Source organism: Lissotriton helveticus, chromosome 4_1, assembly GCF_964261635.1.
Source record: "Lissotriton helveticus chromosome 4_1, aLisHel1.1, whole genome shotgun sequence".
Taxonomy (NCBI): domain Eukaryota; kingdom Metazoa; phylum Chordata; class Amphibia; order Caudata; family Salamandridae; genus Lissotriton; species Lissotriton helveticus.
The window spans coordinates 171,957,924-172,246,281 of record NC_136063.1 but is presented as its reverse complement, the minus strand read 5'-3'; the positions used below and the strand labels follow the sequence as shown (position 1 = coordinate 172,246,281).

At 44.3% G+C, this 288,358-nt stretch overlaps 1 protein-coding gene across 1 annotated transcript; it reads right to left on the bottom strand.

Annotated features, from left to right (window-relative positions):
- Nucleotides 1-69,211: 69,211 nt before the first annotated feature.
- Nucleotides 69,212-282,330, bottom strand: LOC144828468 (ly6/PLAUR domain-containing protein 2-like). Its single transcript, XM_078686657.1, has 3 exons — nt 282,165-282,330; nt 171,548-171,667; nt 69,212-69,904 (listed from the first exon to the last, which is right to left on the bottom strand). The coding sequence occupies exons 1-3, from the start codon at nt 282,214-282,216 to the stop codon at nt 69,663-69,665; spliced, it is 414 nt and encodes a 137-aa protein (XP_078542783.1). The 5' UTR covers nt 282,217-282,330; the 3' UTR covers nt 69,212-69,662.
- Nucleotides 282,331-288,358: the final 6,028 nt, after the last annotated feature.

Genomic DNA, 288,358 nt, shown 5'->3' with positions numbered 1-288,358 from the left:
CAAGAAGGGATTCGTTTCTGACAACCGCATAAACATGACAACTTTGTTTCCCCAAGATAAAACTGATCTTCAGAGTCGTTGAAATAATAGATTTATATTTTACTCAGTCAATCGTGCATGCTTTGTTTCATCAGAGGTGCAGAGAAATAGAGAGTCGGGCGTTTTCAATAAAAGTATTTATTGAACAGTCTTCTTTCTCATGCAGAAGAAATGAACTGCTACAATCATAATACTGGCTGTAAAGTATAATGCGTACAGCAAGAAGAGTATTATGAAATAATACTGTAAAAACATGGTATGGTTTCTAAGCCATAAAATACATGCTTGAATAAATAAAGACTAAAAGTACTCGACTGGTGCTTTTAAAATACGCCTACCCCGATGTACCTAACCTAAGTCTAGTACGAGGGAAGAAGTAAGTGTGGTGTAGCATAAGTTTAGTATTCTTTTGCCAAGAATCAATCCAAGATTTCTCTTAGTGTCTAATCAGCTCCGTACCTTGGTTTAGAATGAAAGAGGCCTGATATCTCTCTGTCTCAGAACTCGATTTCCCAACACCCCGCAAGGGGAGCTTGGAAACACACGAGCTGGATTTCTTGTCAGGAGAAAAGACAGCGTATCTCTCAGTGCGTCTGCTGGAGGGTCGGCTTCCTTCGGCACTTGCTGTAGCGAGATGCGTCGGGCAAGTAGATAGCCGACCTGCTCCAAACCACCACGTGTTTGCTAGGGCAAGTGTGGGCATATTTATACCTTGAAGGTGCCGAGTTTGACTTAAAGGTGGACATAATAATGTCATCAAAGAGTCTCAGTTCTTTGAAAACTCCATGAGTTCTTGGACAAATCAATATTCAAGCAAGGGGAAGTCCCTAACTGCTGAAGCCGAGTTTCCCAAGAAATCGTTGTGGATTTTCGGAACTAGTGGAAGTAGCCGTGCCGTATTTGGACTGCATGAGCTATGTCTAAATATGGTTATGATTTTTATGCCTATATAAGGATATGGTGATTTATACCTATATAAGGGCTTGAATCGGGAAAATTGCACTAGGGTCCTAAAATGCTATACAACACCACCTGAACACAACACACACCTCAACTCCACAATCATGGAACACACAACTGTGAGAATGCACACGTTACAAACGCACATTCAACATGACAATCTGCATGCCCACCTACCAGAAATGACAACACAAGTAACTTTGGTAACTGTTATCAGCCATGTAGACAAACCATCCCCAAAGGCATAGCCCTGAGCCACACATTATCAAATGTTGTGAGAGGTGGCAACCAAGTATGTGCAATGTAGACACTCGACCTACAAAGAAAGAATGTGCACAAGGCTTGTGTGCTGGCCAGTGTTGATTGGGCAGAGCACAGACATATCCAAGTGGGCATATAGTGCATTTCTGCTGTCCGGCCTGCTGGCAATGACAGCGTTGTTGACTGTCCGACATGACGGGGTGGGAACCATGTGAAGGCAGCATGTAGAATGCAGAGCCTGTCGAAGCAGCTGCTGGCCACTTCGTAGACCTGTATGTACATGGAGAGGGAGGAGTCGAGTACGATGGCTAGCTATCTAGAGTTGCTGTGTGTTGAGCTGGCAAAGGCGGCGGCCCACCAGGGGTTGCTACATGCTGATGGTGTGGTCAGGACGATGAGGACTAATGTCCCCTCTTTGTAGAGCACCCCCTGGCAGTTGAACATCTATATTGCAACTTGCTACAATCCTCCCTGGAAACCAAGGGGCATATTATCAAGGGATTTATCTCCGCTTTTTTGGCTTTAAAAGCCAAGAAAGCGGAGATAAAATTATCTCTCTATCAGCAACAGGGTGCTAACACTCAAATTCGCATGTTAGCACCCTTTTTCTCTACGCTTCCCCTTGCATCTCTAATGAGATGCAAAGGGGGAGTTCCAGAGAAAAATAATAGGAAAATGTTGTTAAGCGACATTTCTCCTATTATCAAGGATTTCCCTAACCCTGTTAGTGATAAAAAAAAAGCAGCGATAACCGCGGTTAGCACTGCTTTTTTTACACCTGGTATTTTCCTGACTTAGCCATGCTATCCTATGGAAGGTGGATATCATGGCTAAGTTTGTGAGCCCCTATCATCAAGCTAACGCCAAACTTCGAGAGATTATCGTTGGTTTTCCAGCGATAATCTCTCTTTTGGCAGTTAGCGCGAGGATTTTTATCACTTCTGAGATAAACCTTGCTAATAGCAAGTTATCTCTGCGATAATTTCCAGCGATGCTTAGCGTTAAAAAATTTGTTGCTAAGCATCGTTAGCGATAAATATCGCTAATCGTTGGTAATATGCCCCCAAGTCTGGTGTTTGGGGGTGTCTTGTAGAGGGAGAGTATGAGCTAGGTGTCCTTGTAGGTGGTGATGTCCAATTTTTGCCCAGATGCATCTGTCATCTTGGATATTGTATGTGAACAAAGTGGCTTTCACAGCACGCTGTATGTTGGAGTTGCATATTGGGGCAAGTGTATATGGGTGCAGTTGAAGATACATGGCTGAAAATTCTAGCCTGAGTGTTGGCGTTGCCTGCAGCGGTGTGGGTGTTGCTGTTGATGGTGGAATGTACCAGATCCTTGTTCACTCAGCTCCTGTAAGTCTGTATGGTGCCTGCTGTGGGTTTGTGTTTGATGGGGTTCATGAAGAGGAACTGTACGCTGTGCTGGTCACACCAAGTACGTTGAGTGGTGTTGTTGAAGTGGACGCAGTTCCCACATGTGAAGATAGGGTTAAAGGTATGCCCTGCCTTGTGGATCAGTATTGAGAAGAATTGTCCCATTACGATGTTAGCAAGCATCAGCCACAGCGTAATGGATTTTGAGAACTTGTGGTATGTGAGGTGGAGTCTCTGATCATGGCCGAGTACATAGCCCATGGGATAGATGACGTGGTGTATGATGACTTTGATGGTGAATGCTAAGTGTTTGTCGCGATCTCTCTCGCCACCACAGCCAGAGAAAGGACACGTCGAATAGGGCGTCCTTTCCAGACGGACTACATGTCCCAGAGGGCAATGCGGCGTTGGAAGGCTGGAAAACGGGCTGATCCTATATAGGCTCCTCCCCTGCAACAGAAAGGTGCTTGACAATTGTTTTTGCAGTCCTGGTGATGGCGGAAGGTGTTGTCCCCGCCGGATTTATTGCCTTGAAGCCCAGCGCCGACGAAGAGCCTGCAAGGTCAGAGTTGTGTGTTCCCCACGCCGACGAAGAGCCTGCGAGGTCAGAGAGTTAATGCCAAGCGCCGACGAAGAGCCTGCGAGGTCAGAGTTGTGTTTCCCCGCGCCGACGAAGAGCCTGCGAGGTCAGAGGAGAAGCTGTTTTCCTGCTGCAAGTCACAAGTATTTTTAAGGAAGAACGGGCTTGTTCTTCTTTCAAAACATTTTACTTTATTAATCCCAAACCGCGCGGAGCGCATCCTATGTTTCATAATCGCACCAGAGTTTCCCGACTTGAGAAGTCACGTAAGTGATCCGTATTCCGTATACCTTCCCTTGATACCTTGGCCATCTTTTGTTCCCAAGAAGTATTGTGGGCAAAACGAGACGGGCAAGAAACGCCACGTTTCTGTAACAAAAAGTACTTTTCAGAGCCGGAGGGTAGAAACGTCTCTCTGGAACCAACGATCTCTATTGAGGGAAGTGACTATAACTTTCCTTTACATGTATCCAGTTATCTTGGATTAGGGTACAGCACCATAACGTTGCATGAACCATACAGTGGTGCCTTTGGTAAGTGTAGTAACCAAGGGGTAGGGGGCATTGACGATAGTCAGGTGAGGTACTTACTCCTGCTCTCTGTCTCCCCACGCTGCAGTACATTCCTCAACCGAGATCTCGTGGATAACTCAGACCAGACCCGGAAGAGAGTGCAGCAAACCTTGATCATACCATCACCTTATCACCTCCCGGCTTCTTACGATACACGCTCAGGAAGTGGCTATTACTTCACGGCTGGGTGTTGTGTTGGGAAAAGTCGAGGGGACTTTTCGTCCGATCGTCTCTGCTGGTCATCTGAATAAGGTTAGTGGCGCGCGTTATTTCTTGCGCTGCTTACAATCATGACAGATTGTCAAGCCCAAGAATACCGCCCAGCCCAGACGATGGATACCAATACTATCCTTGCTTCATTATTGGATACTTTCTCGGAATTGCAACAGGAGGTCCACACCTCTCGTGCAGAGAACCAAGCGTTATATCAAGAAGTTTCCCTGATGCGCAAGGAGGTGTCTGATTTGGCGCATAAGGAACCAGGGGGGAGACCCTTACTCAAGCCTGCCACATTGCCCCCACCTATTTCGTCTCGGCCAGGGGGGTTTTTGTGCCTACGTCTACTCCACCCACAACTACAGATGCCGTACCTACGGTCCAGATAATCCAGAACACTGGGATACCTCTTGCTCCTCCTGAGAGGTTTTACGGAGACCCTCGAAAATTTGAGACCTTTCTTAATCAGTGCCGTCTCCATTTTTTGTGCAAGCCAGCGGTCTTTCAGGATGAAGCAACAAAAACGGCGTTTATGATGTCGTACATGGGGGGGAATGCGTCGAGTTGGACCATCCCCTTACTGGAACGTAATGACCCAGTGTTACATAGTTTTCCCGATTTTTGTCTCGAGTTGAGAAAATTGTTCGACAGAAAGTCTCACATGTTAACTCTTGACCGTGAGCTAATGACATTGAGACAGGGTTCGCAAGATCTTTTGTCTTATATTACCACCTTTAATCGCCTCCTAGTTGAAACTGACTGGCCTGTGGAGAAACGGATTTCCCTCTTTTATCAGGGTTTGAGAGGAGAATTGAAGGACGTGTTGGCCCAAGTGGTACAATTGCCGACAACTGTAACAGAGCTCATTGACTTGACCGTCCAGCTAGATCATCACTTGCTGGAGAGAAAAGGGGATAGAAATAGGGGGGAGAACCGAGTCTACTATCCTCTAGCAAGACAAAGAGTAGGAGGAGAAGAGAAAGCCAAGGCACCAGAGGAGCCGGAACCTATGCAGATCGGAGGGATTAGAGGCCCCCTCACCACCGAAGAAAAGGAGAAAAGGAGACGACTTAAACTTTGTCTATATTGTGGCAAAGGAGGGCATTTTATCAAGGAATGCCGAGCTCGGAATTACGTTCCAGGACGCGTTTCCCTTCCTCGATTCCAGGCCACGATGAAGGCCGAAGACCAGTCGGAAAACTGAAGATCTCAAATCAGACGGAGGTCTCTGATTTGAGATGCCAGCATCCCATGATCTCCCCTATTCTTGCTAACACCCTCCATCCAGCAGTGGCCCACATGAACGTTAGTGTGTCTCTCTGGATTACTTCTCGAGATAAATTACAGGTTGATGCCCTCTTGGACTCTGGGGCCACTGGGAATTACATCGACCAAGACTTCGCATTACGGATGGGAATCCCTTGCGAAAAGAAGCTTAAACCCGAAACTGTGAAGGCGGTGGACGGAACGGTCCTTTCATCGGGCCCGGTGGTACATCACACCCTTTCACTTTTGATGGCGTTTGGGGTGGATCATCAAGAACATATGCAGTTCGACCTGATCGACGCACCGCAATTTCGTCTCATCCTGGGGATGCCATGGCTCACCCTGCATGATCCTTTTGTGAGCTGGTCATCCCGCACCGTCAGTATGAACTCTCTCTATTGTAAGGAACATTGTAGGAACCAGGAATTCCTTCCTTTAGCTACTGAACCCTCACCAGCCACCTACTTGGCGAATGCATGCACCCTCGAGACGTTCTGTTGTGCCACGGTTCTGCCTGCTGAATACCTAGAGTACCACGCATTGTTAGACAAACAAAAGGCTACCCAGTTACCACCCCATAGGGTCTATGATTGCCGTGTAGACCTGGTACCGGGAGCGGATATTCCTTGCAGCAGGGTGTATGCACTGACGGAAAAGGAGACCCAATATCTGAAAGCTTATATTGAGGACAACTTGGCAACCGGGTTTATCAGACACTCCACCTCCCCTGCTTCCTTCGCCGATGTTTTTCATAGCCAAGAAGGACTGCGATGAGCTAAGACCCTGTATAGATTACCGCGCCATCAACAAGGTGACAATAAAGAACCGTTATCCTCTCCCCCTGATTCCAGTCTTGATGGATCAATTGAAAGGAGCACGTTACTTCACGAAGCTCGATCTCTGGGGAGCGTACCATCTTGTAAGAGTACAGAAAGGGGACGAGTGGAAGACGGCGTTCAGGACCAAATTCGGCCTTTTTGAGTATAGGGTAATGCCCTTTGGTCTCTGCAACGCCCCAGCCGCCTTTCAATTCTTCATGGACGAGGTGCTAAGAGCGTGTTTGGAGTCATTTTGTGTGGTCTACATCGATGATATTTTGATTTATTCATCAACTATTCTAGATCATATCACCCATGTGAAGACCGTGTTGAGAAAGCTCCAACAAAATTCGTTGTATGCTAAGTTGGAAAAGTGCCTCTTCCATGTCCAAGAAGTCGCCTTCTTGGGGTACATTATAGATGCCCAAGGGTTCAGGATGGACACGAGCAAGGTTGAAGCTATTCTTAACTGGAAGGCTCCGCTGACCGTTAAAGCTGTGCAAAGTTTTCTTGGCTTCGCCAACTATTATCGGCGCTTCATTCAGGACTTCTCCAAGACCATACATCCCATCACAGCCCTCTTAAGGAAGAACGTACCTTTCCTATGGGGAGCAGAAGCTGAAGCATCCTTTCGGCTCCTGAAGGAGAGGTTCACTCAAGCCCCCATTCTCAGACATCCGGATCCTCAGTGGCCATTCATCCTAGAGACCGACGCATCCCAGTTCGCCCTCGGAGGGGTCTTATCCCAACGGCATCCCACCACAGGGCAGCTCCACCCGGTGGCCTACTATTCGAGGAAACTTACACCCTGTGAGGTAAACTACACCATCACAGATAAAGAGCTCCTTGCCATTAAAAGAGCGTGTGAAGAGTGGCGACACTATCTCTTGGGGGCTTTGCATACTGTTGAAATCATAACGGATCATCGGAACTTGTTGTTCCTAAAGACGGCTAAGGCTTTGACTCCACGGCAGCTTCGATGGACCCTGTTCTTCTCCGACTTCGACTTCGTGATCAAATACAGACCTGGAACACGTAATGGAAAAGCAGACGCTTTATCCCGCCTGGGAGAAGAGGAGACAGTCGAACCTGAGGAACCCCCTTATATCCTTAAGGAAGCAGAGTGTCCAACGACATCGATTGCCCTAATCGCTTCTAAAGACTTTTTGGAAGATGTTAGAGTTGCACTATCTGATATTGATATCCCCTCATGGATGCAGGAGGCACCAGAACACCGACACAAAAAAGACGACCTGGCGTACCATTATCAAGCGTTGTATATACCCCTGACTGTGTTACAACAACAGGTGTTGAAGTGGGCACACGATTCCGTACTGGGAGGACACATGGGCATATACAAGACCACAGCTAACGTGGAACGTTCCTTTTGGTGGAAGGGTGTACGAACTGATGTAAAGGAATATGTTAAGAACTGTGCGATTTGTGCCCAAGGCAAATCCATCCACACTAAACCATCAGGCTTGCTCCATCCATTGCCCATCCCTCCTAAACCATGGCATACACTGTCTATGGATTTCATTGTGGAGATGCCTCCCTGCGTCAATCAGACGGTCATTTTGGTAGTAGTAGACCACCTCACTAAAATGGGACATTTTATAGCATTACCTGGTCTACCAACGTCTGTGGAGTTGGCTACAGTGTTTCTCCAACACATTGTGCGGGCGCATGGATTGTCAAGTGTGCTGATAACTGATCGCGGTACGCAATTCACGTCCCACTTTTGGAAGGCTCTCTGTGTCATTTTGCAGATTGACGCGCGACTATCATCCAGCTACCATCCCCAGACAAACGGTAAAACCGAACGTCTGAATCAGACATTAGAACAATATCTCCGCTGTTTTGCCTTGCAAAATACTATGGAATGGACCACCCTTTTGTGGTTAGCGGAATTCGCATATAACAATGCTGTTCACACCACTTTGGGGTGCTCTCCCTTCTTCTGCCTCTACGGTTTCCATCCGAACATGCTTCCATTCGACTGGCCTGCGGAATCCTTCGTTCCTACCATACACGAGCATCATGCTCATTTGCGAGCTATTCTGATCGATGCTCGGAATAGTTTGGAGACCGCCCAAGCTGCTCACAAACTCTTTGCTGATCGGAGGAGGTCCGAGGATCCTGCTTATAAAGTAGGGGACAAGGTGTGGCTTTCCACACGCAACTTACACCTGAAAGGGGTTAACAAACTGAGGCCTAAGTTTATCGGTCCATATGGGATCTGTGAAGTTGTGAATCCCGTAGCAATGAAGCTATAACTGCCTGTCTCTTGGTTTACCCATCCTGTATTCCATGTATCCCTCCTCCGGACCTGTCCGCTGAGTATGCGTTTGCCGGAACGTCCTCAAGCACTGGAGGTAGAAGGTCGGGAAGAGTATGAGGTTCAGGGGGTTCTGGATTCTCGTATGGTGCGTGGCAGGATCCAGTACCTGGTCGATTGGAAAGGGTATGGACCCGAGGATCGGACATGGGAGCCCGTGGATAATTTGCATTGCCCAGAACTGGTTGCTCAATTCCACGAGCGGTTCCCTGGTAAGCCGGGTCGACCGCCGGGACGGCTGTCCTCGAGAGGGGGTACTGTCGCGATCTCTCTCGCCACCACAGCCAGAGAAAGGACACGTCGAATAGGGCGTCCTTTCCAGACGGACTACATGTCCCAGAGGGCAATGCGGCGTTGGAAGGCTGGAAAACGGGCTGATCCTATATAGGCTCCTCCCCTGCAACAGAAAGGTGCTTGACCATTGTTTTTGCAGTCCTGGTGATGGCGGAAGGTGTTGTCCCCGCCGGATTTATTGCCTAGAAGCCCAGCGCCGACGAAGAGCCTGCGAGGTCAGAGTTGTGTTTCCCCGCGCCGACGAAGAGCCTGCGAGGTCAGAGAGTTAATGCCAAGCGCCGACGAAGAGCCTGCTAGGTCAGAGTTGTGTTTCCCCGCGCCGACGAAGAGCCTGCGAGGTCAGCGGAGAAGCTGTTTTCCTGCTGCAAGTCACAAGTATTTTTAAGGAAGAACAGGCTCGTTCTTCTTTCAAAACCTTTTACTTTATTAATCCCAAACCGCGCGGAGCGCATCCTATGTTTCATAATCGCACCAGAGTTTCCCGACTTGAGAAGTCACGTAAGTGATCCGTATTCCGTATACCTTGCCTTGATACCTTGGCCATCTTTTGTTCCCAAGAAGTATTGTGGGCAAAACGAGACGGGCAAGAAACGCCATGTTTCTGTAACAAAAAGTACTTTTCAGAGCCGGAGGGTAGAAACGTCTCTCTGGAACCAACGATCTCTATTGAGGGAAGTGACTATAACTTTCCTTTACATGTATCCAGTTATCTTGGATTAGGGTACAGCACCATAACGTTGCACGAACCATACAGTGGTGCCTTTGGTAAGTGTAGTAACCAAGGGGTAGGGGGCATTGACGATAGTCAGGTGAGGTACTTACTCCTGCTCTCTGTCTCCCCACGCTGCAGTACATTCCTCAACCGAGATCTCGTGGATAACTCAGACCAGACCGGGAAGAGAGTGCAGCAAACCTTGATCATACTATCACCTTATCACCTCCCGGCTTCTTACGATACACGCTCAGGAAGTGGCTATTACTTCACGGCTGGGTGTTGTGTTGGGAAAAGTCGAGGGGACTTTTCGTCCGATCGTCTCTGCTGGTCATCTGAATAAGGTTAGTGGCGCGGGTTATTTCCTGCGCTGCTTACAATCACGACAGTGTTCCTGCCCTCTGAGGGCCCTGCAGCTGAGGATGCCGCTGACTGTTGCCTTGTGGCAGGTCTAGACCGGAAACTGCAGGTGTCGGGAGGTGGGGAATGTCTAGCGACAGCTGCTGAACAGAGCGTGAGCTGTGTCTTGTGTGGTCCATTGGCACCTAAACGTTCTCCTGGCGTTGCCTGCGGGTAGTGCTGATGAGTGGCAGGGTTAGACATTATGAGAGCCAGGGACCCTGCTTGTGTAGCTGCCAGGCTTGCGGATATGTGCAGACAAGCCTGACATTGGGGCCTTGTTGGAATGCTAGTAATGCAACCACGCAGCGCACACAAGTGAATATGCTTGGGGGGAGGTACGAGCATCTGTGAGACAAAGTAATTTGCATTGATGCTGGTCAGTTGGCCAGAAGCTACACATGGAAAACATTAATCACAAAGTAGCACCAATCACACAACACTAAACTATTAACACTGCCCACACAGCATGCATAACTACTAATGGTCACATCTCTCCATCACATGTTACAGGTGACCAAGGATATGCACTCACCCCATGGATGATGACAGCCCTGCAAGCCACGAACAACCAGGCCCAGAGCCAGTATAATTCTGCCCATGTATGCACCAGGGCCATTGTGGAGCATACATTTGGCATGCTAAAGACACGTTTCCAGTGCTTTTACATGACAGGTGAAAGACTGTTGTACAGCCCAAAATTAGTGTGCAATATGATCATAGCATGTTGTGTATTACACAATATGTGTAAGCACCAATGCCCCATGGATCCAAGTGCCAGATGCACCGGGCAATGCCCTGGATGATGAGGAAGATGAGGCATGTGGAGCACACCCCACCGCTTCTGCAGCAGGAGCAGCACGAAGGAACAGAATCATAGACAATTTATTCACATGAGCACGTCACATTGTGACTGTCCGTACGAATCATATATGTGTTTCAAATGACCCCAAGCACAGTATTTATTAAAACAATTAACTACACATATACCTTGTGTGCATGTGTCTCATCTGCATGAGTACATTACTCTGACACTTGTAAGTGTAACATTAAGTGGTTACAATATCTCAATTAGAAAATGATGGTGGATCTGTCACCTCTGAACAGAGATGCTGTTTACTGTGACATAATTTCTAACCTAGACATGTTAGGGTGTCAAATGTGTTTTGAAAATCTACTGTTCAGAGTATCATATGGGGCTTCTAATCACATATAGGATGTCAATAGTGGACAACTATGAATATCAGGGTGTCATTTGGGGTCAATTATGAAATGGAGCTCATCATTTGGGGTAAATTATGAAATTTAAGGTGTCATTTGGAGTCAATTAGGGAATTAAGGGTGTCATTTGGGGTCCATTATGAAATTGAGGGCGTCATTTGGGGTCAATTATGAAATTAAGGGTGTTATGTGGGGTCAATTATGGAATTAAGGTTTTCATTTGGGGTCAATTAGGAAATTGAGGCCATCATTTGGGGTTAATTTGGAAATTTAGGGTATTATTTGGGGTAAATTATGGAATTAAGGGTGTCATTTGGGGTAAATTATGAAATTGAGGGTGTCATTTGGGGTCAAGTATGGAATTAAGGATGTCATTTGGGGTCAATGTAAGCTTCCTATGGAGTTCTGTGTGCCAAGAAATGAAATTTCAGGTAAGACTGTCAATCTGTGTAATAAATTGCACTTAGCATGAAAAACTGCGTGCATTTCCAAATTTACTATGTATTTTTCATAGCAAGGATGAAAAATACACCCATTGAACCATAAGAAATGTTCACCCAAAGCCTCTTAGCGTGCAGATTTTCATCGCTAAGTCAAAAAAGGGGCCACATACACACAGGAATTGATATCTGCATGCTCCCTGTTTCCTAGAGGAGTGCTGTGCACTTTCACTTTCTCTTTTGAGCACATTGCTGGCAATTGTGGAGAGTGCTGGAGGTGTTTGGTGGTGTGTGCTGCATATTTGAGAGTTTGAGAGTGTTGCTGTGTCCTGTTGAGATGGTCTCTGTGAAGTCTGGTGTCCTTTTTACGTGTTTTATTGTCTCCTGTGCTAAATGTTGTTGGGTGTTTGTCTTGGGGTAGTTACATTTATTTGTAGTTTTTAGGAATAATAACTAGGGTTTCTTTATTTTTGGCAGTGGTGTTAGGTGTGTGCAGGGAGATGGTGGGTGTGGTCAGGGAGGGCATGATGTCCAAGAGGGCTTTAGGGGGCTTCTTGTGGCTGATTAAGTTCTTCCGTTCACTGATGGTGGGGAGGGGAGGCCGTGTATCCTCGACGGATACACTGTTAGTGTGTGCAAGCAGAAGTGGAAGCTTGTGCATGCGCAGATGCTGCGCATATTTGAAGTCATCCGCACTGTGCGTCAGTGAAAGCACCGCTGTCAGGATACACTGGCCCGGGAGGGTGACCTCCTGCACTACGTAGGAGTCATCAGTGGCCTAGAGTATGGTAAGTTTGAAATCTATATTTATTCATGAATACTTTAACGAAAAACAAAATATGCCGTGTGGAACACACTGGTGTCCAAGTGCAAAAATGTAGAACCATGAGGCGGGAGACATAATGCGTTCACACGTAATGTTAGCAGATCAGAGACACAAGGCGATATCATGTTGACAATCATAAGTTGCAAGTTTGTGTTACCCACTGTGCTGGAGCAACACTTAGCCCTGTTGTGCCAAAGCTGGCACACCGGCACAAAGATGGGTGCAAGATAAATATTGTGTGTGTACAGGAAGGGTAACTGCACATGGACAATCCAAAGCATTCTTACTGTAACCTGTGTGCTTGCCAAAATGAAGTATTAAAATGCTGTCCCCATAAATTGTGGTACATTAGCTATGCTGGCCTTGTACATAGTCTCGGTGTGACAATCTATGAGATCGGTACAAATGCTCATATGAAATAGGAGATCCCCAGAGTGACTTACACCACCAACAACTTTAGTGTAACTGCTGTGTGCGATCTGCAGCGATGCATTTGTACACTGATCATGTATTACATCATTTTGAGTGTAGAAATGGGGCCTTGTGAATGTGTCACAAAACTATTATGTGCATGTTTGCTAGGATCAATGTCTTGTTTGGCCAAGCTCAGCATTCACAGGTCTTGTGTGAATGGCAGGCAAAGTACACCCAATCATGTAGCCACCATGAAATGCAACACTACCCTTCCGTAGCATTTTCAGTTATGGTGATAATTTGTATGATGAATGTGACACGTGTAATTTAACGTCTAATACTAACACAAATTACTTTTGTTGTCTCACAGCTGGACGACCTATCATCACATGGGGGGACATTGACAGATTCCAGGACACACACACCACAGGTGAGTTTGGACATCATATATTGGCGCAGGGCGGTGTGATGAATGTTTGCCTCAAATGATCTACGTTGTAGTATGCAGCATGGGTATGTATCACATGTTCCATGACTACAGTGTGATGATGCATTGTGGAAGTCTGAAGTGTGTACAAATCTGTAAGTGAAGGTGGGTCAATGCATTTGTCTCCCAGTTGTAACTTTGCCCATCCCCAGTGTAATACACATGGAAATAAGGTTTATGGATTCTGTCACCACAGTAAGTGAAGGTAGAGCAATGCATTTGTCTGCCAGTTGTAACTTTGCCCATCCCCAGTGGTATACACATGGAAATAAGGTTTATGGATTCTGTCTCCACAGCACATGCATGTGGATTACAGAGCACACTGATAGGAGAGGAGACTTGTAAGTGGTGCTGCCAATTCCTATGATCAGACATGGAATGCATGTACATCCTTGACTGAGATACTGTGCAAGTGTGCCCCAACATGCAGCAGGAGACAGTAGTTTTTAGGCCGTGCGTGCTCCGACACAAGTCTGTACTGTGACTTCGTAGATATGCTGCATACCAGCTCACAAAAGTGGCAGTGCATAGCTTGGAGCCAAGATTCTAAATAGCATGTTCCATGAACACCCAGCAAAGATGGCCCTATGAATCTCATTGGCATGTTTGGCCACTGCAATGGTGTTGTCAAGCTGTCTCCTTGGGGTCATTCCCAGACCAACTCAGGTGGATCAGGTGTACGAGCTCCTCTGTCACAATTGTTTGCTTTTTTTTTTTTTTTTTTTTAAAGATCTTTATTTTACCACAGAACTTTTACACAGCTTCAGGCCTACAACCCTTGGGGCCGGCCGCGTCAGTTTCAGGTATGTGTACATGTTCAGAATCACACAGCCCATACGCCGACAACCCGGGGGTACGGCGGCGCCTTAGTGCTACACGTGCAATCAGTTCTTTTGTCTTATAATAGGTTTCATAGGTCTGTTTTGTATTTTACAACGAAACCAAATTTAACAAGAAGATACCACATTAGGTCATAGGTCCTAAAATTGACAGGTGTAAGTCCCCTAATCCAATTCACCGTGTTCTAACGACTAACCTAAGGGAGCAGTGCCTAGGCCCACTAGTTCGTCGTCATCATGTTCTGTCACAATCGTGCAGGTTAGTGTGGCAGTCAGAATTCAGAAACCATGATTCACCCCGCCCACCCATCTCCCCCCTTCGTATCTTACCCTTGATAAGGCCCTGGACCCTTCCACTTTCCCTTTCCTGTCACGGTCCTACGTCTTCGTCCCCCTCTTCATCTGATGTCAATGTGTCATCTTCCTCTAGTGGTTCGCATATGTCTCCCCTGTATTCTGTCACAATTGTTGACATTACTCTGCATGTATTTCCCCGCATGCTTTAGCTCAGCATCAATTGCTGTGCAGTATTTTTTTAGGCCTCGGTAACGCTATCTGTGAGAAAAGAATACCGCAGGTAATCTACCTCAAGCTTAAGGGAGGTAGGGAGTGCGTTCCAAAGCTTCGGACCCAGAAAAGAGATTCGGGCCCCTCCAATGAGTTTACGTCTGATTCTAGGCACCGTCAGAAGATTGTGATGCATAGATCTCAGAGTGCTTACTGATTAGCGAGGCAATGAATCTGGGGCGAGTTTCTTGAGTAGATTTAAAAAGAATACAGCCAGTTTTAAACATATCTCGCTGCTCCACTGGGAGCCAGCCGAGATCTTTAAGCATGTTACTTAGCAGGATGGATTGTGTCAGGATACCTTAGATGAAGGCACAGTAAAATTGCTGGGTAACAGGGTGGCCAGTATTATTTACGGCCTAGTCTAGGGGCAGTCGTCTGAAAGTTATACCTCTTAAGTGTGACTCACAGAGTTGGCCAGCATATTGTTGTGCATTTACAACACAAGGTAGGGACATAGCATTAAGAGGGTATTGTAGTTGCTACTGTTAGCCATCATGGAGAATGATGATTGTGCTGGGTTCCACAGATTGCATCATAGCCCTGCATCTAACATGCTCCTTGCGCAGAGTCCATCTACATTGCACAGACCTTGGAACACTTGCTGTGTAGTGCAAGTGTGTCAGATTCTTTTGAATTATATGTAGCTGTGCATGGAGGCAGAAACTCCCTGCCATGCAAGTAGTAGTCTTTCTGTGTGTCCATTGGGAAATGCATATGACAGACAGTGGACCGGATTCACAAAGTAGTCATCTGAGAGTAAGTCATGAGTTCATGTTTTCCGGTATTCACAACAGGCATTTAGGAGTAGTACACTTAGATGTACAGGCATGACTTCTCCAATATGCCTTTTGTGAATCTCTGAAGTTCTGAAGTTATGAATTTGTCACCTTACACGTTTCTGGGCATGCGGACAGTTCTGCTGGCCACATAATGTGAAATGTTGCATTGCTCGCTCTAGTGCCAGTGTCGTGGTATATTCTCACAGCTGTTACCTTTTGCCTCATAGTGATGCCACCCTTGAAATGGTGGCACTGCTTCTTACTTTAAGCTCAGTTCAGAACACTACGCATCCCTTGTCAAATGGCTCTACCCACTCACAGTGGTCACACCATGTGAGTGTTCCAAAGTCAGTAAGCATTGTTTGTCCACAGTAAGGGGCTGGCTGACGCCTTACAATTTGGGGTGAGTCCCTATTGCCAACTCTACTTCAGTGAGGCAGACATTCTGGTTCAATTAGTGGCTGGTAGACATGTGCCCTTATGTATCTTGGTCAATGTGTATATGGTGAGCACCATCTTGGGATGTAAAATGCCAGGTGCACATTGACAACAGGCTTCGTCCAGCCTGCAGGGTGTGTGAGTAGATATGCCATGAGTTTTTCTTTCAGCAATTGTTAAGGCTGATACTACTTGTGGCCTGCAACAGACTTTGCCTTTTTTAAACAATCCTATTTCATTCATGGATGCGGGGCTAAGTTGGGATATTGCTAGATTGGTGTATTGGAGCAATGGGGGCACAGCTGGTCCACACATACCTGGTCCTCTCACTGTCAATCAGGATCACAATAAAACATTGACATTTGTATTATTTCCTTGGGTGTACCTTTTGGTGGAATCACTGCTCCTACATTTTACGAGACTGCTATACAGGATTGATCATGGAAAACTGACATCTGTGTGACTGAAAGATATTTCTTCACCTGTCTGCTGACATAGTTGGACACTGGAAAAGTATTTGGCCATGCAATCTCCACATTACATTGATGCCCAGTGGAGAGCCAGACAGAGTCCTCTAGGGTTGACACGTCCAAAGGATGAGGAAGAGTTCAGTCAGCAGTCTGATTGCTGTGTCATTGGTAACCAAACGAAATATGGCAGTCCATGTTGAGGGCAAAGGTGGGTGTCATAAAGTGTATTGGGGGACAGTGGAAGGTGATATTCTGTGGCATGATGCTCAGTCCAGAATCAAGTAGAAACAGGCCATTTGGCCTAGATGAAGCTACCGCTTCCTTCTTTGCAACAAGGCAGACTCATACTCATCTTCTTCCTCTGATGTGTCATGTGCCTCACATGTGTGAGGTGGTAGATTGGCTGCAGCACTGTGAGGCACTGACACATCAGGGGGCGTAGATGTGGATGTAGAAGCAGCAGCAGCAGCATTCATCTGCGCCAGACCTTGCTGCAGCAATGCGGTGATGATGATCTGCAGCGCATGGAAGATTCCAGCTACATCTTGCTAGTGTGCAGCCATGGCAGCCATTTGTTCCACCTGCATCCACTCCATGTTCTCCATTATCCGCCGCATGCGGCCCAACTCCTGGCTGCCATCGCTGGAGCCACTCTGACTGGTCAGTTGTTCCTGTCTCTGAGTCATGACTCCAGAGATGTCAGCCAAGGAGTGTTGGAGAGCATTGAGCGGACTGTGAGTGTCTGTGATGTTTAGTACATAGTTCCAGATGGAACTCAGACACCAATAAACAGAATCAAGTTTGGCCGACAGGCTGTCAAGTCCCAACCACACCTGATGGGCCATCTCCTGCTGGACCTCTAACACATGGCGTTGGAATTCAAGATTTGGGTCAGGGAGGTCCTGGGAGACAGCCCTGGTGGTAGGTGTTTGCTGCTGTGTGGTTTGTGGAGGGGGTGGGGTTTGCACAATACAGTTGTGTTGCCCTGCTCCTGGAGGTGGGGTGCAGATGGAGTCTAGCAGCTATTGGAGGGTGTCCATGTTGACGGTGGAGAATTCCTCCTCTTCATCAGTGAAGAGTGGGACAAGCTGCTGTTCAGGGGGTGATGTTTGTCCCTCTGCAATGTAAAGCGGAGAGGCATTTTTACTTTGTGTTTCAAGGATGATCAAGCATTGCATAGGTTTACAGGCCGATTGCATGACAACGTACATTGTGACTGTTTGGGAGGGGCTGCCTATTTATTGCTGGATGTTGGCTTTTTTGACTACATCACAGGTATGAGGTTGTACTTGTACATTGTCATGCCACAATTTACAGTTATGACTAAGGTGATTGGGCAGTTCATACACACAGGCAGCAGTAGCTGTCCTGTGTTCAGATGTGAAGGGGATGCAGTTAGTCCCACATTGTAGTCAATGTGGTTGTCCTCCAAATTGTATTTGTGTGCGCTGCATTGTGGAATACTCAACAATGCAGCTTTTGTTTTTCTGCCCCTTATCCCTTTCAGGCAGTGGGCCTCCCCTTCTGTGAATGCTGAGATGTTGCAAGCTGGGCTAAATATGTGTTATGGTCAGAGTTGTGAAAGTTGTGCACGGTTTTCAAGTAGAGGTCTTGGTTACATCAGGGGTTTTATGTACACGTGTATGTGTCAGAATGTGACCTGCTCCTTTAAGGTTATGGGCCACACTCAGCCATCTCTGTGACGTGGCCTACACCATGTGGAGATGTTTGGGTTGCAGTCATGGTATTCATCATGCACTGTCACTTGGATTGTCAGTGTGGCTCACAGGGCTGCACCTTCTCTGTGTACTGCACATGTGCATCGGTTGATTGCAAGATTAGTTATATGTGAGGAGGGCCCCCTTTAGGCGCATTGTCTACTTGCTGTTTCTGAACTATTTGCTGTTTCTATGTGTGCTGCACTATGCTGTCTGCATGTGCATCCAGGTTGCTTTATCTATTGTGATTTGTCTTGTGTGCATTGCTTACTGCCCTCCTGTTGGCTTACCTATTGTGAGTATGGTGTTGCGTGAGTTACTGTTGTTGTTGCTGGCTGGACAGACAGTGTCAACAACAATAAGCCTCTATGTTGAGCCCATGTGTGATGTGTTATGTTATGTTATGTTATGTTATGTTTATTTATATCGCGCATGGCTACCCCAGCAACAGGGCGTCCCAGCGCTTACGGACATACCTAATTATTGTGCAGCCAAAATGGAGGTGTAAATGCCAGATCCCCAGGTAATCCTAAGCAGAAGAAAACAACCAGGTTTTAATGTGTTTTCGAAAGAGAAGATGGTTAGAAATAGTGCGCATGCTTAAGGGAATGGAATTCCAAAGTTTTGGGGCGAGATACCTGAATGACCGGCCCCCAGCTCTGCACCTCCGAATCTTGATGGTACATGCCAGAGAGAGGTCCGCAGAGCGGAGAGCCCATGACGGGACATAAAAAGAACAGAGGCCCTGTAAGATTTGGGGGCCAAGGCGATAGAGCATTTTATGAGTGAGACAGAGGGTTTTGAATTCTATGCGTTGTTTAACAGGCAACCAGTGCAACCTACACAGAACCTGGGAAGTATGGCAACGTTTTGGCAGTCCGAACAGAGTGCGGGCAGCAGCGAGCATTCTGAGCCCTTTGCAGTCTGTTAGTGACTGTCAAATTGGAACCAAGCATGAGAACATTGCAATAGTCCAGATGGGATAAAACCATAGCTTGGACGATTGTCTGACGCATGGAAGGTTCAAAGAACCAAGAATGGGTTTAAGAGACCGGAGGCGGCCGTAACAAGTGCCAGCCACTCTTTTGGCATGGGATTCAAGGGTAAGTGAATCGTCTATAATCACGCCTAGATTTTTAACTTCTTTCTTAGGAGTGGGAGGCGGGCCCAGTGTGGAGGGCCACCACTGCTCATCCCACTTCTGAGTGTCACTACCAATAAGGAGAACCTCTGTTTTAGATGAATTCAGCTGGAGGCAGTTCTCTGTAAGCCAGCTAGAAATGGCCAAGATGTCTTCCTGGAATTTGGCTCGGTCACCCACGGTGTCGTTAGAGAAAGTAAAAATTAGTTGCGTATCATCCGCATAGGAAATTAATTTGATGTTACGTTCCCTGGCCAACATGGCCAAGGGGCAGACGTACACGTTAAACAACGTGGGGCTGAGGGCGGAGCCCTGGGGGACACCGCAACCTAAGAGGAAACTGCTGGATGAGTACCACGGGGCATGAACCTGGAAGGAACGGTCTGATAGAAATGACACGAACCAATCCAGGGCCCTGTCCCCGACACCGATCTCCCACAGTCTCCTAAGAAGGATCCCATGGGAGACCGTGTCGAACGCCGCACTCAAATCCAGCAGAACCACGGCTGCGGTGTTACCCATGTCCTGTGTCTCCCTTAGCTGTTCCGTAACGGCCAATAGGGCCGATTCGGTGCTATGTTTAGCACGGAATCCGTTCTGAGATTCTTCCAAAATCCCATTAGTCTACAGAAAACCTAGTGTAAGTGGCACGGCATTAGTGGGATGTTGTATTCCATGGCATATTTGTGGTGCTCATGCCTTTTCACCACCACCCACCCTGTTTGTGTATGTGACACGCAGCTTGTCACATGGATGATACATGCTGTACTTGTTACGGATATTCAATGCATGGATTTGCGGGTTGCTGATAACAACCATGACTGCATATTTGGTCACTGACACAGTTGACTTAATAACCAGCTAGGTTTCCATGCACATAATGTAATGGGCAAATGACACCTGAACAGATGTGAAATGGTGTTTTCGTTATGGCAGATGGGTATACTTGGGAGTGGAGGTGTGAAATTCTACCTAAGGGGTGTGTTTGCCATTTTGATACTTGTCTTCATTTGTTGCTACTTTGCTATCCTTGCTTGTTGTCATGCTTTGGTTGTCTTACTTCTTTACAGGGACATTGTAGTTCTCTGAGTCTGGCACACAGACAAGTATTGCAGTACAGATTTGGTTGACACATTCCTGATATGCATTGTCCCCGCCCCGTGGTGTTGTAGGCATATAGCCCCCCTGCTCACTGTTATACATCACCTTTTGAGTGAAGTCAGCTGTTTGTGTGCATTGTGGGATATGCACGTTTGAGCCCTTTGGCTACATGATAAGTTTGTTGTGACATTGCGTAGCATATTCACAGGACCCTTTTGCCAAGACAACGTCATTTTCTGTGACGTTGTTGTGGCAATAGGGGCCTTGCCTTATTCACAAAGTAGTGTTAAGCCACTTAACGTGGCTTAACGCTGCCTTGTGAATAGGCCCCCTTTCACTCTGTGTTTAGCGTGAAAGGGGCATGCAGTGGGTGTTGTGGTGGGCGTTCCCCTGCAACACACTTGATTTTTCCGCTGCCCCCTCTTCACAAGGGCAGCCTAAATAGGAGCAAAAACAGCCCTTAAGGCCAGGAAACCCCTTATCTCAAGTTGGCAATCAGTGGAGAAGTGCTTACTTTCTCATTGTTTTTGCATTGTCCATGTGTGGTGCCTTGTGCAGCATACATGGGAAAATATAAATGCCATGGTTTGTTTATGTGCAGAAAGGGACAGCTTCATGTACATAAACAAACCTTTATTTTTAACTGATGCTTTGTAACTTGCATGTGCGCTGCATGAAGCAGCACACATGTAAGTTAGTAAATGGCAATTTAGGTTTGTTTATATGAAGGAAGGGGATCACTGACAGAATATCGACAGTCAAATTATCGACTTGCAAAAATATCGAGGTAAAAATATAGAATGCCAGAATATCGACTTCCTATCTTCAAACAGGTAAGTACAAAAATATTGACTCTAAAATATCGATAGGAAAAATATAGACAGTCAAAATATCGAATTTTTTAAATATCTTAAAAGTAATTTAAAACGAATATAATAATAAATATAATTAATTGAAACATACTTAAAATGCTTAAATAATCTTAAAATTAATAAAAAATTAATGTAACTTTAAAAAAAAACTTTAAAAAAAACATATATATATATTACCTACTGGCGGTCGCCAGTAGGTATATATAGTTAGGATTTTTTCTCTATGGGATTTTTGAAAATTCTATGTCTAATAACTTTGGCGTTTGTGGACGGAATTGGCTGAAATTTTCAGGAAAATGGCACATTTTGTTTCTGAGCAGCCCCTGAAAATTTTGGGGGGGTTCGTCAAGGGGGGGCCGAGAAAAAAGGGGGGTCCCAAAACGCGTTTTTCCCATGTTAATTTCCATAGGGCGGTTGGCCTCACTTTTAGCCCGAACGGCTGAATGGATTTGCACGAAACTTGGCAAAATTGTAGGGACTGGTAGCCCGATGTGCCTTTTGTAGGTCTCAATATATGTGCTCCAGTGGATTTTGAGAAATTAACGTTTAAAAAAAGATATATATCTGTAAGCGCGCTCTGGGCAGCGCTCCAGGACGCGTACTTTTCGCGCAACGGAGCTTTGTGAAGCGAAGCTGATTGGTTCTCTGGCGTCTGTCAACATTCCAAAAAGTCCGTAGCGGCCGCCATCTTGTCTCTCGGTAGGATCGAGAGACAAGAGGAGGCCAAAACAAAGGGGCAAATAACCATAAGGGGGCATAGTAGATCCTCCCTGACCCCCTAGGTTTAATGTGGAGGCTTTAAAACGGCCCCGCGGGGCAAAAAAAAATTTTTTTTTTGTTTTTTTGCTTGGGTAGCGCCCGGTCCGGGAACCGGGAAGCTTTCTGGGCAGCGTACTGCAATGAAAAATGAATGATAGACTTTTCAAATACTGTTGTTAATTGATTGTTGGTTTTGTTGATTATTTTTTATTTTTTTTTATTTTTTAAGGATTGTTTATTGTGTTTAATAATTTATTAAACTTTCTAACGCGGCACGTCATATGACGCATTACGCGACAACGCAGGTCCAGAATATAGTCAAAATGTCTCCACCAACCAGCGGACGGCACACAACCCCTTTCAGCAGGCTAAATAGTTCTGTTAAATGACAACAGAAGGGACAGGCAACAAGAACCATCAGTCAAAGAGGGGAGGGCAAGTTCTTCTCTACCGGGTCACGTTGGAGCGCTACCGGAACTGATCGAATTGGTAGTCTACAGTGTTTCTGGATGTTTCAGACTGAAGCTGGCGTTAGCATGAGAGCACCACCATTTCGTAGCTCCGTCGTGGCCATTCCACGAGCAATCATGCTAGGCGCTCCCCACCAGAAGCCTGCGGGAGTCGGGGGCCCCCAAGACTTTTGTAGAATCTTCAAGGATGAGGGGACGCTTTCGAGAATGGAGCCCAAGCTCTAGCAGACAAGCGTCCGAGTTCCAAGGTGTCGCAGGCCCATTTTAGTGGACCACGCCCAAATCTGAAGAGATGGCCGCCATTTTGAGAGTCCTGTGGCAGCCGCCTATCGCTGCACCGCAAGAGCGGGAGCAACTCAAGTACATGGTGAGCGAGACGCTGTAGTCGAAAGAGCGGGCGGTAAACAGCTGAATAGCGGAAGAGGCACAGTGTAGCAAAAGCGGGCTGAATGGCAAATGAAACGGAAAAGGGGTGCCCCACTACAGCGTGTCTTTAGGTGAAACGGATTGTGGGACAAGGTGAAGAATGGAAGAGTCACCAAAAGGAAAAAAGTTCCGCTTGACCCCGGGAGCCGGCCACCTATGTCGGGGGCGATCTCAGGCCACACCAGGGCAACACGACTTGGGGAGGGGGCCGGAGCCAAGCGCCCCCTCCGAGTCCGCGACATGACACCGTCCCTCGGGGGCCTCCGTCAAGCGGTTCAGGGTGGCACCGCATCACAACAGCCCCCACTTACTTTAAGAATAGTGAAGATGAAGCAATTGCAAATAGGCTTCAGACAATGTTACAAGCACTCCTCAAAACTTTGAACTTTCAGAGTGCATGAGTTGGGACAGCGAGGGGTGATTTGGTTTCTCGGACTGTTTTTCTGGTCTCTCACCACTGGCATACTTTAACGTTTTCTTGTTTCTAGGACATTAATAGGTTTTATCATTACGTTATGTTATCGTTTCTTTGTTTGTTGTTTAATAAAAGTTCATGTTCATCAGTGGCCTACTGATTTTCGTTTTCCTATTTTTTTCTTTCCAGGTTGTTTCATGGTAAAGTTTCTGTTAACAGGATACAGTGATCACTTCGTTATTATTGCATATGTCCTTTTCACTAGGGGTGCTCTCTGGTCGGGCCAGATGACGTATCTCTAGTAAATGGTCCGGGTGAAAAAGGTGCATCAATCAGTGGGGAGTAGATAGGCATGACAGATTACAACGGGGGAGAAAGGTCCGCATTACGTACCCTTTCACTACTTGCAAAGATTTTCCTACGTTTATTTGCAAACAGGGAATACCTCCAAAAAGAACTAATTCCCAAACAGTCAATGTTCGGACAATCAATCAATCAATGAGGAATGAAATAGGTACGACGTGTTAAAGGCTTGCGTTACCTACCCTTCACTATCTGCAAAGGGAGAGAGAATATTCCTATTCTTCCTCGTTTGCAGGTAGAGAAGATCCTTAAGAGAATTAACTTCGAACAATTCAATGCTCGATTGAAACAATCAACAAGGGGTACTGTGAACACAAATGAACGCCGCTTATGTACATACGCATTGCTATTTTCAACAGGTTGTTCCTAATGTTTCTATTTTAGCGAGGTCAAAAAGAGATCCCATTAGTGGCCTACTGATTTTGCTCGATTCCTTTTGTTTTTTTACACGATTTTTCGCTATCTGCAAAGACTAAACAGAGTATTGCGACTCTGTGCTTGTTTGTAAATAGAGAATGAACCAAAGAGAACAATCAATCAAATGGAGAGAGAAGCAGGCACGACGTATTACAAAGGGGGCAAAGGGCTGCGTTAACTACCCTTCACTATCTGCAAAGAGAGAGTACTCCTAATAGAAATGAGGGGTGGGGGGCAGTATTCAAAGCAGATCAGTGTGCATAAACACGAAAATGTTTTTACTTACCACGTACTTGACATTCGACAGCTTATGATATTTGCTATTAAAAAACCATTGAAATTCACTGAAAAAACCATAGGTTATAGACCATATATAGTTAGGAATTAGCATTTACAAAACCTTGAAAATTCACTGAAAAAACCATAGGTTATAGACCATATATAGTTAGGAATTAGCATTTAAAAAACCTTATTTTACTCACACAAAACCATTGAAATTCCATATATAGTTAGTTGCACTAACTATATATCGCGCACCCGCAATCCACTGCTGATCATGTCACATATTACATCATTCATGACATGGTCAGTGACATCACTGATGACATCACTGATGACATCTCAAATGACATCAATGACCACATCACTGATGATATCATTCATGTGACAATACAATGCATCTCCTCACGTTTTAATATAACCTCTGTTTCACCCAGTGTTAAATACAGAGTATAATTTTTGAAACCATTGACACACCAATACTAGTTACTACATACGTACTCACTGATTCCTACGTCTACACACACATTCACTCATTCACCCATACAATCATTCATACATACAATCACTCATCTTTACAACACTATCATATGCACTCATACACCTATACAGACACTTACACTCTGCCACTCATCCATGGAGTTACTCACACACCTAGTCAGTCCTGTAAAGAATCAATCACACTTCCATTTTCTTGTCTATACAGTTAAACATAGAGCACCTTACATTTTCAAACATACACTAACACATACTTACTTTCTTATACAATCATTGATACAAGTACACATTGATCGGCACAGAGTCACACACCTCCCAGCCAGCCACACACACACTCAGTCTCCTATACAAATACTTGGACAATCAATCAATAACCCATATAGTTAATCATATAGCTACTGATCAACACATGCAGCAGTTTACAGAACAACAGACATAATGATGCACAAATTAAGACAGTTTAGTCACTAACCCATGCACTCAGTGAGACACATTTAATCACTCACTCATACATTCAGTCATGCACCTACTAAATCCTTCGTCCAGACACTTATACATCTACTCATTCTTCAATATGTAAAACATATTTAAACTTTACAGAAACACACAGTCACTGGATGATGTCATCAGTGATCTCATCAGTGATGTCATTTGAGATGTCATCAGTGATGTCATCAGTGATGTCATCAGTGATGTCATCAGTGATGTCACTGACCATGTCATGAATGATGTAATATGTGACATGATCAGCAGTGGATTGCGGGTGCGCGATATATAGTTAGTGCAACTAACTATATATGGAATTTCAATGGTTTTGTGTGAGTAAAATAAGGTTTTTTAAATGCTAATTCCTAACTATATATGGTCTATAACCTATGGTTTTTTCAGTGAATATATATATATATATATATATATATGCGTGTAACGCTCCCTGGAGCACCGAACAAACAGCACAGCCAGGCAGAGAAACGGACACCACTCCGGTAATTTCTGCAGCAAAATTCTTTTTTATTTTATCATGTTGAATGCAGTGTCAAGGGTGCCGCGATCCGACGCGTTTCGGCGATCCTGTCGCCTTGCTCACCAGATGAAAGCGTTATTTAGTGCAAACAATTTAAATATACCACTACCAATCACCGTACTTTTCAGATAGGTCACATGGTCATTCTACATAGTAATGGATAAGGAAAACAGACTCACTGAAACTTACTCTATGTTCAGAGAGTCCATATAACCATTTTTTTGGATAGTAACTGTTTAAATACACATAATGTATGCCTATATATCCAACATTTGATTTCTATCAGATATCAAGATTGCAATGTACTTTGAATTGATCTTAATTAAATTTCAAAAGTAAATGTTTAAAACCATAAATATTATGCTAAATATTAAAAACATAACATTCCCTTGCAATCAATATGTGTAAACTACCTGCGTAAATGCAACAATATTTGTGGCATAACAGAACTATCTCATATATGTACTTAAACTTTCCAACTATTTGACCAAATTTAAAGTTTTGTTTCTGACCTTTTTTGAAAAAGTGCTTAAGTGCAAAAAGTGCGAAAGGTGAATAAAGTGCAATTACAGTTCAAATACAAAAATGTTCCCAGCCGGGAACATACAAATAAATGCTCGTCAGAGAGAGAATCAGCATTACATTATGTTACATTTTACAACCAATTACTCAGGCAATTTCATCAAAGAAGCTAATAGCGAGTTGTTGATGTACAGTCCATAGCTCATAGATAGTGATACATGTCCTCACACATGTTCAGTCCACGCGGGTTCTTAGTGTCAAGTTCTAAAATATAGCGAGTTTCCAACTGCCGCAACAATTTGTCTCTATTTCCGCCTCTTTTGTTAATGGGGACACTGTCAATGACAAAATAAGAGAGTACATTCAAATTATTGCCATGTTCTGATTTGACGTGTCTGGCGACAGGATAAGTTTGGTCTGAATTAACAGTGGCTCGCAGATGTTGTAGAATGCGTGCTTGCACTGGAAGTTTTGTACTTCCGACATAGCGAAGATCACATACACAATTTAAAACATATACTGCATATTCCGTTTTACAATTGAAATTGCCCTTGATTTCACATACCTCATCAGAAAATGCAGTTTTATATGTTTTAGTGTTTGATCCAAACTTACAGGCCCTACAGCTGCTTCATTTATAGAAACCCTTTTTAGTTGAGTACCACTTATCTTTGTTGAGCAACTCAGGACTATTTCTGACCAAATCTGATCGCATGGAGTATGCTTTCCGATACGTTATATTGGGCTTTACCGGTACAACTCCCCTTAAAACACTGTCTGTTAAGACAATGGGCCACTGTGTATTCATGATTTTCCTTATGGCCTGTGATTGCTTGCTATACGTGGTGATGAATCTGTACTCGGAATTTTGTTTTTCAGTAATATCCGAGGTAGGTTCAATTTCAATATTATTAGCAGCTGGTTGTCATAAGTAACGTCTATCCAATTGATTGACTTTTCTTAAGGCTGCTTTGATTTTACCTATTCCATAACCACGTGATGTTAGTCTAGCTATAGCAACATCTTGAGAAGTTTTCCAAGCTTCCTCAGTGCTACATGCCCTTCTAATTCTGAGGAGTTCTCCATATGGGAGACTTTCTATCGTGTGACGCGGATGAAAACTAGATGCATGCAATAGCGTGTTGCCTGCAGTTGGTTTTTGATACAGGCTAGTTGTGATCTCGTTATCCTGAACCACAACCTCTATATCCAGAAAGTTTTGCAGTGGTACTATGAATGTGACTGGTGAAGACTAAGTTGAGATCGTTGTTATTGATACTATTCACAAAATCATTTGCCTGATCTTCATCACCCCTCCACACAATAAAAACATCATCGATGTACCTCCACATATGAGCAATATGAGTATCAAATATTGCTTTGTGATGACTCCTGAGGACATGCTCCTCCCACCAGCCAACATGTAAACATGCATAGCTGTCTATAGATCTTTCCATCAAACAAAAACACATTATTCAATAAGCATGTATGGATCATTTCTACAATCATTTTGTTATGTTGATACAATCCTATATCCCTCTGCTCTAGATAGTATCTGATTGCTCGCAACCCATCTTCATGCCTAATGCACGTGTATAGCGCTGTTATGTCCAACGTCATAAATAGCATGCCAGTAGTCCATTTCACAGAATTTAACTTATTTAGAAAGTCTCTGGAGTCTTTAAGATATGTGGGTAAAGCTATAACAAGGTCCTGCAGATAATAATCCACATATTTTGAGGTATTTTCAAAGCAACTATTGATAGCCGAAATGATGGGTCTACCTTGTAATGGAGTAATTCCTTTATGGACTTTAGGGATCAGGTAAAACAAGGGTAACACTGGATATTCTTTATATAAGAATTTGTGTTCTTCCTTAGTAATCAGACCTTCCCTTTGCCATTTTGATAGATTGTTTTTATAGTCAGTATTGATTTTACGAACTGAAATCCCATCACTACGTTCATAACAATCAGTATCTTCAAGTTGCCTGAAGGCCTCAGCCCTGTATAATTCTTTGTCCCAGAGCACAATATTGCCCCCTTTATCTGCATTATTAATGACCACTTTATTATTCTCTTTAAGTTTTTTCATAAGTTGGAAATACTCCCTGGTTTGACCAGTGCGTTTAAGTTTAGATCTGCATACATTACGGTATAGTGTTTTCAATTCATCTGTAATCCTTTCATGGAATATGTCTAATGCATCTCGAGGCATGATGGGCACAAAAGTAGACGGTGGTTTAAATGGACTTTTTCCAGAGAGGGATATCTCCAGCCCCTCCATTTGAGCCACCTGTTGAGATCCCAAACTACTGGTGCTGTTGTCCATTAAACCATGTAGTGTAACTAAAGTTGGAATAGCGCCTGCCGTAAGACCTGTCACTGTTTTAGACTTAGGGGTGTTTTCCTTGTTCACATTGCCACCCTGATTTTTTAACATGAAGTACTTTCGCAGCTTTAATTTACGAATAAATTTGTAAACATCCACTCTTGTCTGTACAAAGCCAAAATTGCTTTCCGGACAAAAACTGAGACCCAATGTCAATAATTGTTTCTCGGCAGTATTTAAAGTGATGTCAGTGAGATTTACAATAGTTTTATCAGTTTTACCTGAATTCACCTCCGCCAATTCTTTTTCTGACGTCCTCTGCCGGTTGAGTTTTGCACATTTGCGCCGTTGTTTGCGCCGTTTGTTCCTCGCTTGTCTTGTTGTTGCGTGCCCCTCGAACGCAGGGACTGTAGTCTCTGTTCCCTTATAAAATCCATCTCATCTGCATACGACACTGGCCCAAGTGATGTTACTGAAGAGCTGGATATGCATTGACATACTGCCCGGATCTGAATCTTGCCCACTTGTTGATAGGCTGTTATTGGTACTTAATTCTTGCCCACTGGTCGTGGGAAATTGATTCGTCTCATTACTGCCTGATGGTAATGGATTTGGTCGTATAAGGGCCCTATGTTTTTTTACAGAGTCATACTTTCTCGCAAATGTGAACACTTGCCCTCTCTCATAGTCGTCTTTATCCCGGGCAAATTTCCATATTTTTCTAATTTTAATGGTGTTCTCCAGTTTATTTTTTCTGTCCATCATTTCTTTCATTAGTTTGTCAATTGTGGCTTTGTTGTCCGTGGTCGTCATTTTTTCCAGTTCCTCTGTTAATTTGGAAATCTCCAATAAATCTTCTTCACGATCTGATTTTGCATGTCTAATTAATAAGCAGACATAGCCCATAGAAGCATCTAAATTATGTTCCGCCCATTCCTTTAATAATAGTGGCTTTGGATTGTCGAAGCTGGGCGCCAGAATAATGCGCAGTCCTCGTGGCACCCGCCCAGCCTCGTGATACTTTTCTAATGATTTGATTTCCCACCACTTAATCAGTTCACTACGATGATGTTTTTCCAATTTTTTCGTCAAACTTTTGACGTCATCTGGCATTGATGTTAAAGTTTCTGTCTTCGAACCAGGATTACCAACTGCTGGTAAATTAGAAAACATGTCCTCAGCTGTTCTCTCTCTGAGAGCAAACGCTTCCTCCATCTCGCGGCACCCTTGACCTGACTGTTGTTATCAGTTCACTCGAACCGCAAATTCAAAAACGGCTCGCTGAATAGAATAGCTGCGCACTACCACCTTTTCACCTGCATATATATATATACATATTATTAACAAAACATATACAATATTTTTTCCGTAGGATAGCGAGAGGGTTACATTTACTATTCCCACTCTAGAGAGTGCAACAGTAGGGAAAGCGTTGGATAGCGTAGGGGTAAAAATTACTATTCCCACTCCAGGGAGCGCAACAGTAGGGAAAGCGTTGGATAGCGTAGGGGTAAAAATTACTATTCCCACTCCAGTGAGTGCAACAGTAGGGAAAGCGTTGGATAGCGTAGGGGTAAAAATTACTATTCCAACTCCAGAGAGTGCAACAGTAGGGCAAGCGTTGGATAGTGGGAGGGTAAAAATTACTATTCCAACTCCAGAGAGAGCAACAGCAGGGAAAGCGTTGGATAGCGTAGGGATAAAAATTACTATTCCCACTACAGAGAGCGCAACAGTAGGGAAAGCATTGGATAGCGTAGGGGTAAAAATAACTATTCCCACTCCAGAGAGTGCAACAGTAGAGAAAGAGTTGGATAGCGTGGAGTAAAAAATTACTATTCCCACTCCAGTGAGTACAACAGTAGGGAAAGCGTTGGATAGCGTAGGGGTAAAAATTACTATTCCCACTCCAGGGAGCGCAACAGTAGGGAAAGCGTTGGATAGCGTAGGGGTAAAAATTACTATTCCCACTCCAGTGAGTGCAACAGTAGGGAAAGCGATGAATAGCGTAGGGGTAAAAATTACTATTCCAACTCCAGAGAGTGCAACAGTAGGGCAAGCGTTGGATAGTGGGAGGGTAAAAATTACTATTCCCACTCCAGAGAGAGCAACAGCAGGGAAAGCGTTGGATAGCGTAGGGATACAAATTACTATTCCCACTACAGAGAGCGCAACAGTAGGGAAAGCATTGGATAGCGTAGGGGTAAAAATAACTATTCCCACTCCAGAGAGTGCAACAGTAGAGAAAGAGTTGGATAGCGTGGAGTAAAAAATTACTATTCCCACTCCAGTGAGTACAACAGTAGGGAAAGCGTTGGATAGCGTAAGGATAAAAATTACTATTCCTACTCCAGAGAGTGCAACAGTAGGGAAAGCATTGGATAGCGTAGGGATAAAAATTACTAATCCAACTCCAGTGAGTGCAACAGTAGGGAAAGCGTTGGATAGCGTAGGGGTAGAAATTACTATTCCAACTCCAGAGAGCGTAACAGTAGGGAAAGCGTTGGATAGCGTAGGGATACAAATTACTATTCCAACTCCAGAGAGTGCAACAGTAGGGAAAGCGTTGGATAGCGTAGGGGTAAAAATTACTATTCCCACTCCAGTGAGCGCAACAGTAGGGAAAGCGTTGGATAGCGTAGGGATGAAAATTACTATTCCCACTCCAGTGAGAGCAACATGAGGGAAAGCGTTGGATAGCGTAGGGGTAAAAATTACTATTCCAACTCCAGAGAGCGCAACATTAGGGAAAGCGTTGGATAGCGTAGGGATACAAATTACTATTCCAACTCCAGAGAGTGCAATAGTAGGGAAAGCGTTGGATAGCATAGGGGTAAAAATTACTATTCCAACTCCAGTGAGTGGTACAGTAGGGAAAGCGTTGGATAGCGTAGGGGTAAAAATTACTATTCCTACTCCAGGGAGTGTAACAGTAGGGAAAGCGTTGGATAGTGTAGGGTTAAAAATTACTATTCCCACTCCAGTGAGTGCAATAGTAGGGAAAGTAAATACTTCATATATAAATATAAATAACATAAATATTAATACCAATCACAAATTAATTAAAATATTTTACAATTTTATAAAATATATTAATTAATCAATTAAAATTACAAATAAAAATTAACTAATAATAGAAATTACCTACTAATATTAATTATTTACCAATTACCAATAAATTAATTTACAATATAAAAATAATTAAAAATTAAACACAAATAAAAATATTTAAAAAAATTAATCACTTACAATTCAATTACTTCCCAAGCTATTCCCCTATAAACACACAACCCACTACAGAAAATAATGTAAGAAAAGTAACATATTTATCAATTAATCAATTACAATAAATTACAAATTATATATTAATTAATTACCAATTAATAATTAATTAACAATTATTCTAAATAAATACCAATAAATAAAATAACATATTTAATTAATTATAATTAAATTACTTCCCACCCTATTCCCCTATAAACCCACAACCCGCTACAGATAACAAATTACTAAAATTAACATATTTATCAATTAAGCAATTAAAATTATTTACCAATTATATTTTAATTATTTACAAAGTAATAATTAATTCACAATTATTTCCAAAAAAATACCAATAAATAAAATAACATATTTAATTAATTATAATTAAATTACTTCCCACCCTATTTCCCTATAAACCCACAACCCGCTACAGAATTATATTTCACGAAAATTTAAAATTAATATTAACTTACCTTAAATTTGATATTTTTGTTGTCTATATTCTGTCTAATCGATATTATGTCCATTCTATATTTTTGATTCGATATTATGTCCATTCTAATTGATATTAAAATGTTCTAGTCGATATTTTGTTAGTCTATATTCTGTCTAGTCGATATTATGTCTATTCTATATTTTTTACTCGATAGTATGTCTAGTCGATATTAAAAAATCGATATTTTGACTCTATACCGAAGGAAGGGTCACCTTCCTGTACATAAAGGAAACCTCCCAGCTTGCAGATACCATTGCACTCTGGTGCAAGGGTTTGCTGCATTGGCGCTAAGTTGTGAGAGGGGAAAAGCAAGGCTGCACCATGACCTTGTGTATATGATGTAGCCTTGCTTTTCCAAGGTGGCAGAGAGAGGTGTTAAGCCAAGAAGGCTAACTAACGCCTCTCTCTGCCACTTTCTTGTGAATATGACCCTGCATGTGTTTCTGGTATGCAGACTCACTAGAGGGTTTCTCACTTGGTGTACACACAGTGATGGCTCGCAGTGGTAGTACTGCAGGGCGGTGGTGCATGGTGCTGGTACAGGGCAGGTGAGGAGCAGGATGGGGTTAGTGGAGTTGAAGACACAACGTGCTTGAGTTAGGTAAGTAAATAATGAATCCTACTATTTAACTTGCACTTGCTGCTACGCCGAGTTAGCTATGAATTAAGCACAAGGTAATTGTTTGGCTTTATTTTTTAGTTACCTAACTCCTGCACGTCTTATCTCCAACACCCCTCCCCCATCCTGCCCCCCCAACCAGCAAAACTGCCATGCACCATCACCCCACAGGGCTCACGCTGCGAGCTGTCTATGTGTGCACAGGACTGCATCTCATGGACATGCAGGGTGAATCATTTTCTGGAGATGTGGCAGGATGTCTACATTGCCCCCTTGCCTCAACATTACACATTTTCTAATCGTCTGCACAGGGCCCCACCTCTCTGATACTTGACATGGGGATGCACTGTGTGTGTGACTGATCATGTGATTTAGTGGACATGCACCACCAATGTCAGCAGACATGCGGCATTGTGCCTGTGTCTGCTTTGTTTGCAAGATTGTGTATGTGCAGTTGTTTCACCCTTGATGCACATGCACATTCTTGCCCACAACTCCAACATACGGGCACATGCATATGCGTGGTGTTGAGGCAAGGGGTCAATTTTGACAGACTGCCACATCACCAATTAATGTGGTCCTTTGCTCTTTCACGTCACCATTATCTTGTGGTATGATATAATACTTGGACTATATGTGTTAGACTTTTCTGTGCACATTTCCATGTGTGTGTGCCCACCAATATGTGTCTTGCAATGTATTAGTTGAGTAAGGTGAGATGTGTCTATGCCACCAGGGCCAAGGGGATCTGTGACATGATCCGCAGTCATTGTGGGTGTGCACTGCAATATATTATATTGTGCATGAGTGGCATTGGGCCCATCTCCCCCATCCCCCAGTCCCTGGTTGGTACTCACCCTGTCGCTGTTGTGTCTGTTCGTGTTGAGCAGTATCCTGTCCCGGAACTCCGATCACCGTTTCCTCACTGATGACTTGGGACACCTGTTCCTCCAATGGACCCAGCTCCTCCTGTGGCATTGGACTCTCACCTCCAGGCTGCATTGCTGCTTTTAGGTTGGCTGCAAGTTTCTACTTGGTATTGCGCTTGGCATCATGCCGGCACTTCTTGCAGTGGTCCACTGTCCTCCTGATCTCTCCGACAGCATTCAACTTGACCACGATGGACTGCTATATTGAGTTTTATGTTGCCAATGTCACAGTGGAGCTGACAAAAAGTTTTTGTTGGTTTTCTGTCACCTCCCCAATCAGGACCTGGTTTTCGTGCTGACTGAACCACGTCTTCCTCTTCCTTCTCCTCCTTGGCCTCCCCCTCGGTCTCCGTCTTATCCTCCTGGGTGTTTATGGGGTTTTTGTTGGACTCTGTGCTGGGTCCAGGCTCCTCGATGGTTATTCTGCTATGTTTCCCTTTTGTTTTTTTGGTTTGGGCTGCATAGTGGGAGTTTTATAATGGCCTTTCATGCCGAACGTAAAAAAAGGTTTCCTCGTCGCCAATTGGCCCATTGCCACTTTTTTCACATTAGCGTAAGGATTTGTATCGCCATGATGCTAACCTTAACGCTGGACATTTCACCCGGTAGTGGAAATTATCGCCTGTTAGCGGCGCGTTCTAAATACGCCACTAACATGCCGCTAAATTTCTGCGGTAGACGGAGATAACAAAACTAACGCTAACTGAGGTTTCTGTTAGTTTATGCCGGGTGTTATGAATATCCCCCTTAGTTTGATAGCATACAATGATTTTCATGTGTATGAAAAGCTAATAACCGACATACTTTAATTAGTCATATTCTGACGAATTAAATAAATAAATATGGTTTTCATAATAGAAAAACATTATTCCATAACACATATTCTTAAATATTCTTCTAGTTCTTACACTGCCACGCTCTTGCTGCTTCTAGGCACTCAAACAGTGTGTGAGTAGAATATTTTGCACAATTGTATTTACTTTATTGATGTCTGACGCATAAAAGGTTGAGCCAGTCTTGGCTGGGTGCAAATCTGCAATTTTCGAGCTGTTTTTCATTTCTGCAGGAGGTACATTAACGCCCTGGGCTTTCCAACGGATAGGTATGGAATTCCTAAAGCACAATTGTAGGGTCTGTGCGACCTCGGAGTCCCCCGTGGAGTCCCAAAAATGCAGTAGGAAGAAGAAGGTGCACCATTGGCAGGAGGATGGTGCAGTAGGAACAGGGGAGTGCTGTGTGAAGAGGAAGGTGGGGGTGCGAGCAGGAGGATGCGTCGTGAAGAGGAAGAAGGAGTGTGAGCAGTAGGATGCAGTGTGAGCAGGAGGGCTAGGTGTGAGGACAGAGCTGCATTGGTGCAGCGTGAGCAGCAAAATCCAGCGCAAGCAGGAGGTTGCAGTGCAAACAGAAGGTTACAGTTTCAGAGACCAAAATAAAATAAAACTCACTGCGCCGCCTCAGCTCCTGGCCGGCCCCAACTCTAGCAGTCACGCGTTTTCCTACTGCTCTCCTCAGGAATGCCGCCCAGAAAGCCTCTCTCCCCTCTGCCAATCACATCGCTGCAATGGCAGCATTGTGATTGGTGTGGTGCACGCACGCAGCGCCCCAGCCGGGTGCCTAATGGGAGGCCCTCATAGAGAAAAGGGAGAGTGCGTATGTAGTCAGGGCCCACAACAGCGGGCAAGCCACTCCCCCTCGATCCTTGAGCAGGATCGCCCACAACCAGGCACTTCTGCTTTCTCGAAGAGAGAGAAGCAGAAACATAAAATGGTAGTTTTACCATTTTATGTTTCTGCTTCTTACATTGCGAGAAAGCAGTGGGGCGATGCCCCCACATCCCTATGGAGGAGCCACCACTGAATGGGACTATAGAGTCCACTCAGAGGAGCCCATGATTGGATCAGTCTGTCAGACTGCTAAGTTTGGTGCAGTGGAATGGCCAGTCAAAATGACTGGCGATGCCAAAGGCAGCATCAGCTGAAGTATAGTGCGCATGCCAAGTTGGACAGGTCTATGACTGGTCAACCTGATATGTGCACATCAGGCTTTGACCCAGTACTCTCTTAGAGAGCCAGAGGGATACAACACGGACACTCTGGTGTCTTTTGAAGTGCTGGATTCACCTGCTCGCACCAATCCTTGCATTGCTCTCAGGCCACTTTAATTTTAAAAAGTATGCGAGCAAAGCTTTGATTCGATCTGGGCATGGTAGCCGGCCCGCCGTTCGAAGCAACGAGGGGGGGGGGGCAGGATGAGAGGACACACATGACCAACCACTGTGCAGCTTTATTCTAAAGTTGCACAGTTATTAGCCGTGTGACATGAAGGGCACGCTTTTCCCTCTAATGCTCAGCACCTGTAGTCAGGGCCGGTTCTAGTGTGGTGCAATCGGTGTGACCGCACCGGACGCTGACTTAGGGTGGAGGCCATGTTTATTGTTTTAAAAGTATCAGATGCCACATTCCTTGTCCCAGCAATTTTCAAACATCAATGAAAATGTCAAGTATCTCCGGTGATTAATGTTCTTCCTGGAGAGAGGCGGAGCTTTGTCTGTTAGTGGAACTTTTGACTCATTGTAGGGCAGAGGGTTAATATGCCTGCTGCAAAGACCGTGCCCTGTTCAGATCTCAAAATGCATACACTATAAATAGGTCAATGGGTTATTCCTTTGGTCCGAGCGATCCTTTTGTTACTTGCAGCTTATATATTACAATCATAATATAGAGCAGTGAGCTATTAACTGTCATCAAAGAGCTGCATGCAAACTGCAAGGAATATATTTGAGCTACATGTTTTTTTGCCTAGCCTTTCCTTATCCTAATATTGCAAAAAGGCTTTATTTAGGTAGTAATCAATGCTTATTATTAAAGAAAACCCTAAAAATGGTGTTACATTTTAAATTCAGAATTTGTGCTTTTCCAAACCAAGCACTCTACTGCCTACCAGTATGGATGAAATGGTACTCCTACACCGTTTTGGCCTTTGTCTTATGTAACATTTCCTCTACACTGATTTACACATGTATGATTGTCTCTGTGCAATGTATGTGTGATGTAAAGTGTTCTGACACCTTAAATGGTATGAGTGACGCTATAAAACTAAATGAATCTAAGAGACAGTGGTTATGGAGACTTGGGGGCATTGTCAAATGGTGGTAGTGAGGGAATCAGTGGTGACATGGTCATTGGGGGGGCGCCAACAAACATTATCACACAGGGTGCCACCAGTACTAAAGCCGGCCCTGCATGTCATGGCATTGTGCATAAGGAGATGGTTGCATTCTAGAGTTACATGTCTAGGCTGGCAGGCCGAAAAGAGCATGCAGGTGAGTGAGTCTGGTTCAGTTAGGCCTCAGGTAGGTACTCCATGCTTATTTTTGTACTTTTCAAGTGGTTGGTAGGCTCCTTCTTGGCTGTATTTCCACATTTTGAGTGATAACGCCTACTTTAAACAGCGTTCTCAAATGTAACGCTAAACATTTCACGTAGGGTGGCTTTTTGATGTTGATGTTGAGAATACCAATGCAACTCTCTAGCCATCGCAGTAATTCAGACAGTTTGTGGGCAAAGCATTTTAAGTCTTGGCTGGCAAGCAGGAACAAATGATCAGAGGGCTGAAACATTTACTTTAAATGCCTGCTTGTCCACAGTGGATACTGGTCAAGGTGCTCCGGGGCGACTTTGTTGAGTGCAACGTCTTCTTAAAGGAGCAGACCCCATCAGAAGGCTTCAAGGTAATACGAAAACGTATTTCTTTGCTTTTCTTTTAACTGATTTTTGTTAGTAACAACATAAAAACATTCGCTACTCTGCCTGGTCCGCTAAACAAAGGCTAGATTTCCGACTTATTCTGGAGAATCAGAATTGCTCTTCTTCTAGTATGAGTAAAACCCTCTGTTTGCCCTTCATTCAAACTCAAGAGAACCTGCTACTCCTTCAGTGTTACCCTTTCTATGTGATATATAATACCAAAGTTTCACCATCGCTATCATTCACACTTAACTTTTATACGAAATAATCCCTAATTTAACACTGCCAGCCCTGCGTAGCTTTTCAGTGCTATTCCAAATTAGACGAATATCCTCACTGCAGTATGGTTTCTATCACCACTCGCTATTTTCCAGACAACATAAAACAAGACGCTGACTCTTTTTGTTAAATATAAATCAATAATCAACAATCAATACTTAGCACTAAACTAGTCAATAATAAGCATAGCTCTGCTACCAGAAAACTGATCCAGCGGTCAACCAGCAACATATGCTCCAATACAATATATTCACCTGGGCCCATAAAACACACAACACACACACAGTTCTAACCGCTGGAGTCAAAGTTTTTGATTTATACCACTTCAAGATTAGTCACCTCATGTTCTCCACTAATCTTTTCATTGATCAAAAAGTTCTTTCCTTTGGTCAATGGATTTATTTTTTTTATTTATTTTAGTAGTTTTGTATAGCGCTGGCTGGACCCAAGGGTATCAGAGCGCTTCACAACATATACAGTAAATGGCATAATGAGCAGACTGAAACTCAAACATACATAATCTGTTGATAGAATGTTTGTATCCAGAAGCTATTTTGGACCATTAGTTGAACTAGTTGATGGTAAAATGACGTGAATTATTTCTCTTTTACAATAAAATAACCACGGGGAAAGGTTTAAATCTTTATCTAAATTAATTTCATGTGAACCATTTCTCAAAGTACAGTACAGTCTCCGTCACTCATAGGAAGGAAGGTTTAATTAATCAATCATCAAACACATACTTCATACTACTGCAATGACTTATACTCAGAAAGGGGAGAATAGAGAGAAAAGAACATCTGCACATTCACGAAAATGATAATTACCTAGCATGGTGAGAAAACCAACCTCCGGGCCAAGAAGCGGGAAACGGTTCCCCTGAGAAGGATCAGGCGACAAAGGCTTCAGGACAGGAATCAGGACAGTATAGATGACCTTTCTAACACTGACGCTCACGTAGCACCCCTCTCTGACACTCTCTTCCTCCTTGAGAATCTTCCGCAGTCTTCTTCTGAATCAATTAAGATAAATGGTTCTGCATTCGATTCTTCATCAGCTTCTCTCGTCCCTCTGACAGCATCCCGAGGTCTGCAGCATTCAGCAAATCTCCGTCTGAGTAACTAACTAATACTACCTCAATCTTTCCGCTCTACTATGGGACAGAAAGACCGCATGAATAGCACAACACAAGTTGACACGTAGTTGGTATGTCAGGGGAATCGCTATGCCTAACATAAAACTGCATTACTGGGCGTCACAACTCATGGTGATAAATCACTGGCTGCATGCACCACAGGACGAACCAGCTGGATGGATAGGTATGTTCTACCAGCGGACCAGTTACTGAAAGCCCTGAATATACTCACAGGCCCCACGGCCCACACAATCACAATATGGCATGCGGCGCAGCGGGCATTAGGTTGGGAGGGAGTGCTGACGCAGGCCACCCCTCTCTGGGAGACCCAAAAACTAGGTAACCTATCAAACACGAAAGGCTTAAATGGGACCTCATCGGTATCACCAAAATAGGGGATCTTTGGTTAAAGGGGGAGGTTATTCCCTTTGAGACACTGCAAAAGAAGTACGAAATGGCAGGGACTGAATTATACAGTTACACCCAAATTAGACACGCACTTAGGAGTGCCATTCATCGAGAGACACAACTACCGGAGACTGGTCCCTTGGAAGACAGACTCCTCACTGACCATATGGAAAAAAAGCTATCTCCCAGACATACAGCAAGATCATAAATAACCTACCAGACCCCACGATGACCTTAAGGGAGAGGGCAGGCAGACTTGGGCGACATGGAAGATTTGGACTGGCAGGACGCATTGTCGTCACCATGCGAAGGGGTGATACCATCTAAGCTCAAACTAGTACAACTAAAGGTATGTATTACTCCTGCACAACAATGCATAAAATAGGCTACGCTCCTAATACGCTGTGCTTGCGAAACTGTGGCCTCTCAGGCACATTCTACCATATAATATGGGAATGCCCACAAATCCAAACATACTGGGAAAAAATCATGAGTGTGATATCACAAGTGGGAGGGGCAGAAGTCCCGCCGAACCCAAAGAGATGCCCCCTGAATATGTGGGAGCCCACAGACCTGAATCTACAGTTGCAGAATTGGGCTACACTGGGGATGACAATTGCAAAGAGAAACATTGCTGGGAACTGGGGCGGAAAGTGTTGCCCACTTACCAACAATGGAGAAATTATATGGATGAGGCGATGGTGGCAAAGAGGGCGGTGTTCACACATAGGGGATGCCCCAAGAAATGGTCTAAGATTTGGGGGAAGTGGAACGAATTTAGAGGATATATATGTGAACCCCCACTAACAGAGTCAAGCCCAGATACTAGCCCGGGATGATGGAGGTACAGGGGACAGCATTGTGTGCAGATAGGCAACACTAGAAATGGGTGGGAGGGAAGGGACACCAAATGTCTGTTGCAAGTATGGTGAGAAAGGACGAAATATATATGGAAGTAACCAATGTGTACAAGTCAAGTGAAAACATGGTCACTATTGTAAATCTTGACTTAATAGAGAATGTTATGTCTTGTTGTGCAAAATTGAATACAACTTTTTTTTTTAAAACCACAATTATATTCTTCAAAATTCATGTACCACCCATAAATATTTCAATATCGTGAAAATACTAACTCTGATTGGACAGGCAAGGGGGGGGAGATCATGACATCATACTTATTTTTCATCTTAGTCTATCAGTCTATTGTTCAAAGATCCCACCCCTTAATTTTATTCACAAATCTTTATTCCCACCCTTATTCACTTCTTATTAGACACAAATGTTTATTTTATCATGTATTTCTATTCATCCAGAAGTTTTCAATGCAGGAAACGAGTGTAGAGAGAAAAGAAAGCACATGAATATGGCAGGGTATGGTGAATCAGAAGATGATTTTTTAGAGGAGATTTTAACTTAAATCCTTCCCCATATCAGGAAGAACCCAGTAAAGTAGTCACTCCAAGTGCCCCAATATTAGGAACTCCTTTAGGTCTGCAAATTTTGCATGATAGCTCAATAAATAGCGTACTCCAAGAAAGAGAAATTGAGGTTCTGAACAAAAATAGAGAAGAATTGATACAGAAAATAAGTCAATTGAATTTGCCTGCAGAAGCCTTGACAGTACCTGTAACAATAGGTCCTGTTATACCATTATTCAGGAATAATGCGAATGTTCAAAATTCTCAAACTGTACCTGCCCCAATGAGCAACTCCAGAACAGAAATAATAACAATGGAAGATCAAGCCAGTGAGTGCAGTACAGTCATTTCATTAATGGATCTCCCTATAGAAGAGCCAGTAATTGGAACTCCAAAAAGAAGTTTACTTCATCATGGAAGGGAAAGAGGGACAGTAGCACAACAAATCATTAAAAGAACAACAGCGGTCACTCCAGAAGATTTGGAAAGGTGGTAACAGGGAATAGAAAGACGTAGTTCAGTCCCAAAGATTTTAGACATTTATAAATTGAAAGTGGACTTAGAGAAAATGATTGCTGGAAATGTGGTATTTTGGAGATTGAATGATTACAATGAAGAAGAATTGGTGTTTGTATGTAGGAGTATTACTCGAAATGCAAAGGTGTAGCATGAAAAATTCACGGAAGTGGCTGCAGAGATTGGAGTAGACATAGGGAAGTCTAAGGTGTTTAAAAAAAAACCCATCGAGTGGAATTCACAGACAAGGATTTGGAAAACACTAATGTGTCTGGTAGAAAATAACAAGTAAAAGAGTTAATGAACATTTTACAGAAGTTGGGAGATTTGGACAAGTGGAAAAATAGGTTAACGAGGAGGAAGCAGAAGATAAGAGGCATCAATATCTGCTTTCCTATTGAAAGACACAGAAAAGGTAGAGAGGTTGTGTCCCATGAGAGAAGTACCTGGTGGGGGATATGTTCATGTCCCATGGAGCAGACAGGATATTTTGTCATTTACACATGATTTCCCTAAATTTAGAGAAAAACCCGTGGAGTGGTACAAGCAGGTTGAGAGGTTTGTAAAAGTTTTGAAGGTTTTGTTGAAAGATCTAGATGGTTTATTTGACATTGTGGTGCCTGCAGATTTGTGGACAGTGTTTTTAAAATCACAGTTGATTGGCCAAGTTAGGAGTATCCAAGAGATGCTAAAACAGGAGCACCCTCAGATGATGTAATGAAGAAATATCATCAAGTGATTACTTTCCTGAAAGGGAAAATTCCCCCAAAAGAGACAGATTGGGTAAAGATAGACAGGACAACTCAAGAATCAAATGAGTCTGTACATGCCTATTATGAGAGGCTGTTACAGGTGTTCAAGCAGTACAGTGGTTTTGAAAATATTGGCAAGAAGGACATGGGACATTTTGTGTATCGGTTTGTATATGGTTTGAAACCAGAAATTAGTCAGATGATTCAGCAGCATATGCTTTGCGGGCAAAGCAAAAGCATTGATGATATTTTAAAGTACACCAAATATTGTGGTGATGATCTTGAGGGCAGACTTAAAAGGTTAAAAGAGAAAATGGTGGGGCACAAGTGAAATTGGCAGAACAGCAGGATTAAAATTAAATGCAGAGACTGACAAGGAGTTGAACCAGAGTAATCAGGGAATGAATGGTGGTAAATTGAGAGGAAGAATGAATAGAGAGGATGCGAAAAGAAGTTTCTATGTCATGGATGCGGAAAGCTTGGACACTGGAGAAATGAGTGTAAGAATATTCAGAATAATAATGGGCCAAATCAAAATTTCAACCCACAGACGTAGACTGAAGGGGTTGTGAATCACTCACAGCAGGTAGTCAATCCACAGTATCAGGTGCCTCCAGCTCCTATGCCAAACTTTGTGGGAAGAATTACAAGCAGCAGATGAGACAGATTTCCATCACACAGTGACAAATAATGACACATCATTAAATGTCTTCACAAAGTTGTTAAGAGTATGTTGACACAATGGAAGTGAGTGATTGTTATGTCTGTATGAAATTACCAGTGTCAGTACCGAAGGGATTCACATACCATCACATACTTTTAAGATATGGTATATCATGTAGTGTATTAGTAGGTCTGTTTTATGCAATTGGGAAATTACAGTATTATTATTCAAACTTAGATGTAGTATTTTCAGAAATTCTTATTCGAAGGAACATGAATCCAGTACATAGTGATCAGAGTGCACAGTTCATGGGTGAATTCTTCCTGACGGTAAAGTCAATAGATTTAGTTAAAGCACATAAAAATAATTTAACATGCACACTACGTGAATAAGAAAAGGTATTCTTGAATTTAGTTGAAGAAAGAAGGCAGCACTTCCAAAAAAAAATGTTTGACAGAAAACTCATGTTCCAACATGGGCTGAAAGGGAGAGAATTTATATCGCTGGCAAGACTCATGCTGCGATGTCTCTGTACTTTGTAAAGAAAGGGAAGATCTGCATTTTATAGATTAAAGACTAATTACAATAACATATTTATTGGTTCCAGTGGATGTGAGCATAACTTGCTAATTTTGGGAGGTTGGGGACTAAAAGGAGGAACTGATTCAGTATTTCCTGGGATTTATTATGTGTGTGGTAATAATGCTTATTTTAAGCTACGGGCACAGTGGAATGGAAGCTGTTACCTGGGCATTATATTTACAAAAATGTATCATATAAAAAGAATCATTGGAAGCAATGAAAAATCTAATGGATTAACACGAACAAAGAGAGCTAGTTTTTCAGAAATTGTAGGTGATAAATTTAATGCAATAATACCTTCAGTGGGAGTTATACTAAATTCACGTAGAATATGTCAGCTATCAACAGTAGTTGATCGTCTATTGACTGATACTGCTGGAAGTTTCTTGATGATCAATACAGAAATAGTTGCGATCAGATCAATGGTTTCACAAAATCGTCTTGCTCTTGACATCTTATTAGCAAAAGAGGGCAGAGTCTGTGGCATGTTGAACGTACAACATTGTTGCTCTTACATTCCTGACAAAAGTAAAGAAATTGAAGGGCATATAAAGAATATTACAAAATTTCATGAAATTTTGAAACCACTGGAGGTTGACAGTGTGTGTGAAAGACTAACAAAAAGTGTAACTTCAATAGGGACTTGGTTTACTAATATAGGGAAAAGGCTTTTAGATCAAATATTCTTGCCCCTAGTAGGCATGACAATAATAGCATTAACAATAATGATTTGGTGTGGGTGTTGTAGAAAAAGAAGAAAATATAAAATAAATGAAAAGGAAGAAAAAGAAAGAGGGAAAATGACGAAATAGAGATGGAGAAAATGAAAGGCAAGCTTTACAAAGACATGAAATATTTTGAGAATAATGAGAAAGAAGGGAAAGTGGGAACGGATTTGTAGCTTAGAGAACACTGAAAGTTGGTATCTGTTTTAGGGTGGGTAGTTTTTGATGGCATACAATGCCATCAGAGAGGGGTTTGATGGAGCAAGGACTTGTTTATATGAGACTTGCTCAGACTCAATTCACTCATTTTAACTTATTAACATAAATTATAAATTATGTTTCGTGATTAATCCTTGCACAATACATTTACATAAAAAGACAGAGAAGCTTTCCTATGTGTTTTCTAACCATTAATACAGATACGGACTAAAAGCGCGCTCTAACAGGGAAAACTTTACTACACATGTGTCAATTGCATCTACGTAATGTGACATTTAACAGCTTTGGAGGGAATTTCTCGCACATGGGCAGAATGCACTAAAATGGTGTCTTCAAGGCCCACGCGCATGGGACCTGCTTTGCTATTTAGAGAACGCTTTATTTACTAAGAGATAATGCAAGGAAAGTATTAAAGAATAAAGGGAAATAGAGTAGATATAGGTGGTATACAGTAAAATCATTTATTTCTTAAATTAATATTTTCTCTTTTGACCTTTTATTAGTTTGTATTTTGGGCCTTCTTGCCATAACCCAAGTGATTGAGTGAAAGCCTTCTGCGCATATGTGACTGCTACTTCCCCTGGAAGGATGATCCCATGATTGGACTGCATCCAAGGCCACCGACTGCTAAACCCTGGGAACCCAGATGTCAGAAGTGAGGTGACTGAAGTCATATGAACATTGTTGATAAAAATGTTTAAAATGTGAAAAACTCAGGTGGGAAAAAAGTAAAATGCAAATTAATAAGGAAATGGATTTGCGAGCAAAGAAAATGCTATGCCATCATGATGTGATGACCAAACGCCCCTTGTCTGTCCAATAAGGATTCGTATTTTTACGATATTGCAACTTTAGGGGATGGTACATGAATCCCAAAAGGTATATTTGAGGTAGTTTAGTTAGTTTTGGTGTGTGGTCCTGGGAGAATGCTGAGAGGGGAGAAGCTATCAGAGTCACTGATGATGCTGATGCTGTGAAATGCTGAAGAAGATTTGAATAGAGAATTACCTATCTAAAGCAATTGATTAGAAGAAGATCACTGAAGAATCTCGAGGAGGGTGCGTTGTGTTTGGCGGTTTAGAGAGGTCCAACTGTCCTGTCCTGATTCCTGTCCTGAAGTCTTTGTCCCTGATCTGACCCTTACCAGCCCTTTTGGCAGGGGGTTGGTCTTCACACCATCATTAGTAATTATAAAATCTTGTATATTTCCTGAATGTACTGCTGTCTCTATCCTCTCTTTTCTGGGTAACATCAATCTATTGAATCTGTGAATGTATTTGAATTAACTGAATCTTCCTCTCTAATGATTGATGGTGTGCGTGGTGTGTATTTGAATGGTTCACTCACATTTAAACTTGGATAAAGGTTTTGAATACTTCCTGAGTCTGTGTTTATTATTGTTGAAGAAATTTTTAGGAGAGAGGTTACGTGCATGGTCACCATCAATTAGTTTCAAATAATTTGGTTCATTGACCAAATATAAAGAACTTATTGATCCGTGACAATAGTTCGAAAAATATGAATTATTGCAGTACTGATCAATTCATGAAATAAACAAACAACCCCCAGCGGCTAACCAGGTGAATTTGAGTGTATGTTTTGATGGGCCCAGGTGAATATATGGTATTGGATGGTATTGGAGTATCTGTTGTTGAGTGCCCCTGGATCAATATGATGATCATCCTATTAAAATATCTGAATCAGAATATTGTTTGACAAGACTATATTCCGAAGACCCATGTATTAGTTAAAACATACTATACATTTTCACTTTACTGTATGAAAGTGAATTATCTGTTACCTTCTATGTAGTTTTGTGCAGGTGATGTGAACTGGAACAGCTGAAGATTTCTTAAATACAGTGGAAACAAGGGACTTGAAATATGACTTAATTATCATGGCAAGTCAGCGAGGCACAAATTAATATTGGTTCCTAAGATATGGAGAACTAAAATGTGTGTAGAGCAATTTGGGACCATTGACTGGGTTTCTGACTGTAAGCTGTGCTGAATACTTATTTGATCATTTATACACTTGAAGCCAACAGTAATTTGACAGATGTGGCTGTGAAAACACAAGGGGAATTATGTGCTTTACATCAAGCAAATATTTGCGGACTTTTTAATCCCAAAATCCAAACTATACTTAAGTTCTTAACGAATAACCCAAATAAAAATAGGAGAGGTTGTTTCTTTCTTTCAGAGAAAAGAGTACCATGCTGAGGTGTACCTCATTTTCACATTCTTTTATGGATAAAAAATGCACCAAAATTTGGATATGACTCTGATGAATCTTTCAGTTTATTGAACAATACATTACTTGTGACCAGTGTTCCCTCTAAGGTGCACGCATGTGCACGCGCGCAGTCTAACTTCCCTAAGCGCGCAATCCAAATTGTGAAGCACCCGCACTTCAAAATTCACGCAAGAGAGCATTTTGCAGCTGCTTTTAATAACGAGCTGTATTAAAAAACGGTCACTTGCGTGTTTGTAACGCACAGGAAGAAGCAGAGACATTTTAGTGTGGAGAAGGAGTTCACTAAGGAAAAGGCAGTGGGGGCAGGGGAGGGCTGCAGAGGTCACAACTCACAAGCAGGGCTTGCAGTAATCGATTGACTGGGACTGCACGTTGGGCTGAAAGAAAATTTGATGTTTGTTTTGGGGGCAGGGGTCATTTCAATGTGCCGGTGAGAGGTGTGAGGAAGATGGGAGGAGGGCAGCAGGGTGATGGGGTGTTAAGAATTACTCTGAAGTACATTAAGAGCTGGTCTTAAGCTGCACACATGCCACTTGTTTCATAGGTTAAGCTGAAATTGGAGGCGGCTACATGGATATAAAGGCAGCAGTGGCGTCTCTGAATAATGTATTTATTCACTGCCATGCATCAATTGGCATTTTTAGAAAGCCTGGTAATAATGTGCTCTCTGCATTGTTCATGTTTATGATGGGACAGCTGATGTTTGTGGATAAAGATCGGCCTGGGAGTTCTTAGTATATCAGTGCACAGGCCTCTCTTGCTAGCTGAGCCCTGAAATGCTTGCCATTAATCATGCAGTACATCAACTAAAATAAGATAAAGCCTCTTCAAAATACAAATATGCACCTTTCTTTAACACGCTGAAGCTTTGGCATTAATATGTCACATTATATAAGTGCACAATACTGATTAAAAATAGAACAGGTCTTTCCCTTCCCCTGTAGCAATGTCATTTGTGGACTGCGGAAAGAAGCTGTCATGTGTACCCTGTATGTGGCCCACATTCTTGTCTAGGGAGCAACATCAGCATAGCACAGTGGATTTGTCCAAATGGCTAGGTAGGTCGACTTCAAATCTCGGGAACCGGGTTCGAGTCTCAGCAGCGTCGCTCAATAACCTGTGATTCTGGGCAGATCACTTAATCTCCCTGTGCCTGACAAAAATGAATTTGTCAGTCTGTAAAGCAACTGGTGCTCATGTAAAGCGCTTTGATACCTTCGGGTCGAGTTTGCACTATATAAAATTCAGAAGAAAAAAAATTTAAACAATATATTTGTATGCCTCTTATGCTGAACTCACCTATTAAAAGCATGGCATGTTTTTGCTGAAATAAACTATTTCCCTAAGGCCACAAAATTTGGTTATGTGAGAAAGCCGGGATCAATCCCAGGTTTTCTAGTTTTACTTTTTACAAATTGGCTACTAAATGGGTGTTTTAACTGTGAAGTACAGCAATAATCAGCATTTAGTGGGCCCCTCAGGCACTGTGCCCCGGTGTCATTGCACCTGCTGCACCAATGGACGCTACAAATCTGCATAACACTATTTGTAACATTTTGTTTAGAAGTACCAGCTCACTGTTTCCATGTAGTGGACTAGCACAGATGTCAGTACCAGGGAAGTAGCTACCATTGGTGCAGCAGTACCAGGGACCATTAACTCATGTACAGTTCTATATTTTCCTATCCCAACAACAGTCAGAAGTGCCATTTTTCTTGCTTGCTCAAGAACCCATGGCATCATTTATATGCTTCTGGCTTCTGGCGTCCTTCCAAAATATGCATGAACCTTAGCTACGTGCGACTGCTAGCAAAGATAGAGGACTGTATTTTTTAACAGGAAAGTGTATTTACTCAGGGCCTCACACGGATGTATGACATTACAACGCATGCTTTTACCACGCATGCTTTTACATCGCAAGTTTTACAACGCATAGCGCTTTGGGGTGCTGGATAGTGAATAGTTTAATTTACTATTCCAACTCCAGTCCCCGTGGATAGTAGGGAAGGTGTTGGATAGTAAATTAAATCTATTCCCTATCCTAGAGCGCCCCCCAGCGCAATGCGTTGTAATGGTTTGCGTTGTAAAAGTTGCGATGTAAAAGCATTGCGTGGTAAATGTTGCGTTGTAAAGGATGTTTCCCCCTCACACAAATAACAATAACATTATTACCTGTACCTGCACCACCACTGTATGAGCAGGTGTGAAACCTTTTCCTGTTTCTTCTAGGATCATGCAGACTTCCCTTCAACTAGAAATAAAGCTTTCAATTTGTTTCATTTACAAACACAGTTTGCTTTTAAGAAAGTAGAAGTAAAAATAATCACTGCACAGTACATACAACCATAAAGCCATGTTTTGGAAATGCACATCACAAACATTCTTACATCAACAGTCACTCCGTTACCAGCCCATTTTACACAAATTATGCTGAGATGCATGGATGCTTCATGTGTTATTTCATTGTGCATTACCTGAGAGGCTAAGGTTTTGCAAACATTGTCTATTTGCAATTATTTATTATGCACTATATGACAGTGCATACTGTTAACTGAGTTGTAGCCATGTGTGCTTAATTGAGTAGAAACAGTGGGTGTGGGTTTATGATGGGACATGATTGAGAGCTTTGTAGTTAAGGCGGAATGCAGTGCCTGTTTCTCACAGACTACATGCACCTCCAATTCTGGCTCACATGCAAACCATAGAGAGCGATGGTCATATATATGTGTTAATTGTAAAAATTTGAAAAATGGATAGAAGACTCACACATCTTTCCACCTAAGACATTACCAAAAAGAAACAAAATATAGCACTTGCAGCAGGTGAGTGGATGTGCGATTTTTGTGTGTGTGTATGTGTGTTGAAGGTGTTGAAGTAGAGGAGGTGAAACTACGTATGTTCAGGAGAGAGTGAAAAAATGGTGCGCAAGCAGAAAAAACACGTGGGATATGCATATTGAAGATTTCAGAAATCTGTGGGGACAAAAATGATTTGTGTTAAGGGAAGATATTTTCATTTCATATTATCTTAACAAAAACATTATTACTCATTTGTTTCATACACATAAAACTCCTTGGCAAAGCCAATGGGTCTGACTTGTTTCAGTCTTAGATGCCATTGTTGTGTTATGCCTGATGTAGAACCTAATGTGATATGAAAGAATGGCTCTTGGGGCTACAATCTGATGCTGTATATTCAGTGCAATTATGTGTCAGATTTTAGGGCTGTGGCAGTCTGCTACCCAATTCCTATGATGCCGTCTTCATTTTGTTGTGCTGTCATCTATTGTACGACATTTACATTCAAATTCTGCTGTTAACAAAATAATCTCTTTTTAATTTGAAAGAGTCTTTGTCATAATGTTTGCATGCTACTTGCTGTATCAATTATTGTGGGATATTCTATATGATTCTCTCTGTCTCAACCCTCCCTATGAATTTCCAGTCTTGCATATCTAATTTCTCATGAAGAATGAATGCCAGGGAAAAGCTGCACCACAGAAGGACTAACACACAATGTGGGTTTATAAACCTGTTTAGCATAAACAATGCTGATAAAGAAACATTTGAGTACATGCCTTTTTTGGCCTAAAGTGGAAATCAAGGTAACTCGTGCATGCATGGTCAGATACTTGGTGCACGTAGCCTGGCTGCAGTGCACAGAGACATTACATTGTCGCACACAGAGGAAATAAATTAGATGAAACATTACTTGTGACATGCCAAATAAAGAAAGCAACCAAAACGTTTTGAAGAACTTAATTTCTAATTCATAAATCTGGAAGTTATGGTTTACAAACATTTTGAAACAGATCAAAGCAGTATACTAATGTTGTATTGGATTATAAAAGACCAATTTCCAACAAAGGAAGAATTAACAATCTTATATTTTTTGTTAGGTATGTTGTTAAAGGAATGTCACTGCACAACAATAGACCTGGGTATGCGGGAAAACTTCCACTTTCTTACATAGGACTGGTGTGTGGGGTTTGTCCACCTCTAACCGACTGCTGGTCTGAACCCTTTACCAGTCTAATCCAGTCCTAAACACCAGCTATCTTAAATGTTCATAAATGTAAGTTTTGTCAGTCAACTCATTATAAGTAACAATACCCTTAACTGAAAAAGGGGTGAGAAAGTCCGTCACGTGCGCTACACCAGTGGAGCTACTAGCAGGTTCTCACCAGCTTGCCCACGTTTTTCATCATCGGTAACTTTCTCACCTAGAGAAATGAACGTTTGTCCAGTGTACAGATAAGAGGTGAAAATAGTGATATGTGTATCAAAGAAAAAGATCCTGTGTTGTGCAAGAGATAGTATATATCTCTAATTAATATTGAGTTTAGCCTCACATATATAACGTAACTTTTATTTAAAATTGTGAGCTAGCTCAAAAGTAAAAACCAACTGCATGTTACAGATCGATTCAATGTCCCTAAACAACTCATACAATTTAAAAGGGTACATGCATTGTAGCGAATGAATGACTACAACCCTGTAATACTGTACATGTGGAATCTTAATGCATAGCCATTGTATATCAATGACTTACTATCCTACATGGAACAATGTGAGAATGATGCTCCAAGTTTGGCTAATATCATGGGGGTTCTACTCTAACATTTACAGATGAAACGCTATTGCTTTCTAAATCACCGATGAGGCTGCAAAGAATTCTAGATCGATTTGAATGCTTTTGCAGACAAAGGAGTCTGGAGATTAACATAGGAAAAATGAAATTCACGGTTCTTAATCCATGTCATTCCACCAGACCTAATCCTACATCAAGGCAGACCACATTGGAGCTTGTGCATACTTATTTAGAGATCACCCAAACAGAACAGCTTGAATGGTGCACCCGTCTAGAACAGCATAGGCTCAAATTAAAATAAATGATAGGGGTAGTAAAATTGCACATTCATTTCTGCCCCATCTTCCTAGCACTTCAGATCTACAAATCACCAGGCCCTAGGAGCAACCCTTAATGAGGTGGAATTGTAAGACAACAGGGATGCGCCTTAGTTGGTGACAGTCAAAAACCAATAAATGCACCAGCTGATGGGTCTACTCATTAGCATGCCATTGCTCCCCCTAAAGTTAGATCTGGGGCTTAGGGGTGTGGCTACGGAGCCGGAGGAGATGGCCGCCGCTCTGGTGAGCTCTGTGACAGCATAGTGCGACGGGAGCTCTCCAGGTTTTATTTCCAGTCGTCTGGCTCTCAAAATCGCTGCATCTGAAATCGGAATGCCTGCTGACTGTAATGTGACGATTGCGGTACACGGGGTGAGAGGTAACATGCTATTTTTTGGTTCTTTGCCAAGCTCGGCTCGCGGTTGAAGCGCAGCTGCCATTTTGATTTATTATTGATCCCTGTGTCATCCGCTTGATAGCTATCTCACACTTCATTTTTAAAAGCATGTTCTGCTTGGCAATGGCTGCACATTTTCATCAGTTTCCTTTCCCATTGAGCTCCTCTTAATAATATACTCATTTTTGGCTGGTCTTTATATATAGTGCAAATTTTTAAACAATATTTACAACATTTCTGACCTCCATTTTGAGTTCTGGAACTTGCTTTTCACTTACTCTGTTCTCAAATTTCTTCAATGGCAATGCCACGTTACAATCGAGGTGGCTCTCATCAAATTAATGCGAACAATGTGTCACTGGAGGATACAAACCCATTTAGTGTATTGCAAGATAATATGCAAGCCGCAATTACTGATACTAATGCAACAAAAGTATCATCTCATAATTACCGCCAAGGCTAAAAAAATAATTCCAAAATACCCTCCACATCTGCCTCCATGCCGTCCAAAAGAGTGAAAATGAATTCCCCTTCACCCACCAATTCTTTCTTCTCTATTTCTATGGAATAGTTTCTTGAAGAAATCCGCTCACTCAAACCATATGGCAGAAACAAATTCTCGTCTTCAATGCCTGGAGGACAATTGGACGCACACTGAACAAAAAGTTAATGATCTTGAGAGAAGAGTTACCTCAGGTCAGGTAGTCACTGACCAAGTTCCATGCCTACACAAAGAAATACAAAATCTTAAACAACAGGTTGAAAATTTGGAAAATCGCAAAAGGCGTAATAACCTACGCATTTACTGGCTTGCGGCAAGGTCTTGAAGGATCTAATCCTATATCCTTTTTCCAATCCTTTTTGCCTTCGCTTCTCGGACTTCCAACTTCTTCAACCTTGAATATTCAACGAGCTCATCGCTTAGTTCAAATTTCTTGTCCAACTATTCCATCCTCCTCTTCAATGAAACCTAGAGGGGTAATTTTATATTTTCTAGAGTACAAAGATCTTCTTAAAGTCAATCAGGCTGCCAAACAGAAAATTGTAGATTACATGGAATGGCTCTAATCTCTTCTTTGCACAGGACTATGCCAAAGTTACTGCAGATCATCGAAAGAAGCTTCTAGAGATGAGGCCTGCTCTCCGCTCTCTGAATGCTCGTTATGGCCTATTCCACCCATGCCTCTTCTAGGTGACTTCTAACAACAAGAAAACAAACTATGAGGATCCGGCGCTTCTTCAACAATTCCTGAGTTCTTGCAGAGACAAATCTATGGACGTCCCTCGATCATAATTGTTTTGAAAATGTATGCATTGTTTTGCCGTTGTTTACGTTTTACCTTCCTCCCTGCTGTATTTTGTCAAGTTGTGAGATCCTTTGTTAATATTGATTCTTCTGTTTGATTCTTTAGGTGCGGTTTTGTGACCCCTGAAATATGTTCTCTTCATTTGTACCTGTAGGCTGTCTCCCTCTGCCGCATCCCCACAGAGTCCTCAGTCCGGTGTGCTACCTCCCTCATGTGGCTCCACCAACCCCATTCTCATTGTTTGTCTGTGGTATGTCCTTTTGACATTGATCTTCATTATCAATTGTTTGATTTGTACAGTCTTTTTGTTCTGTGTTTTGTTCTCTCCTGCCTCTTTCCTTCCCTGTCCCTTTCTTTTCCCATCTTTTCTTTCCTCTCTTCTATGCTCGTTACTATCTTTCTAATGCACTCCTGTTTTCTCTTTTCAATCTTAAATCTTTTTAAAAACCTTTTTAATCTACTCTATCTCTTTCTTTTAGTTAATAAATATGATTTCTCATTTGTTTGGATAATAACTGTTCATGTTTAACTAGTTATTTTTAGAGTTGTAACATGGAATGTTAAAGGAGTAAATAACCCCATAAAAAGACAACAGGTATTAACCCATTTAGCTAGATTAAATGTTGATATTGCATTAATTCAAGAGAGACCCATTTATCGGACTCCAAAGCATCTAAATTAAAACTAGGTTGGGTAGGCAATGTTTTTTCTTCCCCAGCTCTAGGAAAAAAGAATGGAGTCTCTATTCGGTGTCATAAGAAATATCAGAGCTCAGTTGAAATTGATTTAGAAGGATGCTGTGTAATTGTCAAACTACTTATAGATTAAATACCTGTAGTTCTTTTTAATGTTTATGCACCTGTTAATATCGATAATGCTTTTTGGATTCATGTATCTGATAAACTTCTTATGTTTGATGATAAATATGTTATTTTTGGTGGTGATTGCAATCAGGTTTTTGACCCCATATTAGATAGACATTCTTCTGTTAAATTCTCTAACTCCAAGATGCATTCACAATTTACTTCCACCATACGCCGTAAGTCCTTAGTTGACATTTGGAGGCTTTGCAATCCAGACATCCGAGAATATAATTTTTACTCCCTCCCTCATTATTCACAATCTCGAGTAGACTATCTCTTCTTTAGTAAAGCTTTATCTCAACAAGTTTCTCACGCCAAGATTGGTTCTATTTTAATATCAGATCATGCTCCAGTTTTTGTTGATTTTGAATTGATACCTTTTTCCCCTCATGCAGGAAGATGGCGCTTTAATAATACATTATTAGCTGATCCTAATTTTACAAGCCAATTCACCTCCTTTGCTTCTGAATTCTTTTCTTTTAACTCTACTCCAGATTCTGGAAGAGGTGTGGCACCGTGGCTAGGGCGACTGACTCTGGGATCACGGTTCAATCCCCGGCACCGGCGGCAAATTAGCCCAGCACCATGTGACTCTGGGCAATAGCTTGCTTAATCTTCCCGACGGCCCCCAGCGCCTAGAGACCCTTACGGGTGATTGCGCGCTTTATAAATGTGTATTATTATTATTATTATTCTCCGGTAATGATTTGGGATTCCTTTAAAGCTGCGGCCGGAGGCTTCATCATAAATTTTGTTTCACAAAAAAAGAGATCTTTTGAAGCTAAAAATGCCCAGTTGCCAGCCAAGATCAAACAACTTGAATATACATATTATCACCCGAATTCTGAATCTTCGTTAAAAAATCTTATTGAAGCTAAATTCACTTTTAATAAATTATCTTCTGAAGCTGCATCCTCTTATCTCTTAAAAAGTAGTGCCCGTTATCATGGAGGCCAAAATACAATGGGGAAATTGCTAGCGAACTATTTGAAAATACAACGTGAATGGACTAAAATAGAAAAAATAGAAGACAACGATATTTTAAATGAGTGTGTTTCCTTTTACAAAAACCTGTATACCCCAGAACAACAACCAACTTCAACTGCCCTTTATACTTATTTTCAATCTATTGAATCCCCTCCCCTTTCAACACTGATTTCACTTCTTTAGAAAACGATATCGCTCTCTCTGAAATCACTCATGCAGTTTTGGTACTGAAAAGAGGGCAAACTCCAGGTCCAGATGGATTCGCTATTGAATTTTATGCTCACTTTGTGACTCTGCTACTTCCCCAACTTTTATCACTTTATAATGCTTTTGTCAAAGATGGTTCTTCGTCAGACACTTTTCAAGAGGACCCTTCTCTCCGCAAAAATTACCGTCCAATTTCCTTAGTAAATTTGGATTATAAGATCTTTGTAAAAATCCTTGCTCTCCGTATTGATCCTATTTTACCTAACCTCATTGACCCGGAACAATCAGGATTTGTAAAAGGCCGCTTATTTACCGATAACTCCAGAGTCTTTTTTAATATTCTGAGTAAAGCTTCCTCAATTGACTACCGTATTGCTGCTATAGCATTAGATACAGCAAAAGCGTTTGATAGGATTGTATGGGATTTCATGTTCCAGGCCCTAAAATGGATAGGGTTCCCTACTAAACTAATCTCTCTCATTTCTTTGCTTCATTCAGGTCCTAGAGCTTCTATTTTTGTAAATGGCAAAACTTCTTACTATTTTCCACTCTTTAGAGGAGTACATCAAGGATGCCCTCTTTCTCCTCTTTTATTTATAATAGCATTAGAGCCCTTTTAACTAAAACTAGGCTAGATGCTAAGATCACTAGTTTTCAGCTTGATACCACTCATGTCAAAATGTCCCTTTATGCGGACGACATTCTTTTATACAGTTCAAATCCGTCTATATCCATCCCATCTTTTTTATATCAAGTTGATATTTTTTCACAGTTGTCCTGATACCGTCTTAATTCAGACAAATGTGAAATTCTCCCCTTAAACCTATTTTGTCTAAAGCAAGACTTTATATCTGCAGGCTTTTCTTGGAAACCTTCTAAGATAAAATATCTAGGCTTGTGGTTCTCTTCAAACATTACAGAAATATTAAAGGAACATTTTAACAATATTATTAAAACTTTATCGGACTCTATCGACCGCTGGCACCCGCTTTTCCTCTATTGGTGGGGATGATTAGACTCCATCAAGATGATGCTTTCTCCTTAGATTCTTTATCTTCTCTCTATGATTCTAGTACATATTCCTGGAGTCTATTTTAAGAAAATGTATTCTCTTCTTACCAAATTCCTTTGGAAAAACAAATCTCCTCGAATAGCTCTGACTGCTCTAACAAAATTTCCTGATTTTAAATCATATCATTATGCTTTTTCTTCAAAACAATCTTCCCGTTGGTTCCCTCATGATCAATGCATTCATCCTCCTATCTGGATGAATATAGAAGAACATTTTATAACCCCTTTTGAATTTAAAGAATATCTTGCTTTTACTAATAATATTCTCCTTTTCGTTCTCACGTCATCTCTCATACATGTAAAACTCTCGTTCCACTTCTTCCATCCTCATACCCCTCCTTTTCCTCGTTGGATCAACAACCCATATGGCTTAATACCTTATTACGCATTAAAGGTCGTACCATTTACTGGCAAACCCGGAGACTCAAAGGATGGCTCTGGATTTCACAGTTATTACGTAATAATGTTCCTTTATCCTTTTTCAGATCTTCGATCAACATTTTCTGTACAAGGCTCAATATGGTTTACTTTACTCCTTTCTTTCCCAAATATCTTCTTTCCTTACCATCTACTGCCACTCTCTCCACCCGATGTTCTATTCTCTTTCCTTTACTATCTGCCAACCCTTCAGCTTCATCTTTATATAAATGCCTATTTCTCTCATCTGAGAGGAACAAGGGGAAGGCTGTATTGGCTTGGGTAAGGGACTTAGCAGAATGTTGGTCCACCCCCTTTTGGGATAAAATATGGCTGAAGATTCAAAAGACCTCTAGAGCTGCCAATACTTCTAAAACACCTTATTTTATTTACAACGCCTTTTATTCATCCCCGCAAACCTAGCCTCTTTCTCTATGGATTCTTCTTCGGTTTGCTGGACCTGCTCTTGTGCCTCTGCTGATTTAAAACACATGCTTTTTGATTGTCCCCCATTTCCCGTTTTTGGCAATTAGTTTGGTCTCAAATTAATACAATTTTTAAAACCCAAATCTCTTTCTTCCCTACTAACATTTTTTAGGCTCTCTATCATCCTTTTGGACCACTCATCATCCAGCCCAACACTAGTGGATTTATTATTAGCAATAGCTCTCCATTTAATAATTTCCAACTGGAAACAGGCCGACAAAGTTACTTTCAGAGCATGGTGGAATGCTGTTTGCTTTCATCATAGACTTGACACTAGCCACTTTAATCCCATATCTTTAGCCATTAAAAGGGACCTATTATGGTTCCCTCTCTCCACATATTTGACATGCATTGCCTCTGCTTGCGCTACAACAGTTAATTCTCCTGATGAAGTCCGAAAACCTCCTTCATCTACTTGTTGTCTTTATATTTTACATCTACATATGATCTTAATGTTGCTCCTTTCGTTATATTACCTATTAGGGTTATTCTGTATTTTTCAAATGCCTTCTTATGCTTAAAGAGAATATGTTTAGATAGTATTTCATGTTTAGTGCTTTAATCTGATACTGTATTCCCCTTCCCTTGTTCCTTTTCTTTCCCTGAATCCCTCCCCCCTCATTTCCCTTTCACTATATATAAATTGTTGTTTGCTGAAGATTATAATTCTGTTATATGGTACTTCCTTATATATGATGTTTTCCTTTGTTTCTTCAACTTTTTCTTAATAAACTTAAACTTAAACAAAAAAAGACCTGGGACTTAGATCAGTCTCTGACAGAATGGGAGTGAGACCCATCCTGTACTGGAGAAGGATCTGGGCTATACCAGAGCTATGCTCGCATCAACAGGGTCTAGAAGAAGTGCTATGTCTTCCAGGATTGGGCAAACTACGCTGGATTAGGTACGGAAAAATGACCCTTATAGTGAATGGGAACTAGGAATTATGAGTTGCCCCTGAGGAGGCTTGTGTGACATCTACACTGATCATCAAGAAGAGATATCGGCAATATAAAATGCAAGGTATGCAGGGGCAGTCTAATTTGGGTTCCCTAACTTCCATTTTCCTTATGATGAAAGATGATTTTGCGGAAGAGCAATTCCTGGATGAAACTGAACCTGTAGTGGCCAAGAAGCTGTACATGCAATTTCAGTATTGAACCTTCCCACTAAATTCTTCCACTGTCAAATAGGTGCATGATTCCAAGGTGGTAGCACTATATACTAGGGACTGACAAGGGCACCCCAGTATCCAATCTGGAGTGTACCTAAGTACATAACATAACAGTTTAGGGAGAAAGCAGATTGACTGGGGTCCTGATTTGCAGGATCCCAGTCAGACTAGTCAAAAATATTATAACATGAAGCAAAAAGTTGGGGTAACCATAAGGAGAAGATCTTACTTTCCTACAATGATTTATATGACTTATAGTACGGTTAAAAAGCTAACATAAAATATCTATGTCAATTAGACAGTCAAACAACTACAACTCCCCATATGTATAGTAAATATAAAGAAATAATTTCCATTTGCATATCACAAATATATGCATTAAGAAACTGATATTTAATGGTGGACACAAAACATATGTAACTGGTAAGTTATAGTTGTTCCACTATCTAATATGTACGTACAGTAAATGGTAAATATAAATCTCCAGAAGGTAATTGGGGAATGTAAATTTGTGACTGTGCACACAGTAAAGGGCACATTAAATGGCAAATGTAACTATACACTCACTAAGTCATGAATGTAAATGTGCTGACATCAAATGGTAAATATAAATTAATCCACAATAAATGGTGAATGTAAAGGTGCAAACAGTAAATGGTGAATGTAAATATGTGCACTGTGTATGCCAACTGTAAATGTGCACACAGCAAATGGTCAATGCATATGTGCACACTGTGAATGGCAAATGTAAATATGCATAAAATAGTGAATGTAAATGTAAAGCAGAAGAATATTGTCCGACGATAGAAAACCGATCAACTCCGCAAAAGTCCATGGATACAAATAATTCATATGAAAAGAAATCTCAACAATGGGAAGAAATTACATCTAAACATATAATAATAGAAGAACTCTTTCCAACAGATAAAATGCCGTTCAATCGCAGCAGAATAATTAATCTTTTACACGAAATTCCATCTTTGACCTCTCTCACAAGCAAAGAAATTGACCTAGTACTCTTTCCAAATAAAGAAAATAATAAATTAGTACAGGTATCCTTTTTTTCTCCAGTTCTTCCTAGAATAATAATTAGAGAGAAGGAAATTCTTCATAGAAACGGCTACGATGTAATTTCAATACCAGACTTCAAAACCAACATACAAACTAATTGCATAATTGGACAAACTCAAAGAAGAAATGATAACTTTGGCTTAAAAAGGGGAGAAGCTGTATTAAATACCATGAGAAAAGACACACTCAAAATACAAGTAACGTATGGCGAAAGGTCAGTTTGGTCTCGGGAACCAAGATTAAGTGACACAGAGATCCCTATAACATCTTGGGCATGGCTATCAGAGACTCTAAACAGCAAAAAAATGGATAAACCTCAACAACATCAGGTTTAGCAAAGGTTTGTCGTTATTAACTTGGAACCTGGCTGGGAAATCTGTTAAAAAAATGAAAAATGCAATTAAGGATTTCCCAGACATTATAGCCCTTCAGGAAACATGGTCAACTGATCCCTTTATACAAAAAGGGTACTATGTTTATGAAACTCTGGCAAAAAAATCTAAAAGAGGACATGCCAAGGGAGGTCTGGCCATTTTACTAAAAGAAGAATATTCCTGGTCACAAGAAATAATTAATACTAATACTGATAATCTGCAATGTGTAAAGGTGTCACTTAAAACTCAAACATCAGTTACTTATGAAAAAGTACTACTTTTCAATATTTATGCGCCCCCCAATAGTAATTATGACTTGTTGTTTGACCATCTAATGGAGACTATTACGCACATTATTGAAGATCAACTTTACATGCCATATATCATTATGGGAGATTTAAATGCTAAAATTTCAAATAGTGAACTTAAGAAATGGGCACTCTTATTTAAAGAAGAATCTCTGGAAATATCTCTTCCAGAGTTACCGAAAGGAGTTAAATCAGATAAGAGAGGACGCTCATTATTATCAATTCTTCCGAGTATAAATGGGACAATATTAAATGGTAACGCCAACGGAGACAAACCGGCATCTTACACGAGGCGGGGAAATGGATCTCCCTCTATCCTTGATTATTTTATATGTGGGATTGAAGAGAAAGAACAAATTATCCAACTCTCGATTAAATTTAACGAGGAAAGTGATCATGCACTATTATATTTAACAACTAAATGGAATGTACAGTCTTCTTTTCAGAACCAGTTAATATTTCATAAACCCAATACGGAAGTAAACATAAAGAAGTGTCGTATATATTGGAGCACTGAAAAACTAGACCATTTGAATACTCTACTTTCTCATACTCATCTATTGACTACCATCTATTCAGATGACCCTATTGTGAACTTTGAACTTATCATTGACAAGCTTAAGCTTGCCTTACAAAGTAAGTTACACATAGATACACAGATAAAAAGTAAACGTAGCAGTAAAAATAAAAATTGGAATCAACCCAATATAAAAAAACTTAATCGGTTGATTGGAGCCCAGTATTTGAATTTCTCGTCTGAAACAAAAACGGAAATTAACAGATTAAAAAACCAAATACGACGAGAAAAAATTAAACAGAAAAAACTGAAGCAGGACGCTAACTGGATAGATATCCAACTAGCAGCCAAGCAAAATAACCAACGCAAATACTGGTCCTTGATTGCGAAATTTACTGGAACCAAAAAAAAGCTGGAAGCAACTCCTGTTTCAGAGGAAGACTGGGATACATACCTCAGCGAGCTGTATAAACCAAATCAGATCAATAAGGCAAGAGAGGCAGATGAACGATTTATGGAAATGAATGATTCTAAAATCAACAAAACTTCGGCAGTATCTATCGCCATGAATATAAGAATGGCAAGAAGCACGGGTGCCTCTGGCCCTGATCAGATCCCTATTAAGATCTACCAACTCGAACAAAAAAAGTGGGGTCTGGTGCTTTCACCACTATTTAATTACATATTCGACACCGGCAAAATACCAAACTCCTGGAAGGGAAGTATAATTATCCCGATTTACAAAAAAGGAAAAAGATCTACACCAGGGAATTATAGACAAATAGCGCTCATGGACGCAGCCGGGAAGATATTTGCAGCAGAAATTCTGGATAGATTGAAAGCTTGGGCATTTACAACCGGACAAATTCCTATGTTTCAGTCTGGATTTCGTCCGAACCATTCTGTTACAGATAATATAGCAATCTTCCAGACAATTCTAGATAAATACGCATCAGGGAAAAAACAACCCATATATGCAGCGTTCATCGATTATTCAACGGCCTTTGACCGTGTCGATAGACCGACACTGTGGTCAAAATTAAGAAGGATGGGCATTCCTGAATCACTATTACAACTTATAGTGAACTTACACAGTAACACCTGGTGCCGGGTTCAAATGGGGCGAGATAAGGGCCTGACGAAGAAAATATGGACATTTAATGGCCTAAAACAAGGGTGTCTTCTGGCTCCAATTTTATTCTCCCTGTATTTAAGTGATTTACCATCCCAACTTCAATTAGGATTATGTACTCCTCCAAAGATTGCCACCGAATGCATTCATACGCTGCTGTACGCGGACGATATAGTCATGTTTGACCTAACACCGTTCGGACTTCAAAATCTTTAAGATATTTTACATGACTACTCGAGGAAGAACTTTCTTATCCCAAACATAAATAAAACCAAAGTGGTCGTATTTTCAAAAAAGAAGAAATGTGTAAGGTATGAATGGAAGCTGGGAGGTGAGAAATTAGAGCAGGTAAAGGAATATACATACCTTGGCAGAATTGTTTCACATAAAATGAATAATACCAAACAAATTGAACATCTTAAAAAGAAAGGTGATCTACATGCTGGGGCCCTGTCACGCTTATACTCAGCCGCTGGGAACAGACACTTTTCTGCACTAATACAAGTCTATAAAGCTAAGATTCCACCGGTTTTGTCATACGCCTCGGAATATATCCTTTTTAAACAATGGGCATATATGGACCTACAAGAAGGCAAAATATTAAAAAAATTAATGAAAGTTTCTACATCTACACCAGTACAGGCGTTGAGACTAGAATGTTCCATCACGAGCGCATATGCCACAGCGATAACAAGCATCATCAGGTGGGCTTACAATCTTCTTCATTCAAAAGAAGGAACTTTACGAAACTTGTTAAAAGTTTAGACATTTAACAAAGATTCTGTCCATCTCACCTTTTCTATAAACATGAAAGAGGCATTCCAGCTTGCAAAAATCAGTTTGGAAATTTTGTCAACATGGACACCTGCACAACTAAAACTTTTTTTAAAAAACTTTTCCCCCAAACTGAGCTATGATCTTGACCATATTCACTGTAAAAAACTATCTGTGTATAGGACCTATGCAGACCTCCAGGAATACAAACAAAAACAGCCGTACCTAGGATATACTCTGGCACACGGCGCAAGGCGAGTGATCATGATGTTGCGTTTAGGCATACTTCCAGTATTAACCTTTAGTTCTTCCTGGAGTCTAGATAGCTCCGTGCTATGCACCTTCTGTCAGGGGGGCATACAGAACTTGGAACACCTTCTTTTCATATGTCCAAATGAGAAAATTGTAAATGCAAGGTTAACATGTATTGAACCCATTTATCGGTCCTGTAGGATTGTTAACACTAAAGATTTTTTAACATTATGTAAAAATCCACCTAACGAATATGTCTGTTACAGAATTTTTAAGTTCTTGAAAATTTCACTGAAAATGTATTAATTTGTATGGAAACTTAAGTGTATTTTTATATTTTATCAAATTTGTGGTCCTCAATAGAGTACCGTAACAAATAAAAACTTTTGACTTTTGACTTTGTGAATGTAAATGTACTTCCAATAAATTACAAATGTAAATGTTCACATAGTAAACGGCAAATGTAAATGAGTGCAGAGTAAAGAGTGAGTGTAAATGTGAACACAGTAAATGGTGAATGTAAGTGACCAAAAACCAAATGTAAATGTCTGAATGTAAATATGCATTGAATGAAAGGCAAATGTAAATGTGCACCCACTACATAGAGAATATACATTTGTGCACAGTAAATTATGAATGTAATTGTGTACACTGTAAATGATTAATACAAATGTGCACTTGTTGAATGGCAAATGTAAATGTATAAACACTAACTGGTAAATGTTTACATGCACACAGTAAATGACAAATTTAAATGTGTGCATGGCAAATGGTGAATGTAACTGTGTAAATTCAGTAAGTATTGATGTAGTAGTGCAATGGAAAATGTAAATGTGCATACAGTGAATGGATAATGTGAAGGGGTGTACAGTAATTGATAAATGTAAAGGTGCACACAGTTAACTGATTTTAAACATGTGTGAAGGGAATGATTAATGTAAATGTGCGAACATTAAATGGTGACTGTAAATGGGCACCTGGCAATTAGTGAATAAAAATATGCCCACAGTAAATGGCAAAGCAATTGTGTGCACAGCAAATGGTGAATGTAAATGCCCACATAGTGAATTGCAAATGTAAATATGCAAGCAACAGTGAATATAAATGTGAACATAGTGAATGGTGAATGTAAATGTGTGCACACTAGAAAAAGGCAAATGCAAATGTGAATACAGCAAATCGTGAAGGTAAATGTGCACACAACAAATGGTGAATGTAAATGTGTTAATGGAACATGTAAATGAGTGCAGATTAGAGGTGAATGTGAATAGAGAATTCAAAGGTGTGAATGGTAAATGTAAATTTGCACACATTAAATGGTGAATTAAAATGGGCACATGGCAATTGTTGAACATAAATGTGCACATGGCATATTTGAATGTGCGCACAGTAAATAGCAAGTGTAATAGGTATTTTTAAGGGTGCAGCACAATAAATGATTGATATAAATGTGTATACAGTAAATGGCAAACGTAATTGTGCCCACGGTAAATGGTGAATCTACCTACAATAAATGGTAAATGTGAATACGTACACACTAAATAGCTAATGTAAAGGTGTGCACAGTAGGTGGTAAATGTATATATGCACACAGTCAATGATTAACGTAAAGGTGTGCACAGTAAATGGCAAATGTAAATGTGTGCACATTTAATGGTGAATGTGAATGTGTGTATAACGAATAGAAAAAATAAATGTGTGCATATTGATCGCAGAAAGTAAATATGTGTTCAGTATATGGTGAATGTAATGATGTGCAAAGTAAATGACAAATGTAAGTGTGCATACAGTAAACAGCCAATGTAAATGTGCACACTGTAATGGTTAATATAAACTTACACACATTAAATGGTGAAAGTAAAGGTGCACAGAGTAAATGGTTAATGTAAACGCCGAATATGATGTAAAGAGATTGCTATAACCCTTACAATAGAAACTTTTAGGGCAGCGTCTCACCAACTAAATGTGCCCTGTGTCCTGAAGTGGTATGTGCCACAAACTCTTGGAAATGCTCTAGTCCACACTGGCAGCAGGAAATCACACAAACCAAAGACGTTTGATCAAAAGTAGTGACTGTCTTCATATGCTTTATTGTTCAAGGATCAAAAAAACTTTTTTTTTAAAGTGATGTACGTATGACAGGAACTGGACAAGTGCCTCTCCATAGAAAGGACCCCTATTAGCTAGCTGTATGAGCAATATCCTTGAATGTCTATGTGCTTATTAATTAAACATGTGTCGGTATGCATCATTTGAGATATATTAATAAATATAAATGTGCTCGGCGCTTGCACCACTGATTAATTACATCAGCGGTTCCAAACCATTTGACACTTGTGGACCCCCACTCAATCATTACTGGAAACTAGGTATCACATGTGTCATTATTATAAACTGGGGACCCCCGGCCTCAGCAATTTCTATGATATTAACCTCAAAACAATATACCAAAAAAATATACATCAAACAAATGTTAAAAATATGGAAATACATTGTATTTCATTCACAATCAAATAAGAAAAACGTTTTCTACTTTTCAGTTTAGCAATTTTATGTATATACATTATTATTTTTAATTGATTAATTGTAATATTATTTCATTTTGTAAAACAGGCGCAGACCCCCTGAGTAGGCTTCACAGACCCCATTTAAGAACCACTGATTTACATGGCTTGAATTTATAACAGTGTAGCGTGGATATCCTGTTGCACGACAATGATGAGTCCTGGGAGGGACACACAGCAGCAGAACCAATCGGATGACCACACAAAAGGATGCTCGCCACTGCAATATGGCTGCACCAATGATGAACTATGCCACACAAGGGCCCTCGATACTAGTGGCCCAGTGTACCACGTGCTAATTATCATGCCCAACACATCTCTACACTGAGGTGTTCAGGTTTTACAGAGTGTAATAACTATCACCTATTCTTTGTTTTACCTACAAACATTGGCCAGAACATGCAGATTTTGGTGCTTGTGGCTCCAAAATTCGAATATCCCAGTATTTATTGGGTATTTTCTCAAACTAAATTGCAGCAGGTTTGCCCTGCCAAAATGTATCTAGGTTAAATTGTGGGTTGTGCTGTTTGCTGGAAACTCAGAATTCTGGTAGGTGCAGTAACAGGAGTAATTGTACTATACATAATTTAACGTGCCACTCATATTAGAGCTTATGTTGGGTTGGGTTTGTGTGTTACTCTTTGGGCATTGGATAGCATAGATGGTTTAGAAGTAGGTAGCCCATAGGTTTTGAGCTGCTCCACTGTGCCCAAAGGACTGCTGACTCAATAGCGTCGGAAGAGCTGCCATAATAAGAGTGGGGATTCTGACACTGTGTTTTTCTTGCACAGATCTGCCAAGCATAAGATGCAGTTCGGGACAGGCAAAACACAAACTATATTCATGAAGCATTGGTAGAAAACTTTCATTGCTTCACGGACATTGCTGCGTTGCTTCTCTAACACAAATCTCAACTCAGGGAGTTCATCTTTAAAACAAAGTTCAAATCGTCCCTTAATGCCAACATGACATAGAATTCTGATTGCCAGAATAAAATGTTGCTCAAAGAGCTCCCACCACCTTCAATGAAGAATGCCTACTGCACAGCAGAGATACCAAAATGTAGTCTGCTGTGTTTTGCGTAACCCCAATAGTTTGAAGGCTTGGCAAGCTAGCCCTTAGTGCCTAGGGTCATCCCCTAGCCCGTTTTAATAGTTTTTGCTATTTTTTTTATTGATCAGAAGTTGTCTCAATGAACTGTGTTTTTTAATTATACATACAAAAAGAAATGAATCACTTTCACATGTCTTCTCTTTGGATTGTCATTATACATCATTATGCTACGTCTTTAATTCCCCATAATGCCATTAATAATACCTGTTATCGCCAGTTCTCCTAATTGGCAAACCCTAAATAAAAAGAGCCAGGAGTTCAAGTAGTTGGCAAATGTTTGATATTGACAACTCCCATAAAAAAGCCATATGTTATTTGTATTCTTTTGGAGATTCTAAGTAACCGTGTGAGTACCCCTGTGAGGTACTCCTCTACAGAAGACCTTACTCCTCCTCACTTCTTGAATTTCACAGGAAACTGAAGACATGGCTTTTTGAGTGGTCCCACTAGGCCCTAGGTGTGCCTAGACTCACTAGCTCAGTGCCTGGATACTCTCCTGGGTGATAGTTCCTACTACAAATATGCATAACATAAGATACCTTTGGAAGAGACCAGACTCTATCAATATCCAGGTTTGATTTGCTCTGATATCATGTCTTAAAAAAGGCTGTCATGAGCTGTGGGCAGTCCTCAGAAAAAAAGCAAAGGGAGGACCCAGACATGATGAGGAAGGGAATAGGAGGCAGACGTGAAACTCTCCATTGGTCAGTTCAGTGTGAAATTCCCCCAATAACATAAAGTTACGTGGCAATGGAATGGTAAAAATAAAATGTATTGTAACCACTGCCTCTTTGACTGCCCCTGGGCCTTGTGGCTCTACATTGGTGATGAGTGGCGATATAAGAGAACCCAGCATCATTTCCAAATACAGTTCTGATTGAAATCCACATGTACCTACATGCTGGTGGGTCACTCACTGTTGGTAATCTTAACAGTCATTATTTTCTCTTAGCATGGTATCACTTTGTCCACCTCAAGCAGCACTTTGGTGCCCATCTTAGAAGAAAAGGAATTGGAAGTCAAACAATGGAATGCCGTTTGTTATTATTTATTGTTTTATATTTCTTTCTCCCTGCTGTCACTAGAATCTACGACGCTATAATTTAGTGTATTTAATTGATTATTGAAGGTGAACTAGAAGGACTATGCACTGTCTATACATAATGATAATGGCTTAAGCACTTAAAAGACACAAAATGGAAAATGGAAAACGTGCAATGTGTGTAATGGGAAAAAATAAAAAGATATTTAAAAAAAAAAAAGGAAGTCAAACAATGGAGAGGTACAAATTCTATTGGAAACCCAACAATTGAATATTGAGTGTCCTCCTTCACTTTTCCACAGTAAATTAGGTGTGTGATTCTGGCCAGAATTCAGTTACTTTGGAAATTGTTCATAACCAGGAAGACCAATCAGGCTGGTGATCAGTCTCACATCACATGGACCTCGGACATGTTTCCAATAGACTGTTTACTGTTTACCCTGTATGAGACAGAGTCATGTTGCTACCTTATTAAACCCAGGTGCTGCTGGACGCACGTGTCGTCATCTTCTGTGGACATCCACCTTAAGACTGTTATTAAGTGAGAAATGTCGACTTCAACAGATTCCAGCAACATTGCATTGTTCTACAATGTATCAATCTTGCTGCACGGCACACAAAACTTAGGTAAGACCAGACCCCGCAACCTGGGTCCAGGGTGACTTGGGTGGACCCGCCAATGCAATATCATTGCAGGGAATGTGTGGGCGATGACAATGAACAAAGGATCTACTTATACACTGGTTAGGCATGTGATGTCATCTCAATCTGAGGGCCACATGTGTCAGGCAATTTGGCATTTGTAAACGGCCCAATTTCCAGAATTGGCCCATGTATCAAACCCTATTTTGTAATTCAGTAACCTATTACCAAATTGCAAAGTGGGTTTGCGTTTTGGTATTTGTAAGAGGCGTGTTTAGCGTCCCTTCCAAATACTGAATCACAGCGGTATGTATGAATATTTTGTGACCGTAAATGCGGTCACAAAACATTTGCAGTTACCACCACCATTCGCAAAAGGGGAAGGGCTTCCTACGGGTTGGAAAAACCTTGTTAGGAGCAGACAGTGGTCCCACGGACCAATGCCTGCTCTTAAGAGAATGAAAGGAAAACGTTTCATTTTTCTTCATGTAAAGCATCCCGTTTTCTTTTACTTCAAGAAAAAAAGGGCTGCTTTACAAAAAAAGATTACTTTTGTAGAAGCAATAACAGAAATGGTGGTCTGCTGGCTTCAGCAAGCCACCATCCCTGTGATTTTTGTGATTGCAAATGGGTTGAAAATTGCAACCTCCCTCATTAATATTTATGAGGTAGGTCATTTGCAACCCACTGGAAATCGCGGAAGGTGTTCAACACACTTTTATACATGCTTTTTTGCGATTTCCTAATTGTGAAACGCAAGGATTCATGAATAGGAAATTGCAAAACGGTTTCTAAATACATCTGGCCCGTAATCCCCAGAAAAGAAAGCGGACACATATGACAAGCTCACACTTAGTTAGTGCAGCTGAGGAACATTGTCTATCAATTACACCACACAAAAATCATACCGCCATTTTGTTACATGTATGAAGGTGCATAAAAGAATGTGAGAGTTAAAATATAATTTATTAATAGTACTCATCGGAAAGGTATGTTTCTTATCTTTGGGAAAATAAAACAATCATGGCTTGAACCTCATCCAAATTTCCCAAAGAAGTGGGCTGCTCTATTGCATAGTGAAGGCATCATTCCCTCCAATGTCACTAAATCAAAGTGGTCAAAATGAGATCTGTGGTGATGTCAACTTCTTGTGGAGATGGATCAAATGTGTTTTTAGTTAGATAATGAAAGTGTTCCTTTTATTATTTTTCTTTTCAAAGATACAACAGTGACATAGACCTGGTCTTTGATATTATGGCAACATATATCCTTTTTGCCTCTCACTCCAGGGGCATAACCATGTATTTTCACTCCTAAAATGTATGCTTCTCCATTGATGAAATCTGTTTAGTGCTTGACAAAGTGAGCATATTCATTATGGCACATCTTTTTCTCAAATCAGAGTTGAGTTTTACATATAGCCCAGTAGACCAGGGCCATTGCGAATAACGTATAGCTGCCGTTGCTGCCGGTTGTTGGGCTTTTACTGGTACAAGAAGTGCCATCAATTGCTCTGCAGTTACACAAGTCCTTATAACAGCATAACACAGGGTGTTCAAGTCCTATCTCATCTAGATTACTTTCTTTACATTCAACAGCACAACTTCGAGTGATTGACTCATCGCCCTGGAACGGAAAGCCTGGAAGTAGATGAAAAAAATAAAAATTAATCCATTGAGACGTCTGATTGGTTACAACAGAGCTTACATAATTATTTGTTTGTCAACCTGGTCCATTAACATTCTGAAATTAAATGGAGGATAAAAGCAGGGAAGAACGATGGTAAGTAACGTTAAGTTGGCATATTAGATTAGGCTTCTCCAACGAGTAGCTGGTGGACTAATGGTAGCTATTTCGCTACTTGAAAGTATTTCTCCAGTATGTAACCCAGCCTAGTAAATTTAAGGGCAGAGTTACAATAACTGGCACATCCCTGCATATCAGCAGGGATGTACCAGTTATTGTGCACCACGGCTCCGCCACCATGGATGTGCCACATTTACAATGTGGCACATCCGTGCCAATCTTTATTCGGAATACAGAAATCCATAAAAGCATCAAACTTATCACAAATCAAAATGTCATAGCACCTTTAAGACATCAATCAGTAAATAATATTCATTAAAATACATATACAAACAGTACCAATACCGTCAATTATTTAAAAACCTTACTACAGATACCCAAGAGTGCCCATCTCCTATTTAAAAATGGAACTAAACTGTGTACTTTATTTTAAATCTTCGGCTTGCAAGTAGAACATATAAACAAACTATTGTACTTCATTTCAGAATACTAACTAAAAACTGTTATAAACACATGCCTACCAACACATTGGTCAAACAGAATCTAAAAAGGGAAAGATATCACCTGTAAATGGCAATTGTTACCCAAAATAAATAAGTTTACTTCTCATTTGTTGTTAACAATGAGACATATCTCACCAATGCTGGTATGCTCCTTAACCTCATGTCAGTGCAACAACTGATGAAATTACGTTTTACTATCTCTTTTGTGTTTGCAGTGATAGTGGAGTGGTTTTACATACAATTCATTCATACCCAACATTCAAAAAGGCATCTTTATATATGACAACTAAATAATCTCCCTCACTCTTGTTAGACCCAGGCACTCCAAGATGCATGCCCGCACCAAGGAAGCCTCAGGGTTATACCAAACCTTAACCCATAAGAATAAGGGGGAGAGATTTAGGAGATCTGTTAGGTATGAAAGACCAAGCTCTTCATGGCATGATAAGTTTGCTGCTCCTTGTTGGACCCGTAATAGTCTTCTTAGGAAAGTGTTTTCTACCTTTTGCAAGAGGTATACGTTTGTATATTCCCATAGGCCAACTCCATGAGATCCTGCTGAAACACCTTTTGTTTTATAGAGATAAATAGACTCTTTAGCTGATTTTTGCCCTAGATTCTAGGAGAATTTAAAAATTGCTTCAACATTACTTTTAAACTGATTTGCCCTAACAGTTAAAAGCTGTTTCCATGATAGCAATGAGCTAAATAAAATCCCATTTTATAAGTTTTAGTATTTCGCAGCCTGGAAATCAACACAAAAGATTTACCGTAATATATTTTAAGATATAAAGTAGTTATAAAAGTTGCAAAACCATCCAGTAATACTTGCACGCCATTTGTGGTTCATGCAATAAGCAATATGTATTTGATATAACAGGCATATCTTGTTCTAAGCAAACTAGGGGACTTTTTAATGAAAACTGTCACATTGCTGTGTGAAAACAGCGGTGCAACAGTTTTCACTGTGCTCTCCTTGCAACACCAGGGATGCGCTGGAGTTTAATGGACGGCACTCCATGTCACAAGGAGTTAGAATTACTGATGTATCTGTAGGTGCAAACGTGATGCATTGCTGGGCTGTGTCTGAAAACAGATGTAACTCCAACAATTTGCCCCATGTGTAAGGAACTGCGTCAGTCTTACACCTGCTGTGAGGCAGGGTAAGATATTGACGCAGTAGCATCCTGTAAGTGTCGCAGTGAAATCAGAGGTTTTTCCCTTGTCGAGATGCTCATTGTGATATTTCTAGAAATAGCAGTGCATAACTTTTCAAAACCTAGTTGTAAGTCCTGTCCTATAGGATTTTGTGCCAGGCAAAGGGCAAGTAAAGATAAATGATGACAAACTAATTGCTTCAAGAAGCGGTCAGGTATTACCTTAGCCCATTTCACTGTTAATCCCTTCCTACCCATTATAACTTTTTGTTTATCTAAATTTACAGGTTTTACCTTAATATCTAATGCTAGAACCAATGGGATGTAATCACCCAGTTTGGAACCATCATAAAATCCTGGGTGTATAAGGCCAGTTCATGTGAAATAAAAATATAGTCAATAGTACTACCCCCTGCTACAACCCGTAAAAGTGGGAGTAAGCTTTCCTCAGTTAAATTATTTACCAGGTCACTTGCTGGGAGATTTTGTTTCTTCATCAATTTTATTCTACACACCCACAGATCATTTAAATTGCATATTTTAAGTTAAAATCTCGTGCCCACATTAACATTGTTTTACGTTTTGTCCTGCAAAGAAAGGATGTCACAAAATCATCAAAATGAGCAATAACTTTCAGTTTAAAGTCTTTAAAATGGGTATAATAATAGTTAACCACCTTGAGTTCAAACTCTCTCAGACAAGACATTAGGATAGCTAAAGAGATAAGGGGAAGACCATGCTTTCAATACATTTGAGGCAGGACTTACAACAGATGATATCCCCCATTTTGTCCTGCCGTCTAAGGGGGGAGGTGTAGGTTCCCAAAAAACATGATATCCCTTTACACACATAAAATTTTGTGTCCAGGTTTCTAAGAGACAAACAATATTCCAGTTTTTTTATGGAATTATTCCAGTTAGGGTTATTTGACTTAGCCCGCAGACCTGTGATGTTCCAGGAAGCAATATTACATCCCACATGGGCTGGGGATCTAACAAACTATCTTGCATTAATCCTGAGAATTGGTTGGGAGAAGGCTCATCAGGTTGTTTGGTAAATTCATCTATTTGATCCAGAGGGGCAATGGGATCAAATTTGTTAAAAATTAAGACTGTGAAAGGGGTAAAATGCAATAGATGGGTGAGATGATTTTGAGGTGCACTAGGAGGATTATAGAAATAGCCTAAAGGCAAGATTTCAATTCTACTTTGCAAGTAACTAAAATGATGTAAGTCTGTTATGATCTGTCTTACTAATGTCTCATTTGTTAAGTTTACCACCACACAATCAAAAGCATTCCTTTTTGGTATGGTGCCAACCCAATCCACTCCCCGCACATGGTTAATGTTATTGTGCATTTTGCTTACTTAGGTTTTTGTTTAACCAATGTACCACCTTGTTTTTCAGTTGGCCGTAATCTTCACTAAAGCCATCTTGCGACAGTTGAGGCTGGTCTTCTGTTTTTATTTTGGAGTTCCAACGCTTGACTGTATCATGCTATAGGTGATGGATTTAATGAATTCACAGGCCCATGATTTCTAACTACTAATACATTTCCAGCATTTGTTTTGTCTTCCACTATGTGTGGAACCCTGGGCCTCTGTAAAGTTTGAGACTTTTCCTGAGTTATTGTCTGTTACTGGCTACTGATACATGTTGTATACTTTTACTAGGAATTGAGTACACCTTTGTTAAGGTGTCTTGCAAATTTAACTGGAACTCTTCAATCTTGCTCCACCATGACACTACTGGCACTAAGGTCTTGTTTGCAACAGCCATAATGTCCATGCAGGAAACCTAGCGAGCTATTTCCAGCCCAGACAACTCCCCATCTGTTTCCACCTCCCTACTTGATGTATCTTGCGTGGGGTCTTAAGGGCTAACTTAATGTGCATTTTATGTGAGCCATACGAGATCTCTTTGCTTTACAGCCAACCTCTGTCCCCTTTCTTTCGCCAGACATCCGTTTGGGTGGTTCTATATGGCCAGCAATACTTCAGCATGAGATATTGAATTAGGTTGAATCTCTGCTTCTGCTAAGTTGTCCGCAACCAAATTAGTATGCATCTCTCTACTCACTCTATCTACCTCTGAGGGCGGAAGAGTGGGCGGGGGGTGCTTTCAGTGGTGTTAGCTCCTTGAACCAGAGGTGAAAATAACAACAGTTTTCTCTTTGCTAGTTCAATTTCTTGATTCAAGGCCCCTACCGCCCACTGAAGATAGCTATTCAGGGTGGAACGGGGGCCAGGGTTCTTGCGACCCACTCGGGAAAATCAAGATGTAGGTATTGGTGTTATTTTCTTTTTCCCCATTTCATGTCTTATCACAGTAAATAAACCGCTTACTGTATTGTATGTGGGCGTAGATGTAAAGGAGTAACCCAGCCCGGCCTCCTCTGGCTGTTGATGGCCGTAGACAGGCCCACTCTTGGCCTGGTCTTAACCCTGCTCCCCATGCCAGTGGAGTCAAGCTATCCTGGCTGATGAGGGCTGAATGCCCAAAACTGGTCCAAGGATGCTTGTTTTCAGTCCAGGGAGGACCTGGCATGGCAACTACTGAACTTATTTGCACCAAAACATAAAAAGGGCTCTTCCTGGACCAAGATCTGCCTCAAATTTGGAGCAATTCTGTCCAGTAGTTCAGGCTGCAGCCATGTTCAAAATGCTTATGGGAAATTGCAAGGGAAACTTACAGTTTTTAACCCCTCCTTTTCCTCGTCCACCGTTTGGCAGATCACTCCAAAATGTTCCATGCAGAACGAAACATACTGTGCTCCCTTTTTGGGAAAAGTTCATGATGATTTGTCAAACGGTGCTCAAGTTAAGAGCAAGTCAAAAAGAGAGAGAGAGAGAGAGAAAGATGGAAATATATGTATTTTTAAAACTGGCAAGCTGATGTTTAGAGAAAGAGTGGATGAATTTCCAATTTAACTATTCCAACCTTTGAGTTGGGTAATAATAAACACATTGTATTCAAGCACCAACATACAATTTAAGTTGGGAGAGCACTTTACAAATCCACATGTCATGTTATATTTAAAATTAATATTTGAGTTAAAAATCCTTCACTGCTGTGGTGACTTATTATTACCTTGGTACCAAGGGCACTAAAGTATGGTGTTATATATTACCCATGTAGAAGCATTGCAAATTGATAATAACTTAATTACATTACTTCTGGTAACTCAGCCTGATGCATTGAAGGGATCACTGCTGATAGTATTAATTGGCATGGCCAACAATGTAATCCTGTCTTATGTGGTCAATATTACAACACTAATAATACTAGTAGCTTAGGAAGATTATCATTGAAAATAAGTCATTTTTACTAAAGAAAAGGTTGGACACTCCTGTATCAGACATTCCTTGTGTCAATATGAAGTATATTTTGTTGGTTATACCTATCTTGCTGTAGTTTTATTTACTCCCAATTTTTAGTCACTTGAAATATAGCTCAAGCTATAGTTGTGAACCTACTGGTTTGGTGATTCATTACATTTTTATAGGGACAGTCCATTATCCAGGAACATTGCCCTTTCCATATCCTTATACCCTTCACCTCTGCTATCCTCACTTCTCTAATCACACATAAGTCTCCACACTTTGTAGACCTGTTCTTCGACTACAAATCCCCCTCGTCTCCGCTCTCATTCTTTTGCATGGTACTTCTCCCTCTCTCTCCACGTCTATCCCAGGTGCTTCAAATCTACCAAAAAAACTGCATCCAAACAATATACTCTAATCCTTTGCACCTTCAGTGCCCACCTCACTCAGGGCAATATGGGCAAGGTCCCTAGACATTAACCTTTTATCTACAAATCAATGATTTTAGGTATCTTAGACTAATTAGTTCAATGGAAGCCAAAAAATACAACAACAAGGATACATTAGGCTATCACAAAAAATGCCAAGGATTGGAAACAGTGCCCGTAATGACTTGGAGGTGGACGGGCATCCTATCTGCATCTCGCATCACAAATTCTCCTCTCAATATCATCTGTGCAGCATGTACGTCTAAACAATCCAAGCCAAACAAAATCCACCCCATTCCAATTCAGAAGTTCTAAAGCACAATGTTGGGTCTAGGAATGCTCACAATGCACACCTCGCTAATGTAAATGATACACACAAGCTTGACATTCAACATACTCTGTCACAATTGTCCGAAACCTGCTTTTACAAACTGAGAATGAGCTTGAATCTTTGTATGAAGATAAGAAGACTTGATTATGGTCAAATACATGGATGGATCAGGAACTCCTCATAAGAGAGATGAATTGGCTACCATACCTTTGGTTGAGTGAGTGTGAATACATTTAATTGGAGGTTTCAACATTTACTCATAGTAGTGCTTAACAGAAAAAGAAAACCATCTGAGTATGGGTTCTCCTGACTCCTTTGAATGCTATGACAAGGTTATCATCTACTCTATGAGTCTTAAGCAACAGAAGGTAAGGGAGCAAGCCCTTGGAGACAACATGTAATGAAGGCAGAGTCCAGCTCTCCTTCAACAAAGTGAGAGACCAACAGGCAGCAGGGCACCAAACAGAGAAAAGCAGATCAGTAGTCCAGTTGAGTCATCTCAGAAGCACAGCATGTTTTCTGGCAGAGCTTCAGTTACAAATCCAGAAATGAGAGTCAGAGACTGAGTACTTATACCTAAATGTGACTTTGATGTGGGGTTGGCTCAAATGCAGCCCTCTGTAGTGAACAATGATCCTTTTCAACTGAGTCCTGTCTGCCAGAATACCTGTGGGGAGTAATCAGTCCTTTGTGTGGGGACAGTTCACTGTCTATTCAAGGGTCGTGTTACCCCCTCCCTTCCATCCTACCCGGCTGAGGGCATCAGAATGCAAAATTATGTAGATGGGTAGTCAGACACACCTATCCTTCCGGTGTTGTGGCTGTGTATAGCGAATGCACAAAGTATAGCTGTCATCCAGCCCATATGTGTATTGGAAAGAAGCTCCAAAGCACACATAGTAAGTGCTGAGAAATGTCCACTTTCTAAAAGTGGCATTTCTAAAACAGTAATACTAATCCAACTTCACCAGTAGGGAGCACGTATCATTATCATTCAAAACATATGAAACATGAAAAAGCTACTCCTTTCTGATCAAGAATTACATTGTTAAAGTGTATTTAGTAATTCCCAATGCTAGCATATGAGAGGCCTCAAAGTAGTGAAAGACAAAATAGGCTGTTTGTCACTAACAGGTCATGCAAAACAGAAAGGTCCTATCTTTTACTGGGGTTGCTTAGGCCCTAACCTAGGGGTGACATGTATGTAATGAAAGGGGAGTTTAAGGTTAGGCAGGTAGTTTTAAATGTCAAGTCAAAGTGGCAGTACATTGCACACACAGGCACTGCAGTGAGCAGCCTGAGAAAGGTTTGAAAGGCTACATCTGAGTGGGGCACAATCAGTGCTACAGGCCCACTATTAGCATTTAAAGTGCAGCCCCTGTATATATGGTATACCACTTAACAAGGGACTTACCAGTACAACAAACATTCCAATGTATAGTGATGTCCCTTCGTGCTCACTTTGGTTCTACCTTAGTTTAACGTATTCAATGTTTTTGGCTGCTTCTGCTCGCGCAGCAGCACATAACACTTTTGTGACATATTTTAGAAATACGCTGTACATATTGTTGTTATTCAGAGCTCCTTCTGCACATTTCGTCTGCACATTTTGCACAAGGTCACCTAGAACACATAACACCATGTTGAACTGTGTCCTGCTTGAACCAAATATGCATTTCTGTTAGTGTCGAGGGTTGCATGACTGTTAATGGCTCTACTGTAGTGTGATGTGTATTCTTTACAGCTAAGGAAGGAAAGGTGCCAGGGTGTAAAGGGAGTGAGCCTTCCTGACAGGATGGCTGGGGCTGGAGTTGTGCACTGCGCTGAATATACTTAAAAGGAACCAGTCTATAGCACACACAAAGAAACCTGACATCAGACACCTCTTTGTCACCCTCGACAGGTTATAGCCAAACCCACAGATGAAGGAAGAAGTGGCTGGAACTAGTTTGGGAGTAGGGTAGGGATTTCTCCCAAAGCACAGGCTGGTACTGGGTATAAAAGTGACCCCATCAGAACCTCTCATCACCACACTCATGGACCCAAGAAGTGCCTCACCAGCTCTTGGACCTTTGGCTAGTGTCAGAATGTACTATTCCAACATGCAAACTGCAAGAACTGGCCTCAAATTGAAAATCCAGAGTTTCCAAACTCTTCGCATCAGCAATGATCATTCTTGTCTTCTGCCAACACAAAGTTTCTGCTCTTTGCATTAGCCACAACTGCCCGTGTCACCCAGCAATGTGAAGTCCTGACTGGAAACCTGCTCTTTGTGAGCGGTGATCTGCATGTCTGCTCTTTCCGACCATGATTTTCTTGCAGTCAAACTCGACCAGCTCTTTGTGCCAACAATGCTCTCCTCTTGGCCTACACATATTTATGATCACTCTTTTTCAGATGACAGATTAAGAGGACTGCTCTACACCTACTGACAATTTGCAATGCATGGGGAGTTAGTCCTACATACAGCCCAGTGACCTAGTCAATGCCGGAGAATAAACATGTTGACCCAATCGATGCACAGTACTCAAGACTCATAAGGAGATACGACAATAAAAACAGTTACTGCAAATAGCATTTACTTGCATATTCAAGGTAAGCTCATGGTCAATGAGCCAGAAATGTTACCTTAGGGAGGATTACAAGACAGACATGGCCATCGGAGCACCCTGGTTTGCTTTCCAGGATCCGCATCTCATTTATTGCCATATAATTCTAGGAGATTCTGCTTCATCAATTAGGTACTTGCAAAGGTTGGGCAGGGTACCCACGGCTTCATTATGAAAGCGGGTGATGATTTGCCCATTATTTGGGAAGCATAAGGCATTATATACACATGGCCCGATCATATTCTACAGGAGGTGCCCATAAATATTGAAAAGCATGTGAAAGAGGAAGGACCCCAGTGACACTCCCAAGGGGACTTGACTACGTTGAGATAAAACATTTATTTATTTATTTATTTATTACACTTATATGGCGCGCAGCTACCCAAAAAGGGTTTCCCGGCGCCGACGACATGTCACTAAACAGGGGTATGGGATGAACTCGGTCAGTAGGGTTATTTCTGGAAAAGCCAGGTCTTTATGTTCTTCCTAAACCTGGCATAGTTTTCTTGTTTGCGAATGTGAGGGGGGAGTGTATTCCAGAGAGTGGGCCCTAGGACAGAGAAGGATCTCCCTCCCATTCTCGCCAGTCTGAACCTGGGAGCCACAAAGTTTGCTGCGGTTTGGGAGCGCAGCTTCCTTCCCGGGATGTAAGGAGTAGCTAGTGCTTGCAGGTATTTCGGTGCTGTACCGGTTTTTATCCTGAACATATAGCTCAGGGCTTTGAACCTAATGCGGTTTTCCACCCTGAGCCAATGCAGGTCCTTCAGGTGCTTCAACACACTGGCATTTTTCGGGATTTTGCATAAGAGTCTTGCAGCTGAATTTTGGACAAGTTGCAGCCGTTTAATGACAGCCTGATTTGAGCCCAGGTAAAGAATATTGCTGTAGTCAAGACAAGATGTTATGAGTGCATTGACTACGGTCTTTTGAGTTGCAGGGGGCAGCATCCATAGGATTTTTTTTAGCCACTTCATAATGGTTAAACAGAGGCCTACCACTTTGTTGGCCTGTTGTTTCATGGATAGGGAGTTGTCGATGGTAACCCCCAGGTTTCTTACATGGGTGGCAGGTGTAGGGAGGTTACCTAACTCGGAAGGCCAGTGGGAGGAGTTCCACAGGTCTTTAGTTTTCCCCAGAAGAAGGATCTCTGTTTTGTCTCCGTTTAACTTCAGCTGTTTGCTGGACATTCAGCTGAAGATATTTTGGAGCCCCTGTCTGAGAAGGGATGGAGCTGAGGGGTTGGACTCTGACAGTGAGAAGATGATCTGAGAGTCATCTGCATAGGTCATGAGGGTGAGTCCTGACCTGTCTACTAAATCAGCCAGGGGTCTGATGTAGAGGTTAAAGAACAGTGGGCTCAGGATGGAGCCCTGTGGTACTCCATGTGGGGCACTGAACGTATCAGAACAGGCGAGGGAGGATGTGATCTGAAACGTCCTGTGTGTCAGAAAAGACTTGATCCATTGTAGTGCGGCACCCCGGATACCATTTCTACCAAGTGTGGCCAGAAGTTTGTTGTGTGAGATGGTATCAAAAGCCGCACTCAGGTCTAACAGAATGAGTGCAACTGTTTGACCCTCATTTCGGAGTTTCCTGATGGTTTCGGTTACTCCCAGTAGAGCGGTTTCAGTGGAGAAGCCAGCTCTAAAACCAGACAGTGAAAAGTGTGAGGGCGGAGTGAATGTGTCTTTCCAGAAGTTTTGAAAAAGGCTGGGAGAAGAGATATGGGTCGGTAGTTGGCTAGTATTTCGGGGTTGGCTGTGGGGTTTTTCAGAAGTGGACTGACCATAGCGTGTTTCCAGAGTGAAGGGACTGTGGAGAGCTGAAGGGAAGAGTTTAGAGTATCGGCGATAATGGTCAAGGAAGGGACGTCAATTTGTTTCAAGACACTAACGGGTAGTGGATCACGGGGGGAACCTGATTTGATGGTCTTGAGGGTGGACCTAAGTGATTCCAAGGTTATGGGAGGCCAGTGTTCTAAGGTGTTTATTTCGGCCGACCAAGGGGGCATAACCTCTTGTGGGCCGTTTGCGGAGGTGTTTGAATTAATATCGAGGATGATTTTGTCAATTTTTCCAGTGAAGAAGGAGGCAAGATCTTGGCATTGTTTTTTGTTTAGTGGGCAGGCAGTTGCGGTCGTTTGCGCACCTGCAAGTTCTTTTACCGTGTTAAAGAGTGTTCTTGCCCTATTAGGTGCTGTATTGATGGTATTCGCTACATAAAGGGCTCGAGCTTTAATGCATGTAGAGTGGTATTCATTACTGGCTTTATGATATGTCATTTTTTCTCGTGTGCATAGTCTTTCCGCCACTGTCTTTCGAGGGCTTTGCACTTTCATTTTTCGGCTTTTAGGAGCACGTTAAACCAGGGGGCTGGGGGACGGTGGGCGTTCCTTTTTGTCCGAGATGGAGGGAGACAGCCGTCTGTGGCGTTTCCCTGCCATGAATGTGTTGCATTAGCAATACTTTCCATGTCAAGGGCTGGGGCAGGGGGTTTAATGGCTAGAGTTCCGTTCAGTTTTTTGACATCAAGCTACTTCCAATTTCTCATAGAGGAAGCAGGCCAGACAGTATTCGTTTGAAAGAGTGCTGGTAGTGTTAGGCAAAAGTGGATACAATGGTGGTCTGACCAGCAGATGGGAATAGTGTTTTGCCATCTCAAATCGGGAATGTTAGAAAAGATGGGGTCTAGCAGGTGTCCTGCCTTGTGAGTAGGCCCAGAATTAAGTAGTCTTACGTTCAGTGCTGCTAGGTCATCCAGTAGGTTGGTGCATGCTGCGTTAGTAGGGTCGTCGAGGTGCAGATTTAAGTCTCCAATCAGAGAAAAGTTTTTGGAGGCAAGGTGAAATGGTATGGTGGGGTTAGCCAGATTTGCAGCCCATGTGTTGGCATTCCCGGGGGGCCTATATATTAGAAGGCCGGAGAACGTGAAGTTGGGGTTTAGGGTGATTTTAAAAGATGCCGCTTCACATTCAGGGATGTTGACTGACTCCAGGCTACATGTAAGTTCTCTACAGAAAATAATAGCGATACCCCCGCCTAGTTTACCCTCTCTATCTCTCCTAGCAATGGCATAGTTTGGAGGGAGAGCGGTTGCTACATCTGGACCAGCGCTTTCGTGCAGCCAAGTTTCTGTTAAGAAAAGGGCACTGGGTTTGTTGTCCAGTAAAAGATTGAAAATGTCTAGTTTGTGTTGCGGTAGAGATCTGCAGTTTATGCTATAAAAAGAGAACATGAGCTAGCTTTAGCAGGCGGAGCACTAATAACATACTCTATACCGTATCTGGGGTGTAAGGCAAACCCGACCCTCCCCAGAGGTGGTGGGGATCACCCTGCCAAATGAAATTTGTAGGAAAGGGTGGCAAGACGAGTTTTTTTAGGACTGTGTCATTTAAAAGTTGTTAAAAAGCTATAAATATTTAATGCACTCCCGAAAATTCTGAGCTATGGGCTTCTGTGGGAGTGGTTCAAGCTTAGACTGTAATAAGATGGTATGAAGTTTATGTCTCTAGATGTGGTCCACTCGTACTCATGCTCATTCTCAGTTGTTCTCCTATTCCGGGTCCCGTGGCTTATCTTGAGATTTGCGCAGAACATCATTTTAGGTTGTAACACGTAAGGTTGGAGGTCTGCCCTTGTCTACTTCATTGTGGAAATTACTTCAATAGAAGATCAATAATTAAGATCCAATGAAACAGATCATTCTCTCCTACATAACCCTATGGGTGCTCATGACCGAATGGTTCCGTCATGAGCACCAGTGCTACTGTGCTCATGACAGAACCATTCCGTCATGAGCACATGCTCAGAAAATCCCTCTGCTGCAGACAGCAGAAGGATTTCCATTTTTTTACATTTTCACTGGGGAGGTGGGGAAGAGCTTCCCCAACCTTCCCAGGCCTATTTTTATATTTCCTTGCAATGACGATGGCGCACATGGCGCGCCATCGTCATTGCAATGAAAACTAAACTGAAACTTAGTTTCAGTTTCTCAGTTTTGGTGCTTGTAGCGCTATCTAAGCCCCCGAGCACCGAAACAGATTGGAGAGGTGTTGTTGGAAAGGGGAGAATCTCCTCTTTCCAATGGTACGCTTCCCTAGTGGATCCCTGTTTGGGGATCACCCCAGGAGGGCAATCCCCAAGCAGGGATCCATCCAATAGAATCAGGATTTTTTTTAATGATGTTGGGGTGAGGCCTGCCCAAAATGGGCATGAAAATGCCCCCACCTCCAGTGAAATTCCAGTCTTTCTGCCCCCCCCTGGGCATATGGGGGGGGCAGCCCACTAGACACCAGGGATTTTTTTAAATTAATTTTGGGGTTGGGGCTGCCAAAAATGGATTATGCCCCTACCCCCCAAAAATGCAACAGTTGTTCTGCTCCCCCCAGGGGCAGATGGGGGCAGTGGCCCCTAATCTGCCCCGGGGGGGGCAGAAAGCCCACTAGGCCTCTGGAAATATATTTTTTTTAATTCATGGGTGAGGTGAGGTCAGCCCAGAATGGGCATGCCAATGCCCACTCCTCCACCCAAAAATTCCACAGTTTATCTGCCCTTTCGGGGGGCAGATGGGGCAGTGGCCCCTGATCTGCCCCCGGGGGGGGCAGAAAGCACACTAGGCGCCAGCGATTATGCTGGCTTTTTTTATGCGTGGGGGTGGGGTGCCCAGAACGGTCATACCAATTCCCCCACCCCCCAAAAAATAGCCACTGTCTTTCTGCCCCCCTTGGGGGCATATCGGGGCAAGCCCCGAAATGCGAGACATATTGAATTTGCACCCACCCACACACACACACAGAGCCACACACAGAGCCACACGCAAAGAATATATCATTGCAAGCCAGGGAAGGTTTTAATTTGGTACCTTGAATAGGAAGAAGTTCAAAGAATATATCATTGCAAGCCAGGGGAGGTTTTAATCTGTTACCCTGAATAGAGCAGTGATACAGCAAATCGCAACTGTGGCAAGAAGCTGTTCACACTTTCAGCTGTTTAGGATTTAAAACACACCCTTATATGCATTGGGGCCGTAAGTATTTGTGGCTAGTCTTAGAAAAGTGACATTTTCTCTCCTCTACCTCCTTAGCATAAAGATTGTCTGCTTTCTAAAGCAATCCTGTGCCCCCAGGACCAGCTGAAGCTGCAGAGAGAGCCACCGGTGCAGAATGAACAAGAGTGCAATGGTCAAGCTGAGCTAAAACAACTTATACAAACACCGCTCCCCCCGCGCCAGCCATTCGCAGGTCAGGTACCACCTAACTCCCACTCCTGCGAAGAATTTGAAATATTCCGTGAGCCGAGATAGCTCTTCGCCGGATAAAATCTGAATGTGTCGGGCAAAGGTGGCCAGTCTGCGGCTCCCGGAGGCCCTGGAAGTGTCCGGCAGTTACAGTGGAGCCAGGGGACGGAGCCTAGGGGGAGGCAGCCTGGAGGCCGGGGGCGGCCAGGGGCCCAACTCCACAGGGAGTGGTGATCTGTCCCCATCCAGCAGATGGCGCGGGTTCCCAAAGCCTCACCAAACACACACCTATATTCACATCCCCCAAGCCTCACAAACCCCATACATCTGCACATACACACACGCACACACACTCACTGACACACATTCACACACACAAACTCACGCATACACACCAGCAATATAATCGTACATTCACAACGAAAGATGCAGTAAAATGCCCACACACCATCTAAAGAAACAACGTTGTACACCCAGGTGCATACTCTACAATTCGGCCATCGCACGCCAAACTGCACAGTAAGTACACTGCCCGAGGCACACACAGACCACACACATACACAAACCACGCTCGCACATAAAAAATGCACCGAACACACAGGCATCCTCAAACACAGACAAACGTGCACGGATACACAACAGACTACCCACGTCAAACAAGGCCACACACACAGGAACAAAATCACCTCGCGCAGGGCAGCTCTATTAAACGCTTTCCCAGCGCTGCCACCCTGGGGGTCCAGAAAAGTTTTGCGGTAGTGCAAAGTTTTTTCTTTTGGGAAATTTGGTTTAGCAGCCTCTCCTAAAGAAATACTGGAGCTTTTCCTAACTTAGAGCAATTGTTTATGGGCAATTAAACGAACAAATCTGGGCCCGTAACTAGCATGCACTGATAACTCTACCTTTCACTCCAAAGAAAACAAGAATGAGCACTGCATTTGGCCATAGGAAAGGACGTAAAAACAGATTGGTGTTAAGGATCTGGGTTAACATGATCCCTCGGGCCTGACTCTCCAGTCACTTAAACACGTACCTTACAGAGCTGTTGGCCTTGGGATAGCTCCTCGAAGGGCACTTGGTGCATGCGTACAGGGCAGAGGCCATCCTGCGGCCGAGTAGATGCCGCACTGCTCAGGTGCTGGACACCGGCGATGCTCATGTGTGCACGGCGCTGGCTACGTGCAGATCAGGGGGCGGTGGACGCCGATCGTGCGCTGCCTCCGTCTCGCTCCGCACAGCCCTATGCCGGGGATGCTTCAGCGCCGCCAGTGATTCTCGAGCGAGCAGCACCAGCAGCAGGACTCCTCCTCCTCGCCCCTCCTGTCTCACAGACAGAAGGGACTCTTGCACCTGCGGCTCTCATCCCCGCCCAGCCAGGGAGGGGCATAGTGAAACCTTTGCCATACGGAAGACCGGACCTGGAGCCTAAACAAACAATCAAAATGGGGACAGCAGCTGCTGCTGTTAAGACCCGTTCTTTTCAGACTGGGGGAGCTTGTTTTTTGTTGAGTGACTGAAGACGTCACTGAGAAAAAGGACAGCAAAAAACACACCCCTCAATCCAAAACGGACTTGGCTTAGCTTTAAAAAATTACGTCACAGAAACCTCTTCTCCAATGGCTGGCCGCCGTTTAGGGAGCCGGCCAATGGAGAAGAGGGGCGGGTTTAAGCCTCGCCACTCTGAGACATGAGATCTCACCAGTGAGACTGCGCATGCGCAGCCTACGCCAGCCGAGACCTAAAAAGGACATTTTCAACACATTTCTGTGATGGAAAGTTCTGGGATCTGCGTGGATCCACAAAATTCCACCCACCCCGCATTTTCCAAAGTCTTCAGAGAAAAATGGTACCTCACTTGTGTGGTTAGGCCTTGTGCCCGTGACAGGAATTCGCAACGTGGACACACCACATTTTCTCAGTGAAAACTGACCCTCTTTTTTGCAAAGCGCCCAGCTGTCGATGTTGGCCTAGCTCTGCCGCCACCTAGGTAAACCCAAGAAACCTATACAAGTTTAAAAACTAGACATCCAGGGGAATACAGGATGGGCGACTTGTCGGGCTCTCACCAGGTTCTGTTACCCAGAATTCCTCGTAAACCTCATACTTTGTAAAAAATAAAAACACATTTTCATGACATTTTTGTGGTGGAAAGTTCTGAAATCGTGTTCTGAAATCGCGTGTATCCACAAAATGCCACCCACCCTGCAAGTCTTCTGAAACAACTGGTACCTTATTAGTGTGGGTAGGTGGGTAGGTGTAGTAAGGTTAATGTTCCTCTTGTTGGACTGGGCCCTTCTGGCAGGTCCACCCCTGAAGTTGTGCTTGTTATATGTGACCTGGGGATGGTGATTCCCACTCTGAGTGCGTGTAGATGAGAGAAGCCTGCCCTCCCATAGGACTGCATGGGGAATGGGTGTGTCCCTGATAGTTCCTGGTGCGTGGGGGGGTACAGGCTCAAGTCTGGTATGTGTGGACTCATGTGATTGAATGCTGCAAGATGATGTAAGCGGCGTGTGTGTGACTAGAAGGGAAGTGCCACTTCTAGACATCGGTGTGTGGGTGCAGTAAGTATGCTGGCGCGTGATTGGCTGAAGCTGGCTGGGGAGCCTGACTCCAGGAGTCTGTGTGGGTCTGCCCCGGTTGTGAATGGAGAGATTAACATGCTGATGTGAGGGAGGGGCTGTGCCTGTGTCCTGTATGGGTCTGGGCTTTCCCCCACAATGCTGGCTCCACCCACCTGGGGTGCGTCTGGTGTTCTAGCCTGGCCAGTAACAAGAAATTCCGTATAACCAGTTCTAGCTGGTTCTCATCCTGCCTGCCCCTTTTTAGACAAAGGGGTCTCCTGTGTAAAAGGAGGGTGTGCCCTTTTCTTTCTCTCTTTTCCTGCTTGTCCTGACTGACTCCTGCCAGGGGCATGCTGCTGCTTGGGCTCAGGGGAAAGGCTTGCCTCCCTGAGCCCTGCCCCTGAACTACTGCTGTCCTGGACCCTACCAAGACTCTGCTGCTTTCTGCTACCCTAGCGCCTGGAGGCTCTTTATTCCCCGGTTCTGGCTGTCCTAGCGCCGTGGGGCGCTTCATTCATTCTTCCCGCGCTGGGGAGCGCTTCCTTGCTGTCCTAGCGCCTTGAGGCGCTGTCCTTATGCTCCTAGCACTGAGAGCGCTCTACTCTTCCAGCCGTTGCCCACCCGGCATTTGCCCGTGTGTGTGAGGGGGCCCGAGCCCCCAGCGAGTGCCTACCTCGCTTGCCCCCGTCCCCGCTGTCCCTATCGAGGGAGCCTGGCCCTCGTCAATTTCCTGGAGTCACCGCCGCCGCCCGGGACCCTCGTGAGGCCCTCCCCCGGGCCGCGCTGGGATAGGCTGCCAGCCCGGGCTGGGCTGATGACGTCTCCCCGGGCCGCGCTCTGATTGGCCGGCGGCCCGGGGAGCTGTGGAGGCGGAGGAGAGAATGTCGAGAGTGCAGGGAGTGGCGGGAGGCTACTCCACGCCCCTGCGTCCCCCCACGAGTGCTGCCGCTTCCCCCCCGGGGCCCCCAGGAGCTTGAGGGAGCCCCGGAGAGCGGGGAGAATCCCGCGCAGACCCGATGAGTGCCGCGAAGGGGAGGGGGCGTTGGGGCACATTGCCGGTGCCCGCCACTCCCCTCCAACGACCCGTCTGTTGTGCTTTTGGCCTTGTGGGGCCCCCAGTGATGCCGGGTCCCCCGAGGGGGACCCCGCTTGCCCATATCTTGGCCCGAGCCCCGAGAGGCTCCACCACGGACACCGAGCCCCGAGAGGCTCCACCATTGTCCTCGAGCCCCGAGAGGCTCCACCTTTGGCCCCTGTCCCTATGAGCCTGCAAGGCTCCGCCCACCATTTTGTTCATGAGCCCCGAGAGGCTCCATCTACATTTCATTCCCCAAGCCCCGAGGAGGCTCCACCACGTGGCCCAGTGTCCCGAGCCCCGAGAGGCTCCCACGTGGCCCCGTTGTTCCCGAGCCCCGAGAGGCTCCACCTGGGTCCCTTGTCCTGTTCGAGCCTGCAAGGCTCCGCCCAGCTTCTTTGTTCCTGAGCCCCAGAGGCTCCATCCTGGTGCCATTATTCCCCCGAGCCTGCGCGGCTCCCACGATGCCCCTCAGCTGCCCAGCACTTCGTGGGCAGCTGCCACGTGTAGGTTTGTCCCTGGCTACCTGCAGCCTACCCTGAACATTGAGACCTTTGGGCGCCTAGCCCCGGAAAGGCCACTTGGCCTGTGACAGTATTAGCTAAATGTTAACTGTGCTCCTTGAGAGTTATTCTGTGTTTCCTTCCTACAGGTACGTCTGTGGTGTTATATTCCATGTCATTCCTTCCCTCCTGTATAACCTTGCCTCATGTATGTTGATACTGGTTAGAGTGAGTTCTATTGCTAGTCCTATGAAACCCCGGGGCGTGACGTATTCTAATGCTAAGCTCCTGGTGATTATGGGTTCTAGTCCTAGTTCGAGGAAACTCCCAGTTGTTATATGTTCTAAAGGCCAACTCCATCATGTGCATATCCCTGGCAGTGGTCCCATGGCCCTGTCTTGTATATTTTCCCTTGTAAATCCTGCCCGTGCCTCTGGCACCCTGTAAGGTATGTGTTCGTATGTGTCCTTTTTAATACAAAAGCTATTTTCATATATATCTTGTGTGGAGTCCTTTTGTGGGGGGCCCGGAAGGTTGTTGCTGGGGGTGCGTGCGCAAATGCTTTACACATGACCTCCGAGATAGGCCTGACTGCTCGTGCCAAGCTACCAAGGGGGTGAGCAGGGGTTGTCTTGGCGGGTGACTTCCCTACCCTAACTGGAAGTGGTGATTTCTGCCTGGCCTTGGCTCAAGCCTCGGCCAACCAGGGATCCCATTTCTAACACCTCTCCTTCCCTGCTCTCTTTCTTTCCCTTGCCGTTTAGCCTGAGTATGTTCCTCTCCTTCCCTGCTCTCTTTCTTCCCCTTGCTGTTGAGCCTGAGTATGGGTGGAATGTTGTATATGTCATGGAATGTTGTAGGGGAGAAGTGAGTCAGTTGGTGTCTGTAGGCTGAGCAGCTAGGAGGCTGCTTCTGGTGGGGTGTACTTACAGGGATACATACAGGCCCACTTACCATCCTGGCTACAACATCATATATCTGTAACCTGTACTTAAATAAAGCTTCTTGGAACCACAACCTGGCCTCGTGTGGACTTTCATACTATGACATTTTGGCGACAATCTGGTCTTTAAACCCCTGCGTGAATTCAGATTCTATGGACTTTCATTCAAGAAATCTTCCTACAGCAACATTATACTACAATTACATCAACGAACCCAAGCTTGTAACATCTATGCATTACCTCCTGGCAGCCCCAGCCCCACCAGTGACCAGAAGACACCGGTCAGCCTCACCTGAGCTTGCCAACTTACAACCAAGCTTGGTGAGTTATTATCCTTCTGTGATGTATGCCACTGCCTGAGCATTTACTGATCATCTATGTGGCATCCTTCCTGGCAGTCATTTTCTTATTTTACACAATCTAACTTCGTACATGTGAGTGAGTTATTGGACTGGTAATACTCAATTCAGGCGTGTCAGATTTCAAGCTTGTGCCTTTAAAGTGCATTTGGAGCTACCTGCGTTGTTGAACTGCCTGCTGTGCTGTGTTTCCTTCTTTATACCCCTGAAGTGCACTTGGAACCATCTGCTGTGTTTATCTACTTTGTGTCCCTGAAGTGCATTTTAAAGTACTGGTATTTGGTCTCTTGTCACCTTGCAGCATACAAACATTGTGGACACTTTGATCTACCACAGTCTGTATCACTGAGATTGGCAGTGTTTCATTTGTGTTCTTTCCCAACCATGTCTGCATATTTCACTATGAGACGCTTTATTGACTGCTTTGAGCACTTCTTGGACTGTTCTTTTACATTCTTTTGTGGAGCCAGTGTTGAAACTCAGCTGTGCCAATTGTTATGTTTACACTCTAGTACTTTATGGCGGCAAGTCTTGTGGACATTATTTTTTATATGTCCTTTGATGTTCTTTCTACTTTTGGCAGTTCAACCGCCCTGTTAGGGTTTAAAAAACAGCATGCGCCATGCTCAGCGCGCGCTCTTACCTCTTCGTGGAGCCCTGATATTCCATGACGCCTTGGAATTCTATTTCAGGACAGGAGGCTCCGATTATGCTAATCTCATTTCTTTATTAGAAATGCCCAGCAGCCAATGAAACAAATAAAAACCACAATACCCATGAACACTTGGGTAATAACCATAGAGTCGGCAGTATATAAGGTCATGTAGAGAGTCACACTTCCTCTTTCTTTGCTGCTCCGCAGCCAGTTAAGTGCTTTTGTTCTTACCTTCGAGATTGTTATTCCTTGTATTATTGTGCTTTGCTTGATTGCTTTGCTCATTTTTGTCGGCGTTCTAACGCTGCTGTGTGTGCGCAGTTCCCGGTTTCCAGTTTGCCGCTTTCATTCTTGTTGTGCCGCACTTGTGGGAGCGTGGGTCTACCTCCCTGTTGACCGGGCGCGCAGCGCCCGTGTCTCTTTCTCTGAGTGGAGAGGGAGTCAGGGGTTTGAAGACTCGCGCGCTGGTGCGGCGAGCTCCTCTGTTTCTCTTGTGGCAGCCGGTATTTTACACGCCTGCGCGGCTACTCACTTCCGGTTTTCCGTATCTCTTCACTGCACCGGAGCTTCCAGAGGTCATCTTTTCAGAGCGTCTCCGCCCACGGCCACAGAGTAACCCCTTCTGACGCCAATTGGTCGGAAAAGGGCTTTGGGCAGGATAACTCAGCATAGGCTTTGCCTAGAGTGTTTTTTTGTAGATAGCAAGCCCTCCCTCCACATTTAACTTACTTTTGGCAGTTTTTCTGTGCCTATTTGGCTTGCTGTGGGGTTTTTACACTCCCCCTGCATTTTGCCTTTGGCATAACAGATTTGGGTCATCTTGTGGGCATTTCTGATATCACGCATAGTGAACCATGAGTGATTTGTATTTTGAAGATGACTATTATGATGAGGAGGACGTCTCTGAGTCTCTGGAGCAGGACTTGGTGGAGGCTCTTGATCAGGGAGTGCAACACTCTGTCAATAAAGCAATGGTGAGAGCCATTACACCTCTAAAGCGCCATTTGACAAGGTATGCGCAGCAGCAGGGATAGGTGCCTGCTTCGCGCAAGTCCTCTGCCTCTCCTGGGAATCCTCATTCTTCAGATTTTCAAAGGTTAGCTAAAACATTGTCCTCTGCCACGTCCAAGTCCTCTGTGAGTGCGTCATCTGCTGTTTCCCCAACTGATAAGGATGACCAGCATTCCTCCTCCTCGTCTGATCATACGGCTCCACCTCCTAAAAAGAAGCTGTGTAAGGAGCATTTCGTGGATGCTCCTACTCATCCCCCTGTCCTTACTTTTGCCCCCTCAGACATTATCCACCCCAACTCCATGTCTTGGCTCCCGTCCCCAGCGGTCGCGGAGTATGTACAAGTTCACATATGCCGGCCCTTCGACAAGGATGTTCGGGCTCGGCTTCGGTCAGAATGTCCTAGACCAGATCTGGCTGATCATCTGGCAGACACCCCTGAGGTGGATCCCACGATGCTCACTTATCTTCGCAAATGCGCAAAGGATCCCAAGAAGGGTCTGGATCGGTCTTGGCGGTCATGCCAGGACAAGGTTCTTGATTTGATGGGTCCTCTCACTAAGATACTGGGCCTTGGATTCTTGGCCAAAGAATCATCGGCGTTGGTAGAACCTGATGAGCTCAAAGGGCCATTTGCCAGCTTGACAATGCTAATTGTGCCCTTTCGAGCGAACGACGCCACTCTATTCTCTTGAAGCATGATCCGAAGTTAGCCAAGTTTTGCACTTCGGAGTCTGGACCTGTAGCTCAGGGTCTGCTCTTCGGCCAGCCGTTTCTCAAGGAACTCACCAAATTTGTTAACACTTTCAGTGGCATGGACAAGGCTCAAGCCTCTCTTAAGCGGGTGTTTCGTCCAGTTTTTACCAGGGCCGGGCGACAAAGGGGACGCTTGTTCGGCCGTGGTCAATCAACCCAAAGGGGATCTCAGTCCCACAGAGGAGGTCAGCAGGATTCCGGTTATTCGCAGAAATCCATATTCTATCCTTCTTAAAAAGGAAGACGGCAATACCAAAAAGGACGCTCCGGTGGAGGCTATGGTGGATACCAGGATTCCAATACTTCAGGTGAGCCTCATTCCTGCATGCAGAGTGGTACTGGGGGGCAGGATTTGTTTTTTCCTAGACAATTGGCGCTTGATCTCAAGCGATGCTTGGGAGCTGGAGACGGTCCAGGGTTACAAGATCGAATTTTATCAACCCCCACGTCAGTCCCACCCTCCCGCTCCTCTTTGCTTTTCCATTCAGGATCAAGAGTTCATTTCCGCAGAACTGGATTCCCTTCTTTTGAAGGAGGCCATTGTTCTGACCATGCGCCATCCTCAAGGGTTCGTCAGCACAGTTTTCCTGGTGGAAAAGAAAGGGGGAGGGTCCCGCTTGGACCTCAATCTAAAGGAGTTCAACGGAGGGGTGGTTTACAGGCATTTTAAGATGGAGGGCATCCATCTATTACGAGATCTTCTGAGAGAGAAGGACAGGATGGTTCACCTCGATCTCAAGGACGCTTACTTGTCCGTCCCTGTCTTTCCTCCTCATCGGCGTTTCCTTCAATTCCATTGGCTGGGGACGTGGTACGAATACAAAGTACTCCCATTTGGCCTTTCGTCGGCACCTTGGTGCTTCACGAAACTTCTGAGGCCAGTAGTGGAATCGTTGCGCACTCGGGGTGTTCATCTGATCATTTATCTGGACGACATCCTCATCTTGGCAGAGTCCCCGTCCCAGTTATTGGCTCACCTGGAATGGTCCATCGACCTTTTGCAATCTCTGGGGTTTCTGGTGAACGTTCAGAAGTCAGTTTTGAGCCCGACGCAGGTAATAGTCTTCTTGGGCTTCCAGGTCAATTCTCTTACGTGTCAACTTCTGTTGCCCAATCAAAAGATTCGTTACATCAAGAGGGAGTTGACTTCGGTTATTTCCAAACCGACTGTGTCATTGAGGTCGTTAGCACGCGTTGTCGGTCTGTTGGCTTCCTCCATCCAAGCGATCTTTCCCGCCCATCTGCATTACAGAGCTTTGCAATGCCTGAAGATATGTCATCTCCAAAAAGGCCTCCGCTATTCGGACCAGATTCCTCTCTCGGAGGAGGCGAGGTGGGAGATGCAATGGTGGCTAGATCACATGGATGCTTGGAAGGGTCGAGCCCTGTTCGGCTCCTCGCCAGAGATAGTGATCGAGTTGGATGCCAGCCGATGGGGTTGGGGGGCCCGGTGCAGCCCAGTCTCGACAGGGGGTCGATGGTCTCCTCGGGAGCTCACTCTCCAAATCAACTGTTTGGAACTCCTGGCGGGCTCCTTTGCGGTCCGCTGCCTCTCTCCCCTTCAACTGCTGTATACTTCTCCGCATGGACAACGTATCAGCAGTCCACTATATCAACAAACTGGGAGGCACTCGGTCGAGGTTACTGGCGGAGATTGCCAAAGATTTTTGGCACTTTCGTCTGCAACAGAAGATCACAGTTATTGCAGAGTATCTGCCCGGCCGCAACAATCAGATTGCGGATTGAAATTCGAGACACCTGAGGGATTTCAGCGACTGGAGACTCCATCCCCGCGTGTTCCGCCACATTCTCCGGACTTGAGGCCAGTGCCAGATAGATCTATTTGCCTCTCGCCTCAACACCCAACTCCCGTTGTTCTTCAGTTGGAGACCGGGCCGTCTGCAACCATGGCCGTTGACTCTGTGTTATGCCTTTCCCCCATTCATGATGATACCCAGAGTGCTGGCTTGCACGAAGCGTTATCAATCGGAGCTGATCCTGATTGCTCCTCTGTGGTGGGCTCAAGCGTGGTTCCCGGTTCTCCTGGAGATGTCTTGTGCAGTGCCGCTACTTATTCCCCAGAAGTGGAATCTCCTGCTAGATCCTCTTCACAATCCGCATCCCCTGATTCTGTCAGGCTCTCTCCTGCTCCTTGCGTGGCGGATTTCGGGGAACGTTGGTCGGTCCCGGGCCTTTCTGCAGACGCTTCCAGGTTCATTAGTGATGTCTGGTCTCCCAGTACCCACAAACGCTACAGGGGATCTTGGAAGCGTTGGTGTGACTGGTGTGTTCAACGGAAGGTTGATCCCACTTCAGCAGATGTCTCTGTGATGGTTAATTTTTTGGCCTCCCTTGCTTCTTTTGGTTTGGCCTATCGCACAGTGAACAATTTACGTTCTGCCGTTTCCGCGGGCCATCTCAACGTGGATGGTAAGCCGGTGGGTGAACACCCTTTAATTGCTGAGTTGCTCAAGGGTATCCGTCTGGCTACTCCTCCACATCCTAAATACGTCTCTTTATGGGACGTGTCGGTTGTATTACGTTTTCTGGAGGCCTGGCCTGCCAATTCTTTATTGTCCCGTAAACAACTGTCGGCCAAGCTTACTATGTTACTGTGTCTGGTCCTTCAAGCGGGTATCTGATGTCCGTGCTTTGGATTTGGCCGGTCGCAGTTTTACGCCTGAAGGCGTCACGTTTCGGCTCTCTCGACATACCAAAACGAATACTGCATTCATTACTTACCCTTCTTTCCCCGCCCATGCCAGCCTTTGTGTTGTTCAGTGTCTCAAGGATTATGAAGTAAGTACTGCTTCTTTACGTTCCGATATGCAGGGTCAGTTGTTGATTGCTTTGCAGAAGCCTTTTCGCCCCGTTACCCTGGCTACTTTGGCCCGATGGGTACGTTGGCTCATGGCAGAAGCAGGTATTGATGTTGCTGTGTTTGGGGCGCATTCCGCTCGAGGGGCGATGGCCTCTAAAGCTTTCTCGATGGGTGTCACTTTGTTTGACATTATGAAGGCCGCTGATTGGTCTTCTGATTCTGTTTTAAGACGTTTTATTATAAGCCTATTGCTAATGTTGCTTCTGTGGTGGTGGATCAGCTTTAAACAAGCATAATCGGAGCCTCCTGTTCTGAAATAGAATTCAAAATTTGCAAACATTCGTGACAAGAATTTTCAATTCTATTAAGGACAAGGAGGCGAGGATTATTCCACCCATTGTTGTATGCATTTATTACTACTGTATACATGTTGCATATATGCTCAATGTGGACTATTTGCATCTACCTTGTTTTTCTGCCCCCCCTTCTTTCGATGCTCAATTTTGCATGGCTTGTGTATTACGGCTCTATATCTCTTTTCAGGATCTGATCCCAAGTAATGACTTTTCGAGGGTGCCTGGATTTTCCTGCCTGTTCGTTCGGGGATTGAGGATCCAGTATTCTTCAGTCGTTTGCCTTCTGCATTTTCCTTGGCCGTCCTGGATTGGCGATGGTGTTTTTCCTTAATTGACTTTCCATGTTGGATTTTCTGGTTTATTTGAACTGTTCTCACCAAAGAAAGAGGAAGTGTGACTCTCTACATGACCTTATATACTACAGACTCTATGGTTATTAGGCAAGTGTTCATGGGTATTGTGGTTTTTATTTGTTTCATTGGCTGCTGGGCATTTCTAATAAAGAAATGAGATTAGCATAATCCTCGCCTCCTTGTCCTTAATAGAATTGAATATTCTTGTCACGAATGTTTGCAAATTTTGAATCCTGTAATTGCTTTGTAGAAATGCATGGTGCACGCACTCGCCGATAGCCACCCGGCATGATGTCACCTAGCGTGCCGCCATCTTGCGCTTGGAGTGTCCTAGATGTCTTTTACACTTTCTTGCAGCCACGTTTTTCTTTGTCTACCAGCTCCTCAATAAAGTTATATGCAGCGTCGCTTTCATTCCGACATGCTGCACCTACTTATTTCTGATTCTGCTCACTGTTGCAATATCCTTCCTGCTCCTGCAAGTTACCATGCCTCTGCCCTACGCTGCAGTGGTGACATCCTTTCTTTCTTTTGTCAGCAGCAGCTGGTGTTTTCATTGCCATTTCCCGGTGGTTTTATTTGGAAGTGATGTGCTGCACTTCGTGGGACCTGAATGAAACAGCGCTTTTAAAGAGTGATGTATTGGAGCTGTGCTGTCTCTGGTGTCAACGATAATTTCATGCAAGTCTGTTCAATTCCTACTGTTCATTATTGAATGCAACTTTTGACTTTCAACTTTCTTCAGCACTGATCCTTTGGTTCTTCTTATATCCAGATGACTACGGTGACTACGTTATTTATTTTAATTTGTTTCTTTTATATTCCATGACTTGTACTTTTCTGTGTATTCAATTTCTGGGTAATTGTTTTCGGATTATGAAATTATATGTGCATGCTATTTGCTGTTTCAGTGTGAGCAACTCTTCTTAGTTATAAGCCTTTTTAAGGGTATTTTCTAGTTTGTTTCTTTCGCATATTGATATAACAGTATATTTGTATTCTGTCATAAGTATTTATTATTACATTGCTGCCCTTTGTCCTTTTGTTTTGGAGTGTGTGGCATGCTATACTTTTGCTCTACGGCTGTGTGTACCCTTTATAATTCTTACTGGGAGGTTACTTACTTTTTACCTGTTCCGTGATGTAGTACTTGCACCTTCTTTTCATATATGTGTACCCCACTATTAATCTTCGGTTTCTGTTTTCTTGGGGTATACTTGCTTGAATTTGTACGTACGTTTTTTCTCCGTGCAATTTTTACTCTCTTCTGTTTAGACCTAGTTTCTGATATTCTGGTTTTATTCGGTCTGTTGTTCATATTTCATTTTCACAGACTTACTGCTCAGTTATTCTACTTTTCTTTTTACCCTTTATTTCGGGGTGTGTGTAGGCATTCAATTGTTCTTTTCTGATATTCTTGAGGGTTGCCTACTTTCTTCTTTACAGGCACATTCATTTTCTCTCATACGTTTTGTGTCTTGGTATTTCTCTGTTTGCAGTGCTGGTTCGCTCTTTTCACCTTTTCACTAAAACATAGAGTTGCCCTGACGTCAGGCGTTCTGGTCTTGTGCGTATTTTTCTGATTTCTTGTTTTCTTTGATATCCTGTATGCTTTCTGTTTCTCCTGATTTGCAGGATTTCTTCTTTTGTCTTTTCTTTGGCTTACGCTTCATCTTCACTTCTCTTTCCTTGTGAGAATAGGGGACGGGTGTGATTCTCGTTACATTGTTACATCATATTTTGGATCATTCTGCTTTTGATATTTTACTGCATTTATTTGTTCATGTGTTGTATTCAGTTCTTGGTTTATCTTCTTTCATTGTTTTTTTAAGTGTATGTAGTAAGGTTAATGATCCTCTCCTTCCCTGCTCTCTTTCTTCCCCTTGCTGTTGAGCCTGAGTATGGGTGGAATGTTGTATATGTCATGGAATGTTGAAGGGGTGAAGTGAGTCAGTTGGGGTCTGCAGGCTGAGCACCTAGGTGGCGGCTTCTGGTGGTGCGTACTTACAGGGATACATACAGGCCCACTTACAATCCTGGCTACAACATCATATTTCTGTAACCTGTACTTCAATAGAGCTTCTTGGAACCACAACCTGGCCTCCTGTGGACTTTCATACTACTACAGTAGGCTTAGTGACCGTGACAGGAAACAGCCGAAAACGCAACGTGGACACACCACATTTTCTCAGTGAAACCTGGGCCTTTTTTGCAAAGTGCCTCGCTGTACATTTTGAGCCCTAGCTCTGCCGGCACCTACGAAAACCCAGCAAACATATACATTTATGGAAACTAGACACCCAGGGGAATACAGGATGGGGTGACTTGTTTGGCTGTCACCAGGTTCTGTTGACCGGAATCCCTTGCAAACCTCAAACTGAAAAAACACATTTTCCTCACATTTTTGTGGTGGAGAGTTCTGGAATCTGCGTGGATCCACAAAATTCCATCGACCCGACATTCCCCAAAGTCTGCTGAGAAAAATGGTACCCCACTTGTGTGGGTAGGCCTAGTGCCCGCAACAGGAAATGAACCAAAAGAGAACATGGACACACCACATTTTCACAGTGAAAACTGACCCTTTTTTTGCAAAGTGCCTAGCTGTAGAATTTGTACTATAGCTCTGCTGGCCCCTAGGGCAACCTAGCAAGCCCATACCTTTTTTAAAACAAGACACCCAGGGGAATCCAGGATGGGGTGACTTGTCTGGCCTTCATCAGGTTCTGTTACCCAGAATCCCTTGCAAACCTCAAACTTTATTAAAAAAACACATTTTCCTCACATTTCTGTGGTGGAAAGTTCTGGAATCTGCTCTGATCCACAAAATTCCACCCACTCAGCATTTCCGCAGGTCTCCCGATAAAAATGGTACCTCACTCGTGTGGGTGGGTCAAGTACCCACGATAGGCAAGGCCCAAAACCTATTGAGGCAACATAAAAATTACCTATCAAAAAACAACCTTTTGCAAGGGGGGTCTCATGCGTTTTTGGCCCGGGGCTCGGCGTCAATCTAGGGAAACACGCCAAATACACACATTTCTGAAAACTAGCCACCCGGGCAAGTCCAGGAAAGTATGGTTTGCGTGGATAGCCCAATGTTTCCCTACCCGGAATCCCCTGCAAACCTCAAATTATATTGAAGAAATCAAAGTTTTCACATATTTCTGTGTGGGAAAGTTGTAGGGTCACCGGGCAGACACAAATTTCCTACCACCCAGAGTTCCCCAGATCTCCCAATAAAAATGGTACCTCACTTGTGTGGGTAGGCATAGTAGCTGCAACAGGAAATTGACGATATCCTACTGTGGAGATTTCAAATTACCTATAACAAAACTACCTGGTTTGGAGGGGGGCACCTGGTTTTTGACCCCGGACTCGCCGCCATCTAGGGAAACCTACCCAACCCACACATTTCTGGAAACCCTGGAGAGTCCAATGAGGTATGGCTTGCGTGGATCCCCCAACGTTTTACTTCCCAGAATCCCCTGCAAACCTCAAATTTAGATGAAAAAAACACATATTCCACATATTTTTGCATGGAATCTCCGTGCTGGCACAAATGTCCTACCCCACAGCGTTCTCCTTATTGCCTGAGTAAAATGATGCCTCACTTGTGTTGGTGTCCAATGCCGAATTGGCTAAAAACGTATTCTAAAAAAAAGTAGCACTTGAAATTCTCAGTGCTATCCCTTACACCCTATGTTTTGGGCTCTTCCCAGTCACAGGCCCCCTGCCCCATTCACGCAAGTGAGGTATCATTTTACTTGGGAGACTGAGGGGAACGCTGTGGGGTAGGACATTTAAGCAGGCACAGTGATTCCACCCAAAAATATGTGCAAAATGTGTTTTTTTCAGCTAAATTTGAGGTTTGCAGGGCATTCTAGGTAGGAAAACATTGGGGGATCGACGCAAGCCATACCTCGCTGGACTCCCCCGGGTGTCTAATTTTCAGAAATATGTGGGTTTGGTAGTTTCCCAAGATTGCCACCAAGCCCAGGGCCAAAAACCAAGGTGACCCCCAATGCAAAACCAGGTTGTTTTGTGATAGGTAGTTTTTATGACTCCTCAATACATTTTGGGCCCTTGACTGGTGTGGGATCTTGACCTACCCACGCAAGTAAGATATCCTTTTTATTGGGAGATCTGGGGGAACGCTGGGTGGTAGGAAATTTGTGGACCCATCTAGATTCCAGAACCTTGCCACACAGCTCGGTGGCCATCTTGGTTAACTACCAAACCCACACATTTCTGAAAACTAGACACCCGGGGGAGTCCAGCAAGGTATGGCTTGCATGGCTCCCAAACGTTTCCTACCCAGAATGTCGGTCAAACCTCAAATTTAGCTGAAAAAAACACACTTTGCAAATATTTTTGGGTGGAATCACCGTGCCGGCACAGATGTCCTTCTCCACAGCATTACCCTCAGCTTCACTTTAGTGTCAGTGCCTTCTTCTAAAGCAGCACCATGCCATTGTTTCTATATGAGACTCTGGCAACTCTGTGAATTGAACATACTTTGCACCATGGGAGTGGCTATGCAAGATATTTCTCCTTTGTCAGGATCATCAATAAAAGTCAGCCATAGGGTTTGGAGAGATGGGTCAAAATGAAAAATAGAGAAAAGCAATGAAGATGGCTGTTGGTAATGGGGTCTGTGGGGTGTACACGTTGCATTTCTCACCATAACTGATTCATTCAAGTGTTTTTTGATTTTGTGTTGCAACCAAAACGTTCTTCAACAGACAATTTTATAGAAATGTATTTGTTTTTTTAAATGTAATGTGTAATCCCAATATTTAACTATACCTTTAATTTAAAAATATGATCTGATTTCCAATGATTGCTATTGGATGGATTGTTTTTTTTAAGTACAATTGTATCCCTTCGCTTTCACTTCTGTTCTATTTTTTCAGTTCTTTTACCTAGTCTTTGCTACTTTGTCTTCCTTGATGTCCATAGTGTGGTAGCACATTCTGCCCCGCGTGCTGCTTTCTCTACTTCCTTGGGAGCACAGTTATCTTCCGCTGGTGCAGGCATGCTGCAGTCTGATAAAGTCAGCAGTGAGCTACAAAGCGACACATCTTTAGAGATTAGATGGGACTGCTGCTGGGCACTGGTGCCATTTTGATTTATAGTTCACAATATTCAGCACGTATACATGCTGCCTTGAATGTAAATTCCATCTACTGGTCCACTTTCACTTGAAAATGTGATGGGGAAGAGGAATATGTTAGATGGAATGCCCTCGGGCTAGAAACAGTTTCTCAGTTATACAAAACAATGTGGGCGTAGACATGTGTTTGTGTTGTGTGGTGTGTGTGTGTGTGTCTTAGACATGCCACTGAGTTGTTTACTAGATTTACTTTTGTTCATTTCTAGCATCAACTACGTAAATAATCGCAGCCTGCTCCAAATTACAGAACTCTTCCATTTTGCATTCTCTGGTGTTGGGCCGCAGCAGCAGGCATGGGCTAAGTGGCTTTGCCCACATCCTGGCATGTTGTGGTAAATACTACAGAACTACAGCCTATGTGATGGCCAAACATAACCTAGTTATTTACAAACTGCCTATTAAAAATATACATAAGACCTTTTAAAAAAATCTTTTGCATTCCATATTTTTGGCCTGTTTATGTGTCTGTGGGTGGGTGATTTGGAGAATAAATCAATGCATTTATTAATGAATTGATGACTAAGGGCAGGGATGATGAATGGATCACCCACACATACCAAATAACAAACCAATACTTTTTCTTTCAACAACCTCAGACATTTTTACTTTGCTGATGTTTATTTACAGGGTAGCTGCTAGTAGCGCCAAAAACAACCCCCTCTGCTTGAGAAGCACTACAGGACAATTGGTCAAGAGACTGTTTTGAATGCAAGAAGCATCACAAACATTTATTTTTTAACATCCCTACTTGAGATTGACTTTATTTATATACGGATATCATAATCTTCCCAATGAAAGAAAAACCAATAGATAACCCAACTTCATATCGGCCAACCTCTTTGATTAATTCAGATACAAAAATCTATTCAAAGATATTGACCAATCGGCTAGGGAGGGTTATAGAACATCTGGTCTCCCCCTGGCAGCATCGTTTTATCCCTGGAAAAGAAACAACTGACCATATTTGCAGGGTTATTTCATTGTTTGACATCACAACCGGGATTCTCCTCGATGTCGAGAAGGCATTTGATCATGTGTCTTGGAAGTTTTTATTGGGGATACTGGAGCTTTGATAAGGGCAAGTAAAGCAATGTATTGTCAACCAAGAGCCCGATTACAACTGATGAGGAAGGGGTCTAGCAATATCATAATATCTAGGGGGACCAGGCAAGGGCGTCCCTGTTCCCCCATTTTATTTGCTTTGTATATCAATCCTCTGGTGGTTACGCTTTTGCAGTCGAGAAGATCAAGACAATAGTCACCAGGGAGTATGAGACAAAAGTATTGGCATATGCCGATGACTTTGCGGTGTTACCAATGGATCCAACTGAGGCAATTGCGGAAATTATTCAGATTGCTGAAAGTTATGGGCTCCTTTAAGGCTGTGCTTTGAATGAAGGGAAGACAATTGTTATTTGCACAGACAATATTGATTTTAATGATCCTAGACGAGCTGAATATGCCGTCTATCTAGGGGTCCCAATTAATGCAATGGTGGACGAGATTGTTAAATGCAACTTTGACCCTGTGATCAAGTCAATAGCCACAGATTGAAGGAGAGTAAATGGGCTGCATTTGTCTATTATAGGGAGAGGGATTTTTTTTTAAATGACTATGTTGCCTAAAATCCTGTATCTGTTTCGCTCAATACCGATCGCAGTGGAAGACCACCTATTCAGGTCTCTGCACTCTACCTTCTCTAATTTTATATGGCAGTATGAGAAGGTCAGGAGGGCTTAAAAATATTAAGCCCTACCACAAAATAGAGGTAGGCTTGCAGTCCCCAACATTACTTTATGTCATTGGGCGGCTATTCTCCATCAGATGTTCTCCCTGTGTGTAGCAGATAGAAAGAAACAGCCATTTAGAGCGAGATCTGAGAATACCTACAATTTGTGAACTCGCTATAGGGAACGAAGCACCGGGGCTGCTATTAAGACAATTGGAGTGCAGTTATTATAAAAAGGTGCGCTTCAAAGTAATTTATAGCTCTTGGAAGATATGGAAACAGGTTTCAAAATGTAATCAATTCCGAAAGTTTGCAGCTATACCCCCCCATGGCGTTCATTGCTATTCCCACCCCAGGTTAATGATGTTATGTGGAAGCAATGGGAAGGGCTTGGTGTTGGTACGATTGGAGATTTTTATGGGGGAGAGCAAACTTCTCAATTTTTTAAGCTCCAGCAAGACTTTGGAATACCAGATAACCAATATTTTAAATTTGTACAGATTAGGAGCATTCTTACCTTATGTAGACCAACGATCAAATTAGATAAGATACCATTGATGGAAGCTATTACTAGGAAATTAAGTAAAATTAGGAACATTTACAGCTTATACTTGAAAAATTACCAGAGCAATAAGGAGTGCTTGGCTTTTGGGAGGGATTATTTGGCTTCAGATTGGATTCGACCCCTACATTGCTGATTTTGGGTATGATAGCTCCTTGGGCCTTAACACTACACAGGAATATTGCCTATTTCTGGCGCCAGCGATATTTAGGATGTTAGCCGCCAGGTGGAAAGATGTAGAACCTCTGACATTTCAGATGTGGCTTGCTAGGCTTCTCCGAGTATACAATCAAGAGACGGCTTTGTATGCCAGCAGGGGCAGTCAGGCTAGAATTCCAGGGAAGAAGATATGGGGACATATCTTCGAATGGAGCAGAGAAGCCAGGGAATTGTAAGAAAGAACTAAACGTTTTTTAAGAAGTTTTCTGTGCTAACCGTTGTACGTTTTAATACTATTTGGCCAGGGGCTCACTTGGGAATTGTAAATTGGGTATTGTAGTGATAGAGCAAGCTTCGCATCGCGACTTGCTCGAGTCATGAACCTCGCCCGTGTGTAATCAATTAATAAAAATTTGTACGTCTTACTAATCTTTTATTTTCATATTCGAACGAAGTAGATGAAGCTTGCATATGTGTTTTCTAATACAACTAATCCATGTCCCTAAAACATGGCCGCCGCTTGGAAAATTGCTTCTGCGCATGCGTCAGTCACACTCACGTGACCTGACGTAGTTATAAGTTTGGTGGGAAAAGGGTGCGCATGCGTAATACACAGCTTTCGTGAATAACGTGGTGATGCTCTTGTGATCGTGTATATGTTGCTAATATTTCAATTGCATAGTATATTTTTATAATGATAAATTTAAAGTACAAAACCAATGATGTGTTTACGTACATTCACTTCTATGTTTTAATTTGTTCTCGCTTACTTTTCATGTACCGCGGGAAATGGGGGTCCGAACCGGTTGGGAGCCATATTGAAGGTCGCTTCTACGCATGCTCATGGTACGCAGCAAGTGGTAGCCTTGACAGGTGGAACTCAGCCAGCTGGCAGCCACAAGCAAGATGCTCATGTGAAAGCCACCTTTGACCTGGCAAGATGGAATCGACTGTCCTCGAGTTGTTACAAAGGAACAGTTCTTATTGTATTCCATGCAGTTTCTCATGGGAACCCCAATCTTGCTAGGCGGCACCTTAGTATGCAAATTAGGCCTCCAAATAGTCTGTTCTGATTGGTGTGTTAACCAAAACCTACCTTAGGACCAATCCAAATTGAGGGATTCTGACATTTTGCAACATTGGGGGGTGGTACACCGTCCCAAAACAGTATATCTACCCTGGGTTCACCTAGGGAAATTGTCCGACTTGTCTGGTTTAGCTGACCTGTCACTGACCCAACGCACTCAATAGGTGACTGAAGATACAGAGAGCTGCGGAGCACTCTGTCCGAAATTTGACCATAGACTAAGGTTTTACTAAACCTTAAAGTGCTGGCGAAGCACTTTGCTGGGAGTTCGCTGACCCAATCGGGGTCCTGACTGATAGCTGCAGAGAGGGTGGAGCGCAGGCGTTGCTTCCGAACTGTGGGTGCCGGTCCTGTCCTGAGGGTCCCGTCCGAGTGGTCCTGTCCTGATCCTAATCTGGTCTTCCTGTCCTGTCTTGGGTGTCCATTCTGCACCTGCTGTCCATTGAGGTGTATCCTTTCTTGAGGGGTTCCTGTCCTTAACTGACCCGTGGCCAGGGTTTGGTTTCCACACCAGTCTAGGTAAATATCACTCTGAAAACTCTGAATCTTGCACCTTTCTGAATTTCTGTCTTTTGCTTCAATAAAGACATATCTTTGCATATGTAAATTTTCCATGCTTTTCCGCAACAATTGAATCATAAACTCATTTGCATTAATTTCATAACGTGTTCCTATGTTACCCTACCTGTTAGAAATTATATTTTGCATTGCAGTTTGTCATTTCCTGATATGGTCTAGAACATCTTTACTTAAACTATCTAAAGAACTGTTGCCTTAATGCATAGCGTGTTTTGATTCTCCTATAGTTATAGATAGGATCATAGAATTTACCATAGTATAAACTTTTCCAATAGGGAATCTCTAGTACGTGCATAAGATTGTTTCCTTAATGAATGTCCATTCTTAAACTTTCTTCTAAATCTGCATAGCATATTCCCGTTGCATCTCATATCAGAATTCCAATGGTTACCCTGACATTATTTCTCTATAGCTATGTACTTTTCATTATCTTGATTATTGATTGTCTTATTCTGGTAAATCTAATGATTTCTGAGAATGAACTTTAGATAAAATCTTTAAAACTTCCAGTTGTCCGTGGTCATTTTACAAAAGAATTTGAATGTTATTTGTTGGGTTTGTATTTTGCTGCCTTTCCTTTTACAGCTAGCTCCCTGATCCATTGTGGTCATAGGTACCCGCATCGGTGGATGGTAAGTCGGGTACTCTGAAGAATAACGAAAGGAACTCACACAATTATTGGTAGTAGACCGTGAGGTCATCCGATCAATGTATATGGTGATTTGAAATATATGGGCCCGAAGCCGGAAGTGGCGAAATTATTGGTCGGGTGACCCGCGCGCTCTATCAGTAATTTTCTGGTAGCAGAGTTATGGTTAGGGAATAGTTAAAGGTTAGGTAGGACTAGTTAGGCTAGCCAAGTCGGTAGCTGCTGACATTATTGCTGCTATAAGAGCGGCCATTTCGGGGATTTGATCACTCCCTTGAGATGCATTGTTTTTGAAATTTATGAATTGGTTTAAAATTGTTATTCTTGTTCTTATATTGTTATATTATTAATCCATGCGTATGTAAACCGTTTTGTTAAGTGTTGTCGGAAATCCCCGGGGAAGTGAATGGCAAGTGGTGAATAGAATCTACTTGCCTCGAGGTTGCAGGCTCAAGGAAGGTTAGGTGCAGGTTAGGCAGAACCGGAAGCACTAACTAGGGCTTTTTCTGAATACATGTGTGAATAAATGTTAGCAACGAGGTTCATTGGCAAAATTCCCATAGTGGCGTAACCTAATAAGGGTCACATCGGAAGAGTAGCAGGTTCATCGGAGCTTGGGTGAAAGCAAAGGGGTCCGCTGGGAAACCTTAGACTCGGATATATCCCGGAAAGAGTGGATGGGTCTAGGGAAGTAACAGGTTCACTGATGCTAGAGTGAAGGGTAGGCGGAAGAGATCTACCCGTAGTGTGTGAAAAGTAAATGGAAGTAGTTTACTTGCAGTAAAACAAATCTTTCCTGTCTAGACACTTGAGCACTGTGGCGAATGTGTATTCGTCGTAAAATAACCAAGCACTAAGCACTTTAGAAAGAAAGAAAGTTTCCGTTACCTTGTGAAGGGAGGGAGTCAGTCGCGAAGCGTCTCTGACGTCACTCTGTGCCGCGCTGGGATTGGTAGAAACAGCGGGCGGGTAGTGGAATTGGAATTGTAAAGGAGGGGTGAGCGCCGAAGCGTGAGAACTGTATCGCGAAAGGGCCGCGCACCCATTGGCCGAAAAATATTTGAACTCGTGCACCTCATTGGTCGCACGGAATTACAAGACGCATTTTGATTGGGAGTAATTTTGTAAACAAAGCTAAGCGTAGGAATCGTATGTGGCACTCGTATACTCCAGAGACTAGACCTGATCCAAGACATCTAGGGTTTGAAAGAGATCAGTGGAAAGCTAATAGATACAACATTATGTACGGAAATAAGAGAAAAATGTCCCTTGTAAATAAGGTAAAGAATTACTTCAAAAAGGACAAGCCGATCAAAACTAGAGAGGGCATTGTCATTCCACCACCAAATACTCCCGCCTCTTTCATGATGTTCGACAGAGGGTACAATACATGTGTATGGTTAGAAAATTGGGTGAAATACACACAAGATGACGGAATATTGGCCTTTCCGTTAGAAGGTACCTTTAATGGTAGGATCCTATTCAATTTAAGAACCCGAATGAATGAATTACATCCCAGACCGAGACTAACGCAGTATGAGGCATTAGAGGAATGGGAGATTGAGGCTTTCCAAAGAGAAAAGCCCCGAATGGACAAAGGGCTGACAAAATATTACCCAAAACTGAAACAAGAAACCCGAGATAAAAAGATGAAAGAATGGAGACAGAGTATGATTGTTGAGGGACTGTTTCCCATGATGCCAGCAGAAGATCCTCCTGGGGGGGGGAAAAGGACAGAGAAATCCAAACATTGGGGGCCCCTCGGAGAATCAGATGACGAATTGTTAGATGACATATGCATGAGAAGTCCGCCTCCTTATAATGAAGGACACCGACCTTCGAGTGCAGGAGATATTCCCCGGAGACCTCTACAAAGGGAAGAGGTCAGGTCCGCAAGTGTAGGAGGGGGTTATCTAATTCCTCCTTATACTGAGAGTCTAGGACCAGTAGAAACCAGAAGTATTTACCCAAGGAGACCGGTAGGGGGGGAGATGGAATATTCACGGGAAGGGGATCTTTGCTCTCGCCCCCCCTACGGAGGTGAGGTGAGGTCCTTAAGTTCAGGAATGCCATTATTACAGCCACGGGATGGAGAAGATCCGAGAATTCTAGGCACAGGAAGTTTGATTCAGAAACCTAATTATGGCGGAGGACCAAGTGAGACGCATCCCACTGCCCCGAGTTATGCTCCCATTCTAACCCCGCAGGTGTTACATGACAAATCCTTGGACAGGTTATTAGAAGAGAAAGAGCGGGAAGCGCTAGCAAAACAGAGAGCTGAGATAATACAGAAAATGTCACAGCTAAATGCAAGTCCTAAAGCCTTGACGATCCCAGTAACTATCGGACCGGTGGTTCCGTTGTACGGGGACCGTCAAGGGACTCCGAAAACTCCAGTAATTACTACTGTCATTGCACCGACCAGACCAGAACCATTAATTGTAGATGACCAGACAAGTGAGTGCGAGTCGGAGGTCTCGCTGCTAGATCTGCCCGTTAGAAATACAGGAAAAAGGATCCAGAAAAGACATAATCCTTTTAATGCGAGGGAAATTCAAATGGAATCGACCTCAGGTACTAAGAGTGTCACCTTGGTGACTCCTGAAGAAATCGAAAGATGGAGTCAAGAATTTGAAAAACAAGCGTCCCCAACGAAACCTTTAGATCTCTACAAGCTGAGAATGGAAATAGAGGAATTGATGGCAGGAAACGTAGGATTTGACAGGTTAAATACCTACTCCGAAGATGAAATGCTGTTTATCTGCAAGAGTCTCACCCGAAATACCCGAGTACTTCATGAAAAACTGACAGACACTGCTGCTAGCATGGGAATAGATATTTCAAAATCACAACCACTGCAGAAACCATATAGGGCAGATTTCTCAGACAAGGATTTGGAAAACTTGAATGTTTCAGGGAAGAAAGCACAGGTCAAGGAACTATTGACAGTATTGCAAAAATGGGGAGATGTGGAAAGGTGGAAAGCCAGATGGGTCAAGAAAAAGGATGAGGCCAGGTCTAGGCAGGCAACTCCCGAATTCTTGCTAAAGGAAGCTGACAAACCGGAACAGTTATGCCCTATGCGTGAAGTACCAGGTGGAAAATATGTGCACGTTCCATGGTCCAGACAGGATATTGTGTCCTTTACTAACGATTTCCCGAAACTACGCGAAAAACCCGTGGATTGGTACAGGCAGGTGGAGAGGTTTGTAAAGGTGCAAAAATGCCTGTGGAAGGACCTGGATGGGTTCTTCGACATAGTGGTCCCTGTGGATCTATGCACCGAGTGTAAAATAGCCATAGCTTGGCCTAGTGAGGAATACACGAGAGATGAAAAAACAGGGGAACCATCGAAGGAAGTAATGAGAAAATATGAACAGGTAATACAGCATCTGAAATTAAAAGTGCCAGCAAAGGAAACTGATTGGACCAAGATAGATAGAACCACGCAGGAAAGAGACGAGACAGTGCACTCCTTTTATGAAAGGCTGTTGCAGGTGTTCAAAACATACAGTGGTATAGATAACATCGAGATGAAGGATATGACACATTTTATTTACAGGTTTGTAAATGGTTTAAGACCCGAAATTTGTCAATGGATAAAAGATAACAAAATCTGTTGGCATACTAAAAAGATGGATGAGGTCCTACGGTATGCAAAATACTGTGAGGACGAGATGGCAGAAAAGAAAAAGGCTCTCAAGGAAAAGGTGATGTGGGCTCAAGTGAAGCTCGCAGAACAGCAGGAAAAGCAATTGAATAAAATGGCTAAAACTACTCAGAATCCAGGTCCTGGGGGTGGGGGTGGAGGAAAGCCCCGGCCCAAAATGAGCAGCGAGGAGGCAAAGAAGAAATTTCCCTGCCACCAGTGCGGAGAAATTGGACACTGGCGAGACGAGTGTCCCTATTTGCAGGATGATAACTCCCAAACACCTGATTTAACTCCACAGACGCAGAATGAAAGACCAAGAAAGACCCAACAACAGGTAAAAACGATTCAGTTGCCCCGAGCACCAAAGCCAGTATTTAAGGGAAAATCCACGCAGGGTGAGGACGTAGAAATCTGGGGGAGCAATGAGAACAGAAATGCAGCAACTTCGCAGTATTTACTAAATGATACCTTCCTTTGTGAGGACCAGTACTGACGGGGCCTGAGAGGGGAGGACGAGGAGTGCGTACTTGGCGCCTCCTTGCCGGTAGACCAGTCAGGGCCATACATTGAAGGAAAGATTGACGGAAATGATGTCACCTTTCTGTTGGACACTGGCGCTACCCGTTCTACTGTAAGAACAGTGGACGTTCCAAACCTACCCCTCTCGGGAGAAGCAATCCAAGTAGTGGGGGTATCTAATCAACTGATTAGTACTCCTGTTACCGAGCCCATGGAGATCTCAATTGGAAACTTTAAAGAAATGCATAGATTTGTCGTTTGTGACACCAGTCCAGTGAACTTACTGGGACGTGATTTGCTGTGCAAAATGAACTGTACCATCTTTTGCACACCAAAGGGTGTTGAAATTCAGACCCCAGATGAAGATGGCATTTATAAATTAATGTTAATCAGACCCGACTCAGAAATTAAAGGAATGACTATGCAGGATTTGCCCAAAGAACTCCAAGAAACAGTGAAGCCAGAGGTATGGGACTTTACCGGAAAAGATGTAGGATTAATGAAAAACGTAGACCCCATACAGATAGCAATAAAGGACAATGCAGTATACCCTAATACTAAACCCTACAGAATGAATGCAGAAGTGAGAGCAGGTGTTGCCCTAGAAATACAGAAACTGCTAGAAGGAAACATCATACAGGAAGTAATGAGTAGCCCATGCAACTCACCCATTATGGGCATCAAGAAGCCTAGTGGCAAGTACAGAGTAGTGCAGGACCTAAGAAAGGTAAACAAAATAGTGGTTCCTTGCTGCCCTATTGTCCCGAACCCAGCAGTGATTCTGTACCAGATTCCCTGGGATGCTGAGTGGTTCACTGTGATAGACCTATGTCATGCATTCTTTTCCATTCCCTTGCATCCAGACAGCAAATTTCTTTTCTCATTTGCTTTCAACAGTCACGTGTATGTCTGGAACAGGGTCCCCCAGGGGTACACAGAGAGCCCCTCTATCTTTAATCAGATCTTGAAAAAATGCCTGGAAACTTTGGTCTTACCTGGAAATTCTGTTTTGGTGCAATACATTGACGACCTCTTGGTGGCGTCCAAAAGTCATAAAGATTGTGTGATTGACACCATTGCCCTACTGAATCACCTGAGTGAGAAGGGACATAAAGTGGCCCCTGAAAAATTACAGTTCTGTGCAAAATCAGTGAAATATCTGGGGCACCAGATAGAAAAAGGCATCAGGAAAGTAACGTCAGAAAGAGTGAGAATAATTCAAAAGATGCAGTTACCCCGTACTCAGAAAGAAGTCAGAATGTTCCTTGGAGTGATAGGATACTGCAGGCAATGGATTGTGGGATTCGCAGTCCAAGCGAGGCCTTTGATAAAAATGACCAAGAGAGGAACACCGGATATTGTAGAATGGGATGATGAAAGCTTAACAGAATTCACAAAATTGCGAGATTGTCTGTGTACAGCCCCTGCGCTGGGAATGCCAGATTATTCCAAAGAATTTGCCCTGTTCTGTGACACTCGCGATAATTGCGCGTTGTCAGTCCTAACCCAAGAACATGGCACAACCAGAAGGCCAGTGGCATATTTCTCTGCCACCCTGGATCCAGTGGCTGCTGGATTACCAGGATGTCTGAAAGCAGTAGCTGCTACTTGCACAAGTTTAGAGCAGAGTGAATCCATTGTCATGGGACATCCTGTAACTGTGTATGTTCCGCATGGAGTGGTGATTTTACTAACAAGAACGAAAACTCAGTATCTCACCCCTAGTCGGCTGACTAAATACGAGAGGATTCTCGTGGGTGCTGCAAATATAACAATTGTCCGTGCAACATTCTGAACCCTGCCACTCTGCTTCCCAGCTCAATGGATATGGAAGATGGGGAGGAAGATGAGCATAACTGCATTGATTTAACAGAATTTTGCACAAAACCACGCCCAGACATTAAAGAAACCCCTTTGCCTATACATGACAAGGAATTGTTTGTGGATGGTTCATGCCTAAGACATGAACAAGGAGGCCTGAATGCTGCCTATGCTGTAGTCTCCTTAACCAAAATTGAAGAAGCAGGTTATTTATTTGGAATAAAGTCTGCACAAGTAGCCGAATTGATCGCCATGATAAAAGCTTGCAAATTGGGAAAAAACGAACGCATAACAGTGTATACTGACAGTCAGTACTGTTATGGAGTTGTGCATGACTTTGGCCAATTATGGCTACAGAGGGAGTTCTTGACTTCATCAGGTACCCCTATTCGAAATGGAAAAGTTGTTCAAGACCTTCTAGAGGCAATCCAATTACCAAAGGAATTGGCAGTGGTCAAGTGTGTTGCTCATAAGAAGGGCCTTGACCCTGTATCTTTGGGAAATGATTTAGCTGATCGAGTGGCAAAATTATGCGCCACGGATCGACTAATAATCAATCCGAAACGGGGGGGGGTCCGGAAACAGCTGCCAACTTCGAGTACACCACTTCCCTACATGGGATGAAGTGAGAGAATGGCAGCAGGCGACACCCTGGCAAGAGAGAGAGAAGTGGAAGGAAGAAGGGTGTAGACCAAGACGTGAGGATGGTGTCATCTTGGGCCCAAATGGTATGCCTGTGTTACCCAGACACTTGCTTGGCACAATGGCTAGACTGATACATGAGGGATCACACATTGGTAGGGACGCCATGATTCTGGTATTCCAACAGACTTGGTACAGCAAAACGTTCAGGAAAGTAGCAGAGTCCCTCTGCCAGAGGTGCTTGTCATGTCAACAGTTCAATGCAGGCAAGAGAACAATGGTGGAACTAGGGAGAATTGGGAGGTCAGGGGGTCCCTTTGTGAGAATACAGATTGATTTCATCACCATGCCACGTTGTGAGGGGAAGCGATATGTCCTTGTCATTGTCTGCCTATTTTCAAAGTGGGTGGAAGCTTACCCTACTCCCCAAAGTGACGCACTGACAGTAGCCAAGTGTTTACTGAAAGAACTGATACCTAGATTCGGGGTTCCAGTCACTATTGAATCAGATAGAGGCCGACATTTTCAGAATGATGTGATCGATCAACTCTGTAAGGCCTTTGGGATCTCGCAAAAACTCCACTGTGCATATCATCCAGAGGCTTCTGGAGTGGTGGAACAAATAAACGGGACTATCAAAACAAGACTAGCGAAATTGTGTGATGCATCTGGCATGACCTGGGTAAAGGCCCTGCCTCTGGGTCTGATGGGACTCCGAAGTATTCAAGACCGGAAGACAGGCCTGAGCCCCCATGAAATCCTGATGGGAAGAGTGATGAGACAAGCGTGGGTACCAGGAAGCAAACTGTTGAGTATTACTGATGATTTGGTGCTTGAATACTGCAAGAGATTAGGTGACCAAGTGCGTTATATCTCTCGCCAGATCGGAGAAGACGCCATCGCCAATCCAACGACTCCTCTCCACAAACTGGTTCCAGGGGACTGGGTCAAAATCAAGAAGCATACTCGGTCAAGCTGCCTGGCACCAAGGTGGGGACAGAAGCGCCAAGTAATCCTGGTAACGACCACAGCAGTGAAGTGTGCAGGTGTTCCCCATTGTATCCACGCCAGCCACACCCAGAAGGTACTACCAGACAAGGAGCCGGGAGAAGAAGGCCGTCCAGCAGAGGGGCCTGAAGAAGCAAGACCAGAAGTAGCTGACAACGTACAGCCCAGTACCAGTCAAGCTCAGGGGTCCGCAGACGTTGGTCCAGGGGTAGTTGATAACGAGCTACCAAGAGTCAAGCCTGCTGAGGGGTTCCCAGACGTTGGTCCAGAAGTAGCTGATGACGAGCTGCCGAGCATATGGCCAGATGAGTGGATACCCTAGATTGACCTCACAGAAGACCCAATCAGAACAAGAGAGCGAATTTGGGAAGGTAGAGAGTGGAATAGAGAGGAAAAGCAAGGCACAGGCGAAGAACCTCAGACTATTGAGATTCACATCAAAACTGAGGAAGGAGAAGGTCAGACAGGGACTGAGCAAATAATTGATACACCTCCCCAAACTCCAGAAGTCGAAAAACAACAGGTTAGACCTAGTAAAGAGATTCGAGCGGAAGAAAATCAAGGGATCGAAGTGCTCGAACAGGATCAGATAGGGATAGAAGAACGTGTTCGGGAAACAGAAACAGAAACATTTGAAAATCAAAAACAAAACTCTCCTGAACAAGGCCAGTTTAGTAACCAGGCAGAAGAAATAGATACGAGCCCTGGAACTAGTCAGATAGGAAGGGAAGAAAAGGAAGCAGAATTGCCACAAGCAAATGAAAATAAAAGGGCAATAAAAGAAAACGAAATCCCAGTGCCAACTAAAAGACTTAAGAAAAGAAAACACCTTGAGCCTGGATTCATAAAGAAATTGAGGCTAAGGATAAAAACGGTAGAAGAAAAACGTGCAGAAGCAAGGAAGAGTTCTCGCATAGCAGAGCAACCAGAAGACACTTCCAAAAGGAGGAGCGATCGAATAAAAAGACAAAACAAAAAGTACAAGGCTCATGAATGGACGCTCGTTTTGGAAGAATTCAAAGATCTTGATATAACTGACGAAAGCGACGGAGAACCAGTTGCTGAGTACTCTGCCGAAGAAGAAGACGAGCCACCGTGAAATTGCACAAAGTAAGCGACTCGTGTAGAGAGACAAAGAGGGGTCGAGAAACTTCTTCTGAGCCAAAATGTCTGATTCAAACGTGAGTGGTAGACCTAGTCGCAGTTGTTGCAAAACATGCTGCAAGGTATGTGTATGTAGTATAATTATAGTGATATTAGTTTGGATAGGACTAACAGTTTTCATTCCTTTTGCGGTGAGCAAAAATACTGATATTGACCCTACTGAGATTGTAAATACTGACATTGAAGAACTGACCACACAGAGTGTAGCAAGACATGAGAAAGCACTCAAACAAACAAAACGAGACCTAGAAGCATCAGATGAGGGAGGACTACATTATCATGAAGTTAAGAATAAGACACATTTAAATGTTTTCGCAAACTTGTTAATACACTATGTAGAGACTATGGAAATTGAAGATTGCTATGTCTGCAGGAAACTACCTACCTCTGTGGCTGAAGGCATGACATACCATCACCTGCCCCTGACATACGGAATATCCTGTAGCATTTTAGCAAGCTTATTTTACAAAAGAGGACCGTTACAGTACTATTACTCTAACAATGACGTGATCTTTTCTGAACTTCCTATACGTGGGAACCTGAATCCTGTACATACTAAAAGTGACGTTACACGCTATATGGGCGAATACTTTCTGACTATAGGTAATTTTGACATAGGTGACGCACACAGAGATAACTTGACCTGTTCTTTGCGTGAGCAGGAAAAGATGTTCCTGAACATGGCAGAGAGGAGGAGAATAAAATTACAAAGAAAAGCAGATGATGAGAGACAGAGAACGCCAAAATGGGCTGAGGACATGGAAGGCACCTCAAAGGGTGGGGCGGGACCTGCTCTGTTGCTGGATTTTGAAAGGAAGGGAAAGCTATGTCTTCACCGCGAGAAGACTAGCTATTATAATAACATTTTCATTGGTTCCAGTGAATGTGAACATAATTACAAAGTAATTGGAGGATGGGGTTTCAAAAATGGGTCAGAGCCTGTGTTTCCTGGAATTTATTATATATGTGGAGACAAGGCTTATTTCAAATTGCCGGATCACTGGTATGGAAGCTGCTATTTTGGCATTGTCTTCCCGAAAATATACCATGTGAATGAAGTTGCTGGAAGCAGTGAAAATACTAATGGCTTAGTGCGTAGTAAAAGAGAAAGCGTAGGTGAAATAATGGGTAGTATTTTCAGTGCACTGATACCTGGAGTGGGAGTGGTTCTGAACACTCACAGAATTTGCAAATTGTCCACCATAGTGGATGTGTTGTCTACGGACACAGCTCATGGATTTCTGCTGGTCAATACCGAAATGGTTGCGATCAGATCAATGGTTTTGCAGAACAGACTTGCGCTTGACACCTTATTAGCAAAAGAGGGCGGAGTCTGCCGGATGTTGAAGGCGCAACATTGTTGCACTTATATTCCGGACAAAAGTGTGCAGCTCAAAAGATATGTGAAAAACATTACTAATTTGGAAAAGGAACTCAAACCACTCGAGGTTGACAGTGCCTGGAAGAGACTGGTAGATGGTCTCTCAAATGTAGGTCATTGGCTTGCTAGCTTAGGTAAAAGCTTATTGTTTAAGGTACTGATGCCAATTGGAATTATAGGTCTTATCCTATTTTTCATATTCGTCTGTTGCAAATGCCGTAAGCACACCAGAAAGCATCAAGTGAATGCCAGAGGAGTGAAACGAAGTGTGGATGAACTTGAATTAGAGGAAATGAATAATCAGATATACAAAAAGGTGAAAAATTCTCACCCTACCAAAAGTGAAAAAGAGAAGCTGAATCGCTTGCTGGAAGAGATAGAGTTGTATAAAGTGTGAGAAGTTGGCATCTGGTTCCATTATTTTGTGATGATAGTAAATATCATCAAAGAGGGGATTGATAGAGCAAGCTTCGCATTGCGACTTGCTCGAGTCATGAACCTCGCCCGTGTGTAATCAATTAATAAAAATTTGTACGTCTTACTAATCTTTTATTTTCATATTCGAACGAAGTAGATGAAGCTTGCATATGTGTTTTCTAATACAACTAATCCATGTCCCTAAAACATGGCCGCCGCTTGGAAAATTGCTTCTGCGCATGCGTCAGTCACACTCACGTGACCTGACGTAGTTATAAGTTTGGTGGGAAAAGGGTGCGCATGCGTAATACACAGCTTTCGTGAATAACGTGGTGATGCTCTTGTGATCGTGTATATGTTGCTAATATTTCAATTGCATAGTATATTTTTATAATGATAAATTTAAAGTACAAAACCAATTATGTGTTTACGTACATTCACTTCTATGTTTTAATTTGTTCTCGCTTACTTTTCATGTACCGCGGGAAATGGGGGTCCGAACCGGTTGGGAGCCATATTGAAGGTCGCTTCTACGCATGCTCATGGTGTAGTGTAGTTCCTATTATCCCAATAGGCTCTGCACATTGGAATAATACCTTCAATAGTATAGACCTAGACCAGACGTTAACTAGGTCTACTACTGTTGATATTAGACTTAAAGTTTTGGGTTTGCCAGCTAGCTCAGAGTTCACTAGAAACTTTCTCGAATAGGCAAGGAGGAGTTGAACCTCCCTGGATAGACAAGAAGGGATTTAGTTTCTGACAACCATAGAACATGACAACTTTGCTCTCCCCTAATCAAGAGTGTATCTCGAGAGTCGTGTGAACAAAAGGCAATTTATTTTACTCAGTCAGTACGTGCATTCTTAGTCTCATCAGATTGTAGAGAAAAGGAAGAGACGGGCGTGTTCAATAAAAGATGTTATTTATTGATCAGTCTCTTTTCTCATACAAGAGAAATGGATCGATATTATTGCAATACTTATAGTTAAGTAAAGTGCATACATTAAAAGCAGAAGTATAAAATAATACTGTAAAAACATTGATATGGTTTCTAAGCCATATGAAGGTTTAAAATGAATAAAATATATTACATACACATATACATTTGACTAATCGTACTCAACTGGTGTTTCTAGCTACGCCTACCCCGTGTACCTGACCTAAGTCTAATACGTGGGCGGGAATAGAAAGTTACAGTTTAAGTTAAGTTTGTTTTTGCCAAGTGACAGACTAAAGAATTCTCTGCGAGGGGTTATTCAGTTCTGTACCTGGAATCTAGGATGGATGAGGGATGGTATCTCTCGTCTCTGGTCTCGATATTCCAGGCTGCCTGCGAGGGCTACCCGGAAGCGCCGGAGCTGGATTTCTCGGCAGGAGAAATAGGCAGCTGCTCGTTCTCAGCGCGTCAAGAAGGCGGGGCTGCGCCAGCGGGGTCTGCTCTGCTCTGGGCTTCGGCAAGTCTGGCTGCTCCGATCTCGTCACCACCGTGTGTGTTTGCATAGGGCAATATCGGTAATATTTATACCTTTAAGGTGCCGAGATTGACGTAAGGATGGACATAGATACGTCAATAAGGATGTCATATGACTTGGTCGTTGGCACATTCTTTTGCTGAAGTTCTCGATGAAATCAAAACAATGGCCGCAGGGTTTTTCCCAGGTTGTCATAGGTTTGATTTGTTTTGAGAACTCCATATGCCTTATCAGGGGCTGGAGGAATATCGCTTGTCTAATTAGATGGCAAGCGTTATGACCTAATCAGATAACACGTTCCTGTGCCGTAGTGTGGCTTTATCAGATAACGGTTCCTGCATCATGGGGGTTTTCTGCCTCATGGGATGGCTGCTAGTTAACTTGTTAGTTTGTTAACCAGAATAGGGTCAGGAATAGGGGGATCGATACAGAACCTATAGGAATACATCACACCCACTCCACGCTAACTATGGACATATTTACTAATCTAGGCATAGTAAAACATACTGTAGAGTATTGTGTATACCTTACCACCCCAAAATACATAAATGCAGTTTGAAATTATCTAATATACGAAAAAAGTCACATGTATTATATGCACTCAAGCTGTAGAATAATGCTAAAGTAATCACGCATTTGTATACATTATTGCTAATTGGTATATGAGAATTTACACATGAAATGGCTCTTAATACAGAAAAAAGGTTCGAGACCATTCCATCACAGAATAAAATATTTATTAACATACCAGCGGGCAGCTAATGTCTATAAAGCATCTAAAAATAGAAATTTTAGTTCTCTAAGAATAGTTCTTACTTTAAGCAGAAGATAAGTGTCCCGAAAAATTGTAAAAATATTTTGGGGCTGCTGAAAAAATTGCTGTCCGTGAACTGGAGGGAAAATTGTTCATGTGACTTTATTATTAAAGTTGAAGGCCAAATTCAGGGTGTTGGGAACGCCGTGTGCTAGCTTGCTCAAAAGTCTCTATTTCTGCTCTGGTGAGAACATCATATCATTTAGACTCTCGAAAAAGTTGTCAACAGCTTCCTGGGAGAGTTCCACTAACTCGGAAAAAGGTGTAACCATGCATTCGTGCGCATGATTGTCTCCATTGACATTCTGATTTGGATTGCTGACAGAAGGTCGTACCTGATCGATGCTGCTTTCATCTTGAACTTCACTACCCCTTAATCGTAGTGGTGAAGCTTCCACGAATGCCGTCATCAGGATTGGTAGCCGTTGAGGGCAGGACAAAGCATGAGCCTTTGTTGGACTCAACAATGTTTCTGCATCCATTGGCGCATCCGATTGTAGCGTCAGACAGGTGTCTAACACGCATTCTTCTCCGCATAGCAGGCACCTTAATACAGGTAAAACACATCGTTGCCACATTGGTCGAAATGATAGAAACCAAGTCATGTTCAGGTCTCTAAGCCGGGATAGTCCCAGGATTTTTGATATCCGGTCCCGGTATCCAATGGCTAGGATTGTTTCTTCCCTTGTCGCAGGTGTTCTGTCTGTGACATGGTTTGCCATAACGAAATATAAGGACTAGGAATAGGATTCCTGCAATCAGTCCTAAAATGAGGGGAAGTCCGCCAAAAATCGAGTGGACGAAATCTGGAAAAATACCCAGTATGGCTTTGAATGGTGTTAATGCCATCGAAAATACTGTCTTAAATACTTGTGAGACTCCACTGGTATCAGAAATATTAAAGATTTCATTCAGGATTTCTGCGAAATGTATGGGGGAATTAGTTGATAACAATGAATGTATCTCTGCAGTCGTCCTTGCGACTTGGAGATCATACGTTTCTTTTGATGACGTGAGCCTTGTCGGCATCTGAAGAAGCACTGTTTTCATTCTGCTTAAAGTATCTATTCGAATAGAAGTAATTTTCAAGTTGGGCCATGCCCTTGCCTCCCTGTCTGGAAAGGAGCTGGGGAACAATGAGTGTCCACAGCACTTGACCTTCGCAGTCGTAGTTACGAGATAAGGAGTCCCGGGCATAAGACTACAGCATCTGCGGTCGACAATTAGAATGTAACTCCCATTATAGAGTCTTTGAAAGAATGGTTCTATCTCTGTAGCAGGTGTGCCTAGCTGGTGACATGAAAGGTTATTTGAGTTCCCTTCACAGGCTCCATGCAAACTAATTCCATTACACAGAAGTGTACCGCTTAGTGACATCGCACAATTATTGCCACTAAGAAACACTTTCTGTCCTTTATTACTGACACATGCATGTGAATAGGGCAAGTTCCATATTGTTTCAATGTACCCTTTTCCTAATTTTTCGAACATGCCAGCCTGTATATATTTTTGGCAGTATTGAAACCTGAAGGTTGATATTGGAATATTAATTATCCCATGTATTATCCATTCACTGACAGGTCGTTCTGACATTGTCACTGGTAATCTTTCGAGTTTCTCAATGCTCAGGATTGTATGCTCCATCAGGATTCAAGCAAGCCGGGCCGAAGACGCCTGAAATGGCAGAAACCGGTCCCCGGAAGCTTGTCTCCTTTCTGGTGAAGAATTGGCTTGGTAGTTTGGTCTGCCCTGTTCCCATGATGCACTGGGCCAGGGACAGACTAATTTGCATATAGCCAGGTTCTGAGCTGGGATGGGGCAGTGAGCTAAATAACGGTGATGGATCAAGCCCTGATCTTTGGACTGGGTGAGAGTGGTCTGCTTAATTCAGACACTCTGTTCATCACCACCCCCTTTTCTGAATCGTTTTGGCCACTATAGGTGTGGCAGGGTATACTCAGACATGAGTCCCTTGCTCACTGCTCCATCAGGATTCAAGCAAGCCGGGCCGAAGACGCCTGAAATGGCAGAAACCGGTCCCCGGAAGCTTGTCTCCTTTCTGGTGAAGAATTGGCTTGGTAGTTTGGTCTGCCCTGTTCCCATGATGCACTGGGCCAGGGACAGACTAATTTGCATATAGCCAGGTTCTGAGCTGGGATGGGGCAGTGAGCTAAATAACGGTGATGGATCAAGCCCTGATCTTTGGACTGGGTGAGAGTGGTCTGCTTAATTCAGACACTCTGTTCATCACCACCCCCTTTTCTGAATCGTTTTGGCCACTATAGGTGTGGCAGGGTATACTCAGACATGAGTCCCTTGCTCACTGCTCCATCAGGATTCAAGCAAGCCGGGCCGAAGACGCCTGAAATGGCAGAAACCGGTCCCCGGAAGCTTGTCTCCTTTCTGGTGAAGAATTGGCTTGGTAGTTTGGTCTGCCCTGTTCCCATGATGCACTGGGCCAGGGACAGACTAATTTGCATATAGCCAGGTTCTGAGCTGGGATGGGGCAGTGAGCTAAATAACGGTGATGGATCAAGCCCTGATCTTTGGACTGGGTGAGAGTGGTCTGCTTAATTCAGACACTCTGTTCATCACCACCCCCTTTTCTGAATCGTTTTGGCCACTATAGGTGTGGCAGGGTATACTCAGACATGAGTCCCTTGCTCACTGCTCCATCAGGATTCAAGCAAGCCGGGCCGAAGACGCCTGAAATGGCAGAAACCGGTCCCCGGAAGCTTGTCTCCTTTCTGGTGAAGAATTGGCTTGGTAGTTTGGTCTGCCCTGTTCCCATGATGCACTGGGCCAGGGACAGACTAATTTGCATATAGCCAGGTTCTGAGCTGGGATGGGGCAGTGAGCTAAATAACGGTGATGGATCAAGCCCTGATCTTTGGACTGGGTGAGAGTGGTCTGCTTAATTCAGACACTCTGTTCATCACCACCCCCTTTTCTGAATCGTTTTGGCCACTATAGGTGTGGCAGGGTATACTCAGACATGAGTCCCTTGCTCACTGCTCCATCAGGATTCAAGCAAGCCGGGCCGAAGACGCCTGAAATGGCAGAAACCGGTCCCCGGAAGCTTGTCTCCTTTCTGGTGAAGAATTGGCTTGGTAGTTTGGTCTGCCCTGTTCCCATGATGCACTGGGCCAGGGACAGACTAATTTGCATATAGCCAGGTTCTGAGCTGGGATGGGGCAGTGAGCTAAATAACGGTGATGGATCAAGCCCTGATCTTTGGACTGGGTGAGAGTGGTCTGCTTAATTCAGACACTCTGTTCATCACCACCCCCTTTTCTGAATCGTTTTGGCCACTATAGGTGTGGCAGGGTATACTCAGACATGACTCCCTTGCTCACTGCTCCATCAGGATTCAAGCAAGCCGGGCCGAAGACGCCTGAAATGGCAGAAACCGGTCCCCGGAAGCTTGTCTCCTTTCTGGTGAAGAATTGGCTTGGTAGTTTGGTCTGCCCTGTTCCCATGATGCACTGGGCCAGGGACAGACTAATTTGCATATAGCCAGGTTCTGAGCTGGGATGGGGCAGTGAGCTAAATAACGGTGATGGATCAAGCCCTGATCTTTGGACTGGGTGAGAGTGGTCTGCTTAATTCAGACACTCTGTTCATCACCACCCCCTTTTCTGAATCGTTTTGGCCACTATAGGTGTGGCAGGGTATACTCAGACATGAGTCCCTTGCTCACTGCTCCATCAGGATTCAAGCAAGCCGGGCCGAAGACGCCTGAAATGGCAGAAACCGGTCCCCGGAAGCTTGTCTCCTTTCTGGTGAAGAATTGGCTTGGTAGTTTGGTCTGCCCTGTTCCCATGATGCACTGGGCCAGGGACAGACTAATTTGCATATAGCCAGGTTCTGAGCTGGGATGGGGCAGTGAGCTAAATAACGGTGATGGATCAAGCCCTGATCTTTGGACTGGGTGAGAGTGGTCTGCTTAATTCAGACACTCTGTTCATCACCACCCCCTTTTCTGAATCGTTTTGGCCACTATAGGTGTGGCAGGGTATACTCAGACATGAGTCCCTTGCTCACTGCTCCATCAGGATTCAAGCAAGCCGGGCCGAAGACGCCTGAAATGGCAGAAACCGGTCCCCGGAAGCTTGTCTCCTTTCTGGTGAAGAATTGGCTTGGTAGTTTGGTCTGCCCTGTTCCCATGATGCACTGGGCCAGGGACAGACTAATTTGCATATAGCCAGGTTCTGAGCTGGGATGGGGCAGTGAGCTAAATAACGGTGATGGATCAAGCCCTGATCTTTGGACTGGGTGAGAGTGGTCTGCTTAATTCAGACACTCTGTTCATCACCACCCCCTTTTCTGAATCGTTTTGGCCACTATAGGTGTGGCAGGGTATACTCAGACATGAGTCCCTTGCTCACTGCTCCATCAGGATTCAAGCAAGCCGGGCCGAAGACGCCTGAAATGGCAGAAACCGGTCCCCGGAAGCTTGTCTCCTTTCTGGTGAAGAATTGGCTTGGTAGTTTGGTCTGCCCTGTTCCCATGATGCACTGGGCCAGGGACAGACTAATTTGCATATAGCCAGGTTCTGAGCTGGGATGGGGCAGTGAGCTAAATAACGGTGATGGATCAAGCCCTGATCTTTGGACTGGGTGAGAGTGGTCTGCTTAATTCAGACACTCTGTTCATCACCACCCCCTTTTCTGAATCGTTTTGGCCACTATAGGTGTGGCAGGGTATACTCAGACATGAGTCCCTTGCTCACTGCTCCATCAGGATTCAAGCAAGCCGGGCCGAAGACGCCTGAAATGGCAGAAACCGGTCCCCGGAAGCTTGTCTCCTTTCTGGTGAAGAATTGGCTTGGTAGTTTGGTCTGCCCTGTTCCCATGATGCACTGGGCCAGGGACAGACTAATTTGCATATAGCCAGGTTCTGAGCTGGGATGGGGCAGTGAGCTAAATAACGGTGATGGATCAAGCCCTGATCTTTGGACTGGGTGAGAGTGGTCTGCTTAATTCAGACACTCTGTTCATCACCACCCCCTTTTCTGAATCGTTTTGGCCACTATAGGTGTGGCAGGGTATACTCAGACATGAGTCCCTTGCTCACTGCTCCATCAGGATTCAAGCAAGCCGGGCCGAAGACGCCTGAAATGGCAGAAACCGGTCCCCGGAAGCTTGTCTCCTTTCTGGTGAAGAATTGGCTTGGTAGTTTGGTCTGCCCTGTTCCCATGATGCACTGGGCCAGGGACAGACTAATTTGCATATAGCCAGGTTCTGAGCTGGGATGGGGCAGTGAGCTAAATAACGGTGATGGATCAAGCCCTGATCTTTGGACTGGGTGAGAGTGGTCTGCTTAATTCAGACACTCTGTTCATCACCACCCCCTTTTCTGAATCGTTTTGGCCACTATAGGTGTGGCAGGGTATACTCAGACATGAGTCCCTTGCTCACTGCTCCATCAGGATTCAAGCAAGCCGGGCCGAAGACGCCTGAAATGGCAGAAACCGGTCCCCGGAAGCTTGTCTCCTTTCTGGTGAAGAATTGGCTTGGTAGTTTGGTCTGCCCTGTTCCCATGATGCACTGGGCCAGGGACAGACTAATTTGCATATAGCCAGGTTCTGAGCTGGGATGGGGCAGTGAGCTAAATAACGGTGATGGATCAAGCCCTGATCTTTGGACTGGGTGAGAGTGGTCTGCTTAATTCAGACACTCTGTTCATCACCACCCCCTTTTCTGAATCGTTTTGGCCACTATAGGTGTGGCAGGGTATACTCAGACATGAGTCCCTTGCTCACTGCTCCATCAGGATTCAAGCAAGCCGGGCCGAAGACGCCTGAAATGGCAGAAACCGGTCCCCGGAAGCTTGTCTCCTTTCTGGTGAAGAATTGGCTTGGTAGTTTGGTCTGCCCTGTTCCCATGATGCACTGGGCCAGGGACAGACTAATTTGCATATAGCCAGGTTCTGAGCTGGGATGGGGCAGTGAGCTAAATAACGGTGATGGATCAAGCCCTGATCTTTGGACTGGGTGAGAGTGGTCTGCTTAATTCAGACACTCTGTTCATCACCACCCCCTTTTCTGAATCGTTTTGGCCACTATAGGTGTGGCAGGGTATACTCAGACATGACTCCCTTGCTCACTGCTCCATCAGGATTCAAGCAAGCCGGGCCGAAGACGCCTGAAATGGCAGAAACCGGTCCCCGGAAGCTTGTCTCCTTTCTGGTGAAGAATTGGCTTGGTAGTTTGGTCTGCCCTGTTCCCATGATGCACTGGGCCAGGGACAGACTAATTTGCATATAGCCAGGTTCTGAGCTGGGATGGGGCAGTGAGCTAAATAACGGTGATGGATCAAGCCCTGATCTTTGGACTGGGTGAGAGTGGTCTGCTTAATTCAGACACTCTGTTCATCACCACCCCCTTTTCTGAATCGTTTTGGCCACTATAGGTGTGGCAGGGTATACTCAGACATGAGTCCCTTGCTCACTGCTCCATCAGGATTCAAGCAAGCCGGGCCGAAGACGCCTGAAATGGCAGAAACCGGTCCCCGGAAGCTTGTCTCCTTTCTGGTGAAGAATTGGCTTGGTAGTTTGGTCTGCCCTGTTCCCATGATGCACTGGGCCAGGGACAGACTAATTTGCATATAGCCAGGTTCTGAGCTGGGATGGGGCAGTGAGCTAAATAACGGTGATGGATCAAGCCCTGATCTTTGGACTGGGTGAGAGTGGTCTGCTTAATTCAGACACTCTGTTCATCACCACCCCCTTTTCTGAATCGTTTTGGCCACTATAGGTGTGGCAGGGTATACTCAGACATGAGTCCCTTGCTCACTGCTCCATCAGGATTCAAGCAAGCCGGGCCGAAGACGCCTGAAATGGCAGAAACCGGTCCCCGGAAGCTTGTCTCCTTTCTGGTGAAGAATTGGCTTGGTAGTTTGGTCTGCCCTGTTCCCATGATGCACTGGGCCAGGGACAGACTAATTTGCATATAGCCAGGTTCTGAGCTGGGATGGGGCAGTGAGCTAAATAACGGTGATGGATCAAGCCCTGATCTTTGGACTGGGTGAGAGTGGTCTGCTTAATTCAGACACTCTGTTCATCACCACCCCCTTTTCTGAATCGTTTTGGCCACTATAGGTGTGGCAGGGTATACTCAGACATGAGTCCCTTGCTCACTGCTCCATCAGGATTCAAGCAAGCCGGGCCGAAGACGCCTGAAATGGCAGAAACCGGTCCCCGGAAGCTTGTCTCCTTTCTGGTGAAGAATTGGCTTGGTAGTTTGGTCTGCCCTGTTCCCATGATGCACTGGGCCAGGGACAGACTAATTTGCATATAGCCAGGTTCTGAGCTGGGATGGGGCAGTGAGCTAAATAACGGTGATGGATCAAGCCCTGATCTTTGGACTGGGTGAGAGTGGTCTGCTTAATTCAGACACTCTGTTCATCACCACCCCCTTTTCTGAATCGTTTTGGCCACTATAGGTGTGGCAGGGTATACTCAGACATGAGTCCCTTGCTCACTGCTCCATCAGGATTCAAGCAAGCCGGGCCGAAGACGCCTGAAATGGCAGAAACCGGTCCCCGGAAGCTTGTCTCCTTTCTGGTGAAGAATTGGCTTGGTAGTTTGGTCTGCCCTGTTCCCATGATGCACTGGGCCAGGGACAGACTAATTTGCATATAGCCAGGTTCTGAGCTGGGATGGGGCAGTGAGCTAAATAACGGTGATGGATCAAGCCCTGATCTTTGGACTGGGTGAGAGTGGTCTGCTTAATTCAGACACTCTGTTCATCACCACCCCCTTTTCTGAATCGTTTTGGCCACTATAGGTGTGGCAGGGTATACTCAGACATGAGTCCCTTGCTCACTGCTCCATCAGGATTCAAGCAAGCCGGGCCGAAGACGCCTGAAATGGCAGAAACCGGTCCCCGGAAGCTTGTCTCCTTTCTGGTGAAGAATTGGCTTGGTAGTTTGGTCTGCCCTGTTCCCATGATGCACTGGGCCAGGGACAGACTAATTTGCATATAGCCAGGTTCTGAGCTGGGATGGGGCAGTGAGCTAAATAACGGTGATGGATCAAGCCCTGATCTTTGGACTGGGTGAGAGTGGTCTGCTTAATTCAGACACTCTGTTCATCACCACCCCCTTTTCTGAATCGTTTTGGCCACTATAGGTGTGGCAGGGTATACTCAGACATGACTCCCTTGCTCACTGCTCCATCAGGATTCAAGCAAGCCGGGCCGAAGACGCCTGAAATGGCAGAAACCGGTCCCCGGAAGCTTGTCTCCTTTCTGGTGAAGAATTGGCTTGGTAGTTTGGTCTGCCCTGTTCCCATGATGCACTGGGCCAGGGACAGACTAATTTGCATATAGCCAGGTTCTGAGCTGGGATGGGGCAGTGAGCTAAATAACGGTGATGGATCAAGCCCTGATCTTTGGACTGGGTGAGAGTGGTCTGCTTAATTCAGACACTCTGTTCATCACCACCCCCTTTTCTGAATCGTTTTGGCCACTATAGGTGTGGCAGGGTATACTCAGACATGAGTCCCTTGCTCACTGCTCCATCAGGATTCAAGCAAGCCGGGCCGAAGACGCCTGAAATGGCAGAAACCGGTCCCCGGAAGCTTGTCTCCTTTCTGGTGAAGAATTGGCTTGGTAGTTTGGTCTGCCCTGTTCCCATGATGCACTGGGCCAGGGACAGACTAATTTGCATATAGCCAGGTTCTGAGCTGGGATGGGGCAGTGAGCTAAATAACGGTGATGGATCAAGCCCTGATCTTTGGACTGGGTGAGAGTGGTCTGCTTAATTCAGACACTCTGTTCATCACCACCCCCTTTTCTGAATCGTTTTGGCCACTATAGGTGTGGCAGGGTATACTCAGACATGAGTCCCTTGCTCACTGCTCCATCAGGATTCAAGCAAGCCGGGCCGAAGACGCCTGAAATGGCAGAAACCGGTCCCCGGAAGCTTGTCTCCTTTCTGGTGAAGAATTGGCTTGGTAGTTTGGTCTGCCCTGTTCCCATGATGCACTGGGCCAGGGACAGACTAATTTGCATATAGCCAGGTTCTGAGCTGGGATGGGGCAGTGAGCTAAATAACGGTGATGGATCAAGCCCTGATCTTTGGACTGGGTGAGAGTGGTCTGCTTAATTCAGACACTCTGTTCATCACCACCCCCTTTTCTGAATCGTTTTGGCCACTATAGGTGTGGCAGGGTATACTCAGACATGAGTCCCTTGCTCACTGCTCCATCAGGATTCAAGCAAGCCGGGCCGAAGACGCCTGAAATGGCAGAAACCGGTCCCCGGAAGCTTGTCTCCTTTCTGGTGAAGAATTGGCTTGGTAGTTTGGTCTGCCCTGTTCCCATGATGCACTGGGCCAGGGACAGACTAATTTGCATATAGCCAGGTTCTGAGCTGGGATGGGGCAGTGAGCTAAATAACGGTGATGGATCAAGCCCTGATCTTTGGACTGGGTGAGAGTGGTCTGCTTAATTCAGACACTCTGTTCATCACCACCCCCTTTTCTGAATCGTTTTGGCCACTATAGGTGTGGCAGGGTATACTCAGACATGAGTCCCTTGCTCACTGCTCCATCAGGATTCAAGCAAGCCGGGCCGAAGACGCCTGAAATGGCAGAAACCGGTCCCCGGAAGCTTGTCTCCTTTCTGGTGAAGAATTGGCTTGGTAGTTTGGTCTGCCCTGTTCCCATGATGCACTGGGCCAGGGACAGACTAATTTGCATATAGCCAGGTTCTGAGCTGGGATGGGGCAGTGAGCTAAATAACGGTGATGGATCAAGCCCTGATCTTTGGACTGGGTGAGAGTGGTCTGCTTAATTCAGACACTCTGTTCATCACCACCCCCTTTTCTGAATCGTTTTGGCCACTATAGGTGTGGCAGGGTATACTCAGACATGAGTCCCTTGCTCACTGCTCCATCAGGATTCAAGCAAGCCGGGCCGAAGACGCCTGAAATGGCAGAAACCGGTCCCCGGAAGCTTGTCTCCTTTCTGGTGAAGAATTGGCTTGGTAGTTTGGTCTGCCCTGTTCCCATGATGCACTGGGCCAGGGACAGACTAATTTGCATATAGCCAGGTTCTGAGCTGGGATGGGGCAGTGAGCTAAATAACGGTGATGGATCAAGCCCTGATCTTTGGACTGGGTGAGAGTGGTCTGCTTAATTCAGACACTCTGTTCATCACCACCCCCTTTTCTGAATCGTTTTGGCCACTATAGGTGTGGCAGGGTATACTCAGACATGAGTCCCTTGCTCACTGCTCCATCAGGATTCAAGCAAGCCGGGCCGAAGACGCCTGAAATGGCAGAAACCGGTCCCCGGAAGCTTGTCTCCTTTCTGGTGAAGAATTGGCTTGGTAGTTTGGTCTGCCCTGTTCCCATGATGCACTGGGCCAGGGACAGACTAATTTGCATATAGCCAGGTTCTGAGCTGGGATGGGGCAGTGAGCTAAATAACGGTGATGGATCAAGCCCTGATCTTTGGACTGGGTGAGAGTGGTCTGCTTAATTCAGACACTCTGTTCATCACCACCCCCTTTTCTGAATCGTTTTGGCCACTATAGGTGTGGCAGGGTATACTCAGACATGAGTCCCTTGCTCACTGCTCCATCAGGATTCAAGCAAGCCGGGCCGAAGACGCCTGAAATGGCAGAAACCGGTCCCCGGAAGCTTGTCTCCTTTCTGGTGAAGAATTGGCTTGGTAGTTTGGTCTGCCCTGTTCCCATGATGCACTGGGCCAGGGACAGACTAATTTGCATATAGCCAGGTTCTGAGCTGGGATGGGGCAGTGAGCTAAATAACGGTGATGGATCAAGCCCTGATCTTTGGACTGGGTGAGAGTGGTCTGCTTAATTCAGACACTCTGTTCATCACCACCCCCTTTTCTGAATCGTTTTGGCCACTATAGGTGTGGCAGGGTATACTCAGACATGAGTCCCTTGCTCACTGCTCCATCAGGATTCAAGCAAGCCGGGCCGAAGACGCCTGAAATGGCAGAAACCGGTCCCCGGAAGCTTGTCTCCTTTCTGGTGAAGAATTGGCTTGGTAGTTTGGTCTGCCCTGTTCCCATGATGCACTGGGCCAGGGACAGACTAATTTGCATATAGCCAGGTTCTGAGCTGGGATGGGGCAGTGAGCTAAATAACGGTGATGGATCAAGCCCTGATCTTTGGACTGGGTGAGAGTGGTCTGCTTAATTCAGACACTCTGTTCATCACCACCCCCTTTTCTGAATCGTTTTGGCCACTATAGGTGTGGCAGGGTATACTCAGACATGAGTCCCTTGCTCACTGCTCCATCAGGATTCAAGCAAGCCGGGCCGAAGACGCCTGAAATGGCAGAAACCGGTCCCCGGAAGCTTGTCTCCTTTCTGGTGAAGAATTGGCTTGGTAGTTTGGTCTGCCCTGTTCCCATGATGCACTGGGCCAGGGACAGACTAATTTGCATATAGCCAGGTTCTGAGCTGGGATGGGGCAGTGAGCTAAATAACGGTGATGGATCAAGCCCTGATCTTTGGACTGGGTGAGAGTGGTCTGCTTAATTCAGACACTCTGTTCATCACCACCCCCTTTTCTGAATCGTTTTGGCCACTATAGGTGTGGCAGGGTATACTCAGACATGAGTCCCTTGCTCACTGCTCCATCAGGATTCAAGCAAGCCGGGCCGAAGACGCCTGAAATGGCAGAAACCGGTCCCCGGAAGCTTGTCTCCTTTCTGGTGAAGAATTGGCTTGGTAGTTTGGTCTGCCCTGTTCCCATGATGCACTGGGCCAGGGACAGACTAATTTGCATATAGCCAGGTTCTGAGCTGGGATGGGGCAGTGAGCTAAATAACGGTGATGGATCAAGCCCTGATCTTTGGACTGGGTGAGAGTGGTCTGCTTAATTCAGACACTCTGTTCATCACCACCCCCTTTTCTGAATCGTTTTGGCCACTATAGGTGTGGCAGGGTATACTCAGACATGAGTCCCTTGCTCACTGCTCCATCAGGATTCAAGCAAGCCGGGCCGAAGACGCCTGAAATGGCAGAAACCGGTCCCCGGAAGCTTGTCTCCTTTCTGGTGAAGAATTGGCTTGGTAGTTTGGTCTGCCCTGTTCCCATGATGCACTGGGCCAGAGACAGACTAATTTGCATATAGCCAGGTTCTGAGCTGGGATGGGGCAGTGAGCTAAATAACGGTGATGGATCAAGCCCTGATCTTTGGACTGGGTGAGAGTGGTCTGCTTAATTCAGACACTCTGTTCATCACCACCCCCTTTTCTGAATCGTTTTGGCCACTATAGGTGTGGCAGGGTATACTCAGACATGAGTCCCTTGCTCACTGCTCCATCAGGATTCAAGCAAGCCGGGCCGAAGACGCCTGAAATGGCAGAAACCGGTCCCCGGAAGCTTGTCTCCTTTCTGGTGAAGAATTGGCTTGGTAGTTTGGTCTGCCCTGTTCCCATGATGCACTGGGCCAGGGACAGACTAATTTGCATATAGCCAGGTTCTGAGCTGGGATGGGGCAGTGAGCTAAATAACGGTGATGGATCAAGCCCTGATCTTTGGACTGGGTGAGAGTGGTCTGCTTAATTCAGACACTCTGTTCATCACCACCCCCTTTTCTGAATCGTTTTGGCCACTATAGGTGTGGCAGGGTATACTCAGACATGAGTCCCTTGCTCACTGCTCCATCAGGATTCAAGCAAGCCGGGCCGAAGACGCCTGAAATGGCAGAAACCGGTCCCCGGAAGCTTGTCTCCTTTCTGGTGAAGAATTGGCTTGGTAGTTTGGTCTGCCCTGTTCCCATGATGCACTGGGCCAGGGACAGACTAATTTGCATATAGCCAGGTTCTGAGCTGGGATGGGGCAGTGAGCTAAATAACGGTGATGGATCAAGCCCTGATCTTTGGACTGGGTGAGAGTGGTCTGCTTAATTCAGACACTCTGTTCATCACCACCCCCTTTTCTGAATCGTTTTGGCCACTATAGGTGTGGCAGGGTATACTCAGACATGAGTCCCTTGCTCACTGCTCCATCAGGATTCAAGCAAGCCGGGCCGAAGACGCCTGAAATGGCAGAAACCGGTCCCCGGAAGCTTGTCTCCTTTCTGGTGAAGAATTGGCTTGGTAGTTTGGTCTGCCCTGTTCCCATGATGCACTGGGCCAGGGACAGACTAATTTGCATATAGCCAGGTTCTGAGCTGGGATGGGGCAGTGAGCTAAATAACGGTGATGGATCAAGCCCTGATCTTTGGACTGGGTGAGAGTGGTCTGCTTAATTCAGACACTCTGTTCATCACCACCCCCTTTTCTGAATCGTTTTGGCCACTATAGGTGTGGCAGGGTATACTCAGACATGAGTCCCTTGCTCACTGCTCCATCAGGATTCAAGCAAGCCGGGCCGAAGACGCCTGAAATGGCAGAAACCGGTCCCCGGAAGCTTGTCTCCTTTCTGGTGAAGAATTGGCTTGGTAGTTTGGTCTGCCCTGTTCCCATGATGCACTGGGCCAGGGACAGACTAATTTGCATATAGCCAGGTTCTGAGCTGGGATGGGGCAGTGAGCTAAATAACGGTGATGGATCAAGCCCTGATCTTTGGACTGGGTGAGAGTGGTCTGCTTAATTCAGACACTCTGTTCATCACCACCCCCTTTTCTGAATCGTTTTGGCCACTATAGGTGTGGCAGGGTATACTCAGACATGAGTCCCTTGCTCACTGCTCCATCAGGATTCAAGCAAGCCGGGCCGAAGACGCCTGAAATGGCAGAAACCGGTCCCCGGAAGCTTGTCTCCTTTCTGGTGAAGAATTGGCTTGGTAGTTTGGTCTGCCCTGTTCCCATGATGCACTGGGCCAGGGACAGACTAATTTGCATATAGCCAGGTTCTGAGCTGGGATGGGGCAGTGAGCTAAATAACGGTGATGGATCAAGCCCTGATCTTTGGACTGGGTGAGAGTGGTCTGCTTAATTCAGACACTCTGTTCATCACCACCCCCTTTTCTGAATCGTTTTGGCCACTATAGGTGTGGCAGGGTATACTCAGACATGAGTCCCTTGCTCACTGCTCCATCAGGATTCAAGCAAGCCGGGCCGAAGACGCCTGAAATGGCAGAAACCGGTCCCCGGAAGCTTGTCTCCTTTCTGGTGAAGAATTGGCTTGGTAGTTTGGTCTGCCCTGTTCCCATGATGCACTGGGCCAGGGACAGACTAATTTGCATATAGCCAGGTTCTGAGCTGGGATGGGGCAGTGAGCTAAATAACGGTGATGGATCAAGCCCTGATCTTTGGACTGGGTGAGAGTGGTCTGCTTAATTCAGACACTCTGTTCATCACCACCCCCTTTTCTGAATCGTTTTGGCCACTATAGGTGTGGCAGGGTATACTCAGACATGAGTCCCTTGCTCACTGCTCCATCAGGATTCAAGCAAGCCGGGCCGAAGACGCCTGAAATGGCAGAAACCGGTCCCCGGAAGCTTGTCTCCTTTCTGGTGAAGAATTGGCTTGGTAGTTTGGTCTGCCCTGTTCCCATGATGCACTGGGCCAGGGACAGACTAATTTGCATATAGCCAGGTTCTGAGCTGGGATGGGGCAGTGAGCTAAATAACGGTGATGGATCAAGCCCTGATCTTTGGACTGGGTGAGAGTGGTCTGCTTAATTCAGACACTCTGTTCATCACCACCCCCTTTTCTGAATCAGGATTGTATAATCAGCACCCTTTTGTGCCATACTGATTTGTCTATCAGTAAGGTTAAAGATATGAAATAGTGACGTTGTGTTGATTAAACGCCAAGGCACATAGCCTGAACGCAGATTTTGTAACGTCCAGGCAAGCTGTACAATAGAACGCAATTGAGACTGACCGTGTTGTAACAACAGTAAGTCTTGCGATAATATGTTGATTGCTGAAGACACAATGCTGTCCAAAGAAAAAATTCTGGAGGACAGTCATTAACCCATTGTCCACTACAGAAAGTGATTTTTCCAAATTAATACGGTCAATTTCCCGTATTCTCTCTGCTGTTTCAATTTGAGTCACCTTCCAGGCCTCATTGTATGCTGCATATACAGAGGCTGCTATGAAACGCTTTTGACGCTGTTTGCGTGGTCCCATAATGAAATCACGCAAGTCAGCACCATCAGTAAGTAAAGTTAGGTGTTGCTTAATTTCTGCCAGTGTGGAAGTTTGTAGCCATTGAAGGCATAATTTGCCCACACTGTAGGTGGTTATTATCCCTGGGTGTTGTCTTTGAGGATATCTAGGGTCTGGCCTGGTCATTTTGAACCCCTGTGTTTTGTTCAGGAATCTGTCTTGACAGTTATTAGTATCTGTGGGCCAGATCAACCACTTTTTCCAATCTGGATGTGTTCTGTTTTGGTTTAATACATAATTTACGTCTATCTCTTCATCTGTAGAGCTATTGCTGTTCATTGTTGGTTTTGGAATAGACGGTTTATTTAAGTCTTTGATTTTGGCTAGGCCAAGACAGGTGGTTTGTTGAACAGTGTCATTTAAAAATATAATTTGTTCTGGGATCATGCAGGCTCTAAACAAAGATTCTATACCCTGTACTTGCCATTCTTTTGTGCCCCAAACACTTTTCAATTCAACATTTTTGTCCCAATAATCAAAACCAAAAGTATTCATTTGTTCAAAGAATGAGTCTGAATATATCAATTTTGTGTTTGTTATCATGGTCTTCGTCCCTGTCTTGTTTGACAATTTGAAATAAAATGTTTCAGCATTACTTATGTTAAAACCTGAAAAATATGAATATTTGTCGTAAACGGTTCTTGAGCTTCCTTTTGGAGGGGTTGCACAATGTTCCCATTGATTATAATTTAAAACATTTCTAGGTTGTGCAGATCTATGTAAAAAATGGTTACCATAGTGGTTGTAGCAATACATACTATCATAATTTGTACAACCCTGCAAATAATCATGTTTGGTAAATTTAGCAGACATTACTAAGTCAGACATCATATTATTAATGCTTTCGAAGTCCCAATCATCAGCAAATGAGCTTGGTTTTACAAAGTCACTCAATGAGATCTTAATTTGGTGTGGATATTTCAGGATTTCAACCGGACCATAGATTTCGTAGTCAGTGTTGTCCCATGCTACCCCACCCGGTATAGGATTGGCTGTGAAGTTGACTGAAGAAAGTTCTCTTTTCTCGACGTGTGAAGATGTGTGTGGTTTGAGGATCGAGTTGATTTTCTGACTTGCTGTGTCCATTTTAGCATATTTTCCCTCAATGAAGCGTCCCAATGTTAGTATCATGATGAGCCAAAGTATGAGCATAAATGCACCAAAACCCACCCAAAATTCAATCCATGGAGAAATTAGATATGTTTCTTTCAGTTGTTTCAGAAGTTCTTTAGCTTTATCTTTAAAGGTTTTTGATGATGGCTGTGTCTTTGATTCACTGAGGCCTTCAGAGGAATCATCGAAGTTTATGAAGTAGCCGGATGCTGTTCTGTCAATTGTTCCAATTGCTTCAGGATTACTGTTTCTTGCATTATCATTTGGTACTTCATTATAGATTGGTGTGTCTCTGCTAAATGTTTTTATTTGGGTTTTCAGAGGTCTAAGTTCCATTGCATTGTTGCATAGTCCTTGTTGTTCTTCTGTAGGCGTTTCGAATGTGATTAGCCTCTTTGTTAGGACCTCTGTACTGGTAGCAAACCTTGGTGTTCTGCTACTTATTGGGAGTCCACTTGGCCTACTATTTGTTATCGGCCACATGATTGTGGTTTTACCAGGTCGATGGATACAACTCGGTTCTCCTTTTTACCAGCAAGCGGCGGTAGTACAACTGATCTTGTCCCGTTGACAGACAAGACAGGAACTGCTTTTCTGTAAGAAGGCCCAAATTCCTTCTTTACCGCGATCTTTTCTCTGACTAGATCCCCGACTTTTGGAATCCAGACAGGTCTTGCTGGGACAGGTGGTGGTTCTTCAGTGGTTGTTGGCTGTTGTTTCAACTTTATGTTGCTCAGGTCTTTTCTTGTTTCATTTAAGTCCTGCAAAATAGCCAAACGGCCTTTGATATCAAAGCTTTTTTCCTTCACCACTGAAGTTTGACTGTCAAGGTCAGAGATTAACATCCTAGTTCCAAATAATAGTTCGTACGGACTGAATCCCTTCAGAGAATTTCTTGGCAAGTTATTTAGACTACGTTGGACACTTATTAGATGTTTGACCCACCCAGCTCCCGAACCTAATACCTTTGCCGTTATAGATTGCTTTATGTCTTGGTTTTTTCTTTACACCATCCCGTATCCCTCAGGAAGGAAGTGAGAAGATTCCCGCTGTGCTATGCTCATTTGGCCATGTTTCCCATCAGGCTGGAGGGCTAGAGTGAAAACAATGGTCAAACGTAGCATGCTCTTAGCGTATATGCCATTTAGACTCGCAAATCTTGTATAACAGTCCAGACGTCAGCCGAGTGCTGGTGATCTACATTATAAGTGGAAACTAGCCTGTATATGTTAATCGCAAGCCTTGCTTTTTACTGTTGATTTTTTCTGGAGTGAAACGACACGGTATTACACCGTTTCTCTCACCACTGCGATTCCTGTTGCAGTTTGGGCAGTTTTTTAAAAACATGGTATGATGCAGGCTCATGCCTGGCCACCAGTACCTTGATTGTAATTCTTCCAGAGAATCTTTTAGTTTGAGGTGTCTGAGACCCTCGCCCATATGTGTGTCTGCGATTAACAAGTTTCTCCTGTCCATGTTTGGAATCACTCTATCCCCCACTCCAGGGATTCGAGCAAAAGGGACGGAGTTTGCATCGATTATGTATGTATAATTGAGTGGATAGTTGATCGGTAGCGCTGAGCAGTCGCCTTTTAATGACGTTTTCACCGCCAGTACTGTTTCACCGTCAATATATTTTAATGTACGCTTTTTTCGAACTACGCTGTCTCAGCCAATGAATTCCCTGCAACGTGAACGCCATCACGCTGATGACTCAGTGAGTGTGTCACGTGAGTCTTTGGTAGTTCTTTTTGTAAAAGAGCTATTTGTTCCCAAAGCAGTTTCTGCTTTATTGTTGCATCTGTGTCATCTTTGTAACCGTTTTGAATCCATGTCTGCAAATCGTTGTTATATGATATGACGCAGTAATATGAATCGGACACTATAAGTGTCGGGAATTCGCGATCCGCATTATCTAGCGCCATTTTCAATGCCATTATTTCAGTCTGTTGTTCTGAATTAGTTTCTACTGAGTGTGTTTTTGTTAATAGAGGTCTTAGTTTACCTCCGCGCCACACTTCTTTTGTAATCTCACATGTGGGGTTGTATGCTTGTTCTCCCCAAACGGAGGGTTGAGCATGTCCGTCTGTATAGATTACACAAGCGTATTGTCGTAAGGGCAGAATGTCGATTGGCAGAGGGAATGTTCTTTCATATTCTAGATTTTTTAATTCTTCTAGTTCTGGATCAAAGTAGTAGTATACTTTGTCCGTTGTAATTGAATTCACCCATTGTATCCATTCCGGATTCAATGTTGTTGTTGGTAAATTACACGGGGTTGTTAATGCCTCAAAGGCTGATTCTGCTGTTCTGACTGTGATATGTCTACCGTCAGCTTTATCTTTTTCTCTAGCTATTGCGGTTTGAACTGCATGAACAATGTTTTCTTTAATACTGAACTTCTTTTCAGCTTCTGTGTACAAGTGTGATTTGAATGCAATTGGTACCTTTTCTCCCTCATTAGAGGTCAGGTATGTGAATCCGCATCTTCCTGGGATGACTCGAATCACAAGATTGCGTGTGTTATCACGTGTTTCTAATTTTGTTTTAATTAACATGTCTGTTTGTAAGGATCTCAGAATTTCTGTGTGTATTTGAGTCCAATTGGTTCTTTTAAAATCTGGTTTTATTAGATCATAAAGGGGTTTGACCCTTTCTGCGTAATTTGCAATGTATGTTCTTCCGAAATTTAGGAAGCCTAGAATTGACTGTAGGTTTTTTAGTGTTCTAGGTGCTTGGAGTACGGCACATTTTTCTAGAAAATTGTCAGCCAGGCTTTTGCCTTCACTTGATAATTCGTATCCTAAGAACAGGACTGTCAGATGGGCAATTCTGGATTTTTTTAAGTTGAATTTGTAACCCTCTGTTGCGAACCCAAGTATTATGGTGTTCACTCTCTTCAAGTGAGTCTCCAAGTCATCATCTGTTAAGTATATGTCGTCGACATAAGATAATGCTTCGTCATCATATGTTTGTAGTAATTCTGTTACTCTCGCTGAGAATACTCCCGGGCTGTTCTTGTACCCCTGGGCTAACCGACAGAATTGTTTTTGAGTGCCATTTATTGAGAACGCAGACAAATATCTGCTCTCTGGTGCTATGTTTTGACAAAAGAATCCATTAGATATGTCTAATGTTGTTTTGTATTTTTTGCGCACTATGTTATTCATTAGTGCGGCACTATGCGAATTTTGCACTGCAAAAGTTTTGCAACAAGAGTTAAGGTGTCGGTAATCCAAAACTAGACGATATGAATTGTCTGGTTTGGAGACCGGAAACAAAGGGTTGTTCATTTGTGAGGTGCAAGTTTCAATCACCCCCTGGTATTCTAGCTGATCTAGTATTTCTTTTACCTGTTTTTTTGCTTCTTGTTTAATTGGGTACTGCCTTTGTGCAGTAGGTTGTGATTTTAACTGGATTTTGTGAGGAGGAGAGTCCTCATCCCATCCTACGTGATTTTTATATAAAGCAGGAGCTTGAGCCACTGCCCACTTTCTAGCAAGTGTGTATTTTTTATGATTTGGGATGTGATTTGAGAAGGCAGGCATAATTATTTCTTCGCCATGAGGGCAATCCCTGACAAACTCTGGTGGCCAGTCTTTTTCAGCTAGAAGGATGTCATAGCCCTTGGAGAGATTGTCCCAAAATAGTCCCCTTATTTTTCTAGTCTTATCCCCCTCTATACGTAATGTTATTTCATATATTTTGTGAGGTTTGCTAACTCTGGTGTCTGCAGTTTCCACTTGAAGATATTCATTCGTGTCCACTGTCTCCAGATGATTCATAAGGACTTTGCGAGCTATGCTCACTTCTGCTGCGCTGTCTAGCATTGTCTGAGCCCATTCTCCGTTTTTCAGTCGTGTCCTCAGTATTCTCGGCATTGTTAACTATTTTAATGCTGGCTACCTTCTTTTTTGGAAATTGTAATTTCTTTTTTAGATGAGCAGGTTCCTTGTCTTTGGACTTGGCGTGCTCTTCTCTTTGTTCTGATCGTCCTCTTCTTTCCGATTTCTGCGAGGAAGTCTGAAAAGATTGAGAGGGACGTGTATCAATGTCTTGATATCTATCAGGCTTCTTTATATTATCCCTATTTCTAAGGTTATATCTTTTCTCAGAGGGGTCACTTTGGGGTGACCTGTGTCTTTGGTTCGGAGATTTTTCTCTTCGCCTAGGAGACCTTCCTCTGGACTGGAATTTCTTTTCTTTAGGATTGGATTGTTTGTTTCCATCCCAGCTCTTTTTTTGTGATGTTGATTTATTATTAAAAAATATTTTTTCAGGACTTTCAATCAGTTGCGGTTTTACTGGTATTCCACCTAAACTATCTCTACCTAGTTCCTCATAGGATTTTTCTATGATTCTGGCAATTTCAGCTGGTTGGTCTGCTATATCTGTCTCTTTTAACCTCTGGCGGATCGCCACGTTTGCTGCTTCTCCCTTTATGTTGGCTAATAATATAGCCGAGACCTGCTTGAAGTCTTTTAGTAATTTCATACCAAGAGTTAAAGCGGGTTCTGGACCATATTCGTCTTGAATTTGTTTTAGCACATCTGGTATTACCGAGATGGATGGAACACCGTGCGTTTTTGTGTAAATGGAAGCAAAGACTGTACCCCAAGTGTCACAGTCCTCAATGTGTGGTGCGATTCCCATTGGAAGACAGATAGTCAGAATCCTGTGTTTTTCTAGCAGGGTGGTGTCTGGAAACACCGCCTCTATTTGGGTGATTTTTTGCGCTAGCCAGAATGGTATTTGTTCCCGTTTAGCCGGTACTTTACCTAGGCAGGACTGTATGTTCTGTGGTGTAATTTTATTTGTGTTCCCCTGGTGAGGGGTCAGCTGTGGAATTTTAATTGCTGGTTGGATTGTTGAAGTCCGCATCACATATTGGACTAATTGTCTATGTAATTTTATTCATTGTTTTAGCTGTGTTAAAAGCTCTGCTGCAGACATCCCGTCGATGTCTGGATGTGGTGTGTATCCGGCTAGGACCGGCCACGTTGCTCCTGGTCTACCTAAAGGACCGAGCCTGGTGATGTGATTATTATGTTTTAGGGCGCCATTAAATAAGAGCAAATGCTCTTGAAATTTAAGTGGTACTTCCACCTCCTCGAAAGGAGTGTACATTTCAGGAGGTTCCTCTATTTTGTAATAGTGGAAGTACTTTGTTACAGCATTTGCTGCTGGAAAATGTATCCATGAATAGTATACCTCTGTCTGCCGATATTCGTGTGCCTCAATTACGAATATGACTGTACCACCTCTAGGTGTCAGTCCGTTTTCTATAAGTTTTAAGGTTATAGATTTCCTTTTGATGACCGGGATGAGTATTATATCCTGGTCTGCTTCTTGCAGTGCAGTATCAGCTGCTGCGAGTTCAGTTGCTATTCTAACTGTCTCTCTTTCATCATCACTGTCTACCATTTTACCGACAGGATGGTTATTTCTTTTGTTTGCAGATCAGGTTTCTTATGGAAACAAAGATTAGATGCACAATATTTTGGAACGGTGTATCCTTCAACGTTGACTAAACCTAGTACCATACATAGGAATTCCCTCCTGCGAGGTTTGGCGGATATTACCTTTGACCCACTCCAGACGTCTTTGGAGTATTATGGGAAAAAAGGGGTCTGAGTGAGAAAGCACGACTGAGTTACTCTAAATGTCTTACGTTAGATTTATCGCCCTTCCAAACGCGTTGGGCGCCATGTAGTGTAGTTCCTATTATCCCAATAGGCTCTGCGCATTGGAATAATACCTCCAATAGTATAGGCCTAGACCAGACGTTAACTAGGTCTACTACTGTCGATATTAGACTTAAAGTTTTGGGTTTGCCAGCTAGCTCAGAGTTCACTAGAAACTTTCTCGAATAGGCAAGGAGGAGTTGAACCTCCCTGGATAGACAAGAAGGGATTTAGTTTCTGACAACCATAGAACATGACAACTTTGCTCTCCCCTAATCAAGAGTGTATCTCGAGAGTCGTGTGAACAAAAGGCAATTTATTTTACTCAGTCAGTACGTGCATTCTTAGTCTCATCAGATTGTAGAGAAAAGGAAGAGACGGGCGTGTTCAATAAAAGATGTTATTTATTGATCAGTCTCTTTTCTCATACAAGAGAAATGGATCGATATTATTGCAATATTATAGTTAAGTAAAGTGCATACATTAAAAGCAGAAGTATAAAATAATACTGTAAAACATTGATATGGTTTCTAAGCCATATGAAGGTTTAAAATGAATAAAATATATTACATACACATATACATTTGACTAATCGTACTCAACTGGTGTTTCTAGCTACGCCTACCCCGTGTACCTGACCTAAGTCTAATACGTGGGCGGGAATAGAAAGTTACAGTTTAAGTTAAATTTGTTTTTGCCAAGTGACTGACTAAAGAATTCTCTGCGAGGGGTTATTCAGTTCTGTACCTGGAATCTAGGATGGATGAGGGATGGTATCTCTCGTCTCTGGTCTCGATATTCCAGGCTGCCTGCGAGGGCTACCCGGAAGCACCGGAGCTGGATTTCTCGGCAGGAGAAATAGGCAGCTGCTCGTTCTCAGCGCGTCAAGAAGGCGGGGCTGCGCCAGGGGGGTCTGCTCTGCTCTGCTCTGGGCTGGGCTTCGGCAAGTCTGGCTGCTCCGATCTCGTCACCACCGCGTGTGTTTCCATAGGGCAATATCGGTAATATTTATACCTTTAAGGTGCCGAGATTGACGTAAGGATGGACATAGATACGTCAATAAGGATGTCATACGACTTGGCCGTTAGCACATTCTTTTGCTGAAGTTCTCGATGAAATTAAAACAATGGCCGCAGGGTTTTTCCCAGGTTGTCATAGGTTTGATTTGTTTTGAGAACTCCGTATGCCTTATCAGGGGCTGGAGGAATATCGCTTGTCTAATTAGATGGCAAGCGTTATGACCTAATCAGATAACACGTTCCTGTGCCGTAGTGTGGCTTTATCAGATAACGGTTCCTGCATCATGGGGGTTTTCTGCCTCATGGGATGGCTGCTAGTTAACTTGTTAGTTTGTTAACCAGAATAGGGTCAGGAATAGGGGGATCGATACAGAACCTATAGGAATACATCACAATGGTACGCAGCAAGTGGTAGCCTTGACCGGTGGAACTCAGCCAGCTGGCAGCCACAAGCAAGATGCTCATGTGAAAGCCACCTTTGACCTGGCAAGATGGAATCGACTGTCCTTGAGTTGTTACAAAGGAACAGTTCTTATTGTATTCCATGCAGTTTCTCATGGGAACCCAAATCTTGCTAGGCGGCACCTTAGTATGCAAATTAGGCCTCCAAATAGTCTGTTCTGATTGGTGTGTTAACAAAAACCTACCTTAGGACCAATCCAAATTGAGGGATTCTGACACTTTGCAACATTGGGGGGTGGTACACCGTCCCAAAACAGTATATCTACCCTGGGTTCACCTAGGGAAATTGTCCGACTTGTCTGGTTTAGCTGACCTGTCACTGACCCAACGCACTCAATAGGTGACTGAAGATACAGAGAGCTGCGGAGCACTCTGTCCGAAATTTGACCATAGACTAAGGTTTTACTAAACCTTAAAGTGCTGGCGAAGCACTTTGCTGGGAGTTCGCTGACCCAATCGGGGTCCTGACTGATAGCTGCAGAGAGGGTGGAGCGCAGGCGTTGCTTCCGAACTGTGGGTGCCGGTCCTGTCCTGAGGGTCCCGTCCGAGTGGTCCTGTCCTGATCCTAATCTGGTCTTCCTGTCCTGTCTTGGGTGTCCATTCTGCACCTGCTGTCCATTGAGGGGTATCCTTTCTTGAGGGGTTCCTGTCCTTAACTGACCCGTGGCCAGGGTTTGGTTTCCATACCAGTCTAGGTAAATATCACTCTGAAAACTCTGAATCTTGCACCTTTCTGAATTTCTGTCTTTTGCTTCAATAAAGACATATCTTTGCATATGTTAATTTTCCATGCTTTTCCGCAACCATTGAATCATAAACTCATTTGCATTTATTTCATAACGTGTTCCTATGTTACCCTACCTGTTAGAAATTATATTTTGCATTGCAGTTTGTCATTTCCTGATATGGTCTAGAACATCTTTACTTAAACTATCTAAAGAACTGTTGCCTTAATGCATAGCGTGTTTTGATTCTCCTATAGTTATAGATAGGATCATAGAATTTACCATAGTATAAACTTTTCCAATAGGGAATCTCTAGTACGTGCATAAGATTGTTTCCTTAATGAATGTTCTTAAACTTTCTTCTAAATCTGCATAGCATATTCCCGTTGCATCTCATATCAGAATTCCAATGGTTACCCTGACATTATTTCTCTATAGCTATGTACTTTTCATTATCTTGATTATTGATTGTCTTATTCTGGTAAATCTAATGATTTCTGAGAATGAACTTTAGATAAAATCTTTAAAACTTCCAGTTGTCCGTGGTCATTTTACAAAAGAATTTGAATGTTATTTGTTGGGTTTGTATTTTGCTGCCTTTCCTTTTACAGCTAGCTCCCTGATCCATTGTGGTCATAGGTACCCGCATCGGTGGATGGTAAGTCGGGTACTCTGAAGAATAACGAAAGGAACTCACACAATTATTGGTAGTAGACCATGAGGTCATCCGATCAATGTATATGGTGATTTGAAATATATGGGCCCGAAGCCGGAAGTGGCAAAATTATTGGTCGGGTGACCCGCGCGCTCTATCAGTAGGGATGAATTTTTAAATGTTATGTTTTTCATTCTGGTTTTAACCCCCATATTTCCAAAAAGCTGCTCGAAATGTTATTTTAGCAAGTGATCTTAAACCAGATTAGGAGGGGAAAGACGTTCCTGCTTCTCTGAACTGTTTTTTATTTTTTTTTTAAAACCTTTATTTATGTGAAAGTGTACACCGCTATTTAGCCGAACATCCCGGGGGCACGGCAGCATATTAAAGACATATCATCATGGCACACATCGTTCATATTTCCGGATAGGTGAGGTTCAATTTTACTTTTAAATCAGGATGACATCAAGAACGTAAAAAGCTTCAATATAACATAAAGAAATGTGGGTATCAGGTGCCTAACCGTAAGCTATAGTCATACATTGGGCGAGCCAGACAAGAAGTCCCGCATAATGAGACGATCACAAATAAGACATGGGTCCCGCAGCAGAGAGTCAGGATATGCGTGCATACAATTACTACGAGCACCGAGTAGACGCCCGCCCAATTACACCAATAATGCAGCAACAGTTAAGGCATGGATTACAACAAATCAATGAAAACTCAGGGAATAATCCAATAAACTGATCCCAAATCCGAAAAAAGAAGAAAGAGAAAGGAGAACCAAAAGAGAGAAGGAAAAAGGGCCATAGAAACAAAAAAGGAAAAATAATAAACCCCTACCCCCAACCCCCCGCCCGGCACACCTGTAGATGGCTACGGCCTACCCCCCCTAGCAGCGTGCCTGTCGCCCAGTATCTAAACCCGAAATATAGAAGAGAGAGGAAATAGAATAGAGAGGAAAATAGAAGATCCAAAATATAACAAGAAGAGAAGTAAGAAAGACGGAGGAGGAGAAGAAACACAATATGAGCTCCCAGCCACCGACCCCCCCCGAGCCCCACACTGTTAAACCTACATAAATATAGTAATGCAAGTCATACAGTGCCACATGACGCTATACGTTATACTCATTATAATGCGTGTCCCACTCTGTCACCAGCCAAACAAACACCAGAAAGCACCGAAACATCCTCAGCCCTGGCCCGTGCGATCAATTGGACATGGTGGGTTCAGCTGGCCAGCCGCCATTTTAGGTGGTTTGGGAGACCACGGTGACCAGGATAATCCGTTGGACTGCCCCTGAAAGCCGGTGGGAGACAACAATGTATAGTCAAAATCAGTGTGGGGAAGTTCCATGCACAACCGTAAGTCCCCAGTGCATGTTATCTGGCTCAGTGATACCAAGTCTGGGAGAAGAGGGAGGGCCACCCCATCGATCCACAGCTGGAATATCAGAAGCAGCATTCGGAGCCGAATCTTTATCCCTGGCCCGACCTTGCGAGTCCACCCGGGAGCGTTCGTCGATTTATTCCCTCAGCCGCCAAAGTAGTTACGCAACGTGTCCAAGCAATACTGGAGATCCGCAAACAAAGACAAAATGGACGCCATCGGCCACCAACAGAGTCTTCACCACTGGCGGTCATCTTACCAAAGACAGTCCCGGTATCAATACTCCAGCGTAGAGAGGCCAAAACGAGAAAGGGAATGGCAGGTATCATAGTCAGCCGTTGATTAAACAGTGCCTTAAGTACCATTGACGGTGCGATAGGCCAGGTCGCTGGCAGTTGCTGAGAAAGGGACCCATCAGAGTAGTCCAAACACACGGAGGTCTGTCCACGGGCCACAGCAGGATCCGGGATCATCAATTCCCCTCCGCACACAGTAGCGGCCACAACACCACCCGCAAAGATAGCGTGGGGCAGGCTCACGTGCACCCCGGACCCATCCGATCGTGATGTCTCCAGCGTAAGCACCATCTCTTCAATCTTACGCCCCAGAACTAGGTAGCCATTCGCACAGACAGACCAAAAGTCACCAAGAGCGGCCAAAATATCGCCATGTGACAGTGTAGTCTCCCTCTCCTGTGCCACCATTCCGCCTGGTATTGCACACTCCCCACCTCGCTGTGTCTTGATAGTTAGGACGGCACAATCCGCCCCCTCAAGGCGGCAGTCGGGCATCCCCGTAGTGAGGGGAGATTGGGAGTCAGCCATGGATGATTGTAATCCGGTCGGGCCACCATCAGATGCACTGTGACAGTAGGAGCCGTCGCACCATAGGGCGATCTCTGGTTTCGGCCAGCCTCGCTCAGGCCGAGCGGTAACGGGAAATTCGGGAACTGCCCGCGAAATCCGGGAAGAAACGCGATCCGATCCAGAACATGAGCATCCCCTCGAAAAGCCGACTATTATCAAGCTTTCCCTCGGGCCGGCACATCAGGGACGCACATCAACCGCATTCGTCATCAAGGAAGGCGTGTGCTGCAATTCCGATCCTCAGCCAATGCGCTTCGGCAGGCCCACTCCACCCAGGCATAGAAGGCCGCTGTTGTTGGTGTAGCGCCCGGTCTTGCAGCGCACTAGAGGTCCCGGCTCCAGGGTCACCAGGGCCGCAACCCTCCGTCGCACGTATCTCCGGCTGTGAGGCCGGCAGAGACCTCGAGAACGCAAAATCTATGTCGGGTCACATTCATAAGCACAAAACTGTGGCGCAGTGTCAGGATCATATACAGGATATCCGTGCAGGGTGCGGAGGTTTGTAGAGCCGGGAGCCTACACTTCCATCCCGATCGCCATCTTGGCTCCTCCTACTCTGAACTGTTTTATATTGTACTAGCAGCCCGCCCCAGCGTTGCCTGGGGCAGAAAGGGGCTGGGGGCAGCATTTTAATCCTCTGTGCACCCCCCTCTCTCCCCCCCCGCGACATTGCCCAGTCCGCTGCGTCACTGGAGAATGCGCAGTGTCCACTCTGCCCCTATTTCCCTGTCAGGCCCTCACTGGACAAAGGCAGCTTTTAGTCATCAGTGAGGTTAAGTGCGCGACCCTCCTTCACTCTTAGTTGGTAATGGCGCCTCGAACGGTGAGAGGCCCGTCAGTGGCGCTACAGCCTCAGGCGGCACCTGCGCGTCGAAGGTGAAAGCCGTGCCCTGTGAGGTACTTGGCACTAAACAGAGAGGCGAATCCTTCAGACGCCGTTCCGAAGCTGCACGTCCCGGCTTCAGTCTGTCGTGCTGGGCGAGCCCAGCGTTCGGCATATTTACACACGCCAGCCTTGATGGAGGAATTCCTCTCACGCCCTCCCACCAGCGCGTGTAATCCCACGCACTTCAGCACGCCGGCGGAGGCCCTTGTCACAAAGCTTCAGGTAATCCCTCCAGATGCACTGCGCAATCGAGTGTGAGTGTGCCTCGCGCCTCCCGCCCCTGCTTTGTAAAACCCCCCCTCCCGACTTACCTCATCCGCTGCTCCTCCCCACGCTGCCACTGCTCCTCCGCTTCTCACCGCTCCGCAGATCCTCCCGGCGCTCATGTTCTCTCCTCTTCCTGTTGCTGGTGAACTCCGCTCCTCCCCTCACGCAGACGCTCCTCCCGGCGCTCATGCTACTCCCCTCACGCATACGTCCCGGCCGGCGCTACTTGCAAGGGACTACTTTATTTTTATTAGTAAATATTTTAAACAACGTTTTATTTTTATTTTTATGTAGCCTATGTCCTTCTGCTTGCCCTGAGGTTTTCTAAGATGTCTTGGGTGTTCAGATTGGTGGTGTAGTTTTCGAGTTTACCTAGCTCAAAGGTGCAAGTTCTCTCTTTATAATAGTAGTATAGATTAACTGCTTTGTGATCGGCTGAGCTGATATTTATATTAGTGTACTGCATCAATTGTTTTATAATCTGAATAGTTCATCTTATCTGCATTTGATGCTGAAAGATGTTCCTGCCTCTCTGATCCGTTTTTGTACTGTATTAATGGTTTTATAATCTGTTTAGCTGATATTTATTCTTGTGTACTGTATTAATTGTTCTATGATCTGACTAGCTTATCAGTATTTTTTGTAAATGGCATTTTCTGGATATGAATAAAATGTAATTTAAAAAAAGAGATTGACTTTATTCATGAGTCATTGGGCCCGAATAACAGAACTTCAGGTCTAAACTCAGACTGCAGTTCTAAAGTCCGACTTCAGGTCTAAAGTCAGACTTCAGGTCTAAAGTTAGACTTCAGGTCTAAAGCTAGACTTTAGGTCTAAACTTAGTCTTCAGGTCTAAAGCTTGCCTTCAGGTCTAAACTTACACTTCAGGTCTAAAGTTACACTTTAGATATAAACTTGGACTTCAGGTCCAAAGTTGGACTTTGGGTCTAAGTTTACCTTTGTGAATAGGGTTTTGTTGAGGACATTTAGGCAGGAAATATCTAGTTTCATGGAAAGCACCAAAAGATCACCAGTTTTTGGATGATTTCGCAGAGGTGTCATTGACGTCGCTAGATGGCTGGGTGAAGGGCAAAGGGTACATTTCTATAACAAATGTTACATTTAGGTTTGGAAGAGCATCAAGAGCAACAGGGCAGTTAAGTGCATTATTTCAAAAGAGGATTTAGCAGTTTGCTCATTGGTAGATCTGAGCAGTTTAGAATGAACCGCAATTTTTTTCTTTGGCTTAGAAAAAGACAGTGATGCCATTTCCATGCCATAGATGTAAATAATGAAAGGAATCATAATTTCAATCATGGACATGTATTTTTATATACCTTAAGAAAGACTTTTAACAGGGTCTTGTCTTCTAATAAATCAGTTTAAGCCTGGTGGCCAATCTCTTTTTCTAACTGAGTTCCCTGCAATCACCAGAGTATTAGTTTCTAGCACATCTTCTCTCACCACAGCAGAGGTGTGAATATGCCACAGACCTCTGACCTTCCCAGGACTAAAGACTTCCTAAGATCCAGTCCCCTTGTTTGACTGTGGAAAAGTAAATTTTGTCATGTTCTGTGTCCCTACGTGTCATCCATCATATGTTATGTGTGCATGATTAAATATGCATATGCATTCCCTATGTTTGTTTATAGACGCAATTACAGTTGTGTCCACTTCTAGTATGCCAGTTTCCAGTTCTCGTGAATACTACGAATATCCGGCCTATGTAAAGTTACGTTGCCACGTTTCTCAGTGTGCACGTTATTTCATTGTAAAGTCCCCGTTTCTAGGCCTCAGAAGGGCCTGGACACCAGATCCAGCTCCTGTCTCCTGAAGCCTCGCAGAGGAGCGATACAGCCCCCACCTGTATCCTCGACCCTTCACTTACTTCCTGCCTCGCAGTGCCCGGCTCAGCCTGGCTCTGCCTCTGAGTCTGCCAAGAGTATGTTATGATTCCAGTTATCAGTTCAGTCCTCCTTCTCTGCATTCCTAAAGCTACTGAATCGCATCAATAGTTTCCGTCATTTGTCTAGCCTTCACGTCTCCATGTGAGAGAAATACTGCATTTAATGGTCATTTAATATTCTTCCTCACGCACTACATGTAGAATAATGCATGGTCCAGTCATAGTGTCTGTTAGCCTTTCCCCTCCTGACTTCTAGTTTATATCAACATGTTCTCTAAACATCAGATACTAGATACTGTTTAGGTACATGTCGCCCTGACTCTCCAGACTTCAGTCTCTGCTCCTAGCACAGAGTTCGAAGCCCCCAGCTTCTCCTAGTAACACGTCATTGCTAGTTTGCGCGCACCATCAGGTTAGAGGTCCCGGCTCCTCAGGTAGCCCCCTCCATGGTTTCCGCCCCATTCATGACATATTCTGTTACGTTTGCATCACATGTCTATGTATACGCCCTGTTACACCTCTTTTCACCCTTATCTTTCGCGACTACTACGCGTCACACCCTTTGCTCCACCCACTGCTACGCCTATTGCAATGTAATACTATGTGTTTGCGTTATGTATATATGCTCATGCACTGTTATTAAAAAGTTATCCTTCCTTAACGCGCTCATCCCAGATCCAGCCCCAGCAGCTGCTGGGCCCTGCCTTCCTATTCCTGTGCAGGTCGTCCTGTTCCTGTCCTTATGCTGTATTAAACCTGCAAAACTCCTACTACCTCGAATCTTGACTCTTATTTATTGAGCTATCTGTTATTCATTTATTCATTCAAAAATAGGGTATTATTTATTTATTTACCACATAATGGCGCCCGAATAGGGACTTGCCCTTTCCCCACGCGTCGGTGAAGCCACGCCGACCCCCTGATCCTCTGCAGTCGTGACGGAACTCTTCTGCGCACCGGCAGATATTTCTGCTTCAAGTATCCCTCAGGCCCACGGAGGAGACGGAGGAGGCGGTCCAGCATCCAGACGAGACGGTGGAGGAACGCGGCGAGTCCCGACCAGAGCCCAAGCCGAGAGTCCAAGGTTCGAGGTATCCGGAGGCCCACCCGTAACAGAAGTCCGAAGTTCGTCCGTCCGACGTCGAGGCAGTCCAGTCCAGTCTGAGGCCTTCCGTTCTTGCTGCCCGGTGAGTACCGTTACTGTGGTAGTATCTAGACAGGGTCAATCTGATTGACTCTGGTCCGTGGGTTGGTGGTACACAGACCCACAAACGAAGTGTCCACTTCGGTGGATGCGGGTCCTGACGTGTCTCTTTATGAGACCGGTAAGTTTCGTACTGTTTCAGCAGTGCATCTAGTTTCTGTTCCAGTCAGTTCTGTTCTCGAGAAAATTCATGTATTCTGTGTTCCGTATTCCAGGTAGTATTCTGTTCGAACTGTTATTTTTAAATATTCTTCATGTATTTTAATGTCGTGGTATGAATGGGGAATAAGTATCGTGTTCATTGTGTATTGTATTGTGTCTAGATTACAGTCCAGTCATGCCCTTGTTTTCTAAGTTACGTCAGTTAAAAACTAGAAAGGGTCTGCTGGAAGCAGCAGTTCCAGTTCCGCCTAGGGACAGTCCAGGTCATTTTATGTATCAGAAACATGGCATAAGTGCCATACTATATCTAGATTTATGGGTAGAGTATACCAAACAGTTAGAAGAAAAGTATAGATGGCCCGTATCGGGTACATGGGATGCCGAGTGCATCATGCGAGTAGAAGAGGCATTATGGAAAAAGAAAGCCAGACAGTCACTGAAAGATGCCATCGAGTTATGGCGCAAAGAAGCTCATAAAAGAACCGAAAAAGACATCAGAAAGTCAGAATTAAGTAGAGAATCCTTAGAACGAGCACAAGAAAAAGAATTAATCGGGATAGGTGAACAAGTTAAAGCCGAACAGTCAGACAGACAGAGGCATGCTCTTATTAAGGGTATGTATCCTGTTCTTGCCGAGGGCTTGCCAAAAGCGACCCCAGAGGCATCCAGTAATTTCCCGCCACCATTAGTTCCGACCAAGCTACGTCACAAACAGACCGCAGCTGATATTTTTATTTCGTCCTATTTGGACGACACAGTCCCAGAATATGCAAATCCTGTCCCCGCTCCACCAGTCCCTGTAAATCAGGCACTTCCCGTTCCTCCAGACACCGGGGTACCCCTTGCAGTACCTGCTACGGTCCCCCAGGTCCAGCCCGCCATACCAGTTCAGCCCGCATTTCAATTTCCTGCCACACTAGTACGAAGAGGATCAGTCGACGACTCTAGTTTAGGGGCCGCAGGGGGAGGTACTCCTCAAACCCCGCCGCCACACAAGCGTTTAACGACAGCCGAATTACATATGCAAGCGTCACAGCGTACGCCCAGACATCAGTCTGTAGCAGAAATAAGAAAAGCCCTTAATGAATGTGGCTATGATCCAGTCCCAGGAGAGGATAATATGGTTTTATATTCATTACGTGTAAGAAGGGTGGCCGAGTATCTAGTCACCCTACCGAATATGAAAGAAGATCTAGACAGAATATATCGTTTCATCCGTACAGGGGATGATCCAGAAAGCATTGGCGAAGTCATGTCTCAAAGAAAAGCTGAAGTCCAGCTCATGCTATTAAAGTTTCTGATTAATTGTCTAATACGAGAACAAGATTATCCGACCAAAGATCAAGCCGAAATGAGAACCCTGACAAAGTGGAGTGATAATATAGCCGAGGGTAAGCACAGAACCATCAGTGCTATGGAAAGTATGTACAAGAAAATTCGTAAAGAAATAATAAGAATACACGAACAACGTAAAGCAGCACAAGTAAGCGAGAAAGAAAGTAACTCTGATCCTGAAGAGGTTGAGGACGAGAATCCCGACAGAATAGCGTATGTAGGAAAATCTAGATTTCCAGATCGCCATTTACGCCTAGAACACAAGTCTATTTTTCATCATCCAGCACCAGAACAAGGTTCTCTAGAACAAGTGTTTCAAGCTACCGATCACATTCTGAAATCACGAATCGGTTACAGTGAGTTAAGTACCATGCATGAACAAGAACTAGTCCGATCAGCAGTCCGATGGACTACTGATTCTACCACATTTCCAGATGAAATAGTGGCACAAATGTTTCTAAAAATGCCCCCAGCCGAGCAACGACTGGCGGGTATGTATATGATCCAGCACCTCATTACATTGTATGAGGGTCAGCACTCTGATCCAGGTCCGTTACACGATGTCCTGAACGAGTTACTCCAGTATAAATGGAAAGGTTTAGGTACCGATTTAATTAGTGTCATTCTAGAACAGCGTCACAAATATAGAACGTTTCTGAACCCGCATTTTGTTCATGTCTCACCCCCAGAAAGTAAACCATTTTACATGGAGAGACAGAATCCGTTACGAGAAGTCCACCCAGTTAGAGGAACGGGTGGCGAACTAGAACGAGTGTTTGTTTACACTCCGATTACAAAGATGGAACTCCTAGAGATGAAGAAATTAATTCCCTGTCATGATAAAGATCCAGCAGGGTTCCATAGAGAATTAAAAGACATGCTCCGTATGGGAGAATACACGTATCCAGATATAATTAAAATGTTAAAGGTTCTGTTGCCCGCAGGGGTGTATGAAAAGCTCAAGGAAAAAGAATGGGAGGTGGGAGAGAAGAAGATCGATTGGGCAGTTCTAGAAGCCGAAGACAAGGCACGAGTACCAGGTACCGGTCTTGGAGCGAAATGTAAAGAATTACCAGAATTATTAATACAAGTTTTACCCAGATTATTGACAACTAGAAAAGAAGACTGGGATGCAATCTCAGCCTGTAAACAGAAACAAGACGAAGACATTAGTGATTTTTATTCTAGATTTGAGAAATGTTTTAGCATCAACAGTGGTCTCAAGACAAGTAGTGAGTCATACCCTCATCTTTTTGTTACTAAATTAGTCGAGAATTCAAGTCCACAAATTAAAAATCGAGTTTTGAAAGTCGAAAGTACCTGGCAAGCTAATACCCCGTCCCAGATGTTGCAGATGCTCCAATACCACCAGAATAGGATCAGGGAAGAACAAGAACACGAGAGAAAACGTATGAAAGACACGAAAATGAAAGTACTAGTTGCACAATCTGTTCCTCAAGACAGTCAGAAGAGGGGTCCGAATCAAGCCAGTCATCCTGCAGCTCCCGTTAAAGGGAACTGCAATTATTGTAAACAGCCAGGTCATTTTATAAACGAGTGTGCAGTTCTGAAACACAACATAGCCACTGGTAAGACTAAAGAAAGACCACGTCCGCCTAGACACGAACAAGTTTCACAGACTCCTCAGTCACAGAATGCACCACAGACAGTTACAGCTCCGCAGCCTATTGCTGCAACACAGCACGTTACACAGCAGATGTACCAGTATGCACAGTCTGAGTATCCAGAGTACCAGCCATATTCATGAAACAGCCTAGAGAGGGAGGTAGGCTTGCCTCTCATCGAGATACCTGTAGATCAAGAAGGTCCCTATGTTCACAGTCTAGTATTAGGGAAAGACAGAAAGTTTTTGATTGATACAGGGGCAAGTAGGACCACTATAAGTCACGCCGAAGTTCCAGGGGCTCCGCTCTCAGGCTCAAGAAATGTTTCCCTTGGATTTTCAGGAAAACCCATTGTAAATGAAATATCAAAGCCAGTTACTCTAGAAGTAGGTCCATTGTCCCGTACTACTGATTTGTTACTTACTAAGTCATGTCCAGAAAACCTATTAGGCATTAAAACACTGAAAGAGTTAGGTGCAGTTATATGCTGTTCCCCAGAGGGAATACGTCTGTTCCTACGTGACTTTAAGGGTCACTATGTATTACGAGATTTTGATCCCAGATTGTCCAATGTTCCGCAGCATCTATGGGCGCAAGGTCCAACTGATGTTGGTTATATGCAAATCACACCCCATCGTGTGACTCTCAAGCCAGGTGTGGTGCTACCACGAATCAGACAGTACAGATTGCCACCTGAGGCTGTAGCAGCCTTATCCAAAATTATTGACGAGCTCATGGCTCAAGGAGTGGTTGTAGAAACTGACTCCAATGTATGCAATTCTCCGATCATTCCAGTCATGAAACGTACTGATCCAAATGCACCCCCAGTATATCGGTTAGTGATTGACCTACGAGAACTTAATAAATGTATTATTCCTCAGTACCCAGTCGTTCCAGATATCTCTTCCCTATTGACAGCCATTGATTCCGAAGCCACGTCCTTTACTGTAATCGACCTCAAGAACGCGTTTTTCAGTGTCCCTATTCATCCAGACAGCCAGTTCCTTTTCGGATTCTGTTTAAATGGAAGGAGCTATATGTTCACACGAGCTCCTCAAGGTTTCACAGAAAGCCCTAGCATTTACAGTCAAGCACTTAAGAGACAACTAGACAACATTCACATGCCAACTGACACTGCCCTGCTCCAGTATGTCGATGATCTACTGGTCACAGCCCGTTCTGAACGTGCTTGCGAGCGAGCATCCCTTACAGTCTTGTATTTCCTAGCCGAGATGGGGCACAAGGTGTCCCCTTCGAAGCTTCAATTCTGTGTCCAGCAAGTGGTCTACTTAGGACACTTACTGTCCAAGAGGGGTAGGCAGTTGACACCTGACCGTATCCAGTTAATAGCGAGTCTTCCTCAGCCCAAGACCCAGAAGGAGGTACGTGCCTTTATCGGCCTCACTTCTTACTGCCGACAATGGATTCCTCAGTATGCATTTCTAGCCAAGCCACTGATACAGTTAACGACACAGGAGGCAGCCGTACCGACTGTCCTCCCTTGGACATCTGAACATACACTCAGTTTCAATGAGTTAAAGAAAGCCCTATGTCAAGCTCCAGTTCTAGCGACACCGAACTACAGTAAGCCTTTTACACTTTTCATCACAGAACGTGAAGGTACAGCATTATCTGTTCTCACACAAGATCAAGCAGGACAATACAAGCCATGTGCTTATTTTTCGAGCACATTAGATCCTGTAGCCCAGGCTCTGCCTGCGTGCCTCAAGTCAGTTGCAGCCACAGCACTAGCTATCAGACAAAGTGATTCCATAGTATTAGGACACTCCCTGACAGTACAAGTTCCACACTCCGTGGAAGTTCTTTTAAACCGAACACAGACTCAGCACTTGACAATTGCACGTTTAACAGGTTATGAATTGACACTGTTCCAGCCACACATAGAAATCAGACGCTGCAACGTTTTAAATCCTGCTACATTGTTACCATCAGTTACTTCGAATTCTGCCACACATGACTGCGTGGAAGTAGTTAACATTACGACAAAGCCAAGACAAGATCTGACAGATATTCCGTTACCAGACCCCGACCTGACACTTTATGTGGATGGTTCATGTATGAGAACAAGTGCAGGAGAACTAGTCGCCGCGTATGCAGTGACTACCGACACTGAAGTTATTGAGACACACCGTATTGACACCCTGTCCGCTCAAGCAGCAGAGCTAGTTGCTCTGACACAAGCCTGCATACACGCCAAGAACTTGAAAGTTAATGTTTACACAGATTCACGCTACGCATTTGGAGTTGTACACGACTTCGGAGTGCTCTGGCAAGAGAGAGGTTTCATGACTTCTCATGGAACCAAGATTCAGCATGGTCTCCTTATTCAAGCTCTGTTAGATGCAATACATTTACCGACATCCATTGCTATCATGAAGTGCAAAGCACATACGAAAGTTATTGACATTATTTCTCAAGGTAACGATCTAGCAGATCGCACAGCCAAGCTTACAGCACAGACTCCAGACATTCCAGTTAATCCGACACAGACACACACTCCAGATCCGACTACATGCATGACAGTTAAGGACCCTACACAAGATGTCATAGATATCCAGTTACATGCTACTCCCGATGAAATCAAGAAATGGTCTGAACAAGGAGGGGTCCAGACAGATCAAGGATGGTTAACGAAGGGAAAAGCCACATGGTTTCTCCCCGACTCTATGGTTCAAGTCATTATCACTACCGCACATAGTCCAGCACATTTAGGAGAAAAAGCTATGTTAGACAGTATCCAGAACATTTGGTTCAACAAGCATTTACGAGCTGCAGCCAAGCAGAAAGTCCGTACCTGTATGATATGTTGTCAGTTTAATCCAGGTAAAAGTGTCCCGGTGGAACAAGGTGGATTCCAGCCCCCTGACCACCCTTTTGAAGTCCTCCAGATGGATTATATTCAGATGGAGCGATGTCGAGGTTTCAAGTATGTCCTTGTAGTTGTATGCGCTTTGTCCAGGTGGACAGAAGCATATCCAGTCCCAGATTACACCGCCGCGACCACTGCCAAGCAGCTGGTTCGTGAGTTCTTCCCCCGCTATGGACTCCCTAGAGTCGTATATTCTGACAACGGCCAGCCATTCTCATCTGAGTTGATGAAGCATGTTTCCCTTTTGTTAGGGTACCAGTGGAAGTTTCATTGTGTACGCCATCCTGAAGCAGCCGGTCTCGTAGAGAGACATAACCAGACTCTGAAAATCCGTATTGCAAAAGTATGTAAAGAGAAAGGTGTGGACTGGCTAGTAGCTCTGCCAGTCGCTTTGTTCTATATGCGCATGGTCGCACATTCCAGATCAGGTCTGTCCCCGTATGAGGTCGTATTCGGCCGCCCCCCTAACATGTGGGGTACACCCAGACCCCGAAGTATTACCGATGTTTCAAGTAATATGCTGACAGATTACCTAGCTTCCTTGATGTCTGCCCTCAACTCTTGTCGTTCACAGGTTGCTGCCGCATTTCCAGACAATACCGAGGTGGCACCGCATGAAATCGTTCCAGGATCCATGGTTCTTGTCCGCAATTTTGACCGCTCAAGTCCGCTGGAGCCACGCTGGAAGGAGCCCCGACAGGTCCTCCTCGCCACCCGTACAGCCGTGAAGTTGGAGGGTCGCAAAGGCTGGGTGCACCTTTCGCACGTAAAAAAGTTTTATGGACTGAAACCCGTCTCAAAGAACATTTCCCAGGATTTGAAGGATTGCCAAAATATTGTTCTCAAGGACTGTCCCGCAAAAGACATTGCTACAAACCCTCCCCTGTTAGAGAAAACTCTGCAACAGGAGTATAAGTTGAAACTCCGGTCTAGTAAAATAAGTCAGCCAGTTTGATTGTCTAAGTCCTCCCCTAGGTGAAACGGTTAGACTGTTTCTGACATGTATAAAATAGACCCCCATAGTGAGAGAGTTAGTCAAAACTCAATCCGATGTATCGTTTTCCTATGTTTCATATTGTTTTTCAGTATTATGATTTCCTGCACCAGTTATGCATTTTACCTGTATTTCCCAGTTCTTCATGTAAATAAGTCTTCCAATGCTACAGTAGAGCACACGTTTAGTGATCTACCTCCTCATGAGCTCTCTTACCGCCTCGCTATGCGAAATAATTCTTTCATCCGCATGTTACATTATTCACACCAGACCAGCAATGCCACTAATTGTTGGATATGTGGTCGACTCCCCCCTTTCCAGACACCGAAGGGAGTTCTGCCACTTTTTCCTTATCCGTTTTCACATAATGGTTCGTGTGGAGCATGGTCCACGTTAACGTCATCCTCAACAGATATGTCTTTTCTTAACAGTACATGTTTTCCAGACAAGCAAGGTCTTCCCCACAGAACAGGGTTAGATCTAGAAAATGAAGTGTATAATTTAGGTAACTATTCTTCGAATTTCATGGTCCTGAATGTTCAGTCTGATTCCATTCCAGACTTACCTGCTATTTCAGTACTACCAGTTAAAGGCGAATTATGTGTCCGAAATAATGGTTCCGTACACGTAGGACATAGTGATTGTACTACTATTGTCAAGTATAGTGACAGTGGGAAATCTATTTTCAAAGCTTCACGTCATTCTTATTTTATTTGTGGTCAAACTGCATATGTTCGTCTGCCCCTCGATTGGGAGGGAACCTGTTACATTGCCTTCCTACTGCCACCAGTTTTCCTAGCCCCATCTGATTATCATAGAAACACACATCTAGTACACATTAGACATAGAAGGGAGTCCCCCATTGTCGATTATACTGAAACTGCCCTAGAACAGTATACAGATTTCAACAGAGGTTTCTTTTTCTTTATAGGACCTATCCAGAATAGTAAGCTAATCCGTAGGTTAACCAGAACCCTCGAAGCTGTAGTAAATGAGACTGCCTCTGCTTTAGGTAACTTAACCGAAGAGCAATCTGCTATGAGATTTGTCGTTTTACAGAATCGTCTCGTCCTTGACGTCATATTGGCCGATAGGGGCGGGGCCTGTAGAGTCATCGGATCTAGTTGCTGCATTTTCATTCCAAATAACGCGCCGTCTGTTTATTCAGCTATAACCAGACTCCATAAAATTGCCCATCTGTTACACCAAGATCCAGGCACCTGGACATGGTCCGGTTGGTTCTGGAATATAATTTCCGCCTGGGGATGGAAAGTATTGTCCTTTCTAGGTATTGCAGTAGCGATCATATTCAGCTGCTGCCTCTGTATACAATGTGGCCCTGCGATTTGCGGCATTTGTGCTACATCATGTATTCCTAGTCCCAAGCCCCGTTCTAAATCCCGTTCCAGGATAATTCGAGACGAGCAAATGATACTGTATGAAATGATAGATGGTATCATGAATATTGATGTTTCCTGATGGAAACGTAGTGACAAGGAGGGAATGTGGAAAAGTAAATTTTGTCATGTTCTGTGTCCCTACGTGTCATCCATCATATGTTATGTGTGCATGATTAAATATGCATATGCATTCCCTATGTTTGTTTATAGACGCAATTACAGTTGTGTCCACTTCTAGTATGCCAGTTTCCAGTTCTCGTGAATACTACGAATATCCGGCCTATGTAAAGTTACGTTGCCACGTTTCTCAGTGTGCACGTTATTTCATTGTAAAGTCCCCGTTTCTAGGCCTCAGAAGGGCCTGGACACCAGATCCAGCTCCTGTCTCCTGAAGCCTCGCAGAGGAGCGATACAGCCCCCACCTGTATCCTCGACCCTTCACTTACTTCCTGCCTCGCAGTGCCCGGCTCAGCCTGGCTCTGCCTCTGAGTCTGCCAAGAGTATGTTATGATTCCAGTTATCAGTTCAGTCCTCCTTCTCTGCATTCCTAAAGCTACTGAATGGCATCAATAGTTTCCGTCATTTGTCTAGCCTTCACGTCTCCATGTAAGAGAAATACTGCATTTAATGGTCATTTAATATTCTTCCTCACGCACTACATGTAGAATAATGCATGGTCCAGTCATAGTGTCTGTTAGCCTTTCCCCTCCTGACTTCTAGTTTATATCAACATGTTCTCTAAACATCAGATACTAGATACTGTTTAGGTACATGTCGCCCTGACTCTCCAGACTTCAGTCTCTGCTCCTAGCACAGAGTTCGAAGCCCCCAGCTTCTCCTAGTAACACGTCATTGCTAGTTTGCGCGCACCATCAGGTTAGAGGTCCCGGCTCCTCAGGTAGCCCCCTCCATGGTTTCCGCCCCATTCATGACATATTCTGTTACGTTTGCATCACATGTCTATGTATACGCCCTGTTACACCTCTTTTCACCCTTATCTTTCGCGACTACTACGCGTCACACCCTTTGCTCCACCCACTGCTACGCCTATTGCAATGTAATACTATGTGTTTGCGTTATGTATATATGCTCATGCACTGTTATTAAAAAGTTATCCTTCCTTAACGCGCTCATCCCAGATCCAGCCCCAGCAGCTGCTGGGCCCTGCCTTCCTATTCCTGTGCAGGTCGTCCTGTTCCTGTCCTTATGCTGTATTAAACCTGCAAAACTCCTACTACCTCGAATCTTGACTCTTATTTATTGAGCTATCTGTTATTCATTTATTCATTCAAAAATAGGGTATTATTTATTTATTTACCACATGACAGCCATCGGTCAAAAACACATTTCTGAAAGACACGGCCTGTTTAGACAGATGACCAGATGCCTGTCAGTGTTGTCTGTCAAGTTTATTTATTTACGTTACAAAACTACGAAGAGCTCCAGATAAATTATGCTCATAATGTTATATTTAATCAGACACAAAACAGATGCACTAGCAATTTCAATTTCCTAAAGTACATACCTAAAACTAGCAGGTTTAAAATCAGTACAAATTTCAAAAACACTTGAAAAAGTTACAAATTCAGTAACAAAATATTTGATTGGGGGCTTATAAAGTGATTGCTGCATTTCCAAGGCAGTTCGTATAAATAACTGCAAGCAAATTGGCCTCAGCCACTTTCACCGATGTAATAGAAGTGCTGGACAGACATAGAGAACGAGATTCAAATCCAGAATCCCGATCTGACAGAGGTTCAATTGAGATGAAATTTCGTACCATTTAGCCGTAAGGTGATTTAGAAGGAGAATATGTAATAGCAACATAATCCGGAATCCCATCACTCCATGAGATAGGTTCCATTTTACATTAGGTTGTGAGCTAGTCACCACGATTTAATACATTATATCTGGAATCCCTTTTTTTGAGGCACGCCTCCCTATCCAGGCAGAAGTTGACGCCTGCGTGGTCTGTTTAAACTAGCATGTAGTTGAACACACAGGTAATGTGAGGACTGAGTTAAGATCTAATGGAAGCGGATCTATAAAATATAGGAAGTTTCTATAGACTAATGACTTTTCCTTTTTGTCCACCAGAATTTCTTTCCCCATAAGAAACTTGAGTGTATCTTCATCGCTCCTCTCTAAGCAAGACACCCATGAACCATCCCGCCAAACCCTTTTTAAATATCTTTCCAGCCTTAATGCTGCCACTGAAATTGTGGAGTATCAAGAGGTGATGTTTCTTAACACTCGCTCTTCTCTTCTATCTAAGAAGCCCCATTTAGCTATGTCAATGGGTTCCAGTGCAGAGAGTAGCAAGGTGGGACTTTTCACACAGTAGACCTCTGAGAGATAAGAAAAGTGACTTTTGGCTGTAAAGTGCAACCAGACCTCTGGCCTGAGGCTGTGCTTTCCTCGTATTATTCTCAACATGAGTCTTATCGCTTAGGTTGCTGCACATTATTTTCCCCGAAAAGGTGCACGACTTTACGACTTCTATCTTTTGAACTTTGACATGTTTGGGTTTCTTCTTGCCATGAAAGCACATTTCCATTCCTTTTATCCAATTAATTAAAGGAATCATCATTTCAAGCATGGGCATTTGTTTTATATACCTGAAGGAAGACTTTTAACAGGGTCTTGTCTTCTAATAAATCAGTTTAAGCCTGGTCGCCAATCTCATGTTCTAACTGGGTTCCCTGCAATCACCAAATATTAGTTTCTAGCACATCTTCTCTCACACAGCAGAGGTGTGAATGTGTCACAGATCTCTGACCTTCCAAGGGTAAACAACTTCCTAAGATCGAGTCCCCTTGTTTGACAGCCATCGGTCAAAAACACATTTTGGTCAGACGATGCCTGCTCAGATAGATGACTAGTGTTGTCTGTAGTAGCAACAACCCATCTCAAAGAGCAATTTCACAGATGGGCATGTTAGCTTCTATTCTGGCAACTAGGAGTTAGAAGGCACAACATAGGCCCCATCTAAGGCTAAAGGCTTTCACAGGGTTTAGGAACCATATTGCCTGGCCTGGGATAGAATAGGCCAGCTACCCAGAAGGGGTATGACTGGTTTGGGTCATGGAGGGGTAAGCAGATATTGGCTTTGGGACGAGGTAGGTTGGATCATACTGTTAGAAGGTAGACGGGATGCTGCATGAATTATGCCATGTTTTACTTAGAGAAATTTGACATTTGCTATAGGGTTAATATTATAATAACAGCTCTACCACCCTCAAATCAGAGAGCTACTGGGAGACAGAGAAAAAAACAAGTGAGGAAAAATACGTACCTGTCTATATAAGTGTTATGGGGTAGCAGTTTCCAGTGCTCCTCCTAAACCTCTGCTTTTGGACCTAAAGACACTCTCAGAGGACAAGGAAGTAAGGGGCATATTACCAAGCAATAGTGATAATAACGCTATTGCTTGGTTAGAGACAAAAATTTACCGCTGAGCTGCAGCGATTTTTATCGCAAATAAACCTTGGTATTACCAAGGTTTATCGCAAATGCGATAAAAATCGGCCGCAATGCATGAATATCGCTGAAAAGTCAGCGATATTCATGCATTACCGAGCTAATGCTCTTAGCCATGTTATCCACCTCCCATTGGATAACATGGCTAAGAACTGCTCAGGGCAGGTGTTAGCCTTTGGAGATATTCGCGCTTAGCACGAATATCTCCATAAGTTGGTAATTGGAGATAGCGATGTTAGCGACTGTTTCCAGTCGCTAACATCTTGGCACGCCCACTTTGCATGTCATTAGTGATAAATATCACTGACATGCAAAGTGGGGCCCAAGATGGTCGCTATCTCCTACTAGCTGTCGCTAACTGGTGTTAGCGACAGCTAGGTAATAGGGAGATAATTTTATCTCCGCTTTCTTGGCTTTTAAAGCCAAAAAAGTGGAGATAAACCCCCTTGATAATATGCCCCTAGGTTTCTTGATGGTGCACAAGGTTAAGAGGCTCTAGGTCTATCTAAAAGGGGACAGTCTGCTATAGGTCTTCTTCTACTGCACCAAAGGACCAAATAACAGAGGAGCCGAGCACTCTGGAAAGTCTGCAACAACACACAACTGTGGCAACTCAATCTCCGGCTGTGGAATTGAAGGAATTGTGCAGCCTATTGCCTGACGGCCATAAGGCATTCCCTAGGCATTTGGGAACTTTTATGAAAGACAAGAATTTAGGTTACAATTTTCCAAAGTTTGCTTTCACATCTGTTTTCTAAACTTGAACTTTTGCTGCATGGAGTGAAACTGTTTTTTTTAAAGACAGCATATTTTCAAAAATTGTTCCACTTTTAAACCAGAGCAAGGGGGTTATTTCAGTGTTGAAAATACATTTTCGACTACCCTTTAGTGGCTATTTTATGGTGGGTTGAAATTTTAAATTTCATAGTCTGTTTTGAAAGAAACAAATCAATACAATTCTTTTATATCCGGCATTAACCAAGACTGTTTCATTTTACTTGAATTATAAGCACAACATACTTACTTATAGGGATGTCCATCCAGCTCTCTTCCTCTATTGGTCGGTTATTGTGTCATTGACATTTTTTTACCGCACACTACAGCATACATCATAGGGCAATGGGTCAGCCTGCTTCAGCCATTGGATGACTTTGCTATGAGAAACATCATTCTGCCATTTTTCAAGGAGAACATCCACATACAAAGTAATTCCCTTCACTGATAGAGACTACAATAACAATATGTTCTTTTTGAGGCCTGTAGCCATTTTTTTGTTAAATGGTCGAGAGCCCTGCAGTTTCCCCAACAATAAAGATTTGCCAAAAAACATCAAAAAGCAAAACACGCATTGAAAAAGAAAGAAGGCTGATAGTCTACACCAGAACTATTTGCTTTGCCAATGATTTTTATTTTTTGTATCTCCTAATCAGTGCTCAATTTGAGCCAGTGATTTCCGGTGTTCAGCACCGTCACTTAACCATCAACACCTGCGCTATACTCATTTTTGGTAGGTTCAGAGATTAAGTGATTTGCCCTGAAATACAGGATGTTGAGTCGATACCAAGACTCGAACCTGGTTCTCCAGTTCCGAAGACAGCTGCTCTGGCCATTAGGCCACATCCACTCCCCACTTCCAAGTAAGTAGTGGCCTGAGTTTTAGGCTGCATTACAGGAGAAATGCGCTGGTGTGAGCTGCTTCCGGACCAGAGCACCGGCACTTATGTTTTTTATATATTAACCACTGCTCCATATCCCTACATCAGATACGTCAGGTAAAGTTATTGTCATTTTATTCATTACAGAGGTTTAAAAGTATTATCTTGCTTATCTATAAACTGTCATTTTTTTTAATTGCTGCTCAGTATTACACATACTTTACTCCAATAAAGTACTTGCTCTTTGTGGCAATCTACCAGTGCTAACGCTGGTTTTTTTTCATAGAAAAGTGTTTTTACATTTAGGTGTTGGAATGTTTGACTGAGTGAGAGCTGTGCCGCTACTCATTTCAAGACTAGTCACCTAGTCTAATACAGGGCTCCAAGCAACACCCTTACCCTCTGAAATGAACCCTGACCAACACCTTTAGCCAAGCCAGTCCTCACTCTGATCTTAAATATCATTTTCACTCAACAATAACTTTAGCCTAACTCTAGAGCATTAGCTCTAACAATCTACATTAAGTATTGATACTGATAATGAAGAACTGTTGTACTTTATCATCAGAGCAAGCCTGGAAATCAAGGTAATCTAGCCAAAGTTTGGGAGCATTGCTGCTTAATAGAAGTTACCTATGAGGAGGCGGCCTGACTAAATGGGGTGATCTGCAAAGCATCATGAGATACTACCGGTGGTATTGATGTATCGTAAGTAGGGAAAGTGTCCAGGATCATTCTAGGTATTTATTTGCACTCTGAAAATCTCATCACTGTTTTTAAGATATCTATATATCGATATCCAATTAACGCCCTCTAGTGGGTTACCTCCGCTGCAGCTAATTATGGACAATTATTCTCGGCACTCCATTGAGCCTTGGATGAGACTCTGCCGGCTTCATTAAAGGTTCCCTGCAGCTTCAGAAAGAGGAAGCTTCCTCTCTCCTAATACCCATTGGTTGCAAGCAGTGCGATCCCTCTGCAGCCTGGACCGCCGCATAACATGTAATTAAAAACGCCCAGAAGCTGCCTTGGGATACCGGAATCTAACAATTGGCAGAATAACAGGGAGAGAGCAGAACGAGGTTGGCTTGTCCCCCAATGAAATGGATGCAAAAAGGCAGACTTCACCAAAGAAAGCAATACACGAGCAGGAACTCGAAGTCCCAGAAGGCTTTTCCTTAATGCACCAGAGCAAGCCCACCAGGGGGCGGAAAAAGCATTAATAAGGACTGATTGCTCCTGCACGTAATCCCCGCCTCTTTTGCACAACAGCCTGTGAACAAGAAGCAAGTTAGCTTCGAAACGCGTCAGGCATTTGCAATGGATTTTGAAGCATGCTGACCTGCTGAAATAAAGGACTCTTCGAAAATCAAAAGGAGCCCGACCTGTTATTGAGTGCATTCCAAGCAGCTGGTACAGTTTTTCCTCAAGTATTACGGCCTGCCAAGGGTTGTGGAATGCACCATCACAGAAACAGTAGTGAGCTGCCTTGGGATACCGGAATCTAACAATTGGCAGAATAACAGGGAAAGAGCTGAACGAGGTTGGCTTGTCTCCCAATGAAATGGATGCAAAAAGGCAGACTTCACCAAAGAAAGCAATACATGAGCAGGAAATCTAAGTCCCAGAAGGTTTTTCTTTAATGCACCAGAGAAAGACCACCAGGGGGCGGAAAAAGCACTAATAAGGACTGATTGCTCCTGCACGTAATCCCCGCCTCTTTTCCACAACAGCCTGTGAACAAGAAGCAAGTTAGCTTCGAAACGCGTCAGGCATTTGCAATGGATTTTGAGGCATGCTGACCTGCTGAAATAAAGGACTCTTCGAAAATCAAAAGGAACCCGACCTGTTATTGAGTGCATTCCAAGCAGCTGGCACAGTTTTTTCCTTATACCTACTGGCGGTCGCCAGTAGGTAGTTATAGTTAGGACCTATTATCCATAGGAAAACCGCAACATTCTTTTGGCAATAACTTTGGCGGTGTTTGATGAATCTTCTTGAAATTTTGGCCAGCTCAGTTCCACTCCTTACCTGAAAGTTTGGGGGTGATTGGTTAAGTGGGGGCCGAGAAAAAGGGGGTCCCAAAACGTGTTTCCCCATACAATTTCCCATAGGACCTTTAGCCACGGCTACAGCCCGAACGGCTGAACGGAATTACACCAAATTTGGCAGATAGGTAGTCCTCATTTCCGACTTGTGCCTTTGGCTTATTTGGTGTAAATCGGTTCAGTAGTTCTTGAGAAAATGACAGTTAAAGTAATTTATATATCTATGGGCGCGGTGGATCCGCGGATAGCCCGCGTACCCTAAGCGCAGCATGCAAGCACCCTGTCGTGCACGAGCTGCATGCTGATTGGATGTCAACAGTTAAAATCAGGAAGTGTTGGCAGCCATCTTGTCCCTCGGTAGAACCGAGTCACAAGAAACCAAAGACAAAACATTGCAAAACGCGAAAAGGGCCTCAGCTTAATGTTGATGCCATCTGAGGTTTATAAATCATATAATGCATTATAATGTTGGATATAAACTGTGATAAATATATGAAGTTAAGCGTGGGATACCTCCAAGATGTCGCGCGCCATGTAGTGCTCCGTTTGTCCCCTCTTTGTTTCTATGAGAAATATGCTAATTGGTTTAAATGGCGCCGCACAGCTCATTACGAGTTGAGACCGAGGAAGTAGTTTTCTCCCAAACATGTCTGTCTGTTGTGAAAATAAAGACCGCCTGAATCAGAATCTACCGTGAGTGCTGTCTTCCTCCTTTCTGTGGAACAGGGAGGATTGTGAAGCTTAATCAGACACACACTCTGGGTAGTTCTCAAGTTTAGGGGGAAAGTAGCCTCTTTACAGAGCACTCTCAACACCAGCGACACTCTAAATTTGCTCACCTCAAATGTCTACTTTTTAATCAAAGTCTTTCAGCGTACGATTAAGACAGTGCCTTCCACACTGAGATAGAAAAGGACAAAGTCAAAGTCTTCTACCATTTCTGCACCAAAGTTGTTAAGCATAGGATTAGCACACAGTGCTATCCTTGCCGAGCTGTAAAATTCACCAACGTCTTTTACCACTCCAGGCACAGTATTACAGCTTTGGATTGGTAAATATCATACAAGCCAACCTGAAATTAATAAAAGCATCCCCTGTCATGGGTGTTGAGAGTGCTCTGTAATGGAGCTGCTTTCCACCTAAACTTGAGAATTACCCAGAGTTCTCTGCTTCTTTTTTTTGCATAATTTAGGCATCACTCTATGCCTGAAAGGGAATTGAACGGCTATAACTAGTCCTTTAAATATGGCTCACTCATTCGTGCATCTCCTGGGGATGTGTCTTAAAATACGAGCACCCCAGTAATACAGCAGTTAAGGTGGTGTTAAATTGTTTCCTCGGATTAAAGGATTTTGCTGCCACAACCTGTTGCAGGCCCAGTAAACGTTAATGTGTGCTAGGTTAATCTTGAGTAGTTAATATACACACATAAACGCTTTCAAAAGCAACGCAGGCTATTCACATGTGACTAAAGAAATTGCACTCATAGGTATAAACCGACCTCAAGTCACAGGTTTCAGACTGTTCTGCTTTTTTCCAGCAAACAGCAATAAATACGCTGGAAAAGGTAGGTTCATACTGTAGGTGGGCGAGCCAGCAAATCAACATGAAGAACTGGGCCCAGGGTCTAGCTTGTCTCTAAGAGGTCAAACACGAGGTGAGCAGTGAAAGTATTTGGCATTTAAATAATGCAACAATCATATGGAATTATGAAGATCTTTTTATAACATGATTTTGGAGCCAGTTTTGTGGATATGACAGTGGATACATACCTAGAAAATATTTTTTGGGGACTAGTGGAATTTCGATCCTGTTTTACATACTGAAGATTTATTTGCTCTTTTCAAGGAGAAAACTCATTTTGCCCTGAAGAAGTCGGTATGGCATGATATGAATGCCTGACGAAACACGTGTTGGCTGCTGTAACTACCTTATATTGATTGGAAGGAGTGTTAATAAATTGGATCTATTCTGTGACCTAGGACGATCCTTGGTGTCTTAGCTGAAGTGACTTTTTGGACATTATTAGATATTATTGGCTGGATTTTGGACTACCTGTTTAATCACTTGAGACTGGAGTGATACTGTATATTACACATCAACTTTAGAATTGGAGTGTTCAGCAAGGAACTATTAAGTGTGTTTACCTGGAACTAACGTTTTGGGATTGCAGGGAAGTGGGGTGACCTTCCCTTTCTTGCTTTGAGAACCCTGTTATTGTGTGTACTTTACTATTTGCCATACTTGTGCTGTGCGCCTGAATTCTCACCTGGTTACCTCCATTTGTATAGTATATATTTAATGATTGATGAATAAATGACTTGCATGTCTATTTCAAATCCTAACTCCTGATTGGATGACTTTCCCTCTATTCTTGTTTTTTCCCCACACAGAAGACTATGTTGCTTTCACAGTCTTTAGATATGAAACTGCAATATGGGTTGCAATCATTCTCAGGCTGTTTCACTTCAAAAGATTCATCCTTGATGCTCCATTGTTTACCTTTATCCACCCCTCACTCATCCTTTCATTGCATATACCCCTTACAGCCGAGCCCTGTACCCCAATGATTCTCTGCCCTGCTCCCTGTGACGCTCTTTTGTAGGTGGTAGTGAGAAGCACGCTCACATTCTCTCCTATGTGTGGCACTCAAACTCCAATTGCAGTCCAGTCTCTCTATTGGCTGCTGTTCCCCACGTCTCCGCACATTACAAGCGGGTGTGGCTGGTGTGAGGAATCCAAGCTTCCTGTGCTACCTCATTCATGTCAGGCGTGCGGTGCACAACCTTGCAGCAGTCACTTGGCAGGCAGTACTTAATTTGAGCCGGTGGTTTTCGGTGCCCAGCACATACTTGTCAACACCATGCTTGTAACAGTCTTGGTGGCACTGTCAGTCCAATTTAAAGTTGATCACAACAGTTGTTAAATAATTCAATGTCCATCAAACTTGATTATTGACTGCAGCCCAAGCCATTCTTATAGATTTGGGGGCCTGGAATAGGCTGAACTGCCACACTTGTAGGAGTGTGATGGTTAGTAGTTGTGTTGGCACTGCCATTGGCAGTGCTGGGAGGTGCAATGTGTGGTACATGCTACAGTAGCCTCGTCAAGAGGGCCCTGACACTTATTTTTTTGAAAATTATGCTCTGTTGACCGGTAGTTGGCTCCCACCACTATGGCGCTTCCCGAGCCATATCCCTTCCTGCCCCACAGTGAATTCTAAGTTGGCAGAATGCAAGGTGCTTCGTTGAGGGTGTGGCCATTTTCATGTGAGCTACCACTGTTTGATCATCCAGTTACATTGTGCAAGCAATTGATATAAGTAACCTGTCAGTTGTACTGCAAAATGTACATTATAGTGCATATTTTAAATCTTTCATCAGTCTATGCTTTGGGGGTATCACAGAATCAAGGTATTTAGATGGTGCATCTAAATTTATGTAAACTATGGAATTTATAGCAATGGGAACAACAACAGACCAGTAAATGAAGAGAGGTGGGTGAAAGCCACATTTTAGTAAAATCAAAAGGTCTTGGCTAACTTCAGACCTAATACAAACAGTAGTCAACACTTGATAAAGTGCAAGTCCTCCCTGTGAAAATTGTGATTATGTTTGGTTATCCATGATTGGCATATTTGATTTCCTGGTAAGTCTCTAGTAAAGTGCACTGTGAGACCCCAGGCCATGTAAATCAAATGATACTAGTAGGCCTGCAGCACTGGTTGTGCCACCCACATGAGTAGTCCTGTAAGCATGTCAGAGAACTGCAATTGCAGTGTCTGCCAGTACAGTTACAAACTGCTATGTCGACCACTTGCCAGGCCTAAACCTTCCCTTTAACTACATGAAAGGGAACCCCTGAGGTAGCCTAAGGTATCCCAGCGGGCAGGGTGCAGTGTATGTGAAAAGGAGGACATGTACGGGTGTGTTTTATATGTCATGCTAGTAAAATACTTCCAATTTCATTTTTAACTATTGTAAGGACTATTCCTCCCATAACTTATAAATGGAGCTGTCGAGTAACATCTTACAAGTGTAACTTTCGATTGGGAAAAGATGAAGATTTGGAGTTAAGGTTCCCTTAATTCAGGATTTAAAAACACATCTTTAGAGAAGTTGGTTTTGAAATTGTGCGTTTGAAACTGCCACTTTTAGAAAGTGGGTATTTTCTTGCTTTACCATTCTGTGCCTCTGCCTGCCTGTGGAACCAACATCTGGTTTAGACTGGTAGCTGGGTTGTTTGTGCAGTCACTCTAGACAGTCACACAAAGAGAGCTGAGGTCTGCCCTGCATACCCTGGTGGCCCATCCCAGGCTGGTGGGCCTTCCTGAGCTAGAGTGGTGGGAGGGGTTGTCATTGACACCTGAATAGGGCTGTGCTTGGCCTCGCACAATGCTGTCTCAGCCCCCTGTAGTGTGTCTGGAGCCAAGGCAGGATCTTGTGGACAAGAAAGTATTTCCTTTGAAGTATGCCTACTGCAAAGTCGAAAAGAGGTATACGTATTGGGCATATAACCGCACAGTGGCTGCTTCTGTCTAGGAGAGGACAAAGACAACATTTTGCTTTGGTATCCTGCTTGAGAAGACTCTCCAAGGGCTTGTGTGTGCTTGCCTCCTTTTAAGAAGTCTCAGGGCCATGAAAGACCTCACCTGCAGAATCCCTGAACTCTGGAAGTTTTGACCTTCCAAGTGGTGACAATTCTAGTTCTCGGCCCTTGGAGGTGGTTCTGCAGTTTCTGGACTTAAAAATCCATGCATCATCCTTTCAGTGCTGTTTTTACTGCTGCAAGCTTGCTGTGTGGTTGAAAAATCAACTCATCACTGCAGTGTGGCTGAAACAATTGACTGAGCACCGGTTTGCGGCCCAAACAACCGCCGCAGCTTGAGTCCAGCGCACAATGTCTCCGGCATCCGAAACCCCCGCTCTGACTCCAAAGCAGGCCTTGCTGTGCGGCTGAAAGAATTAACACATCACTGGTCCACAGCTGAAAGAATTGATGCAGCAGCTGTCTGGCTGCCACCGCATCCAGATGTCCATGCATTGCACCTGTGCGCTAAAGTTTCCAACATTTAGCCACTAGAAAGGAATCACCTCTGAAAATCGATTCATCGCTTCTTCTTGCAGTCTGGAATCGATGCAACACTTCTCCTGCATGCAGCAGAACTGACGCATCTGTTCCCCTGGGACTCAAGAGCCGGCGCCTTGCTGTTTTTTCTGATGCTTTCCACCTTTGCAGCTGGTTTTCATCTTGGTTGTTTGGCGCATCAACGGTACTTTGTGCTAAAATTAACGCATCCAGAGAGTTCTATAGACAGAAATGCTTAAACCTTTTGAAAGTTATATTTTGAGTTATGTATGTTGGATTTTTGTAATTTTGGTCTTGTTTAGTTCCGATAAATATTGTTTACTTTTCTAAACTGGTGTGGTGTCCATTTGCAGTGTTTTACTGTGTTACTGTGTGTGTTATGTACAAATACTTTCACATTGAATCTGAGATAAGTCTGGCTGCTTGCGCCAAGCCCCTGAGTGGGTGAGCAGGGGTTAGCTGGGGTGTGTAACTTTTACTCTGACTAGAAGGAAGGGTCCCTACTTTGACAGGGTGCATACCACTGCCAACTAGAGTCACCAATGTCTAACAGTTCGCATAATCATAGGTCTAGAGAATAGCCCAAAGCGATATTCCCAAGGTGATCCAGTCTCGGGCAAAACCAGACCCAGTTTTAACAGGTCTGGATTTTCACCAGGTAAAACCATAGGCTTAAAAGGGCAGCGGCTGCAGATTGAAACAGAGGCATAACCGGGCCCCGCCGGTGCTCTCCAGAAACACGGCTAGAGCAGGCCTTCCTTTCCACCTGCTCAGAGCAGATAACAAATATCAATGTTAAACGCCCAGAAATGAGAGAAATCCTGCATTAAAGGACCTTGTAATTGGGTGCAGCAGGTTCCCATTTCTGGGGGTTTGCCTTGTGATTACTTTCCTGGAGAGATACTGGCCACAATGGTTACTTTCGGTTTCTGTATCTCCCAGTGGAGTTAGCTGGGGTGCAGGGGACCAAGGGGCATATTACCAAGCAATAGCGATAATTATCGCTATTGCTTGGTTAGAGACAAAAATTTACCGCTGAGCTGCGGCGATTTTTATCGCAGATAAACCTTGGTATTACCAAGGTTTATCGCAAATGCGATAAAAAACGGCCGCAATGCTTGAATATCGCTGAAAAGTCCGCGATATTCATGCATTATCGAGCTAATGCTCTTAGCCATGTTATCCACCTCCCATTGGATAACATTGCAAAGAACTGCTCAGGGCTGGTGTAAGTTGGTAATAGGAGATAGCGATGTTAGCGACTGTTTCCAGTCGCTAACATCTTGGCACGCCCACTTTGCATGTCATTAGTGATAAATATCACTGACATGCAAAGTGGGGCCCAAGATGGTCGCTATCTCCTACTAGCTATCGCTAACTGGTGTTAGCGACAGCTAGGTAATAGGGAGATAATTTTATCTCCGCTTTCTTGGCTTTTAAAGCCAAAAAAAGCGGAGATAAACCCCCTTGATAATATGCCCCCAAGTTTCAATATGACACTGTTTCGTCATGAAACCACAAAGAGCAAGTAGGAGTAGACCGATTCAGACGTGGGTAGAACACGCTTTACGCTGAACATGCTACAGTGCAGTTTAATCCTTCTTTGAAATCCGTGTCATCAGATGAGTCTCCATTTAATCTGAGACTAGTGTAAATAGCACATGACTGTAATGACTTATTTCACAATAATCACTCTTACCAATCCCTGCTGCATACACCGTAGTCTTGCAAGCTGTCGCTTTTTCTGAGCAGTTCTTCACAAAGTTGCATTCGCTGCTGGGTGTAACAGCCTCACATGTGTAGCACTGCAGGGCAGCAGCTGCAGAAAAACAAAGACAACTTAAGTGAACTGAACAACAGGAAGGGCTAGTTTATCAGTCAGCTGGCAATATACACTTCTGGATGCATGCATACGCTTTTCCAATTCTGATTTTTTCGTACTGCAGTGCAAAGTTATATCTGACAGTTCTGTGAACTACTGGATCCGCTGCAGATGTCCATGTTTGATTCCATCGTCACAGGTTCATATCCAGGCAGACCTGCTCTTCCTTTCATCATACCAGGGTTGTTAAAACTAACCCTTTTGAGCTTAGCAATAATAAACATCGTTTACTGGGCACCAAGAAACCCGTGGGTGCTATGCCTTACACATACACATGCATGATACAAATGTATGACAGATTTAGATTTGAGTGTGTAAAGTTAAAGGGAAGAAATGGAGCTGTGCGGCCCTATGATTGCTTCCCATACATTCCTTCTGCTCCTTACTCCTCCTTGCAGGGACGTGTGGTATCCAGTTGGAACCTCGGCTGTGTGATTCAAACACCTCCTGTGTAAGGGATAAGATAATGACACTTGAGTGCTCCTTGTTCTCAAGCAAAATGATTTTTTATGAACACAGGTTGCAGTTTGGGGTTGCCGTTTGGGGACCCCTTGCGGCTATTTGTAGTGGCACGATAAGGCAGCTATCTGCAGTGCCTTTAGTTTAGCATTGGCCCTACTAAAATATAGGTTCCTGTTGGTGAGTATCAAGTATACTTACAGACCACTACATGTCCGCTGTTTGTAAATAAAGCAGTGTTTCTGTACCTGTGCAACTCTTTCTCACATCCTCTCCAGATTATTTGATTTTTATGCCACAATGGATGTTAACTGCTGGCATTTTGGACCTCAGGAAGTCAGATACGGCCAGACGGTCCACAGTGAAGGCCAGGCTGGCTGTACCTGTATCTGGGGTTTCCCCGGGAGCCAGGAAGGGTTAGGGCCTACTTTTGTTCTCAGGGGCTTTGCCCAGTAATATTTGGGGGTGAGCTTCATACTGCCCAACAATGTCACTGGCATAACATGGTAGAATTCATTATCTTAAAATTCAGGGCATGAGATGTCTTAAGAGGCCGGGGTAAAGGGAGAACAATGTGGATTGTTAGGGTTACTAATTCAATATGCTGTGAAATAACTAACAGTTTTAGGAAATTCAAAAGGGAGAGGAGAGCGAGAGTGTGTGTGTATGTGTGTGCGCATGTTTGTTTTTGACTGTGTGTGCTTGGTAAAATCTGAGAAACACCTCACCAGACCCAACTGAAAGCACCTGCACTGAACTATTTACTAGAGAATACATTTATCGGGGGGGGGGGGGGGGGGGGGAGTGTGACACCCCAAACACCCCCCTGAAGCTTTGTTCCCGAGGATCGGTATTGTAACTGCTGGGCAGTTTATCACTGAGCTGGGGGTAAACTGTGTTTTAAAAATTGTTACGGGTTTAATAACACCCACTGTAGAGATCTTTTTATATCCTGCAGTTTTCAGACAACAATTAAAATGTCATACTAGCTCTAGGAATTGCTCCTCCATTTGGACGCCCCACTGGCCAAAATGCCCCCCAGGGATGAAAAATAAAATGTTAATAAAGTTAATATATTACCATTTCATTTTCCATCCTCCCATCCTGAACTAAGCATCAGGACAGGGTGGGGGCGTGGCAGCAAGATGGCCGCATAGGAAGGTGGCTCTGCCGACAGAACTCAAAATCCGTTCAAAAATCCAAGGCCTGGCGCACCATCAACACCTAAAAAGTAGAAAAACTCCAAGACTTACCCTCACTCAGCAATCGGTGGGGCTCTAGGCGGAAAAATCCAGTGGGAAATAGCGGCTCCAGCGCTGAGACAAGGGGCCTGCACTGGGCCTCAAGAACGCAGTGGGGACTTGCGACAGCTGCCTCCGGTGGTGATGTGTGACTAGAAACCCCCTTCGGTGCTGCTGATCCGAAAGCCCACATTGAGACCACGCTTCGGGCAAAATTTGTGTGGGCGGCAGAAGGTCCGGAATATTGAGCTGTGGAGAGACGCAGCCTAAAATGGAGGACCCCTGCAGCAGGACACCTGCCTGAATGTCTGTGGGAGCTATTACCGCCGTACATGCACACCAACCACGGTGAGTCTGGCTGGCCAGCGCGTTCCAGTCCCCACCTCTCCCCCTGCAGTCTGCAGTCAGGATAAATAGCCCGTGGGCGGGGGAGGCGGGCTGGTGCGTGTGGTAGAGGCTGGTGGATGAGGGCAGGCATGCTGGGGAAGGTTCATCACCACGGAGGTCGGCCCGCTCAAATAATGTGTTAGAAGGACATCAGCACTGCGAGGATCCCCGGATCATCGCTCACCAGGTGCCCACAGCACTCCCGTGGTGATTCCCCCCTACGCTCACTATGCGGACCCCTGATCCCTGGCGGATGCTGCTGGGCTACCGTATTCCAGGGCCCCCGCCGTGTCAGTCGTGGTGCTGTGAGGCCGGCTGAGCCTAATTAACCTATCCAGCAGTGCCGGGAATGACGTTGGGGTAGAGGACCCCCCTCCAATTCCAGACAGTGAGCAAGCAGTGCATCAAAAAGAGCCCCAGAGAGAGAATCGCTGTTTTCCTGGCACCGTCCGGCTGCGACGCAGCCTTGCTCATGAACTCTGGGGAGGGAACATATGCCGATTCCCCAGTAAGAACATTAGCATATTAGTAGTGAGATTTGGACTGAGCCACTGTGGGGTGCGTAATAGGCCGCAAATCCTGAAAAAAGAGCTGTCTGTGGTGGGAACCAGTACGGCAGATGTAACCAATCTCTGCTGTCCTTTGTCAGAGACTGGTGGGAGAGATGGCGGTGCAGTGAGGTGACTGCTAAGATTCAGGGGACAACAATATACCAGTGAGCATTGATCGGTCCTAGCCAGACGCCGCCCATGTGCTCCCTTCGATAACTAGGCCACCCTCATTGAATTGTGCCACAGGGAGGCTCTACTGCCAGCGGGAAGTCACTACAGCCTCAGAATAAAACGTAATCTATCCGCATATAGGGCTCGCCCGCGTCACAAGCAGGGGGAATACAGATGGGTCACGACAAAGCCAAGAACTGCAGTGGTAAAGCACCGACTACCGAAATGAGGAAGGCCGAAAACAAACAACTGAAACGATCGACACGCCTCCAAGAACCGCTCACTGCTTCACTTACAGTAGTCCCTGAGACCCAAATGGACTCAGATTGGATGATGATATTCGAGCAATGATGCGCAAGGTACGCGGCAGTTTGAAGGCTATTGACACTAAGTTAGACAATATGGCTGAACGAATGGACCACATGTCCCAAAAGATTGACAAGCATGAAAGTAGGATAGGCACGCTGGACCAGCGAGTCTCAGACTCGGAAGATCGCCAGGAAAAATCACATGGAAGTATACTCCGTATGGAAAGAGTCCTAGAAGTGATATGGGTCTGCAACAAGGATTTGGAGGTGAGGTCAAGAAGGAACAACATCCGTATCTCGGGTATTCCGAAATCGACCAACATTCAAAATATGGAACGATATGTAAAAGACTTGCTCCGAGACCTGTGCGCGGCCGACCTCACGCCGATGTTCCTGGTGGAGTGAGCACATCGTACCTTGGGCCCCAGACCAGCCCCGGGAGCCACCCGAGACCGATTATCACCAGCCTTCCTAACTATAGGGACAGAGACATTGTGCTGAAGGCAGCCAGAGAAAAAGGAGATGTTCAATACCAAGGAAATAGGATCGCACTCTACCCGGACTTCACCCAAGCCGTCCAAACGGTAAGGTGAGAATTTACACCGGCCAAAAAACTGCTGCAACAGACTGGAATGAAATATGCTATGATGTATCGGGCCAAACTACGTGTCCACACCGGAGGAAAGCCTCTGTTTTTTATGGAGGCTAGCGCTGCCTTAAAGTTCGCAAAGCAAAATGCCAAGATGCACAGACAGCAGGAGACGGAGGCCCTACATGATCCCAGCAATCAGATGAGTGACAATGACTGATGATATGCAAAAAAGGGAACAATACACATTCCAATACTGGGAAGGTCACTGTTTGGTAACTATTTACGCCAGAGCCACCCATACACGCTTAGCCACCCCGTCCAAGAGTGACGGGGCTGTTAACAGGCTTCCCCGCAACCCCCTGAGGGATGATTCCCAGTTGCATGAAGTTTCAAGGGTGCCCTCATGAAGGGAATTGTTCAGTATGGGATGCACAACCTGATTGGGGGGGTTGGTGTGGGTGGAGGGTGAGGGTGGGAGTTGCATTTGTTGTTGTTTGAAGCAAAAGACTACAGTAAGAGACATTTATGTTGCTATCCACAGTCAGCTACGCCCAGTCACAGCACTGTACAGACTTACACATACAACGCACCTTAGACTTCCAGCGAGAACGAGAACACAGTGGGGGACAGGACCTCACAGAGACATAATTGCCACAGCATTAGAGACACAATCACGGACGCCTGTCTAAACTCACTTGCCTCACTTGGAACGTGCGGGATCTGAACGACCATCGAAAGTCTAGGCTTGTCCAATCACACCTATCCAGACATCAAATAGACATTGGCCTCCTACAGGAGACTCACCTCCTAGAGATTACAGTCACAAGACTGTCTGGTGCCCACTGAGGTGAAATCCATAGTGCAGGCTACTCTAAGTATTCCAGAGGGGTGGTCACTCTCATTCGAAAAGGGGTCCCCCGGCAGACGCACCAATCTATTAAATATCCGGAAGGGCGCTTTCTCCTTTTGAAAGATACACTATACAACCGTCCACTGATTATAGCCAAGGTCTATGGTCCAAATGTAGATGATCCCACCTTTTTCCAACACTTTTGGCACAAGATTCAGTCCTTAGGAGATTCTGCGCTACTTTTGGGTGGGGATTTTAACATCATGCTTTCACCTTACCTGGATAGGGAGGGAATGACGCAAGCTCATCATTCGCACGCAACAGCAACACTACAGAGTATAATACAAGACTACGCACTATCTGACGCCTGGCGGGCACTCCACCCTACATTGAGGGAGGGCACCTGCATTACACAACACAGACAGGCCCGGTCAATAATTGATTTTTGGCTATTAACCAAAGACTTACAGGTCTGGGTGCAGGAGACTAATCATCAGGCGAGAACACTCACGGATCACGCCCCTGTAACTCTAGCACTCCAGGTCTCACAACCATATCGTCAGCCATTCTCATCGCGCCTCCCCTGTAATGCCCTACTGGACTCGGCATTCCGCAAGAGTATTCGAACACATATTCAAGAATATTTTTAACACAATCATGGTTTGGTAAAGACAGAATGCAGATTATGGGAAGCCTTGAAAGTGATCGGAGGACACTGCATAGCAGGACAATCCAGGTTTCTCAGAGATCATATAAATAGTTTAAGCCAGATCGAAAAGGAACTGCACGACCTAGAAGCACAATATTGCGCAACACCAACACCCTGTATTTTAACCAAAATACATATTGCGCTCATGTCCTCATGTCAAATCAGGAAGAGGAAGTACTGGGGGTAAAATGCTCATACAAACAGGCCACTGCGCCTAAATATGGTGAAGGGGATAGACCAAGCAGAACATTAGCACATCTCATGTGTCACCCCAGAGGCTCCCTACTTATAACAGAATTATCCAACAATGAGGGAGAACTGGTCCGCTCTCCACCCGATATCCTTGCAACGATGCGCACAATTGTATAAATCTGATATAGGCCCGACAGAAGCCTTATTGACCGAATATTTCCATTCGATAGCACTAGTCTGGTTTGAGAGAGCCCACCGCAAGTATATGGAGTTGCCCATTACTGTAGAAGATATCAAGCAGATTATACAGGGGAATTCAAACAGATAAAGCCCCGGGCCCTGACGGACAAATTTTATAAGGAGTACGCGGAGATTCTTGCTCCTCTCCTCCTGGCGGTGTACCATGAAGCTGTGGAGGAGGGTTACCTGCCCCCTTCAATGAGGGAAGCCCTTATTATAACAATTTTAAAACCGGACAAGGACCCCACCCACCGTGATTCCTATCACCCAATCTCGTTTTATTCAATAAAGACGTTAAAATATTCGCAAATCTTTTAGCCACCCAAATGCAACCCTTGCTCACCTGAATAATTTTACCAGATCAATCCAGTTTCATACCAGGGAGGTCTAAGTCTCATATTCTCCACACAATTTTTGCTTTAATGCACTATTTGGCACCACACAACCCGGCAATCGCAGCTTTGCTGGATGCCACTAAGACATTCGACTCCCTGGAGTGGAGCTTCGTTTTTCCACTGTTTCACCGAATAGGTCTTAGCCCTATTTTCATCAACCAGATACAATTATTATACACGATGACCACAGCATGTGTACGGGTGAATTGGATGGTATCAGACCCCTTCAATATAACCAGGTGGACGAGACAGGACTACCCCCTTTAGCCCCTACTGTTTGCCATCGCAACAGAGCCACTGACTGCCCGTATTCGACAACACCATACACACCGCAGTATCGGGTTTACATCACGCGGTCTGTCAATCTCCCTATATGCCAATGACATTATTCTCTATATGACCAACCACAGGGAAAATCTGGCACCCATGACGCGAGAGATGATCCACTACGAAGAACTCTCCGGGGTGCGCATAAACTGGAGCAAGTCTGTTATCTTCCCTTTAACCTCCGGTACTCGCCCCTTTGAGACGGAATACCCCATCACTTGGGTGACCGGTCGCAAACGGGCACATTCTCAGAATCTGCCCCTTTGCGACCTGTATTTTTGCATTTGAGATGCATCATCCCAAATGCAAAAATCGCAATTTAAGGAATCTCTAAATTGAGATTCCTTCAATTGCAATTGCATTTAAGGAATCCCAAATTGAGATTCCTTAGATGCAATGCATCAAAGTTAAAAAATGTGCGATTTTGCTAATAGGAGTAGCAAATTACCATGAAGTTAAACTTCATGGTAATTTGCAAAAACTTTGAAAATTGCACTTTTGTGTTTCAACATATGTGCGCAGATCAATTTCAGGGGTGCAACAGGGTGTCCTTTTGACACCCTGGCACCCTTGAAATTGCATTCGCAATTTGGGATTCTCTAATCGAGAATCGCAAATTGAGAAAGTCTTCCCATTCATTTCTATGGACCTCTAGGCCCATAGGAATGAATGTGGAGGTATTCCTTAATTGCGATTCGCAATTTGCGAGTCGCAATTAAGGAATGTTTAGAAATCGCTATTTTTTAAGCGATTTCTACATGCATAGGCTATTGCGATTCCTTAATTGCGATTCCTTAAAAATCGCAATTAAGGAATCGCAAAAGTCAACAATGATGCATGTGCCTGTTGGCTCAGTAATGATCTGAATGAACTCTGGTTCGAAAACTACGGCAAGACAATCGACTAGATCACGGAGAGGGTACACCGGTGGAAGACACTACCCCTCTCACTGATAGGACGCGTTGCACTGACTAAAATGATAATACTGCCTAAACTAATATATCTTTTTGTTAACATCCCCATCCCACTAACGACACACTTTTTAAAAACACTACGCTCCCTTATGATCGAATTGGTGTGGGCCAGGAAACAACCCAGGATAGCATAGGAGATACTTACCCTACCCCAGTCCCAAGGGGGACTGGCCGCACCAGACTTTATACTGTATGCTTATAGCACGCAGGCACACTATTGAGAACAGCCTACTCCATTTCAACCGCATGTAGCGACAGAGATGGATAGAGCAGCACCACTAGCACTAGCCATGGCCGTTTTCCAACCATTCAAGAGGCCGTGAGATGAGGTTAACACAGTGGAGGCGCTACCCTGGGCTTGGGAAGGTCTGCGTAAAAGAGCCAAGCTTGACACGTTGTACACCCCCTCGATGCAGATAGTGAGCCATCTGCAAATACCCCCGGTAGGAGACCGTAGGGCGCGAGAGAGAGCGACACAGCTTCTGCAAAGGCAGACACCTTCCTGACAATGGAACAAATGTGCAGACGGGCTCCCCCCACAGAGGCAGACATGCTATTATATTATCAGCTGCGTTCTTCCTGCAGGAATACGTTTACTACATTCCCACAATCCCCCCCCCCCCCCCGACACTAGCTGCACTAGAAAATGTACTGGTAATCGAACATGGCCGCAAACTGATCACCCATATATATAACACAATGCAAAGAGAATCCCCACTGATCACCCCGGAGGCCAAAGTAGGGTGGGAGACAGAGACGGTGACGAACATTTCAGATGACCAATGGAAGTTGATCTGTGGACAGTCGTGACGGCTATCCTCTAATTATCGGCTATGGTTAATTCACTTTAAATATTTACAACGCCTATATCGGACTCCGACGCAGCTACACCGAATGGGCCTGCACTCGGATGATCGCTGCTGGCGCTGTGGGGACACACAAGCAAACTTCCTGCACATGGCATGGAATTGCCAGCGGTTGCTAATTTTTGGAATCTAATTTTTCAATACATCCGGGCCATTACCGGTCATCAGTTACCCTGCACGCCACTGGCGGCGCTGCTAGGTGACAGCGCTGACACTCCCCCAAGCGCAAGAGGCTAACCGTGTTGTTGCTGGTCATGGCCAAACGCCAAGTCGCTATTCATTGGAGGGCGTCTCAACCGCCAACCACCAGAAATTGGATCGTTAGCGTTACCCATTGTAAAGCACAGTTGGAAGTGTATTGGGAGCAGCTCCCAGCGCGATCCCGCCCACGGGATTTTTGGGAGCCGCTTGTAGATTGGCTAAATACTGTGAATTTGGACGATCTTTAGTATGCACATCTGATACCTGAACCCCTCCTTGGCACTAGTGTCCGAAATCCCACTGCATATTACTAAACCATAATCTGAATGTAGGACATCGTGCATTGTCTAACATTGTGATAGTGTAATGCACTGCTAATTATTTTGTCTGATATATACTGTATATGATGTGGCTGGTCAGAACACTTCTGACTTGCAGACAGTATACTGCTTGCTGATTGTCTTGATGATTGTAATTGTTGCTTTTCTTTTCTTTTTTCTCTTTTATGCATCATAAATGCAAATAAAAATAATTTTTTATAAAAAGCATCAGGATAGGGTGGGCCATTGCTGCTGAGTGGCAGCAGGGAGCTGTGCTCTCCAGTTTGCATGTGCATGTCTTTTAGTCTGACTGTCTTGCGATGGTCAGCCAGACATGCGTATTTTAAACTTCTCTAACCAAACTGTCTTAAGAAAGGTGTGTTAGAGAAAGCACAGGCCTCCAGTGCTCTTGAGAGCTCTGGGAGAGGGTGTTCCCTCCAATCCTGGTGCTTCTCTCATGCTGGTAACAGCATGACAGCAGCGTCAGAATCGATTTAGGGAATCTACTGGAGCCCAATGAGACAGGAGCGAGGAGAACCTTGGACATAGGAAGTTGTGGAGCAAGCAAGGTAGGTGTTTTCTTTTTTACTTTTTATTTACACTTACCACTCACCGTGCATGCATGCAGGCACCAACACCATATGTGCCTGCTCCTCGACTCTGCCTACATGCCAAACGCCACTGGATAACTCTGGTAATTAATGTACTTGCTGTAGAGAGATTGGAGTTTTTTCTAGTAGCAGTTTTAACTCATCTAAAGTAGCGCAGAGAGTTAACATGCCTACTGCAAAGAACATGTAGCATGAAGATCACAGAACAGTATTTTATGTGGGTAGCTCAGTGGGTTACTGCTTTTGTCAAGGAGATCCTTTTTTTTTACTTGCAGTTCATGAGTTACAATCGTAATATAGCACAGAAAGCAATGAACAGCCATCAAAGATCTGCATGCTAACTGGATGAAATAGGTTAGAAACTTATATTTTCTCAGTATTTCATTATCCTAATGTTGTTAAAAAGGGTTTATTTGGGTAGAAATAAATTATTATTAGTAAAGCCAACACTAACCACTATGTTAAGTTTTGATTCCTAAATTTGTTCTTGTCCAGACCAAGCACTTTAAAAAAATGCCTACCTGTATGGGTGACATTTGAATTTACACCTTTGCCTTATGTAACATTTTTAATACACTAATTTACACACATATGATTCAATGTCTCTACATGTGATGTAAAGTGCTCCGGCACCTTACACTGGTATGAGAGGCACTATTAAATAAATGAACTACATGTGAGAGAGGGGTGATGGAGAGATGAGGGGCACTTTTGGGGAGTGCTGGCGAGGGAATATATGGAGGAAGAGGTCATTTGGGGTGCCCAAAAATATTGTCACACCGGGGGCACCAGCGCTTATGCCAGCTCTGCCATGCTGCCTATTGAGGTGGAGGATGCTAATATCCCTCGAAATGGTATTTCATTGTTTTCTCAGCTTCTTGTCTGTGCCTAAAAATTTATGGGTACACTTATTTTGCATTTGAATTCATGGTTCGTGCTTGTTTTTTTTGTTCTACGTAAGATGTCTGTGGGTATGACTGGGTATCCTAGTGCACTGTAAGGTCATCATTTACTTTGCTTTACAAGCTGACACAATTGAATATAATGTAAAAAGTGTAGTGGAATGCACCATTTTTCCCAATTTGTTTTTTTTGGGGGGGGCACCTCACTAAACCCTCTTTGTAGTGGTCAGTCTTGTTTGAAGCGCTCAATTGCTACACACCATACGGGTGCTGGTCAGACTAAATTTGTCAGTGCTGCCTTGGGCTCCAGTCCTGCCTTGCTGCTTGTAACTTTCCCATTATATATGGTAACTATTCTGCACAAGCTAATTTTCATATTTTGCTTTCCTGTAAGATGACAGGAAAGTGTGCACAAACTGTACAATTGGCCAGTTACCAAAAACCCTGGGCTTTGAAACAGCTTTGTTACATTATGGTTTAAATCTTAGTGTTGTAATGGTAAAAGGAGCCAGGTTTTTCCATTCAATTAATGAATCTGATATTAAATATAAGTCAGATTTAAAGCCTCAAAATCCTGCTTCATAATTGTGCCTATTTAAATGTATTGATTGAAAAGTATGGGCAAAGTCTGCGCAGCAACTAATATATATGTTAGCATAGATTCATAAAGCGACGTGTTATTATTGTGGAGCATACATGTTTAGTATAAACTTCATAAGAATATTTTCCAGAAATGATGCTAATTTACTGTCTTTCTCATATCAGTTGTAAAATCAAGTTGGCTATCATGGCAGTTGTATGGGCTTCTTTCTGCAGTGCATTTCAATGAGATGCCTTGAAACTTTCAGCTCAGGAATGTGCTAGGTGGCTTGAAAGGGCTACACTGTGGCTCTCCCAGGGCAATGGCCATCCTGAGTTCAGCCTTCTACTTCCTTAACAGCCCTCTCCTTGCTTTACTTGAGTCACTAGCATATGTCATTGACGAAAAACGTAACAAAGATATCTGCTTACAGGCAAGGGAACTTTCTGTCAGAGGAAAGTTACCACCTGTCAGCACATTAAAAGAAGTGTCTCACAATTTGCAATACCAACTCTGTGTGAAAAGGGGACAACCTCAAGGAAATCTCACGCCATGTGAGGGATGACAGACGGATGACTACGTTATGTTTAAGGGAAGTTTAGCCAAGGCTGACATGAATGAACTTGGGGCAGAAACTAGAGAGACCAAGAAGAAACTTTAGAAGACTCTTTGATGCTTTGTGAAATTGAATAATGTGTCTTTGTAGGCGCGGTTTTGCCAGAAGGCTCTAGAAGTGCTTAGAAGGAAAGGTGTAGGGGGGTGGAGGGGAGGAGAATTCTCCTATGGCAGACCTAGATTGATCCACTAATCACTACTGGGATAAGGAAGTACTGCTTCCCCCGCCTGGAATTCAAAGTGCTGCGTGGAACCAAGAAGACCAGAATAACAGATGAAGGAGGCGGCTTTAAGAAAATCCCAGCATGCCTTGGATGGAATTTAGGACAATACCATCCTTGCTTTGTATAGTGTACACTCAAAGGCTAATCTGAGAACCAATAAAGCTGGTCTCTTGCTTAGCCAACAAGTACAGGAGTTTAGGACTTATCCAAGAGTGCCTACTATTGTGGAGGAGTGTGGCTCAATGGTTAGAGCGGCAGACCCTGATGCAGAGTTCTGGCCAGGGACCAGGGTTCGATTCCTGCCTCGGCGGGGTCTTGGGCTCAATTTCCTCGGACCTGTTAATTCTCGCCTCAGTGCCTATTCTAATCACGGGCCCAACGCTGCAACTCTGGGCAATAGCTTGCTTAGCCTCCACACCGGCCCCAACAGCGCTAAAGATGCCTGGCTTCACCCTGGGAATGCCCAGGAGTGGACACCTCACAGGGAAAGCCAGGAGGTGTTCCACAGCGGTATGAGTATCAGCGCCAGGAAACCGAATAGGCGACACCGCAAGGTGACCGTCTGGTGACAGTGTGCTCTATAAGTACCATGACATTTACATTTACATTTCCTAAAGCTAGAAAGAAAAGAGAGTCAAAAGAAAAGAGTCAGATGGAAAAAAAAGCAAGTCATTGGGAACTGGACTTTGTGTTGTGGTCCTGCAGGAAGTGCAGTGAAACCTTTTTTCTAATTTAAAGCCGTGGTGTGGTAACCACGCAGAAGTGTTTGAAGATTTGAGGACATTTCACTAGATGTTCTGAAGGTGAACACTTGTCTGACCAACCGCTTTTTAGGTCTCGCCCTGCGATTGCAGGCCAAAGGCCTGCTGTCGCAGAGCGAGACTATTGCAATCATTCTCGCTTTCAAGGACTGAAAGGGAGAGGACAAGAGACTGGCACACGCACGCACGCAGCAGCCTGCAGCAGCCTGCCGGGATCAGGTCGCGCGCGTCAACAGCGCTCTGATTCCGGCAGGCTGTTCACAACACGTGCAAAAACACATACAGCCCCCCCCCCTCAAGCATACACACACACACGCACGCACTCACATACACAGAGAACCCCCCCTTACACACACATCCCCTACCTTGTCTCGGCGTCTTCACGCTCCCTTACCCCCGCTCCTCTGGTGCGCGCGCACCACTGGTTTCGATTCCCGTCGTTGGCTCCTCTGTGGTGCGCGCGCTTCACAGGTTTCTATTCAGTGTTTATTTCAACAGCCAATCAGGAGGCAGAACTCATTGAAGCTCCCTCTCTGGTCCGCCATCATTTTAACTGCACGGTGCGTCGTGCACGCCAGCAAAAACGGCAGCATGGGCCAATCACCTTTGTTGCTTTGCTTATTATTTCCGTAGGCAGCTTTTGGTGATGCAGCCCGCGTCATGTCACGTACAGAGACACCCGTGCGAGTACTTTAAACGTGACTTGTTTTAGAATGCTGGGACTTGTTGTCTTTTTTAATAACCCAGTATTAAACCCGGACTACAAGTCTAGGAATACAACAGGAATGCCCTAACTAGTCACGCATTAAGAGTGGAAACTTCGCAGCTATGCATAAATATATTTTAAAAAATGCTCCTAAGGTGAGTTGGTATGTTAACATGGGTAGGGCTATAACGCCAGATGACGCCTTTAGCAGAGATGGCAAACCAAGGAAGTTGCGGGCAGAAAACGAGTTCACAACCCTAATGTGTTTATATAAGTCATGTGCCCGTAGCAAAGCGTGATCATTGCCCCTATTTACTGCGTGTGTGCTAGCGAACAACGGTGTAACCCACAGAAGATTGGCCACAGCAACAACCGCAGCATGAGTTACAGGACTTAAACGTTTTCTTCATCTTCCTCACCGGCAGTACGGACTTGCCGCGGTGGCCCGCAAACATACCGCTCCTTCTAGCAGAAGACTGCGAGAAGCTCCATAACTCCTCGGATTCTGTCTCCCTCCTGACTGAAGTACCCCTGGCACAGCATTTACCTGCTGCAGGCCCCGCCTTCCGTCCGCTCACTGGCTCTCCACGGGATATCTCTACCTGTTCCTCTCAGGGAGTCGGAGTACGGGCCTCAGGCAGCTGGGGCAGATCCCTGCGACCCATGTGAAAGTGACGGGTGCCTTTGACTTCCGCCGGGAAGAGCGGAGCCACTCGGGCTCTACCCTGCGTCACCTGCCGTGCCGCTTCCAGCGCTGCTCTCTCGGTGCACCGCGTTCCTGCTTCCAAAGTGACGCCGAATTTTGTGGTCGTTGTCAGGCGCGTAACACGGGCTTTGCGGGCTGGCGACCATCTAATTTCAGCGCACCCGAGTACTTAACAGGTCTTTAAAAGACCATGTACTTGTAAATTAGGCTTTTATTGTGTTTTCACCCCGTTATTTCAGTAACACTATCTATGGTTGGAAGAATAAACCCCCCTCCCCGAAATATTTGTCTCCCCCCCCCTCCTGAAATGTGTCTCTAGTTGCCCGCCTGGTCGTTGTGTACCCAGGGAAGACACTTTGGGAATCAACCTCTCCTGCCCTTGCAACTCGGACCACGCAGTGCGCGAACAACCACTACTACAATGTGTGACCCCTATGTGATACGGAACAGGACAAGCTTTCTACTCCGCATGTATGAGTCTTTCTCATACATACCAACTCTGGAAAAGCAATATTTGGGGGCAGGGGGAGATTAATTTTCCCCGTTAACTTGCAATAACAAGCATTTGCAATGCAATCGGTCTCGCTTTTGTGAGAGTTTAAGCTATTAGCATTGTAAATGACAATGCCTTTTATTTATGTTTTAAAAACCAAATCATAAATAAAAGCCATTGTCATTTACAATGTCAATAGCTCAAACTTGTGTGTAAATGCGAGACCTATTGCATTGCAAATGCTTGTTATATATGTACATTTGCTGACAGCGAATGAAATGTGTTTCAAAGGACATCTTTTCTAAAAACTGCATGTTTTAAAACCATTCCCTAGGGCGATTTACTAAATTTGAATGCTAAAATCGAACCACTGATCCCCAGAATTGGTCAATTTTGAAAATCACGGTCAGTTCACTGGTGTGGTTAATTTTCGCTTTCAAAATCAGTTTCAAAGGCACAAACCTACAGGTTCCTCGCATATGTAAAGATGATGGTAATGCAGCCTGTTTTTATATGGTAGGAAAAAGGTATATCTCTTTTTGTGGAAGACGGTCTGATGGACCCAAACAAGCAATTTTTCATTTTTGTATTGAGGATATTTTTCACAAAAACTGTACAGTTAACCCAATGTAGGGGCACATTAGGATGGAGGATTTTCCGCATCCTCCAGGCCGGCGGAAGCCACCGCTGGCCCGGCGGATGCGGAAAATCCTCTGCGGACCCACCAAAGACCCACCGCCACATTAGGATGGCTGGTGGGTCCTGGTTTCAGTCCGCCGCTTTTACGCCGCGGTTGGCTTACAACCGCGGCGGAAAAGCTCTAACATGGCTGGCGGTGTCTATTAGACACCGCCAGCCATATAAGGATGGTGTAAAATGTATGCTTTTCCGCGGCGGCTTTTCGGCCGTGGAAAAGCATACGGACCTTCACTTCGGGGGCCTGTTGCGGGCCCCCAGGGTGAAGAGGGGGTGGGGGGTGCACATGGGGGGTACCTATGGTACCCCCCTGCATTTGCGAGAACAAAGCAGCAGGCACCGAGCGGTGCCTGCCGCTTTGTGCACGCAAATGCCGTGCATGCATTTTTAACATTGCGGCGGGTGCAGCTTGAAGCTGCACCCGCCGCAATGTTAAAGATAGAGGATGTGACCGCCACCCTGGCGGTCACATCCCAATTGCACTGGAGGGACCGCCGCGGAACTGCGGACGGTCCCTCCAAGCGGACGGACGCAAGTCCGTCCGCCATCCTAATGAGCCCCTTAATGTGCATCCAGGATCAGGCATGGGCGGAAAGCCATAAAAAAACAGGATATGCACTTGATGGGGGGTGGGGGGCGGCAAGGGAGGGACTGCAGAGTGTAATGAGAAGAACATGAATAAAGAAAGAAAGCAGTAAAGAAATAAAGAAAAAGTAGCATTAAGTCTGTGCATTATGTGATTGAGTTGTGATTTATTTTGTAGGTCGTTAACTTTGAATTGATTTGCATATCATTAGAAACCATGTTAATTAGTGAGTGCTGAGTCTTTCTTTTTGGTAAATGTTGATGGAGTTTTTCCTGTGAAGACAATTAAGTTTACTGGTCTTCCAGGTTCGAGCACTGCTGTATCTTGATCACTACTATAACCCACTATAGTGATAAAAGCGATATCCTCTTGCATCTATCCCTCATTGTAAATCACACATTTCTACTTTGACCATTTGAGACTTGAGATGCCTTTTGATTAACAAATATTGTAATGAGCAGCACTTGTTGTACTTTTGTGATATACTTTTTTTATTGCTGTGCAAATACTTCTATTTTGCCATTTTGCCTCTACCTCTTTGTGTATGCGATGTATTTTCCAGTGCCTTAGCATCTTGTTGTCGTTTGCAGGTGTAATGTAGGATATTGACATAAAACAGCACACAAAGCAGCATTATGGTACACTAGGGTAGGTGCAGCAGAGTGGTAAGGATGATTTGAGGCAATAGAGTGACAATATATGAAATATTACTTTTTTTTACATTTACCTACCATTTAACATTTAAGAACCCCTTTACAGATTGCTGAAGTCATGGCAGCTAATGGAGGAGACTTTGCAGAGTAATGCCTTCGGGCCGATTCACAGAACTAATCTGAGACAAAATACTAAACTTACTACTTTTGGTATTCACAGAAGGCACTTAGAAGTAGTAAAGTTAGTATTTTGTCTTGAGTTAGTATTTTGTCTTAAGTTAGAATTTTGTCTTGTTAGGATTTTGTCTTACGTTTGTCTTAAGTTAGTATTATGAAACTTACATAATGGCATTTTAGGATTATGTGCAGGAAGGGACACCTTCGTACACATACAAAATCCTCTCCTGCATGCAGCCACCCTTGCACTGGTGCAACTGTGCCTGCGTTGGTGCTAAGTTGTTAAACTTAGCGCCATCGCAGGGGAAACAGAAGGCTGCACCACATTCTTGTGAATATGGTGCAGCCTTGCGTTTCCGAAGTGGAGGAGCGTGTCGTTAAGCCAAGAAGGCTAACGACATGCTCTGCCTCTTCATTGTACATATCCCCCTAAGTAGGAAAAGCATTGCGGTGAGACAGTAAAAGCGTAAGTACTAGCCTGGTATTAAGTCAACAGAGCAATGCAGAGGTGTGGGTATTTGTGTTGTAATTTCCTGTTTGAGAGTGTTCACAAGATTAAGGGAGTGATTACGATGGCGGACAGACTTAAGTCTGCCCGCCATCGTCCAGGGGATTGGGACCGCCCAACTATATGGTGGTGGCCAAGCACCTCAAATTACAATGTGGCCGCCATTGTTGCAGTTGCATTGTGCTTTTTAACCACTGTGGTGGGTGCTGATGGCTGCAGCACCCGCCGCTATGTTAAAAATACATGTTGTGCAGTTCCCTGTACTGCGTGGTAGGCACCACACTCCTGCATCTTACAACAGACGTGGATGCCAGCCGGACACAGGTCGTTTTGCCGCTACACTGCGTATACATACTAAACCAATAGCTTATTGAAGATACCTTCTAATTTACTCAGCTCTTGGCCTGGGATTTCCCATTACATGGATATATGGGCGGTCCTCGACCAGAGGCCTCTTAACTCTTGCCATACGTCCCTATACGGACTCTTCGCCATGACCTTGCCTTTATGATGCTCTTTACTCTGACAATACCTAATTTACAATACATATTGCCCTGAAGAAGCCCATGTCTGGGCGAAACACGTTGGCTGTTTTCAAAGGCATAAACCAAGTGCATCTGCAATAAAGTTCAGCAAAGACTACAATAATACGACTATTGTTCGTGTTATTGTTTCATATGTATTGCATTTCTCCACCTGTTACCAACTAGTATTGCCTCTCACTTCCTTCCTGTATAACCATACAGTGCCTGCCACCTGATTCAGGGAACTGTAGGGTAGGACTTAAGTCTAGGTGCCCCCCAAGTGGAAATTCCACATGCCCCTGCACAAGGAGAGCCCGCAACCGGCCCCCAAAGTACATCCCGACTAGCCTTTCAATGGCGGTTGAACTTCCATTGACAGTCTGGCGGGGATGCAGCATCCAAATCTGGCGGGCGGTGCCTGCTATGCACCATCAACGTTTTGTGGATGCGGGTGGGTCTGACAGGCAATCATAATGATTACCTCTGTCGGACCTGTGGCGGACGGGCTTTCCGTCCGCCAGGCACACTGTGTTGTAAATTCATACTTAGCTTTTAATGGCTTCTTGGTTTCTTTAGTCCTTTCTTTGTGTTTCTATCTTCTTACTTTTTGGCGACGTTTGAGGCTGACCAGACCAGAGGCAGACCAGAAGAAAAGACCAGCAAGACTAGCGCAGCATAAGCAAGACCTCACAAAAAAGAACCCATCTAACTGCGGTTTGCGACAAGATGAAAATAATTTAAAAACCTGTCTATGTAAGAAAGCCTGATGAAACTAGCTGCAAACTACAAGGGAAAATCAACTAAAGAAGCCACAAGTTAGTACTGTGAAACGCGTAAAAATAATATTAAGGAACTCTGAGTAACTGAGACATTTAAATAAAATATCGTGCCACTGCAGTAAGAAAACTTGGAGAAATTTGAAGGAAAATTGAAATGATGACTTATCAGCCGCATGTTAACCCTGTGAAAAAAAAATAATATTACGAATTTGAACTGCAGTCTCTAAGCCAGTCCCTACTATGAACGTGAGTTTTTGGACAATCGTTTCGAGGAATTCAAGGACTTTCCGCAGACAAGAGCTTCAGGAGTCCTGTTTTTGTTTTAATCGCCTGATTAAGAAAATACAAGGTGAGCAACCTTACTTATTTGTGGTGCAATCAGGTTTGACGTTGGTGTCCAGAGACATCCTTCTGTGTAGAGATCAGCTGTGCAATGATGACGTTTCAGGATCTTCGTTGGGCTCTAGTGAGAGGCTGTGTTTCAGTATTCTAGCATCTGCTCTGTGTCAGTATTACTGCCTCTAGAGAGCGGTGGACAACGTGAAAGGTCTCGATGGAGGACAACGTATGATGTCATGACGACGTGCAGGTCAGCCATTTTGATGTTCGGTCTCCACAGTAACCGGAACAACACAAAGCTGTCGTCTGCATCTTAAACATGGATCTCATGTCGTGTTGCTCCGATTTGATGCATAGCTGCTCTGACTTAATTGATCGGATTCCAGATGGTCTGCAAGTCGCTACGCAATTTTCGAGGTATTTATTTATTTATTTAATTTATTTATTTTTGACATTTCTAAAGCGCGACAAATACCCATAGGCGTCTCGGCGCTGAAAATGCACTTACTTGTGAAGAGGAGAGCTAAAACAAATAATGGGGACTCATTGGTCAAACAGCCAAGTTTTTAGAAGTTTACGGAAATGAAGAAGGGAAGGACTTAGCCTGATATTTTGGGGAAGAGTATTCCACAGTTTCGGGGCAGCTACTAAAAAGCGGCGATCGCCCCAGGACACTGTTTTGGCGCGTGGAATAACTAGCTGATTGAGGGTGGCTGATCGTAGCAGTCTGCTTGGTTTGTAGAGTTGGAGTTGCTCTTTCAAGAAATGTGGTCCTTGATTTTTGAGTGCCTTATAAACTATACATAAGGACTTAAAATGTATTCTATTCCGGATTGTGAGCCAATGATATTCCTTTATGATTTTTGATATGGGCTCGTGTTTTGTTTTTCCAGAGAGCAGGCGAGCTGCCGCATTCTGAATGGATTGTAGTTTCCTTATGACTCTGGATTGTGCGTTAAGGAATAAACCGTTGCAGTAGTCCAGAGTTGACAGAACTAAGGAGCTGACCAAGGTTTTGATGGCTGTCTCCGGGAGAAAAGGGCGAATCTTCCTAATCATCTTCAGTTTGTGATGAGCTGTAGATACTGTTTTATTAGCATGGTCCATGAAGTTTAGTCTTTCGTCGAAAATGATTCCCAAGTTCCTGACCTTGGCTGTCGGGCTCGGGGGAGTGCCAAAAGTTTCTGGCCACCAGCATGATGGCCAGGTTGGGAGAAGAGGTCCAAAGATGACTACCTCTGTTTTTTCTGAGTTCAACTTCAAACAGTTGGTGGCCATCCATTCTCCTATGTCTAGCAATCCCTTTTTGAATTTCTTTGCCACTTGAACTCCATCGCCTTTAATGGCTAGCACCAACTGAGTGTCGTCAGCATAGGAGGTTAGGCTCATCCCGTGTGCTTTGATGACATTAGCAAGGTCCGACACATAGATGTTGAAAAGTGTCGGACTGAGGGATGAGCCTTGGGGAACTCCACATGGTGACGAAAGTGGCGCCGATTGAAAAGGTCCTAAAGTGACCGCCTGCGTTCTTCTAGCTAAAAAGGAGGCCAGCAGGTCTCTGGCGGAATGACAGATGCCGAGCCTTTCGACACGGTCGACCAGGATGGTGTGGTCAACCGTGTCGAAGGCTGCGGATAGATCCAGCATTACCAGGATCGCTGTCCCCCCTTGATCCCTGATTGCCCTGATATCGTCAGCAGCCTTAATCAAGGCTGTTTCGGTCCCGTGGTACTTCCGAAAACCGAATTGCGTGTCATCCAAGAGGTGATGTTCAAGAGTCAATGTAAGCGTTATCTCAGGGATATTCTATCTCTAGCTGGAATTTGTATGTGTGTACTTTGGGGTAGTTGTCAATTTCAGCAGTGCCGGTGTTTGTTAAAGACTATCATTTCACCAATGCCGGTTATTTTCTGAAAAAAAAAATAATAATAACCTATGACGTGTCATTGAGGGTTATATTGTGAGTCATACACGATTTTTGGATAGTATTTACTCAATATGAATGATTCTATGAGGAAAAGAATCGCATTTAATTGCAAGAAGTTCACAACTCGTTCCTAAATGGTATAAACTCCAACTTTTATTAGCGTAAAATACCATTTCAACAGGCTGTTACTTCATGCAACACCGCCACCTACTGGATTTTTGTTAAAAGTTCAGAGTGCCAATCCACAATTGGTGATGCTTCAAGGTCTGGAACAGAGAATTGTTTCAATGGTGATGTGAAATAACATATATATGTAGTAAAGTCACGAAAAAAAATCAGACTTATTGCAACAAGAAGAGATGTCTCTGTAGTAAAGTATTGAAAGGTCTCATAACCAGGAGGGGACAATGGTCCCGGAAGTGGTCTCATGTGGAAGTGGACTAACGCTCCAGTGCCTTAGTAAATCTGGATGGAGACTCCTGTGGTTTAAGGGGTCATATGTTTTAAAGAGACGACAACGCGGATTCCAGGACCCTCAGAACCAAAGAATGGGTGGGGACAGATAAATGTCCCTGGACTGGTAGGGAACAAAGTAAATTCCAGGACCCGTTGAACCAAGAGATGGGTGGGGACAGAAAATGCCCCTGGACTGGAAGGGACCAAAGTAAATTCCAGGACCCGCTGAACCAAGAGATGGGTGGGGACAGAAAAATACCCCTGGACTGGTAGGGAACAATGTAAATTCCAAGACCCGCTGAACCAAGAGATGGGTGGGGACAGAAAAATGTCCCTGGACTGGTAGGGAACAATGTAAATTCCAGGACCCGCTGAACCAAGAGATGGGTGGGGACAGAAGAATGTCTCTGGACTTGAAGGGGACAAAAGTTCCAGATTTAGGACCGGGAGAGGACAAAGGATGTCCCAGGACCGGAGGAGGAGTTCCGGGAGTGGACAGATGACGTCCCAGGACCGGTGGGGGACAAAACTCCCACAACCTGTACCGGGAAAGGATGAAGAGCGTCCCAAGTCCGGCAGGGTTCACGACCGTGGTTCGTGAAGGACTAGAGTTTGAGAAATTAAATTTAAGAGATTTCGGAAGCCTAAAAACAATTTGAGGCTCTTAACCCGAAGGAATGACCCAGAACCTGTACACCTGGTTCAGAACTAACTTTTGGACTGAAAGAAGTCTAGATCCAAATTTTCTTCGGGAGTGTTCTTCCAGAACTGTTCTACCTTCAGAATAGCGAATATCTGCGATGGACAATTATTATTGGAGAAAGTGAACTCTCTATTTCTGTTTTTGGTGGCCACAATGATGGAACGTAGAGAGTGGTATGACTCTTCATTTTTGTCAATTGAAGGGGAGAAGGTGGTCATAGTGATCTTCATCTTATTTCACTTCATGATCCTGATTCTTTTCTCCCTGTTCTGGAAGTTCATGAGGTCTTCGACCTCCTAACTGTTTTACGTTTTCTTCTTTGTGTTTTTCATGCTTTATCTTCTTATGTGTTAGAGGTTTTCATATGTGTTGTTTGTTGGGGGGAAGATGTGTTGTAAATTCATACTTAGCTTTTAATGGCTTCTTTGTTTCTTTAGTCCTTTCTTTGTGTTTCTATCTTCTTACTTAGCTGTGTTCTATCTGGTGTGTGGGGATTCTAGCCCTGGCAGTTGGTCTGGTCAGCTGTGAGGCTTTGTGCTCTGCTGTCTTATCTTATTCTTTGTAACTTAATAAATCCAACTTAACTACTGGAAGACGTGTCCTGCTGCCTACTTAATTTGTGTACAACACACTGCCTGCCATCGTGATCTGATGGGCGGAAAAAGGCCTTATGATGGTAAAGCCGCCACCAGCACCTGCTGGTGGCGGGTTCACCGCCATCGTAATCACCCACTAAGTTAACTGAATCATGTGCAGGCATACTGAGAGAGGCGGATGCCTGATAAACTGCCATCTGATCCAGAGAATCTCAGCATTATGTCATCAGGCATAATGTAGGAGTAAACATGATAGGAATCTAATATGAGGAATTGTCATGAGTAGTGAGAGTTATATCAAGAATCTATTAGAATTGAACAGCATACAGAAAGCAAAAAAGGCTACAAATAAAGCAGTGAGAAATGGCCTTGATCAATCTAAAAGATGTTTCTCTATAAGCAATTTTAGAAGGTATTTTAAAGCATGGGAAGAGGGGTGTTTTTTGATATGTACTGAAAGTGTTCCAAACGGTGGGAGCATTTCCCATGAAGGATCTGTGCACTGCGAGCATCTTAAATTTAGGATAACAGAAATATATTTTTGTTGTGGATTTCAGTCTTTGAGAGCGTGCAGAAATGTATACCAATCATTTTTAATTGTGCAGAGAGTGTTTATTTTAGGTGTTATAGGTTCTATAGTTAACTTCTAGCAGCTTAAGGCATATGGTGGCTGTGCACATAGAACATTTTCATCTGAGAGTACCCAATTGATTTGGTAGTGTAAGCAAGTTTTGGACTAATATAAATGTTATGGCATCCAACCAGATGTGTCTCCTGTAACAGTTTGCTTTAGGGAGAATAAGGGAAATGTGATTGTTGAGGAATTGCCCTTTAGGAATTTCTAACCTATCCATCTAAGTATGGTGTGAAATGCTGGTTTGACGAAATAACTAGATTCAGAAGAATTCAACTTGGGATAGATTTGGGCGTCGTCTGTTTACTAGTGATAGGATGCCCCTAAATCCTTGAGAAGGTCTTCGATTGGCTCAAGATAAAGCTAGAAAAGAATGGGAGGCCAAATCATCAACCTTCAAGAATGATCCTGTTTTTGAGAGTATGTAAGAGCACAAAGTGGACAACAGTATTGGTGCAGCGCAAAGTTGCCCATTATTTACACATCACAGAGCATGACAGAAAATATAAACAGATACCTGACTTAAAAGGGCACTTGCACGTGTTTTACGTGACACAACTATGAATGAGACGACACACTCGACATTGCTATGAAAGAGTGCTTTCATTTTAGAATGGGTGAATTTACTCATAGTGTTTAATCATGTTAATTGAAATATTAATTTAGAGACTATCCTCAATAAATAGACATACATTATGATTGATTTAGAAATAAGCATTTGATTAAATGAGAAGAATTGTTTCCTTCACGTTATTGAGCTTCATTATTAACACATGGTTTATGAAGTGTAAAAGTTCGCATAATTTCCTGTGCAGCCTTTAGTGTCACAATTGTTAGTTCCAAGCCATCGTCACGTGTAACTTATGATTTTAATAAAAACAAAATTAATTTTGTAATCTATGCATTGATGTTACACATAGGTACATTCAAATATAGTTCTAAGTCACACCTACAATTGAGAAATGTGAATATTCATTGTATTCTAATAAATCATGAAGTAAATTACTAAAGAAAGTATAATCATTTATGATTAATTGTTCACATGTATTTTAAATGTGCAACTCTTGATTTAATCGTTTTAAACTGTCATGATTCCGTGGGCCCTGTACTTTAATAAGCTGCATATGAATTTTCACTGTATACTGTTTCTGCTGACCTAATCAATTCTATCAGGTGTTCTCATGCATTGCTAATTTAGAATAGTTGCATTCTGACCCGATGGAGAGCACATAGGAACTGTAATGTTCTTTGACTACTGAGACTCTTCAAACAACTAAATCAAGCTTTTTTGCTGTTGTTCTGCATAGCAACTATTGAGCTTCTTGTTTGTTTAATTCTGGCTCACCTACATTTCTTCAGGATACTTGGTGTTGCCATATGGTATCTCAATAGAATGCTGTTGAGAGTGATCTATCTGAACCTTTTTGCTAACTTTTAATAAATCCTGTTAAACTTGGCTACCGATTCCTGGTCTTCATTTTGTAGGAAAGTGGTTGCACTTTGTAATGAAAGTACACCACTAGGGTACACAAGCAAGGTCCATCGGAGGACCAAGAGTAAGAGTAAGTCATAAAAGTGTGGGCCCAGAAAATGCTGGATCAGTATCATGTGCATTTGTGAGATCCAGAACAATAAGAAGGCCGGAGTGGCCTTGGTCAAAGAAAAAGAGAATGTTACCTAACACAATTTGTGTTGCTGATTTTGTACTATGGCCCATCCTCAATTCGGGTTGTAACATTTGTAACATATTGAGATGTTCATTATACTGGATGGGTTTTTAGTTTTGAAGCAACAAGTTTCTCAATGATCTTAGATAGAAAGGTAAGGCCGGAGATGAGGCGGTCATTCTCAACCACAGCGGGCTGAGATTCGTCTTTAAAGGAGTGGTTTGACAAGCGCATTCCTGAGTCGCTGCAGCATTACAACATTATGGGAGGGAGGTGATATGTTCAGACTATGAAGAGGGCTAGTGTCGGAGACTACAGAGAGATGGTCTGCCTCAGAAATTAAAGAGAAGGGGCTCCCTGTAGCGGTTATGTTAGGGTAGTATGAGAAGGAAGAACCTATGCAATTGTCCTTTTTACTTGTACTGTGAATTTGCACATTTTCCTTGGTTTAGAATGCTCTTCTCTAATTTGGGTGATTTTTATTAAAAAACAAAGACGCAAATTCTGTGCATCTAGGTTATTTTGATTTAGCAGACTTCTTTGTGACACAATGATTTCAAATAGTTTTCTGGGTATGCGCTTAACTGAGTTAATTTGGGAATCTAGGCAAGCAAAATTAGTGGAAAGGGCAGCGATTGGTATTTTTTTCCATTTCATTTTTAGCTAGTCAAGGGAGATTGTTGTTTCTTTACCCTCCAATTTCTTTCATCTTCTCAAGGAGAGCGTCTATTGATTCTGACAACCATTTTGCTGATTTGTTTATATTCACGTTTTTTTAGATCGAGGAATGCACTCAACAATGGTGTTTTTGTGAGTTAAAGCTGTGAAGGAAAATATTGGTGTCAATGTGGTCTAGAGGTAGGTCAGAAGAGGAGGAGCTTGTAGTGGTCATCTCTCCTTGTCTAGTTTACTATAAACTCAAGCCCAAGTATATTTTCTTTTGTTTGAGCGTGAGAGTTATTCGTTTGGAGATGGAAAAAGGAAACAAGCATTTACAATGCAATGGTTTTGCCTTTGTTAAAGTTAGAGCTATTGGCATTGCTCTTGACATTATTTTTATTTATGTTTTTTTTAACATAAATAAATGGCATTGTCATTTACAATGCCACTAGCTTTATCTCTCGCAAATGACACACACAAACACCCACAGAGAGCCCCCCCAAACACACAGAGCCCCCCCACACACACAGCCACACAGAGCCCCCCACACACACAGCCACACAGAGCCCCCCACACACACAGCCACACAGAGCCCCCCACACACACACAGCCACACAAAGCCCCCCACACACACCCACACAGAGCCCTCCACACACACCCACACAGAGCCCCCCCACACACCTTCTGGCCCATTATCTTTTCTCCTCATCAAAATAACTGGCTTGCCCCTTTCTTTGTTCTGAAAATGGTAGGTAGCAAGCCATTTCAAATCTAGGGGCCTGTGGCCTAAAGAGAACTTTCTGAGGGCATGGAAAGAACAGCAGCCTCCTTTTTCATGGATGAGCATCCCCTAGCTCGGTTCTTATGCTCCACCTGTCTTTCTTTGATACTTCCTGCATTCTTTCCATAGTGTCAACAGTGGGTCAATATGCTTTGTCCTTTCTTTTCATAGCATCATGGCCGCTGTTGGATTCGATACCAAGTCCCCTCTTTCCATTGCTATCATAAACAGTCTGTCTCGATTCCTCCTCTTTTCGTTCAATAGCTTTCAAAGACTGTCTGGGAAAACGCGTGCTCTAAATGTAAGACTGGAGGCAAATAATATCTAGAGGCAAATAATATCTGGAGGCACTCGCATCATGCACACTCCCAGACTTGCTTGTGCATGTTTTTTTTGTAAAACAGATAAACAAATGGCTTTGTCGTTGACTAGTAAATAGCTTTATAGTTACGAAATGTGAGACCTATTGCATTTGCACTTATACACACATATAGGTATATGTACACAGAGCTATACACACACACACAGAGCTCCTCCTCTACACACATTGACAGGCTTTGTATACACAGCTACATACACACACAGCTACAGACATGCACAGTTATACAGACAGACACAGTTCCACACACACACACACACAGTATTGTACATACATAGCATCACGCACACATAGCATTACACACAGACAGCATCACTCAGCTCCTGGACACATATCTGCACACATACACAGCTACAGACACACACAGCCACACATTGCTACACACATACACATAGCATAATACACACATAGCATCACACACACATACACAGCATCACTTAGCTCTTGTACACATAGCTGCACACATACACAGGTACAGAGGTGCACAGTTTGAACTTGTTATAGACACATACAGCATCACACACATAGTATCACACACACATAGCTCTACACATACACAGCCACTCACTGGCACTCTGGACTCGCACTCTCAAGCAGGCAACAGGGTCACAAGCAGGCAACAGGGTCACGAAAACGGAGGCACAAGCAGGCAACAGGGTCACCAAAACGGAGGAACAAGCAGGCAACAGGGTCAAGAAAACGGAGGCACAAGCAGGCAACAGGGTCACGAAAACGGAGGCACAAGCAGGCAACAGGGTCACGAAAACGGAGGCACAAGCAGGCAACAGGGTCACGAAAATGGAGGCAAAAGCAGGCAACAGGGGCACGAAAACGGAGGCACAAGCAGGCAACAGGGGCACGAAAACGGAGGCACAAGCAGGCAACAGGGCTTGTGCCAACAAGTTATTGTGGGCACAAACAGTGGACCAGTCCCACCCACTAGCCAAATTGACTGGTCAGGATTTTAGTTGACATGGTTTTCAGCCATACTGTAAAATTACATAGGCCAGGTCTCCTGTACAAGATTCCTACCATAAACACAATTTTCGTACAATAAAAGAGGTGGTAACTGGTAGCTGAATTTCGCACTAAAGGAGGGGTCAGTAGGGGTCATTGAAACAAACCAGCAAGTGAAACTGTGGGAGGACCCCTGCCAGCCGGAATAGGGAAGACAAGGGTACCCCGTGAGGAGGGGGCGTCGAAAACAAAGAGGAGGGAGGGGGCAGCGAGGACAAAGGGTAGCACTAGACATGAAACAGAAGAGATAGGCCGAGGCACAGAGGTGTTTGAAGCCCTTTCGCCGCTACAACCTAGAGTACCTGTTTTCAAATGCCTAGCACCCCCTCTAGGACCAGTGCTCCTAATGAAGGCGGGGCGGGGGGCTTCCTGTCATTGTGATGCGAGGCACATAAACATCGTTCAAGGGCAAACGGAGGGAGGGGGGCTATGTCTGATAGCAGTTTAGGGTCATGAAAAGAGATTTAACCCCCAAAAACATCCCTTGTGCCCAAGTAGACAATAGAACTATCACAGCACTGATACAATTGATCAAGTACACCGTCCTCAACAAAGTGCTACAAATAAAGGTACGTTTTGTCTCGCCGTTGCCTACGTTAAGCATCAAGCCTTTGTTGACCCCACAAGTCCGGGCAGCAGATAGATGGTTTAAATGTGAAGGGGGCTCTCCCGGTAACACCCTGTCTCCCAATAACGGACAGAGTGTATGCACGACGATATGTCACCGTTAAAAACAATTAAAACTTCCAAAACCACTCCAGCGGTGTATTGAAACGAGTCACTACACAACGTTCAGCTTGGAAATAAAATACAAATTACAAGCAAATAAAAGTGAAAATCATGAATATACAAGAAACGTCTGTGTTTACTGGGGAGGAGGACCACGCAATCCCAGTGCCCCTCCAGCCTCTTTCTATTGCAAGTCGTGACCTACTGGTCACACTGGCAGCTGGGGACTTTTTTTTTTAATCATGAATTTAATTTTTAAATGTTATGCGTTTTTATATAGCGCGGACTTTACCCGAAGGTGTCAGAGCGCTTCACCAAAGGAACAGTACAGCCACTCTGAGAAGCAACCCCAGAGAATGTAGGGCTCCAACACGCCGCCCAGTGCCACTCTTACATCGCGACTGCTTCCCCCATGAGCCACACCAATGCCCTCAGAGTCACCGAAGCAAAACCAACGCCAGACCGCAGGCCCGAACTCCACTCTTTCCGCCCAACAAAACACAACGTCCACAACAGCCCGACATGCCCAAGCTTACTTGTCTTAAGTCACAAATGTATTAGGCAGTAGAGTCGGGCAACTACTATACAGCCCGGCACTCAGTTAACTCCCAAATAAACTACCCTGACCAGCATGCCCTTGAGGTACCTGCGCACTGAAGGGCCTCAGGATGCTTGCCACGTCTTGCTGTCAAACAAGAAAAGCAACGGATTCAAACTCGAGCGTCTGAGTATCCAATAAATGCCACTGAGGTTCGGCAGGTTGCAGTATTCCGCAAATGAACTGGAACTCACTTTTCTCGCAATGTTATGGGAGGGTGTATGCTGGTTTGTAATAGCAAGTGCTCCCCGTTCCCTTTTGGAACAAGTCCCTCAAAAAGCAGCGACAAATAATTTCTCATGCTGCCTCACCTTCAGCGCTGAAGTGCCGGACAGCAAAGTCTGCCCATTTGTTATCCCAGGTTATTGCACGGCTACAGGAGCCGGTATCCGGCATGTTCAGGACGCTCCAGCAACACAACTTCCAGAAACCCGTAGGTACCCCGCCCACTCACTACTCCTGCTGGAGCGGGTGCGGTGGCTACCTCCCTGGGAACTCACAGCTCAACCGGCAAAGGCAAGCAAGCCTTGAACAGAAAGGCCGAGCCGAGCCGAGCGCGTGCCGCTCACTCACACTCGGATTGCAGTTTTCTCTTACCTTACAACAACTGCAAGGGCTGGAAAATCTTCGGTGCTGAACCAGCTTCTGTGAACTCTGCAGCGCATGGTTAAGTACGGCCGTGACAGGTACTGTGAGGAGAGACGCTGACGATGGGCACACGGACAGTGGGGGGGGCGGGAAAGGAATGGCCAGCGAGAGGGGGGGGGAGCGGGAAAGGAACGGCCAGCGGGAGGGGGGGGAAAGGAACGGCCAGCGGCAGGGGGGGGCGGGAAAGGAACGGCCAGCGGGAGGGGGGGCGGGAAAGGAACGGCCAGCGGGAGGGGGGGGCGGGACAGGAACCGACAGCGGGAGGGGGGACAGGAAAGGAAAGGAACCACTCACCTGGACTTCCTCGGCCGGCGGTCGGCCGCCAAATGGCCCAAACAAACCTCGACGAGCCCAAAAAAAAGCCCCGCCCACCGCTGCATGACGTGGCCAAAAGAGAAAAATTCTCGGGAACGCCCCCGAATCTGGTCCGGCCTTGACGGACAGATCCGGCTCCCAATGGCTAGCCTTCATTTATGGAGCTAGCCAATGGGAGGAGGGGGCGAGGAGGGGGCGGATACCCGACCCCACAGAGAAACATAAGATTTTTCTAGCGCATGCGTACTTCGTACGCATTGGCTAGGCAAAACCTAAAAAGGAATAAGGATTGTGGAGTCTAACGTGATTGGGTCATGGGGTACCTAGGGCCTGTAAGTTAAAGTGTCTCACGTGGATTGCAGCATTTGTTGTGCTACTCTAGTATGACATGGTAAAACATGACTCCCAGTCTGCAACAGCAGACTGGAAGGGCAGTTTAAAACTGCTAACTTAACGTTGCCATTGAAAGTAATGACAAAGCCCAAACTTTCCTTTTTAATATATGCAAGTCACCACTCAGGTAGGCCTAGTGAACCCTAAGGCAGGGTGCTGTATGTTAAAAAGTGGAACAGGTACTTTTCAAGGCTCGAGGCGTAAAACACTAAATTGTCTTTTTCTCCTGTGGAAAGGCAGATAGCCCCATTGGAAAGTGCAGAGTTGCAGGCTGGCATCCCACCCCTGCTAACGTCTGAATGGGACTACTAAAGTTGGTACTGTAAGGTATCGAAATAATCTAGTTTAATGTCACTGATGGGAAAAGTGCAACTTTAAAAGTATCCACTTTAGTTGCCCACGATTGCCAGTGCACGTTTACTGTTGTGCAGGGGGTCTGTTCTGCAGACAGCTTCCTACTTTTCTGGGGAGACATGCTAATGACTCCTAGGACAGGAGACAGGGTCCTATACAGGAGAGAGGTGTTACCTCCCTCCCATACAAAGACACATGGGTGTTGGCCTAAAGAGCAAGGGGCAAATTTACAAGCCCCTTACGCCACTTTTGCGTCATTTTTAACATGGGAAAAGTGACGCAAAAGTGGTGCAAAGGACTTGTAAATCTATCCCCAAGCTTCTAAGGAGAAAGTAACATGGGGCACATGGGAAAACGCTTGGCAGAGGGGCTGCTCTGTTATTGAGGTAGACAGTCTGGCACTAGCGACAGGGAAGGGGAAGCCAGTTGTCAAACATGTTTTTCCAGAAGCGTGTAGCCCCTTTGGTAACCACACCTCAAGGTTGGGCTAGGGAGCACTGGATGCTGAGAGAGAGGTTGTGACATGTTGGGAGTGGACAGAATGGGGCATCCTGGGATAGCCAGATGCCTCACTGGCCAGGAAGTAGTCATCAGGAGTGAGGGAGGGAACCTGGTAGTACATTGCCTACCATCCACATCCTACACTGAGGGCATTTTTATGAGCATACATAGGGCACCCCTGGCACCCAGAAATCAGATCTGGGAAAAGTACCAATGAAGGGCTGCCCTGCTGTACTGTGGAGCCTGCAAAGAGAAGCTGCACTGGCATTAACTGCACCTGCCGAACCTGGTGGCTAGCAAAGGCCACCAGCTACAGACTACACTCCTGAATGGTAGACGCTCATGTTCTACACTTGTTTTTATTGTGACACTTGGATGTTTTGCAATCCTTATGACTTCAGTGATGTAACACTGGTGGCACTCCCCCGCTCAGCAAATTATGTCAGCACCACTGCACCACTGAATAGATCTTCTGCACTATCTCTCACTACACTGCTCTTGAGGCAGAAACATCATCAATAGGATTCTATGACAGGGTTTTAGGCACCTGCACAGTGAGAATGCATTTAAAGCAGAGAGTATGAAGTGGGCAGGGGAACAGGGAAACGATGTTCCCAAGCTTTATTAATTTGATAAAAATATTTCCCATACTTTTTAATTATGTTTGAGTCGCATTGAAAGGTGAGTGAAGTGAGAGAAAGGAGAGGCAGCATTAGAAGGAATACGCTTTTCTCTCTAAGGTGCCTGCTACCTGAATGGAAATTAAATATGTTCAATTGGTTAATCAGCAAATCAGTGACCATCTGGTTAAACGTACAACCATTTGAAGTCTTCGCAAGAACCAGCTGATCTGTCCTACTAGAAAAATGCATTTCCCACAAATAAATGTAAGTTTAATTTACTTTTCATTTAAGGTGTGTGCATTATATTTTATATACCTTGAGATGTCGGTGAAAGGCCAACAAAAATATTACAGAATATTTCCTTCTTTTGACCATACCTCTGGCCCGCCCCCACACTTGCTTAACACGTCCCGTTGTACAAAGGATTACAGTTCCCATACTACTTCGACCACTCATTTAAAGACATACACATGCAATCAATAAATCCATGGATACCACACTATCATTATACAGGTCTGTGATGCAAAGTTGCATGCAGCCCATAGCTGCCAGGTTTTCAGATTGCTCATGTGTGACATTCCCATGGATTCAGTGCACTATGAATGACATTCAAGAACCAAGTATGTGACAATTAGAGAGAGACTTTTTTATGAGTAAAACCAAGCACTGAAGTGCATGGAAAGTGATAAATCGCAAAATCACTTCTCATCCATGCCCTGGCAGCAATGTCTGGCCACGCACCATGGGGCCTGCAGAAGCGGTCAGCAGGACTCGAGACGCTGCAGGCAGCGAGCAAACCCTGGTCTGCCTAGTGCCAAGAAAACATATAAATCAAACGTGCAGCCAACGAGCTCCAGTGAGCACTGTGAGAGAGGGGCAGCTTGTGGGGCTCAAGGCAGTTCTTTTATTAGCGGCGGGTGTGGCAAATGAAAAACAAAGCTGCAGCCGGCCATCTGTGTCCGGGCCAACAGGACAATATCCTGACCTGTGTGCTGTGTCAGAAAACAACAAGAAAATGCTGGCACCACTATAGCTGCCAAGGTTTCAGATTTCCATTTGTAACATTTTCATAATTTCAGTGTAATTATGAGTGACATTTCAATGACTAAGAGTGACAATTTGGGGACGATTACGATGTCAGTCGGAAAGCCTCCCAACGGGATTTGGATTTTCCTAATCCGTGTCGGAACCCATTTTTCCGCCCGACTCGGAAACATTTACGACCGACCAAATACAGTAGAAGGTAACCATTTGGTCTTTCTGACTCTGTTCCAACCAGCATTCGGAGACTCTGTACAGATCTATGGACCGCGTTTCCAACCAACGTATTACTATGTCGGATTCGACAGCCTTTCTGAATCGGTCCGTCCGATACAAAACAGCTGTCGGAAACTGCTTTTGAGGTACCATAGCGGGCCCCCTTCATCCGGAGGCGTTGGGGTCCATGGCGGTGCCCATGAGGCCACCCTTTATAACCATGCACAGTGTGACCGGCACCATGGGGTGCCTGCCATAGAGTGCAAGGTTTTCTGCAACCACCCCTTTTTCCTTTAGGAGCCTGTGCTGTCGGTTGGAACATGAGCTCACATTGAAGTCAATGGGAGTCCGACCGAACAGTGTTCGGAAACATCGGAATCGGTCAGTCGGTCTCCCTGAACCAAAGTCGGTTGGAAATGATTCTGACAAGGAATCAGTCGGAATGCTTTCCAACCGACATCGTAATGAGGCCCTATGTTGCTAGCAAAATTAAGCAATTAAGATGAGGGAAATATTTAATACTATTAGAATTTACACCCATTTGAGCAATGAGAAACTGCTGCAAACCACCAGAAATGGAAGGGCACTTTGAGTCACTCACAGTCGGGCAGCCTGTAGTGTTATTTCAAAAACTACTCTCTCAACTCTAATAGAAATTATCCTAAAGACAAGCAGTCTGTCCCAGTTGGGGTACCAGCCCCAGTCCTACAGCCAGTGGCACAAATGCCTAAGTCAACACACACACACTACTCACGGACAGCTGCCATGTCAGCACCGGGCACTGATTGAGGGGCAAGTCTCAGGCTGAGACACAACTAGCCGACACCAGCCTGAGAGTGAGCTAGGGTTCTGGTTATGTTGCATGGCTCATGAAAACTAAAGTGTGTGACCAGAATCATGTAACTGCAGAACTTCCAAGTTCAGCTAACGCAAGACAGGTAGCAGATTGACTGTGCACTTAGCGCTATAAAGCTAATTTTTGAGGAGTCAGTGAGAGATTAACACATAGGCGCACAGTATGAGATTCACTTACTTAAATAGTGAGGCTGCAAGCCAGCGGCAATTCATTTTTCTGGCCACCTGCCTTCTCATCAGAACCCTGGCCACAACTCCCTCAGCAACGCGCTGCCTGGGCATTCAGGCTGAGCAGCAGCTGCACAGTGTGTGCTCTGGGCTCTAGCAGCCGCCAAGGTCTGTGGGGTTGCGTACTGTGGCCACGGGGATGATAATTCATTATTAAACTGTCACCGTACGGTGGTGCGAGCAGCACTACCATTGCCGCAGCATCACAAACGTTATCAAACTGCAGCCACCCACTCGCACCTCCACAGGCAGCAGATGTCCACCACCTATTAAAGTCACAGTGTCATTCTGAATCACAACCCGTATCTCATTAGTAGCCACTGGGCACTGCCTCTGACATCAGTAGTAAGTCAGAATCAATGTTGTGCCACCTGAATCCTTCCTGTTACATTGTAGCCAGTAGCAGCAAGTTGCTCAGTCCCAAGCCTGCCTTGAGCAGCGCACATGACAGCCGTGCTGCCGCTTCAGCTCAGTCAGTATAGCTCTAATTGCTTGACAGCAGAGGAAAGCACTATGCCTATTATGCCTATTATGTCTGACTTTGTATTTAAATGTAATGATGCAGATCACCAAGCGTTAGTCTAACACATGATGCGTGATACTTGGCAGGGCTGCACCACCCAAGTCCTTCATGTGCTGCTGCCGGCTGTGGTGTTTGCCATTCTTTCACCAGAGTTTCTGGCTGGATCACGTGGTTCAACTCAAAGGCTGATTTACCAGTGACTTGAAGCTCAGGGTGGCCAGGCTTGCCACAACAACAGACCCGAAAACAATTTCAGACACTACTAGTGAGAGGAAAGTGAATGTCTCAGTCAGAGCATGTGAATTGTAGCTCACGGGCAGGCTGCTTTATATTTAGCAGCTGGATTGGTGTTATAGCGTGCCTCATCATGGGGTGGTTCCAAGGGCGCTATAATGCGTGTCTATTGCATTTTATTGTGGTGATACTTACACCAGCACCAACATGCGTTAGTCTAACACCTGATGCGTGGTATTTGGCAGGTTTACAGTCCAGTTTAAAAGCTAGGAGAACTGAACAGACTGAGGGGTTGCTGTCTGAAATACAACTGGAATCACCTTGTTTTACATTGCTGCCAAGCAGATTAACAGCCTGCACTTGCTTTATAGCCAACCACACTTTTTATGCGCTGACTTGTACTGTGTCCCTTACCATTACATGTACGGCCAATAACAACAAATCCTAGAATGCAAAGTGCTGTTAGCTAAAACATCAGGACTGGGTGATAGTTTCACACGTGACATGAGGTCACTTGATACCCACGAATAGTTATGTTAAAACACACTTGATGTAAGCTGACAAGTCACTCTGGTGGTTGAGAGACATTAGAATTTCATCTAGGCATTATTAAAACTAGTAAGCTCTTGAATACTTAAAATAACAAATATCTGTTGAGTTATAGTGGCAGTGTGAAAAGCCTGGCAACAAAAGGTGAATATGCATAAATTAAGTGTTGCAAGTGGTGATTTACTGAACTCTACAGAATAGCTAAAGATCCGTGTTTTTGTTCTCGTGCATGGTGTGGTAGCAACATGCACAGAAGAGGGCGCCCTAAGCTAAGAAATGGTAATTTAAGTATAACAGGCAAACGAGCAAACACACACAGCTGCCTTGTCCCTGTTGTAGATGGAAAAACGCTCATGGGCTGATTCACAAAAGCATTACTGAGTACAGGAAGAAGTACTACCACAGGAATATTCTATTATGTACTCATATACCTTGGTAAGTCCGTCCTAAAATATTCCAACTCACTATTAGTAAAAGAGCAAAGAGGGCACAGTCCTTTCAATTTGTACCAATTCTAGATGAATATTCCCATAGTATTCCCATTTTGAATGTTTTGACACCAAAGTTTCAAAGGCATGTAAGGGTACACAGAAGCGTCCTACTTTACATGCTGCAAAACACCTCTGTGAATGAGTGCAAGATAACCTAATTGGCCAATAGCAGTTATTATATAGTGACTGAGACATACATAGCCAAATGCGTTGCTGTGCTTGATATAGGTTTCAATGCTCCAAAACAGCAACCCTTCTACGGTTGTAAAACATCTGCTGTTATCATTTAAACATAGAGGCTAATTCACACAAAAAATCTTGTCATTAAAAAATAAAAGGTTTCCTCCTCCAATCTCTGTCTATTTCCTACTCCTCTGGATTCACAAAAATCCCTACCAGTACGCAAACAAATCTATGTAACTCGAAAAATGGAAATTTGAATTTTCACTTCTCATCATTATCAGTACTTACTCCTGCATACAAATTATAACAAGAAACTTTTTAACTTCTTGCTACAGGCAGCTCTTGCTGACCTGTGCTAAAGCCATCCATCAGCAATGCAAGACACTGGTATATTGTGGATGGTTACATTTCTACACACTGTACCTTTAACATAACATTATGGACATAAAGCAAAGCATACCATTTAAGAAATGGTCGCACTGAGCCACCGTGCAGTGTACTCTGTATTTTACAGACATGTAGTCAAACTGTAAGCCAGACAGGTAACATTTGCTAATGCATAATTCTTTTCTTCTTACTGTAGAAAATATGTTTCTAGATGGGTTCTGCACTGTCCACAATAAGGGATTGCCAGGGGAATGTTTGAACTACAATAGAATACTTACTGTAACCTTTTGAATGAGCGCGATATGGGATAAGGTACCCCCTGCCATACTTTATAAAGACATTGCAAGTCCTGAGACGTTCCATGACCATATAGAAGGGTGAATTCCTTTATAATGTTATGGGTCTCCAAGATGACTTGCAATATCTTTATCATGTACAGAAAGAGGTACTTTATTCCTTTAATACATGGTCACACCATCACCTTTCCCAAAAATCACTCAAAAAACCTTGGTGTGTAGCTCTTTCATATGAAAGACATAGCATGTTTGCAGACATTAAGAATATAAATAGAATCTCTAGTGCAAAATTAAACACATAAAAAGTTGTAAGATATTTGTTGCAAAAAGATATTAGAATCAGTTAAATAAAAGTAAGTTTTAAAAAAAGGTGAAGTAGTTCATATGTATAGAAACATGTAGAAAAATTCTAACTTTTCTATCATTACCTAAGAACAAGCATTGGCATAGCCAATAGGTCTCGCCTTTCGGACATTATAAGTGTTTCGTCATGCAACAGTTGATGTTGTTGCACCAAGGATATTGTGCTGCATAACTAAATACTTATAAGGTCCCAACGGCGAGACCTATTGGCTATGCCACATGCTTGTAATGGTCATGCACGATTGTCATTACTCAACTTCTTAGGCTCTGACAGTTGTTGAAAGCGTGGTCAATGTTCTACTGGATCTTGTATTTTGAAATCATTATTTACAGCAACATGAAAATGCTGGATACATCTGCAGAGTGCCACCCTCAACTTATTAGAGACATCCAGTATTCTTCAATTTTCACTGCTTATTGTGAGGGCCACTGGAATAATGAGATTACGTGGACGCGCCTATTTTCTCCCCAGATAAACATGTTTTTGCCGCATTGGCCAATTAATCGATCTGCTGCATTATCTGCAGATGTTAGCAAAACAAGTGTTCCTAGCTCAAACTGATCACAATTTACTAAAAACATGGCATCGTGTTCACGTGCATCAGAAGGTCCCGTTGCATAGGTTCACTAGTATTTGGTTGTCAAACTAGCATTAATGAATTTACATTTTTGCCCAACAGAACAACTATCTTTAAAAAGTACAAAATAATGAAGTGATAACAAAACGAGCTGCATAATTTGCCATTTCTTGCTGCATAATTTAGTCAACCATGTCTCTATCCGATATTCTACTGTCACATTATTTCGGTAACCGTCCTATTTGAAGTACCTGCTTGTCACAGAGGCATTATATAGAACGTGTGGACTATTCTGCTGAGGCAGGAATGTAATGCTCTGATCACCAAGATCATCTGAAGGCCACTCCTGCAGGGGTGTGGATGGCATGGGCACCTGAAGAGTCAATTCAAGCAGCCACCCAAAGGAATGGTATTTAAGTCTGTGGAACTACATCAATAGGATGAGTGAACATCTGGATATGCAAGTGTATTTTTTTCTTCCACATTTAACTTGCTTTGGAATCCATGTTTGTTGTGGAGCAATCCTTGGCGGGTTTCAGAAACCTCTGAACTTTGTGCTATTGAGGATTGGTGGGGGGTGTCAAAGTTGGCATATATCTCTGTAGAGCAGGGACCTTCAAACTGGGGGGCTGGCCTTAACTGATCCGGGGGGCAGGGCAGGCTCTCGTTAAAAGAAGCATCGTCCTGATAACAGTGTCTCGACTCGGATAATCACACTGGATACTTGTACACCTTTAGTAAGGCTAACCAGAAAAGTAGGTACTCGGAGTGCTATTCTCATGATCCCACGAACGTAGCCCTGCAGCTTCTATTACATATACTGGTGTTCAGGGAGAGTCGTTGTAGCATCACACATATACCAAAGAGCATCCCACATAGTCTGAGACTTTGCCTGTCCCACATAATTGGTGTAGCCAGGGCAATGACTGACTGACTGTCAGGAGGGTCAAGACGCGTGGGTATGGTGGGCATGCAAGACTAGAAGGCGGATGCAGGTTTGAGGATCACAAACAAAATAGTTATAATAAATCGATTAACAAACTCAAAATACACTTATTAAAGAGTACGGGTGGCTTTGTGTTTTTCTTCCACTGAGTTGAATGGACTAACCGCGTGTATCCCCGTGTCATTTCAAACATCCGAAGGCAGTTGAGTTGGGCACCTGTGCGTCGCTCATTAAGCGGGAACACCTAACTGATTGAACATAACTGTCGCTAGGTCACAAAGCCCCACTTGCTCATGAGAAAAGCAGAAGCATCTTTAGAGTTTTCACAAATCCCCTTTAAGTATTATCATTCGAGTCCTCCCATGAGCAGATGTTACCCTGACTCTCTCCTGACAAGTAAAGTCCCTGCGGTCAGTTTGTGGGAAAATTGCCATTTATGAGATTGGCGATACAACATACACATAAGGGGACCATAAAAAGTGATTGTGTGTATGTGGGGGGAGAGATACATGTGCGGTATACATTTGTTCTGTTTGTTTTATACATTTGTTCTGTTTGTTGTAACACTAACTGCCTTATACGATGTGGTACGATGTGATTATTGCAGCACCATATCTCCGCATGACTCATATCCACGGTGAGCTCATCAGAAGTACGGCTTTACATATTACTCGGGCTATGTTTTAGTTGTACAAGTTTAGTTAATACGGAAATTAACTGCACCCGATTCTTCTAACCATTACAAAAAGTTTGGTTTTCATACCCCAACACACAAGTTCACTCTTCAGCAACTACTGTCACTTCTACAAAACAAATACACAGAAATGTCCACACCTATAACAGAAACAAAGTTTGGGGTCAGCATGAGTATGCCGCTTTGCGTAACACTGAAGTCTGCCCTAAGTCTACTAACCATCCCCTTTCTACAGAACTTAAAAAAACAACAAGCGCGGCCGAAAGTGAAAGCACCGTGTTTGGAGAAAAAGTGCACCACGGCCAGCATGAGCTCCCATCTGTTTCCAATTAACGTGAAAGCGAGAACGGGCGCGATAATTGGAAACAGATGGTGCTGATGCTCGTTCCCGAACACATGCCTTCAGCAAATTGCATGCTGTCTTTCTTAGAAAGACGCATGCAAAGGCCAATAGCGGGACATAAAATTGAAAAGCACCCGCACAAGCATGTATTCCTAGTTAAGAGCCCTTACTAAAGCCTCACAGAGCAGCACATGCACGCTGGTTCAGGCGAGACCTAAAAAACCAAACATGTTGCCATGCTTAATCCCTCTTTAGAAAGGGTGTATCTAGGGCGTCCCTTCCAATTAGTGATTCCTTAAGGTATAGATCTATGTTTCGTGACTGCAGTCAAGGTCGTAAACCATTAACAGGTTACAGACACCACCAAGTAGGTGGTAACTCATACTCATTCACAAATGGAAAGGGGCTCCCAAAGGACCCCTTCCACTTTCCTAATGCTGGCAAAAACATTTTTAGGAGTGGTCCATGGGCAATTTACCAACTATGGTATTCCATCAGATGTCTTTATTTGTGAACTGGAAGTTTATTACGATGTCTGGTAAAGGTTAGACAAGAAAATGCAGGGATAAAGTAAGCTTGGATGGTTGACGTTGACCTGGTAACCTGCTTAATAACTTCATCAAAACAAAGATTGCAAGTATAAAAATACTTATGCTGCAGAAAACACACAGATAATGTGTGAGGATGAGTTAAGAACTCCATGTTGAAGTGTATATGTGAAAATGGGAGGAGTGTGTGCAGCGTGTGTGTTAACATGCACACATGTGTGAGTGTGTGAGTGATATGAAGATCACATGATTGATTGCCAGCAGGGCGGGTCCAGCCATTCTTCCCGCCATTCTTCCCTGTAATTGTGCAGCACTATTAAATGCTGTTACTGATGCAATAAAAAGTAAACAAGCAAAGCTTGGAGCACGACCCAAAAAGAGCAGAGGAAATCTGAAAATTGCTGTTTCTTTGTGATCTTATGCACAGATCGCACATTGCTTTTTGACTCTCCCATGTTTATATCTCTTCATGCACAGGTGCTATGAAACCATTTGGAATCATATACTACGCTGAGAAGATCCTAGGACCTTCGGATTACCTTAGGCGTGTCTTACTTTCACTGTCGTACCTTTACTGTATGTAAATAAACATCGAGGATTTGATGCAGAGTTGGACATTAATGGGGAATAGTCAAATGTGTGAAGTGCATATTGTTAAATTGACCAGTGAAATGTTCTCCACTTTGCTATCTCTACAAGGTACTGTATCCAAAAACTTGACCCACAGATATACTGCATCCAATGTTAGTAAATGGTGAAGACACAAGAGGAGGTACGTATAAGTGCAGGTCGCAACAGGATATCGCTGTTGACTGAGACGATGAAGTGATTGGATATTTTCATAGTTTGATATTTCTATCTGGTGACACACAGCCCTGTTCCAAGCCTTCCACCACCTCCTAGTTGGAAGGTATAAAACAGAACTCTATGCACCAATAGACCTGTGTAAACAACAGTGCATGTTAGTCCAAAAAACCCTCCCCTGTTTACAGAGGCTCCAAAACCCACAAAAAGTCAACTCAGTATGACACAGAGAGCCCTTCTCTCACACCGCTGCGAAGTAGCTAAATGAGGCACGCAGCATCGTGCACATAAACACCTGTAGAGAGGTTATGAAATAATGCTAGCACTATCCTATCTGTATAGAGTAATCTTAGCTTTTTACACAGTATTCAATACACAACTAGGTACACAATATTAAAAGAAATACATATATTTCGTAATTTAAATATAATGTTTGGGTTTTCTGGCTGGTAAAATAATTGTGAGGGCCATGGACTGGTTATGTATAGGGGTAATAATGGAATTTTAGGGTTCCTGGTGGGCACTTCATATGTAAAGTAACCTGTTTTTAGGGTCCAGGGGTGGGTACTGTATAGCGGTTGTAACTGGTTTTTAGGGTTCAGGGTTAGTATTATATTATAATACAGTATATTATATATTACATAAATATAATTGTTTAAATAACTAAATATAATCTCTTTGAAAGCAATAATAACGAATAATTTCAATTAAATATATATATCACATATATGAGCAATGAGCATCCTCTTTGTCCCCCTGTTATGCCAATTTAATGATGGGCTAGTGGGAGAAAAGGGTGTCCTAATCAAATGAGCTAATGTAGTATATGAAACATGTGACCATAAGGCTAAGATTAAGGGATGATATATGACCTGACATGCTGTGTAACATGAAATATATAGGGATCACCATACATCCTGTCAGAAAGAGTATACTTCAACATCTGAAATCTAGTAATGAAAAGGACAGTTACTACACTGTAGATAGACAAGAGTACTAGGAGGGAGACAGGAACCAACCTCAATAGTTTGCCCTGGGCAGAAACTACATAACACACTTGGAGCGGATTTAAAGTTGCATTTGAGAGTTTTAGAATCTAGATATATCATCGATTTGGACACAAGCGTTTCCAAAAAGTCTCAATATCAAGGAATTACGCATACATGTAGGTTAATATATACTACCTTGTTGTGTAGATTGCAATGTACAAATGCTTTTAATATTAGAAAGTAAGGAGTAGGTATACGTTTTTAATATTATTCTATTTTGTGCATACATGGAGGAGAGAACTGGATTCTTTCTCTTGATGAAGTACATTGCATGTAATGAACTGTCAGCTCAGCACAGTGACGGCTTAATCTGTACAATATTTTTCCGTAATATTAACTTTTAAAGTAGAACTGGTTAAACAGAATGAAATATTGTGAACAATGTTAAGCCCACTGGTGCAAGATGTTTTGTATACAAATACGTAAAATGTCATGTGGGTTCCATACTTGCTATCTGTGAGAAAGGCGTTATGCGCATTTGTTTGGAACCCTTTAAAATCTGAGGTGAAATAAATGGTTGAGCATTGGCACCCTAAGTGAGGGGTTCCTTTTTATTGCAAAAGAGCGGTTGTGTGTGTGAGATGTACAAATTCTGGTACCTCACATGCGAAAAAGTGCTCTGCCCCGCCAGGTTTGAAACATTGGTATATGACACACGCACATACACACACACACACCCCCGAGGTGAGAACGCGACAACCACCCACGGTCTGGTGGGATCCCCCGCAGCCATCCTCAGGAGGTCGGCTCATCTGTGGTGTGGTGTGGTCTGAGGTCGATTAATTGGAGATGGTGTCCACCATTGTGCTGACCTAGTGCTTTTTGACTGGTTCTGTGGGCCTTGCCTGACCCAAAGCCTTAGTATTGGTCGTTTCCCCCAGCAACTCTATGTGAAGAGCTTGGCTCGATCATGGGCAACGCAGGTACGTTGGGGTATGCTGTCCACTCCCATCTGAGGGGATCTGGCTGCCATCTTGCCAACGAGGTTCACTGGGCTGGGGAAGAGCACTGCTGTGCTCAAAGGCTGCCCTTCTTGGCTCAATAGTTCACATGCAAAAGGGGCATTCTCTGTCATCCAAATGAGGCTCACTGATCAGTGTATGAGAGCTATGCCCCGAAGAATGAGCGCTTAGTTCGTGTTCTATTCTGCATAGCTGACTCCAACTATTTGCCATCCCTCGTCTATGCCGCCCCAACTTGCCCTTAAAATCAAGCTGTCACTCCCACTCCAGGGTAGCTTTGTTGCCGGCCCATAAAGGACCCGAGAGATCCAGCAACATTCTCTCTCCATTTAAGCCCCCGGTATGGAGAAGTAGCTAACGGTGAGAGCATAAAAACAAACAGCAGACTACAGCTTTGTAACCCAGCGGCCATCCTTAAAGAGTCAATCTGGTTAATATGGAATACACTAGGGAACGTTATCCACTATTGCAGCCATGTTGGAGCGGAGCATTCCCTTTGGCAATGAATGGCAAAGTGCTGTATAATAGTCTTAATTACCCATAGCGCACAACCCTCTAGTGCTATTTTTGCATCTATGACTGCATCACAACACACCATCATATGGTCGGGGGCCCCGCCTTCTTCTACATGAATATAAATAGGATGGACAACCTACATTATCAACCTCCACAAAAACCTAACACTATAAACTTTTGATGGAATCCAATTGAATCCTAAGAAGATCACCCCCTTTTAGGTTTAGCCTATAGCAGCAGCTCGCATGCGCTGCTCGCATTGCGAGGCATGCAGTATTCAGTATGGCGTGGAAGCTGTGTGGAAGCTCTGCCCATCTTTTTCATTGGTTTAGGTCCTAAATCCTGCCTTCCAATTGATTTTAGGCCTGTTAGTCCCTCCTCATGATGGCCATGTTGTCATTAGTATCTTTCCATGGCTACAGGCCCAATTACTTCAAACACTATTTTCTTCTTGTGCCCTCCCGTCCCGCAGTCTGTGAATTCTTGCCCCCCAACCGCACTCCAGTTTGTGCATTCTCGCATGCCAGCACTCCCGTTTCCAATGCAATAGGTCTCGCGTAAATGTGAGTACAATTGCATTGCAAATGCTTGTTTAATTAAACTCAACAGAGTCCCAAGCGGCGATAAGAGGTTACTCTATATGCCACAATCAGACTGGCTGAGACTTCATGTGCTCTATATGATTAATGAAAATGCCTCTATGTTAGTTGCCATGACAGCGGGAAACTTGACACCGCCCAGGAATCAGCCTTTCAGAATGCATGAATTAAGCAGGAAGTCGCCACGTGCGAAGCCTCGAGATGCTTCACAGAGTGTGCAAGATGCTGACAGTCGAGCCGCCCGTGGATTACCGGCTATAAAATATCACAGTCATTATTGTATTAATGGGAGAGTCATTTGCCGTTGGTGTCGTATTACCAAGGTCATTGTCTACTATGAATATGATGTACTTAAACAAAAAGTGGACAGTGGTATGAGAGGTAAGTAGACATATAGATGATTTAAATAAACATCATCAGCCTTAACCCACTACTGCTGAAAAAAAAATCAGTTTTGATAAGCCTGCCCTGCCATGACTTTAACGAGTCAGTCGATTTAAATTACTTTTTTTACTCTATTTAAAATTTTATGAAGCTTTGCTCTCAGAGAGGAATTTGGAGTTTGTATATTTAAAAGCATACTACTGGGAGTCTGATTTCTGGTATAAGAAACGCATACTTGTTCATGCCTTCCTTAGATTGATCAATTGTCTCCCACATAGTTTGTCAGTCAAATCTAAACTATCTCTCTGACATTAAAATGCCTTTGTGAATTAGTCGGAGCCTGTTTTTGGAATATCTGCCACTAAACACCTAGGGCTAGATGTAGGTAATCATGAAATAACGATTCCTTAATACCGAATTTTACAGATTCGGTATTAAGGAATCAGTATCTCCGATGTATTAATCGGTAAAAAATAGCGATTCGGAATGGATCTGTAAAAAAAATACCGAAACCCAAATACCAAATCGTAAATACCGAATCCCAATACCGAATCGGTAAATACCGATTCGGTAATTTAAATATTAGGAAATTGTGGAATCAGCCAATCCTGTGCATCCCAATTACCTCCCAACCAGGAAGTGGCCACACCCAGGCAGCTGCACTGAACCTGAAGCTGACTGTGAGGCAGGGAGCTGAGCAGAGAAGCCAGGAGCAACACAGCCTCTTTTTGCAAACAAAACCAAGCAAAATGGCAAACCAGGAGAGGGAGGAGGAGGGAGCAGAAAGGAAAAGAAAGCAGAAATTTAGCGAGAGGGAGCTGGAGGTCCTAATCGAAGATGTCACCAAGGACCATGACAAGTTGTTTGGCAAGCAGTCCCTGCATGTGCCCGAATCTAAAGAAAGACAGATCTGGCTTGCTATTCAGAACAAGATCAATGCCATCGGAGTCACCCAGTGCTCCATTGAGGATATTAAAAAAAGATGGTATGACCTGAGGAAGACTGCCAAGGCGAGGATGGCAGAGAGGCAGAAGCAGGCCAGCAAAACCTGGTGGAGGGAGGAGCAGAGCACCTGCACCAACAGCCCTGGAGCTCATGCTTGAGTCCACCCTCCAGCCGGAGAGTGTGAATGGCATTGGTGACGCAGACAGCTCTGCCAGAGCTGCCAACAAACAAGGTAAGATGCATGCACAGCATGCTGTGCATCCCCCTCCCCACCCCCAACCCACAGAGAGGCATAGGGACTCCCATTCCAGTCCATGTTTTACTCATAACCTGCAATGCATTATGGGAGATGTAGTCAGAAGTAACACATGTTCAGAACAGTCAGTCTAGCAAACCCAAAGGCATGTGACAGCAATTATCAAGCAGAGGACAGTCAGTATGATTGGCAGGCATAATGTTTATTACAATGTAAATGCTGCCAGATAAATGAGCATATCTACATTCTGTCTTCACAGGCGAGACATCTCGTAGTGCAGCAGAGGGGAGCAGAGGGAAGGCACCCAGGCCAGAGGGGAGACATAGGAGGAGGACCAGTCACCTGCAGGGCACACAACCCCACCACCATCAACGCCACCACCACCACCACAGCTCCAAACAACGCCACTATCACCACCATCACCATCACCACTGCCACAATCAACGCCACCACCACTGGCAGGCAGGAGGCATGCAGTGGCCACCCTCCAGCAGATAGAGGTGTCCGAGGAGGACAGCACAGGGGGCCAACAGTCGACAGTGGCTGAGGACGGCAACAGGGCAAGATCACAGTCCCCAACAGAGCACGCCCACACATCTTCCGGACGCCCCAGGGCAAGGGCAGCCAGTCCTCACATCCAGGGCGAAGATGACATTGTGTTTGCTGGGCTTGAAGGCAACATGCTAAAGGTCCAGCGCCTGCAAGGGAGAGTGATCAGGTCAGTGCAGCGGGAGATGGCACACATGGAACGCCTCCTCAGCGCCCGACATCGCCATCGCCATCCCAGACGGCTACAAGATCACCCGGAAGGACCGCAACGCCAACCAAGTGGGAGGAGGCATCGCCATCATCCACAAGAACACCATCCGCATCTCGACCAGCACCGACAACACCCCACCCTCCGCCGAACACCTGCATTTCCAGATCCACACCGACCCGAAGACCACCCTCAGGGGCACCCTGATCTACCGACCTCCGGGACCACGCACCCATTTCAGCGAGGACATCGCCGACTTCGTCAGCCCGCACGCCCTCCCCTCTGCTGACTACATCCTCCTGGGGGACTTCAACTTCCACCTGGAGAACAACAACGACTGCAACACCAGAACCCTGCTCGACAACCTCGCCAACCTTGGACTCAAGCAGCTGGTGTCCACCCCCACCCACCTCGCCGGACACACACTCGACGCCATCTTCTCATCCAGCAAAGACATCGCTTTCAGCCACGCCACGGAACTCCACTGGACGGACCACAGATGCATCCACTTCACCTTCACAAGAACGACGATCCACCACCACCAGCAACAGGTTGCCCGGAGAAGCTGGAACAAGATCACAGCCGACCAGCTCGCCGCTTCCCTGAGCCAGCACCCTCCGGCCAGATCAGCGGACCCCAGCCAGGCCGCCGACAACCTCACGAAGTGGATCAGCAACTGCGCGGACGAACTCGCCCCTCTGAGGATCCCGCCCAGCAGACCCGGCAGCAAGAAGGCCCCATGGTTCACCGACGATCTCAAGAGCTCCAAGAAGAACTGCCGAGCCCTCGAGAAAGCCTGGAGAAAGGAACCCACGCCGAACAACAGGACCACCCTCAAGCTCGCCACCCAGAAACACCACCAACTGATCCGCACAGCCAAGAAAACGGCTTTCAAGAACCGACTGGACAACAACGCACACAACTGCAAGGAACTCTTCAACATCGTGAAAGAGCTCTCCAAACCCAACGCCGGAAACAACGACATCACCCCATCACAAGACCTCTGCAACTCCCTCGCCTCCTACTTCTACAACAAGATCGCGGACATACACAACAGCTTCAGCACTCAACCGACGCACGCCACGACCGCAGCAACGCCACCCACCTCCACCCTCCGCGCCTGGTCCCCGGTCAACACCGAAGACACCGTCCACATGATAAACTCCGTCCACTCCGGATCTCCGACCGACCCCTGCCCTCACCACGTCTTCAACAAAGCTGACGCTGTCATCGCACCCCACCTGCGGGACATCATCAACTCCTCATTCAACACCGCCACCTTCCCCGAGAGCTGGAAGCACGCCGAACTCAGCGCTCTACTCAAGAAACCTACAGCAGACCCCACCGAACTCAAGAATTACCGCCCCATCTCTCTACTCCCGTTCCCAGCCAAAGTCATCGAGAAGACCGTCAACAAACAGCTGGCCGCCTTCCTCGAGACGAATGGATCCCTCGACCCATCGCAGTCCGGATTCCGTGCCAACCACAGCACCGAGACCGCCCTCATCGCCGCCACCGACGACATCCGAGCTCTGATGGACAACGGAGAAACAGCGGCCCTCATCCTCCTAGACCTCTCCGCAGCTTTCGACACGGTCTGCCAACGCACCCTTGTGCAGCACCTCAGCAACGTCGGAATCCAGGAGAAGGCACTAGAATGGATCGTCTCCTTCCTCGACGGAAGAACACAGAGAGTCCGCCTACCACCGTACAAGTCAGAGGCCACCGAAGTCATCTGCGGCGTCCCTCAAGGATCCTCGCTGAGCCCTACTCTCTTCAACGTCTACATGAGCCCCCTCGCGGCCATCGCACGCCAACACAACCTCAACATAATCTCCTACGCCGACGACACCCAGCTGATCCTCTCCCTGACCAACGACCCCGCCACCGCCAGAGCCAACCTGCACGAAGGGATGAAAGAGGTAGCCGAGTGGATGACGACGAGCCGCCTGAAGCTGAACTCAGATAAGACGGAGGTCCTCATCCTGGGCTCCTCGCCCTCCGCCTGGGACGACTCCTGGTGGCCCCCCGCCCTGGGCACCGCACCCAAACCGACGAACCACGCACGCAACCTGGGCTTCATCCTGGACTCCTCCCTCTCCATGACCAGGCAAGTCAACGCCGTCTCCTCGTCGTGCTTCAACATCTTGCGCATGCTTCAGAAGATCTTCTGGTGGATCCCCACGGAGACCAGGAAGACCGTCACCCAGGCCCTCGTCACCAGCCGACTGGACTACGGCAACGCACTCTACGCCGGAACCACCGCCAAGACCCAGAAGAGACTCCAGCGCATCCAGAACGCCTCAGCCAGACTCATCCTCGACGTCCCACGACACAGCCACATCTCCGGACACCTAAGAGACCTGCACTGGCTCCCGGTCAACAAGAGAATCACCTTCCGCCTCCTTACCCACGCTCACAAAGCTCTCCACGATCAAGGCCCGAGCTACCTCAACAACCGCATCAACTTCTACGCTCCCAAACGCCACCTCCGATCTGCCAGCCACGCCCTCGCCGCCGTCCCTTGCATCCGTAGAGCCACTACAGGAGGAAGGTCCTTCTCCTACCTGGCCGCCAAGACATGGAACTCCCTCCCGGCCGACCTACGCCTGACCCAAGACCACCTCTCCTTCAGGAAGAAGCTCAAGACCTGGCTGTTCGAGCAGTAGCGGCATCCCCCCCCCCCAAGCGCCTTGAGACCCTACGGGTAAGTAGTGCGCTCTATAAATGTCTTTGATTGATTGATTGATTGATGAATGCTCACATGCATGGCATTGAAAAGGGCATCAGTGCCATTAACACCACCAAGGCTGAGGGAATGAGTGACGTGGCGTCGGCTGTGAGGCAGGTTTGCAGCAAGTTGGAGGAGGACCGCCTGTCTAGGCGCAGAGAGAGGAAGAGACTGGATAATTACACCAAGGTTGTGAACCGCCTGTCCACTGCAACCTCTCTCATGTGCAGACGCTCAATAGCCATGCAGGAAGAGATGGCACACTGTAGTCTGGATGTGGCTAGGGGGATGGTCACAATGACCACTGCTCTTGAACTGCTGTAAACAGACAAGGTGGCCACTACAGCTGAATGGGGGGGAAAGTGAGGTGGCTACTAGCCGTAGTAGCATTACGCCCTCTCCCACCGAGACTAGGAGGCGCAGCGAACCCCACAGCGCTGGCCCTGGACAAACTGGCAGTGCAGACAGTGGGGCAAAGGAACGTGGCAGTGCAGCACGTGGGCGCAAGAAATAGAGCCAGCCATGATATGGTTGTACTGAAATAGGTGATGTAACCCATGGGTGTATGGACACTGCTTCTGATCTTGGTGGTGTGCACTGATCATTAAACACCATCACTCAAATACAGTAACTGGCTATGTCCCCTTACTCACTCAGAAATAGTTGTGTGTTATCTCAGCCCGTCTGTGTTTCCCATCCAGGGCTGCTGCCACACCAGCTGCGCCGTGCTCCGGCTGTGGATAGTCCTCACCCTCGTCCTCATAATTAATTACTTCCACTGCTGTTCCTTTCTTTGTGGCAAGGTTATGCAGCATTGCGCATGTTGCTAATATTTTGCAGCAGATGATGGGGCGGTACTGACGTGCACCTCTACTTTTGTGGAGGCAACGGAACCTGCTTTTTAGTAGTCCAAAGGTGCGCTCCACAATGTTGCGCGTGCTTTTATGTGCCACATTGTATCTCCTCTCCTTTGGGGTGGATGGGTTGAGGTAAGGAATCAGTATAAATGACCGGACGGCATATGCACTGTCACCTAAATGGGAAAGAAAGTGCCACTAATTTGAGTCACCAATATGTTCATCGAAGGTATATATCAGGGTGTGTCACATTGATTTACCTAGAAGGTATCCTTCTCCGAATTCATCAGCAGCCAGACGTGTATAGATCCCACTGTTCCTGAATATGTAGGAGTCCTGGGTACTCCCTGGGAATTTGGCCACAATGTCAGTAATGATGAAGTCTGCATCACATATCACCTGCACGTTGATGGAGTGTGTGGATTTGCGGTTGCGGTACATGTATTCTGTGGCTGCAGGTGGGCAGATTGGTATGTGGGTCCCATCGTTGCAGCCAATTACATGTGGGAACTGTGCCTTTTGGTAAAAATCCAGCTTTGTCTTCTGCAGCTCTGCCTGTGTGCTAGGGAAGCGTATGTTGTGATGCATTCTCTGCATCATGGCGTCCAGAAAGGAGTTGAAGAAATGGGACAAGCAGCTCTGTGACACACCACCTGCTTCGGCTATCACACCCTGGTAACTTCCTGAGGCCAGGAGGTGCAGGCAACAGAGTATCTGTACATGAGTGGGTATTGCGTGCGCCCTTGGTGTCTGATGTAAATGTAAATGTAAATGTAAATGTATTTCGATTTATATAGCGCACGAATCACCCAGGGGTCTCAAGGCGCTTGCTTAGGGAACCCGTCCTGGTATTCCCCTGTGAGATACCCCCGCAGGGTATCCACAAGGTGAAAGCCAGGCATCCCGCCGCGAGGGGCCGTAGTGGAGATTAAACAAGCTATTGCCCAGAGTCGCAGAGTGTGACCCCGTGAGTTGAGTAGGCACCGGAGCGAGAATTGTCGAGTCCGTGGAATTTTGAGCCGGAGACCCGCCGAGGCGGGGAATCGAACCCTGGTCCACGGTCGATCTCAGCTTCCGGGTCTGCCGCCTCTAACCACTGAGCCACGCTTCTCCACCAGGTATGGTTGCAGGTCCCGGATCAGGTCTAGGATGGTGTGTGGGTGTAGCCTGTACCTGTCATGTATTTCTGGCTCAGTCATTTGGAAGAGTGTGACACGCGGTCTGTACACACACTCTTCCCGTCTCCAAACCCTCAGTCCTGCTGCTCGCAAACGTAGCCGCCTTGCTATGATGTAGAGGGTCGCCATTGTGTTCACACTGTTGCATTTTGGGGCTGTTTTTATGCACGGTACATGATTACCACCTGCTCTGGGTCAGTGGTATTTACCGATTCTTAAATACCGAATTTGGACAAATTCGGTATTACCGAATTTTAGTACATCGCATTACCGAATTTTTACCGATTCCTTATTTACCGATTCGGTATTTTGGGGTTTCGGTGTCGGCCGACAGTAAATAAGGAATCGGTAACTGATTTCCCTTTAATTTAACGAGTCATTATTACCGATGGCATTCAGAAATACCTACATCGCAAAGGGCTAAATACCGGTCGGTAACGCTGAAATTTACTGAATTTTAGCTTTACCGACCGGTATTTAGCCACCTACATCTAGCCCCCACTCGGGTGTTTCTGGTGATCATTTAATTTTGCATGTGCAAGAGAAGAAAGATGTTTTTCTTTCTCCGAACCACAGTTGTAGAATTTCTTGTTACTATTCCTCCCTCCAAATCATTCACTTATGAACAATTGTCAGGACTTAAAGCCCATCTGTTCTAGAAAGACTGCCTCCTTGCTGTTCCCATGGTTCCTTTCTTTCAAAAAGAAAAAATGCCGGACGGTTGTTGTCTGAAGAGGCCCAGACATAATACATAGGGCTTTAATCAAAATCGTATGTATTAATTTATAACTTGCGTTTTGTGCCTTGGTTTCTTTTAATTATCAATCAGGGGCCATTAGAGCATCTCTAGAACACATTTAGAGGGGCTTTCTATTTATATTTGCTGCTTAAAGTTTGTTCGGATAAGGAGGGGAAAAACAGGATTTAGGAAATTCGGCTTATTTTGGTGATGGCTGAGACTACCTTTGTTGCCGGTAGTAAACCGGCCAGGTGACAAACGTAGCTTTTCCGACAGAATGCTGGCATCTGCTGCATTGCCTTGGAACACTTTAGTTTGCAGTAGGCACTACAGGTTTCCAACACATTACCGTTAATCTCAACTGTGCATACACAGTGCTACAGTATGGAACAACATAAATAGGCACGAGAGAAGTATTCCTACTGTGCATTTAAATAACATTCAGTTCCATAGTCAACACCATTTGAATAGCACACAGTCCTTGTACTGCTTTGGCAGTCCATAATTGTTCCTTGTTAGGTAAATATTTGGGTGTTTTTGAAGCCAATTACAAATGAAGCTAAAAAGCGCTGGTTTACAAAACTTTTATAATAGCACTAGTTGTGTTTAAACCATAAAGAAAGGCAGATAGCCAGTGCTGTCATTATATAATAAGTGCTGCAAAATCCTGTAGTACATCCTTTGGTATAATTCAAGTTACACTTTCAAAACTGTTGTAATAAAAAAGTTAAATCATAGCTAAAAAATAAAGGTAGGATTTATCCACTCTTGTGCTCGTTTTGTAAAAATTATTCCAAAGTCACATTTAGAACGTTTACCCTGTTTCTTGTTTTAAAACCACTCCAGAAGAATGTGCTACTGAGCACGGTATAAATGGGAAACACATATTTGAAAATGCTGGTAGTGATTGCATATTGCCAATACAAGACCAAAGGTCAACAAAATACATTTTGCCAGTGGAGTTTACACACTTTACATTCCATGAGGGTTGCACAGTTTATTAATTTTCGGAAAACATTTATTGCAGAGCAGTTTTCTTTCCAAAGCTATTCGTTGAAAGGCATGTCCCACTGAAAGTGAAATGTTGCATTACACCCACAGTGCCAAAATGTTACCCATAATATATACATCACAACCTTTGTGAGTTTTCCAGAGTTTGAAAAAAAGTTTACAAGGGGAAAAACTTAGCACGCTCTTGTACAAGATCTTTCCACAATCACACTGCTATGCAGGGCCCTTCCATCATGCCATTCCAGGTGCCATTTCCAAAGCACTGGCTGGTTTGCCAGTGCACATCACCCCTACGAGGTCCTAAAAGGTTGCTACCTAGATAGCTGAAAAACAATGCAGTTTTCCATTTCACAAACCACTGCTGATTCTGGACACCCTTTCACCAGGATATTGTATCTGCAATCTAGTTGATGTCTGTTCAGTGTTTAACTCAAAAGCATTAGGTTACAGGATCAGCCTTATACTAAAGGCTAGAATAGCTCTTGTGTCCCTGCTGATTACCCACCACATCACTGAAACAAACATCCGTTTCACTTGATGGCCTTCTGCCTGCCTGTAGCTCATTCCAGCTGGGGGCGGGACTGTTTTTGGGACACCAAAGAAGATCTAACTAGCAAATCAAAGTGAAATTCTGTCTCCTCCTGTTTAACCCCTTCGCCGTGGGTCTAATTCCCCCGTGGCACAGGGGGAGGGGGGCCGCGTGCTGCGCCGCAGTACTCTTTTTTTTTTTTTTTCTGTTTAAGAAATTTTTATTAGCATTTTTAAAAATAGATACAATACATATGTCATAAGAAATTTGAAATAAGAGAATAACAAAAAAGAAGAACTAAAACATATGCAATGAATAATAAAAATAAAGAAGGAAATGATCCGAGAAAGAAGACAGAAAGAAGAAAAGGGAGAAACAAGAAGAAAGAAAAAGAGGATAAAGGAAAGAACAAAAGGAGAGAAAAGGGCAAGAGAAGGGAAGGGAAAAGAGAAGGAGGAGAAGGGAAAGGGGAAGTGGGAAAACTAAGAATCAGTCAAGAAGGGGTTTGGAGGAAAGATAAGTGGTAAAGGGGAGCCAAAGGAGATCAGATTTAATTTTCAAGGGGACAGAAAAGGACGAAGCGATAGCAATCCTATGTTCATCACAAACAAAGTGCCTCTTCCAGGCTCATGACGAGCCCAGCTCGTCATGCTTCACAGTGGAGCTGTGCTCATGCAAACTGAGCTTATTATGACTCCGCCCACTTAATGGAACGCCCCACACAGGAGGGGATTTAGCCCCCGGTGGGCGTTCCACGGCCGTTATGACGAGCTCAGCTCATCATGAGCACAGCTCCACTGTGCCTCATGACTAGCTGAGCTCGTCATGAGCCTGGAAGAGGCACTGTTCTGGTGGACCCTGAGACAACAACTTTTATAAGTTCCATGCCGGTTACCATTCAGTGTTCCAAAGAACTTACTATACCTGGAAAGAGGATGCTGTACGGCCATTTTCTTAAGCTCCAAGTCGTTTTTTCCAGGTAAGATGTGTTTAATCTGTTTTTCTAGCAAAAGGATGTTCATTATTCATACACAACATAACATGTCGTAATGTAAGGAAACATTTTTGCAGGAGCATCATACAAGTATAAGCTATATTGTGGGTTAGTCTGTTCCTTAAGACAATGTAAAAAATATTTAAAAAAATCATTTTTGTGGCAGTCCCTTTAGTTACAGGTGTCCAAAAACATGCCATCATTTGTGCTAATATCTGTGTGGGCCGGAGTCTGCCACCCTGTGCAAATTGTATGTGCACATGAAACTGGCAGTATTTCTTGGATAATTAACACGGACCCCTGCTGCCATGCACCATCTTCCATCACAGCCAGCAGGCAGGATTATTAGGACATCTCTGGATTTCTCTGGAAAAATAGACAAGCCCAGCCCTTATCAGTGCTCACATTTACAAATAGTGCCGCTCTTAGGGGCATATTACCAAGCAATAGCGATAATTATCGCTATTGCTTGGTTAGAGACAAAAATTTACCGCTGAGCTGCGGCGAATTTTATCACAAATAAACCTTGGTATTACCAAGGTTTATCGCAAATGCGATAAAAATCGGCCGCAATGCATGAATATCGCTGAAAAGTCAGCGATATTCATGCATTACTGAGCTAATGCTCTTAGCCATGTTATCCACCTCCCATTGGATAACATGGCTAAGAACTGCTCAGGGCAGGTGTTAGCTTTTGGAGATATTCGCGCTTAGCGCGAATATCTCCATAAGTTGGTAATAGGAGATAGCGATGTTAGCGACTGTTTCCAGTCGCTAACATCGTGGCACGCCCACTTTGCATGTCATTAGTGATAAATATCACTGACATGCAAAGTGGGGCCCAAGATGGTCGCTATCTCCTACTAGCTGTCGCTAATTGGTGTTAGCGCCAGCTAGGTAATAGGGAGATAATTTTATCTCCGCTTTCTTGGCTTTTAAAGCCAAAAAAGCGGAGATAAACCCCCTTGATAATATGCCCCTTAATTCCCTCGCACTCAGTTAACAGCTTACAGTTAAATGGACCTGGCATGCTTTCACAGTCCCACCGACATGCATGTAGCGTGTGACCAGCGCTATAATATTCACTTGGCTTGGGGGCTTAGCACATGTGGTACTACAGAAAACCCACAGCTTTCTTAGCGCAAGTAGGTAAAGGCACTGCCCAGCACCCTCTCCCTTTTTAAGAAATGTCCCTCCTCTCCCAGCTGCCCACCTCACACACAAAAAACTCGCACAACCCGTTGTCCAATACTGCTATATATAGTACCACTTCTTAGTACTGCTGCAATACATTTACTAGGAGCTTACTTGCACTTCTCAGGAACAAACAGGTATTCTGAATAGTGTTGAACTACACTTCTATATTTCCAATTCAAGTTCTGGAAACAGCAACATGTTTCATCTTTAGAATGAAATACATTGGATTATGTTATGTTACTGCGCATTTCCTTCTTTTGCTTATCAAGCTGTGTGTGCCACATGGCCCTAAACTGTCTGCAATATGTTTTGCAAGAGTACTCTCTGCTGCCTGGACTAATGGTTGCTGCATAGTTCTGGTATGCACACACCAATAAATTGAGGATCAGTGTGCCGAGTTATGGTAGAGGAGTTCTATCCGATGTATGCATGCTTTCGTGTGCTTGTGTTCTTCAATACTTGCTGTTAGGCATGGGTCATCTGGCGTGATGTTATAACGGTTGCTTCTATAGGGAGCTGCTTTTGACAACGTATTATTCGTTATCCACACAGTTCCATATCACACGATTCAACTCCACACATTGACAACCCACACCACAGAATTCAAGATAAAGCCACATATTTCAACTCAGGAAGATTGGGAAAATTGCCCACCTTCTAACACACTCTGCACTCATTCAAGTAGTGATCGCCCTTGTCCTTTCCCGGCTAGACTTCTCCAACAGTCTCTGCTTGGGTCTTCCGATTGGCCTATTAAAACGCCTACAGATGGTTCAAAACCAGGCGGCAAGGCTCATTTGGAAGCAACCAAAGTGGCAATCAATTAGAGCCGGGCTGGAAAAACTTCACTGGCTGCCAGTAGCCCAGCGAATTGCTTTTAAAGCAGGATGTATCACCTTTAGGGCGCTCCATGATAATGGCCCTATCTTCATCAGGCAGTCCATCACTAACTATACACCTCAGCGCAATCTACGCTCTACACATCTAAGGCTTGCAAATGTCTCTTCATTTAAGAAGAAGCGCCAGGGTGGCAGCTGCTTTCACCATCTGGCTGCCTCTCTCTGGAATGCTCTTCCACTTTGTATTAGACAGAGCAATGATCTTATGGCTTTTCGAAAGTCTTTAAAAACGTGGCTCTTCCAACAGGCCTATGCTTAAGATCTGTGTCTAGTGTCATGAACCTACAGCGCCAAGAAACCCAAGGGTGTACGTGCGCTTAAGAAATTGTTATTAACATAACATAACATAACATAACTCTGCAACACAACTACTCAAAACACCACATACATCCAATCCACACCACAAAATTCCATATCATGCCACAAAATTCAACAGCACACCACTTAATTAAACTCCACTACATATCACTCCACAACACAAAATACAATTGCACATAAGTACACTCCATAACACACAATCACACTCCACATAATTTCACTACACTCAATATCACGTAATTACTATTCACATAGTTCCACTGCACACCATGCCACATAATTCCACTACACATATTGCATCCATAAAACACAATTCACCACAATCAATTTCACAACTAATAATTCCAATCCACATAATTCCACTACACACCACATACATCCACTCCAATCCAAAACACTTAGGTAAAAAACATTGTTATTAATAATCCCAATAACTCTAACTCTCACAAATTCGAGACCAATTTGAATTGCAAATGCTTGTTTGAATTTGTTGCCCCCCTTCTTTTCGGAACCCACCCTGCTAGCTATTTTCCCTCTCTCCTTACAACCTCTCTCAAAAATAATAAACTACCCTGGCCCAGACCTCTTCACAGAAGGAAACTAAAAGAGTTATTTGATCCTTCCCTAGACTTGGAGCTCCACCTAGTGGCCTAAACATGACCAACAACCTGCATTAATATTAGAGTTCTTGGGTTTTTGGGTAGTTAGTTCCTAGACAGTTCCGTCTGTATTTACCCATATTTATTAATCGTCCGCCTTTTTGTATTTTGCCTTTGTTTGGTCTGTGTTTTTGAGAATTATTGGATTTTCAAGATGGTATATTGCCTATCTATTTAACTCTTAGATGAGTGACACATTAGCTTTAACTACTTTTGAAGCGCTCCTGCTCTTCAAATTAGTCAAAGTTATTGCGCACTGAGACAATTCTCCTTCACAGCGCCCTTACCATCCCTCAACTCTCGGCACATCCTTATCTCTCCTAGATTTGCAGTACGACCAGACTTGTAATTTTCGAATATATGATTATACCACGATTTCAATTACCACGCATGGCTTTACCACGCGAATTTTACATCGCAAGTGGCTTTACCACGCTGGTATTTACAACGTAGGATTTTACTACGCCTAGAAACGTCTTACCTGCACGTCTTTCTCTACGAGCCCTTACTTCCATCCTCCATTGAAACAAGCGTCAAAACACGTATACCAAAATAAAAAAAGGACTGTTTTTTTGACGTACACGGCACGTCTTTGGGGGAGGCTCTTTCCTTTTTCTTTTAAAATTATGTTCGTTTTTTTTTTTTAAGTAAACTGCTTGTTATTTTTTGGGGGGGAGACCCCCCCCAGCCCCCCTCTGCCCCCGCTTGTTATTTTTGGGGGGGGAGACCCCCCCCAGCCCCCCTCTGCCCCCCAAGCCCACGCAGAACGACTCGAAGGAATACCACATCTCCCCCCCAGCCCGTGGTAAAGACGTCGTGGAAGGCACCCTGCGTGGAAGGCACCCTGCGTGGTAAGTGTCACGTGGTAAATGTTAGTAGTGGTAATGCCTTCGTGGTAAATGATGTTTCCCGTAATTTTCTCTAACTATGCTCCTCCCCAAGCACCTCAACACTGCACTCAAGATAAATGACCCCAACTCATGGAGCTTCAGCTTTCCTAAAAACTTTCCAATAATGCAAAAAAGATGTTCAACCACATCCTACTCAAGCAACTTATGGAAAAACTAATAGCCGATACCTGCTACAACGTGAGCATTGGCAATAAGAAAGCCGACTTCTTCAACTCAAAACGCGCTGCAAAGTGGAGAAACATCTTCCTTCTCCACCTAAAAGTTACCAAAATTAATCAAAATCCCCTACGGAAGTAAACTAACCACATCCTCCTCCCTAACCTTTAGAGGGTAACACTCAATTTCTATTTTTAAGGCAGGGAACATACTTATACAAGCTACAGACCATAACCTCACAAGTTTTGACCAACACTTCCCATCACTTCTCGCTATATTAACACAACATGGCCTTGTGCCCCAATCTCCCCTTTCCCCTCTACTTCCTACCGCCAAACCTGTACCTTCGTGCCGCTTTGACTCCACTGATTTGTTACGTACCATTACTGAACCCTCTTGCACACTAGGAAACAGTCCTGCCCCCCTTGACACCCACCTTCACCAAGTAATCACAAGAATGGCTTCAATTGCACCCACCCTAACCAAAGGTAACTAAACTCACTGACGCACACCTAGAGCCCAATGGCGCCAGCCCCAACTCAAGACCGCTTACCATTGAGTCCCATATGGACCCACCACTCTCTACCAATGTAGACTCTTCTGAGCTCACACACACTATCTGCCTCTCCAACCTCAATGACACTGTCCCTCCCTATATTGAAGCTTGCTCACCTTCCTTAACCATGAGACCTGCTGCGTATACACACACTTTCAGAGCTGGAAACCTCATTGACTGACTTTCCCATCTCCTGAATGGAATAGAACAAAAACTTGATTCACTAGCTCGATAGATCTCGCATGTAAAAAAGGACCTTCTGATACAGGCCAAGTTAACCCACTACCACACTCCTGGTTCGTGAGAAGTTGTTGTCTCCATTTATAGCTTCTCCAACTCTCAGCTAACACCCCCATTGGACCACTAATACCTTGAGTTCCAACCTGGAAGCTGAACCTCTCACAGAATCTACCATCACTATAACCCAGAATACAGTCCACAAACCTTTGTCCACTATCCCAGTAATCATGGGCACAAATAAAATCCCTTGAATGTTCACCTTGCCTAGACACGCTGCTCAATGCACTATTCAGACACTACATACCACAAGCAATAGTCTTAGCCCACTAACATGCATGCTCCTCAACTGCAGATCAGCAGTTAAACACACCACAGATATTGCTAAAGCTATACTTGTTAAAGAAATTGACATTGCAATCCTCACTGAAACCTGGCTCAATGAATACTTGACCCTCATTCTAGACTTCTAGACCTGCTCATACCTCCCGGCTACACCATCATTCGACAGGACAGACCAAGGAGGGGGGTGGAGGACTGGAAATCATACACAAAGAATGAATCCATCTTGCTACTTTAATGACCTAAAAATACTTGACTTTCGAATACCTCAGAGTTGAACTTGCAGCCTAATGCACCTCTCCTATTTAACTTCACAACATCTAACACTCACCTGGTGATTGCATCATCTTCTCAGTGAAACTAACTGACCTAGTAATACGGTTCTCCCTAATTGACTCAAATGACGTTTTTTTTGTGTGACTTCAATATTCAACGGAATAACTTAGAAGACACCACTGTCCATATCCTTACTAACCTTCATGAAATAAATTAACTCAAACAACTCTGCAATGAACCAATCCATTGTAAAGGCTCCACTCAAGCTGTTATAATCAGTACAAATTAGCTTGTCTCCCTTTGATCCGTCACACTTATCGACTGGTCAGACCACCATCTCATACTATTTAATATCAAGGCCCACCTCAGATCCCCCTCAGCCCATCCAACAAACCTGGGCTAGGAACATCAAACAAATCCAAATAACGGAATTGGAATCCAGGGTCTGGGCCCAACTACAGCAACAACCTCCCACTCACACCTTTGATGACCTCACTGCCAACTATAATAAAATGATGATTGATGTTCTTGACCAAGTGGCACCGCTCAAACTAAAACAATCTTGAAAAATACAATTGAAATCCTGTTTCAAATCATATCTGAACAATGAGAGGAGACAACTCAGACAGCTAGAAAGGATATGGAGACAGTACCCCTCTATAGTGCACCTTTCACTCTTAAGATCTGTATGGCTTTCATATAAAAAAACACATCTTTAGAGTAAAAGCCACCTTCTTTTGCAACCAACTTGACCGTGCTAAGTACAGACCTAGGGAGCTCTTCAAAATCATTAAAAGACAAACTATCCTGACCTTCCCTCATGAAACATCAGCCACCAATAAACGCTGTGAAGAAATTATCAACTTCTTCACTGATAAAGTAGCAAAGATTGAGCAATCCATCATCTAAGTTGCAAATAAGCCTTCCATAACAACCCACCCCACTCACTCACATCCCTCCATGGTAGCCCCACTCCAGATTTAACTAATGACTGAATGGCTCCAATAAAAACTAATGTCAGCTATGATCTTCTTCAACTTAGAAATTATGCTAATTGGTCTGATTTCAAACCCATGACGGAAAGTGAAGCCCTAAACATAATTGCAAAATTGAAGCCCACATCCTACACCACTGATCCCCTCCCATACACTTTAGTACAAAACCTCAACCATATCTTTGCCCCATTCTGGACAAAAATCATCAACACATCTCTCTCCTTGGGATGTGTACCTGACTCCCTCCAACTAGGCTAAATCAAGCATATACTCAGAAAACCAGGAGCTGACCCTAATGATCTCAATAACCTCAGACCTATCATCAACCTCCTGTTCCTAGCCAAAACAATGGAGAAAGGCATCCTTTTAAAACTCAACCAACATAGACAAATTCAACCTCCATGACACTTTCCAGTCAAGATTCAGGAAAGGCTGTAGCACAGAAACGGCTATGCTCAATATCTCAGATGACATTCACAGATCCTTGGATGAAGGTGATGAATGCCTTCTAGTCCTAATTGACTTATCGGCAGCTTCTGATAATGTAAATCAACCGGCATTATTTGAGACAGTCAAGAAGCACACTGGTATCAATGGCACAGTCCTTAGATGGTTCACATCGTACCTGCAACATTGCTCGCAACAAATAAAATTCAATAACTGGCTCCCAAAACCAACACTAGTTCCTCATGGTGTAGCCCAAGGCTCAATTCTCTCCCCCTACCTTTTTGATTTCTTTATGGATCCCATTACTGTTATCCTGAACCAAGCAGGTGTTAAATATCAGCTATATGCCAATAACACCCAACTTTACTACAATATCAAATCACCCAGTGACATCATACAACTGAACAAAACACTAATCAAGATACAAACTTGGCTTGATGCCAACATCTTGTTCTTGTGTATTATTCACTTGTTCTGTTATCATACTAGTTACCTCGGTGCTCATCTGATACAATACCAACTAATATTACTTTGTTTTTCTTTCATTTCTTCCTTATCTAGAATGGCCCAACTTAAAACATTCGGATTTACGGATGAGGAGTTTGCTCTCCTAGTGGGTACGTCTAGCTCTTTTGGCAATGTTTCCAATGAAATTAGTTGTAATCAAGATGACCTTAAGAAATTAATAGATCTTAAAAAGAAGCTAAAGAGGATGGAAGCTCATGGCCAATTTATGTTGGCATATCTTAGATCAGGCATGATACCAACTGGCCTTCGAGTACGAAATATTCCAGGCCTATTTGTACACCATAGAGCTTTCCTAGAAAAGTGGAGTATGATTGCGAGCAGGTGTTCGCGTGACTTAATGATCCTCATTGTGGAAATTGCCAAGGTACTAGCTGTAGAAATCAAAACAGAAGTAGAAGAATTAGAAGATAAAATTAAAAAGGTTGGTAGTATAGAAGAAGCTTTAAAAAAATTAGAAGAGTCTAATAAAGAATTGGAATCTTTTTCTAATTATCTTGATAAACGCAAGAATGATAAGCTTGCTAAGGACAAAAGATTTTACTCCATTGAGAATACGTACCCTTATTTAAGATTGGAATTCTACAAACAAAATCATTATGTAGATGATAATAGAACACAACAGCAAAGGGTTAATACTTTTTCTGAAACATCAGATTCCGATGGTGACGTGAATGAAGCTTATTATGAACCTGATGGAAACTTTAATTCTGTGCAGACAAAACGTAATCAACCTTTTTTAGCCAATCGAGGGATGAACCTGGGACGTCTGAGAGTATGTTTCTAGGCTCAAAACAGAGGGGGTTACAAACCACAACACCATTACCAACAGGAGGAACCCCAGTTTATCAGGGAGACACGCAATCGCCAATATTGGAAACCAGGGATGTGATCCCTATTTTCAATCTGTCCAAAATAGATTTAGATAAAAACTCCATTAGTCTTCTATCAAAAGGTCTCTCTTATGTCCCTCATTCAAATGCTAATATATTTGAATTATATCGTGACATCATCTCCTTCTTCCGTAAGATACGGTTAAAAAATTCTTTTAATTCCAATGAAAGTTTAGATACCAATTCTGAGAACAATAAAAACTTCTCTTCCATCTACTTTTAGCCCCGCTCTAAATCAGCTGGGACCTGAAGTAGCAGCTTTTGAGTTGGTGTTACTACAGAAATTGGAACAAGCCCGTTGTTTTGTTCCCAAACCCATTTACAACTTAAATAAAAATCACTACATATCTTTAAAATCGCTATCCTCCAACAAAGCAATTACAATAAAAAGTTGTGATAAAGGAGGAGGAATAGTTGTAATCGATTATTTGGACTATGAACGAAATATGCATAGGATGCTTGATGGTCCCTCCTTTTATACTAGTGTCAGGTCTAATCCCCCAAACAGTATAAGGAAAGAGGCTGAACGTTTGACATATCAAGCGTTGGAAGTGGATGACATTACTCAGAAGGAATATGATTATCTTAACTACAATCATTGCAAAACAGCTTGTGTGTATGGATTGCCGAAAATCCATAAGGACCTTTTGAATCCGCCCTATAGACCTATAGTGTCTACAATAGGTACCATCACCGAGCCCTTATCTAAGTATATTGATTTCCATCTTCGCCCATATATTCCAAACATAGTCTCATATGTTAAAGACACAGGAGACAAGATTGGGAAGATAGAAAATTTGGACTTCAATCCTTCTTTTGACCTACTTGTTACCCTTGATGTTGAATCTCTTTATAGTAATATTCCTTTGATTGAAGCCATGGAGACCACTGCATGGTTCATTGATGAACAGAGAATACCCTGTCCCAAATCTTTTGTCATGGCATGTCTTAAAATAGTTTTGACTGAAAACATCTTTGAATTCGGAGATCGTCTATATCGCGAAACAAAAGGCGTCAGCATGGGTGCATCTGTAGCCCCATCTGTGGCCAATATATATATGGCTGCATTTGAAAATAAATTTATTTATAATGAGGTTGCCCCTTTTTATGATTCTGTCTCCCATTGGTCCAGATACATTGATGATATTTTTTTCATCTGGACCAATGGGAGAGAGGCTCTATCCGAGTTCTTAATGTGGCTAAATGTCACAGATCAAAATCTTAAATTCACAGCCCATGTTAGTGCTGAAAAAGTTGAGTTTCTGGATATCTTGATCTTCAATGATCAGGGTAAATTGAAAGTGGACTTATATGTGAAGCCAACAGCGAACATTTCAAAAGTTTCCATCCTCGTAATCAGAAGCAGAGTATTCCTTTCTCACAGTTCCTGAGAGTGAGGCGTAATTGCTCCGATCTCAGAGATTTTGATAAACAGGCGGCCGTATTAAGAAAGAAGTTTCTGGACAGAGGATATCCCCACCGGCTGGTGAGGGACTCCTATAAAAGGGCCAGATATTTCGACAGAGATTGCTTGTTGAGATCAAAAAAGGTTGAAGAGAATAAACAATTAGTCGGTATCACTAGACACTCAACTCTGGACGCAAAAGTAAAACAAATTGTCAACTCAAATTGGCATATCTTGAACAGCAACTGCACTTGAGATCAAAAATTAATAAAACCCTTGTTCCCCCATCGGCGTAGTAAGAATATTAAAGATCAGATTGTACATTGCCGTTTCGGTGGATCACAGATTCAGGAAACGTTCGTGCAAAAATACATTGATACAAATCAACCAATCAAAGGAACAATGAAGTGCTCATCTTGCAAATCTTGCCACAACATTATAGAGGGAGAAAGTTTCACCCATAATGGTTATACTGCTCATGCTACCAACATGTGGAATTGCAAGACAACCAATATTGTCTATTTCATTCAATGTCCCTGTTCTTTGGGATATGTTGGTGAAACCTCTAGATCTATTCAGGGTCGATTGACGGAACATCGTTCCGCCATAAGGACAAAAAACTATTTCACCTATGGTAAAACATTTTATTGACTGTAACCATGGCCCGAGGATTTTAAATGGCGAATTCTGGAAAAAATCAATACCCCAGAAGTAAAAGGTGGTATGCGCATAAGAAAGAAATGCGAGGTTTTTGGGATATTTACTTTGAATACCTTCAAAAATGGATTAAACAGCGAAATTCCATGGGAAAACGCGATTATTTAATGTTAGTATATTATTTTGGTTTTAGTTGCGGCCTTTGAAGTTATTTTTATTCATTTTCATTATGTTTTTTTCTTATTCATATATATCAATTACTTTGGATATCTTTTCTCCTTTTTCGCACTTTGGAACCTTGATAATTTCTGGGGTTCCATTGCTTTTTATTTAGGGCAAGTATTATTAGATTTTCTTATCCCCTTTCATTGATATTTTTGTTACTTTACAGTAAATCACTCCAGGTTCCGTTGTTTATTCCTTATTGAAGACATTAATTGCATTCACAGTTAATACGAGATAGTAATTCCTCCATCACCATGCGTAGTGATGTAAATACATTATTCTATTAACAATCTTGTTATTTACCTCCAATTTGTACTTGTTTCTTGGAGGGCACTTGAATTCATTTATTTGCGGTGATGCATTATTTATGCTCCCACGCATCGTGTGAGTGAGTTTATTTGTTGTCCCAATGACAAGTTAAAAACATTTTTTAATGATGGACGTTACGTAATGAGTTTAACCAATGAAAAATCTTTTAACAGGATCGCCTCCAGTGTTTTTTGGATGGTGTGCTATCTCTTTCTTGTTTATGTGAATGGTACGCGGTTTATTGAGGCCTTTCGCATTCAATTAGTTATATCCTTTGAATATATTATGTTACCGCATTTATTTAGGTTTATGCGTTTTACGAGATAGTTATCTCCGTGTTGTTTGGATGGTATGCGGTTTATTGGGATCGTTCACATTCAATTAGATACATCTTTTGAATATTCTCTATTGCCGCATTTATCTGGGTTTATGCGTGCTACGAGATAGTATTTTCTTTATCACTATGAGAATTTAGATGCTCTTATCATGAGGATCATCACATGAGAACCTTCAAAGTAGCTAATTTGTTACCTCACGAGTATTTAAAGCCGTGCAAACGTATGCAATGAGTGATATCCTTCCACCATCGCGCTCTCTCTGACATCAGACGCCGCAACCTTCTGCTCGCCTTCGGCTCGTTTCTTCATTTTTTTATCAAAGGTGAGTGCCCCTACAATAGATATCTCTGTGTTTGATTTTTACAAACACTGCGAATTGTGTACGGGTACTTAGAATTAACCTTTTTGGTTAACTGTGGTCCATATTTTGGTTCCTTTTGCAGTCCCGTTGTGCACTATTCCTTAAAGAATTCGAAGGTTACGCTTGTTGTGTTTAGCATCCAGGTAACATTTTTTTCTTCTAATTCAAATGAGTTCGTGCCTCCGTTAATTGGATGCTGACTTGCATCGGGTTGTTAAGCATATCGTTTTTTACAATTTATTCTAGATTCTGCTACCATTGGACTGGTGCGAAAGTTGGTAACAAGCCATATCTTTGTTTAATTACGACGCTACATGCCGTGACTCTATATGAATCCTTAATTTTATCGGCACAAATCGATTTACGGTGGGTGCTTTCGGATCGGATCTTTTTCACAGGATTTTATCAAGGTTTGACAGTATCTAGTTAAATGGATTAATGGGGATTTGTATGTGGTCTTGGATCAAGTATATACTCGAGTGAGATTAAACCAATTGATCAAATTGGTTAAATGTAGCCCATTTTTTTTGTTTTCTTTATAGCCTCGCCCCCTGATCAAAAATATAAAGAACGCAATGGCTACGTTTTTTGTTACATGCTATTAGGTAAATATTTTCTGATTTAAATAAGCTATGTGATATTCTTATATCCAAATAAATGAATCATTTTGGATAAACCTACAAAAAATATAATTTTGACTCAATTTAGGGCCATATAAATAGCCTTGTTTTTTGGTCAGGACTATAAAGAACGCGAATGTTATGCCTGACATTACAGGTTATTAGGTAAATGTCTCTCGACTTTATAAGGCACTCTTCATTAACCCCTTCGGGGCGGATGACGAGCTGAGCTCGTCATGGGCGTAACCTGCGCTACGCGGATGACGAGCTGAGCTCGTCACGTAACGTGGGTTTTTTAAATCGCAGCGCGCAGCGGGAAAACCGCTAGCGCGCATGCGGTTAACTATGTGATATTTCTATATCCAGTGAAATCAACCATCTCGGAATATTCCTTAAAAGATATAACATTGATGTACTTGAAGGTCACTGTATGATAATAATGATGTTTCTCCTTACTTGTAGATTAGGAGAATATTATATCCTTGACTAATCTTTGTATCTTATTGTCAGAAAAGGAACATGGAACAATAACCCCTCTTTTGGTCTGTTATAATCAATAATCACGATAGCAATTTTGCACCTCAATATTAAACATCACGATCAGAGGCAGAATAAGACCGAATATTATTTTAGTAAGTAGAAATAGTGACCCCTGAATATTCTCTGAGGTACAATTTAAATGTCATAGATTTGGGTTTATCTTTTGGACCCTTTCTCTCTATTACAGATACAGTGACCATCTTGTGTGACCCATGAAATTCCAATCATCTTGTGTGACCTGTAAAATTCCAATCATTGACTTTTTGCACATTCTTTAGTGTTTTAAAGTGAGTATTTTGAGCAGTATTTTTATTTTTCAGATATGTTAATATATACATGTAAGTTATCACGTTATTAGTCTAGGGTAGATTCAAATCCATATAGGTTTAGATAAAAACTGTTTTTTAATCACAATGAGCACCGAAGTAAACCACTTGCATAGACTTTATCAGTTTAGAAGTCTGGCTTGTCCATTACTGGGAGAATATAAAATGTCTATGTTTCCTTAAAAATGAGTCCTGTTAAAATGAATTTGTGATATCTGTATTATTTTGAATATATTTTTTCTCTGTACTTTTCACTATTCAGATAACTATTTATAATACTAAATGAAGTATGACTTTAATAAAGGTATTATTTATATTATAAAAAAAATTTAAGTGTCTAGTGGCTACTCCTGAAGAAGGCGCTGGTTCGCCAAAACGCGCGTCAAATTAATTATTGTGCCACATTTATTATCTTTTTTGCCTTGTATTTGTTTTATGCTTCTCTTTTCTCCATTTTGTCATATTTTAATAATATTATGTTTGAAATTAGTATATATTGTATGTTGATACAATTTTTTATCTTTTTTATCTTTTTGAATTGATGGAGCTCCTCCAGAGTGCTCCAGGGGTAAGGGATCTCAATCAGCTTAAATCCCTGGCAAACCTCGCCCATCGAGCCCAACGATCAATCTGCGCAATCAGGGTATTTTAAGTATTTCCCTTACCTCCAAAAACCGGAATCCATGGACTTTCTCGGCCCTCTCGATTTCCCGAGCTCGGACCTCGAGAACCCCTGCTGCTTCGCCTGGGGGCTCCAATGACTCGACTTGCCTCACCCCTGCGGAGCCCGCCGGCCGGCAAGAGCTTAGCGACCGGAGGCCATCGAATCCCGCTTGGGCTCGACCCAACACTGCGGGAGTCACTACAACCTCGGTCCGCCCCTCCAGATGGTCCTGAAGTCCCGAGGACGGCATTGCACCGCTGGTAGGCTCCGACTGCTTCAATCTGCATGAAGAAGGTAAGGGTGGCCCCCTGCCCTCCCCCCCCATTCCCGCTACAGCAAGCCCGACTGAGTTTGCGGCCCGCACGACCTCCTCCTATCCCAGTGATCCGTGGCTGCTCCGGTCTCGGATCCTCAGCCTGCTCTTTCGCTTGCTGCACCGCTGCCTGCCTCTGAGTGCTCTCCGCCCACTTCATAGACCTCCCCCCACCCCGTTGCCTTCATCGCGGCTGCCACCGAGGCCCCAGAGAGTTGACTGTCGGCGTCTTCCAGCCGATCACAGTGACGACCACTTCTCGAACAGCCAGCAGGGGGAGCGGGTGCACGGCCCAATCACGCCTACATCGTGCGCCTCAATTACGCCTTAATTCTATCTTATATCAGCTCAGAAGAAAGAATGGAAAAACTTTAATCACTAATAGCAGCTTAGGAGAAAGAAAGGTAAACATTAACTCAATTTCACTGGTGTCTCCGGATTAAACCCAACCGGTTACAAAATGGCAACTCCTAAACAGCGCCCATAGAAAGAGGACTGCGCTTGTGAGACAAGCAAGGGGGCAAACAGCCTTAACAGTAAGAAGCCTGCACAAACCCAGACTGTATCAACAGAGGACTGCAAAATCACTTCCTACTGCAACAGAAAGAGGACTACTCGTCTATCTTTGTGGCGGCCATCTTGAAGTGACACTAACCCAGCCTACAGTAACAGACAGAGGATAGGCAAATTCACAAATCACTATCCACTGTATCAGAAAAAGGACTTTTTTTTTTCTTCTCAATCAGAAAGTGAAATGCTCATTTTTAAACCTTTGGGGCAGCTATTAACACACAACAACCTAATCAACCTGTTATCCCCCTCAAGCACCACTCTCCTAATGATGATGGCTGCTCGCTGATCCAGTTCTCCACAAGTGTGCCCATCCCAAGCCATCATGGTTGGCCCTGATCTAACTGCCTACGGGTCAAATGCTTATACACTGGTCTACCGCCCAAACCTCACAAAAACCACCACAAAAGCCTTAAAACACCTCACCCTGAAAAACCATCCAGAGACACTAATTGCGGACCTACGTTTCTGTGCAGACATAGGCACCATCACCAATGACCTTGTTTTTTACTCCAGAAGAATCCCCGCTTGGCGCAACACCCTCTCAGTATTCCTGAATGTTAGCTCATCCAGGATCATTCCCTACGGCACCAAGATCACAATAGTGCCATCAACAACTTTTCGAGCTGACCTCACCATCACCCTCTACAAAAGCGGCATTGTACTGATCCAAGCCTCAACAAAAAACCTTGATAAATTCTCAGAGCTTTTTACCACTCTCCGAAACTATGTGCATGACACTGGGACACCGACCAACACCAGGCCTGACTCTACTCCAACCCTCTTGCCCAATATAGAACACCTTAATCCCATCACAACTCCTACAAACCTCCCTAACGCTAGGGACCAGAGACCACCCCTCCACATGAGTCCACCCCTCCAACGCTTCCCATTCGGAATCCACGGCTCCCATCACAGCACACCTTAACCCTATCAGGCCTCCCGCAACTGCCCCCAGCGAACTAAACCCTGAACCTTTGGTCCCCTTCCTCCTTGCTCCTTTTTCAATCCCTAAGTCCACTACGTCACCTGCGACCTGGACTGTGGCAGGCCAAACCAGCCCCGCTAGCAATCAAGCCACCCCTTTTATGACTCCAAACACAGCCCACCCTGGCCATCAAGCCCCGCCTCCCTCAGTGACTCCTGCTGTAGCAGGTCATGCCAGCACTGCTAACACTCAAACCACCTCTTTCACGACTCCTAGCACAGTCTACTCATACCCTCCTACACCCCCATCCGCAGACATCCACTCCTTGCACTCCAGAGCTTCCAAAATAATTCAGAGCCTCCACTCCTCCATCCTCGATCTTACAAACCTCCTCCACCTCGCCGAACTCTCCTTCGCAAACCTCATGCCTCAGCCGGCCTCCGTTCCAATCCCAGAGCTCCCCAAATGCCCTCTACCGACAACCTCGAGGCACCTTCGCCCTCGCAAGCACACTAGCTGCCTATCTGAGGAGGAAACCATTGACCTCGCCCTCTCCTACAACCTCTCCCTCACCACAACAAATCCACTAGATCTCACTGAAAAGGAAATCCAGGACTTTCTTATGGACCATAATGCAGCCCCTACCTCTCCTTGTCTACCTGACGTGAGTGCCGCACACCCCATCTGCACGGTCGCTATCGACCCACCCAGTTCAGCCCCCCCCAGTAATAGAAGGGTGCTCAGAAGCAACCTTGCACCAGTGACCCTGTCCGCCCCGACCCCCGCCACCACTCTCCTCCCTGCTCCGACGGGTCTCTTAATCAACTGCCGTTCTGCAGTGAAGCATGCGGCCGATGTCACTGCCCTCATTCTGAACAACAACACCGACATAGCCATTCTAACAGAATCCTGGCTTAATGATGCTTCATCCCCATGCCTCGACCTCTTAATCCCCCCAACTTTAACATAGCCAAGCTCGACAGACCACATAACAAAAAAGGGGGTAGAATTGCCTGCATCCATCGCTCGAACCTCCTTGTCACTGAGCTAGTAACGGACAACACTGATTCCTGCGAATATCTAGCCTTGTCAGTCTGCAGTAGCACCATCCACTTATGTAACCTACACATCTTTTACCACCCACCAGGCACTAACGAACCTTTCACTGACTACCTCATGGAAGTCATCACGGCTAAGAACTCCCCAAACACCAAGGACATTTTCCTCGGCGACTTCAACCTGAACTGGAATGACCTTAAGGATCCACATGTCAACGCCATTATTCTCTTCTATGCTAATGACAAGGTCAGCTCGTCATGCAGTACCACTGGAGCTGTGCTTATGGCGAGCTGACCTTGTCATGAACAATGGTAAATCTGGGAATGCAGCACAGGAGGAAAATCTCCTGTAGCATTGAAGGTGTTAAAGACCTCTTGGCCGATCTAGCCCTGACCCAAGCTTGCCCTCTCCCAACCCACTCGAAAGGAGCCGCTCCAGACTGGATCATCTCTAAGGAGACTACCGTGAAGCTCACATCGATTGACCCCTGCGACTGGTCTGACCACCATGCCATTGCCTTTGTGCTACCTAGCACCCGCAAGACAAGGACGCCACAACTGGTACTCCCAAAATGCTGGGTCAGAGACACCAAAAACCTAGACATCAACAAACTTGAGATCCGCTGCAAATCCGACCTACCCCCCCACATCACCTTGGTCAGTGACCTCAATGATCACTACTCTGCCACAATGTCGAGCATCTTGGATGACCTAGCCCCTTTTAAACTAAAAAGAACTCAAGTCAGAGATAGAAACCCATGGTTCACTGGTGCCCTCAACGACGAGAGAAGATCCCTCCGGCAATATGAAAGAATCTGGAGACAGCACCCCTCGGCAGATCACCTAAAACTTCTTCGCCAGGCCAGAAATACCTACAACAAGAACATTGTCAACTCAAAAAAAGAATTCTTCAGAGCGGAACTAGGAACAGCGAAAGAAACCCCCAAGTCGCTCATCTCCTCTGAGGATTTCTCCTCATTTTTTGCAAACAAAACAAAATCAAAACCTTAGATACTGAACTCAAGGCCGCATCCTTCCCCCCTCCAAACTTTGACCTTCCGCCTCCTCCCTCCTTGCTGTCATGGTCCTTACCGAAGAATTTAGCACACTGGTCCGAATTTTCACCCTATGCTGAAGTCGCAGTCGCAAAAATCCTTTCCTCCCTGTACCCCAAAAACCATTTCAATGACCCGCTCCCTTCAAACTGTCTCGCGACCATTGCCAAATCCATCATTCCTAGCCGGACTGCAATAATCAACGCCTCCCTTCGACAGGGATCAATACCGACCTCGCTGAAAGCAGGCCAAGTCCTACCCATTCTGAAAAAGCCATCGCTGAACCCAGCCTCCCCAGACAACTTTAGACAAATTTCCAACATTCCACTCCTGGCTAAAGTGCTGGAAAATTGTGTACAAATACAGGTAAGTCACCACATCAACAACTTCCATCTACTCGATGACTGCCAATCCGGCTTCCGACCGGGGCACAGCACCGAAACCACCATGCTCCACATCGTAGATGACGCTCTTCAAGCCCTTGACCAAGACAAAACCTGTCTCCTGATCCTCCTTGATCTATCATCGGCCTTCGGCACGGTCAACCACGAGATGCTACTCAAACGCCTCAAACTAAGGATGGGATTAGATGGCACAGTCCTAGATTGGTTTAGCTCCTACCTCCAAAACAGATCGCAGAGATTCCTAATCAATGGCGAACTGTCCGCCCCCTCCATGGTCACGGTGGGAGTCCCTCAGGGATCAACATTGTCCCCCACCCTTTTCAATCTCTATCTGGAACCCCTTGCCGAAGTCCTGCGCACTGCAAATATCTCCTTCCATATGTACGCTGATGACACTCAGATCTACATAAAAATCTCATCTCTTGCGGAGATCCTCACCCTGAATGAGGCCCTGAAGCTGATCGTCAGATGGCTCTCCTCCAATCATCTCAAACTCAATGCTAAGAAAACTGAGTTCCTTCTAATCTCCCCGCCCAAGAGCAACCCTGAGATCCAGACATGGATTACAGCTATCACAGCCTTAAACTGTTCCCCGACCATTGTGAATTCGGCCAAATCTCTGGGAATTACCTTGGATTATAACCTAAATATGCGAGACACCATCAACGCAATGGCCAAATCTGCCAGATTCCACCTGAGCTACCTATGGAAATTGAAACCCTTTCTAGACGCTTCTGACCTAAAACTCGCAGTCCAATCATTAGTTATCTCTCGACTGGAATATGGTTGCTCCACCCTCTCTGGCTTACCCAAGTTCTCGCTGGCACCCTTAAAAGCCTGCCTCAACGCAGCCGCCAGACTACCCACAGGCTAAAAAAAATTCTATCACATCACTCCTCACTTGAAAGCGTTGAACTGGCTCCCCATCGAGGCAAGGATTCACCTCAAGGTGGCATGCATCACGCACAAGGCCCTACACTCTAACTCCCCTGCGTATCTCGCACAGAAGCTTATGTTATCAGGAGGAAACAGAAACTCACGATCGGCCAATGCCCTCCTACTACGGCCTGCACGCTTTAGGAAAACAAAAACCTACAATCGGGCTTTCGCCTGGACTGCACCAAGAATATGGAACTCCCTCCCGCCTGCCATCAGAAAAATCCCCTCCTTAGCACGCTTCAAAAAAGAGGCCAAGTCCTTCCTCATGGGTAAATTCCTTGGCTAAACCCGTTCCCACTGCCACCTGAGAGACTATTGCCTTATCCTGCGACCTTCTACATTACTCTTGTGATTATTGTAATATTTTGTCCTTTGTATAGCTTATCCTATCCCTCAATGTACAGTACTGTATGATATCCTGCCCTCCTACGACCCCTTGACTCTGTAAGCTCTCCGATGTACAAATCTCCTGTATACTGTTTTGACCTGCCTTAACCTTGTATAATTTCTATGAATCTGTAAAGCGCTCTGATACCCTCACGGGTAAAGTTCGCGCTCTATAAAACCTTAAAATAAACAAATAAAAAATAAACAAATATATAAAAATGTGTTTTTAATGAAACTCTTAAATAATAAATACAGTACTCGTTCCTTGAAATTGTTATTTCTCCCATTTATTATTACATAGACAAGAGGATATAATTGCCTAGGTGTTTTTTTCCTATAATTGTGTGTCCCTGACCTAGGAATTGAACTAATCATTGTTCAGGGGGTCCTTGTTATATACATTATATTATATATATTTACACACATACATACATATATTTATACTTTCCAACTTACCTGCTAAAAAGGCACTTCCAATGTAAAGGACTGCAATATAAAGGATCATACAATGTACCAATGTAACAACTGTGATATAATGACACTGATGTAAACTTGTGTGAAGAAATGACTTACAACCATGCCTAACTTTTGTACAGAAAAAGGATGTGTTGCAAAACCAGTGTGATATCAAAAGACTCTTACGGAGACATTGACAGATTGTTCACTTCATAGATTTTGACTAATCCAAAACATGTATTGGACAGTGTAATGGCTAATTACATATTTTGAAGTGCACATAATTTTCTTAACGAAAGTGGACAAACCAGCTTAAAAGCAATGGCACATAAAGCTGAAAGTAAGCAAACTCATTAGCTTAATGATATGAAAAGCTGTGTCAGATTGGCTGTCTCCCAAGGACAAACCTAGTCATTTAAAAGGGACTAATGTTAAGATGTAAGTGTGTCATCAAAACCTTCTAATTACACCTTTTAGAAACGATTTACATGTACTACACCCATCAGCATGGAATGGCTTTATATTACACTGCAAGGACATCAGCCATTATAGTGTAATGGCTGGATTGCTCACCAGTGAACTGCATTACTGTGACTTTTCCCTATCACAGTCCTTACAAATTAAGGGGCTTCAGTAGAGCACCAGGGGCTCTATGCTGGTAGAGTTAGGAATGCAGAGGCACCCATTCAGGACATTTTTATTAAGCAATGTATACCCATTATTATGGCCTTTGTGAAGAGTCACAAATTCATTCATCATTCTACTTCACATTGAATGTCACTTTTTGGAGACCTAGGACAAAGCCATTGTCAACATTCTAAAGTAAAACAATTTAAAGTAATCCACACAGTATTAGAGACCACATCCACACTTTCTGACGTACATTACATATAAGGTGACCCAGGCTGTGCTGTAAAACGCACCGTGGGGAAGCAGTATCATTAATGCCTTGCCACGGAGGAGTGCTGATATATATCAATCAATCAATCAATCAATACATTTGTAAAGCGTGCTACTTACCCGTGAGGGTCTCAAGGCGCTGGGGGAGGGGGGAGTGGCGCTACTGCTCGAAGAGCCAGGTCTTGAGGTGTTTCCTGAATGTGAGGTTGTCCTGGGTCAGTCGTAGGTGGGCGGGGAAGGAGTTCCACGTCTTGGCCGCCAGGTAGGAGAATGATCTTCCTCCGGCAGTGGTTCTGCGGATCCGTGGGATGGTGGCGAGGGCGAGGCTGACGGAGCGGAGTTTGCGTGTTGGAATGTAGAACGTGAGGCGGTTGTTGAGGTATTCTGGCCCTATGTCGTGGCGCGCTTTCTGTGCGTGGGTGAGGAGCCTGAACGTGATCCTTTTGTTGACGGGGAGCCAGTGCAGGTCTCTCAGGTGGGCTGTGGATGTCAAGGATGAGTCGTGCGGATGCGTTCTGTATGCGTTGGAGTCTTTTCTGAAGTTTGGCTGTGGTTCCTGCGTATAGGGCGTTCCCATAGTCTAGTCGGCTGGTGACGAGGGCCTGGGTGACAGTCTTGTTGTAAACGTATCTAGGACCCTATTTTAATATTCCTGATTTATGCCCTTATGTGGTTATATCAAATCATATCCTTATAAAGGCATAAGAATCATACCCATATTAAGTCATAGCCAAAGCAGTCCAAATACGGCAAGGCTACTCCCATAGACTCCTAGAAAGCACAACGCGTTCTTAAACAAACCAAGCCTCCAGCAGCCCAGGAATTCCCCTTGCTTCTGTATTGATTTGTCCTAGAACTCCTGGAGTCCTGAAAGAACTGCGAGTTCTTAGTGACGTCTTATGTCCAACCTTACGTCAAACCCGGCACCTTCCAGGTATAAATATACCAGCGTCTGCCCTAGCAAAACACACAGTGGTTTGGAGCAGGTCAGCTATCTACTTGCCCGACGCCCTGCTGAAGCGAGTGCCGAAGGAAGCCAACCCTACCATTGACGCACTGGGAGAGACGCTGTATTTTCTCCTGCCGAGAAATTCAGCTCCAGTGTTTCCCTGTCACCCTCGCGGGTTGCTGGGAGATCGAGTCCTGAGAGAGAGATACAAGACCTCCTTCATTCTATAACCAAGGTACGGAGCTGATTAGACCCTTAGAGAATTCTTGATTCAGATTCTTGGCAAAAACTATCTTAACTCAAACTACATCTCACTTACTCCTTCCCACGTACTAGGCTTAGGTTAGGTACACCGGGATAGGCGTATTTTAGAAGCACCAGTTGAGTACGTTTAGTCAACTTTTATCATTGTATGTATTTTATCCGTTTTAAGTATCTTATGGCTTAGAAACCATATAAATGCTTTTACAGTATTATTTTATAACACTCCTTTTACTGTACGCACTTTACTTTATGACAAGTATTGCAATAATAGCAATTCACTTCTCTTGCATGGGAAAGAAGACTGCTCAATAAATACCACTTTTATTGAAAACGCCTGTCTCTCTATTTCTCTGCACTCCTGGTGAAACTAAGCATGCACGGTTGACTGAGTGAAATAGCTATCTATTATTTCTGCGACTCTGGAGATATACTCCTTGTTCTAGGGGAGCAAAGTTGTCATGTTTATGCGGTTGTCAGAAACTAATCCCTTCTTGTGAATTCGAGAAACTTCTAGTGACCTCTGAACTAGCTGACATTCATAATTAAGTCTAACACATTCAATAGAGACCTAGTCGACCTCAGTCCTACGTATAAACTATCATTTATGTTATTCCAATGCGCAGAGCCTATTGGGAATATAGGAACTACACTACAGTCTTTCTAGTCCCGGTAGGAGTCCGCCAGAAGATCTTACGGAGCATGCGGAGGGTGTTGAAGCATGATGATGAGATGGCGTTGACTTGCTTGGTCGTCGTGAGAGAGTGAATGTATTTGAATGTGAATGTATTTGAGCTTGTAAAGCGCACTGCTACCCGTCCGTAGGTTTCCTGGTGCTGTATAACTCTGGGGAACCCGTCCTGGCTTTCCCTGTGGGGTGGTCCTTGCTGGGAGTCCCCAAGGTGGAGCCAGGCATCCCCGGAATTGATGGGGCCGTTGTGGAGATTAGGCAAGCTAATGCCCAGAGTTGCCGAGTGGAACCCCTGATTATAGTAAGCACCGAAGCGAGAATTATCGAGTCCGCTGACCCAGGTCCACGACCCTGCCGCGTTGGGAATTGAACCCTGGTCCCGGGCCGACTTCTGCTCCCGGGTATGCCGCCTCTAACCAGTGAGCCACACTACTCCACTAGGAGTCCAGGATGAATCCCAGGTTGCATACGTGGTCAGTGGGTGTTGGTGCGGTGCCCAGTTCTGTGGGCCACCAGGAGTCGTCCCAAGCGGATGGGGATGGTCCGAGGATGAGGACCTCTGTCTTGTCTGAGTTTAGTCTCAGGCGGCTGAGTTTCATCCATTCGGTGACGTTTTTCATTCCTTCCTGGAGGTTGAGTTTGGCCGTGGCTGGGTCTTTGGTGAGGAAGAGTATCAGTTGGGTGTCGTCGGCGTATGAGATGATGTTGAGGTTGTGTTTGCGTGCGATGGTGGCGAGGGGGCTCATGTAGATATTTAAGAGGGTTGGACTGAGCCATGAGCCTTGAGGTACGCCGCAGATGATCTCGGTGGCCTCGGAGCGGAAGGGGACTCTCTGGGTTCTGTCGGAGAGGAACAAGGTGATCCAGTCCAAGGCTTTACCTTGGATCCCGGCGTTGTGGAGGCGGGTTATTAGGGTGCGATGGCGATGGATATAAAAATATATACATGTATTCCACCACCAGTAAACAATCGCTTCACATGCGCCACGTCAAACTGTAAGCTTGCGGCAGGGTAGCGAGCCTCTACAAATCCATCTGACATGTTTGAGTGAGTCAAAACAAAACACGCAGTGGATTGTCTGCTTACACAAGCATGATTTACTTACATATCAGCAATTCCACGACTCCACAATACATATATATATATATATATATATATTGCTGAACATCCTTTCCGCGGAAAGGATCAGAGGCCACAAAGAGGAATTTCGGGCAGAACACCACTTTATTTCTTAGAACCCCAGCGGCGGCGAATGCATTTCAGCATGACTGCCTTCTTCAGCGCCCTTCGCTGCTAAGAACGCCCAAATTGACTCCTCCTGTTAAAGTCCAAATGTGAGCACCTGAGTCTCCTCCCCCTCAAGCAATCGGCTCACCAGCTGAAGTTCACGGTGAATTCAGGTAAACTTCATTTCCCAGCAAGCACTGTGTTGGCAAAGTCAGGTTGGTGGCGTGGGGGAGTGAGCATCGTCGTGGGACGGGTGCGCACAGCAGGTGAGTCTGGAGGTGCACAGGTCCGCTGAAACAAGGGCGTCAGCCCTAGGTCCCCTTTGTATTACTGCAGTAGCCTGTTGCCCCAAGGTACACAATGAAAGTCGGGCTGTCAAATGCGAGACTGTGTGCCCTCACGAGATCAAATATCTCTGCGCAGTCAAAGCTTCCTTGAAGTTCCAGGCGGACACCGGAATTACCGATCCCTCGGTCTCGGAGAACGCTGCTCACAGCGTGGCGCCAGTTATATTCCGTGTCTCTTGTCACCGCAGGGCCATCCGTGCTGTGCCTCTGGCTGGCACAGGAAACATTGCTGAACATCCTTTCCGCGGAAAGGATCAGAGGCCACAAAGAGGAATTTCGGGCAGAACACCACTTTATTTCTTAGAACCCCAGCGGCGGCGAATGCATTTCAGCATGACTGCCTTCTTCAGCGCCCTTCGCTGCTAAGAACGCCCAAATTGACTCCTCCTGTTAAAGTCCAAATGTGAGCACCTGAGTCTCCTCCCCCTCAAGCAATCGGCTCACCAGCTGAAGTTCACGGTGAATTCAGGTAAACTTCATTTCCCAGCAAGCACTGTGTTGGCAAAGTCAGGTTGGTGGCGTGGGGGAGTGAGCATCGTCGTGGGACGGGTGCGCACAGCAGGTGAGTCTGGAGGTGCACAGGTCCGCTGAAACAAGGGCGTCAGCCCTAGGTCCCCTTTGTATTACTGCAGTAGCCTGTTGCCCCAAGGTACACAATGAAAGTCGGGCTGTCAAATGCGAGACTGTGTGCCCTCACGAGATCAAATATCTCTGCGCAGTCAAAGCTTCCTTGAAGTTCCAGGCGGACACCGGAATTACCGATCCCTCGGTCTCGGAGAACGCTGCTCACAGCGTGGCGCCAGTTATATTCCGTGTCTCTTGTCACCGCAGGGCCATCCGTGCTGTGCCTCTGGCTGGCACAGGAAACATTGCTGAACATCCTTTCCGCGGAAAGGATCAGAGGCCACAAAGAGGAATTTCGGGCAGAACACCACTTTATTTCTTAGAACCCCAGCGGCGGCGAATGCATTTCAGCATGACTGCCTTCTTCAGCGCCCTTCGCTGCTATATATATTAATATATATATATATATATATATATGTATATATATACATACACACAAACATAAATATATATTACCTACTGGCAGTCGCCAGTAGGTAGTTATAGTTATGACCTAGTTTCCATAGGAAATCGGCAACATTCTATTTGGAATAACTTTGGCGCCGGTTGACGAATCTTCGCGAAATTCTCCAGGAAGACGGCCTGCTCCGCTCCGCTCCTTCCCTGAAAAGTTTGGGGTTGATCCGTCAAGGGGGGGCCAAGAAAAACGGGGGTCCCAAAACATGTTTTCCCCATGCAATTTTCCATAGGAACTTTAGCCAGGGCTACAGCCTGAACGGCTGAACGGTATTACACCAAATTTGGCAAAAAAGGTAGAATTTGGTTTGCAGATCACCCTTTTTGTTAAATGGTGTAAATCCGTTCAGTAGATCCTGAGAAAATCAAAAGTAAAATCATAGATATATCTTGAGGCGCTTACCGTAAGCTTACCTTCCCGAGCACGAGCTGAATGCTAATCGGCTGTCAATACTCCAAACCAGGAAGTGTTGGCAGCCATCTTGTGCCTCGGTAGAACCGAGGCACAAGAAATCAGAAAAACAAACGTGCAGAATGCAAAAAGGGGGCGGGTAGAAAAACCCTGACCCCCTAGGCCTGCTCATGGGGTCCCACAAGGACCCCCAAGGGCCCCCCAATTTTTTTTTTTTTTTTTTAAACGTGTACCCCGTGAAAAAAAAAAAAGCCCGGTCTGCTTTTTTCAAATTAGCCCCCGGGAGGACCAAATCCCGGGGGCATAATGCAAAAATGTGTGGGGGGCCCAATCCCCCCCCACACTGCCCCGGGGACCGCCACCCACCGGGGCTTTGATATTGATGATGGAGGGCATTTAAAGCCCCCCGAGCCCTGGGGACCACCACCCCTCGGGGCTTTATTACTAAGTTTGCAGGGGGCTCAAGGACCCCCGCAGCCCCGGGGACCGCCACCCCCGGGGCTTCGAATAAAATTTTTTAAAAACTGTGAGGGGGGCTCAAGCCCCCCACATGCCCCGGGGACCGCCACCTCCCCGGGGCACTAATATTTAAAATAGGGGGTTCTGTGATGGACCCCCCAGCTCCGGGGACCACCACCCCCCGGAGCTTTACAAATGATGGGAGGGGGACTTCAATGGCCCTGGGGCCCGCCACCCCCAGGGCCGGCTCCTGCAGTGTCCCCGGGTGCCCACCCCCGGGATACTGTAGTTTGCTATGGTAGGGCGGGAGCCTCGAAGCTCCCGCCCTACCATAGCAAACTTTTTTGGTTTTTGGAAGAGAGAGCAGGAAACCTGCACCTCACTGCAACACAGCCATCTGGTGCATACTGGAAGTTCCTGGTGGGTTAGTTGGCCCCCATGGACCCCCAGTATACAAGGGGACTTAATCCCCCAACTTAGAACGCGGTACGGGGCGTGTTTGCACAGTGGTGAAGGTAGGGGGAGGGGCTAGAGGTGATAGGTGTGCAAACATGCCCTGTGGCGCGTTTTAAGTTGGGGAATTAATTCTTCTTCAATCCAGAGGTCCCCTAGGGGCAAACTAGTCCAACTGGTACCTCCAGTAAGCACCACGGAGCTGCGTTGCAGAGTGTTGTAAAAAGTGGGCGTGCCCTCTGAACACCTGTCTGCAACGCAGCTCCCTAGCGCATACTGGAGGCACCTGGTGGGCTAGTTGGCTCACAGGGGACCTCAGAATTGAAGAAGAATTAATTCCCCAACCTAAAACGCGCCACAGGGCGTGCTTGCACACATGTTACCTCAGGCCCCGCCCCCTTCCTTCACTATTGAGCAAAATGTTCATGTAAAATCAGCCGAACTACAAATTCTGATTTACTCACCTGTTATCACAAGAGACGTCAGTGCTGCATCTTTAAGCGCACTACTGATCCTAAAAAGTAATTCTAACCATACTTACAGTAACTTGAATTTCCTTTCATAGGCTAACATTGACTGGTTTCACTTGGAAATTTATCTAAGTGTGAAGTTTTGGGACTTTGAAAAATTCCTCTAAAATCAGCCGAACTACGAATTCCGATTTACTCACCTGTTATCAGGAGAGACCTCAGTGCTGCATCTTTCAGCCCACTACTGATCCTGAGAAGTAATTCTAACCATACTTACAGTAACTTGAATTTCCTTCCATAGGCTAACATTGACTGGTTTCACTTGGAATTTTTCCGAAGTGTGGCGTTTTGGAACTTTAAGAAATTCCTCTAAAATCAGCCAAACTACGAATTCCGATTTACTCACCTGTTATCAGGAGAGACCTCAGTGCTGCATCTTTCAGCCCACTACTGATCCTGAAAAGTAATTCTAATCGTAGTTACAGTAACTTGAATTTCCTTCCATAGGATATCATTGCCTGCTATATAAAATATATATAAATTAAAAAATATAAATAAAATATCAAATTTACAATTTCAATACTTTTAAAAACATTTATTTTTCAATTTATTTAAAAAATATGTAATGTAATTTAAAAAATAAAATATCTGAAAATAAATAATTTAAAATGTAGTAAATCAGTATGAAAAAAATATAACAATACATTTAAAAATTATCATTTACAAAACATTTGAAATTCACTGAAAAAAACATAGGTTTCAACCAAGTTATTGTTAGGAATTAGCATTTAAAAAACCTTAGAAATTCACTGAAAAAACCATAGGTTTCATACATGTTATAGTTAGCTGGACATTTCACTGATACAAAACCATTGAAGTATGTGTTTCTATAAGTGATTGTTTAAGAGAATCAGTATGTGTACGTCTCTGTAAAAGTAAGTGTAGTGGTGTGTGTATAGCTGAATATGCAAGTAAATGGATGTTTGATAGTTTATTTGCATGTGTGAGTATGTGTGTGAATAACTCTATAGATGAGTGTCGGTGCGTAACAGGATGTATAGGTGTATGAGTACATATGATGAATGAGTACATGTATGAGTGACTATATAGAACTGTTGGTGAATGAGTGGATGTGTATGTAGATTTTGGAATTACTGAATAGGTTGTTCTAACTGGTATTGGTATCTCTATTTTTTTTAAATTTTAGTGTCTATTTTTGAATGTGTGTATCAAGGGTTATATTACGCTGAAAGGAGGTCTGCCACTCTTTCACAAGGATGATGTCATCAGCTTTGTCATCAGTGATATCATTTGAGATGTCATCAGTGATGTCATGAGTGATGTCACTGACCATGTCATGAGTGATGTAATATGTGACGTCATCAGCAGTGCATTGCGGGCGCGCGACTTATAGTTAGCTGAACTAACTATAAATGGGGAATTTCAATGGTTTTGTATGAGTGAAATGTCCAGCTAACTATAACATGTATGAAACCTATGGTTTTTTCAGTTAATTTCTAAGGTTTTTTAAATGCTAATTCCTAACTATAACGTGGCTGAAACCTATGTTTTTTTCAGTGAATATATATATATATATATATTCTTCACCTGGTTTCGGCATGTTGGCCTTGAGCTGCCAGAGGTGCACATATTCAGTGCTGTGCCTCGCGCGGTTATTGAAATACCAAAAATGTCTTCCTTTCTCTCAAGAACATTACAGCATCTGGTGCAATTTTGATTGCAAATATGTAATTCATCATACAAGATAATAGCATCAGCGCATTTTGGAGCCCAAAAGCGAAACAAAAGATAATAATAATAATACAGTGTGAAAGTGTGTGCATCATTTGTGATCTGTGTGTATGCATGTGGAATGCTCCCTCTCTTTCCCCAAACAGGGCGCTCGGAAAGTGCAACAAGCATTTGCAATGCAAATTGGTCTTGCCTTTGCTAGAATTTGAGCTATTGGCATTGTAAATTACAATGTCTTTTACTGAGTTTGTGGCAGGCTGGCCTGGGTCGGATTTTGTGGGAGGCACCAGTAGTGGCACTGTCGTTCTCGGAGACATCCTCTTACTATTTGGAAAGAACTTGCATAGGGAGCAGAAGAAATAAATAATCTGTGAAAGAGATACTGCATTATATGCCGGTGGCCAGAGGTGTTCTTGGGTAGAGAAAGGTTGAAATGAAAGACAAGGAGAGGTTGCATAATGGGACTGGGTATATTAGCAGATGAGTTCTGGAATGTGGAAGCAGGTGAGTGGATTGTAAGAATCAGTGGTCAGGGTGGACCAGTGGGTCAGGTGGTTATTTGAAAGGGAAGAGGCAAGATGTGCGGTCGATGGATATAGACACACACACACACACACACAATTTTTCTTAGGATGTGTGCCCTTGTACAGGGTACAGTCTACAGCAGTAACTCAAAGTTGTGAATTACAGAACATTAGAAATCTGAAGTGCTAGTTGTGGACTCAAAAACCATACCACTGAAAAAACGAATATTTTAACAAGACATCTGCTTCACAGTCCTATTCAGGGCAATGTGAAAGTTAATCACCGTAATGTGGTCAATGAAATGAGTTATGTGGCATATACTTCAATGACTCCAGGCCAGAAGAATTAATAGGCCTCAGGAGAGAGTTGGGTACACCTTCTATTTGTATAAAATAATCCCAAGAGAAACCACATGACCAAACTGCACTACTGGTTAGAGTTCAACAGACTGCAACCCAACCAACACACTTTGCACTCATAAAAGGTGTGGCCACTCACTTCTAGACCCACAAACCCCTATGACACGACATCTCTTCTACCACAGACCTCTAGGTTTATAAGGAGGGAGTGTGAGTCATCACTTCTTATATACAAGAGATTTCACAAGCACAAGACAAGCGTTGTGTAGGCGAAACCTAAAAATAGTGACAAGTCAGGGAGGGAGAGATCAAGAAGTAAGAGTGGAATGAGGAAAAGAGGGAACAGAATGTAAGTACAAAGAGAGGGACTAGTCTGAATGGATTACGTGGATGTATGAATAGACTGAAAATAAATCTGATGAACTAAATTAGGAAGTAACTGATGGCATTGCTTAATTTGATGGCGGCTTCCGGTGCTCAGCACCAGCACTTAATTGACGGCACCCGCACCTAATTGCCTAAACTTGCACTTATGACAGCTGCCACGTGATGATGCTGTTTGTGTCATTTAAAGATGAGCAGAAAAAAAGTTGTTTGTTAATTCAATATACTTTAAGAACAACTAATACCGGCCACCCAAAGCATACTTAAAGCTTTGCTGGCCTCGAACAGTCAGAACTGTCACACTTCAGTGTGATGGTTAGTAGTTGTGTAAGTACAGTGGCAATGTGTGGTGCAAATTGCAGGGGCCTCCTGTCGAGTGTGGCGGCACTTATGTTTTTTACAAATTAAGCACTGGCTGATGGCTATAAATAGGTATGTGAAGATATAGGGCGAGGGATAAAGTGACATGAATGCAGGGGGTTAACGTTGGCCCTTTAGAACATATGTGGGTGCTGGAAGCTGGAGATGATGTTTATTCTGATACCCCGTTAAGCAGATATATCCTAGAAAAATATTTATTAGTGCTCTATTTGTCACAAGATTTACCCAGATTTTGGGCAAACAATCCCATATTTTGAAAAATACAACATAAAATGGCAGATGCATCAACATAGCCTTTCTGCTATTCCTAAATAGCGATTTTTAAGGAATCGCTATTTAGGAATAGCAAAAGCCTATGCATGTAGGAATCGCTATTAAAATAGCGATTCCTAAACATTCCTTAATTGTTACTCGCTAATTGCTAGTCGCAATTAAGGAATGCTGTACCATTCATTCCTATGGGCCTAAAGGCCCATAGGAATGAATTGGAGATTGCATGAGCAATTTGCGAGTACCAGTAGGTACTCGCAAATTGCTCATGCAATTTCAAGGGTGCAGGGGTGTCAAAATGACACCCTGTGGCACCCCTGAAATTGATATCTGCACACATGTTGCACACACACATGCCCTAAGGGCATGTGTGCGCGCGACATGAACCTTTGAAAAATGCACAAAAGTGCTTTTTTCAAAGTTTTAGCAAATTACCATGAAGTTCAACTTCATGGTAATTTGCTCCCCCTATTAGCGAATTCGCTATTTTTTGGACTTTCATGCATTGCATCTAAGGAATCTCAATTTGGGATTCCTTAAATGCAATCGCAATTTAAAGAATCTCAATTTAGAGATTCCTACAATTGCGATTTATGCATTTGGGATGATGCATCCCAAATGCAAAAATACCGGGAGCAAAGGGGCAGATTCTGAGAATCTGCCACTTTGCTCCCGGTATTAGTTTGATGCATATGCCTGAAAATGTTTTGTGTTCTCTAAACACCCTTCATGTTGGAAGATGTCATTCTCAAACGCTCTCCTCATTTTGTTTACACAGGGGGGCATAGAGTACAAAACATTGACTAGAGATCTGCAGGGTTTACAGACTATGACGACGAAGAGCATGTTACGTGTAACAAAGATTACCAGTAAGTAACTGCATTAGTTTCGTGTTGCTTTTCCATGTCCCATTCCTTACACATGATACATAACAAAGCAGCACAAAAAAGCACTAGACGAGAAAAACTCCCAGAACACCAAATAACATTTATACCATTCACTGAAGCTTTAAGAAGGGTATGTCATAATTACCTGCACTGCAACACCTCAAAAGCAGATCCCATAGTCTCCAAAAGCTTTAGGCACTAATGACATACAAGTGTATGTTCAGATGTCCATGTGACTGCCCTGCAAATCTCATTCGGAGAACTACTGGAAACTCATCCGTGCTGAGTCCATACCTCTAACCACCACAAGAACCTAGCAGAAAGAGCAATCTTTGCAATACTGTACGATGTCAATTTTTTAAAGCTAACTGCTCAATTAGCCAGTGAATGCATTTTTCCATTGACCAGATGCAGGCAGAAGTTATGAAAAGTTGTGCGATAGTCGTACAGAAGTAGATTTCTGATTAGGTCAAATCTGCACACCTCACATTCTAATATCGGTGCAATTGGCCTTTCCCAGGTGATGCCGGATAAGGATAATAGTTGACTAAAATAATATTGTGGATACATATGAAAAATGCAATATAAAATCCCTACTAATAGAGCCTTATAAGGATTACCATTGTGAAAATCATCTATCCTCCTGGTTTGCTGAGGTGGATTACCAACACCAAAACCTAGGCCTACTTTGGTAATGTGTGAGATTCCATGTAACAACATATCGGCCTCCAGGATTTGGCACAATGTAACGACTTGTCCTCAAAAGCCTATTGCCTTTAACGCATGCTCTTCACAATGAGTAAGGCCTACTTGGTTTGACATAACTTTTCCATATAAACAGATCACACCTCAGGAATCTGACAGAACCTTTCCTAGGACTTTACCAATGGCTTGACACTGTATGCAACACATGCCAACTGTGCCTACTGAAGTGTGCATGAACTGGCAATTATTATGCATGCAACATTACAAATATTAACAAATTTACAGTTGGCAATCAATATATAACCCCTCTCAATTGGGCCTAACAAAAATATTCACAGTGGCATGATTCTCCCTGGATTTGTTAGAGTGAATGTTCAACACCAAACTCTTTGACTACTATGGTAATTTGTGAGATTACATGGAACCAAATCTCTTTCTACGAACTATGACACAATGTGACAACGACCCGCTGTTAGAGGCCTATAGGGTTAACCATAAGCTTTTCACAATAAATAAGCTAAGCCTGCTGCCTTTGTAATATACAGGCCAGACCAGGCCTATTGCATTTGTCATAACTTTTCCCTGTACACCACTTGTATTACCCTTTTCCTTGGCTTGTTACCATAACCAACTCAGACCTACTGTACTGAGCATAAGCTTACCCACAAGGCAACAATGAGGCATACACTAACACAATTGTAATTATACACAAAATTACAGTTGGCAAATCTAAATAATATCTCTCCTTACAGGGCTAAACAAGTATTCTGTGCAAAATGTCTATACTCGTGGTTTTTCATAGGGGTTGTACAAAGCACACACAAGGAGATGATGGACGGAGCGCTGAAACTTTTTGAGACACTCAGACACAGATCTGGGTTTAATCCATCATCGTTCTTTTGCTCACTTCACCACCCCAGTTCAGACATAGCCATAAGCAAATCAGTCTTTACATTATGCCTCATGGGAACAGTCCAGCCAGAACGGCCAAGCCAGTGCTTCCCTGTACTGGAAACAAGCATTCTGGGACTGGTTTCAGGGTAACAACCCTCCTCAGCCAGGCTTGCTTGAATCCAGTGGCAAAGTGAACATGGGACCCACGTCTGGGCATACCCTGCCAACTTAGGGTGAACAAAGCAAGTACAAGGAGAGGATGGACGGAGCGCTGAAACTTTTCAGACACTCACCTCCAGCCACAGATCTGGGTTTAATACATCATAGTTATTTACCTCACTACGCCACCCCAGTTCAGACACAGCCATTTGCAAATCAGTCTTGCCCCTGCGCCTCATAGGAACAGTCCAGCCCGAACTATCAAGCCAGGTCCCTGGACTGTTTTCAGGGTAACAACCCTTTTCAGCCAGGCTAGCTTGAATCAAGTTGCAAAGTGAGCAAGGGACCCACGTCAGTGCATACTCTGCCAACTTAGGGCGAACAAAGCAAACACAAGGAGATGATGGACGGAGCGATGAAACCTTTCAAACACTCACCCCCAGTCACAGATCTGGGTTTCATCCATCATCGTTCTTTAGCTCACTTCTCCACCCCAGTTCAGTCCCAGCCATATTGGGACCAAGTTCAGTCCCAATGAGAAAGCACCTTGTGGGCCAGGGACTCGGAATGCTAAGTATTTGTGTTGAGATGCACAGGCTGGCGTCAAGAAGCTGATGACAAGGAGCTACATTGCGAGGTCCGGCATCGAGATGCTTTGCGCAGTGGCGAATTGTCAGCCTTCCTTTCCTGGCCCCTGCTTGTCTGGAAGCACAAAAGACTAGTGTGCCTACAGGCTGCAATGGCAGGCTTAAGACATGTTTAAAAGGCTACTTAATTTGGTGTCGCAATAAGTTTAATTTACAGGCCCTGGGTACATGTAGTACCATTTTACTAGGGACTTGCAAGTACATTAGAGGTGCCAATTGACAGTAAGCCAATTTCAACATGTTTAAAGGAGAGAGCACAAGCTCTTTGACACTGGTTAGCAGTGCAGAGTCCTGAGGTAAACAAAAAGAAATTCAGCAAAAACATGAGGAAAGAAAGCAATATGTTTAGTCTGACCCTACAAGTCCAACATTATCTAGTTTTTTAAGGCACTTTTACAGCATTACAATTTAATGTGTATGCCCCTGAAAGTTTCAGCTCAGGCAGCTAGATAAATAAAATAAGGGCCTCATTTATGAGGTTTTACCGAAGAGCAGCACCGCAGGCCTCCCTGCTACACTGCCTTACGGTAAAAGAAAAGGGCAGTAAAGCACCGTATCTATGAGATACAGCGCATTCCTGCCCTTTTCCCCTGCACCGGAGCACAATGGGCTACCGTACGCCAATGCAGACACTTTTGCACAGTGGTGCAAGGGTGCCTGTGTTGAGAGGATGATTGTTTTTGTGCAGGAAGGGAAAACTTCCTACACAAAATCAATCACAAGAGGCTTTTTTCTTTTTCTACTTGTGCTGCAGAATGAGGTATTTCTCCTTGTTGTGCTCCCTTGCGCCTCCCTTGAGGAGGCGTACGTTTTTGGGGCTGCCTCAAATTTACAATTTCTCTTAAATCTGGGGCAGTGTCAAAATGCCATGGATGTTGCTAGGAACGACCCCAGCAACACGCATCGCACGCCCCTTTAACACAGAAAACTCAGTGAAAGCATTCCAAGCAATCACAAAGATAAACCAAACTTGGTCAAAAGACAATCGCCAAAGCACGATAATCAGTAATCTGACTGAAACACATACTCAGACTGTTAGAACTGGGATCCCTGGTTGGCTGAGGTAGGTACGTTAGGCCAAATAGGGACCCGCGTTTCAAAGTCAGGGAAAGTAAGGTCACTTTCTGAGATAGCCCCGCTCACCCACTTGGTGCTTGACACGAGCAGCCAGGCTTATCTTCAAGACAAATGTGTAAAGTATTTGCAACCACGCTCACAGCATCCCAATGATGAAACCACAAATAGACTCCAAATGAGTTTTATAAAGAGGAGTATGAACTTTATATAAAAAGATATACGATAAGACCACACAATATAAATCCAGCATATGTGTATTTGTAATATTTCTCCTGGCCGGTTGTTAGGCCAGCCAGCCCTTGTGAGTACTGGCGATATGAATGAGCACTTCTAAACATTCTACTATAATCCAAACACCATGTTATGCAGATCGTAATTCTAGAATAAGGCACTTTTGCAATGTAAAAATAATGCAATACGTACGCAACAATCAGGCACTTCACGATGTAAAAATAATGCAATGCGTAGCGCAACAATCAGGCACTTCGCAATGTAAAAATAATGCAATGCGTAGCGCAACAATCAGGTACTTTGCAATGTAAAAATAATGCAATGCGTAATACAACCACCAGGTATGTTGTTATACAGATGTAAGGCAATGCGTAATACACTAATCAGTTAGTTTGTTATGCAGAAACAATGCAATGCCTCATACGACAATCAGGTACCTATTTATGCAGAAACAGTGTCATGCGTCACACACTAATCAGGTAGTTTATTTTGCAGGAAAGATGCAATGCGTAATACACTAATGAGGTACTTCATTATGCAGAAATGATGCAATGTGTAATACAACAATCAGGTACTACGTTATGCAGAAATGGAGTAATCCGTACAACACTTTGGCACTGATCACGGTGCCTCAGGCGGTCTCTCTCCGTCACTCGTGCTTACTCGCAGGTAGCCTCTGACAACAGTTGCCCCCTGTGTTATACCACACAGGTATGGTATAACACGAAAAGTGCAGCTCCGCGCTCCGGCTCCGGTACTGCCACTCCCTTGGCAATATGGACCGCGATACGAGCAGAAACAGAGGCTTGCGCTGCTGAAGTGAGAGAGAGGCAGAGATCGTCTCCCTCCGAGCCGGCACCCCGCCCCAGGAGTCGATACACATTACCTGGGGAGTGAGAACTCACTCACCTCTCCTCGTCCAGCGGTTTGGGCCTCTGATGCAATCTTTGGGAATTGGCAACGGGGGGCTCGGGCTGGCAGCTCAGTTCCCCCGGGGCTGCCTGTCCGGGCCGCTACTGCCACAAATATCTCAGGCTGCCACAGGGCACACACACACAGCATCGCTGAGACTTCCTTGAGCTTTGGGTGCACGATCACAGGGCACTCCACACGAAGGTCTGAGGCTGCACAAAGATCACGCGCACAGAGTCACTGAGACTCACTTTAACTCCGGGTGCACGATAACAAGGTAAATCCTCATGAAGGTCTCACGGTGCACAACGCGCACGCACACAGCGTTGATGACACTCACTTGGATTCTGGATGCACGATAACAAGGAAAATCTTCATGAAGGTCTCAAGGTGCACAACGCACAAGCACACAGCGTCGATGAGACTCACTTGGATTACAGTGAACACGATAACAAGGCAAATCCACATGAAGATCTCACGGTGCCCGATGCACACGCACACAGCGTCGATGAGACCCACTTGGATTACGTTGCACACAATAACTGGACAATCCTCACAAAGGGGTTCAGGCTGCAGGTTCAGGCTGCACAAAGCACACACACACCACGTCGCTGATCCTTGCTTGGACTCCAGGTGCCCACGATCACAGGGCACACCTTATGAAGTTCTCAGGCTGCAACAAGCACGCGCACACAGCACCGCTGGGACTCTCCTGAGTTTCCGCAACAGGAAACCAGCTCATCTTGGAACCTTGGGGATAAGTACCTTCAGGACACAGCACAGCAAAGTCCTTTCAAGCAGGGGGACACAGCACACAGCAAGTCACTTTAGCCTTTCTTTGGTTAAAACAGCAGACTGCAAGCCAGCCTCAGAACACCCAGCAAGGGTCAGTCCTCTCCTTCAGTCTATTCAGTTGTTTCTTCCTTGACAAAGGTCCTCTTGACCACGAAGTAGCTCCAGTCTTATTCACTCTTGATCAAGCCATTCTCCAAAGTTCAGGGGCTTCATCTCTCATAGTTATACCCTTCAATGGCTTTGAAGTCTTTGCGTTTGGTGGGTACTGACCCTGTTCAAACCAGTTCTGAGTGCCTCCCTGCCAGTGACACCTTCTTCCTTTGATTAGTGAGGGTCTGGATTCTCAATCACTCAGCAGGAGATGGGACAATTGTTTTATAGCAGCAACCCAGGCCTCTCCACCCCCAGGGGCTTCTCCTCTCCATACACTCCAGATGCAGGTCAGCCTGTTGCAGCCTGTTGCTGTCCAAAGCATCTAGGTTGGCAACACCATGTCAGAAAAAAGGTCTAGGTGGAAAGTACAAAGTTTAGGGACCTTAGCCAAAAAGAGCCAAGTCCTACACGGACTAAAGTAAAAACAAAGGCGCAGGTCAGCTGTAAACCTCTACAGTTCTCAAATGCAGAAATCCTGATTGTACACTTTACAAGGGATACAAACATGCCTAAAACAGTTAAGAGTGGGATTTGATCCAGGTGATGAGTGCTATTCTGACTATTTTGATACTCAAGAGTAGCAGTGTAAACACACACAAGATAATCATTTGTTGGACTTGGCTCTTTTTGCAGGGTCATCCCCACATTTTATGCCATCACCCTGTTTTCTGAACCCGTTTGGTTTTGGCTTTTAGGACTCTGCGCACTTTGCCACTGCAAACCAGTGCTAAAGTGCTCATACTCTCTCTTTTAAACATGTTAAAATTGGCTTTACCCTCTTGGCACATTTAATTTACTTGTAAGTCCCTAGCAAATTGTTATATATATCCAGAGCCTGTACCTCAAATGCTACGAATGGGCCTGCAGCACTTATTATGCCATTTGCTTAAGTAACCCTGTCAAACCTACCTCAGGCTTACCATAGATTGTGTGTCCAGTTTAAACTGGCATTTCGACCTGACATTTTGCCAGGTCTAAACCTTCCAGTTTTTAATACATTAAGTCACCCTCTGGGTAGGCCCTGAACAGCTCATGGGAAAGGGTGCATGTATTTACAAATGGGGACATGAATGTTTTACTTTTACATGTCCTGGTAGTGAGAAACTCTTACATTAATGTTTCACTAGTACAAGGCCTGCCTCTCCCACAGGGTAGCATTGGGTCACCTTATTACATTTATTAGGTGATAACTTTCAATTGGGAGCCGTTAGGAATGTCGAGTTTAGTATCTAAAGAATTATAATTGAAACTCCTCTTTAATGGTAAAGTCGAATTTCACGTCACAATTCTGAAACTGCAGCTTTTATAAAGTTGGCATTTTCTAGTCCCAGCCATTTGATGTCTAAAACCCGTATCCTAGGTCACATGGCTAGCTGAATGTACCTGCTGTGGGCCTTTGTGTATTACTCACAGACAGTGGGACAAAGGGGGACTAGGTGTTGGAATAATGAGTCATTTCTTACTTTATAGGAGAAATAGGTGCTTACAGGATGGGTAATTTCAATGAGGTGAAGGAGCTGTCACCTACCACACTTGCATATCACAAAGGCTCTGCCTCAGCACACTTACAAAGGGTTTCGGACTAGTCTCTTGTGCCCCCAAGACAAGCTGGGCCAGGGCAGGGAGGAAAGAAATTCCAAACACTTCTGGGGTTGGAATCCTCTAGAAACTTCTCATATTTCAAAGCTGACATTAAGGATAAATAGTGGATCCTAAGAACCAGCTCTTTAGTACACCTCATGGCCTGCGGAAGACTCAGGAGAAGGACTAGTGTGCTGCTCTGTTACAAGAAGGACTGTTGCCCTGCTGCCTGAGTAAAAAGAACTGGACTTGCATCTTGAACCCAGGACCACCAGAGTAATTCTAATGACTAGATGACCGGCCTCCTGATCAGAGTCCCAAGGTACAGAAAAAACTCTGACCACCTTGCACAGAGGACCTGGACTTTGTTTGCTGTGAGTCTTGCCCCTCCCCCCAAGTGGTGGCACCCCAGTTCTGGATCCTTGAAAGTGGGCCTTAAGATGCTCTGGCAGCCTAGCTGAGGTTTTTTGGGCAGAACCGGCGCAGCATGAGGCATCTCCTCGCAGCTCCACATGGGAACCACAGCTGTATGGGGCATCCTTGATGCAGGACCTCGCATTACAGCCCACAGCTCCTCAGAACAGCAGCTGCGTGACTCATCCTTGACACAAGACCTCACATCCCAGCCTGCAGCTCCTAAGAACCACCACTGCATGACGCATCCCCGACACAGGAATCCGCAGCGCAAGCCTTTGCCACCGGCATCCTTGACAACAACGCAGGACCGCGCATCATGAGCCCTGTCAATGTCACTATTGGAACCATCTATGCATGACACATCTCCGACGTAGGACCTTGCATCACAGTCCGCAGCACTTCAGAACTGCTGCTGCACAATGCATCTTCAATGTGGGATTTTGCAATGCTCAGCAGCCAGGATTTAAGGTACTTAATTAAGCAGGCCTCACTTGGCCCATGTACCTGGCCCACGTTCCACTATAATTGAGGAGAACTTGTGACTTTGTCCCGGTCTGGTGCACCCAGATAACCAATGGTTGGCGCTCTGTGCTTTTTGGCACTATTTTTACCTAATTCTTTAAAATTACATATTTCTGGTTCTACTGATTGGAATTTTGTTGTGTGGTCTCGGATAATTTGTTGCATTTGTCTATTTTTCTAAATTGGTGTTGGATTTTTTTGTGTTGTGTTTTCACTCTATTACTGTTTGAAGTGCTATATTAATACTTCACACATTGCCTTGAAGTTAAGCGTGACTGTTTTCTGCCAAGCCACTGGAGGGTTAAGCGCAGGTTAATTTGGAATTTGCTTGCAACTTCACCCTGACAAGAACTGTGGTTGTTGCTTTATCCCCTTCAGCGCTCATGACGAGTTCAGCTCGTCATGAGCTACGGCGCTCCGGTGCTCATGACGAGCTGAGCTCGTCATGACCGCGCCCGTTCCGTGGAACGCTCGCATGCTGGGCTGATTCCTCTGCAGTGCTGAGCGTTCCATTGGAACGGGTGTGGCTATGACGAGCTCAGCTCGTCATGAGCACCGAAGCGCCGTAGCTCATGACGAGCTGACCTCGTCATGAGCATGGGGACGCTGTGCGCTCCCCCAGCCCCCCAGCACAGCGGGAGAAACAGCCCCGCATGGAAGGCGTTAAAGGGATTTACCCTCCTCAACCAATTTCCTACACTCAACATGTCCTGAAGTGAGCTGTGAATGGTTCTCAACCCTTCTGACCTGAGAGAGCATAAACTGCGAGTCTCCACCATACATCATTTTATCAGGTGCATTCGCACTCCTCTCGGCTCAGGTTTTCTTAAACCACATGCTCAGCAAAGGCAAAGTCCCAGAGTCCTTTGTCTTCAAGGCACACACATAATAACACATTTAAAAGAGCAGGATATCCCCGGTAATTTGACAAGAACAAAAAGAAACAGACTCGTATGCTTCTGCACTTCTAAGGATCCATGTGTTAGATCCAGGTTTATATGAAAACAAAAGGTATTTGTGTGGTATCACCTTTATTCCCCTCTTATCAAACATGGTTCGATCCGAGCGTTGAATTGTGATTTAGAATTGTTATGTATGTTCCACAGAAGTGTTCTTTAGTCAGTGTTGGCTCTGCAGAGATTTGTGTGCTAGTTGCTGGTGTTTTTTTTCTCATAACTTTATCTTAAAGAACCTATAATGTTTTCTTCAATGGTCTTGTTCGATCCTCACGCTTGTGACAAAGGTGGGATCCAATGTTATTTTTAAACTCTATTGATCAGGGCAACTCAGAAACTCATCCCCTTTCCTGACCACAAACACTCTTCCTAGAATGCTCCTGCCACCAAACTTTATTTCTGGTTCAATTTATTGTACACAAAAAATAGAGATTCCCCACAGCTTCCAGGTCACCTGGAAGCCTGCCTCAAAAATCTGTTTCCTTAAACTGTTGTTTAGCACTATTTCGAAATAAATGAGCATGGTTTTGGAATCTGAGTGCATTATCACGTTAATAACATCTCTTAAATAAAGCTTATTTTTTTACATCAGAGTTAGAGCATTTCTTCCATCGTCACATAATAATAAGTATAGATGACTTTAGGACTGCTTAGTGCCTTCACTATACAAAGCTGGATTTATCTTGAGGGTAATAGAACCTTTTGTACTGATCCATATAATCTTACCCAGAACTTGTAGAAAATCAGGTAAGCAGACATTTCCTGCTCAACCTCACTCCTTCACACTTATTTTATTTATTTTATTTATATTCTTGTATAGCGCAAGACTCGACCCCTGAAGGGGTATCTCCGTGCTTATGCTTTTACCAAGAAAACCTAATCATGATCATGAACTGTGAGGGAGTCAGTGTGTTGATATCTTAGCAGGCCGGAAATAGATACGTTTTTAAGGTTTTTTTAAAAGACTGAGAGTTAGTGTTTTGTTTCAAGGTTGAAGTTTCAAGGAAATCAATCCTTACTACAGATCCCTAGGATCAAAAAAGAAAGACAAGGAGGCAGAGCCCTTTCATTCAGAGGTCCTAATTTATGGAATTCACTACCCCTTGCTATAAGACTAAATCCCAATCTGACTTCCTTTAGAAAATGTCTGAAGACGCATCTGTTCCCTACTCAGCAACCCTAGTTATGTCACACAAATTTTCTGTCTTTTTGCTTATCTCCGGAACAACGCAGCGCGGAGATATCTCCTCGGAGATCGAATTCCAGCGCTATACAAGAAACATAAAATAAAAAAAATAAAATAAGGGAGTGAGTTCCATAAAGTGGGGCCTTTGTAGGAAAGGGCACGACCTCCCTGTCTAGCTCTTTTAATCCTTGGGACCTGGAGCAGTTGCTGACTGCTGGAACGCAGAGTGCGTCCAGGACTATAGGGGGGAAATTTTTCTTTCAGGTATTTAGGTCCAGTACCAAACAGACATTTATGTATTGTGCAGCAGATTTTAAATTTTACACGCTGCCTAACCGGCAGCCAATGTAGTTTGTCCAGGAGAGGACGTGAAGCTGTTCTAGGCTGAGCATTGAGAACGAGTCTCGCCGCAGTGTTCTGGACTACTTGTAGTCTTTGTAGTTGTTCCTCATTGGCCGAGATGAACAGACCATTACAGTAGTCTAGCCTACTAATTACCAACGTCTGGACAAGTGTTTTCCTGTAGATGTCAGATAGGAAAGGAAAGACACGTTGTAGCAGTCCGATAACACGAAAGCAGGATGCTGCTACTTGATTTGTGTGTTCTTTGAACAGAAGTGCCTTATCAAGCCGCACACCGAGATTTTTTACGGTCTGTTTGGGACTTGGTACTGGTCCCAAATCCGGGGGCCACCATTCTGGAGACCACAAGAGAGTGGCCTCCCCGAACAGCATGACCTTCTTCTTAACTACATTGCACTGGAGGCAATTTAGTGCAATCCAGTCCGATATTGCCCTCATTCCGTCCGCAAAAGATTTTTGTATTGCGGGCGTGAGGGTCCGAAAGGGGAACAAAAGCTAAGTGTCGTCGGCATACGACACTGGGGTGAACCCATATGCTCTTACGATGTCTGCCAAGGGGGCCACATACACATTGAAGAGTGTAGGGCTTAGGCATGAGCCCTGTGGCACTCCCTTGGTGAGCTCCCTTAAGGTGGAATGATGGGAGCCCAATCTGACTCCTTGTGAGCGACCCGAAAGAAAGCTCTCCAGCCAGGACAGAGCCACGCCTCCTATACCCACCTCCCTCAAACGACCAAGAAGTATCTCATGTGACACCGTGTCGAAGGCAGCGGATATATCTAACAGCACCAAAATCATGGAGCCCCCTCCATCCAGTGACATCCTGATGTTATCGGTCACTGAGAGCAGGGCAGATTCGGTGCTGTGATTGGGCCTAACCCCAGACTGAGAAAAGTCTAGGCCCTCCGCTGCCTCGATGTACTTAGACAGATGGGTGTTCACATGTCTCTCGGTCATTTTGCTAAGGTAAGGCAGGAGCGAGATGGGTCGGAGGTTTGAAAGGTCCGTCCATGGAAGTACCGCGTTCTTTCAGATAGGGTTCACCACCGCTTTTTTCCACTCCGTGGGCACAAGTCCTTCCCTGAGAGAATGGTTTATTACTCCTTGGATATAAGGTCCAAGCAAAGTACTCAGGGAGGCAACTATTTTGACGGGCAAAAAATCATCAGGAGACCCCGATTTTATGTGACTCATAAGAGAGAGTAGATCTAAATTACTAACTGCTGGAAATGCCATAAGTGAAATATCTCTCTGTGTAGGAGGAGTAGAAGGAATGGAGATATTGCTCTTTTGGCTGGAAGCCCTCATGATTTTCTCATAAATCAAATTGATTTTATTTTCAAAAAACAAAGAAATGTCGTCACATAAGGATTGAGAAAAATCATCTGGGCTTTCGCATAAGACTGGTTTTACAAATGCTTGTAAAATTTTAAATAATTCCTTAGAGGAATTACCCACCTCTGCGAGTTGCTGAGCAAGGCTGTTCCTCCGTGCCAGTTTAATATTTTTATAGTAGTTAGACTGGGCATCGTGATGTGCTTTCTTGCTTTCCTCTGTTCGCATTTTCCTCCATTTCTTTTCTATCTTCCTACATCCCTGCTTCTCTATTCTGAGAGCTTAAGTATACCATACTTCCTGCTTGGAAGGAGGGTATTGTTTATGTAGCTTCAGATGGGCTAGTTTGTCAATTGCCTCTATAAGAGAGTTGTTAAATTTGAATAGTGCGGACTCCACAGTGTCCTCCTCTAGAGGAATAGGCTGCTTCCATACCCTCTGTAATTCCTTCACCGTTACTTTGTGCCACTGTCGACGCCAGATAGGTGGAAAAGTGTTCTTTTGAGAGGATTTATCCACTCCTAATAGGGAAAAATCCACTATAAAGTGGTCAGTCCAATTTATTTGAACAGTGGGTAGACATCGTACTTTTGAGCAATTAGAGAAGAGCAGATCTAGGAAGTGGCCTCCTATGTGTGTGGGTCCGCTATTCAGCAGATCTAAGCCAAGAGTGGATAAATCAGCGAGCAAAGATATGGTTTCTGGGTGCACAGAAATATCAGCGTGAATATTAAAATCACCAAGGAGAAAAAAATCTTCTTTTGCTTTAAAATACGGTGCTAAAATCTCCAAAAGAGCAAGAGAGAAGCCCACACTAGGTCCCGGTGGGCGATAAACTAATGCTCCCTTCCAGAAAGTTTTAGTGGCAGAATTCATTTTAAAAATCATTATTTCAAATTGTGGGCAGTGTTTTTGTTCTAATATGGTAACCTTCTGGTGTTCTTTATACATTATGGCTAAGCCACCACCTATTTCCTCTGGGCGATCAAAATTTACAAACCTTATATCCCAAGGGGACCCCCACTGCTATAGCAGGGACGGTATGGGGTTTTAGCCAGGTTTCCGTTAGGAAACATAGGTCTGGTTGCAGTGTATGTACCAGGTCCCATACCTCAAGTTGGTGTTTAGGTAGGGAGCGGACATTTAAAAGAAAACACTTTATCTCTTTTTGTGGTGGTGATTTCGCTTTATTATCCTCAATACTGGAGCTAGCGTAGGATGCTTGAAAATGGCAGTTAAAACAGGAGAAAGGGCCTTCAGGACATGGCCAGAAATCTCTACTACATCCTTTTTGTGAGATTGTCCTTAAGTTTAATAAAGTTTGCGCAGAATACCTGATCATATGTACCCCTGCAAAGGTTTATCCAAAGAAATCGGGCCCTTAGCCCTGTCCAGTCGCGGATGGGCGCAGACGGGCAGCTCTTTGGCTGTTCTTTGGCTGTTCTTTGGCTGCTCTTTGGCTGCTCTTCGGCGTATCGTTGGCTGCGCGTGACCGCTGCACGTTCGAGGGGGGGCGAGGGCTAAATAGCCCCAGAAGTGAGAGCACTAGAGCGCTAACCGCTCCAATGCTACCGGAAGTGCCTTGCTCTCACCTGACCGCCCTCCGCACAACGGTACTAGTTACCCTGTCGGACCGGGGCGGGCAGGAAGGAAGTAGAGCCTCGACTCGTTGCTGTCCCCAAGACAAATGAAGAAAAGCTGCCTCCCCTCCTATTAAGTCAAGTAGGGAAAGCGGTAAAATAGCAATTTAAATGCCGATTCTGGCGTGATAGTTTTCAGCAGGCACAGAATGTATTTTAAAAAGACGAGCAAATATCAATATGACGATTTAAAATCACACACAGCATGGAGCGCAAAATTAGGCAACCTTCTTAAAGCAAGCGGGTCGGGGACACTGCCACCGTCACACTCTAACTGAATTTAAACAATAATAGTGAGTGCCGTCATTCAAAGCATTCTGATTGGCTAAGCAATACTCAGCATTCTAAAAAGGGTGAAAACTCAGCTATCCTTAAAGGGTGCTTTGTACAGCGCCACAGCAACCAGCAGAACAGAGCAGTGTGAAGGTATCACGGGGAAAAAGACAGGAATTGGAGCACTTCCACGCTAATCTCTGCCTGAAGCCCTTGTGTAACATCGGCCAACAGAGTGACGTAGAAACATACCTACAGAACAGAACAGGAACAGCTGAACCGAAAAGCAGCATTAGAAATCAGCCAAGCAAACAGGTGAACAATTAGGGAAGATAATCAAACAAGGTGTCAACAGATTGGATTTAAAATGGATGGGTGTGGTGGACAAACAGAGCAGAATTTTGAAGAGGTCGAGTATAGTGCAATGTAAAGAATGAAAAACAGATCACAAAATAATGCTCGACCGGACACAGTGAGGGGACACAGGGGAGTGTGAAGGAAAGACCATGGGGGTGGTGGGGTTTAACCAGTGTGACGGCCTTTACTGTGGTCCTTCGCACGTTTGGTGGCATTAACTGTGAGAGAAGCTAAACTCGTTGGCGGATAATGACCAGTGCAAGGATCTAACCAGTGTGAAGGACTTAACAAGTGGGAGGGTCTTAACCAGTGTTAGTCCCTTAACCAGTGTGGTAGCCTTAACAGTGGGAGGCCCTTAACTAGTGTGGGGGCCTTAACTATGTGGAAACCTAAAGCAGGGTGAGGATTATAACCAGTGCAAGGATTTAACCATAATGAAGCCCTTAACCAGTGTGGGTGTCTTAACCATTGCAGGGGCCTTAATCATTGCAAAGACCTCAACCTGTGCATACACCTATCCATGCAAGAACCTCAACCTGTGCATGGACCTATCCATGCAAGAGCCTCAACCTGTGCATACACCTATCCATGCAAGAGCCTCAACCTGTGCATACACCTGTCCATGCAAGAACCTCAAACTGTGCATACACCTATCCATGCAAGAGCCTCAACCTGTGCATACACCTGTCCATGCAAGAACCTCAAACTGTGCATACACCTATCCATGCAAGAGCCTCAACCTGTGCATAGACCTATCCATGCAAGAACCTCAACCTGTGCGTACACCTATTCATGCAAGAACCTCAACCTGTGCATGGACCTATCCATGCAAGAAACTCAACCTGTGCATACACCTATCCATTCAAGAACCTCAACCTGTGCATACACCTATCCATGAAAGAACCTCAACCTGTGCATGGACCTATACATGCAAGAACCTCAACCTGTGCATACACCTGTCCATGCAAGAACCTCAACCTGTGCGTACACCTATTCATGCAAGAACCTCAACCTGTGCATGGACCTATCCGTGCAAGAAACTCAACCTGTGCATACACCTATCCATTCAAGAACCTCAACCTGTGCATACACCTATCCATGAAAGAACCTCAACCTGTGCATGGACCTATACATGCAAGAACCTCAACCTGGGCATGGACCTATCCATGCAAGAACCTCAACCGGTGCATACACCTATTCATGCAAGAACCTATTCATGCAAGTACCTCAACCTGTGCATGGACCTATCCATGCAAGAACCTCAACCTGTGTATACACCTATTCATGCAAGAACCTCAACCTGTGCATGGACCTATTCATGCAAGAACCTCAACCTGTGCATACACCTATTCATGCAAGAACCTCAACCTGTGCATGGACCTATCCATGCAAGAACCTCAACCTGTGCATGGACCTATTCATGCAAGAGCCTCAACCTGTGCATACACCTATCCATGCAAGAACCTCAACCTGTGCATACACCTATCCATGCAAGAACCTCAACCTGTGCATACCCCTGTCCATGCAAGAACGTCAACCTGTGTATGGACCTATCATGCAAGAACCTCAACCTGTGCATGGACCTATCCATGCAAGAACCTCAACCTGTGCATGGACCTATCCATGTAAGAACCTCAACCTGTGCATGGACCTATCCATGCAAGAGCCTCAACCTGTGCATGCACCTATCCAAGCAAGAACCTCAACCTGTGCATGGACCTATCCATGCAAGAGCCTCAACCTGTGCATACACCTATCCATGCAAGAACCTCAACCTGTGCATGGACCTATCCATGCAAGAGCCTCAACCTGTGCATACACCTATCCATGCAAGAACCTCAACCTGTGAATGGACCTATCCATGCAAGAACCTCAACCTGTGCATACACCTATCCATGCAAGAACCTCAACCTGTCCATGGACCTATCCATGCAAGAACCTCAACCTGTGCATACACCTATCCATGCAAGAACCTCAACCTGTCCATGGACCTATCCATGCAAGAACCTCAACCTTTGCATGGACCTATCCATGCAAGAACCTCAACCTGTGCATACACCTATCCATGCAAGAACCTCAACCTGTGCATGGACCTATCCATGCAAGAACCTCAACCTGTGCATACACCTATCCATGCAAGAACCTCAACCTGTGCATTGACCTATCCATGCAAGAACCTCAACCTGTGCATGGACCTATCCATGTAAGAACCTCAACCTGTGCATGGACCTATCCATGCAAGAGCCTCAACCTGTGCATACACCTATCCATGCAAGAACCTCAACCTGTGCATGGACCTATCCATGCAAGAACCTCAACCTGTGCATACACCTATCCATGCAAGAACCTCAACCTGTGCATGGACCTATCCATGCAAGAACCTCAACCTGTGCATGGACCTATCCATGCAAGAACCTCAACCTGTGCATGGACCTATCCATGCAAGAGTCTCAACCCGGTGCACCTGCAGATCTTTGCAAAAGAGACCCTTTTGGAGCGTGGAGGAGTCGCAGGCTTATTCATCTTTGGAAAATGTTGCCTGTGGGCCACGATGTATCAGAAAAATAGTTCTTAAATCATTTTTCCACAGACAATAGAGGGTTTGCGTGTGAGTGGGTGGGAGAGAAAGGGTACGCCTTCCCCAGAGGTCCGCTGGGGTCTCAAAGTTCTCCCCACCTTTTGTTGTCAAAAAACTCTTTCAGAATGCATTAAAATGGAATGATGGTCGCATCTGGAACTTAATCAGGATTGCTCCCATGCGCACTAAGGTCCAAACTGAGCTTGTTGCCCCAGGAAAACTTCCCAAAGAGTTGCCTAAACTGTGAAGGAGTTCTCGTGCTGGGAAGATTCCAGCAACATTGTTTGATTTTGTTTTACGTTAGTAGTTTCTTGGCTCACTTTTGTGCTTGTATTTTCTATTTCTCTTCCTCTTCTCACTGTGTGTCTTCTTTCTGCTTCTCTTATGTAAAGGGGTAAGGTGTGTAATGACCTGTGTGTCATCATGTTGCATGCCTCGCTTTGGGTCTAGAGTTCCTGATTCCAGCGCCTTGATCTGGTTTGCGTTGCTCTAGAACACTCACAGTTCAGTTGCTGCTGGCGCTGTGTGTGTAGGATGTTTTACATGAAGATACCTGCTGTTCTCAAATAAAGAACCTTCTATCAAGCTCCTCCAGTGTGCCACGATCATACTTTATTACACTCAGACAGTATCAAAATATTACCTAATGCCAGGTCTGTAAACAGTGTTCGAGCATTAATCATTCTCAGAACCTTAACTAGTTTCAAAGGTTTAACCAGTTTTAGAGCATTAACAAGTGCCAGATCATTAGGCAGTGTCACAGGCTTAACCACTGCCAAAGACTACACCCGCAGTAGGACATTAACAAGTGACATGACATTATTCAATGGCAGGGCCTTAACAAATGCCTGGACAAAAGCTAGCGCTAAGACATAAACAAGAGTCAAGGAACTAACTAGTGCCAAGGCTAATTCAATAGTAAGGCACTCAGCTGTGTCAGGACCTTAGCCAGTGACATTATTAAGGCACTTTTTTGTTTGTGAATATCATTGGTTTGCTGAACAGAATCCAGGAAGATTAACTTTGATTAAGTAAAATCCCAGGCTCATTGGGTTATTTGTAAGGCGTGGCCCAAGAGGGGGGAGCGTTGTACAGAGAATGAGTTCAGCAGGAATCACAGTCAAAAAGAGGGATGGACTTCACAAAATTCAAAACACAAGAGGACAAGTCTATGTGGCAGCACAGAAAAGAAAGAAAATATGAGCTACAGCTGTCAAGGATCCCAAGCCCCTGTATGAATGATGAAAGGGGAAGAGAGTAGCAGGGACAGTTGTATGGTGTGAATATATGAGAAATAGCGTTGCTGAGCCTCCGGAGCACTTGCTTCATGGCCAGATGGCACTTTAGACATTTAAATGTAAACGTATTCACTCAAAACATTTATTTTGTTTTAAAGTTGTTTACAATACCAAACCAAACGTTTCCAATGAATTCAGACTTAATTATCTTAGTATTCTTAAACTAGCAGGAGACATTCAACCACAACAATAGTGCCGTCGCCTAATCGCAACCAGTTATTAGTTCGCCACTTCACAATTCTTAATTGAAGAGTCCAGAACCTGCTGCTCAGCACCTCATCCTCTGGCAATCCGAAGAAATCTCAAGGCAGAATCGAACCCCCTCGAGCCCACTAGGTGGCGGTGTCCTCCCTACTGCTTTAAAAATAATTAACCTTTTGATCTCTTTGCTATGCCAAAGGGGCGCATTGTGCACAAACTGCATTAGTTGTACATTAAGTAATCTGGAAATATATACCTGGAATATTTAGCAGCGTCCAAAATGGGTGATCGCTTTAACATGCATAATTTGCCTCCTTCCAGATACCCACCATATTTTTTGCAATAGAATGACAATTCAGCATCCACAGAAACTTTATTTTAATGTTTACATTGGTTATATCAAATAAATGTATATTAATAATCATCTTTCACCTATTGGCTTCCCTTTCTTCAACATATATTTTAATCACTTACATGTTCCTAAATTAAGAAAAAGTTTTGTATTCTGTCGAAAAGGTACTATTGATCAAATTAAGCTATGTACTTTGATTGCTTCATCTATTCAAAATTATTTTCAGGTTATGCTCGGCTAGAAATTAGTGATGTGTGAGGTTATAATTATATCTGCAATATTTTGAAAAATAGACATTCTTCTCTTCTTGAAAGAGTTGCAAACATATTCATCTTTTGGAAAGCTTTGCTTGCTGGCAAGGTTTAGCAAAAGAACACTGTTTCTGACTTGATTCTCCCACAGACAAAGTAGGGTATGCAGTATTGTTGCTGTGGAGCCTGCTTTAAATTCAACTTCTGAAAAGCTGCAATGTTTAAATCCTCGAATTTATGTACTTAGCAAAGAAAAAAACCAAATCTTCAAAAGATTTCATAAACTCAATTTTTGAAAATGTTCACACATCTCTACACGCTAGGCCCCATTAGGAGTTTGGCGGTCAGGCCATCACTCGATGGACAGCTGTTGCTGGGGTCAGGAGAACGGCGCCAATCTGGAAGCATCCCGACTGCCGCATTATGAACTGACTGCTGGGCTGTCAGTGTTGTGGCTGTGGTGCCACGGCTGCTGCAGACTTCAGCTCATAGCAAGAGCCTGAATCCAGTGCCAGACTGGGAACCAAAAATAGCCCATACACAGTGCTCATCCGGCCTCCCAGGGGGTTGGCGATGCGGCCGAGCTGTTTGCCTGGGCCAGTTTCTGCCGATTTTGTTACAGGGGCGATATTGCAGCTATGATGCAAAAACAGCCCCGTAACAAAAATTGCCCCCCAGGGGCCCAAAACCTCCCCCCACCCAGGCGGCCCACCGGGGAAGTGCCCGGTGCCCGCTACAGCCAGTACGGTCATGCCTGAATCACATGCTGCACAGTGCAGTGCCCACTTGCAACATGGTGCACTGTGTACCACGCACCATGTCATGCATGCCACACAGTGCATGCACAGCAGTGCAAACAGATGGGGGCCTCGTCCCCAATGTGCAAAATATCCCTCAGCCCCTGTTTGGAGCCCCGTGGGTGGGGTCTCCACCATGAAAAGGACAGTGGAAAGGCAGATTGTGGTCAGCATCCACCACTGCTGCCATGGAGCTCTGCTTTTCCCACCGCTGTGGGTTCCAAGATCCTAGCTCTACCAGCAGTCTTGTAATGATCCGACCGCCATTCTCATAATCAATCGGTTGGACTGCCAAGGAGGCGTCAGTCGGACCGCCCCACAACGGCATGGCAAGACTGTCATACTCTTATTCAGCCCCTAAATGACTACACTCTGAACAACCTATGAAAGAATTCTGGCCATTTTTGTCAGAATCTTTTTCCCCTTTTTTGTTATAATTCCATGTTTTCTCTGGAAATCTTAAAACTGGATTTTTAAAATTGCAAGTGCATAGGAATTTTGTACAATTCTGCATTTTTCCTATTAATTTGCTATTTCTCCATGTCTTCCCTTCCTTTTAATTTCAATTTTGACTGTTTATCGGCATACACTAACTTTTCTGTCTTCATTCCTAGACAAACCTTTAATTACTTATTTATGTTTCTTATGAAGTGCACTCTATCCAAAGGTACCTGTGAGTTGTACGTACAACTAGGAGAAGTTCATAAAAATACAAGATAACATTCAAATCAGTTGTGTCACTGATAGAATATTAGCAACTGCACAAAAGATTGGGGATACAGTGTAGAAGAGCAAGTCAAGGGATCAGAAGCCATTGGATGAGAAAGATAAGATTGGAAAAGGCAGCCTATTGAATGGGAAAGAGTTGTTAAAAAAAGTGTAGGATGCTAAGGGGAGAGTGTCAAATGGAAGGTTACTCCGGAGAGAGGAGTCAGGGATGGGGAGGAACAATAAGAAGAGGGATATGGGATTGATTTCTTAAATTGAAGCTACAATGATGGACACAAGAGATACGCATTAGATTAGACGTAGGTTTAACAGGAAGGATTTCAATTCTTTAAAAAGATAGGTAAGGATTTTGACTTTTTTAGTTCAACGCATAATGAGTTGCATTACTTAGTTGCTGCACGGAAAAGGTTTGTGATTGTGCCCCGACTTGCTTTGTTTCTAGGGTGAGGTTTTGCTAACATCTTAGTTGCACTGGTGCATCCAGGTCTTTTTTATGCCACAGAACAGATATGAGGGATTGTTGAGGTGTAGATAAAGCAAGACAACTTGTATGTCACTGTGCCTTCAAGCAGGACCTAGTGAAAGTGTTTAAGGATAGTGACAATATGGTTAATGGTTTTGTGCCCATGATTATTCTGGGCACAGCATGTATTACAGCCTTAATGGGCATTACATGGGAGTAAGGCACACCGGTCGAAGCAGAGTTCCAATAGTCAGTTTTGAAGAGAAACAAAGATTGGTCTACCAATTTGAAAACAATAATCTGAAATAATTTACGTATTTTTGATGGCATATACAGATGCTTGGTCAACAGTAAGTTATGCATATATCATGGATAAATTAGAGCAGATCCATATTCAAGGGCTTCACCTTGGAAAACTCTGCTGGTTCACTAAGACACTCTTCATTTATTTAGTGTTGTGTGGGATTTTAATATGGAAGCATTCCGTTTTTTAAAGGTTGTGCTTCAGGAGATTAAGAGATATCCAGTTTTGTTTTTTTTGAAGACAGGTCTTCATAGGCTTTGAGAATTGTTGGGGTCTTCAAGAACATTTGAGTAATTTCTGCGTATGGATGAATGACCCCCAGTGCTTACCCTATCAGGATTCTTAGAGGCTCCATGTAGAGATTAAACAGCTGGGCTTGAGCCTTGAGGGACTCTATGAGTTTCCAGTGGAGCTTAGGATATACGATTACCATCCCTGACCAAGTATCTTCGAATAGTCAAAAAGGAAGCCACTCATTTCAGTACTACAACTTCGAAACACACGCATAACTCGAGGGTCTCCAATAGCCTCTGGTAATCGATTGTGTCAAACGGCATCAAAAGGTACACAGGAAGAGTGGACCGACCGCAGCTTCTCAGAGCATGGAGTGGATGCCAACAAGGACTTTAAGAGTGGTTGTTTCCACGCTACATCCACACCTGAAACTAGATTGAGAAGGAGACAGTAGATTAGTTTGTTCTATTTGTTTATGGAGCTGATTGACCGCACATTGTTCTGGAATCTTTTTAAACCAAGGAAGGCTGATCATGGCTTGAATGTTTGCTAGATTGTTTAGATTTGCCTGTGATTGTTTTAGAATTGGGTAATCCAGTCCATTTTGAGTGAGTCAGATCAGATACCCTCTTTGAGGAAAACTTTACTGAACAACTACTGAGATTGGTGAACAAAGGACATTTCTGTTCGAAAAAATATGAAGGAATAGCCTCTTTACGGTAAAAAGGTGGTTTTAAATCTCAAATCGAATTTAAGACTTATTTTCAGATATCATTAGGAAGGTATTTCTAATGCTACCACAGACAGATTATAAAAAGTAGAACATGTTCTCTGCATGGTCTGAAAATGTAGTAGTGTTTTGCAACCCATTATTGTGCTCATTTATCCATCGGATTGGTGTGTGGATTTTAAATCTTCTCAAACTTCAATAATGTGTGGATGGTCTCTATGCCACCAGTTTTACTGCTCCATCACGAAGGTGCACCGCGCTGGTCTGTGAGGGCCAATTCATGTCAGATATTCAAAGTCACCACTATTCATACAAATGATTTTCTCTGCTATCTATTCTATGTAAATGCATTTTATCTGAGTATCCTGAAAGTCTGGTTTAGATTAAGCTCCCCTTGGCCTAAACTGGGTACCCCGGTGCATTGTTTTCTGCTTGGAATTCCTGCAATGAAGTCATTATGGTTATGTCATTCCAGAAGCTTATAGATTGTAATAGAAACAGTGAAAATATCTTTCACCCTTGGTTTTATGTCAATTTCCCTATGTGCATCTGCTCTCACAGAGGTTTTTCTCTCTGCGGTGCAAGGAGTACACGGAAACCTTAACGGATTGTGACACTTTGGGACACGATCCATTTTCTCTTGGAGACGAACAAGCAGGTATGCCTCGATCCATGTATGTAAACCTTGATGCTAGAACACCACTGCACACGTCTCATCCTCTGATGAACTGATGAGTCACACAGAGAGTGTAGAGGTGTTTTCTTGCTTGGAGATCTAAGAATGGGAGAGACATACTTTATCTCTCCATCTGCAGTCCAACCGAGCTTCACACTCTCCTCCAGATACTTGAACCTGCCAAGTCTGATTATTCTGGGGCTCAAGATAATCCACCCTAAAAAACACTGAAAGCACCCGAAACTTCTCTAGTTTGAGTTATGTTTTTGGGAGGGACACCAGCTCTAGAGAAAGCTCTGGAATCGAGAGACCTGCGAAATGAAAGCTCACCAAGCCTAAAAATATCATAACACACCCATCAACTCACTGTAGGCCTCTCCCAGTGGGGAGGGCGACTACTTGCTACTACCATTAGCTAATTAATAGCATCATCAAGAACTTATGGTTGCTAGATCATTCCACGCCAATATGACCAATGCCAGGTCAGCCAACTTCATTAAAGTCTCCAAGTCTGATACCCTGCAAATTCCTGGTAGTATCACTGCATCAGAGCAACAAGATGTCTGCTTCCACCAATGGGAAGCTGGCTTCTTCAGCAGGCGATGCACGCTGGAGCCTCATTGGTGTGACTGATGATCACAGTATTGCCACAGTGCAGTGTGCAGGACACATCCTGTCCTGAACACCACCTCTGCCCAGGTCTCCCAGGTATGTACTGGAATTCTTCTAAATGGAAGAAAATCTGAACCAATTATTGGAGTTTCAGCCACTGTGGATAGTGGGATGCAGGACATTCCAATGGGGCATCCCCACTAATTTAAAAAATCTGAGGGTTTTAAATTAACAACCTAAGTCCTGAATCCCATCATTTGAGCTGCATAGGTGCCCCGGACCGAAAAAGTGGATTCCTGCAGAAATCTAAAAGATACAAAGCTCTGGACGTCAGAACTATCTAGTAAAAATAAAAAATAAAAACGCCTGAATAAAACAAGATAATGGCTATCAATAGTAGAATGTACAGATTCAATATACAATCGACTCTGCGCACGTGCAAATTCTGTCTCTGTGTCATTCTGGCAGGAAAATTATCCGGTGCGTTGGTTCAATTACTCCTTCGAAGAACATTTCAACTCCCAGAATGCAATGGCAAATGACAGCCAAGGACTGGAAATTCGAAGGGATTTCCATCCCAAAATTATATGCAAGTATAAACTTCCAGGGTTGAATTCCAAATGATAAAAATCGTTTTATGCTGAGCGGGAAGACTGCAGCTCCGGAACCTTCAACTCTGACAAATACAGAACACACTCCCCTAAATTTACTGAAGTGCCTAAAGGCAATTCGGCTCGCAGTATGCACTACAGAAAAACACCTCACCGTTCTAGCAGTCTGTGCCTACGTCTGCCCGTGAGGTACATGAATGGGATGTCTCACCTTGCTCCAGGCACAGCGCTGCGGCCAGGAAGGGGAGCAAAAAGCGCTTCATCTCCAGGGGACCCGTGGGAGCTGGAAGCTGATAGCAAGGACCGTCCGGCTGTCGGTTCTACCACTGCCCTGTCCTCAGACCCAATGCGCAGAAGAGAAATCAAAAACCCTGTGCAAGAACAAGAGCGCGCAGAACCGGATAGTCGGGTAACCTGAGTCAGCGCGCACTGATATTAAATCAGGCGGCCCACCCAGGCACTTTACGGATTATGCATTCACACTCCGGCACATCAAGGCACGTGATGACGGTACCGCTCGCCTGCCAAGCCGTGCCAGGGCGGATTACGATGTTCAGCACGTCCGACGGTGCAACCAGCTGCTTTCAGGGCTCTTCTCCGGAGCTTTAATGTCTATCAGACTCAAGTCTGATTGGATATACAAAAGCCCAGTTTTTTGGTTTTGCATGTGCGTTCTGAGACTTGTAGCCCTGTTTATCCCATTATGAAATCAGGACCAGAGACCCTTGAGAGCTGCCAGACCCTTCATTCTGGCAAGACACCGCTTTTTAATTTACTTCATCTTAATTTCCATTTCTTCATAATACAGGCCCATTACAAAGCACTCAGAGGAAAAGCCTGCTGCATTATAGGCGATCTGGTTTGTGAAAGTGTATTGTGCACAATGGAGGACAGCTTTGGAAATGTTAGAGAAAAAGTCAGATTTTTCAACTGCTTTGGCCATCTGAGGAACTACGTGGCCAGGCCAGGGCAAGGTCATTCGGTGGGCTTTAGATAGTTTGACAGAAGTTAAACCCATCACAGTGATGGCTGCCCCTTCCTGGTCGCTCCATCATTTCAGTCATCAATTTAAAGAATGTGTGTGCCTTCCAGTGGTTCAACAGCAGGCACCCCTTGTGTCCTTCATTTGACCCTCAGTTCTTGATACTGCATCAGGCCTGTATGTACCTTGACTCTGAAACTCTTTTTCATCTTCTGCAAACGGATCACTCTTTAGTAGTTTCTGGTTTCCAGTCTGGGATGATCCATTAACGCAAATTAGAAATAGACAGGAGTAGTGGCTTCCATCCCTGGCTTGCCCTTTGGTTCAAGAAACACTGCCCTTGATACCACTACCCTCTGTCGTTTAGAACAAGAAGTATTGAGTGTTTCAAGAGTCTCAGGCTGGAGACGGTGTCTTTTTCCTCATTCTGTTAGCGTCCTGGCTATGGATCTGCTGAAAGCCACCCGAGATGGTGAGTTTGTCAGCCTGATGCGTGGGGGTGCCAGTAATGATGTCTTTGTCGATTATGGAGAAGGCCTTGGAGTTGGTGCAGGCTATAAGGGTGGGGTGATGTGTTCATGATTCTTCAGGCCTTTGAAGAGGTGTGCTGGGGTGCTTAGGAGGACCTTAAGGGAGCCCCCTTTGGCGTCTGCTAGGACGTCAAACAGGGCGTTGACACCTTCCAGATGCAAGAGTAGCCTTGACTTAATTGGCTGTTCTAAAGTTGCTTTCCAGAAGAAAAGTTTCACCTTCTTTATTATATAGTAGCAAACTGTGTTGGACTTCATGGCGATATGTTCCTTGAGCGTCAGGTGGATGTCAAGAGTGAATTTTAGTGACCTAGCATTAGTCGATTGTTAGACTTCGAATCAGCCAGGTTCATGTTCAACAGCCAGGATTAAACTCTCTTTTGCTAGTTACTGATGACAAATTTGGGGTTGGTGGGGTAAAGTTTCAGGTGGATGCTGAACATGCAGGAGTGAAGGAGGAGTAGGCAGCGTTCTGTAATTAAATGTTTAGAACTGGGGACCCTACCATATAGAGTTGTGTGTTAGTATATTGATGAGTGTTGAGGCTGCTATCAGTGAGTAGTGTTCCAAAGTGTTCCATGTAGGGGTTGAAGGTCATGGGAGACAAAAGGGATTCTGGAGTTCCCACAGGTGATGGGGAACCTTTGAGATCTGCAGGATACCATAAGAATGCACTGGTGGATAAAGGTGAGATGGTTGACGGTTTTAAATGCAGCTGATAGCTGCAGCTGTATCAGGAGAAAGTGCCATCTGTATCTATGGTCAAGAGGGCATTGTCCAAAACCTGTAAGACACCTGTTTCAGAGCTGAAGCTTAATTTGGAGTCATGCAGGAGAAGATTGATGTAGACGAAGCTTTTGTTTTTTATGGAAACATTTTTTTTAGTTTCCCAACACAAACAAAACAACAACACACTGTTTGCTGGTTCACACAGGGAACCTGCAACAAGAATCCATGACAAACAATGTGTACCTTTGACCCCCCCTTCCCTCTCCCCCCAGACCTTCAAGACCATAATAGCACCACCGTTTTCCCCACACCCTGGTGTGGAAAAGTAAATTTTGCCATGTTCTGTGTCCCTACGTGTTCCCCATCTTATGTTATATGTGCATGATTGATATGCATATGTATTCCCTTATGATCGATTAAAGACGCAATTATAGTTGTGTCCAACTCTAGTATGCCAGTTTCCAGTTCTCGTGAAAGCTACGAGTATTAGGCCTATGTAAACCTATGTTGCCACGTTTCACAGTGTGCACGTTAATTCAGTAAAAGTCCCCGTTTCTAGGCCTCAAAAGGGCCCGGACACCAGATTCAGCTCCTGTCTCCTGAACCCTCGCTGAGGAGCGATACAGCCCCCACCTGCATCCCTGACCCTTCACTTACTTCCTGCCTCACAGTGCCCGGCTCGGCCTGGCTCTGCCTCCCCGTCTGCCAAGAGTATGTTATGATTCTAGTTATCAGTCCAGCCCTCCTTCTCTGCATTCCTAAGCTACTGAATCGCATCAATAGTTTCAGTCATAGTCTAGCCTTTACGTCTCCATGTAAGAGAAATACTGTATTAATGGTCATTTAATATTCCTCAACACGCACTACATGTAGAATAATGCATGCACCAGTCTTAGAGTCTGTTAGCCTTTGCCCTGATAACTTTTGGATTCTATCAACATGTTCTCTAAACATCAGATACTAGATAGTGTTTAGGTACGTGTCGCTCTGACACTCTAGACTTTAGTCTCCTCTTCTAGCGCAGAAGTCATAGCCCCCAGTTCTTCCTAGTAATACGTCATTGCCAGCTTGCGCGCACCACTAGGTCAGAGGTCCCGGCTCCTTAGGTAGCCCCCTCCATGTTTCCGCCCCATTTATGACATATTCTGTTACGTTTACATCACATGTCTATGTACACGCCTCTTGTTACACCTACTTTATGCCTTATCTTTCGCGACTGCTACAAACTCCGCCCACTGCTACGCCTACTGTCTTGAATACAATGTATTTTGTTTAACTATATATACTGATGTTCTGTTATTAAAAGTTAGCGCGCTCATTCCAGATCCTGCCCGGCAGCTGTCGGGCCCCCCTGCTGGGCCCTGCCATCCTATTCCCGTGCAGGTTGTCCTGTTGCTGTCCTTTATGCTGTATTAAAACCTGCAAACTCCAGCTACCTCGAATCTTGACTCTTATTTATTGAGCTATCTGTTAATTAATTATTCCGAAAAATAGAACAGGTATTTAATTATTTATTTACCACATAATGGCGCCCGAACAGGGACTTGCCCTTCCCCACGCGCCGGAGAAGCCACGCCAGCCCCCTGACCCTCTGCAGCCGTGACGGAACCATACCGTGCACGTGCAGATATTTCTGCTTCAAGTATCCCTCAGGCCCACGGAGGAGACGGAGGTTGCGGTCCAGCATCCAGACGAGGCGGTGGAGGAACGCGGCGAGTCCCGACCAGAGCCCAAGCCGAGAGTCCAAGGTCCGAGGTATCCGGAGGCCCACCCGTAACTGAAGTCCGGAGTTCGTAGTCCGTCGTCGTAGCAGTCCAGTCCAGTCCGAGGCCTTCCGTTCTTGCTGCCCGGTGAGTACCGTTGCTGGGGTAGTATCTAGACAGGGTCAATCTAATTGTCTCTGGTCCGTGGGTTTGGGTACACAGATCCAACACGAAGTGTCCACTTAGGTGGATGCGGGTCCTGACGTGTCTCTTTATGAGACCGGTAAGTTTCGTACTGTTTTAGCAGTAGATCCAGTCATTCTAGTTTCTGTTCTAGTCAGTTCTGTTCTCGAGAAAATTCATGTGTTCTGTTCTCAGTATTTCAGGTAGTATCTTGTCCGAACTGTTATTTTAAATGTTATTCCATGTGTTTTCAATGTCGTGGTATGAATGCTTTGTATTCAAGTAATTATTGTGTTCATTGTGTATTATATTGTGTCCGAACTCCAGCCTAGTTATGCCTTTGTTTTCAAAATTACGTCAGTTAAAAACTAGAAAATGTCTGCTCGAGGAAGCAGTTCCTGTCCCGCCTAGGGACAGTCCAGGTCATTTTATGTATCAAAAGCATGGCATAAGTGCCATATTATATCTAGATTTATGGGTGGAGTACACCAAGGAATTAGAAGAAAAGTATAGATGGCCCGTATCAGGTACGTGGGATGCCGAGTGCATCATGCGAGTAGAAGAAGCATTATGGAAAAAGAAAGCCAGACAGTCTCAGAAAGATGCCATCGAGTTATGGCGCAAAGAATCTCATAAAAGAACCGAAAAAGAAATCAGAAAGTCAGAATTAAGTAGAGAATCCTCAGAAAGAGCCCAAGAAAGGGAATTAATCAAAATTGGTGAACGAGTTAAAGCCGAACAGTCAGACAGACAGAGAAATGCCCTCATTAAGGGTATGTATCCTCTTCTTGCCGAGGGCTTGCCAAAAGCAACCCCGGAGGCTTCCAGTAATTTTCCGCCACCATTAGTTCTGACCAAGCTACGTCACAAACCGACCGCAGCTGATATGTTTCTCTCGTCCTATTTGGACGACACAGTCCCAGAATATGCCAATCCTGTTCCGCCTGCTCCTGTAAACAACGTAATTTCTGTTCCTCCAGCTACCGGGGCACCTGTTACAGCACCTGTTACGGTACCCCCGGTCCAGCCTACAGTACAAGTACCCGCTACATCGGTCACTCTGCCAGCACGGAGAGTATCAGTCGACGATTCCAGTTTAGGGGCCGCGGGAGGAGGTCCTCCTGGTACCCCGCCGCCACACAAACGTGTAACGTCAGTCGAGTTACATGAACGTGCGTTACAGCGTACGCCCAAACACCAGTCCGTTGCAGATATCAGGCGGGCTCTTACCGAATGCCGTTTTGATTCAGTCCCAGGTGATGATAATATGGTTATATATTCATTGCGCGTAAGACGGGTGACCGAGTATTTGGACACCCTACCGAACATGAAAGAAGATCTAGACAGAATATATCGTTTCATCCGTACAGGAACAGACCCAGAAAGTATTGGCGAAGCCATGTCTCAGAGGAAAGCTGAGACCCAGCTCATGCTTTTAAAGTTTCTAATTAATTGTTTAATAAGGGAACAAGATTATCCAGATAAAGATCCGACTGAAATGAAAGTCCTGACAAGGTGGAGTGATAATATAGCCGAGGGAAGACACAGGACACTCAGTTGTATAGAGAGTATGTACAAGAAAATTCGTAAGGAAATAATAAGGTTACACGAGAAACGCAAAGCAGCACAAGTAAGCGAGAAAGAAGACGACTCTCCTACCGAAGAGGTAGACGACGAGAATCCTTCCAGAATAGCGTATGTAGGTAGAACTAGACTTTCCGACCGACATTCACGTCTAGAACACAAGAAAGTTATCTCTGTTCCAGCACCAGAACAAGGTTCTCTAGAGCAAGTATTTCAAGCTACCGATCACATTCTGAAATCACGAATCGGTTATAGTGAACTTAGTACCATGCATGAACAAGACCTAGCCCGATCAGCAGTCCGATGGGCTACTGATTCTACCACTTTTCCAGACGAAATAGTGGCACAAATGTTTCTGAAACTGCCCCCAGCCGAGCAGCGACTGGTGGGTATGTATATGATCCAGCACCTCATAACACTGTATGAGGGTCAACATTCTGATCCAGGTCCGTTACATGATGTTCTGAACGAGTTACTCCAGTATAGATGGAAAGGTCTAGGCACCGACCTCATTAGTATCATTCTAGAACAGCGCCACAAATACCGAACGTTTCTGAATCCGCATTTTGTTCATGTCCCACCTCCAGAAAGTAAACCATTCTATATAGACAGACAGCATCCGTTACGAGAAGTACACCCAGTTAGGACAGAGGGTGGTGAAATGCAACGAGTATTTGTTTACACCCCCATCACA

Bases quoted from the DNA above. Each gene is read 5' to 3' on its own strand.
- LOC144828468 (XM_078686657.1), bottom strand. From the start codon at position 282,216: ATGAAGCGCTTTTTGCTCCCCTTCCTGGCCGCAGCGCTGTGCCTGGAG. The intron at 171,668-282,164 runs GTGAGACATCCC...GTTTTTCTGCAG, and splicing joins AGCGCTGTGCCTGGAGCAAG to CTGCTGCCCTGCAGTGCTAC. The intron at 69,905-171,547 runs GTAAGAGTGATT...ATCTACTTCCAG, and splicing joins GGTGTATGCAGCAGGGATTG to GCTTTCCGTTCCAGGGCGAT.